This window comes from Pseudonaja textilis, chromosome 1 (assembly GCF_049901715.1).
Source record: "Pseudonaja textilis isolate UNSWEBS1 chromosome 1, rPseTex1.2, whole genome shotgun sequence".
NCBI classification, from domain to species: domain Eukaryota; kingdom Metazoa; phylum Chordata; class Lepidosauria; order Squamata; family Elapidae; genus Pseudonaja; species Pseudonaja textilis.
Genome location: NC_141990.1, coordinates 317943280 through 318206602, shown reverse-complemented (window position 1 = coordinate 318206602; position 263323 = coordinate 317943280). Strand labels below are relative to the sequence as shown.

The window sequence follows — 263323 nt, the reverse complement described above, 5'->3', positions numbered from 1 at the left end:
TTGGGTCATCCGGTATCTTTGGAGCACATAACGCAACTGCCAGATTGATTCCTGAATTCCTCAAAGGCAGGTGTTAGGGCAGGGGTCGGATTCAGCTAGTTTAGACCGGTTCGTGTGAAGGTTATCACACCAGTTGAATCCCACCACTGTGTTGCAGAATTGTAAATTGTCATAGCAACCCCTCCATTTACAAACATTTATTTAGCCACCATTTGAAGTTACAAAGGCACTGGAAAAAGGGATGTGAGGTGTTTTTTTTCTTAACCTTTACGACCGCTGCTGGCTCGTCTTTACGATGGTGGCAATGTCCCGGGAGGTCCCATGATTCTGACCCAACCCTGTTACCAGCAAGAAAATCTCAAACCAAACGCAGCATCTCAAACCTTCACCGCTTTGATCTACAAATAAACTTCTTTGTAGATAAAAGGTGGCTTGCAGCCAATTAGTCCAACCAGAAAAGCCTCGACAGAATTCTTCAGATAAGCCAGAGTCTCCACATACAATGCTGGGTCCTTAGAGCGTTTTTGCCCTCTGCAAAGGCAAAAACCTGTTGAAACCAGGCTTATATTCCCTGGAGGGAGGGAACCTTACGTTGCATCCTTATTCCCGAGTTGCCTGTGCTGCTCCAGCTGTTCTCTTGTTCAAATCATCTGTGCTCATGTGCACTTGGCACAGGCTCCTCGGGAACCTCCTCATCGCTGCTGCCAGCCCCCTCAATCCCTGAAGGGCAGCAGTCCACTCCCTGACGGTCCCGGCCCCTCATCCGAGTCCTCGCTCTCCTCCACCGTCCGCACCTGCTGCCGGCTAACCACAACAGATTCCCTCTTTCGCATACTTCCGATAAGCCAGATTCACTTAACAACTATGTCACTAACTTAAAACAATGGCAGGGATTCGCTTAACAAAAACGGGTCGCAAGGAAGGCCATCCAATGGGACCCAGATCACTGAATATTTCACCTAGTTCTGTACATTTTGGGGCTCCATTGTGGTTGCCATTCAAGAACCGCTTCCGATAAACCAGATTCACTTAACAACTATGTCACTAACTTAAAACAATGGCAGGGATTCGCTTAACAAAAACGGGTGGCAAGGAAGGCCATCAAACGGGACCCAGATCACTGAATATTTCACCTAGTTCTGTACATTTTGGGGCTCCATTGTGGTTGCCATTCGAGAACCGCCATCAGGGTTCGGTTCGCATTTTTTGCGAGACTTATTTCTGCATTTCCAGGCAACCGACAGGGATCCCTGCAAATAGGGATCTTCTTTCCTCTATCCGTCCTCGCTGCGGTCAAACTTTTCAATTCCCTGGCGGGGTAGGTCTTCTTCCCAGAACTTGGTGGATCCAGAACCAAAACGTGAGGTGATGTTTGTTTTGAAATCTCTCCACAGAACTGGATTATTATTAGTCATGATTTATTCATAAAACAGACTTTATCCTAGCCATCCATTTGCCGGAAGGAATGCTGAGTGCCTTTTCAAAATACAATTTAAAAGCCAACAACCCCATCGCCTTCCTCTGCCAAGCATGCCATCAGACTCATAGAATAACAAGAGTTGGAAGGGGCTTTGGAGGTCATCTAGTTCAGGCCTCGCCAAACTTTTAGACCTCAACAGACTCATAATTTTAAAACCCGCGGACCAGAGACTCTGGGAAAATCTCCCCCAAAAAAAAAGTCTGCAGGAAAATCCCCTCCCCGTTTTCCTACTGATCGATCGTTCTTTATTTGGGATTGCAAGGATACCGTCTCCAGCTCCGTTCTCAGGGGAAGAATGAGAGAGAGGGAGAGACTTTTGGCTTCGTGCAAGGAAAGCAGCAGAAGCTGCAGAAGTCTTTCTTTCACTCCCCCAAACTCCGCCAGAAATGAAACTTGTTGCACCAGCGCAGCCTCTTGGAGCAGGAGGCCTTGCAGGGTCCCAAAGACTCATTTCTGGCGGAGTTTGGGGGAGAGAAAGGAAGACTTCGGCTGCTTTCCTTGCGTGCAGACAAAAGCAGAAGGAAGAAGCGGAAAGAAGCAGCCTGGTGGCCAGGCCAGGCGTGTGGGGCAAGTTCCTCCCGCTTCCCCTTACTCCCTCGTGTTGTTCGCAATGACGCAAACCTTGTGCTCCCACAGGCCATGTGTGCGGGGCAGCCTTGTGTTCCTGCACAGCCTGGATTAATTGCTTTTGCGGAGGGAAACATGTCTCTGTGGAGCACCAGAATTTTCTCACAGACTGGGGATAAGGCGGGGGGGGGGGGCATCCACATCTCCTCTGCCTTCCTGAAAACATTTTTTTTGTAGTTTTCCACCCCATTTTATTGCCATTCCATCCCATAAGCCTCGCACACAAAAGGGTGGTCTCTCTTAATGTCCTTGTCACCGGGCGTTTCTCTGTCTCTCTCTCGCTGACCGGCGTTGAGGTCAGTCAGAAGCCAGAAATCAAATAACAGAATGAGCAGAGTCACAGCCTTGGAAGGGACCTTGGAGGTCATCTAGTCCCAACTTAAGCAAGAGACCCTACTCCATCCCGGATCAATAGCCTTCCAGTCTTTTCTTAAAAGTGATGGAGCAGAGCAGGATAGGGTTGGAAGGGCCCTCGGAGGTCTTCTAGTCCAACCCTCCCCCCCCTGTTTCAGAGGAGACCCTATTCTGTTCTGGCCAGTCTCTCCTTGAGAATCTCCAGTGTTGGAGTAGCCACACAAGCTCTGGTGGCAAGCTGTTCCGCTGGTCGATTGTTCAAAGGCAAATAAAGGCATTAACAGGCATTCTTACCAACGGCCGCTAATCAAAACCAGAGAACGTACAGATTTGATCAAAGCGCTAAGGTTGACATTGAGCAGAATTGAGTCCGGTCTCAGTTTCCCCAGGTGGCCCATTGGGGGAATTAATAGTCCACCTTTCATCTTGATTGATGCGGTCTGTCTCCCCTCCCCTGGGCAGGAGGTGGCATATGAGCCCCCCACGATAGAACCGAGTTCAGATGCGTCCTCCAGGCTCCGGTCAGCTGTGTGCATCCACAGCCACTTTTCCTGCTCCAGGTCGACCTTCCCAGGGACGCCCCAAACATCACCCCCCTTCTTCCCTTGCCTCCTGCCTTCCTTCCCTCCTCACCCCCCCCCCCAAAAAACCAGGGGCTTTTGGCCTCCTCTTATGATACAAGCTGCCAACTCGCCACGGGACAAGAGTTACACTAAGATCGAAAAACTGGCGGAATAACATCTTTAAAGAACAAATGCCAAAGGAGGGACAGGATGACAGGTGGTCTTCAAGCCAGTTCTGACCAGTTCTGGAGAACTAGTAGTAGCAGAAACTTTGAGTAGTTTGGAGACCCGGCCAATGCCACCTCTGACCGACCCCGCCAACCCCATCTCTTCTCTGCCTCCCATCGAGTAACCCGGCTGATCGGCTGGGTCTTCTTTGGTTGCCCTGCACAGGAGAACGGAGCTGGAAAGCAGGTTGGTGGGGTGGGGAGGGAAGGGGGATTTTGCAGTATATCCTTCCCCTGCCACGCCCACCGAGCCACGCCCACACCCATCAAGCCACGCCCACAGAACAGGTAGTAAAAAAGAAATTGGAATCCCACCCCTGGACAGAATGAAATGGGAAGAACAAAAATTAAAATAATGCTTTTAACTGTTTTCAAGAATGAAATTGAACAGCTTAGATTATCCTGCAGAGAGTTGGCCACATTGAATTGGCCACGGTGGATTGAGCATGGTGAATCATCCCGTTCGAAAGCTGATGCCCCAAGCGGATCTTCTCGCCATAGTTCTCCCCTTGCTCAAGGCGTGGCTCTCAGGAGATCACCGTCTCCTACTCGGGGCTCGGCTACCCATACCCCTCCTCGCTCCCCCCCTCCTCCCCCCACTCTGAGAGAACCCTTCCAGGATCGCTCCCGGTCTTCCGCAGACGCTTGTCGGCTACTCGCTGCCCCTGAGCTTCGGGAGGGTCCTTGGACGATCAGGCAATGAGCGCCCGAACTGGGCACACAACTTTGGGGCGGGAGTCGGGTTGCGGGGGGTTGGTGTGCTTGAGCGATACCCGCTTCCAAGTCTAGGAGGTCAGAGGGGAGGGCTGGGGAGGGGCAGAGCAGCAACGAGGAGCAGGCTGGGGCTATTTGGCTTGGGTGGGAATGCCAGAGGAGGAATTCCCGTTTGTGTGTACGAACGCTCTCTGGGTGACTCCAGGTGGTTGGCGGTTGGGCTGGGGACCCTTGGTGCCGTTTTTCTGCTCCATCTCGCGGCGGCCCACCTCATCCTCGCTGCCCTCTGATTGGCTCCGCAGGTCCTTTTCCATCTGCAAAAGAGAAACCGAGGGGCTAGAGACCACCGGAAGGCAGAAATCTTTGGTGGGCTGGGGGACATGGAGGTGGCCTCTTCCATCAAGGATACACAACTGTTGTTCAACCTGAGGGCCACACACCAGGCTTCTGGTGGCCTTCAGACAAGCCCAGGGCTCTCTAGGGCGAGAGGCTACCCATGTTTTAAGGGGTCACGGGAGCTTTAACCTCCTGCAAGTCTAAGAAGACTTCTGTCATGCCCCTGTCCGAATCTGATTCGGTGGAGGAAGCCGAACAGTTGACAGGGAGTGGGAGTGTGGCTCTGTTGGCTGTGGAGGAAACTGGAGAAGGGCAAAGTCTGGCTGAGCAGAGCAGGGGAGAGGTAGAACAAGGTGAGAGGACCACCTCTTCATTCTAGAGCATGCAGGGAGGAACGGAAAAGAGAGCAATGTGGGTTGCATGGCTTACAGGGGAGGAAAGGGCCCTGATTCCCTTCATTAGCCACACCTGGGAATGAGAGTAAAAGAGATGCATGCTGAGTGCCGCAGCTGCTGGGAGCAAATATGAGTTTCTCTTGTGTTGACTTTGGTTTATCTGTCTTCCTGGCATCTTCCCAACTGTGTTGAGTTATTGCCATGGAATTCTGGAATTCTTGGTCCTTCCCTGCCGGACTAATTACCTCAGTTTGGCTTGATTGGACTTACAGTTACAGTTTTTGTTGACCATGTTTTGGACTTGATTCTCTGCAGCCAAAGGCTGTTCCTGGGAGAGTTTTTCTCCAGCCCAAAAAGGAACCTGGACATTGGGAACAAAGTTGGAGCTAATAAAGGGACTCCTACTGATTATCTGACTGTGTTGCCTTTGTGCCACGCCCCTTTGGGTCATCACAACTTCCATGTTACCCCTGACATCTCCCCGAACCTTCAAAACACCTAACCATGGTCATGCCTTTCTCCTGAAGCTTTGGCTCCGAGACCCACAGTACTGGACCACGGCCGATCTCTGGATTGTACATTTTGGAATCCATTTTATGGATAGTCCTCGATTTACAATGGTCTGCTTAGCGAAGTAAAAAATGCTACCATTTGGCTGAACCTGTAGTAAAAAATCAGCTACCAGTTCAGCCAAACTGTGTTTTTTTTTCCTCCCAACTATCAGCTATTCCGATGATCAGCTGTGCCGGGATCCCCCTGGCTGGCTGCAAATGATGTGGAGCTGCCTTGGAACTGTTGAAAGGACTATGTTATAATCTGAAGATAGAGGATGTCGTATTCCCTCCCACTCAGTTGAGAGAGGCCTGTTCAATTTTGACACTGATGGCCTCTTTGACCCCTCTTTCAAGCCAGCGGTCTTCTCTGTCCAAAATGTGGACTTTTCTGTCTTCAAAAGTGAGGCCTCTGTCTTTGAAATGCAGATGGACTGCTGAATCCTGTCCTGATGGGTTTGTTCCCCTAGATTGTGCCATGCGCTTGTGAAGTGGCTGTTTTGTTTCCCCAACGTCCAGATCTGCACAGGGCTCACTGCATTGTGCTGCATGTACCCCGTTGCTCTGTTTGTGCCTGGGTGTCTATGCAGATTCTCAGCCATCCAGGGTCACAGTAGTCCCAAAGGTTTTTCAGGAGGCAACTGGAGTTTGTTTTTTTTTTTGAAGACCTTTTGCTTCTCCTCCAAGAAGCTTCTTCAGCTCTGACTGGATGGTGTGGAATGGAAGGATTTATACTCCTTGCAAACCGCTGGACATTTGCAACCTTTGTCTGGCTCCCGGCCCTAGAAAAAGTGCTGGGAATGATTCTGTTCCCATGACGTGCCGAGCCTTCCCACGCCCACGATTAAGGCCTCAGGTGGCCAGCTTCATTTCTCAATGCCTTTTTGATAGCAAAATTTATGAGCCCACATTTTGCGAAGGCTGGAAACAACGATTCAATTCAGGAACAGGTTCAGTTATGTAGGGTTTTTCTTTCTACAAGCCAGGTAAATATTGGGCAAGAAGTGGTTTCCTTCCTGATGCAACTGGCGTTTGCGGTGGAGTGTGAGCAGTTTGCGGTCCTCTCCCTTCTCCCCAACATGCACCCCCTCCCCCAAATGGCCCATTTCTGCCCTCACCATGCCACAGATCAGGAATCGATAAACCATGCGAATGATCAGATAGGACCAGAAGATGTGGAGGAGTTGAAGTACCATCAAGAGGGCGTTGAAGAAGTAGTAGCCGAAAAAAGGCTGGTAGATTTCCATGGAATAATAATATGTGTTGTGGAGAATTCTTCCATGGAGGAAAGAAAGAGAGAAAAAAAAGTTACTCATACTTTTTAAGACTGGTATAATCCATGCAGTAAGGAATTCGGGTTGTCTACTAGGGCTTGAAAAAACAAGGTGATCTGAATGACAACACTGACGTTGAAGTATCTTACTACAGAAGAACAGACACCCTACCTGGGCTAAAGGCCTCTAAGATGCTTCGAACATTTCTTAAATTGGGGATCCCAGATCTGCACATCACAAGCAGACCTGCCTCCCGGAATACCAACGATCAGCTGTTCCAGGCTGCAGAGATCGCTGCTGCCCATAGGCGCTACTGCTGCTCATCACCACTGCCAACTATCGCCGCCTCCGTGCGCCCCATTTTCGGTCTCCGTGCATCCTGTTTTTGGCTTCTACGCACCCCATTTTCAGCCTCCATGTGTCCCATTTTTGGCCCGTTCCAGGCAGTAATCCCCGCCACCTGGAACGGGTCAAAAAACGGGACGTGTGGAAGCCGAAAATGGGATATGCAAAAGCGGCGATAGATGGCAGCGGCGACAATCTCTGCAGCCTGGAACAGCTGATCGTTGGTATTCCAGAAGACCAATCCAACTGCCAATCAGTTGTGTATGATAAATCAGGCTGTCCTGAAACTGACTAGTCTATTTGCTGTTTGCTGCAAGGAGGCAAATTGCAGAGGCCAAAGGGTGGGAGTCAGCAGGTAGGTGGGACCTCGACAACATTCGCTTTATAAGGCGCACAGACATTTCCATCCGCTTTTTGTGGGGTGGGGGGAGTTTGTCTTATAGTCCGAAAAATGCGATAAGTGGTTTATGTTTGCTACGCTTTAAATTCTAATAAATCCCTGAGTCCTAAAGTGAGACTTTTTGTGCCGTGTTATCGGTTCAATTGTTATTAACTGCAGCTATGCTCCTAATTGGGACGCAGTGACTCAGTGGTTAAGACGCTGAGCTTGTCGATCAGAAAGGTCGGCAGTTGGGCGGTTCGAATCCCTAGCGCCGCGTCATGGAGCGAGCTCCCGTGACTCGTCCCAGGTTCTACCAATTTAGCCATTAGAAAGCATGTTTAAAATGCAAGTAGAAAAACAGGGACTACTTTGGTGGGAAGAGAACAGCGTTCCGTGCGCTTTTGAAGGTGTTGAATCGTGCCAGCTACATGACCCCACAGAAATGTCTTCGGACAGAGCTAGCTCTTTAGCTTTGTAACGGAGATGAGCACAGCCCCTTAGAGTCAGAAATGACTAGCATGTATGTGCAAGGGGAACCTTTTACCTTATGCTCCTAATTAGGGTTTTCCCCAAAGCGGTGAAACATGCGCGCATGCAACTCCATGTACACGCAACTCGCACCCGCCGCTGACACAAATGGAGCTGCGCGCGCAAACACATGCTCACCCACTATTTCTGCAGCCGGGTTCCAAATGGGCCACGAGCCAATGATCGTGGACCGTTGGGCTTACATGCTGGTTCAAATAGGCATTTGAATATAGCAAGGCTAAACTGGTGAGTCCTGAGATGGGAGAGATGTCAAAAAAAAAAAACTCACAACGGCGGCCCAATTTTTGCCATCAAAGCCTTTTTTGCGTGGATCCCCGAAACGTACTTGCAAGGAAAAATCCCCAGGCGAGTGACCAGAAATGCCACCGAGAAAGTGACAAAAAGGGCATCGCAGGTTTTCTGCCACTTCAGGTAAGTAAACATCTTGGCGACCTGCGGAGAAAACGAGAAGACAAAAAACAGGAGCGGAAATTGTTTTGAAGGGCCGCGGTTCCTTTTTGTGACAAATGCTTCCGGGTGTTCAGGAGACGGTGGCCATTTTCTCAGGGTCTCAACTGCAGCGCCTAGTTTCTTCCCTCCCAGAAAAGGTGTTTTTTTTTTTTTTAATTGTAGTTTGAGGAAAACGTCAGGGAGAAACATGAAGATGGATTAGCTTGCAAGAAAAACCTAGGAACATCTGGAATATTGCAACCAATTTTGGTCACAGTAGTACAAAAAAAAAACCCCAAACCCTCAATATCTTTTTTGTAATGTAGCGACCAAAACTAGATGCAGGATTCCAGCTGGGGTTTTACTAAGGCTTTATAAAGCCGTACTAAAACTTCATGTGATTTTATGTCTGTTTGTACAACCCAGGATTGCATTAGCTTTTTTGGGCTGCTGCCGCCACACACGGCTGGCTCGTGTCGAAGGGATCGTCCACTCGGACTCCCAAGGTCCTTTTCTCAGTTCCTCTTTTTGAACCTGGTTTCACCTGAACTGTATTTGTCCCTTTGGCTTTTTCCTGCCCAGGTGTAAAACTTTGCTTTTCTCCCCATTAAATTTCATTTTGTTGGACAGGACCCATTGTTGAATGGGTCAACAATGGATCCTGAGCTTGTCTTCTGAGGTGATTCCTGCCAGATTAGTGTCATCTGCAAATTTGAGGAGTTCCCCTCCAATGAACAGGTTTTTCACCGATGAACAGAGTTGTCAGGGGTGGGATGCAAATATTTTTACTACCAGTTCTGTGGGTGTGGCTAGGTGTAAGTGGCTAGGTGGGCGTGGCCATGTGGCTGGGTAGGTGTGGCTTGTTTTGGGCACCACCACACATCCCATGGTCCTTTTTTTTTTTTTTTTTGCCTCCTGGGCCTCAGGGAAGGTACCTGGGAGAACCATTTTTTGCTCCCAAGTGGTTTCCCTGAGGCCCAGGAAAGCAAAAAGTGGGTCACAGGTGGAGCGGGGATCCCAGCACAGCTGATCGTAGGAAAATGGCTGATGGTTGGGAGAAAAAAAAAGAAAAGAAATACCAGTTTCGGTGAACCAATAGCTTTATTTACTACTGATTTGGCCGAATGGTCGCGTCTTTTTTACTACCGGTTCATCTGAACCAGGCCAAACCAGTAGAATCACACCACTGGATCTTGTAGTCCAATGCCCCCCTCTGCCCAAGCAGGAGACCCTACACCATTTCTGACCGATGACAGTCCAGTCTCTTCTTGGAAGCTTCTAGTGATGGAAGCTCCCACAACTTCCGAAGGCAACTCCTGTTCCATCCTGGTTGATTGCTCACTTATGAAGATAAATCTTTATAAATTAATTATGATTATAATTATTACTATACTTATTATATAAATGTATAGTATTATTTAATTTATTATTAAAGTATGGTCATTTATGAAGATATTTGAAGAGTCCTGGGCCTAAGATGGAACTGTCTAGAACCTAATTGCTTTCCTTCCCTCCATATAGATGTAAGAGTAATATTAGGGACTACATGTAGTACCAAGTAATAGTATCATGTACCGTGTTTCCCCCCAAATAAGTCCCTGTCATATTTATTTTTTGCCACCAAAAAAGATACTAGGTCTTTTTTTCAGGGGATGTAATCCACTGACGCACCTCACTTGTGTGCATCGTCCCTGGCTTCCTTTTCACTGTCTAAGGCCTTCAGGAAATTCTTATTCTATGGCCAGCAAGACTTACCTGAAGGCCTCTTCAGCCAATAAGAGAGCTCTGGATTGATCCAGAGCTTTGTTATCAGCTACAGAGGCCTTCAGGAAAGCCTTGCCAGCCTTGCCGGCTGCAGAAGAAATGGGCCGGCAAGGCAGGTATCAGGCTGTGCGAGTCTAGACCACAACTGTCCAAAGGTAAGTAGTAGAGAGCTCCACCCCGTCCCCACCAGCTTAATTTTTATCCATCCACTCTGGAGTGGGTAGGATCTTAATTAGGGCTTATTTGGGGGTAGGGCTTATATTGGGTGCAAGTGTAAAAATCAAGCTAGGACTTACTTTCAGGGGAGGTCCCATTTTGGGGGAAAGAGGGTAGTGTAATACCATTAAGGACTACTCGATGAGTACAGCTTGTCAGCCAGTTACAAATTATCAGAGGAATGAATATCCTCTGATTCCGGTAAGGATCACGTTACCTCCAAGAGACAATCGGAAATGTCGTGCAGGAACATGACGAGTGAACCGATACGGATGAAATTTAAGCAGAAAGAGAAGCCGATGAGGAAGATAGTGACCAGGTGGTGGATGATCTGCTCATGAAGGTCCTGCAGGGAGAGGAGAGGACTGAACTGGGGGCATTTTGACGCTGCTTCGTGGAGGCCGAAAACCCCGTCATCCTGGGGAAGGGGTTTAGAGAGGAACTAGATGGCCCGTGACCCAATGAATCACCGTTCAAGGAATTTCCTTACCTAAACAGAGAACAAGAATGACCCAGGGTGGTACAAAAAGGGGAACAGTTTCCTGCCAGCTTCACCCCTGAGTCTCTTGTTGAAATCTGACAAGGAGCACTGGAAATCTTTCCCATCCCCTTCCCTTCATCTTTTCCCGTCTATTCCTCTCATCCCTCCCCTCCCTTCCCCCCTTCCCTTCATCTCTTCCCATCCTTTCTCCTCATCCCTCTCCTCCCCTCCCTTTCCCTTCCCCTCATCCCTTCATCTCTTCCCATCCCTTCCCCTTATTTCTTCCCTCCCCTCCCCCTTATCTCTTCCCTCCCCTCCCCTTCATCTCTTCCCTTCCTTCCCCTCATCCCTCTCCTCCCCTCCCTTTCCCTTCCCCTCATCCCCCCTTCCCTTTGATCTCTTCCATTCCCTTTCCCTCATCCCTTCCCTTCATCTCTTCCCATCCCTTCCCCTTATCCCTCCCTTCCCTTCCCAGCAGGCAGAGAAGAGGCTTCTGCTGAGTCGGGGAGGTAGCAAGGGATTGCAAGACTGCCTGGGAAACTGTCACAGAACATTACGAATGAAGTTCATGTGACTGGCGGCAGCAGCCAGTAGCAGTGAAGCGATCCCCACTTTCCCTAATTTCATCCCCTCGTCAGTCCCGGGTCCTGGATTTGGGGCACATTCTGTAAGTTAGTTCATTTTGAGGTACCCTGGTTCAAAAATGGCAGCCCTGCAGCGCATTATTTTGCCTCCTTAAAGATCGTAGCAAGCTTTTAGTACTATATAGATGCATTGCACCTGTACAGATGCCAAATTAGCATCCATGTTTTTTTAAAAACTTTTTGATCGATTGATTGTGTAGTTTTAAAATCAGCTGGCCCGAGTCGTATTGATGAGACGAGCATCAGTGTTCTGACCCGGCTTACAAACATGACAAGCTCTCTACCCGTCCCCTTTGTTAGGAGAGCCAGCAACCCTGGCAAAAGGTCTCTCTCACACACACACAGCAGGCTAACAAAACCTCTAAGTGCCTGTGGAAAGCACTTAGAAATTGGCTCCAACACCCCATCAGTCTCTCTTTCTCTCTCTCTCTCTCTCTCCACACTCGTAACACTCCTAGAAGATGTGCCCACTCTTTTCTCAGCAGTGGGGAGACACACACATCCACACGCTCCAAAGGCGCACCCAACACTCAGCACCACAGATTCCCAGAAAGAATTCCGATAGAGTTCCAGACACGATTCAGAAGTTCGGACTATCAGTGGCTGGCCGGCAGGGAGACAAATAGTTGTTTGCCACACCTATTCGACTCTGCCCCGTGCCTTTTATCCCTAGAGCTCAGGCAGGGCTTAGCTAGCAGCGCTGGCTCTTCTGTCCCAAAGACCAGCCCATAGATTTCCCCTGCTCTCCTCTCCTTTTATCCCCCAGAGTCAGGGTGGGGCTTCGCTAGCAGCCATGGCTCTTCCATCCCAAGGACTGGCCCATAGATTTCCACTGCTCCCCTCTCCTTTTATCCCCCAGAGTCAGGGTGGGGCTTCGCTAGCAGCCATGGCTCTTCTGTCCCAAAGACCAGCCCATAGATTTCCCCTGCTCTCCTCTCCTTTTATCCCCCAGAGTCAGGGTGGGGCTTCGCTAGCAGCCATGGCTCTTCCATCCCAAGGACTGGCCCATAGATTTCCACTGCTCTCCTCTCCTTTTATCCCCCAGAGTCAGGGTGGGGCTTCTCTAGCAGCCATGGCTCTTCCATCCCAAGGACCGGCCCATAGATTTCCACTGCTCTCCTCTCCTTTTATTCCCCAGAGTCAGGGTGGGGCTTCTCTAGCAGCCATGGCTCTTCCATCCCAAGGACTGGCCCATAGATTTCCACTGCTCTCCTCTCCTTTTATCCCCAGAGTCAGGGTGGGGCTTCTCTAGCAGCCATGGCTCTTCCATCCCAAGGACTGGCCCATAGATTTCCACTGCTCTCCTCTCCTTTTATTCCCCAGAGTCAGGGTGGGGCTTCGCTAGCAGCAGTTCCTCTTCCATCCCAAGGACCGGCCCATAGATTTCCACTGCTCTCCTCTCCTTTTATCCCCCAGAGTCAGGGTGGGGCTTCTCTAGCAGCCATGGCTCTTCCATCCCAAGAACCGGCCCATAGATTTCCACTGCTCTCCTCTCCTTTTATCCCCCAGAGTCAGGGTGGGGCTTCGCTAGCAGCAGTGCCTCTTCCATCCCAAGGACCGGCCCATAGATTTCCACTGCTCTCCTCTCCTTTTATCCCCCAGAGTCAGGGTGGGGCTTCGCTAGCAGCAGTGGCTTTTCCATCCCAAGAACCAGCCCATAGATTTCCACTGCTCTCCTCTCCCCTGCCTTCTGCGCATCTGTGCGTCAGGCACTGGACCCAGCTGTTCCTCCTCTTCCTCATCAGCCACCTCCAGACCTGGGGGCTGTGGACTCTCCATCGGAGGGCTGATGGCCCAGGTTCCACCTTCCTCTCTCTCTCTGTCAGCTCCTTTCCCTCTTCCCCCTGGGATACTGAGCCTGATTCCCCACGCGTCCTCCTCCTCCTCCTCTGATTCGACTCCTGGAGGGGCCGGTCACGACAACCAGTGTTGAACAAAATACATAAATACGCAAGGGGGGCGGGAATCAACCTGAAAGGAGGAACAGTGTTCCTCCTTGGATCTGAATAGGGGTGGGTGGGTTTCCTGACCAACCGCGTTTCTGGCGCCAGAGACCACCTACCATCCGTTTGACATCAAAAGGCAGCGAGATGAGCAAGGAGCAGTAGAAGGATAACTGCACGAGGTAGTAGCCCAAAAGGCTCGTCTGGAGAGGCTGCAACACACAAAGGGGGAAGAGGAGGAAGGGAGAGGAATTGCTCCGTGCAATCCCAACTCCCAAGAGCAACAATGAAGTTGTGTTTGTCACACGACAAAACACTAAAGTAGGGTAGCATTTTTCAAACTCGGCTCTCATCATATAGGTGTCATGACTCCGACAAACCACCCCCCATTCAAATCATAAGTCTCTAGCCGCATCTCTCAGAGTAAAATAATTGATTTATTAGGAGCAAACATGCCGGCGCTACCTGGGTGCAGCCGACTCTAAGACACATCATTCATTTCACCTTTGACCCTGGTCTTCCCTCCACCCCTTGGATGTATATTCTCCAATGGGACACATCCATAGCCAAGAGTCATCAATCATGCTCTCCAGTAATAATCTTGAGTGCCAACAGCTTCGGCTGCCTAGCGATTATCTGAAGCATTTAAGGAATGCACTGCTTTCCCCCACTTCCTTTCTGCTGGCAACTAAAAAGACCAAAGAAGTATTTTTTTAGTTGACAATAGGTTGTTCTCGAACTTAGGACCCCAATAGAACCCCAATTTTCTTTTTCTTTTTCCTTTAAGGGTAATTTTAATCTTTTTTTAAAAAAGCATTTCATTCTACTACAGGCAGTCCTCAACTTACAGCGACAGGTAGTCCTCCACTTACGACCCCAATGGAGCCCCAAATCTCTGTTGCTGAGCGAGACAGTTCTTCGTGAATTTGCCCCCTTTTTACGATGTTCAGGGTTGTTTAAGCAAATCGACGCAGTCGTTAAGTTAGTCACCCGGTTGTAAAACGAATATCCCTTACTTCGTGTACTTTGCTGGTCAGACAGTCGCAAACGGGAATTGCGTGACACTCCCCTCCACAACCACCCGGGGCACCGCGACCATCGTAAATACAAGTCGGGGCAGAGCATCTGAATTTTGATCCCGTGACCATGAGCAATGCCACAACGGTCACAAGTGCGAACTCATAAGTCATTTTTTCTGATGCCGTTGTAACTTCAAACGGTCGCTAAGTGAAGCATTGTAATTCGACGACTATCTGTATTGCAGGTCTCCTGCAAAAGGGGTTGCTAAATGTTCGTTCCAATCTGAGGTGGGATTCAGCCGGTTCTGACCGGTTCTGGAGAACCGGTAGCGTAAATTTTGAGTCGTTCAGAGAACCGGCAAATCCCGCCTCTGACTGGCCCCACCAACCCACTGCCTCCCGAGTCCCAGTTGATTGGCTGGGTCCTTCTTTCGTTGCCCTGCACAGGAGAACGGGGCTGTAAAGCAGGTTAGTGCAGTGAGGTGGGAATGGGAATTTTGCAATATTCTTCCCCCGCCACGCCCACCAAGTCATACCCGCCAAGCCATGTCATGCCCACCAAGTCACACCCACCAAGCCACGCCCACAGAACTGGTAGTTAAAAAAAATTTTTTTTGAATACCACCCCTGGTTCCAATGTCTCCTGACTCCTTACCTGCTGGGGGTACCCAACCCAACATTCGCGGAGATCCCACAACCAGGGCTTCTGCAAGGAGACAACGTTTTGTTAGGAATCCCGTCACACCCAGCCCACCCTCCTTTCTCTGGAGCTGCCTCTGAAGGGGAGGAAGGAAGGGAAAGGAGGCCACAAGGCCACTGCCGTCGCTAAGGTTATTTGAAACAGGTTGAAAAAAACCAACAGAGCTGCAATTCCCCCGTTCTGCAATTCCCCATGTTTTTCTCATCCAAAAGAGGAATAATCGATATCGGGGAATGAGAAGGTCCCCGGCTGTATTACACAGTGATGGAGGGTTGGGTTGTGGTTGTTGTTTTGGCCAACAAACCAGTAAAGTTGGAACTCACGTCGTAAAGGATGGCCAGCGCCGTGCAGAAGGAAGCGGCGTAGTAGGTGGCTCTCCAGCTGGAAAACAATAAAATAAAACTTAAATTTAAAAACCCATCAGGGCACATTGGACAGCCAGATGGAAGATTCAAGGAGTCTGGAGTTGTAAGGGAATATAAAGATTCCTTACTAACCCTGATGATGTCACCTAGCTGGGTAATGAAAGGTCCACAAGAAAATAGTCACGCTCAGGGAGCCCCAAGGATCCAGACCTCCTCCTCCCTGCAACCCCCTTACTTCTTCTAGCACAGATGAGGTTACCTAGTTTGGTAATGAAATGTCTGCAAAAAAAAACCCTACCAAGCTCAGAGAACCCCAAGGACCCTACGGTCTTCCTCTTCCTCCTCCTCCTCTTCCCTGTAACCCCCACTCACCTGGTTTCACAGAACTTCTTGGTCAAGCTGGGCCGGTCCTGATTCAGCCTGTATCGGAACCACCTCTCTACCTGTCTTGGTTGCAGGTTGCACTGCTTGGCTAAGGTGCTGAGGTCTTCCTGGAAGACAGGAAGCAGAAATAGGTAAGAAAAGCATCCCAGCCAAAGTCCAAGACCACTGGAAGCCCAAAGTCCAACACAATTCGAGACCACAATAGGCTCCAATTTTTTTAATGGTTTTAATGGGGGAGAGAGAATGAGGGAGAGAGAGAGAGAATGAGAGAGAATGAGAGAATGAGAGAGATTGAGAGAGAATGAGAGAGATTGAGAGAAAATGACATTGAGAGAATGAGGATTGAGAGAAAGAGAAATTGAGAGAGAATGAGAGAGATTAAAGAGCTTGAGAGAAAATGAGATTGAGAGAATGAAAGAGAGAGAGAGAGAATGAAAGCCAGAATGAGAGAGAGAGAGAAAGAGGATTGAGAGAATGAGAGAGACTGAGAGAGAATGAGAGAGATTGAGAGAAAATGAGATTGAGAGAATGAGGATTGAGAGAATGAGAGACGGAGAGAGAATCAGACTGAGAAAGAGAGATTGAGAGAGAATGAGAAATTGAGAGAGAATGAGAGAGATTAAAGAGCTTGAGAGAACACAAGATTGAGAGAATGAAAGAGAGAGAGAGAGAATGAAAGCCAGAATGAGAGAGAGAATGAGAGAGAGAGAGAGAGAGAAAGAGGATTGAGAGAATGAGAGATGGAGAGAGATTGAGAGAGAATGAGAGAGATTGAGAGAAAATGAGATTGAGAGAATGAAAGAGAGAGAGAGAATGAAAGCCAGAATGAGAGAGAGAATGAGAGAGAGAGAGAGAGAGAGAGAGAATGAAAGCCAGAATGAGAGAGAGAATGAGAGAGAGAGAGAGAGAGAAAGAGGATTGAGAGAATGAGAGAATGAGAGAGATTGAGAGAAAATGACATTGAGAGAATGAGGATTGAGAGAAAGAGAAATTGAGAGAGAATGAGAGAGATTAAAGAGCTTGAGAGAAAATGAGATTGAGAGAATGAAAGAGAGAGAGAGAGAATGAAAGCCAGAATGAGAGAGAGAGAGAAAGAGGATTGAGAGAATGAGAGAGACTGAGAGAGAATGAGAGAGATTGAGAGAAAATGAGATTGAGAGAATGAGGATTGAGAGAATGAGAGACGGAGAGAGAATCAGACTGAGAAAGAGAGATTGAGAGAGAATGAGAAATTGAGAGAGAATGAGAGAGATTAAAGAGCTTGAGAGAACACAAGATTGAGAGAATGAAAGAGAGAGAGAGAGAATGAAAGCCAGAATGAGAGAGAGAGAATGAGAGAGAGAGAGAGAGAGAAAGAGGATTGAGAGAATGAGAGACGGAGAGAGATTGAGAGAGAATGAGAGAAAATGAGATTGAGAGAATGAAGAGAGAGAGAGAGAGAGAGAGAAAGTGGATTGAGAGAATGAGAGACGGAGAGAGAATGAGACAGAAAGAGAGATTGAGACAGAAAGAGAAATTGAGAGAGAATGAGAGAGAATGAGAGAGATTGAGAGAAAATGACATTGAGAGAATGAGGATTGAGAGAATGAGGATTGAGAGAAAGAGAAATTGAGAGAGAATGAGAGAGATTAAAGAGCTTGAGAGAAAATGAGATTGAGAGAATGAAAGAGAGAGAGAGAGAATGAAAGCCAGAATGAGAGAGAGAGAGAAAGAGGATTGAGAGAATGAGAGAGATTGAGAGAGAATGAGAGAGATTGAGAGAGAATGAGAGAGATTGAGAGAAAATGAGATTGAGAGAATGAGGATTGAGAGAAGGAGAGACGGAGAGAGAATCAGACTGAGAAAGAGAGATTGAGAGAGAATGAGAAATTGAGAGAGAATGAGAGAGATTAAAGAGCTTGAGAGAACACAAGATTGAGAGAATGAAAGAGAGAGAGAGAGAATGAAAGCCAGAATGAGAGAGATAATGAGAGAGAAAGAGAGAGAGAGAGAAAGAGGATTGAGAGAATGAGAGACGGAGAGAGAATGAGACAGAAAGAGAGATTGAGACAGAATGAGAAATTGAGAGAGAATGAGAGAGAATGAGAGAGATTGAGAGAAAATGACATTGAGAGAATGAGGATTGAGAGAATGAGGATTGAGAGAAAGAGAAATTGAGAGAGAATGAGAGAGATTAAAGAGCTTGAGAGAAAATGAGATTGAGAGAATGAAAGAGAGAGAGAGAATGAAAGCCAGAATGAGAGAGAGAGAGAAAGAGGATTGAGAGAATGAGAGAGATTGAGAGAGAATGAGAGAGATTGAGAGAAAATGAGATTGAGAGAATGAGGATTGAGAGAATGAGAGACGGAGAGAGAATCAGACTGAGAAAGAGAGATTGAGAGAGAATGAGAAATTGAGAGAGAATGAGAGAGATTAAAGAGCTTGAGAGAAAACGAGATTGAGAGAATGAAAGAGAGAGAGAGAGAGAATGAAAGCCAGAATGAGAGAGAGAATGAGAGAGAGAGAGAGAAAGAGGATTGAGAGAATGAGAGACGGAGAGAGATTGAGAGAGAATGAGAGAGATTGAGAGAAAATGAGATTGAGAGAATGAAAGAGAGAGAGAGAATGAAAGCCAGAATGAGAGAGAGAATGAGAGAGAGAGAGAGAGAGAGAATGAAAGCCAGAATGAGAGAGAGAATGAGGGAGAGAGAGAGAGAGAGAGAGAAACAGGATTGAGAGAATGAGAGAATGAGAGAGATTGAGAGAAAATGAGATTGAGAGAATGAGGATTGAGAGAAAGAAATTGAGAGAGAATGAGAGAGATTAAAGAGCTTGAGAGAAAATGAGATTGAGAGAATGAAAGAGAGAGAGAGAGGAAAGCCAGAATGAGAGAGAGAATGAGAGAGAGAGAGAAAGAGGATTGAGAGAATGAGAGAGATTGAGAGAAAATGAGATTGAGAGAATGAGGATTGAGAGAATGAGAGACGGAGAGAGAATCAGACTGAGAAAGAGAGATTGAGAGAGAATGAGAAATTGAGAGAGAATGAGAGAGATTAAAGAGCTTGAGAGAACACAAGATTGAGAGAATGAAAGAGAGAGAGAGAGAATGAAAGCCAGAATGAGAGAGAGAATGAGAGAGAAAGAGAGAGAGAGAGAAAGAGGATTGAGAGAATGAGAGACGGAGAGAGATTGTGAGAGAATGAGAGAGTGAGAGAAAATGAGATTGAGAGAATGAAAGAGAGAAAGAGAGAGAAAGAGGATTGAGAGAATGAGAGAGATTGAGAGAAAATGAGATTGAGAGAATGAGGATTGAGAGAAAGAGAAATTGAGAGAGAATGAGAGAGATTAAAGAGCTTGAGAGAAAATGAGATTGAGAGAATGAAAGAGAGAATGAAAGCCAGAATGAGAGAAAGAAGAGAAAGAGAGAAAGAATGAGAGAGATTGAAAGAGATTGAGAAAAAATGAGATTGAGAGAATGATGGAGAGAATGAAAGAGAATGAGAGAAAATGAGAGAGAGAGAGAGAGAGAAAATGAATGGGAGGGAAAAAGCTCCTTGAAAAAGCTCCTTTGGGACAACCACGACTTGGATGGCTGAGAATCTCCATAGACTCACTAGTCTTTAGCCTTTCGATCCACTCATGGTCTCCTATCGTGGACTAAGTATGGTCAGATTTTTAAGTGCTACTTTACAAAGCCCCTGAAAAACAGGAGCATTTTATCCAAGGCCAGATCTGTCATGCCCTTGTTGGAGTCTGACTCCGAAGGGAGCTGACAGGGAGTGGGAGTGTGGCTCCGGAGGAAACGGGGGAAGGGCACAGTCTGGCTGGGCATTCAGAGGAAGACCCAGGGCCACCCCCTCTTCATCCTAGGGCATGCAGGGAGGAATGGAGAAGGGAGCAACATGGCTTATGGGAGAGGAACAGGCCCTGATCCCTTTCATTAGTTGCAGCTGAGGGAACAGGATACAAGAAGGGTGTTTGCACACAGCACCTTGCTGGAAGCAAAGCATGGTTATCTTTGTCGAGGCTTATCTGGGTTTTGGCGTCCTCCCAACTGTGATGTGCTTCGTTATCTTTTGGAAGTCTGCAATTTATTATCCTGGCCTGTCGTGTTAATTACTTCAGCGTGGTTTGTGTTGGTTTTTTTAAAATTTCTAATTTATCTGTACTTTGAGTTCGGACCGCATTTCCTCCCTTTGTAGACTGTTTTTGGAAGAGTCTGATCTCCAGCCGAGGATAACTGGACATTGGGAGCCGAGTTGTAGGTGTTAAAGGGACTTTACCTATTTTTGTGACTTCGTTGCTTTTCTGCCATGCCCCTTTGGGTCATCACAAGATGTCTGCGGAGATTCTCAAGCCATCCAGGTCGTGGTTTTCCAATCCATCTACGGTTGGGACATCCAAGGCTGGAGTTTGAGCCACCCCTTCCAACACCACGAGAACAAAACTCACCTTGGTGGGAGTTTTCCTCTGTTTCCTGTAAAAAGCTTCCAGGGTGGGGTTCAGAGAAGGTGTCCGCCTCACCTTTTCTCGCAAACCTAGTCGTTTGCTCAAGGAGACACCAATTTTCCTGAGAAAAGGAACAGGTTGGGTTAGACAACTGGTGTCAGGATTCCGGCAGTTGCCCCCATTTAAATCATGAGTCTCGAGCCAAACTTCCAAAACTCAAAAAGGACTTATTGGGAATTAACATGCCGGCACTGCCTGGGTGTAGCCGACTCTGAGACACATCATTCACTGTCACCCTTGACCCTGGTTTTCCCCTCCATCCCCTGGGTGTATCGTAATTCATATTCTCCAATGGGACACCTCCATAGCCCAGAGTCATTAATTATGCTCTCCAGTTAGAATTTGGCACGGCAGAAACTTCAGTCACCTAGTTACTATCTTTGAAAACATTTATGGAATGCACTTTCGGTTTGCAAGCTGCCGCACTGCTCCCCCCTCCTCCCTTTCTGTTGGCAACTCTCTAAAAAGACCAGAGAAATATTTTAGGAGTTGACAACTGGATTGAGTTAGTCAAACCCTAAATTTAACCGGTCCTTGGCTTTCTCGTTTCACGCACCACTTAAGAACAGGCCTAGAAAGCCAAACGAAGAAAACAAAACCGATGAATATAACCTTTCCCGCTCTCCCCCGCCCCCGCTTTTAAGTGAAACATAGCACACAAATCATAGCAATGCCTACATACAGGTAATTCTAAACTTAGAATTCCAATGGGGCTGAGAATGGATCTGGGATTGGGGTTCTTGAGCCCAGGGAGAATGACCACCTTTGGTCTTGGATGTGGTGGCACTGCCCCAAACAGACCCTGCGTGTAATCGGGGGTGGTTTCTCCAGGGCCCGAACAGAGCAGGTGGCAGTCGTGACCAGGAGAGCCTTTGCACAACTGCAGGTTGTTGCACCAGTTACACCCTTTCCTGGACTGGCAATCCCTTGTCACGGTCACTTGTGCCCTCATCACCTCCCGTCTTGACTATTGTGATGTGCTCTACCTGGGGCTGCCCTTGAAGAGCATCCGGAAGCTCCTGTTCTGACCCAGGCTTCGTCAAACATAATTAAACAAAAACTTGTTTTTAAAAGTAAAACCTATTTTAATGCAACGCTGGGAATTATTTTCATTCACAGCCAGAACTAATTGTAAACCGTTCCCCAAGATAAGCACCCGCCTTTCAGTTCTGTGGAAGGCTGCCAAAAACAGAAGTTTCCGATAAATTATAACAGTATCAGGAAAAAAAAAAACCAAACAGAATACACAAGAGCTTCAAGGAAGACGCAGAATCTATTGAACTACTTTGCTCCCTGCAAAGTTTTCATCATCGAGGTCTGACTTTTATCCCTTATGGGAGGGGCCATCACCTCCAAGCCTTACTCCCGAGTTGCCTCATTTGTCTCAGCTGCTCTCACCTTCCAGCAGCTCTGCACATACGTGCACTGGGAACAGGCTCCCCTCGTTCCTCTGACTCGCTGCTGCCAGACTCCGAAGGCTCCAGGGGCAGCACCCCATTGCCAGATGGTCCTGGCCCCATCCCTCCATCGGACGCAGTACTTTCGTCCAAGTCCTCTCCAGACTCCCTGACCGGTCCCCTTTCTTCCTCACTGTCCAATACCGCTGCCATCTGCACCGGCTGCCGGCGAACCACAACAGTTCCATTTCGTGCAAAATGCAGCTGCCCTGCATGGTTTTGTGCAGTCCCTGGTGTACACATGCATCACCTCTCCTGCGGGACCTGCATGGGTTACAGGTTTGCTCCCGGGTGCAATTCAAAGCATGCTGGTTGTCACTTTTAAAGCCCTTCATGGCTTGGGATCAGGCTATCTGAGGGAATCGTCTCTTGCCGGTCACATCTACGTGACCCATCAGAGCGAGGAGGCAGGGAATGTTGCGGGTCCCATCCCTGAGGGAGATACACCTGGTAGGATCCAGAAGGAGGGCCTTCTCCATGGTGGCTCCCTCTTTCTGGAATATCATTCCCCCAGAGATTAGAATGGCTCCCACTCTAATACTCTTCCGGAAGGTACTGAAGACCTGGTTCTGCCAGACAGCCTGGGAAACTCCGAGCGGGATGGAGTCCATTCAATGGTTAGTAAGCATGTGTATTGCCACCCTGGTGGGTGGTGGAGGGTTTATCTTAGGTGCACACTTTAAAAATCAGGGTAGGGCTCATTTTCAGGGTAGGTCTCATTTTCAGGGCAGGGCTCAGCTAATTTTCAGGGTAGGGTTCATTTTCAGGAAAACACGTTAGGTCAGAAAGCATCAAAATGCCAGGTTCAATTTCCCTCGCTTCTTATTTTGGTAAGTCGATAACATTCTGTTTTCAAAAACGATGGCTCAAGGCAAAGGGATTAAAAAAAAAAAAAACAGGATGTTCTGCTGTTTCAAGCTTTTGACCGGAAAGGGGGAGGAAAGTTTTCTCCTAACAGTTGGAGAAATGGTCTCTCCTCCTCCTCCTCCTGCTCTGAGTTGGTTTCGGCTGGCCAAGAACTTGTGTCATGTCCAGACAGTAAACAGGTAATTGGGAATTGAGATAGTTAAGTTAGAATTGGGAGCTGTCCCCTTAAGGGAATGCCTCACGGTAAATGTAGTTGAGGCATCCTGGGAAATGTAGCTCATGTCATGTGGTCACATCTGTCATCCTGATTGGCCACTGAATTGACCCTTGGTTGGGTCGATTTACTCCCGCTTGGACCCCCAGCAGCACGCTGGTGCCTCACTCTTTGCTCCATCCTTATGGGATGAAAGATCACTATGTTTTTACACTATGAAGCCAGCCGCGCAAAGAGCTGGACGTTAGATGACTCTCAACGTAACGGTGAGTTACACCTTGTGATCCAACAAAGAAACTTTGTATGGAAGCCTCTGTAGAGTTTGTCTGTCTCTCTTTATATTCAGCCAGCAATTAAAAGACAGAAGAGCTTGCCTTTCGAAGAAGAACCGGAGGGCGACCAGCAGGAGAGCGATGGGGAGGCAGAGCAGGAGGTGATGGGGTTGTGGATAGCGGATGTCCTCCGTCTCCCGCATGTCCTCCCAGGTGATCCCCGGAGGTAGCCAGTATTCCTGTCTCCAAAACCACGGCGTGAGCTGCGCCATCTCCCTGGGAAGAGAGAAGAAAGGCAGGAGGTGAGATGGGCAACTGCAAGGGTCTTTCTGGAAGGAGGGTTTTAGAATAACAGAGTTGGAAGAAGACCTTGGAGGTCTTCAAGTCCAACCCTCTGTTTAGGCAGGAAACCCTTACACCCCTTCAGACAAACGGTTTTCCAAGCTCTGCTTAAAAACTCCCAGCGTTGACTGGAAACAACATCAAATTCCATCAGAAGAAATGATTATTGAAAAAAATCTCAAAATGCGCAGAAATGGATAAATGGACTTTGGCGCTAAAACACAAAGACACTTCACTATACTACGATAGCTGGAATTGTTGGTATAATTGGATTGACCAAAGATAAATTATATATCATAAGGCATAAAAGAAAAGTATCAACCCACAATAACGAGGTAGCGATATAAGTTAAAAACAGGTGTGGTTATATGACACAAGTTAAGGTTATGAAAACAAAAGATCTTGCAAACTGTTAAAATAAGAATACTTTTTTACCTTGTAACCTCTTTCTTTCTTTCTTCCCCCTTTTTCTTTCTCTTCTCAAAATTCTTTCCCTCTCTTCCTCTCCTCTCTTCTTTCTTTTTTTTTTCTTTTGCTTACTTGTGTATGTATTGTGACTGGTTTTAATTGTAAAAATTAATAAACTATATTTAAAAAAAAAAACTTCCAGTGTTGGAGCATTCACAACTTCTGAAGGTTGTTCCACTGATTCATTGTTCTGTCAAGAAATTTCTCCTTAGTACTAGATTGCTTCTCTCCTTGGTTAGTTTTCCTCCATTGCTTCTTGTCTTGCACTCAGGTGCTTTGGAGAATAGCTTGACCCCCTCTTCTTTGGGGCAGCCCCTGAGATACTAACATCAGAAGTCATCAAAAAAGCACAACAAAGAATGTTCTTTCTGCACCAAAGCAGAGAGCTCAAACTGCCCAAGGAGCTGCTGATCCAGTTCTACAGAGGAACGATGGAGTCTGTCATCTGCACCTCTATGACTGTCTGGTTCGGCTCTGCAACCCAACAGGACAGACACAGACTTCAACGGATAATTATGACTGCAGAAAAAACAATTTCTACCAACCTGCCTTCCATCGAGGATCTGTATACTGCACGAGTCAAAAAGAGGGCTGAGAAAATATCTACAGACTCCTCACATCCTGGATATATAAACTGTTTCAACTCCCACCCTCAAAATGATGCTATAGAGCACTGCACACCACAACAACTAGACACAAGGAGAGTTTTTCCCCGAATGCCATCACTCTGCTAAACCAATAATTCCCTCAACACTGTCCAGCTATTTACAAAGTCTGCACTACTATTACTGTTAAAGTCATCACTCCTTATCGCCCATCCCCTCCCACTTGTGACTGTATGACTGTAACTTTGTCACTTGTATCCTTACAATTTATATTGACTGTTTCCTAGTATGATTTGATTGCTCATTGTACCCGATGACTATCATTATTAAGTGTCGCATCTTATGATTCTCGACTCTTGATGAATGTACCTTTTCTTTTATGGACACTGAGAGCATTTGCACCAAGACAAATTCCTTGTGTGTCCAATCACACTTGGACAATAAAGAGTTATTCTATTCTATTCTATTCTATTCTATTCTATTCTATTCTATTCTATTCTATTCTTATCATACCCTATGACTATCATTAAGTGTCGCACCTTATGATTCTCGACTCTTGATGAATGTACCTTTCCTTTTATGGACACTGAGATCATTTGCACCAAGACAAATTCCTTGTGTGTCCAATCACACCTGGCCAAGAATTCATTCATTCATTTATTACTTTACCTTCAGAGCTGGTGAGTAAAACAGATGTGGTGTGACAATCCACTCTGCCCTGCCTATCAGCTGATCTACAACCAATGGAAATGTAGGACACGAAAGGGGAGGGCTGTGCGGGCAGGGCCAATTGCTGACCAGCACAACCGGATCGCTAGAACCGGTGTGAATCGGCAGCATCCCACGTCTGGCCATGACACTGAAACTTCCTGACCCCGCCCTCGAAACAGCACTGTCCCATCATCCACGCCATTTCTGACAAGGCTCTCTCCTTGATGGGTTTCCACCCATCGCTTCTTGTCCTGCCTTCAGGTGCTTGGGGGAATAGGTAGACCCCCCCTCTTCTTTGGGGCAGCACCCAAAGTACTGAAAAACTGTTGTATCACCCCTAGTTCTTATCTTCATTCGGCAATCGTTGCCTCCATAAGTGTGAAAAGATGGTTATCTTCATCCCATAGCGATATACCAAAGGAAGACTGCAGCACAATACTGCAGTCCAGGTGATAATGCCCAAAAACCCCCTCTGCCAAACCAGAGGTCAATCCAGTGACCAATCAGGATTACAGATGTGACCACGTGACATGAACTACATCTCCCAAGAGGCATTAACTATATTTCCCATGAAGCATTCTCTTAAGGGCACAGCTTTCACTCCCAAACTAACTATATACTGTCTAACCAGCACAATAACCTAGGTCCCTTAGCTGTCTATCCTATGGTTCAGCCTCCAGTCCCCTAACCATCTTTGTTGCTATTCTCTGCCCCTTTTCTAGGGTCTCAACATCTTTTTTGGTATTGCAGTGACCAGAACTGGGCGTAAGATTTAATTTAATTTATTTGTTTGTCAAACATGTACAAGATAACAAGGATAAGTACGAACATAAACAAGAACCAAGTGAGTCAATACAGATAAATGGGGACAGTAGGACGGGGACGGTAGGCACGCTGGTGCGCTTATGCACACCCCCTTTAAGGACCTCTTGGGAATGGGGTGAGGTCCATGGTAGACAGTTTGAGGTTAAAGTTTTGGAGGTTTGAGGATGTGACAACAGAGTCAGGTCGTCAGTTCCAGGTGTTGTGGCTGAAGTCGCATTTTCTGCAATTGAGTTTGGAGCAGTTTACTTTGAGTTTGTATCTATTGTTTGCCCGGGGGTTACTGCGGTTGAAGCTGACAGGTAAGACGTTGTGTCAGGTTTCCAAGTAATGAAATCCATGTTAAAAGAAAAATAACCAAGCCCATCTTCAAAAAGATTTCTTTTATTTAGGAAAACACCCACATTGGCAAAGTCCATGGTAATTCCCAATCTGACCCAACTCGGAATTTCTCCACGATGTTAGAAGTTAAAAACAACCCCCATAAGTCACATTCTCCAACAGAAGTATTACAGCATGGCTTGATGTCATAACTCTCCACCTCCAGGTCCCCAAGCCCAGACAGCCACATTTCCCATGAGAAAGAAGATCGTGTAGACAAAACACTTGCTTCATCGCCACTCCTCCCACCTTAGGAATCTGTAAAGCCCGCAACTCCCCGCCCCCATGGGAAAATAAGAAAAAGAATATATACTAAGACAAACGAAAATGGCTACACCTATGACAATTTTGTGTACTAAGCTTGGGTCAGACCATAGGCAGTGTCGTTCTAAGTTGTCTAGGTCCAAAATTTCAAGCTTAGTTGCATAAGGTATTCTATTGCAAGCAGAGGAGTTGAGGACTCTTCTTGTAAAAAAACCTCTGGACTTGGTCACTTGCATTAATGTCCGTTATACAATGTGGATTCCAGGCAGATCAAGAATTGGTCTGGAGCCAGGCTAACAAAAATGCACAGTTCTCAATCGCCCACCTGCTGGAAATGTCTGAAAGAACGGGGTACCTATTACCAGATGTGTTGGGATTACAAGAAAATTTGGCATAAAATCTGGACACGGCTAGAAGAAATGTTGGGTTTAAAAATTAACTTTTACACCAGAGATGTTCCTATTAGGACTAATAGATGAGCATTTTAGGAAAGCAGATATTTACCTCATTATTCCTGTTATTACAGCAGCAAAATTATTGCTTGCCCAAACTTGGAAGTCAAACTCCACATTATGGAGGCTGAAGCCAAACACCCAGGTTCCCTTTTCATCATTTTAGGAGATTTCAGTCAAGCAAATTTAAGGAAAGAGCTCTCAAAATATTCCCAGCATGTCAAGTGTCCCACCAGAGGCAAAGATACTTTTTTAGACCACCGCTACACAACAGTAAAAGATGCTTAAAGATGCTGACCACTGCACGATACACCTTGTACCTGCTACAAAGACTTAAACCCATGAAATCAACAATTAAATCAGTGAGGAGTTGGTGGGATGAGGCAAGACTGAAAATCCAGGCCTGCCTAGATTGCACTGATTGGGATGTCTTTGAAGATGCCTCTGCAGACCTAGATGAGCTCACAGATACTGTAACATCATGTCAGCTTCTGCGAAGACTTATGTGTACCAACAAGGTACACATAAAAACAAAACTAGCTAGCTATGTAGCAAACTTTAAAAACCAATACAACACCCTATGCCAACAAATAAAGGCAGAATGCACAAATTACCACTGCAAGCAAGAGGAAAACCTCCTACATACAAAATCCACCCGCGCCTTCTACAACTTTGTTAACACCAAACTTAAAGACTCAAGAACCATCCCACCCCTAAAAGGACCGAATGGGAAAGGCTGCAACGATGAAGCCGTTACGGCCAATCTCTTCAACACGTTCTTCAGTTCAGTCTTTGTAAACAGCAATGGTTCATGTCCCACATGTCCTAGTCGTACCACGACTATATTGTCTAGAAGTATTTCACAAGGAGAGTACTACACTCCTCAGCTCACAACAGAATGCCCTACGACACCAGGCTTGAGATTTTGGGCTTGGACAACCTTGAACTACACCGCCTATGGTTAGACTTAAGCATAGCACACAAAATTATCTGCTACAATGTCCTACCAGTCAATGATTACTTCAGCTTCAACCACAACAACACAAGAGCACACAACAGATACAAACTCAATGTAAACTGCTTCAAACTTGTTTACAGAAAGTAGGACTTCAGCAACAGAATGGTGAATGCCTGGAATACACTACCTGATTCTGTTGTTACATCCTCTAACCCCAACTCCTTTAACCTCAAACTAACCGCTATTGACTTCACCTCATTCCTAAGAGGTCTGTAAGAGGCGTGCATAAGCGCACCATCGTGCCTCCCGTCCCTGTCCTATTGTCCCCATTTATTTGTACCTATTTCCTGTATTCTTACTCATGTTTATACTTATACATATTACCTTGTAAGTGATTGACAAATAAATAAATAAACAAACGAACAAACCTGCAAATCAGAGGTGGTGTTCAGCAGGGTCTGATCAGTTCTGGAGAACCAGTAGTGGAAATTTTGAGTAATTCAGACAACCAGCAAATCCCACCTCTGACTGGAGATTTTACAATATCCTTCCCCTGCCACACCTACTGAGCCACGCCCAAAGAACCAGTAATGAAAAAAATTGATTCCCACCACTGCTGCAAATATATAGTAACGATAAACCTTGGTTCACAGCTAAACTCAAGCAGCTACGTCGTTCCAAAATGGAAGTCTACAGAAAAGGTGACAGAATGTCTCTTCCGGTTTGCAAGGTTTCAGCGGCGGCAGGAATCCGTGATCGTGCGCGGTTCCCGCTGCGCTCACCGCCGAAGTGCCTCCGATCCAGTTGGATTTGGAGGATATGGTTGCCCCATAGAGGCAACCAAAGATAGGGGAGATCCGGGTAGGGGCTTGGGGATATCGCAAACCCCCTCCCCAGCCGGTTAAACTCCCTTTTCCCAAGGCGGTGGAGCAGCGGTCAGCAATGGCCGCCACAAAGAAGCCTGCAGCCGGACAAGATTGTGCAGGAGGAAGTTGGAGAAAGTGAAAGTTTCTGGCTGAACCGGGACAGCGAGGAACCTTTAAATATCCTGGATATTTAATTTCTTGAATGATACATTGTTTCCCAAGAAGACTGCAAAGCGGCGGAAGAAAGTCTGAAAGGGAAAGTTTTTTTTCTCACACCCTCCTTCCCTATGGAAATAGCAGATGGAAATCTGAAAAACCTGCTTGGGCACAGCAGGTAATTAAACTTGAAAATTAAAGCCAAGGGGATAAAAGATTTCTGAACACTGGAATTAAAAATTAAAATCTTTTTGCTGTAAGTGGGAAGGAAGAGGTAAAGAACTTATTTTAAGATTGTACTGGAGGAGACTGCTTGGAGTTTATAAGACCAGAAATAAATGGCAATAAGACTTCTAAAAATTATTTTGGAACTGTGTCATTGAATTCTACCCCAGGAAGAGAAAATATAAAAAGAAGAAAGTGCTAATGAAATAGTTTGTCTTGATTTGGACTGCTTTGTGACTTTTGGGAACTATTTCTTGAAAGAATAAAAACATTTGGGTTGTTTTTTTTTTAAAAAATGGCATTATCTGTTGAAGAATTGCAAATGGAATTTCAAAAGCAAGAGGAACAAGGCAGCAATGGCTCTTCTGGATCTATTTTTCACTTTTTAGAAATGGCGATTTCCACCTACCAGGAAATACAGCAACAAGAAAGCTGGGATGGAGAAGAAGAAGCCATCTTTAATAGACAAATAATCTTAGTTGAGGAAGAAAAGAGAAAGGGGGGAAAGAAAATGGAGAATTTAGAACTTAAAAAAGCAACCAAGAAAGGGAAAAATAAGGCGAAAAATCGATACAACGTCAGAAAGCAACAGAAAAGAGAAATACAACAGAGAGGGGAGACTAAGAGAGTGGAGATTGAGAGATGGGGGGGTAAAAAGGCTAGAATTGATAAGAAAGGAAGGGAAAAAGGGAAAAGGAGTCATAAAGGTTTAAAACAAGATGTTAAAAAACAGGTTTTTTTCAGAGACCAAGGGTAAAATATAATCTTAAAAAAAAAGAGATTCTGCAAAAGTACATAAGACTGTATTCTAGATATTAGTATTCGAAATCGAGTTAGAAAACTGAAATATTATATGAGTTAATAATATATTAAAGGGAATGTATAAAATGTTTAAGATTTAACAATAGAGTTTAATTTCCTATGGAACATTGTTTTTACTATATTATTAGCCTATTTTTCTTTTTTTTTGTCTCAATATTCTAAAATGCAGTATTTAGAATGTACTAAGCAGAATCAGTATGGAAAGTATGTATTTTTAAGTGTTAAATTTGGGGGAAAGATAAAAAGTTGTCATACTTCAACCAGTGATTACAGGAGAAATATTGTATTAGAAAGAAAAGATAAATAGATAATTGAAAGAGAACAGACAAAAGATGCAAGTATAACTATCTAAATTGAGATGAAATGAATAAAGTAGAATTAAGAGAGTGAATAGAAGAGAGAAAATATATAGAAAACATAGAATGTTAAATAAGATATGAAATAGTATATTAGGTGAGCATGAATTTGATTTATGTCTGTATAAAAAGATGTGACCCGGGGTTAAGCCGCTTTCCAAAAAGAAGTTTTATGTATTTATGTTTTGTGTTTTGTTTGTCTATGTTTGAATTAATAAAACTGTAGAAGAATGTTGGAAGAGAATAATGAAATTGCAAATAAGACAGATGGTTACAATGAATATATACAAATCAAGGTAAAAGAAATATAATTGAATAGAAGGAAAGGGAGAAATAGAGAGAAGTTGGGAAAAGATATGAAGTTGAATATATAAGATAAATATGCATATTAAACTGTGCTTGTATGGAAATGTGATAGTTTGGAATTATGCTGTCTTTAAACAAGATGTTTTATTTGTTTTTCAGAAAAGATGTCTTATGTTTTTATATCTTACGTTTTGTTTGTCTGTGTATTGTTTTTAAAAATTAATAAAATTTGTTTAAAAAAAAAAAAGAAAAGGCGACAGAATGTGATACAACCAGGCCAGAAACATATTAACAGGAGAGATCAGAGCAGCAAAAAAAAGCTACTCTGAAAAGTTAAAGAATCAATTCTCAACAAATGAACCAGCAAACATGTGGAAAACTCTTAAAAACATTACTGGCTTCAGCAAAGCCCTTTCCAGGCAGAAGGAAATCAACAACTAGCAGATGACCTGCATGTGTTTTACTGCAGGTTTGAAAAGAAACTACAGCCACCTATCTCCACAACCCACATCTCAAACACACCAACAACAGCCAAGCCTCCTACAACTGGCCCCAACTCATTGGGCTCACAACCTCTGGAGATCCCAGAAAAAGAAGTGCAAGATCTATTTCACAGACAGAAGCCAGGAAAAGCACCAGGGCCAGGCAAGATAACTCCTTCTTGCTTAAAAGTCTTGGCCCCCATCTTTACCTGAATCTTTAATAGATCACTAGAGATGCGCTATGTTCCTTCTGACTTCAAACGCTCTACCATCATCCCAGTGCTGAAGAAATCTTCCATCAAGGAACTGAATGACTACAGACCAGTTGCTCTAACATCTGTAGTTATGAAAATCTTCGAAAGGCTTGTGCTGTCCCACCTGAAAACCATCACGGATCCGCTGTTAGACCCCATGCAGTTTGCATACCGAGCAAACAGATTGACAGATGATGCTGTTAACATGGCTCTGCATTACATCCTACAACACCTTGACTCTCCAAATACCTACGTGAGGATCCGCTTTGTAGACTTCAGTTCAGCATTCAATACCATCATTCCAGACGCTCTTCTAACTAAACTAACGGTACCTGAACACACTTGTAAGCGGATCATAAGCTTCCTAACAGACAGGAAGCAGCAGGTGAAGCTAGGCAGAATCACACCTGATACCTGTACAATTAGCACAGGGGCCCCCAGGGGTGGGATACGAAAGGGTTAACTACCGGTTCAGGATTTAAGAGGTTCCCTGCCCGCTGTGAGCCTGTAAATCATCATAAATCATCATTACCACGCTGTGCCTCGTTTGGCAGCTAAAGTTGAAAAATCAGGAAATAAAGATCAGGTAAGAGCCCAGGTGGGCAGGTGGGCAAAAAAACCGGTTCTATGTCTGCTGCTCTTCAGAACTACCGGTTCTACAGAGGTGGACAGAACCGGTAGAAAAAAAACCCTGCCCCCCACTCCCCCAAGGCTGTGTGCTTTCTCCACTTGTCTTCTCCTTACATACCAATGACTGCATCTCAAACAATCCATCTGTTAAAATACTGAAGTTTGCAGATGACACAACGATTGGTCTCATTCGAGACAACGACAGATCCGCAAACAGACAGGAGTTTGTACAACTTGCCTCGTGGTGTAACCAGAGCAATCTGGAACTGAACACACTCAAAACCGTAGAAATGGTGGTAGACTTTAGAAGAAACCCTCCCGCACTACCACCTCCGACAATACTAGACAACACAGCATCAACAGTAGAGACCTTCCAATTTCTAGGTTCTACTATATCACATGACCTAAAATGGACACCTAACATCAAAAACCTCATCAAAAAAGCCCAACAAAGAATGTTCTTTCTGCGCCAACTGCCCAAGGAGCTGCTGATCTAGTTCTACAGAGGAAGGATGGAGTCTGTCATCTGCACCTCTATAACTGTCTGGTTTGGTTCTGCAACCCAACAGGAGAGACACAGACTCCAGAGAGGATAATTTGGACTGCAGAGAAAAACAATTACTACCCACCTGCCTTCCATGGAGGACCTTATACTGCACGAGTCAAAAAGAGGGCTGTGAAAATATCTACAGACCCCTCACATCCTGGATATATAGACTGTTTCAACTCCTTCCCTCAAAACGAGGCTATAGAGCCCTGCACACCACAACAAGTAGACACAAGGACAGTTTTTTCCCCAAAGGCCATCACTCTGCTAAACACATAATTCCCACAACGGCGTCCAACTATTACAAAATCTACACTACTATTACTATTAATCTTCTCATCACTCCTTATCACCCATCTCCTCCCACTTGTGATTGCATAACTGGGACTTTGTCGCTTATATCCTTATGATTTTTATGGACTGTTTCCTAGTATGATTTGGTTGCTCTTTTATGACTATCATTAAGTGTTGTACCTGATGATTCTTGACTCTTGATGAATGTATCTTTTTATGTACATTGAGAGCATTTGCACCAAGACAAATTCCTTGTGTGTCCAATCACATTTGGCCAATAAAGAATTCTATTTCTATTTCTATTTCTATTTCTATTTCTATTTCTATTCTATTCTATTCTATTCTATTATTTTGTTACACAGGGCGCAGAGTTCAAGTCTGTCAAGAAGAAATTAAAAGCTGGAGAGTTTGCAAGGCTCTGTCCCAATTTCCTGCCTCATGGCCATAAGCTGTTTGGGATCTACTGGGATTCAGCAGAAAACAGACAGAGAAGTTTACCTTCGCACGTGTCTGTCTCAGTCTGGAAGACAAACCCTTTGGGGCAGCTGCAGCTGTAGCTCCCAGGCGTGTTGCGACACAAACCGTTGTCACACAACAGGCGATTGATGGCACATTCATCAACATCTGGAGAGAGAAATAAAGGCACAGAACCTGACCAACGGGACTGGCAGGCGGATGGGAGAGCAACCTACTTCCTCCTTCCTCTTTTGAACCAAAAGGACTAGCCACTTAAAAAAATATTAAGGGAGCCTAACAGGATAGGTAGACTAAACACACACAATGTGGTTTAATCCTGACTTTCCTCTCTTCCTGGCCTTCCTAACCTTCCTGTTGAGAATTAGATAGAGAATCACAGTTTCCTAGGACACAGGTGTCCATTCTGTCCACTATCAGAAGTTATTCACCTTCAAGATCAAGTTTTAGAAAAAGTTGAATAACTCTTGTGCAGCCCTTGATGTTCTCTGAACTCGGTTGTTCATTTGCAGACATTTCATTACCCAACTAGGTTACAGCATCCATGCTAGGGAGTGTGGAGTTTGTTCCCTGTTTATATACAACAGCTTGCATTGGCAGTGTTGGTGGAGTGTTGCTTTCTCCTTGATAGTTTCCTGATTAGAATATTGTTTTCTCCTTAGTTGCTTGATTATTTCCCTCCTTGGTAGTTTCTTGATTAGAATCAAGTTTTCTGCTCGACTGTCTGGTATTAATCCCTGCTTATCTGGGTGTTCTGGCTTATCTGAATGATTCTCAGGTGTTAACAAGATGGACATCTCTGGCCTGAGAAACTATGGTTCTTGTGATGACCCAAGGTGGAGATACCAAACAAACACAGTCACAGAAAACCGGTGAAGCCCCTTTTATTCCTTCACTTTGCTTCCAAGCTCTGAATATCCTTGGGGGAAGACAAAAAACTCCCACACAAACAGTTACAAGAAGAAGGAAAAAAGCAACACAAACCAGGCGAGATAAGGGCTGGAGGATGTCCACAGATAACAGAACACACACTGGGAAGGACACCAAACTCAGAGAGGAACCATAAACTAGAGATATTTCCATGCTTTGTTTCCAGCGTTCGCCCGTACGCATATCCGTCCTCTTATTCAGTTGTCACAGCTGCAGCCCATGAAGAGGATTAAGGACCTTGGTGCATTTGCACCAAGACAAATTCCTTGTGTGTCCAATCAAACCTGGCCAATCAAAGAATTCCATTCCATTCCATTCCATTCCATATTCTATTCTATTCTATTCTATTCTATTCTATTCTATTCTATTCTATTCTATTCCATTCCATTCCATTCCATATTCTATTCTATTCTATTCCATTCCATTCCATTCCATTCCATTCCATTCCATTCCATATTCTATTCTATTCCATTCCATTCCATTCCATTCCATTCCATTCCATTCTATTCTATTCTATTCCATTCCATTCCATTCCATTCCATTCCATATTCTATTCTATTCTATTCTATTCTATTCTATTCTATTCCATTCCATTCCATTCCATTCCATTCCATTCTAAAAAGAAACCCCAGAGGACGAAGCAATAATAGACAAGATTTTTCAATGTGCTGAACCAGACAGTATGACATTAGAATTGAAAGAACCAAACGGGTCAGAATACTATAAAGTATGGAATAATTTCTCTGTATGGAGGGATATGAAAGGAAGTCTATCAAATGTAAATCAGAATTTAAGAAGTGACTGAAATGCAGCACAATGAATAAGATACAAAATGACACAAAGATTAATACATGTATGCGTGCGTGTGTGTGTGTGCGTGCGTGCGTGCGTGCGTGTGTGTGTGTGTGTGTGTGTGTGTGTGTGTGTGTGTGTGTAAATGCTTATATTTGTCCTATAGTTGTCATGCCCCTTGCCCAAGAATGGGAGGGAGGGAAAGAGCCCCTCTGTGTCTCTTCCCCAACCCCCTCCCTACACACACACACAAACACACACACACATCTCCACCTTTCTGTCCACACGGACACTGCCCCCACACAGCCGACCACCTCAGAGTCCCTTCCGACCCAAGAACACGAGCCACCCTCACCTCCCCCGCCAGTGCGGTCTTGATGATCTCCGGAGACCCTCCCCCGGGAAACAAATGGTGGTGGGGGGGGGTCTCAGCCAGGAAACAGCGGCGCCCCCTCCAGCTCGTGGCCGCTCCTGCCCGGCGAAGGGGGCGAACGCAGGACGGGGAAGGGGGGTCCTTTCCCCGTCCCCTCCCCTCAAAAAAACCCCCACCGGCGTTGATTTCCCCCTTCCCCATCATCCCCAGCCAGCCCTCCAAGAGAGAGAGAGAGAGCGATGGGAGTGGAAGTCCCATTAGGAGAGAATCCTTCGCTTTGCCCCCCCACCCGACCCTCCCCCTTTGGAAGATGCGCAAGGAGGGGGTCCCTGTTTCCAAACCACCCCTGCCCCCTCTCTCACCCCCACCCCACCCCCAAAGAGCACCCCAATTTCCCACGGGGCGGTGGGGGGAGATGAGAGCCCGGCTACTCCAGCCCTGGCGCGAAGAGCGGAAGACGGATGGGGGGCGAATTGATGCCCTCTGGGTACCCCGCGTCCCCCTTCCCAGGTCTCCCCATTAAAAAAAAAACACGCGCCAGACCTGCCGCTGCTCCCTCGGTGGCTCTTTGGGCCGGTTCCGGCCGCTGCTGCGAGACACGGGCTGGTTTTGAGGGCGGGGTGGAGCTCAGCGAGGGCGGGCGAGGGGCGCGGCTGGCCTCTGAGCGTGGGCAGAGCGCCCAGAGTGGGGGGAGGTGTGTCTCCCGAGGCAGACGTGGAGGAAGGGAGGGGGGCAAGGCTGGTGGGGCCGCCCAGCCGCCTCCTGAGACCGTGCAGAAGGCTTTGAAACGGGAAGAGCAACCGGGGGACGGACGGGGTTTTTTGGGGGACGGGGGAGGCTAAAACATACCGACGGACCGGGGCAGGATTTGGACCGGGGCTAAGTCGAAAGAAGGCAGGGGAGCAGCCTTCCGCTGTTGCTGGGGCTCCCTCAAAGATTTTGGGGGTGGGGGGTGTCAAACCGATTTCCAAAGCCCCAAACCGTAGGACGAGAGGCAACTCTTTATCCATTGCTTTGTTTGATTTTATTTGCCAATAAGAGGTATAAGCATGGTTACGAATGCGTGAAGTGGATTCGAATTAATAAAAACAATGGGACAGGGACGGTAGGCACGTGGAGGCACTTATGCAGGCCTTGTTGTTGTTATTATTATTATTATTATTATTCACAAAAAACAACAGTATACAGAACAAACGAGATAACTATCATGGGTTTCGCATCACAAATCACTAGTCAAACACTTCCCAAACGTTTAGGACTGCATGATGTATTGTTATTGTTGTTGTTATTGTTATTGTTATTATTATTATTATTATTATTATTATTATTATTCACAAAAAACAACAGTATACAGAACAAACGAGATAACTATCATGGGTTTCGTATCACAAATCACTAGTCAAACACTTCCCAAACGTTTAGGACTGCATGATGTATTGTTATTGTTGTTGTTATTGTTATTGTTATTGTTGTTATTATTATTATTATTATTATTATTCACAAAAAACAACAGTATACAGAACAAACGAGATAACTATCATGGGTTTCGTATCACAAATCACTAGTCAAACACTTCCCAAACGTTTAGGACTGCATGATGTATTGTTATTGTTATTGTTATTGTTGTTGTTATTATTATTATTATTATTATTATTATTATTATTATTATTATTATTATTCACAAAAAACAACAGTATACAGAACAAACGAGATAACTATCATGGGTTTCGCATCACAAATCACTAGTCAAACACTTCCCAAACGTTTAGGACTGCATGATGTATTGTTATTGTTGTTGTTATTATTATTATTATTATTATTCACAAAAAACAACAGTATACAGAACAAACGAGATAACTATCATGGGTTTCGTATCACAAATCACTAGTCAAACACTTCCCAAACGTTTAGGACTGCATGATGTATTGTTATTGTTATTCTTCTTATTATTATTATTATTATTATTATTATTATTATTATTATTATTATTCACAAAAAACAACAGTATACAGAACAAACGAGATAACTATCATGGGTTTCGCATCACAAATCACTAGTCAAACACTTCCCAAACGTTTAGGACTGCATGATGTATTGTTATTGTTATTGTTATTGTTATTGTTATTATTATTATTATTATTCACAAAAAACAACAGTATACAAAACAAACGAGATAACTATCATGGGTTTCGTATCACAAATCACTAGTCAAACACTTCCCAAACGTTTAGGACTGCATGATGTATTGTTATTGTTATTCTTCTTCTTTCTTATTATTATTATTATTATTATTATAATAATAATAATAATAATAATAATAATAATAATAAAAACAACAGTATATAGAACAAACGAGAAAAAGAGAAAAAGAAAAAGGAGGAGATGGAGGAGAAGATGGAGAAGGAGAGGGAGAAGGAGAAAGAGAAAAGGGAGAAAAAAGGAGGAGATGGAGGAGAAAACAAAGAAGGAGAGGGAGAAGAAGGAGAAAGAGAAAATGGAGAAAAGGAGGAGATGGAGGAGAAAACAAAGAAGGAGAGGGAGAAGAAGGAGAAAGAGAAGATGGAGAAGAAGGAAAGAGCAAATGGAGAAATGGCAGAGATGGAGATGGAGGAGAAAACGAAGGAGAGGGACGAGGAGAAAGTGGAAAAGAAGGAAAAAGAAAATGGAGAAATGGAGAAGATGGAGGAGAAGATGAAGAGAGGGAGAAGAAGGAGAAAGAGAAACTGGAAGAGGAGGAGAAGATGGAAGAGAAGAAGAAGAGGGAGAAGGAGAAATAGCAAATGGAGGAGGAGGAGAAGGAGACAGAGGAGGTGGAGATGGAGGAGAAGAGGGAGAAGGAGGAGAAAGGAGAAGAAGGAGATAGAAAAAGAGAAGATGGAAGAGGAGAAAGAGATGTAAACTTTGCAATATGAATTTAAAAATCCAAGTGATTTATTTTGTCTTTTTCTGAGAACTGGCCCATCCTTGGCTCTCCGTCGACTTTGGTATGAACTCGAGGGCGGGAAAGCGGGCAGGAGAACCGGAGAAAGTTCTAAATTTTGACTGACCACCAAACGGCATCCAATTCTTTCCAACCCTCTTTGAAGGAAGGCCTGGTTCAGCCAGCCTTTAAATATCCCGCAGCGCCCCGGAGGATCCCAAACCAGAGAATTGGACAAAAGTAGACCACAACCTACTTCTTGGGAAGCTAGAAAAAAGTGGGATAGATAAGCACCACCACTAGATGGACTTACAACTGGCTGGCAAACGGTACTCAACGAGTAGTCCTTAATGGGTCTAAGTCTACCTGGAGGGAAGGAAGCAGTGGGTGCCACAAGGTTCCCTCTTAGGCCCAGGACTCCTCAATATCTTCATTAACGACTTAGACGAGGGAATAGAAGGGAAACTTACCAAATTTGCAAGTGATATTAAGCTGGCAGGAATAGCTAACACCCCAGAAGATAGGCTCAGGGTCCAGATGGATCTTGGCAGACTCGAACCCTGGGCCAGTGGTGGGATTCCAATTTTTTTTACTACCGGTTCTGTGGACGTGGCTTGGTAGGCGTGGCAGGGGAAGGAGACTGTAAAATCTCCAGTCAGAGGTGGGATTTGCTGGTTCTCCGAACTACTCAAAATTTCCGCTGCTGGTTCCCCAGAACTGGTCAGAACCTGCTGAATGGCACTTCTGCCCTGGGCCGTATCTAATAAAATGAAATTCAATGTAGAGAAAAGGAAAGTCCTACACTTAGGCAAGAAAAACCCAAAGGGCACATACAGACTGGGTGAAACCGGGCTCAATAGCAGGAACTGGGAGGGGGATCTTGGAGTCTTAGTGGACAACCAGCTAAATAGGAGCCAGCCGGGTGCAGCAGCAGCCAAAAAAGCCAATGCAGTCCTAAGTTGTGTTAATAGTGGGATACAATCGAGATCAAGTCAGGTAGCAATACTATAATAGTAAGGCCATACCTGGAGTCCTGCATCCAGTTTTGGTCACCACGTTATGAAAAAGATGTTGAGACTCTAGAAAAAGTGCAGAGAAGAGCAACCAGGAGGATGAGGGGACTGGAGGCTAAAACATATGATGAACGTTTACAGGAACTGGGCCTGGCTAGTCTCGGAAAGAGAAGGACCAGGGGAGACAGGATAGAAGTCTTCCAATATTTGAGGGGCTGCCACAGGGAGGAAGAAGAGGGTCAAGTTATTCTCCAAAGCCCCCAAAGGCCAGACAAGGAATAATGGATGGAAACTGATCAAGGAGAGATTCAACTTGGAAATAAGGAGAAATTTTCTGACAGTGAGAACAATCAGCCCACGGAACAGAAGTTTCCCTCAGAAGTTGTGGGAGCTTCATCCCTGGAAGCTTTCAAGAAGAGACTGGACTGCCATTTGTCAGAAATGGTGTAGGGTCTTCTGCTTGGGCAGGGGGTTGGACTAGATGACCTATAAGGTCCCCTTCGACATTGTTATTCTGTTATCCTTTGCTCTTCTCAACCAGCCTATTTCTGCACATTGTGTACAGAACATTGTGTGACTTTGTTACGAGTAAACTGATTTTGCAAGCAGAGAATGAGGTATTCTGAGATTTACTGTTATCTCTTTCACTTTCTCTCTCTTGTCTCTCTAATTCTCTCTCACACACTTATTCTTTCTCCTTCTCTCTCTGTCTCTCTCTCTCTCTCTGTGTGTGTGTGTGTGCGTGTGTGTGTCTCTGTCAACATCACCTCTCAAAGAGTTCAATGTCCAATGTCCAGGAGTTTTTGTATCCCCGAGTTAGTCAATCTGTCCTTTTAGATAATCCAAAAATAAAATCAGTCTCTGTTGAAACTCTCAGGGGTCTTTTTAATGGTGAAGTTTTCGTTATTCACTGGGCCAGAAGCCGCCACAAACTGGAGGGATTGTCCCTGAGTTCGTGGCTGAGTTCCTTTTTTCCGCTCTGAATCGGGGGTCCAACGGTGGTGGGGTTGTCCCCTATTGGGTTCTCTTTCAGGTTCCGGGTACCATGTAAACCCCGGGAAGGATTCATTCAGCACTCAGGTTTTATCTTTGGCAGAAATTCCGTTTCAGAGCCTTCTTCAACGGCTAGACCGTGTCCTGAATTCTCACCCCCCGCAAAAAAGTCCATTTGGTTCAGTGGAGAGGCATAATTAAGTTTTAAACATGGGGGTGTGGTCTTCATCGATATAGAGGAGGAGGAGGAGGAGGTGGGGGCGGGGACAAACAAGCCTTCCCCTGTTGCAGCCCAGTTTGTCTCTGTTTGCAAAATCAGTTTACCCACACGTGTCCTGAAGTTGCATGACCAAGCTTCCATCCTTCCTTCCTTCCTTCCTTCCTTCCTTCCTTCCTTCCTTCCTTCCTTCCTTCCTTCCTTCCTTCCTCCTTTCCTTCCATCCTTCCATCCTTCCTTCCTTCCATCCTTTCTTCCTGTCTTCCTTCCATCCTTCCCTCCTTCTTTCCTTCCATCCTTCCTTCCTTCCAGCCTTCCTTCCATCCTTCCTTCTTCCATCCTTCCTTCCTTCCATCCTTCTTTCCTTTCATCCTTCCATCCTTCCTTCCTTCCTTCCTTCCTTCCTTCCTTCCTTCCTTCCTTCCTTCCTTCCTTCCTTCCTTCCTTCCTTCCTTCCATCCTTCTTTCCTTCCATCCTTCCTTCCTTCCATCCTTTGCCCCTTCTTTCCTTCCTCCCTCCCTTCCTTCCATCCTTCCTTCCATCCTTTCTTCCTTCCATCCTTCCTTCCTTCCATCCTTCCTTCCATCCTTTTCTCACGATCCTGAACAAAACTTTGGGCAAACTTACGGGATTGCTATCAATGCCAGAGATGCGCACAACTAGCCCTCGACCTGCAACAGTTCATTTAGGGACTGTTTGCAGTTACTGCAAAAAAAATGGACTTCAGAGAGTTCTTCCCACTTAATGACCATTGTGACCAAAAAATGCCTTAGTAAGGCCACACCTAGAGTCCTGCGTCCAGTTTTGGTCACCCCGCTATAAAAAAGAGGTTGAGACTCTAGAAAGAGGGCAGAGAAGAGCAACCAGGATGATGAGGGGACTGGAGACTAAAACATACGAAAAACGGTTGCAGGAACTGGGCCTGGCTCGTTTAGTGGAGAGAAGGACCAGGGGAGACAGGAGAGCAGCCTTCCAATATTTGAGGAGGGGCTGCCCCAGAGGGGAGGAGGAAGGGGGTCAAGCCTTTATCCAAAGCCCCCAAAGCCCAGACAAGGAATAATGGATGGAAACTGACCAAGGAGAGATTCAACCTGGAAATAAGGAGAAATTTTCTGACAGGGAGAACAATCCACCCATGGAATAAAAGTTGCCTTCAGAAGTTGTGGGAGCTTCACCATTGGAGGCTTTCAAGGAAGAGATTGGACTACCCTCTGTCAGAAATGGTGTAGGGTCTCCTGCTTGGGTGGGGTGGGGGGGGATTGGGGTTGGACTAGATGACCTCCAGGCTCCCTTCCAACTCTGTTAATCTCTAAAATCTGAATTATGGGCAATTTAAACGGAGGAGAAGAAGATAGACAGACGCAGCTGCTGGTTAACGGAAAGAGCTGCCGGTGGGTTTTAAGGCGCTCCCTGATCCGGCCACTAGAGGGCAGGCCAAGCCCTCCAATGAACCAGCCGGCTCTGCCTTCCAAAGTCCTTCCACCCGCAACAGTCAGAAAATACCCTGCAGACCCCACGGTGGGTAAGAGCAGCCGTGGAAGTCGTGGGAAAAGAGGTTGAGAGCCCAGGTCTGATGGGTCTCGTCTAAAAAGGTCAGAACTCTGCGAGCCGAAGTCTTCCCTGTGACCCTCGATGGAAGAGAAAGTTGGAAGGAAGGAAGGAAGGAAGGAAGGAAGGAAGGAAGGAAGGAAGGAAGGAAGGAAGGAAGGAAGGAAATGGAAAAGGAGGGAAGGAAGGAAGGATTAAAGGGAAGGGGAAGGAAGGAAGGAAGGAAATGGAAAAGGAGGGAGGGAAGGAAGGATTAAAGGGAAGGGGAAGGAAGGAAGGAAGGAAGGAAGGAAGGAAGGAAGGAAGGAAGGAAGGAAGGAAGGAAGGAAGGAAATGGAAAAGGAGGGAAGGAAGGAAGGATTAAAGGGAAAGGGAAGGAAGGAAGGAAGGAAATGGAAAAGGAGGGAAGGAAGGAAGGATTAAAGGGAAGGGGAAGGAAGAAAAAGGAAAAGGAGGGAAGGAAGGAAGGATTAAAGGGAAAGGGAAGGAAGGAAGGAAGGAAATGGAAAAGGAGGGAAGGAAGGAAGGAAGGAAGGAAGGAAGGAAATGGAAAAGGAGGGAAGGAAGGAAGGAAATGGAAAAGGAGGGAGGGAAGGGAAGGAAGGATTAAAGGGAAGGAAGGAAGGAAATGGAAAAGGAGGGAGGGGAGGGAGGGGGAAGGAAGGATTAAAGGGAAGGGGAAGGAAGAAAAAGGAAAAGGAGGGAAGGAAGGAAGGATTAAAGGGAAAGGGAAGGAAGGAAGGAAGGAAATGGAAAAGGAGGGAAGGAAGGAAGGAAGGAAATGGAAAAGGAGGGAAGGAAGGAAGGAAATGGAAAAGGAGGGAGGGAAGGGAAGGAAGGATTAAAGGGAAGGAAGGAAGGAAATGGAAAAGGAGGGAGGGGAGGGAGGGGGAAGGAAGGATTAAAGGGAAGGGGAAAGAGGGAGGGAAGGAAGAAAAAGGAAAAGGAGGGAAGGAAGGAAGGAAATGGAAAAGGAGGGAGGGAAGGGAGGATTAAAGGGAAGGGGAAGGAAGGAAAAGGAAAAGGAAGGAAGGAAGGATTAAAGGGAAGGGGAAAGAGGGAGAGAGAGAGGAAGGAAGGAAGGAAGGAAGGAAGGAAGGAAATGGAAAAGGAGGGAGGGAAGGAAGGATTAAAGGGAAGGGGAAGGAAGGAAGGAAGGAAATGGAAAAGGAGGGAGGGAAGGAAGGATTAAAGGGAAGGAAGGAAGGAAGGAAGGAAGGAAGGAAGGAAGGAAATGGAAAAGGAGGGAAGGAAGGAAGGAAATGGAAAAGGAGGGAAGGAAGGAAGGAAATGGAAAAGGAGGGAAGGAAGGAAATGGAAAAGGAGGGAGGGAAGGGAAGGAAGGATTAAAGGGAAGGAAGGAAGGAAATGGAAAAGGAGGGAGGGGAGGGAGGGGGGAAGGAAGGATTAAAGGGAAGGGGAAAGAGGGAGGGAAGGAAGAAAAAGCAAAAGGAGGGAAGGAAGGAAGGAAGGAAATGGAAAAGGAGGGAAGGAAGGAAGGAAATGGAAAAGGAGGGAAGGAAGGAAGGAAGGAAATGGAAAAGGAGGGAAGGAAGGAAATGGAAAAGGAGAGAGGGAAGGGAAGGAAGGATTAAAGGGAAGGAAGGAAGGAAATGGAAAAGGAGGGAGGGGAGGGAGGGGGGAAGGAAGGATTAAAGGGAAGGGGAAAGAGGGAGGGAAGGAAGAAAAAGCAAAAGGAGGGAAGGAAGGAAGGATTAAGGGGAAGGGGAAGGAAGGAAGGAAATGGAAAAGGAGGGAGGGAAGGGAGGATTAAAGGGAAGGGGAAGGAAGGAAAAGGAAAAGGAGGGAAGAAAGGATTAAAGGGAAGGGGAAAGAGGGAGAGAGAGAGGGAAGGAAGGAAGGAAGGAAGGAAATGGAAAAGGAGGGAGGGAAGGAAGGATGAAAGGGAAGGGGAAGGAAGGAAGGAAGGAAATGGAAAAGGAGGGAGGGAAGGGAGGATTAAAGGGAAGGGGAAGGAAGGAAAAGGAAAAGGAGGGAAGGAAGGATTAAAGGGAAGGGGAAAGAGGGAGGGAAGGAAGGAAGGAAGGAAGGAAGGAAGGAAGGAAGGAAGGAAGGAAGGAAGGAAGGAAGGACAGACAGAAGGGTCCTGGTGGTGCAGTGGTCAGAATAAAGCGCTGCATTCTAACTCTCACTCCTCACATCCAGCAGTTCGAATCCCACCGGGCTCCAGGTGGACACAGCCTTCCATCCTTCCGAGGTGGGTAAAGTGAGGAGCCAGATTGTTCTGGGGAGCAAGAGGCTGACTCTGTAAACGCTTAGAGGGGGCTGCGAAGCACTGCAGAGTGGTCGATAAGTCTAAAGTGCTATGGCTTCTTCGTGTGCATACCTGTGGCTTTGTGTGTGTGTGTGTGTGTGTGTGTGTGTGCATTCTATCCTCAAGCGCCCCGAGCGCTTTGACAATTGGCCGCTGGGAGTTTTTAAATCAATCAGTAAAATAAACCAATTAAATGATGACCCAGACCTTTTTCTTTTAACAGTTTCTGATCATCCCACCAACTTTTCTCCATTAAAAAAAAGAAAGAAGAAAAAGGCACATTTTAATCCCTGCAGGTTCAAATTCGGGCGCTTAGCCGGTGTCCTTTCTTTAGACTGCCGGCTGAACATAAAGACAGACGGACAGACACACTCTACAAGGGCTCCCATACAAAGTTTCTTTAGTGGGTCACAAGGCATCCTCCAATATAACTCACGGTTATGTCGAGATCCATCTAATGTCCAATTCTTTGCACAGCTGACTTCCCAGGGTAAAAGAATAGTGATCTGTCATCCCATAACGAAGGAGGGACACCAGCACGCAGCTGGGGTCCAAGCAGGAGTAAAGGAAACTCCCCCGACCCAACCAAGGGTCAACTCAGTGACCAATCAGGATTACAGATGCGACCCTATGACGTGAACTACGTTTCCCAGGATGCCTTGTAACTACATTTACCATGAGGCGTTCCCTTAAGGGGACAGCTCCCAATTCCTAACTATCCCACTTCCCAATTAACTATATACTGTCTGGACAGTACAGCAGGTGACTCGGATTTATGACGGTTGCCGTAGCCCAGGATTGCACGATCCCTTTTTGTGACCTTCTGGCCAGCCAAATCAACGGATCCGTTTAGCACCATTGCCAGTAACTCAACAACTGTTCCCCGAACAACCCTGGCAGGACAGGGGGGGATCCAACGAGGCAAAACTCACTGAACGACGGTCTCGCTTAGTGGCGGAAAATTGGGGCCCCCGTTGGGGTCGTAAGTCGAGGATTCCCCCATGTGCATTTTTTTTTTTGCTTTGTTGTGTGCTTTTAAAACTCGAACATGCCCTGCCATCCGTGTCATTTCCCAAAATGGAGGCTAACCCAGGATGCAACAGGTCATAAGCGAGCCAGGGAGATCCCCAGCCCGGCTGGGAATTATGGGAGGCGCAGTCCAACCTCTCTCCAGGCCTCTCCCTCGGGAAGGCTAAATCCAAACGGTGTGATCCAAAGCTTCTCCGATGGAGCCCAATTTGTGCGTGTGTGTGTGTGTGTGTGTGTGTGTTTAATCCCTCCACTTCTGCAGGTTTATCTAATCCCTTCGTCATCGTGTATTGCTGGAGTTCGATGAAATGCAGCTGATTGGAACCCAGAGTTTGGGGGGGGAAATTGTGCAAGGCAAAAGGGGTGTGTATGATAATGATAATGATAATAATTCCATATATATATATACAAAACAGAAACGGCTGTGAAAGTCTGACTCACAGACAAACACAGTACAGAAGCCTGATGATGGCAGATGAGATTCTGCCGACATGTTGCTACAACTTCCTTCCTTCCATCCATCCTTCCTTCCTCCCTTCCTTCCTCCCTTCCTTCCTCCCTTCCTTCCTCCCTTCCTTCCATCCTTCCTTCCTTCTTTCCTTCCTCCCTTCCATCCATCCTTCTTTCCTTCCTTCCTTCCATCCTTCTTTCCTTCCATCCTTTCTTCCTTTCTTCCTTCCATCCTTCCTCCTTCTTTCCTTCCTCCCTCCCTTCCTCCCTTCCTTCCTTTCTTCCTTCCTTCCTTCTTTCCTTCCTTCCTTCCTTCTTTCCTTCCTTCCTTCCATCCTCCCTCCCTCCCTCCCTCCTAGCTTTCAGATGCTTGGCTACTGACTGGTATTTACGATGGTTGCCATGTCTGTCGGGGGTGGGGGGCATGTGATCCTCTTTCCTGACAGGGAGAACAATGAGTGGAACGGCTTCCCTCCAGAAGTTGTGGAAGCTCCAAGACTGGAAGCCTTTACAAAGGGATTGGACAGGCCCTTGTCTAGAATGGGGTGGGGTCTCCTCCTGCTAGAGCAAGGGGTTGGACTAGAAGACCTCCAAGGTCCCTTCCAGCTCTGTTATTCTCTTCTATCCTTTTATTTATTTTATTCTGTATCCTTTTTTGTATTGTTTTCTCTTCTCTTTCTTCTCCTCTCTTCCCTTCCCTCCTCTCCCCATTTTCTCTTCTCTTCTCTTTCTTCTTCTCTCTTCTCTTCCCTCTTCTCTTCTCTTCTCTTCTCCTCTCTTCTCTTCCCTCCTCTCCCCATTTTTCTCTTCTCTTTCTTCTTCTCCCTTCCCTTTCCTCCTCTTCTCTTCTCCTCTCCTCTCTTTTCTTCTCTTCCTTTTGAGACTGTCTGACAAGCAAACTCCAGGGGAAAGCCCAACTCACTTAGCAAACACATTGCCAACTTAACCACTTAAGCAGTGATTCACTTAACACCCGCTGCAAGAACAGACATAAAACAGGACCAAACTCACTGAACCAACATTTCGCTCAGCGATGGAAATTTGGGTCTCTACATTGAGGACTCCCCACATTTCATCGGAACTCTTCTAAAATTCCTGCTTGGTTTTTGTTTAAAAATTTTTTTCCCCCTCCATGGCAATTCAGCATCTGCCTCCGCCTCTTCCCCCCTTGGCCTGGAAGAAGGGAGTCGCGCACGCATGTGCAAAGATGCCCGATGCCCGAGGGGGAGCCGTGCGCACATGCGCAGATGTGTGGCATGCAAGGGAGTCATGCACACATGCGCAAAGATGCACGGCATGCGAGGGGGAATTGCACACGCATGCACAGATGTGCGGCACACGGGGGGGGCATGCATGCATGCGCAGGGATCGTGGGGGAGGCCAGCATGCATTGCCTTTTTGGGTGCTGGCACACGAATGTGCACCAGTGAGCCTGTGCGCAATTATCGGCATGGGAGCTGAAAAAAGTTAGCCACCACTGTTATATAGGATAAAATCCTACCGGTTCGTACCAGTTCGGGCAACCCGGTTGTTAATTTTATGGCCAGTTTGGGAAACCAGCAAATCCCACCTCTGGTTGGCCCCGCCCATCCCACCTTCCCCCTCCCAGGAGTCCCCACATGGCCCATTTTCGATTCCAGGTAAGTGCAGAGGCTCAGGCAGGGCGCAAAATGGCCCTCCTGGAAGTTCTAGAAGGCTGGAAACGGGTTTGTTTCTGGCTTCCTGAGCCTCCGGAGTCCGGGAAGTCCATTTTTGCCCTCCCGGAGGGATACATGGTTTATTTGGATAGATACAGTGGTGGGATTTTACCAGTTTGCACCTATTCGCTAGAACCGGTTGTTAACATCCTAAGCAGTTCAGAGAACCGGTTGTTAAAAGAAATTACAGGGCTAATCCTGTAAGGAAGGCAGGAAGGAAACATTCTGGTGTTGCTTACAGAAACTGCCTCTCCGTTAACCCTTATTACATTCTTGGCAGGACTAGACTTCCTGTCTCAGGAACTTCTCTGGAGTTTTTTTTCCCGTCCTTTGCCCGTCCTTTGCTTGTGTGGAGTGACCATTCAAAGTTACAACGGCACTGACAAAAGTGACTTATGACCATTTTTCCCACTTACGACTCTTGCAGCATCCCCACAGTCATGAGAGGCCAGGCGAGGAGATGCGTGCCTCGATGTGAGTGATGTTGAGTTGGCCACGCCCACCCAGTCACATGACCACCAAGCCATGTACACCCAGTCACATGACCACCAAGCCATGCCCACCAACTAAGCCACACCCACAGAACCGGTTGTTAAAAATTTTTATATCCCACTCCTAGATAGATAATAGATATACAAATAGAAAATATAAATAATGTATATAATAAATAAGAGGGTATGAAAGTATTATGTACTGTAAGTTTTGATAGGACACATAAATGTACGTATATATAATGTCACAGCGCTGTTTAATAACTGTTGGTATTAGGTATAAATGGAAGAAAATTCAATAAAGCATTATTAAAGAAAGAAAAAAAGAAAATCAAGGCAAGGCCTTAGTTTTAAAGTTTAGTGTTTTGACATAAAGTTTGAAATTTTGGAAAAAGTCTATTTAGGACCCTTGTAAAATGCCGTGCTACAAAAAAAAAAGGTTTCATTTTTTTAAAAAAATGTACATCTCTTATTATATTGATTGCTATTTTTTAATAAAAGCAAAATCAGAGACTACGTTTTTGCGTATATCTCCTATTGAAGGCTTTTTTGTCGGTGTGTGTACATGAGATATAATTATGAGAAAAGCAGCTTGAAGTTTATTTATATGAGAAAATTATTGGCGTTCAGCATTCTTAAAGCCTGTTTGGAATGAAAATAAGAGAAAAAAAAATTCGCCCTTCAAAACTATCTGCTATCTATCCTGTCCCTACTCCACCTTTTCTCTAGACTGGCCAAACCCAAATCCTGCATATTTTTTATAGTTTAGTTCCCAGGTCTTTGTTGCTCTTCTCGGCACCTTTTCCAAAGTCTCAACATCTTTCCTGTAATGGGGTGACCAAAACTGGATGGAGGATTCCAGGTGTGGCCTTACTAAGGCTTTGCAAAGAGGTGAGACTATTTCCCTTAATTCGTGGAATTGTGTGGTGGGGAGGAGCCTCCCAGGTCATCTAGTCCAGCCCCTTTCCCCAGGCGAGAAAACTATCCCAGATTTTCCTGGGCCCATAAGAGGGAGGGAGTGGGGTGGGTGACTCCTCTCAACCTGCAGCCACGGGGAGGGGCAGCCTGAAGATGCCCACCTCCGACTGACCTCCGGGTGACCCTTTCCGCCTGTCAAAAAGAGGGGCTTTGCTCAACCCCCCCGCCTCAGTGCTGCCACCTTGGCTTCCTGACCTCCTCTGGGGGGACTGGGGGAGAGGGCTGGGGGAGGGGGTTTTCAGGAATCTCCTCTAACCCCTGGGCCTTCCTGCACATATCCAAATACTCAATCCAACCCAGGCGGTTTTCTTGCCATCCTGGCTTGCAGGGAGAAACGTGGCTTGATCCCTGGCTTGCAGCTCACCAAAACTGCAGGGCGGGGGGAGGGGAGGGGGGAGATCTGATGGTGGGAGAGTGAGAGGGGGAGGGTCTCTGGTGGGCCTGAAACCCCTCCACCTGTGGCCAAATCTCCGATGGGGTTGCAGCAACAGTTTCCTATTCCCTTCCCTTCTTTCTAATTCTGTTCTGTTCCATTCTGTTTTGTTCTGTTCCTTTTTGCTCTGTTCTGTTTTGTTCCGTTCCGTTCCGTTCCAGTATGTTTTGTTCTGTTCCATTTCGTTCACTTCTGTTCCATTCCATTTTGTTCTGTTCCATTTTGTTAAATTCTATTCTGTTCTGTTCTGTCCTGTTCCATTCTGTTCTGTTCTGCTTTGTTCTGTTTTTTCCATTCCATTCCATTTTGTTCTATTCTGTTCCATTCCATTTTGTTCTGTTCCATTTTGTTAAATTCCATTCTGTTCTGTTCTGTCCTGTTCCATTCTGTTCTGTTCTGCTTTGTTCTGTTTTTTCCATTCCATTCCATTTTGTTCTATTCTGTTCCATTCCATTTTGTTCTGTTCCATTTTGTTAAATTCCATTCTGTTCTGTTCTGTCCTGTTCCATTCTGTTCTGTTCTGCTTTGTTCTGTTTTTTCCATTCCATTCCATTTTGTTCTATTCTGTTCCATTCCATTTTGTTCTGTTCCATTTTGTTAAATTCCATTCTGTTCTGTTCTGTCCTGTTCCATTCTGTTCTGTTCTGCTTTGTTCTGTTTTTTCCATTCCATTCCATTTTGTTCTATTCTGTTCCATTACATTTTGTTCCATTTTGTTCTGTTCCATTCCGTTGTGATCCATTCTGTTTTGTTCTGTTCTGTTTTGTTCTGTTCTGCTTTGTTTTGTTTCTTCCATTCCATTCCATTTTGTTCTATTCTGTTCCATTACATTTTGTTCCATTTTGTTCTGTTCCATTCCATTGTGATCCATTCTGTTTTGTTCCGTTCTGTTCCATTCTATTCTGTTTTGTTCTGTTCCATCAAAGAAAGAAAGAGAGCAAGAGAGCAAGAGAGAGTGACTGGAGGCTAAAACATATGATGAACGGTTGCAGGAACTGGGCCTGGCTAGTCTAGGGAAGAGAAGGACCAGGGGAGACAGGATAGCGGTCTTCCAATATTTGAGAGGCTGCCCCAGAGAGGAGGAAGGGGTCAAGCTATTTTCTAAAGCACCTGTAGGCCAGACAAAGAACAATGGGTGGAAAGTGATCCAGGAGAGATTCAACCAGGAAACAAGGAGAAATTTTCTGACAGTGAAAACAATCAACCCATGGAACAGAAGTTGCTCATGGAAGTTGTGGGAGTTTCATCACTTGAGACCCTCAAGAAGAGACTGGACTGCCATCGGTCAGAAATGGTGTAGGGTCTCCTGCTTGGGCGGGAGGTTAGACTAGATGACCTAGAAGGTCCCTTCCCACTCTGTTAATCTGCATCTATCTAAGATGATCAAAGGCCTTACAGCCTAAAACATACGATGAACGGTTGCAGGAACTTGGCCTGGCCAGTCCCGGGAAGAGAAGGACCAGGGGAGACAGGAGAGCATCTTCCAATATTTGAGGGAGGGGCTGCCCCAGAGAGGAGGAAGGGGGTCAAGCTATTCTCCAAGGCACCCCAAGGCCAGACAAGGAATCATGGATGGAAAGTGAACAAGGAGAGATTCAACCTGGAAATAAGGAGAAACTTTCTGACAGGGAAAACCATCCACCCATGGAACAGAAGTTGCCTTCGGAAGTTGTGGGAGCTTCATCCCTGGAGGCTTTCCAGATGAGATTGGACTACTATCTGTCAGAAACGGTGTAGGATCTCCTACTTGGGGCCGGGGGTTGGAATAGATGACCTCTAAGATCCCTTCCAGACCTGTTAATCTTCTCCTGCGCCCTTTGATCTCTCTTCCTGCCAGTCCTGCCCCAGCCACCCACCCCCCACCCAAAAATAAAGCTCTCCCTCCCCTCCCCAAGCAAGGCACCTGGTGTGTGTGTGTGTGTGTGTGTGTGTGTGTGTGTGTGTTTGCATTTTGAAGTCCGCAGGCCCTGTTCTTAATTCCCCACCCCCACCCCTTTGTGCCCGTGGTGGGCTGGCGGGGGGCAATGGCAGGCTGGGGGTGGGGGAGAAGGGCCGGAGATGGCTTGGATGGAGAGACCCTCGAAAAAGCAAGAAGGAAGGAGCTCAAAACAACAAAAACGGTCCTCTCTACCCCCCTCTTTCTCTCTCCTTGAAAACTTTGGGCTGAAGAATGCAGCTGCTCCTTTTCCTCCCCCACCCACCCACCCGACCCAGCACCCCTTCCCCACCTCCAGGATCCTCCCCTGCCCCAGTGGACGAGGGAGTACCTTCTCCCCCTCCCCCTCTCTCTCTCTTCGCTATTTGGTCTCCCGCCCGCCCGGCTCGGCCGCTTCTGAACAAAAGAAAAGAGACCCCCGGAACTCAGCCCGGGATTCCGGCCGACCCAGGTAGCTTCCCGACCTGGGAGACCCTTCCCCAGCCTCGGTGGGGGCGGGGGACAGGGGAGGGGAGGCTTTGGTCCAGGAGGGGGTTGAGCAGGCAGGGCAGGCTGGGGGGGTCTTGGTTGGTCTGGTCTTGGAGGAGGAGGGGGCTTGCAACTTTCTCTCTCTCTCTCTCTCTCTCTCTCTCGGCCCCTTTTTCTCTTCCGCCCCCCCGCCCCCCTACCAACTTTCTTTGTTCCAAGTTCGGACACGCGTGGAGTGGGGGCGGGGGGAGACGGGGATTGCCCCTCCCCTCCTTTGCCCAGCTCTGTCCGCAGCCTTGGAGTGGGGGGAGGGGGAGGGAGAAGGAAGGGGGTCCCGGGACCCCTACTGAGCACCCCCTCCTCCCTTTCCCCTGCCCCCCCATCCTAGACTTCCAGGAGGTGGGGGGTCTCTCTCTCTCTCTCTCTCTCGCTTCGCCCCTCTTTCGAGCTGGAAGGGGGCTCTTGCCCCCCCCCGCCCCCTTGGAAGCGGCGCCCCCCTTCCCCGATTATTTGGCTCCCCAACCCAACCCAACCCAACCAGGGGCCTCTTCTGGAGACCCTTCCCGCGGGCGGCGGAGATGCAGACGGGGCGCTCCGGCACCGGCCATCCATTCATTGGCCGGAGGTCCCGAAGGGCTGGGAGGGAGGCGTCGGACGGGGGTGGGGGTGGGTGAGGGGGGCTTCCCGGCCCTTGTGGCCATCGCTTGCCTAGACGGACGCGCCCCCCACCCCAGACCCCAGACCCCCACCTCGCTTTGCCCGGCCCGGGGGAAGCCTTGGCGGGCAGCTCGTCTCTTTGTTCCCCGTCGGGTGGTCGTTTTCGTTGCCCCCTCCCCACCGCTCGGCCTCTGGGAGCCGCCCCGGTCCGAGGGACCACCGGCCGGTTGGGACTTTTTGGGGGAGGGGGCACCAGGTGCGGCTTTGGCGGGGGGAAGATGAGGGAGGGTCGGAGGGAGGGACCCCTTCTCCACAGTTTCTTCGGGACGCCAGGAAGCGGAGTGGCTGGCGGGGGGAGATTGGGAGGGTCCCGGTGGGCTTCCCCCTCCGCTCCCTCCGGCGAGGGGGCCCCCCGTTTTCTCCAATGGGCCGCCCTCCCGATTCACGTCGGGGATGCTCTGGGCGGGGGAGGGGGGGAGGAGAGGGGGGAGAAGAGACCGGGAGGAGGGGGTGGAGAGTCGCCTGCCCGTCGGGGACGGAGTGGGGGGCGGGAAAGGTCGAGAAAAGCTTGGGGGCGGACGCGGACGCAAAGCGACGGGCAGGTGAGAACTGGGGGTGCCCTACGACGGCCCCGGTCGGTGGGCCAGGATTAGCAGCTGCGGGTCGCTAGGAAGGGTGGGGTAGGGGTGATGGGTGTGTGAAAGAAACGAATGAAAGAGCGGAGGAGGGAGGGAGAGATAGAGAAAGAAAGAGAGAGAAAAGGAAGGAAGGAAGGACTAGAAAGATGAAAGGAAAGGGAGGGAGGGATGGGAGGGAGGGAGAAAAGGAAGGAAGAGGGGAAACGAAGGAAGGAGAGGGAAATAGAAAGAAAAAAGGAAGGAAGGAAGGAAGGAAGAGGGAGGAATAGAAGGGAGAAAAAGAAGGAAGAAAGGAAGAAAGCGAGGGAGGGATAGGAGGGAGAAAAGGAAGGAAGGGAGGGGGAACGAAGGAAGGAGAGGGAAATAGAAAGAAGGAAGGAAGGAAGGAAGAGGGAGGGATAGAAGGGAGAAAAAGAAGGAAGAAAGCGAGAGAGGGATAGGAGGGAGAAAAAGAAGGAAGGGAGGGGAAACGAAGGAAGGAGAGGGAAATAGAAAGAAGAAAGGAAGGAAGGAAGAGGGAGGGATAGGAGGGAGAAAAAGAAGGAAAGAAGGAAGATAGCGAGGGAGGGATAGGAGGGAGAAAAAGAAGGAAGGGAGGGGAAACGAAGGAAGGAGAGGGAAAGAGAAAGAAGGAAGGAAGAAAGGAAGGAAGAGGGATAGGAAGGAGAAAAAAGGAAAGGAGGGGAAACGAAGGAAGGAGAGGGAAATAGAAAAAGGGAAGGAAGGGAGGGAGGGAGAGAGAAGGAAGATGAAAGGAGGAGATGGAAGTAGGAGGGAGGAGAAAGAAGAGGAAGGAAGGAAGGAAGGAAGGAAGGAAGGAAGGAAGGAAGGAAGGAAGGAAGGAAGGAACTCCCTGAATGACCAGAACTTTTCCCATTAGCTCTCGTTCCAACCCCATCCTTTCTGCCAGGGCACCAGGGGGAGCGGATGGCCGATGCCATGGGAATGTGACGGGACTGGCCAGGCTGGGAACATCCGTCTCTCCATACCAGACCTAAACCCAGAGGCTTCTGGATCCTTCTTTTCACACACACACCCCCACCACCCAGAGAGCTTAGAAGTTCCTTAAAACTGCAGCTAGGATAAAAAATTTTTTTTTAAAAAAAGGAGATTTCAGCCCTTCGCCTCTCACTGTCCTCAGTTTAACTTTTTGCCAGGGTGAGAGTTATTCCCCTCCTTCCGCTGCTGCTATCAGTTCATGCGCTTCCTTGGGGTTTTGTTTTTTTTTTCTTTCTTTTTCCGGAAAACCGGAGGGCTGAGAGCCCCCTCCCCAGCCCTGGAACCAAGCAGTGCACTCTGCTTATGCTCAGAGGCTTGTGAGTTCTCCAAAGAGGCAGCCCGGACGAAGGGCGGATTCCTCTCTTCCCAAAGTACAAACAAACCTTTTTTGACAAACCTTTTTTTAAAACTGCTTTTGTTGATAGTTTATTTGTACTTTTCCATTTCACATACAGAAGTGCTCGGTGAACAAGTATAATGTCTGGGCCAGTTGCTTACATAGGAATGTTTTTCCGGCTCCTAATTTCTACTTCTATTATCCAACCGTTTATAAAACAAATCCCACATTTGGAACGATTCTGGGTCTTCCTTCTCTTTTATCTTTCAGGTCCATCTATCCATTGCTGCGCAATTTCATGTTTTTTTTTTTTTTATTACATCTTTAATTACCTCTTTTTTAAAAATTACATCTTCTGTCCTCATTCTTTCCCCAATACTGTGCAAATAACAATTCTGGCTGCAGTCAAAACATGCAATATTACATTAGAATAGAATAGAATGGAATGGAATAGAATGGAATGGAATGGAGTGGAGTGGAGTGGAGTGGAGTGGAGTGGAGTGGAATGGAATGGAGTGGAGTGGAGTGGAGTGGAGTAGAAGAGTTGGGAGGGACCTTAGAGGTCTTCTAGTCCAACCCCCTGCCTAGGCAGGAAACCCTACACCCCTTCAGACAAATGGTTGTCCAACATCTTTTTTAAAACTTCCAGTGTTGGAGCATTCACAACTTCTGGAGGCAAGTTGGTTATAATTGATCTAACTCTCCGGAAATTTCTCCTTCTCTCCTTGAATAGTTTTCACCCGTTGCTTCTTGTCCTGCTTCTAGTAGCGAATTAACCAATGGAAATTAAAATAATCCAACTGGCCACTACAGTACTAAGCGGGAAAGGAGTTTGTCCTTTCTCCAAATGAAAGAATAAAATATAGAATATAGAATAGAAAGCAGAGCTGGAAGGGACCTTGGAGGTCTTCTAGTCCAACCCGCTGCCTAGGCAGGAAACCCTACACCACTTCAGACACCAATGGTTATCCAACCTCTTTTTTAAAACTTCCAGTGTTGGAGCAGCCACAATTTCTGGAGACAATTCGTTCCACTAGTTAATTGTTCTCACTGTTAGTAAATTTCTCCTTAGTTCTAAGTTGCTTCTCTCCATGATTAATTTCTACTCATTGTTTCTTCTCCTGCCCTCAGATGCTTTGGAGAGTAGCTTGACTGCCTCTTCTTTGGGGCAGCCCCTGAGATATTGGAAGACTGCTATCCTGTCTCCCTTAATCCTTCTTTTCATTAAGCTAGACATACCCAGTTCTTGCAACTGCTCTTTTTATATGTTTGAGCCTCCAGCCCCCTTAATCCTCTTGGTTGCTCTTCTCTGCACTCTTTCCGGAGTCTCAACCTCTTTTGTTACAGTACAAATTCAAATTCAAAAGTTTTTTTAAAAAAACTTTTAAAATAACTTGCTGGCTGAATTCTCTCAAAGAGAAACTCAGATCAAGCCAAGGGCTTGGCCGGGCCCTGACTTTAAATTCCTCCAAGGAGGGGTCTGGATTCAAAAGAGGACAGACACAGAGCAACTGCTATTCCCGAGGCCCAGGTGCAAATGCCAACATCAGGCAAAAGTTTAAACCAGGGACCTCCAAAGTTGGCAACTTGAAGACTTGTGGACTTCAACTCCCGTCCACAAATCTTAAAAGTTGCCAAGTTTGGAGATCCCTGGTTTAAAAATAAGGACTGGTTTGTCATGAGCAGAAATCACCTGGTAAGGCTGGGGGGCTCGATCCTAGAAGGATTGACTACCCGAGTGCGGTGATCTGTACCTTTAAATAGAAATGAAGATTCCAGTCCTCATGAGGGTGGAAGAAAGCTTAGAAAGGACTACCTGCTCCACCTGTTGCATTCAGCCATGTTTTGCCATTTTTAGCACCTGAGAAGATCTTGCCTGGTTTTGACAAACCTAAGCAGAGAAATCAATCGGAATGGAGCTGGAAGGGACCTCAGAGGTCATCCAGTCCAACCCCCTAATCAAGCTCTACACCATTTCAGGCAAAGGGTTATCCAATCTCTTCTTTAACAATTCCAATGTTGGAACATTCACCATTTCTGGTGGCAAGCTGTTCCACTGGTTAATTGTTCTCATTGGCACTAAATTTCTCCTTAATTCCAGGTTGCTTCTCTCCTGGATTAGTTTCCACCCGTTGCTTTTGGAAAATAGCTTGACGCCCCTCTTCTTTGGGGCAGCCCTTCAAGTATTGGAAGATGCTGTCATGTCCCCCTCTAAGTCCTTCTATTCTCTAGCCTGGCCAAACTCAAATCCTGCAACCGTTCTTTCTGTGTTTTTAGTCGGCAGGACTTTGATCATCTTAAGTTGCTCTTCTTTGCACTTTTGCCAAAGTCTCAACATCCTTTTTTGTAGCGTGGCGACCAAAACTGGAGGCGGTTATTCCAGGTGTTGCCTTAAACCTGTAAAAATCTAAAGGTTGCAAGCTAGACTGGGACCTTGGGAGGCCATTTTTAAAGTGGCTGGTGTTGAGGAAAACCAACGCAATAGCATCCTGCTTGGCTTTTGATCCCAATTTTTTGGGAAGTCTGGGAAGTAGCAATTAAAAATAAAATAAAAAAATAGACTAGATTCCACATTCTGAATTCCACATTCTGTATTCTATACTTTGCATTCTATATTCTGCATCCTGCATTCTGATTGGGGAACAGGGCCTTGCAGGCACTTTCCACATTGTATATTCTGCATTCTATATTCTGTATTCTGTATTTTGCATTCTATAGTCTGCATTTTGCATTCCTCATTCCGCATTTTGATTGGAAACAGGGCCTTGTGAGCACTTTCCACATTGTATATTCTGCATTCTGCATTCTGTATTTTGCATTCTATAGTCTGCATTCTATATTCTGCATCCTGCATTCTGATTGGAAACAGGGCGTTGTGAGCACTTTCCGCATTCTATATTCTGCATTCTACATTCTATATTCTATATTTTGCATTCTATAGTCTGCATTCTGATTGGAAACAGGGCCTTGCAAGCACCTTCCACATTGTATATTCTGCATTCTATATTCTGTATTTTGCATTCTATAGTCTGCATTCTACATTCTGCATCCTGCATTCTGATTGGAAACAGGGCCTTGTGAGCACTTTCCGCATTGTATATTCTGCATTCTACATTCTGTATTTTGCATTCTATAGTCTGCATTCTGCATTCTGCATTCTGCATTCTGTATTCTGTATTTTGCATTCTATAGTCTGCATTCTGCATTCTGTATTCTGCATTTTGCATTCTATAGTCTGCATTCTACATTCTGCATCCTGCATTCTGATTGGAAACAGGGCGTTGTGAGCACTTTCCGCATTGTATATTCTGCATTCTATATTCTGTATTCTGCATTTTGCATTCTATAGTCTGCATTCTGTGTTCTACATTCTATATTCTGCATTTTGCATTCTATAGTCTGCATTCTACATTCCGCATTCTGATTGGAAACAGGGCCTTGCAAGCACTTTCCACATTGTATATTCTGTGTTCTATATTCTGTATTTTGCATTCTATAGTCTGCATTCTGATTGGAAACAGGGTGCTGTGAGCACTTTCCGCATTCTATATTCGGCATTCTGCATTCTGTATTTTGCATTCTATAGTCTGCATTCTACATTCTGCATTCTGCATTCTGATTGGAAACAGGGCCTTGTGAGCACAGCCGAGGCACAGCAAGGAAGGGGCTGGCCTTTCCCCCTTCCTGGTTGACTGGAAGAAACCCAGCTTTGAAAAGGGGTCCTTCAGAGGTCCTGGGTGCCGGAGAGGCGAAGCATAGGAGTTCCTCCTCCTTCTTCTTCTTCTTCTTCTTCTTCTTCTTCTTCTTCTTCTTCTTCTTCTTCTTCTTCTTCTTCTTCTTCTTCTTCTTCTTCTTCTTCTTCTTCTTCTTCTTCTTCTTCTTCTTCTTCTTCTTCTTCTTCTTCTTCTTCTTCTTCTTCTTCTTCTTCTTCTTCTTCTTCTCCCCCTCCTCTGCAGCCTCTCTTCCCTCAATCCCAGAGGGAGACATTTTGAGCAGCCGCGTTCCTGCGGCTGCCGGGAGCTTTTGGAAAGCTGAGAAATGGGCTCAGAGATTTCTGAGAGAAATTTGCAACAAATTCACAAGCAAGCTGTGAGTGAGGCAGAAAAACAGCAACCCCATTGGACAAAGTCGGAAAAGGAGGCACACCTTCCCTACCAAACTCTTCCCCTGGCTCCATTTCGGAGTTCACCCGAGTGGGGTGGCTCAGAACATCTTTCTGTATGGTGTTCTGTGGTTGTACAAGTGGTTGCAGGAATTGTGTATGCCTAGTTTAATGAAAAGAAGGGCCAAGGGTGACAGGATAGCAGTCTTCCAATATCAGAATCAAAATAGAGCTGGAAGGGACCTTGGAGGTCTTCTAGTCCAGCCCTCCACCCAAGCAGGAGATCCTATCCCATTTCAGACAAGTGACTGTCCCAGTCTCTTCTTAAAAACCTCGAGTGATGGAGCACTCTGAACTTCTGGTGGCAAGCAGTTCCGCTGGTTAATTGTCCTTGCTATCAGGAAGTTTCTCCTCTGAGGGGCTGTCCTAAAGAAGAGGAGATCCACCTATTCCCCAAAGCACCAGAAGGCAAAACAAGGAAAAATTGGATGGAAAACTCGTCAAGGAGAGAAGTAGCTGGGAATTAAGGATAAACTTCCTGACCCAACCCAAATCAACCCAACCCAATCCAACCCACCCAACCCAAATCAACTCAACCCAAATCAACCCAAATCAACCCAACCCAATCCAACCCACCCAACCCAAATCAACTCAACCCAAATCAACTCAACCAAATCAACCCAACCCAATCCAAATCAACCCAACCTAACCCAAATCAACCCAACCCAACCCAAATCAACCCAACCCAATTCAACACAACCCAAATCAACATAACCCAATCCAACCCAAGTCAACCCAACCCAAATCAACTCAACCCAAATCAACCCAACCCAATCCAACCCAACCCAAATCAACCCAACACAACCCAAATCAACACAACCCAAATCAACACAACACAACCCAAATCAACCCAAACCAATCCAACCCAAATCAACCCAACCCAATTCAACCCAACCCAAATCAACCCAACCCAAATCAACCCAACCCAAATCAACACAACCCAATCCAACCCAAGTCAACACAACCCAATCCAACCCAAATCAACCCAACCAAATCAACCCAACCTAACCCATCCCATCCCAAGTCAATCCAATCCAATCCAACCCAAGTCACCCCAACCCAATCCAACCCAAATCAACCCAATCTAACCTGTCAACCCAATCCAATCCAACCCAACCCAATCATACAGAAGAACTCCAGAAGTTGTGAGTGCTTCATCACTGGGGTTTTTTAAAGAAGAAACTGGAGAGTCACTTGTCCGAAATGGTATGGGGCCTCCTGCTTGGGTGGAGGGTTGGACTAGAGGACCTCCGGTGTCCCTTCCAACTCTTGTTATTCTGCGTGTCATTTTGGCACGTCCTGGTTTGCATTCCTCTTCGTCGGCAGAGCTTTTAAGTTTCTGGCATCCCGTTAAAGAAAGAGCGAGGAGAACCGACCCAGGAGAGCTGGATGCTGAGGGCAGGGATGTCCGTACCACAGAGCTAAATCGGGAAAGGAAGAGCAGCCAAGCATTCCTTCACCAGATAACGGGGGGAAAGGCCTGGGAAAGTGATAAGGGAGAGATTGCTGGATGAGAGAGAAGGGTGGGAGGGGGAGAGGAAGGAAGGAAGGAAGGAAGGAAGGAAAGTGGGGAGGGGTCTCCTTGGGAGAGCTTAAAGTGACCCAGCGTGAGAAAAAACTGCACTAGACTGCAGACTCTACCCCTGCCCTCCCGTGGATTCTGTTTAGGCACTCCCCCCCCCCCAATAAAGACCAGGGGAGACAGGAGAGCATCTTCCAATATTTGAGGAGGGGCTGCCCCAGAGAGGAGGAAGGGGGTCAAGCTATTTTCCAAAGGCCAGACGAGGAATAATGGATGGAAACTGAACAAGGAGAGATTCAACCTGGAAATAAACTTTCTGACTGTGAGAACCACCAACAATTTTACCTTCACCTTTAAATAAAAACAAGGTCCACACAGCTTATGAGAAAAGAAGATATATTTATTAGACAAGTTAGCTTTTAGGGGGGCAGGCTGCAAAGAAATGGGGTATGGCAGCAGATTTATTTATTTATTTTAATAGAGGGAGCTTGAAGTGTCTGCTTGCTCATTCTAGGAAGGCTCTTGAGGGGTGTATGTGTTTGCGTGTTTGTGTGTTTTTGTGAACCCTGCAGTTCCTGTGGGAGAACTAATGGATTCAACTCCCCCTGTTTGCAAACCTTATCCTTTGATATGTGGATCGGGTGCGAGTAACTTATTGGAGGGTCTCGAGGAAGTTCGAGGGATGGATTTTTAAAAATATATTGCATTGTTTTTGCCATCTTGACATGATTAATTTATTCAGCGTAACCTCGATGATCTAACAGAGACCCTAACTTGTGGATTCTGTTCCTGTTTTAAGGAAAGGTAGAAGCGTCGAGCATAAATATATATATTTTGATATCAAACTTCTCACAGGGGTCTTGGATTCTCTCCCCTTCCTTCCCTCTCCTGGTGCCATCCGTAGACCCGCCCGTTGGACACCCAAATCATGAGGGCAGCGGTCTGGCTCATTCAACTCGTCCTGGGCTGCTTCTGGACATCATTGGACATCGCCATCGGCGAGCAGAATGAAGAGGTCCAGGCCAACCGGTTCTCCGACACGGAAAGAAAGCCCACTCCCAGCCGGGTACGACGGAGGGGCCACGAGACCTTGCGTGGGTAAGTCTCAGGTTCTGCTTCCTCCAATCCAGATGGGGCAACAGGTGTTGTGGTTCGCCGGCAGCAGAATCGGACAGTGAGGTAGAAAGGGGACCAGTCAGACTTGGACGAGGGTCCTGCATCTGATGCAGAGACGGGACCAGGACCATCTAGGAGTGGGGTGCTGCCTTCGGAGCCTTTGGAGTCTGGCAGCAGCAAGGCAGAGGAACCAGGGGAGCCTGTTCCAAGTGTGCGTATGTGCAGAGCTGCCCGAAGGTGAGAGCAGCTGAAACAGAAGGGGCGACGCGGGAGTAAGGCTGGGAGGTGATTGCCCTTCCCATAAAGGATAAAAGTCAGACCTCAATGACGAAACCTTTGCAGGAAGCAAAATAGTTCAATCGGTTCTGAGTCCTCCTTGAAAGCTCTGTGTGCTTTGGTTGGTTTTTTTCTTGTACTTCGGTTGGTTTCTGTTATAATTAATCGGATGCTTCTGTTTTTGACAACATTCCACAGCACTGAAAGGTGGGTGCTTATCTTGGGGAATTGTTTATCATTAGTTCTGGCTGGGAATGAAAGTAATTCCCAGTGTTGGGGGCAATAAAATAGGTTTTGCTTTTAAAACAAGTTTGTGATTAATTTTGTTTGACGAAGCCTGGGTCAGAACAGCGAGAGGTCCAGTGGTGGGTTTCCAATTTTTTCCAGCCGATTCTGTGAGCGTGCACAGGGCTCAAACGGTGGTGAGCAAGCGGAGCTGTTTTTTTAGCCCCGCTGAGGCGCAGCAATCTGCTCTGAGCTAAAAAAAAAACTAAGAGAATATAGGAGAGCTAACAGTGTGGGCGGGTGGGCAGGGCCTAGCCAGAGGTGGGGTTTTTTGCCAGTTCTCTGAATTAGTCAAAATTTCTGCTACTGGTATGGCAGCTAAATACCACCTCCCGGGAGATTCATCGCTGTAAGTTTCACAGGGAAGATTCAGTTGGTTTTCCTGCCATTGCAGAGGGCTGGACTAGATGATCCTCAGGCCCCTTCCCCGATTGTCTCCCACATCTATTCACCTCTGACCCCTGCCTTTTATCCCCAGAGCTTGAGTGGGGCCTCGCTAGCAGCCATGGCTCTTCCGTCCCAAGGACCGGCCCATAGATTTTCACTGCTCTCCTCTCCTTTTATCCCCCAGAGTCAGGATGGGGCTTCTCTAGCAGCCATGGCTCTTCCATCCCAAGGACCGGCCCATAGATTCCCACTGCTCTCCTCTCCTTTTATCCCCCAGAGTCAGGGTGGGGCTTCTCTAGCAGCCATGGCTCTTCCGTCCCAAGGACCGGCCCATAGATTTCCACTGATCTCCTCTCCTCTGCCTTCTGCGCATCTGTGCGTCAGGCACTGGACCCAGCTGTTCCTCCTCTTCCTCATCAGTCACCTCCAGACCTGGGGGCTGTGGACTCTCCATCTGAGCAGGCTGACTGACAGTCCACGCTCCATCTCTGTCTCTTTCTCTACCAGTTCCATTCCCTCTTCCCCTTGGAGCTCCTTGGTTGCCTGGATGCTGACCCTGACTCCCATGCCACCCCCTCCTCCTCCTCCTCCTCCTCCTCTGATTTGGTTGCTAGAGGGGCCGGTGGCCTGAAAGGCCCCAACAGTCCAGCCATACATTCTCAACAGCTCCCCAGATGGGCTGAAAACTTTCCTAGCCCCCTCCCATCAGAATTAGCCAATTGAGTTAGGTCTGGTGGCACCGGGGATCTCTTTGGGTGCTCCAAGGAAAATGCCAGGGAGGGACCAACTATGTTTGGGTTGGATGAGTTCCCTCAAGCCCGGTGGGCAAAGACATTGCCCTCCCACTCCCCCAAATGGTCTTCACATGAGGACAGCTCTGACTGGGTGCCCTTACGGAAGCTAAAGTCCACTGGCAAAGAGGGAATGGGGCTTTCTCCAAGGGACGATCAAAGAAGTCAAGATGGCAGCCAATGGGACGATGAGACAGCCTCTTGTCTCCTTCTGCACCAGTTGCACTGTTGGGTTTTGTTGGGTTGACTTGAGTTGGGTTGATTTGGGTTGGGTGGGTTGGGTTGACTTGGGTTTGGTTGATATGATCTGGGTTGGGTTGATTTGGGTTGAGTGGGTTGGGTTGACTTGGGTTTGGTTGATATGATTTAGGTTGGGTTGATTTGGGTTGGGTGGGTTGGGTTGACTTGGGTTTGGTTGATATGATTTGGGTTGGGTTGATTTGGGTTGGGTGGGTTGGGTTGACTTGGATTAGATTGCATTGGCTTGAGTTGGTTTCAATTGAGTTGATTTGGTTTCGGTTGGAAGGTGTCAACCATCCCACTTGGTCATTCAGGAAAGAAGGACCCCTGGCCCGTTGTTTTAGCAAGAGTATAGTTTGCTAAAGCCAAAGTGGTTAGATGGATCTGGTGTTTTCATGCGCAAATGTCTCCTTAGTTCTTAGGTTGCTTCTCTCCTTAGTTAGTTTCCATCTGTTGCTACTTCAGAGGTTGTGGGAGCATCACTGGACACTGTCAGAAGTGGTGTAGGGTCTCCTGCTTGAGTGAGGAGTGGGTTGGACCAGATGACCTACAAGGTCCCTTCCAAGTCTTCCGTAATCTCGCCTTGCCTTGTAGTGTTTTAGAAAATAGTTTGACCCCCTCAAATACTGGAAGAGTGCTGTCATGTCAACCCTGGACATTCTTCCTATGTCGTAGCCTTCACCCCAACCTTCAATCATTTTTGTTGGCTGAGGAATTCTGGGAGTTGAAGACCTCCTCCCTCTGAAAGTAGCCAGTTTGGAAAACCCTGCACAAAGTAATTTCAGAGATATAGTTCCCTTAACAGCGGCAAAAATGTTTTTTGCCACAGACTTTTTCAAGAATGGGTTTTTTTTTTCATCTTCCAAATCGAGTGTGTAGCCTGGGGACATCCTCAGTTCTAGACTAAATAAACTAAATAAACTCAGCCCTGCAAAATTTCCAACCCACAGACAGGATTAGCCAATGTTTTGTGAAATCCTCCCTGTAATCCCCTGAAGTTCCTTTCAAAATTTACATTTTAAGTTCATCATTAAACTTGCAAAAGTTATAACTCTCTATTACAATGAAGTATATAGAATGGAATGGAAGGGTAGAATTTAGAATAGAATAGAATTAGAGAATAGACATATGGAGTGAAGTGGAGTAGAGCAGAAAAAGGAAGAGAAGAGAATAAGGAAGAGAAGAGAAGAGAAATTGGAACAGAAATTAAAATAGAATAGAAATTGGAATAGAAATTAGAATAGAATAGAAATTGGAAGAATAGAATAGAATAGAATAGAATAGAATAGAATAGAATAGAATATAGAATGGAGTGGAGTGGAGTGGAGTAGAATAAGGAATAGAATAAAATAAGGAATAGAAGAGAAGAGAAGAGAAATTGGAATAGAAATTAGAATAGAACAGAAATTGGAAGAATAAAATACAATAGAACAGAACAGAATAAAGGAATGGAATGGAATGGAATGGAATGGAATGGAATGGAATAGAATAGAATAGAACAACAGATTTGGAAGGGACCGTATAGGTCATCTAGTCCAACCCACCTACCCAAGCAGGAGACCCTTCCCCATTTAACAGATTAACAGAGTCAGAAGAGACATTGTAGGTCATCTAGTTCAACCGCGCGCCCAAGCAGGAGATCCTACACCCATGTTCGCAAACCTCTGGCATGCATGCCAGAGATGGCACGCAGAGCCCTCTCTGCGGACACGTAAGCCCTTGGCCCAGCTCAGCTCTGCCATGCATGCATGGGAGGACGCATGTGTGGGATGTGCACGGATGGAGGACGCATGCAGGGCGCATGCACGGGAGACGTGTGTGCATTGTATTTTGGGGGATATGCTCATGCACACGTACACGCACACATTCGTGCATGTGTGTGCACGCTTTGGGCACTCAGTGCTGACAAAGTTAGCCATCACTGCCCTACACCGTTTCTGACCGATGGCAGTCCAGTCTTTTCTTGAAAGCTCCCACAACTTCCGAAGGCAACTTCTGTTCCATGGGTTGATGGTTCTCCCTGTCAGAAAATATATATATCTAAATGGAATTAATTATTAATGCCAGATGAATTATTCAACCCATTGCTTTATTGCAATTTAATTATACTGTTATTTAATGAATTATTAAGTCATAGCTGGGGATTAGGCATTAGGGATTTAATCCTGGTCTTTCAAGTCCCTTTGCAATTCGCAGAATGAATCCCAAACACAGATGAACCGGGTGTTTTGGTCGTCACGACATAAAACACCATGTGGAGACTAGAACAGGAGTGTCAAATTCAAGGCCCACGGGTGCTTAAATCCAGCCCACGGGGCCAGCCTGGAACTATCAAAGGACCAGCCTGCAGTGCCTCTGGTGGCTAAATCGGGCCGAGTGCGGGAGCCCTGTGCCTCATTTTCGCTCTTGATGACCTGAAGCACTCTGCTGGCCAAAACTGGGTCAAAAATGGACCGAAAAATGTGTCCAAAACAGGCTGAAAATGGCCAGAAAACAGGCCCAGAACAGGCCCAAACCAGGCCTGAAAATCGGGCACAAAATCAGGCTGAAAACAGGCCCAAAACCAGCTGAAAATCAGGCCCCAAAACGGGCCCAAAACAGCTGAAAATGGCCAGAAAACAGGCCCAGAACAGGCCCAAACCAGACTGAAAACTGGGCTGAAAATCGGGCATAAAACAGTCCAAAAATCAGGCTGACAACAGGCCCCAAACCAGCTGAAAATCAGGCCCCAAAACGGGCCCAAAACAGCTGAAAATGGCCGGAAAACAGGCCCAGAACAGGCCCAAACCAGGCTGAAAACGGCTGAAAATCGGGCATAAAACAGCCCAAAAATCGGGCTGAAAACAGGCCCCAAAACAGCTAAAAATCAGGCCCCAAAACAGGCCAAAACAGGCCCAAAACAGGCTGAAAATGGCCGAAAAACAGGCCCAGAACAGGCCCAAACCAGGCTAAAAACTGGGCTGAAAATTGGGCACAAAGCAGCCCAAAAATCAGGCTGAAAATGAGCCCAAAACAGGCAGAAAAATGGGCCCAAGAATGGCCAAAAAATGCCCCCAAAATGGGGCACTGTGGGAGACCATGGAGGGTGAAAATGAGGTGCGGGGGGGGGGTGCGTGCGCAGACCCCCCCTTGTCCATTTTGGCTGGAAGGATGCTGCAGAAGGAATCCATCCTGCTCACCGTGCCGCAAAGTTTCCAACCTTGGCAACTTTAACACTTGTTGAAGTCCACAAGTCTTAAAATTGCTACGTTTTGGGGACCCCTTGCCCAAGAGTGAGAGGAAGTGAGGGAAGGAGCCCCTCTGTGTCTCTTCCCCCCCTACACACACACACACACGCACACACTCACACACACACATCTCTCCAGCCTCCCCACCCTTCGGGCACTTTCTCCTCATACTGACACCCCTCCAACCAACCACCTCAGAGACCCTTCCGACCCAAGAACAAGACGCTTCCACCAGTGTGGCCTTGATGATCTCTGGGGGACCACTTCCGGTTTCCTTGTCAGCTCCGAAACTCCTACAAGCAATTAGAAACGGGCTGGTGAATGGATGCTTCTCTGAGATTTGCTGACTGAGGAATTCTGGGAGTTAAAGGCCACAAGTCTTAAAGTTGGCAAGGTTGGAGACTCCTGCTCCGGGGGTGGGATTCTACCAATTCACACCTATTCGGTAGAACTGGTTGTTAACATCCTAAGCAGTTTAGAGAACCGGTTGTTAGAAGAAATTACAGGGCTAATCCTGTAAGGAAGGCAGGAAGGAAACATTCTGGTGTTGCTTATAGAAACTGCCTCTCTGTTAACCCTTATTACATTCTTGGCAGGACTAGACTTCCTGTCTCAGGAACTTCTCTGGAGTTTTTCTCCCCTCCTTTGCTGGTCCTTTGCTTGTGTGGAGTGACCATTCAAAGTTACAATGGCACTGAAAAAAGGGACTTATGACCGTTTTTCCCACTTACGATGGTTGCAGCATCCCCGCAGTCCTGAGAGGCCAGGCGAGCAGATGCGTGCCTCGATGTGAGTTGGCCACGCCCAGCCAACATGACCACCAAGCCACGTCCACCCAGTCACACGACCACCAACCCACGCCCAGCAACTAAGCCACGCCCACAGAACCGGTTGTTAAAAAAATTTGAAATCCCAAAGCACCTGAGGGCAGGACAAGAAGTAACAGACAGATGGAAGCTAAACAAGGAGAGTAGCAACCTGTCAGATCTGAATATCTGCCATTCTTCATGGAAGAAGAAGCGGGGTGGGTGGAAGTTGGTATAAGAAATCCTTTTTGATGTAAACTGGATATATTAAATCTTATATTGAATTTGGATAACCCATGCTATACTATGGAGGGACAGAGACCAGATGCCTGGAACCCAATCACCTTTGAAAAGAGACAGCCACAAGATGAAGAGACCATTAAAAATTTCCTGCTGGGAGATGTCTCTTGGGAACCTCAAAAAAGATTGTTCTCAGAAGGCGGCGGTGAGGGGGCGGAATAAACATGTTGGCTCTTTGTTTTACTAAATACACATCAAGAGAAGAGGAGGGGTCTTCAACTATCCCTGTCTGCTTTTAATCCCTCCCTGAATTGTCTCATCTCAGTAAAGGATTCCTTTCGATATATTTGGTTTGCAGAAGTTCATTCTTGTTGATGGAATGGGAAAAGTTCTGTAGCCTGACACAACCTGGAATTGAGGAGAAACCTCCGGACCGTTAGAACAATTAACCAGTGGAACCACTTGCCTCCTGAAGTTGTGAATACTCCAATACTGGAAGTTTTTAAGAAGAGATTTGTCTGAAGTGGTGTTTCCTGCCTAGGCAGGGGGTTGGACTAGAAGACCTTCGAGGTCCCTTCTGACTGTTATTCTAAGATGCTCAGAACTGGTCAGAGCCAACCTTGAGTATAATTTCCAGCTCTGAATAGTGTTTAATTTTCTTTTTGGGGGGAGGGGGGGGGCGGCGGCGGCGAACCAGAGACATTCCTTTTTGCGGCAAAAACTCTGCGGCGTTTCTAAAGGTGGACTGCCGCCCCGATTTAGCAGATCCGAGCAGCTGCAAGAAATTTGTCCGCCCACTCCTTTCTGGACCGAAGGCCGATTCCAAACTTTTCGGCCAAGCGGGTGACCTCTCTTGTGCAGGATTTCCCGGGAAGGTGGGAGAAGCAAAAAATAAAATAAAAAAATCTTTAATTCCTCGAAGGCTGTCTTGCAGCCAGCCACATCTGGGAAGGCCTCGGGGGGGTGTGTGTGGAGGGGGGTGCGTGTGTGTGTGGTTTTATAGAAGTCCTTTACGGAAAGCGGCTGGATTGGCAGCAGCAGATTCCAAAGGATTTGGCAACCATCAAAGCACATTGCCGGCGCCGGTCTGGACTCGCTTGAGGCCAGCCAGCTGGGAGTCTCTGTTTGAAACGAAGTAGCTTCCCTCCTTTTTTTGTGTTTTTTTTCCTTCTTCTCGGGCTGATGCCTCCTCCAGCCTTCCAACATCTAGCCGGCTTTGTCCGCCGGTTCTTCCAGCAGGGCTCTTGAACGCTTGGCTTCCATGAGCGCGAGAAGCGGGAAGAGCGTTCTTCCAGTCTCCATCTTGCTTTCTCTCTCCAGATTTTTTTTCTCTCTGTCTTTTTTGCAAAACTTTGCCCGCAGGCACCCACTCTCCCCAAAGTGTCCCCCTCTCCCCAAAAGAAGCAACTGAATTTTCTTGGTTTCTTTCTTTCTTTCTTTCTTTCTTTCTTTCTTTCTTTCTTTCTTTCTTTCTTTCTTTCTTTCTTTCTTTTCTTCCTTTCTTTGAACCGAGTTTCTTGTTCAGAACTGAAGAAGCTTCTTGAGGGAGAAACGAAATGTTTTCAAAGAAAAGTGGGGGATAAAAACAAGATAGTCTAGTTCGGAACAGCACACGCTCAGCTGGAGAGACATCCCCTGAAGATGGGCCCTAGCACGAGTCCGAAAGCTCAGGACAGAAAACCTCTCGTCCTGATGACCGACCCAGATTGGATACAGCAACATTATCCTGGGACATCTATATGTTTGCCCTCATTCATGACTGTTGCTTTTGTTTTTACACGGAAACCACTTCTGGACTTTGTGCTTGAGGTGGGAAAAAAAAAAAATGAAACCTTGAGTTTGGGTTTTCTACCAATTAGCTGAGGGGTTTCAAACTCGATTTCATTGAGGGATGCATCAGCGTTGTGTTTGACCTCAGGGAGGGGTGCGTGCGGCCAGCGTGAGCGTGTGGCCGTCTTGACATAATTCCTGTCAGGGGCGCCTGTGGCCCAAGCGCTCTGCCAGAGAAAACGGGCTCCCGAGCTCTGTTTTTGGCTGTGACAGCCTCCTGCAACCCTTTGGGGGGAGGGGAATCACACGCAGCCCTTGTGAACTCCGTTTTCATCCTGGACAGCCTCCAGCCCTCTGCCAATGAAAACGGAGTTTGGGTAGTATGTTTTAAATTACAGGGGGCTGCAGGAGGCTCTTGTGGCTGAAAACAGAGCTCATGAGGATGGCACATAGCTCCCCGAGCTCCGTTTTCGCTGGCAGAGGGTTGCAGGAAGCTGTCGCAGCTGAAAACCGAGCTTGCGTGGCCCTCCCGAGCACCGTTTTCGTTGGCAGAGGGTTGCAGGCGGCTGTCACAGCTGAAAACAGAGCTCGGGAGGGCCATGTGCAGCCCTCCCGAGCTCCGTTTTTCGCTGGCAGAGGCACCGTGGGCCAGGTTTTTTCTCTGTTTCCAGGGCAGCCCCGTGGGCCAGATCTCAGCACCTCATGGGCCAGATCCAGCCCGTGGCAGCAATGGAATCCTACCTGTTCCACTACTGGTTCGGTGGTCACACACGCGCACACTTAACACGCACGCAGCTAACGTGTGTGCGAAGCTTTCCACACACCAACTGAGGCCTGCAGTGCCAATCATCTGAGAGGATAAAGAAGAGAAATATGCAAGGGTGGGTGGGAGGGCTGATCCTGCACTTTTTTCTTCTCTCTGGTCGATTTTTTTCTCCTCCTTTCAGCTGATCGTCGGAGGCTTTACTTTTTTTTTCAGTTCGGCTGAACCAGTCTAAACCAGTAGCATACCACCACTTGCCCACGAGCCTTGAGTTTGACACCCCTGGTCTAATTGGCTTTTTGGGAAAAGCACCTTTTGGAACAACCCTGACCTGGAGGATTGGGAACCTCTGTAGAGACAGGCCTGCTGTTTTCTAGACCAGGTGTCGTGCCCCTGTCAGAGTCTGAATCGGAGGAGGAAGATGAGCAGCTGACAGGAAGTGGGAGTGTGGCTCCATCAGCTGTGGAGGAAACTGGAGAAGGGCAAAGTCTGGCTGGGCAAAAGCAGTGGGGAGGTAGAACAAAGGAGTTCAGAGGAAGACCCAGACTGATTCCCTCTTCATCCTAGGGCATGCAGGGAGGAACGTAGAAGAGAGCAACGTGGGTTGCGTGGCTTATGGGGGGAGGAAAGGGCCCTGATTCCCTTCATTAGCCGCAGCTGGGAACACAGTTTATAAAAAAAAAAAGGCAAGCTGCATGTGACAAGCTGTTGGGAGTCAATGTGACTTTATCTTGTGTTGTCGTGGCTTATCTATTGCTATCTTCCCAACTGTGTGCGTTTTGCTGTGTTTTCAAGTCTGAAATTCTCGCTCCTGCCCTGCCAAACTAATTACTTCAGTTTGGCTTGTTTGGACTTTAAGTTCCAGTTTGTGTTGACCCTGTTTTGGACTGAATTTTCTGCAGCCAAAGGCTGTTCCTGGGAGAGTTTTTCTCCAGCCAGAAGGTAACCAGGACATTGGGGGCAAAGTTGGAGATAATAAAGGGACTCTTATTGATTATCTGACTGTGTTGCCTTTGGGCCACGCCCCTTTGGGTCATCACACCAGGGCTCTCCGACCTTTAAGACTTGTGGACTTCAATTCCCAGAGTTCTTCAACTAGCAAACCTGGCTGAGGAACTCTGGGAGTTGGAAGTCCACAAGTCTTACAAAAGTTGCCAAGGTTGGAGACCCCTGGTCTAGACACAGTTTTTAATGTATTTTAATGTACAGGGAGCCTTCAACTTATAGCAATTCATTTAGTGTCCACTCAAAGTTACAGCAGCACTGAAAAAAAAGAGACTCATGATCGTTTTCCACACTTACAACCTGTTGCTAACTCCCCATGGTCCCATGGTCCAAATCCAGATGCTGCTTGGCCACTGACTCATACTTATGACAGTTGCAGCATCTCGGGGAGGGGGAGTGCGTGATCCCCTTTTGCGCCCTTCTGACCAGCCAAGTCCACCAGGAAGTCAGATTCACTGAACGGCCGTGTTACTAATTGAACCAATGCGGCGATTCACTCAACAATGGTGGCCAGGAAAGTCGTAAAAGGGGGCACCACCCCACTTCACCAACGTCTCACTTAGCAACATCGATTTTGGGCTCCATGGTGGTTCGTAACTCAAGGACTACCTGTGTTTCTTATTCCAGCTTGAACCTCCCTCCCGTTGGAGGGATTTTTTAGTGCCGTGGTGGCTAACCGTTTTTGGGGTCCCATGGTGAAAATCTATTGAATTTTTATTTATTTCATTTGGTTTGTCAATTGCTTACAAGATAATAGGTATAAGTATAAACATAGTTATGAATACATGAAATGGGTACATATAAGAAAAATAAAAGAAGCAATAGGACAGAGACGGTTAGGCACATTGGTGCGCTTATGCACGCCCCCTACAGGCCTCTCAGGAAAGGGGTGAGGTCAATAGTAGACAGTCTAAGGTTAAAGTTTTTGGGGTTCGGGGAAGAAACCACAGGGTCAGGTAGAATATTCCAGACATTGACCACTCTGTTGCTGAGGTCGTATTTCCTGCAATCAAGTTTGGTGTGATTAACCTTGAGTTTGTATCTACTGTGTGCTCTTGTGTTGTTATGGTTGAAGCTGAAGTATTCATTGACAGGTAGGACATTGCAATGCATGATTTTATATACTATACTTAGATCGGACCGAAGGCGGGGTAGTTCCAGGTTTTCTAGGTCTAGAATTTCAAGTTTGGTATTCTGCAATGAGTAGAGGAGTGGAGAACTGTGCTAGCACCCAGAAGGCTATGTGTGCGGGGACACCCCCCCCCCATGTCCCCTGCACATGTGCGCCTGACCCCCCTCACAAGCTGCGCATCTCTGTGTATGCGTATGCTTCTCCCAAGCATCCCCACACCCACACGCATGTGTGCCAGATACCTTTTCAGGAACAAAGTCATTCACTCTGTTCAGATTAAACCTTGAAGCTCTGTGTGGACTTTGTACTTGGTTTGTTTTTTACAGTTAATTTGACACTTTAGTTGTTGGCAGCAATTCAAAGGAGAGAAAGGTGAGTGCTTATCTCGAGCAACTATTTGGGACTCATTACCAGATAGCTGTCAGGCAGGCGGCGCGTGCGCATGCACAGTGGAACTCTTCCGGGCGACCCAGGGGTGGGATGCTACTGGTTCTGTCCAGCTCTATAGAACCGGTAGCTTTTAAGAGCAGCAAACACCAAACCGGTTCTGTGTTTGCTGCTGATTGGCCCAGCCGAATGAATGAATGAATGAATGAATGAATGAATGAATGAATGAATGAATTCTTGGCCAAGTGTGATTAGACTCACAAGGAATTTGTCTTTGGTGCATGCGTTCTCAGTATATGTAAGAAAAAATAAAATAAAATATATTCATCAAGAATCATAAGATACAACATAGTATCTAATAGTCCTAGTAAGCAATCAAATCATACTAGGGAACAAACAAAACAAGATAAATTGTAAAGTTACAAATAACACGGTTATAGTCATAAGTGGGACGAGATAGGTACTAGCAAGTGTTATTATAATCTAGTAGTAGAGGAATAATAGTAATGCAGACTTTGAAGAAAGTTGGACAGCATTGTGGGAATTATTTGTTTAGCAGAGTGATGGCGTTTGGGAAAAAATTGTTCTTGTGTCTTGTTGTTCTGGGGTGCGGTGCTCTATAGCGTCGTTTTGAGGGAAGGAGTTGAAACAGTTTATGTCCGGGATGTGAGGGGTGTGTAAATATTTTCACAGCCCTCTTTTTGATTCGTGCAGTATACAGGTTCTCAATGGAAGGCAGGTTGGAAGCCTCTGTGGTTCAGTGGTTAGAGTGCATTACTGCAAGCTACTTCTGCTGCAGCCGGCTGCCTACAATTTGGCAGTTCAGATCCCACCAGGTTCCAGGTGGACTCAGCCTTCCGTCCTTCCAAGGTGGCTAAAACGAGGACCCATATTGTTGGGGGGCAAGAGGCTGACTCTGTAAACTGCTTAGAGAGGGCTGTAAAAGCACTGTGAAGTTGTATATAGTGCTATTGTTACGTGTTATTGCCATAGTCTGTCTTTCTTTCTTTCTTTCTTTCTTTCCTTTCCTTTCCTTTCCTTCCTTCCTTCCTTCCTTCCTTCCTTCCTTCCTTCCTTCCTTCCTTCCTTCCTTCCTTCCTTCCTTTCCTTCCTTCCTTCCTTCCTTCCTTCCCTTCCTTCCTTCCTTCCTTCCTTCTCTTCCTTAATGCACAATGGTTAGAATGCAATATTGCAGGCTGACTCTGCTTATAGCCAGGAATTCAATTCTGACTGGCTCCAGACTGACTCAGCCTTTCTCCTTTGGAAGTGGGTAAAATGAGGACCCAGATTGTTGGGGCAATATGTTGACTCTGTAAACCGCTTAGAGAGGGCTGTAAAGCACTATAAAACGGTATATAAGTCTAAGAGCTATTGCTGATTGTTATTTTCTGCCGTTCTGATTATCCTGTTAACGGCAGCGTTTTGGTGTTTTCTGAATGTCTGGGGCCAAATTTTTTGCTTAATCTGCCGATTGCATTTTAGGCCTAACGTCTGTGGATCCAGATATCACTCCTACTGCTGCCCAGGCTGGAAAACTCTCCCGGGGGGGAACCAGTGCATCGTCCGTGAGTATAAATGGGGAAGGTTTTTTTTTTCTTGACTGCGTCTTCCTTGGCATCAGAAACGCGGTGTAATTTTCCAAAGTTTTTTTTTTTTTTAAATCCTGTAGAAATATCTACCAGATCACAAAGTGAGGTGGGTAAGGACCGTGTTTTACTCACTTGAAAACACAGGAGATGGTCCAGAGATCCCTTGTCAATCATTTTGCTAGTTTGATCTAGTGGTTAAGGCCCCGGGTTAGCAAATGGGAGACTGTGAGTTCAAATCCTGCCTTAACAGCCATTTTTCATGGAGGGAGGGAGGAAGACGAAATGAAATGGAGGAAAGGAAAGGAGGGAAGGGGAAGGAAAGGAGGAAGGGGATGGGGAGAAGAGAGGAGAGGAAAGGAATAGAAAGGAGGGAGGGGAGAGGAGAGGAGAGGAGAGGAGAGGAGAGGAGAGGAGAGGAGAGGAAGGAAGGAAGGAAAGAAGGAAGGAAGAAAGGAAGGAAAGGAAAAGAGGTAGGAAGGAAGGAAGGAGAGAGGGAAGGAAGGAGGGGAAGGAAAGGAAAGGAAAGAGAAAGGAAGGAAAGAGAAAAAAAGGAAAGGAAAGGATTCCAGCATTTGAACCCCGAGCTGCTTTTCTGCTCCCCCTGGAACAACTGTGAAGATGATCCAATAGTCATTCCAGGGAGTTCTGGGGGAATTGACGCCTTCTTCAAAAACCGCGCCTTGAACTGAAAATGTTTTCTTCCTCCGTTTTCAACCATCCCAGACCAATTTGTGTGCCGGACCACTCCCCACCTCCTGGGCTAAGGGGAAGAGCCCTCTACCCTCCAGTTACTCAGGCCCTTCTCCTTTCCCCACAGCCATTTGCCGGAACTCCTGCGGGGACGGCTTCTGTTCACGACCGAATATGTGCACCTGCTCCAGCGGACAGCTCTCCCCCAACTGCGGCTCTCTCGGAGGTGAGGAAAAAGTGTGGTTGTATTTGCGCGCGTCCGTGCGTGCATGCATTTATGGCTGCAGTTGTGGATTGCGTACTCAGGGTTGGCCATCATTATTGTTCCGACCGAGGCTTCCTGAGACCATAAGGTTAGTTAAAACAACTCTTGTTTTATTTCAGTGCTGGGAATTATTTTCATTTCCCGCCGGTAATGAGTCCCAAACTGTCCCTCAAGATAAGCACTCACCTTTATCTCCTTTGAATTGCTGCCAACAACTAAAGTGCCAAATGAACTGTAAAAAAATCAACTAAAGTACACACAGAGCTTGAAGGTTTAATCTGAACAGAGCGAATGATGTTGCTTCCTGCAAAAGTTTCTCTACCTTTGCCTGCCCTTTATCCCTTATGGGAGGGGCCATCACCTCCCAGCCTTACTCCCGAGTCGCCCCTTTTGTCTTAACTGTTCTTGCCTTCTGGCAGCTCTGTGCACATGTGCACTGGGAACAGGCTCCCTTTGTTCCTCTGCCTCGCTGCAGCCAGACTCTAGAGGCTCCGGAGTCATCACCCCACTCCCAGATGGTCCTGGACCCATCTCTGCATCAGATGCAGGACCCTTATCCGAGTCCTCCCCAGACTCCTAGACTGATCCCTGTTCTTTCCCGCTGTCCAATTCCGCTGCCATCTGCACAGGCTGCTGGCGGACCACAACAATTATGATTTTCCTGACTCCTGTCCTGTGGGAGCCTGCCACTCCCTGCCCTCAATAATCTCACCATCTCTCTCTGGCCTGTCTCAGTCTCCAGAAGTGAAAAATACAAATTATTGTTATGTTGTGATGCACAGCTCTGAGATTATTTATTATTACGATTGATCATCGCGCCGTCAGCCAGATGCTCGGACTGGGTTTGGCATTTTTGTCGACCTATCGAGTCCTCGCCAAGGACCTGGGATAGGCCGATGTGGGTGTTTGATGGTTGTACAGATGTGGTCGCAGGTGTTGTGGTCCACCGGCAGCCTGTGGAGACAGCAGCAAAATCAGACAGTGGCGAGGAACATGGGCAGGTCCGGGAGTCTAGGGAGGACTTGGACGAAGGTCCTGCATCTGATACAGAGATGGGGCCACCTGGGAGTTATGTGCTGACTTCGGAGCCTCCAGAATCTGACAGCAACGAGGCAGAGGAACGACGGGAGCCTGTATCCAATACACATGTGCACAGAGCTGCTAGAAGGCAAGAGCAGCTGAGACAAAAGGGGCGACTCGGGAGTAAGGCTGGGAGTTGATTGCCCCTCCCATAAGGGATAAAGGGCAGGCAAAGGTAGAGAAACCTTTGCAGGAAGCAAAGTCATTCGCTCTGTTCCGATTAAACCTTGAAGCTCTCTGTGGACTTTGAACTTGGTTTGTTTTTTACAGTTAATTTGACACTTTAGTTGTTGGCAGCAATTCAAAGGAGAGAAAGGTGGGTGCTTATCTCGAGCAACTATTTGGGACTATTTGAACATAATTCCCAACGTTGAAATAAAAAGAGAGTTGTTTGGATTAAGCGTGGGCTTAATTTTGTTCTCAGGAAGCCTTGGTCAGAACAGTAAGATGGAAGTTGTTCCCAGTAAAACCGCCTTTTGCAGTTGACTGGTGGCGAAGTTGTCAATGCCGAAGGTGTTCAAGAGATGCTCCAGTTGTTTTGCGATTGTTCCCAAGGCTGTCGATTCTCCTCTTGCTTGCTTTTCCCACAGTCGTTCTATTTCTATTTGCAGGTCCTTCTAGCTTGTGATCTTCTCCAGTTATTTCTCTTCACTTCTGCTGTCTCCAGGAAGGCACTGCCACCGTCCACTATCCAAACTTTTTTTTGTCTTTCTTATCGGCAACTGTTAAGCCCGGCGTGTTACATGTAGCAGGAGCCTGTCTGTCCGAATTCTAAAGTCCCAGAGCAATTTAACTTCTTCATTTTCTATGATTTTTCTCTATTTTATGGTCCCACCAGTTCTGGCTTTCAGTCAAAGGATGTTTCTTGCAGATCTTCCAATGCACCATTGTTGCTACTTTGTCATGTAGTCGGTCTGGGCGATCTTGTTGTAGTCAGTCTGTGCATCCTCCTCATCCTCATCATTATTATTATTTTATTATTATTATTATGTCCTCGGAAGTTGTGGAAGCACCATCACTGGAGACTTTCAAGAAGAGACGACTGCCATTTGTCAGAAATGGTGTAGGGTCTCCCACTTGGGCAGGGGGTTGGACTAGATGACCTACAAGGTCCCTTCCAACTCTGATTATCTGTTGTTGTTGTTGTTATTATTATTATTATTAATCATCGCACAAACAGGCAGATGTTCAGACCAGGTTTGGCATGTTTGTTGACCTATCGAGTCCTCGCCGAGGACCTGGGATAGGCAGAGGTGGGCGTTTGATGGTTGTACAGATGTGGTCGCAGGATGGAAGCTGATCCCAGTAAAACACGCTTTTTGCAACTGACGGGTAATGAATTTGTCAATGCCACTGATGTTCAAGGGATTGCACCCAAGGCAAACAGTCCCACATCAGTCATTCAGGTCATGGCTTTTTTAGCTACACAATTTGGGATGAACACCCTTGGGATGGTGTGGGAGTAGGAATGGATTTCCAGAGGAGAAAAAATTGCACACTACAGGAACCCTTGGCACCACTCAGGTGACCCTGAGCACACAGGTAAACCTCCTCTTAGCTGATTGCAGGCCTCAGCTAGCATTTGGAAAGCTGCGTGCGCAGTCACCAAACCCGTAGTGGAACAAGTAAGATCCCGCCGCTGCTCAATGACTCGCTCAAAGGATGCAAATGACCAGCTTTGTCTGCAAGGAGTATCAACCCTTCCATTCCCCACCATCCAGTCAGAGCTGAAGAAGCTTCTTGGAGCAGAAGCAAAACGTCTTCAAAAGAAAAAACAAAGAAGTCCAGTTGCCTCTTGGGGAAAATAAAACCAGCTGTGGACTTTCTGTTTTTTTAAGAGGTTTCGCTTCTCCTCCGAGAAGCTCCTTTACTACTGAGGTAAAGTTGAATCGCACAAGTGAACTGAAGAAGCTTCTCGAAGGAGAAGCGAAACTTCTTCAAAAGGAAAAAGAATAAGAAAGCCCAGTTTGCCTCTTGGAAGGGGGGGAAAAAAAGCAGCTTTGGACTTTCTGGTTTGTCTTTCGAAGAGGTTTCGCTTCTCCTCCAAGAAGCTTCTTCACTTCTGAGGTAAAGTTGAATCGCACAAGTGAACTGAAGAAGCTTCTCGAAGGAGAAGCGAAACTTCTTCAAAAGGAAAAAGAATAAGAAAGCCCAGTTTGCCTCTTGGAAGGGAAAAAAAAAAGCAGCTTTGGACTTTATGTTTTTTTTCTTTCGAAGAGGTTTCGTTTCTCCTCCAAGAAGCTTCTTCACTTCTGAGGTAAAGTTGAATCGCACAAGTGAACTGAAGAAGCTTCTCGACGGAGAAGCGAAACTTCTTCAAAAGGAAAAAGAATAAGAAAGCCCAGTTTGCCTCTTGGAAGGGGGGAAAAAAAAGCAGCTTTGGACTTTCTGGTTTGTCTTTCGAAGAGGTTTCTCTTCTCCTCCGAGAAGCTTCTTCACTTCTGAGGTAAAGTTGAATCGCACAAGTGAACTGAAGAAGCTTCTCGAAGGAGAAGCGAAACTTCTTCAAAAGGAAAAAGAATAAGAAAGCCCAGTTTGCCTCTTGGGAAAAAAAAACACCTTTGGGACAACCAAGACCGGGAGGATAGAGAATTTCTACCGACTTAAAGGCAGCTTTACTCCGTGACGGTTTATTTATATCCTGGCGACCATCAATTTTGTTGTGAATTTCGTTGTGTGCATAGCGTATATATACGTACAATGACAATAAAGCATTCAATTCATAAAATTCAATTAAATCAAACCCCTGGCAGGGCCAGCTTCTTCAGATAGGTAAATAACGATGCCAAATCCAGTCTCAACATCTAGCTGACTGCAAAACCAAACCTTAACCCTAGAAATCTCCTAATATGGCCTGCTCAGTGCCTGTTTTTTTTGTGTGTTTTTTTGCAGAATCTGCTTCTCTGCACAGATTTTGTGTGTGTGTGTGTGTGTTTTAAAGCAATTGCTAAATGACCCAGGGAGTGAGCTGCTGCTGTTCCGCTGGATTTGCACGAAACATTTCAAGCATTGCTCCGACTTGCAACTCATTAAAGTATCTTAGGAGTATTGTACTCCCCTTGAACAAGTCCTCCCTTGAATTCAATCCGTTGAGATGTGCTGGCAGCGAGGAGGAGGAGGAGGAGGAGGAAAGGGTGGGGGGTTTCCTCGCTAATCCTGGCTGCAGGGGAGGGGGCTGGGGAGCAGCGTCGGCCTCCCGGCCCCCTCCCCAAACCCAGGGAGGGCTGGTCTCATCCATCCATGGGGCTCAGTTTCAGATGCCAGATGTTTGCAATCCCCTAGCAATGCCAGGAATTCGAGCCGGCGGGGGGGGAAGGGGGAAAGGGGAAGGGGAAGGAGTTGTGTGGGCTGCATTCCAGAAATCCTTTGCGGGGTGGGTGGGAGTAGGGGGAGACAGAAGCAGGAAGACCCCAACTCTTTTTGGGGGGGCTGGTCCGGTCCAGGCATCCCTCCTAGAAGTTGCAGGAGGAGCAGCAAAAAAAAAGCGGGAAGCAGCCCCTCCTCCATGGTCTGAAGGAAAGACCCTCCTCAAAATGGAGTTTTCATTCCTGTCTACCCATTTAATCCCCCCCACCCCACAATCAATCCACCCCCCACTTTCCAAGGAGCAATTATGGGCAGGTGGATTTAATAACATTCTTTAGGAGCCGCTTCTTGGTTGTGGAAAGATACACAAGCACACTGCACACACACACACACAGACAACACACACACAGGGGCACTAGCAGATCTGGGATTCAAAACAGAGCTTCTCTTAAAGCAGAGGTCTCCCAACTCGGTCACTTTAAGGCGTGTGGACACCTGTCTTAAAGGGGCCAAGTTTGGGGACCCTGGGCCTTAAAGCAGATAACAGATAACCGATAATCGGAGTTGGAAGGGACCTTGTGGGTCACCTAGTCCAACCCCCCTCTGCCCAAGCGGGAGACCCTACACCATTTCCGACCGAGGGCAGTCCAGTCTCTTCCTGAAAGCCTCCAGGGATGAAGCTCGCACAACTTCCGAGGGCAACTCCTGTTCCATGGGTGGATGGTTCTCCCTGTCAGAAAATTCCTCCTTATTTCCAGGTTGAATCTCTCCTTGGTCAGTTTCTATCCATTATTCCTTGTCTGCCTGCTCTTCTCTGCACTTTTTCTAGAGTCTCAACCTTTTTTTTTTTTTTTTTTGTAATGTGGTGACCAAAACTAGATGCAGAATTCCAGGTGTGGCCCTACTAAGGATTTACAAAGCAGTACTAAGAGTCCACGTGATTTTTTAGAATAGAATTTAGAATAGAATAGAATAAAATAGAATTTAGAATAGAATAGAATAAAATTTAGAATAGAATAGAATTTAGAATAGAATAGAGTAGAATAGAATAGAATTTAGAATAGAATAGAATTTAGAATAGAATTTAGAATAGAATTTAGAATAGAATAGAATTTAGAATAGAATAGAATTTAGAATAGAGTAGAATTTAGAATAGAACAGAATTTAGAAGGGAATAGAATAGAATTTAGAATAGAGTAGAGTAGAATTTAGAATAGAATAGAGTAGAATAGAATAGAATACAATAGAATAGAATTTAGAATAGAATTTAGAATAGAACAGAATTTAGAGTAGAATTTAGAATAGAATAGAATAGAATTTCTTTCCTCCCTCTCTCCTCCCTCTCTCCCTCCCTCTCTCCTTCCTCCTTCCCTCCCTCTTTCCTTCTATTCTTCCTCCCTCCCTCCCTCCCTCCTTCCTTCTCCTCCTACTGACTCTCGTCCTTCCTCCCACAGTCCCGTCCTGCGGCATGAAGTGCCTGAATGGAGGCAGCTGCACCGAGGAGGCCTGCCTGTGCCAGAAGGGATACACCGGGAGCCACTGCGGCCAACGTGAGTGCCAAACCGGGGCCAGCCAGGGTCAGCATCCCACCCACCCCCCATGGGCACCTGTGGCCAGAGGTGCCAAACTCGGGGGGGGGGAATCAATGCCCTCACCCCAAATAAGAACCAGCCACATTTCAAGTTTATTTACTGAGTTATTGAATTTCCTCTCTCACCCAGGGGTGGGCTTCAAAAAATTTAGCAACCGGTTCTCTGGGTGGGTGTGGCCATGGTGGGTGTGGCCTAGTCGGCCTCCTCCACCACGGTGGGAGTGGGTGTTTTTGCCCTCACTGGGCTCCAGAGGGTTTTCTCGAGAGTCTGGGAAGGTGAAAATGGCCTCCCCGGTCTCCAGAGGCTCGGTGGAGGGCCGGAAACGGGCCTGTTTTCGCCCTTCCCAAGCCTCTACTCAGGTCTTGCACTTACCTGCAATCCAAAATTGGGCCACCTGGGGCATCCGGGGGGGGGAGGGGAGGGGAGGGGTGGGCGGGCGTCAGGTTTCCAAGTGATGAAATTCATTTTAAAAGAAAAAGAACAAAGTCCATCTTTAAAAAGGTTTCTTGGATTTAGGGAAGCATCCAATTGGCAAAGTCCACGGTAACTCCAGATCTGACCCAACCCGGAATTGCCCCACGATATTAGAAGTTAGAAACACCCCCCTCCCCCAAAATGTCACGTTCTCCAATAGAAGTAATTCAACACTGCTTGATGTCATAAATCTCCACCTCAAGGGGCCTGAAGAGGGTCAGCTCATTTTCCCACGGGAAGAAGAATCACCTAGCTTAAACAATTTTCCCTATCTCCACTCCTCCCACCCTAGGAATGTGTCAAACCTGAAACCCTTCCCGCCCCCCATGACTGCCACAGAGAAAATAAGAAAAATAATATATACTAAGACAAACTAAAATGGCTACACTTATGTCAATTTTGGGCTTGACAGTGGGGCCAGCCCGCTGTTGCAACTACCAAATGTAAAATTAACAACCAGTTCGCCCGAACCAGTGTGAACCGGTAGCAGCCCTTTCCCTGATTTCACTCGGTTGTGTACGGAACAATACAACCGAGGGCCCGGCCACTTTTGACGAAAGCTTTGGGTGCGAATTCTGTGATCCCCTGGTGCCCATCTAGGGGAAGCCACAGTGGCATCCCACATAGGAGGGGTGTCGCAGGCCCTAATGTGGCCTAACACACCTAACAGTATTGGCATCAACAGGTGCGATGTTCCTCCTTCTGGATTTGCAGCTAACTCTTCCAATCAATCCATCACAGATCGTCCCCGACGTTGCTTAGTGACCATTCGAAGTTACGACACTGAAAAAAGGGACTCCAGACCCTTTTTCACATTTAATGACCATTCAGCATGCCCGTGATCATACGATCAAACTTCAGGTGCCGGGATGCTGACTCACACTTACGACAGTCGCAGTGTCCCCGTGGGGGTCATGGGATCCCACCTTTTGTGACCTTCGGACTAGCTTAGTCAACAGGGAAGCCGGGTGGTGGCAAGAAAGGGGGCAAAATGGAGGGAAACGGCACCACACGGCTGTCTCGCTTAGTAATGGAAAATTTGGTCGTAAGTCAAGCCAAACCACCTGGAATATTCACACAAACAGAAAGGCCCGAGTATCAGGTGAATAATCAACTGATAATAATTAACTAATAACTAAAATGCCCCCTCGCGATAGATGGATACCGTTTTTCTCTTCTTCACGTCTATCTCCTTCCAAGATCGAAAGGTTTTTTTCAATCATACGTACAGGTAGTCCTCGACTTATGGCCAGAATAGAGCCCAACATTTCTGTTCCTCAGTGAGACTGTCATCAAGAGAATTTTGCCTCATTTTGGGACCTCTCTTGCCACGGTGAAGCACCGCCGTCATTAAATTAGTAGCCATCCTTCAATGAATCCTGCATCCCCCCCCTGGTCTTGGCTCATCAGAGTTGGAAGGGACCTTGGAGGTCTTCTAGTCCAGCCCTCTGCATGAGCAGGAGACAATATACCATTCCAGTCAGGTGGCTGTCCACTTCTCAAAAATGCCTCTGGGGCGGCATTTTTGCTCCCCTAAGGCTCCTCTGAAGCTCAGGAAAGCAAAAAAATGGAGAGGGTACAGCTGAGCCGTTTTTTTGGCTTCCTGGGCCTCAGCTAGGGGAATCCCGGCACAGCTGATCTATGTACAACTGATTTTGGGGAGGGGGAAAAAGAAAGAAAAGAAAGAAATGCCTTAGTCAAGTGGTGGCTAACCTTTTTGGGCTCCTGTGCCAAAAATTGTGTGCGCGCTCGCATGCTCGGACTCATGTGACAGCGCCCAGAAGGCAATGTACGCCCTCCCCATGCCCCCTACGCGTGCATGCACAATCCTCACCCCCCCCCCCACGCCCCCTTATCTGCACTGTCCCTTACAGCTGATTTTAGGCCAGTTTAAGGCCTTTTTCGGCTTCCCAGATGCTTGAGGAAGGCTTCTGCAGGCTTCTGCAGGCCGAAAACTAGGCCCGTTTCATCACTTCTGGTATTTTAAAAAAAAACAGGAAGTGACGAAACGGGGCTAGTTTTTGGCCTGCAAAGCCTGCAGAAGCCTTCCCGAAGCCTTTGGGAGGCTGAAAAATATCTCAAACCCACCGAAAATCAGGTGTGCGGCGTGCGCACACGCAGTGAGGTAAGTTTGCCTACAGCTTGCGTGCCGGCACAAATGGCTCTGTGTGCCACCTGTGGCACGTGTGCCATAGGTTTACCATCATGGCCTTAGGCAGGAGGGCAGGGTGAAGTGAGCATCAGGCGGGAGGGCAACCAGGTTGGGGGCGTGGCCAGCCAGAAGTTACTACCAGTTCGGCAACCCACGCCAAATTCTTGCTACTGGTTCGTCTGATCCGGTGTGAACCGGCTGAATGCCACCACTGTGACTGCCTCTTAGGTTGATCCTTGCCATGACTGTAACAAGTGAGACTTCTGAAATCCCACCCCCTACACGCATTCCAAAGAGGCACTCCAAAGCCCATCTTCCTGGCAATCCTAGCATTGGTCCAAACTCATCTCCTGATTTCTGTCTCTCTTTTTCCCACCCAGCCATCTGCGAAGGAGGGTGCCAAAACGGGGGCCGATGCATCGGGCCCAACCGCTGTGCCTGCGTATATGGATTCACCGGACCCCAGTGTGAGAGAGGTAGGCTGGCCGATCCCATTCGAGCGCAATGGAGCCACGGTGGCGCAGTGGTTAGAATGCAGTATTGCAGGCTGCTTCTGTTAACTGCTGGCTGCCAGCAGTTCGGCAGTTCGATTCTCACTGGCTCCAGGCTGACTCAGCCTTCCATCCTTCTGAGGTCGGTAAAATGAAGACCCAGCTTGTTGGGGACAAGAGGCTGACTCTGTAAACTGCTTTGAGAGGGCTGTAAAGCACTAGGAAGCAGTATGTAAGTCGAAGGAAGGAAGGGAGAAGGAAGGAAGGGAGAAGGAAGGAAGGAAGGAGACAGAATGGGAGGGAGGGAGGGAGAGAGGAAGGAAGGGAGGGAGGGAGGGAGGAAGGAAGGAAGGAAGGAAGGGGGAGGAAGTTGGCCACATTTGAGAAAGTAAATTAAACACTGGTTCTGTTTTAAGCTGGGGAATTCTGGGACTTAAAGTCCATATGCCTTCAAGTTGGCCAAGTTTGAGAAAGTGAGTTAAACACTGGTTCTGATTTAAGCTGGGGAATTCTGGGAGTTAAAGTCCACAAGTTGGCCAACTTGGAGAAATTGAATTTTCTCAGCAAGAGAATGCAAGAATTTTATTTTGTAGTTTCTATTATTATTATTATTTGCTTATTAGTAGTAGTATAATCCTTTATTGGCCAAGTGTGATTGGACACACAAGGAATTTGTCTTGGTGCAAATGCTCTCAGTGTACATAAAAGAAAAGATGCATTCGCCAAGAATCAAGAATCATAAAGTGCAACACTTAATGATAGTCATAGGGTACAACAAGCAATTAAATCATACTAGGAAACAGTCAATATGAATCGTAAGGATGCAAGCAGCAAAGTTACAGTCATACAGTCCCAAGTGGGAGGGGATGGGTGATAAGGAGTGATGAGAAGATTAATAGTGATAGTAATGCAGAATTAGTAAATAGTTGGACAGTGTTGAGGGAATTATTTGTTGAGCAGAGTGATGGCTTTCGGGAGAAAACTCCCCTTGTGTCTAGTTGTTCTGGTGTGCAGGGCTCTATAGCATCGTTTTGAGGGTAGCAGTTGGAACAGTTTATATCCAGGATGTGAGGGGTCTGTAGATATTTTCACAGCCCTCTTTTTGACTCATGCAGGATACAGGTCCTCGACTGGAGGCAGGTGGGTAGTAATTGTTTTTTCTGCAGTCATAATTATCCGTTGAAGTCTGTGTCTGTCCTGTTGGGTTGCAGAACCAAACCAGACAGTCATAGAGGTGCAGATGACAGACTCCATCCTTCCTCTGTAGAACCGGATCAGCAGCTCCTTTTGGGCAGTTTGAGCTTTCTGAGTTGGCGCAGAAACAACATTCTTTGTTGGGCTTTTTTGATGACGTTTTTGATGTTAGGTGTCCATTTTAGGTCATGTGATATAGTAGAACCTAGAAATTTGAAGGTCTCCACTGCTGGTGCTGTGTTGTCTAGTATTGTCAGAGGTGGTAGTGCGGGAGGGTTTCTTCTAAAGTCTACCACCATTTCTACGGTTTTGAGTTTGTTCAGCTCCAGATTGTTCCGGTTACACCACGAGGCAAGTTGTACAACCTCCTGTCTGTTTGCGGATCCATTGTTGTCTCGAATGAAACCAATCATTGTTGTGTCATCTGCAAACTTCAGTATTTTAACAGATGGATCGTTTGAGATGCAGTCATTGGTATATAGGGAGAAGTGGAGAAAGTACACAGCCTTGGGGGGGCCCTGTGCAAATTGTATAGGTGTCAGATGCCCCTGTTGGAGTCTGACTCCGAGGGAGAGATGGAACAACTGACAAAGAGTGGGAGTGTGGCTCCGATGGTTGTGGAGGAAACTGGGGAAAGACACAGGCTGGATGGGCAGTCAGAGGAAGACCCAGGCCCATCCCCTCTTCATCCTAGGGCACGCAGGGAGGAGTGAATAAGGGAGAAATGCGAGTGGCACGGTCTATGGGGGAGGAAGGGGCCCTGATCTCCTTTATGGGCTGCAGCTGGGCGGACTGGTTAAAAGGACAAACTGCTCATGGCAAAGTTGCTGGAAGCAATGCGTGCATTCTTATCGGAGCTTATCTGTGTTTTGGCTTCCTCCCAACTGTGGTTGCTGCAATATCTGGTAGAAGTCTGCAATTAATCATCCTTGCCTGCCGTAGTAATTCCTTCGGTGTGGTGTGTTGGTTTTTTTTATTTTGAATTAACTTTGGGTGCGGACTGCATTTCCTCCCTCCGTAAACTGTTTTCTTTAAGAGTTTGATATCCTGCTGAGGATAATTGGACATTGGGGCCAAGTTGGAGACATTAAAGGGACTTTCTTCTATTTCTGTGACTTGGTTATTGTTGTGTCAAGCCCCGGGTCATCACACCTGGGCTGTAGATCCATAGATATTTTTGTCAAGAAACACTGAGATTTCTGATTCCAGGTTACAAACCTGGGCAAAGGGTTTAAGGTTTTGAATGCAGAACGTTCAGCGTAGCCGGGGAGTGGCAGAAGAAATCCAGCTAGATGCTGTGAGCCGTCTGCAGTCTGGGTTGAACTAAGATAACCAAAATCAGCTCTTGTATACCTACCCTGTTTTCCCGAAAATACGACCTACCCTGAAAATAAGTCCTAGCCTGGTTTTTTTGCACGTGCACCCAATATAAGCCCTAATTAAGATCCCACCCACTCCAGAGTGGATGGGTAGAAATTAAGCTACAGTGAGGATGGGGGTGGGTGGCGGGTGGAGCTGCCCTATTACTTTCCTTTGGACAATGGTAGCTAGGTCTCGCATACCCCAACACCTGCCTTTCCAGCCCATTTCTTCTGCCACCAGTAAGGCTTTCCTGAAGGCCTTTGGAGCTGAGAACAAAGCTCTGGATCAATCCAGAACTCTGTTATGGGATACAGAAACCTTCAGGAAAGTCTTGCTGGCCACAGAAGAAGAGGTTCCTTCAGCGAAAAGGAGGCTGGGGGAACGACGCATGCAAGTGACGTTAGTCAGTGGGTGGCATCCCCCGAAAATAAGACCCGGTGTCTTTTTTGGTGGCGAAAAAAAAAGTATAAGACAGGGTCTTATTTTCAGGAAAACACGGGTATAGATATTCACACCATTTACCTGCAGGATAGAAGCAAGGAGCTTTATAGAAATAGCCCCCCTTCCAGACAGTCCTCATTTTCAGACATCGAGAGAGGAAAAAAAGAAAACCTTAGATGAAATGCCAACGAAACAAAAATAGAAGCCTGAATCCAATCCATGTGTACTTTGAATGAACCGTGTGTAGAATTGCTCGGCGGGGCGTCCGCTCTCCTTGCTTGCTTTCCAGCAAGCCTTAAGCCCCTCATTAAAAGAAAGAGAGAATCAAGATGATGTGAGGTTCTACTACCGCTTTGCAAATCCTTAGGAAGGGCACAGCTAGAATAGCGCATCCAGTTCCTGTCACCGCGATGCACAAAAAGACGCGGAGATTCCGGAAAGAGTGCAGAGAAGAGTAACACAGGAGATTAGGGGACTGAGGCCAAAAGATATGAAGAACGGTTGCAGGATCTGTGTATGTTTAGTCTAGAAAAACAGAAGGACTAGCGGGGCCATGATAGCAGTCTTCCAATATTTGAGGAGCTGCCGCAAACAATTAACAGATTAACAGAGTTGGAAGGGAACTTGTAGGTCATCTAGTCCAACCCCCCCAACCAAGCAGGAGACCCTACACCATTTCTGACAAAGGGCAGTCCAGTCTCTTCTTGAAAGCTTCCAGGGATGAAGGTCTCACAACTTCCGAAGGCATCGGTTGATTGTTCTCACTGTCAGAAAGTATTTCCAGGTTGAATCTCTCATCCTTGTTCTGTTTCCACCCGTTATTCCTTGTCTGGCCTTCAAAGGTGCCTTGGAAAATAGCTTGACCCCTTTCCTCCTCTCTGTGGCAGCCCCTCCTCAAATATCGGAAGGCTGCTCTCCTGTCTCCCCCCACCCCCGGTCCTTCTCTTCCCTGGACTAGCCATGCTCAAGAAGGGGGACCTCCACCTTAAAGCAAGAGAGATAAAATCCATTCAAGCTACCGTGATTTGACTGTGGTCTTTGGAACTCCCCGAGACATGCCTCGAACGCTGCCGAAAATCAGGCCTACGAATGATCGATTGAAACGGTGCACAAAATGGCGGTTTTTTTGGGGGGGGTGGTATTTGGAAGGAGGGGATCTGGTGCTTGTAAAGGCCTCGGTTTTTGTGTTTTTTTTTGGTGGGAAGGTGGGAAAGTATTTCCGGTGTCTGAGATTAAGCGTGCGTCCCAGCTGGGCTGCCTGTGCCAAAGGGCCCTGGCGGTGCAGAGAAAGAGGGATCGAGTTTCAAAGCCTCTTGAGCTTTTCCCAGGCAGCTTCAACGCACCCCCCCCCCACACACACATACCCCACCCCTTTAACAGTCGGGGTCTCCTTGCAGCCTTCCAGATGTTTTGGATTAGAGTTCTCATCAAACCCAGCTGGTACGGCCTGGAATTGGGAGGCGGCGGGCTTTGGTAGGCTCAAACATCTGCAGGGCATCAGGTTGAGGAAGGCAGCTGGGTTGGGCGAGGGAAGAAGCCAAGCGAGGCGTCTCCTATTTCTTCCCCCCACCCCCCTCGTGCAGAATTCACAGAGTTGGGAGGGACCGTAGAGGTCTTCTAGTCCAACCCCCTGCGGAAGCACATAGGTAATGGCCAAGGATACGGCGCACCGATCTTGGCTGAAGACTCCGACCTTCCACTGTTCTATTCAAAGTAAAAACGTTTCCCCCCCCCCCTCAGATTCTGAGCTGTGCTATTTTAGAGTAGAGATTTTTTCCTAACACACAGTCAACTATGCACTTTGATATCACCCACCTGCACGCTTAGAAACCTACCTGTATTAGCCAATTGCCGCATTGTTACTAGGCTGTTATCCCTGGAGTAAACCAATCGTTGGGCTTGTATGTATAAATAAGCACATGGCTACGTTTAGAGTATAATATTAAAAACAAAAACCAAAAGTTGACTGAGGAAAGAGGAACTTCTTCTTGACTTGGAAGACACTTGACTCGGAGATCATGCATACGCATCTTTGATTGCTACGTAAACAAGAGACCAGTAGGAGCCAGCAGTATGCAGCAGTAGCAGCCCCCAAAAGCCAATGCATTATCCTAAATTGCATGAAAGATCATCGTGGACTCCGGAGCCCATCGTGGCTTCGTTTCCTGGTTGGTCTTGGCTCAGTTTTGGGTTGTATCAACCGATCGCGTCAAGCGTTAGTATCGCTTTATAAGGCCTTGGCAAGCCCACACTTGGAATAGCGCCTCCAAGTTTCAACAGAATAACAGAACGACTTGAGTTGGAAGGGATCCTGGAGGTCTTCTAGTCCAACCTCCCTGCTCAGTCAGGAGACCCTGGCCTGACCCCCATTTCAGACAAATGGCCGTCCGGTCCCTTCTTAAAAACTTCCAGTAGTATTGGAGAATCTACCATTTCTGGAGGCGGGTCGTTTCACTGGTTAATTGTTCTCCTTCTTAGGAAGTTTCTCCTAGGTTTTGGTCACGATGATATACAGTAAAGATTAAAAGAGTTGGAAGGGACCTTGTAGGTCATCTAGTCCAACCCCCTACCTAAGCAGGAGACCCTACACCATTTCTGACAAATGGCAGACCAATCTTGTCTTGAAAGCTTCCAGGGATGAAATTCCCACGTCTTCCGAAGGCAACTTCTGTTCCATGGGTTGATTCTTCTCACAGTCAGAAAGTTTCTCCTTATTTCCAGGTTGAATCTCTCCTTGGTCAGTTTCCATCCATCATTCCTTGTCTGGCCTTTGGGTGCTTTAGAAAATAGCTTGACCCCCTTCCTCCTCTCTGGGGCAGCCCCTCCCTCAAATATTGGAAGATGCTCTCCTGTCTCCCCTGGTCCTTCTCTTCCCTAGACTAGCCAGGCCCAGTTCATTGTATGTTTTAGCCTCCAGTCACTCTCTTGCTCTCTTTCCCTCTCTTTCCTTCCTTCCTTCCTTCCTTCCTTCCTTCCTTCCTTCTTTCTTTCTCTCTCTCTCTCTCTCTCTCTTTCTTTCTTTCTTTCTTTCTTTCTTTCTTTCTCTCCTTCCTTCCTTCCTTCCTTCCTTTTTCTCTCACTCTTTCTCTCACTCTTTTTTTCTTTCTCTCCTTCCTTCCTCTTCCTCTTGTTCTTTCCTTTTCTTTCTCTCCCTTTCCCTTCAAATATTGGAGCACTGCTCTCCTGTCTCCCCTGGTCCTTCTCTTCCCTGGACTAGCCAGGCCCAGTTCCTGCAACCGTTCATCGTAGGTTTTAGCCTCCGGTTCTCTACTCCTCTTGATTGCTCTTCTCTGCAGTTTGGAAGTCCGCTTTCATGGCTCCCCTGGTCCTCCTCTCTTCCCTAGACTAACCAGGCCCATAAAAAAAATAAGATGCTGAGATTCTGCAAAGAGTGCAGAGAAGAGCCACGAAGATGATTAGGGGACCGGAGACTGAAACATACGAAGAACGATTGCTGGAACTGGGTTTGTCCCCACATTTTATCCTTTCTGTGGACGTTCCAGCTTTTCCCTGAGAGCAAAGGGCCAGCGCTCCCATGAATCCATAGCATGAAAAGTCCTTTTTTTTAAAAAAAAAAGAGATTTGAGATTACAGCTGCACAGCCCCTGCCCCTCATTCCTGAAAGAACTGGGAAGGGGAAATCAGCGGTGGGTGGACTTTGGATTTCAGATAATCAGAGTTGGAAGGGGCTTTGGAGGTCATCTAGTCCAGGGGGTCGCCAACCTTTTGGACCTCGTCATTTTAAATCCTGCAGACCAGAGACTCCGGGAAAATCCCCCCCAAAAAAGTCTGCAGGAAAATCCCCCACCCCATTTTCCTACCAATCGATCGTTCTTCATTTGGGATCACCGGATACCATTTCCAGCTCCGTTCTTAGGGGAAAGAGAGCGCACGCGCGCGAGAGAGGAGAGACTTTTGGCTTCCTGCAAGGAAAGCAGCAGAAGCTGCAGAAGCCTTTCTTTCTCTCACCCCAAACTCCGCCAGAAAGGAGTCTTGTTGTGCCGGCGCAGCCTCTTGGAGAAAGAGGCCTTGCGGGGTTGCCAAGACTCACTTCTGGCGGAGTTTGGGGGGAGAGAAAGAAAGACTTCTGCTGCTTTCCTTGCGTGCAGCCAAAAGCAGAAGAAGAAAGAAGCGGAAAGGAAGAAGCAGCCAGGTGGCCAGGCCAGGCCAGGCGCGTGGGGCAAGTTCCCCCCCCCTCCGTCCTTTCCCCCCTCGTGTTGTTCACAATGCAAGCGACGCAAGCCTTGTGTTCCCATGGGCCACGTGGGTGGTGCAGCCTGGATTAATTGCTTTGGGGTGGGGGGAACATTTCTCGGCGGACCGCCAGAAATTTTCTTGCAGACCACCAGTGGTCCCCGGCCCACTCGTTGGCTCACCGGTTGGCGACCACTGATCTCGTCCAGCCCCCCCACCCCCCCACCCTCCCAAGCAGGAGACCCTACACCGTTTCTGACCGATGGCAATCCAGTCCCTTCTTGAAAGTCTGAAGTGAGTAGGGAATCCACAGCGTGCGGAAGGAAAGGAGGGAGACTGAGCAGGGAGCGATTTGCTAGTTTGTGCAAAGGTGCAGAGTCTGGAGCTCTCCTCCTCCCCTCCTCCGGGGAGATTGTTGAGTGTGGGGAGGGGGTTTAGTCAAGATGGCGGCTGCATCTGGAAAGCACCAAAGGGACGAGACCCACCTGTGCGGGTTTGCAACGGTTGGCTGAGCTGAGCAGCTGTTTATTGACAGGCAGGGGAGCGGGGGGCGGGGGCTTTTTCTGCGGGGATTAATCTTGGATGGGTTTTAATCCCTGGCCTTCCTGGAGTGGGGAGGGGGCTGCCTGTCTAAGACCCTAAATCATAATTATTGTAAACCTCCGAGGGTTTTTTTTTTTTTTTTTGGAGTCCGAAGGAAATCCCCTTCCGTCGCCGGAGGCCAATTCCCAGGAAAGCGTGCAAAAGCGTGCAATCCAACTGTGCAGATGTCTTTCTTGGGGTGGGGAGGAGGGAGAGGAGATACCACAGGGTGTGTGTGTGGGGGGGGGGGAGGAACAGGAAGGTCATTCGGGCATCGGGGAGGGGGAGAAACGGTCTGGACACCCCTTCCGCCAAAACTCAGGGTTGCTCAAATGGGAGCTGCTTCATTAGATTAGACGAACGGAAGGGACCTTGTAGGCCATCTAGTCCAACCCCCCCATCCCGTCCAAGCAGGAGACCCTACGCCCTTATGAAAAGAAGGATTGGGGGTGATAGGACAGCAGTCTTCCAATATCTCAAGGACTGCCCCAAAGAAGAGGCAGTCAAGCTATTCTCCAAAGCATCTGAGGGCAGGACAAGACGCAACGGATGAAAACTCATCAAGGAGAGAAGCAACCTGGAATTAAGGAGGAATTTCCTAACAGTGAGGACAATTAACCAGTGGATACAATCAACATCAAGGGAGGTACTGATACCACCCTATGAAGCCTTAGTAAGGCCATACCTAGTCCTACATCCAGTTTTGGTCACATAAAACAAAGATGTAGAGACTCTAGAAAAAGTACAGAGAAGAGCAATCAGGGCGATGAGGGGATTGGAGGCTCAAACCTACGACGAACCCCTCTTTGGAAGAGTTTTATAGCTCCCGCTGCCTTAAGAAAGTTCAAAACATTCTCAAAGATCCATCTCATCCTGGGCACCCCGTTTTTTGGGGGGGGGAACTATTCCCATCTGGCAGGCAGTACCGGACAATAAAAAAGAGGACAAATCGGTTGAAAAACAGCTTCTATCCCAGGGCAGTAACTCTACTGAATTCTACTGTGTAGCGCAATATTCATGCAATATGAGGGGTTTTCAATTCAACGTGTAGAATGTGAAGGGTGTGTGTTTGTGTTTATTTTTATAGTCATAATATACACCGAAGATGGTATTTAATTTCGTTGTACGAGGTGCAACGACAGTCAAGTCAAGTCAACTAAACTAAACTTTATATGAGGCCTTGGTAAGGGCACGCTTGAAATACTTGCATCCCGATTTGGTCACCTCGATGTAAAAAAAAAGGATGCTGAGACTCTAGAAATTTCTAGAGTGCAGAGAAGAGCAACGAAGAGGATTAGGGGACTGGAGGCTAAAACATACGAAGAACTGTTTCTGGAAGTCGGGCATGTCTAGTTTAGCAACAGAAATTTGGAGTTCAATTGAAGTTGTAAGACAAGGGCTATTTATGCTACTAACCCTAAGAAGCTTTGCCAAAAAGGGCTCCCCTCGCCGACATCTTTATCTGCTGTCTGGAAAAACTATTTTTGCACGAGTGCTGTGTCGATTTAAGAGTGTGCTTATCGCATCTCTGTCCACTTTAGAAACATACGTGCCTTCTTAGATTAGGGTACTTTGTTGGTGTTCCATCCAGGGGTGGGATTCAAATTTTTTTAATAACCGTTTCTGTGGGCGTGGCTTAATTGGTGGGCGTGGCTTGGTGGTCATGTGACTGGGTGGGTGTGGCTTGGTGGGCGTGTTATTGGTTGGGTGCGGCCAACACAATATCACTCACATCGAGACACGCATCTCTTCGCCTGGCCTCTCATGACTGTGGGGATGCTGCAACAGTCGTAAGTGTGAAAAAGGGTCATAAGTCACTTTTTTCAGTGCCATTGTAACTTTGAATGGTCCCTCCACACAAGCAAAGTACCAGCAAAGGAGGGGAAAAAAAACTCCAGAGAAGTTCCTGAGACAGGAAGTCTAGTCCTGCCAAGAATGTAATAAGGGTTAACAGAGAGGCAGTTTCTGTAAGCAACACCAGAATGTTTCCTTCCTGCCTTCCTTACAGGATTAGCCCAGAAATTTCTTCTAACAACTGGTTCTCCGAACTGCTTAGAATGTTAACAACCGGTTCTAGCGAATAGGTGCGAACCTGTAGAATCCCACCCCTGACTCCGTGTAACTTCCGGGTGCTCCGTGTAACATCCAGGGCTGGGCTGCTGAGGGTTCGGGAGAGTCCCCTAGCTAAGATTCTGTGCAGTTCGGAGAACCCCAAATCCCACTCCTGGCTGACCCCGCCCACCCCTTCCCTCCCCGGAGTCCCCATGCTATCCATTTTGGATGCAGGTAAGTGCAGGCTGCGCACAGAGGCTCAAGGAAGGCGAAAAATGGCCCTCCCGGAAGTTCCGGAAGGCTGGAAACGGGCCCGCTTCCAGCTTCTGGGGAGCCTCCGGAATCTGGGAAGGCTGTTTTCACCCTCCCAGAGGCTCGAGGAAAGCCTCAGGAGCTCGGAGAGGACAAAAACACCCTCCCCCTGCTGTGGTGCAGGAGGCTGACTAGGCCACGCCCACCATGGCCACACCCACCCAGCAACTGGGCAGAGCACCTGTTGCTAAATTTTTGAAGCCCCACCCCTGGTTTTCAGAGTTCCAAGTAATACGCCTACAGCAAGCAGCTTCCTCAAATATTAGTTTTATCGGACATATCACGTTGGCACAGGCTGGTGAAAACCAACTCTGAAGGTTCCCACGGTTTTCACTGACTTAAAGGCAAAAGTTTCCCCCCCCCTTCCCAAACAATCCGTCACACGGTCCAATCAAGGTGCTGTCTGGTTGCCTGGTAACTTGACCCCGCCTCTTTCCTCCCACCAGTGGGAATGTCCTTGGTTCCCAGGAGAAAGTATTCTGTTTTGGCTACAAAACCCCAGCTATCTCTATTCCCCTCCTCCCTCACCCTCAGCTCCAGTGTGGCCACACGGAAGCCTCAAAATGGCTCCGGTCAGGTCAGCTTCGGGATTGACAGAAGTCTTGGGTTGCTTGGGTCCTTGACTTATAACTGACCCCAAGGGCTGCGGGGAGGCTGCCACGGTTGGAAGTGCAAGGACCAGTTTCCTGCCTCTCTTTTTCCCCCCGCCCTCCATGCCGTTGTAAGTTGGGACACTCACCAAACAACAGGTTGCAAGATGAGAGAACTGCCCCTTCAGCAGTTGGAGCTAGAGGGCATTCCCCCCACCCCCCAAAAAAACCACAGCTAAGGTTCTAGTCCTCATGGAAGCCGGCCAACGGCGGGCTTCCTTTGGGAGGTAAAAAATCTCAAATGGGTTTACCAGGTGCCTTTAAAATGGTCTTTTGGGACAGGAGCGAGCCAACATGGCGGGGGTGGCTTACAGCCTTTCTCGTGTACGGAAGGGGTGCGTATGTGTCCCCCAACCCCACATCTGAGCCTTAATAAAATTTGATGGCAGCCTCATTAAATCTTTGATCACCTGACCTCTTCCGATCAGCTCCAGATGTGCTCCTGGCTCTCTGCCAGCTCTTCCCCTCCCCCCGCTTCAGCCTGTCCACTGCAGGCAGCTTTGGCTGTTCTCTGTCTCTTGCTGGGAACTTCAATCAGGAAATCTATTTTTGTCCCATTTCTCTGCCTCCCCCCGCCTCCCCCCGTCCCATCGTCCCCTAAGTCTATTTTGGGAGCAGGGTTTAAAAAGAGAAATGGGGGGGTTTGCGTCTGGCTCCTTCCCGAAGGTTGTCCTTGTGGCTCCTGCACAGTCCTCCAGGCTGGGGGTTCTCAGCCAGGATAATATTAAGATGGGTGAACTTCAACTCCCAGGATCCCCAGCCAGGATGGGGAATTAAACCCACTTTAAAGGGGGGACGACTTCAACTCCCAGAATCCCCCAGCCAGGATGGGGAATTAAACCCACTTTAAAGGGGGACGACTTCAACTCCCAGAATCCCCAGCCAGGATGGGGAATTAAACCCACATTAAAGGGGGACACGACTTCAACTCCCAGAATCCCCCAGCCAGGATGGGGAATTAAACCCACTTTAAAGGGGGACGACTTCAACTCCCAGAATCCCCAGCCAGGATGGGGAATTAAACCCACATTAAAGGGGGACACGACTTCAACTCCCAGGATCCCCCAGCCAGGATGGGGAATTAAACCCACTTTAAAGGGGGACGACTTCAACTCCCAGAATCCCCAGCCAGGATGGGGAATTAAACCCACTTTAAAGGGGGACGACTTCAACTCCCAGAATCCCCCAGCCAGGATGGGGAATTAAACCCACATTAAAGGGGGACACGACTTCAACTCCCAGAATCCCCAGCCAGGATGGGGAATTAAACCCACTTTAAAGGGGGGACATGACTTCAACTCTCAGAATTCCCCAGCCAGGATGGGGAATTAAACCCACATTAAAGGGGGGACGACTTCAACTCCCAGAATTCCCCAGCCAGGATGGGGAATTAAACCCACATTAAAGGGGGACGACTTCAACTCCCAGAATTCCCCAGCCAGGATGGGGAATTAAACCCACTTTAAGAGAAGTGGACTTCAACTCTCAGAATTCCCCAGCCAGGATGGGGAATTAAACCCACTTTAAAGGGGGCATGACTTCAACTCCCAGAATTCCCCAGCCAGGATGGGGAATTAAACCCACATTAAAGGGGGACGACTTCAACTCTCAGAATTCCCCAGCCAGGATGGGGAATTAAACCCACTTTAAAGGGGGGACATGACTTCAACTCTCAGAATTCCCAGCCAGGATGGGGAATTAAACCCACATTAAAGGGGGGACACGACTTCAACTCCCAGAATCCCCAGCCAGGATGGGGAATTAAACCCACTTTAAAGGGGGGACGACTTCAACTCCCAGAATCCCCAGCCAGGATGGGGAATTAAACCCACTTTAAAGGGGGGACGACTTTCAACTCCCAGAATCCCCAGCCAGGATGGGGAATTAAACCCACATTAAAGGGGGGACACGACTTCAACTCCCAGAATCCCCAGCCAGGATGGGGAATTAAACCCACTTTAAAGGGGGATATGACTTCAACTCTCAGAATTCCCCAGCCAGGATGGGGAATTAAACCCACATTAAAGGGGGGACGACTTCAACTCCCAGAATTCCCCAGCCAGGATGGGGAATTAAACCCACTTTAAGAGAAGTGGACTTCAACTCCCAGAATCCCCCAGCCAGGATGGGGAATTAAACCAACGTTAAGATGGGTGAACTTCAACTCCCAGGATCCCCCAGCCAGGATGGGGAATTAAACCCACTTTAAAGGGGGGCATGACTTCAACTCCCAGAATTCCCCAGCCAGGATGAGGTATTAAACCAACGTTAAGATGGGTGAACTTCAACTCCCAGAATTCCCCAGCCTGGATGGAAATTAAACCGGTGGTGGGATTCTACTGGTTTGGACTGGTTTGAGTGAAATGGGTGTTAAATTTGCATCTGGTTTGCCGAATCAATATTTGAACCGACCGGCTGGTCCTTCCCCACCCTGGCCCTCCCCTCCCAGAAGTCTCCACATAGCCCATTTTCAATGCAGGTAAGGGCAGGGCCTTCACAAAGGCTCTGGGAGGGGAAAAAATGGGCCTTCTGGAAGTTCGGAAACGGGCCTGTTTCAAGCTTCCAGAGGGCCTCTGGAGCCTGGGGGGGGGGGAGTCCATTTTCTCCTCCCAGAGTCCTGAGGGAAGCCTCCGGACTCTGGGAAAGGTGAAAAATGGAAGTTCCGGTAGTCCACGCCCACCCGGCCACTGGTTCCTAGGATTCTTGAATCCCCTGTCTGAATTAAACCAACTTTAAGATGGGCAGAATTTCCTGACAGTGAGAACAATTAACCAGTGGAACAGTTGGCCACCAGAAGTTGTGGGTGCTCCATCACTGGTGGTTTTTAAAGAAGAGCCTGGACAGTCGCTTGTCTGAAATGCTATAGGGTCTCCTGTTTGAGCAGGGGGGGTTGGACTAGAAGACCTCCAAGGCCCCTTCCGACTCTGTTAAGCGTCTCTGTTGTGGTTCGCCGGTAGCAGGTGTGGACGGCTGAGGTCCGAGAGAGCGAGGACTCATAAGAGGGGCCTGCGTGTGAGGCAGGGATGGGGCCGGGATCATCAGGGAGTGGAAGGCGGCCTTCGGAGATGGTGGAGGTTTGGAGCAGCAATGAAGAGGCCCCCGAGGAGCCTGTGCCCAGCTCGCCCTCCCTGAGAAGATAAAAGCCAGCTGAGAAGCTGCAGTTCTTTGCAGGAAGCAAACAAGTTTTTACACTCAAGCCTTGTGGACGTTAGACTGAGTTGGTGTTTGGAGACTCTTTGATTTATTGTTTAGGAACTTTATCTGTTGTCCTTGGCAGCCTTGCCAAAACTTAGCAAGGCTGTTCCTTATCGGGGCTAGTTAGTTGGAAGCGGCCTTTGATCTGTGAAGGACCGAGATTCGTAAACGAAACATTAAAAGGTTGTGCTGTTACCTTTGTCTCGTGTTTTGCTCTTTTGGAACCGGGTTTGGGTCAGAACAAGTCTCTAAAAGTGACATGGGATAACAAAAAGGGATATTGGGAGATTTCCATGCCTGGAATTCTGGCTGAGAGTTATGGGATGTGGCTAGGTGGCTATGTCTAGTGTTCTTGAAGAGTTGAATGTTGAGTGAGGCTGCCCTAAGAGCACGTAGGTCTTTTCCATACGATGTTACAGGCAGTCCTCAAATTATGACCGTAATGGAGCCTGTCCCTTAGGGCAAAGGGTCGCCAACCTTTTGGACCTCAGGGACCATCAAACCCATCATTTTAAATCCCACAGACCAGAGACCCTGGGAAAATCCCCCCAAAAGTCTGCAGGAAAATCCACCCACCCCATTTTCCTACCGATCGATCGTTCTTTATTTGGGATCGCAGGATCCCGTCTCCAGCTCCGTTCTCAGGGGGAGAGGGAGAGACTTTTGGCTTCATGCAAGGAAAACAGCAGAAGCAGCAGAAGTCTTTTTCTCTCTCCCCCAAACTCCGCCAGACGTGAGTCTTTGCTGATGCAGCCTCTTGGCGCAGGAGGCCTTGCAGGGCCCCAAAGACTCATTTCTGGCGGAGTTTGGGGGAGAGAAAGGAAGACTTCGGCTGCTTTCCTTGCCTGCAGTCAAAAGCAGAAGAAGAAAGAAGCAGCCCGGTGGCCAGGCCAGGTGTGTGGGGTGAGTGGGGCAAGTTCCCACCCCCTCCGCCCTTTCCCCCCTCCCCTCACTACCTCATGTTGTTCGCAATGCAAGCGACGCAAGCCTTGTGTTCCCACGGGCCACGTGGGCGGCGCAGCCTTGTGTTCCCGTGTAGCCTGAATTAATTGTTTTGGGGGGGGGACATTTCTCTGCAGACCACCCAAATTTTCTCACAGACCACCAGTGGTCCCCAGCCCACTGGTTGGCAACCAATGGTCTAGAACAGACCTCAGCATATACCATGTTGCTTAGTTTGTGTCCGTAAGTTGAGGGTTGCCTGCATTTAAGAAAATGTCCCCAAACTTTCATGCAGGACCCCTGTAATGGATAATATACACATTTCTCGGCCTACATGGTCCCACCTGTGGCCAACCAGTGATATTCAACCTGGACCCTTTGCTAAAAAAGAGGAGGACACCCACCAGCCTCTTTTAACGACCCCATAACTTCTTGTGGAGTGGAATCTGGGCAGCTGAATGGAGCTGAATGTTTTTCTGGCCGGATGCCTTTCCTGTTGCCGATGCAGAGTTTTGTTCGGCAGTTATATTCTCATTGTGCCCAGAGAGAGAAATATCTACCTCTATCGAGGATCAAACTCACGGCCTCCTGACTGGGAGGTGAGAGCTCCACCTCTAGGCCATCACACCACTCAGGAGGACACCCACCACCGCCCCCCAAATTCCTGCAAGCTGCCCCCCCACCGCCACCCCCAGCTTTGGACCGGAGGCTAAAATCGACGATGACAGCCAGAACGTGGGAAAGGCAGACCGCAACGGAGGCCAGGAAATTAAGAAAAGATGTTTTCCCCGCCCTGACAATGCCTCCCTTGTCCTTCAAGACCCCCGTCGCAGATGGTCGGACCGGGTGGGTGGGATGTCTCCTTGGATCTGTCAAGTTTCAAAGGCAGGAAATCTCGGTTGGGTCACCACCACGTTGACCGGATCCCGTGGAGAGGGTGGAGGTGAAGAGTTGGAAACCCCCTCCAAGAGGCTCCCTGAAGGGGTTTCAGGGAGATTGTCCAGCGGCAAAAGGGGGAAGACTGAGGGGTATCCCCCAAATATTCTTTCGGGATCTCCTTTAATGTAGTGGGGTGGAGGAAATGTCATTTTTTTCAGATGGTGTAAAGTCTACATCTATACGTTTACCGTTCTGAAAATTGGTTTTTCACCCATCCACTTTTCCTTTCTCTTCCTCCTACTTTTCTTGCTCTTCTTCTCTCTCTCTCTCTCTTTCCATCTTTTCCTCTTCTGTTTGTCCTCCTTTTCTTCTGCCTCTTTCTCCCTCTCCTTTTCCCTTTTTCCTCCCTCTCCTTTTTCCTCTCCTCCCTCTCCGCTTTTTCTCCTCCTCTTTCTCTCTTCCCCTTCTCTTTCTCTCTCTCTTTTTCTCCTACACCTCCCTCTTCTCCCTTCCCCTCTTCTTCCTCTCCATCTTTCCCTCCAATTCTCTTCCTCTTCTTTCCTTCTTTTCCTTTTTCTCTTTTCTTCCTCCTTTCTCTTCCTCTTCTACCTCCAACTGTTCCCCTCTTTCCTCCTCTCCTTCTCTTCCCTCCTTCCTTCTCCCCTCTTCCACTCCTCCTTCTCTTCCTTCTGTCTCTTCCTCCTCCTCCTCTTTCTGCTTGATGCTTTCCTTCCCCATTTTAAGTTATTCCTTTGCTGCCCCGAACTGTGCATTGAGTAGGTGCCTGTGCAAATCAAATTAGAAAGAAAAATAAAGCTAATTTCCAGTATTTTAAGATCCCCCAAAAGCCGTCAATGACAGAAATCAAGCAAGAAACCCTATTACCCCAATTAAATCGTGTCTTGAGCCAAACTTCCAATACTAAACAATTAACATATCTGACACTTCCTGGGTGTAGCCGACTCTGAGACGCCTAATTCATCGTCACCCTTGACCCTGGTTTTCCCCTCCATCCCCTGGGTGTATCATAATTCATATTCTCCAATGGGACACATCCATAGCCAAGAGTCATCAATCATGTTCTCCAGTTGGATTTTTGCGGGGCAGAAATTTCAGTCACTCTAGTTACTATCGCTGAAAAACTGCAGTGCTCTTTCAAACCCCCCCTTTTTCCCCTCCCTTTCTATTGGTAACTCTAAAATGACCACATAAAATGTTTTATGAGTTGACACCTCTCTCTTAGGGCCTCAACCCCCCCCCCCAAAAAAAAACTTAGCCCCACTGACCGACAGGACAGAGCTCTCTCCAGCCTTGGTAAAATAGTTTCTCCAAGTAGCAACGTTGCTCACCAATATTGAGCAATATTGCTCACAGTCTGGCAGCCCACAGACTGTGGCGGGACCACGTATGTGAATCTTGAAGAATGGAAGCCCCCTTGGCACCCTCCCTCAGGGTTTTTTTCTGCTCATCTGAGGGACCCCCATTTCTGGCTTGGCGCTGACCACCGTTCTTCTCTCCTCCCTAGATTACCGCACGGGACCCTGCTTCAGCCAGGTGAACAAGCAGATGTGTCAAGGCCAACTGAGCGGCATCGTCTGCACCAAAACCATGTGCTGCGCCACCATCGGCCGTGCCTGGGGCCACCCCTGCGAGATGTGCCCGGCCCAGCCACACCCTTGCCGCCGCGGATTCATTCCTAACATCCGTACCGGAGCCTGCCAAGGTCTGTGATGTGTTTGTGTTTGAGCCAGCTGGGTTTTTGTCCACAGCGCATGGTTCCCTCTGCAAAAAATCAAGATGGCGGCCACAACAGTGCCTAGGGAGTCCTCGACTTACCACCGATGGCTTAGGGATCATTTTTATGACGGTTGCCGTGTGCCACCATCCCCTTTGTGACCACCTGACCAGCAATGTCCACGGGGAAGCCTTAAGAACCTTAACAATCCTGTTCCTAACTTAAGAACTCTGTCAGGATTCCAGCAATCGCCCTAATGAAATCCTGATTCTCGAGCCAAACTTCAAAACACTTGAAAGGATTCGTTAGAGGCAACATACTGGCCCTGCCCTGTATGAAGCCAACTCTGGCCTACGTCATTTACAGTCCCCCGTGACCCTGTTTCCCCCCCCTCCCCCCTGGGTGTGTCATAAATCAGATTCTCCAACCGAGCAACTTCACAAGCTGGGTGTCATCAATCATGTTCTCCAATTAAATATATTCGTGGGGCAAAAGCTCTGGTAGTTTAGTTACAACCTTTTAAAGAGAAGAGTTGGAATGTACTTCCGCTTCCAAACGGCTGTCCTGCTCTTCCAGATTTCCTTCCTCCCCCCATCCCCCCCCCGGTGGTGGTATTCATTTGGGTTGCACCGGATTGTGCGAACCGGTAGCAAGGATTTGGCATGGGTCGCAGAACCGGTAGTAAGTTCTGGCTGGCTACGCCCCCGACCCGGTCACCCTCCCTCCTGATGCTCACTCACCCCACCCACCTGATGTTCACCTAAGGAATTTATTTCTTTTTTTTTCCCCTCCCGACAATCAGCTGTTTGTACGATCAGCTGTGCTGGGATCCCCCTTGCTGAAGCCCAGAGACACCCCAAAAAAAGGACTCAGCCTTTTTTGCCTTCCTGAGCTTCAGAGGAGCCTTAAGGGAGCAAAAAATGACCACCTCCTAGAGGTCCAGAAGGCCCCCAAAAACCAGTGGGGGCTGGAAAAAAGCAAAAATAAAAGCCACACCCACCCAGTCACATGGCCATGCCCACCAAGCCACGCCCACAGAACCGGTAGTAAAAAAAAAAATTAATGGCAAACTATTAAAACAGTGCATCGGGATGTTTTATGAGTTGACAAACTGTAATAATCTGTTTGACAATAGCGGTGAGAAAGATTACAATCAGAAGAACTTTGTTGTCGTCGTACAAGTGCAACGAAACTGGGGATGCACCCCAGCAATGGTTCGCAGTACGACAAAACCGAAGCGCTTAAAAAGGAAGATAAGAAAAATGAGAGTACCCGCGTCTCCGTTTGCAATTGGAGAGTACAACGTCTACGCAGATACACAAAATATGCACCCCACACTGACCGTAACGCTGACTGTGACGTTACGGTAGTAAGACAGGGCAGAGTCCGCTTCACAGCTGTCTCGCTTAGCAGCAGAAATTTGGAATTCAACTGTGGCCGTAAATCCAGGACGACCTGTAGCTCTGGGTGGAAGGGCTGGGAGAGTTTTTGGAGGGCGTGACTGCCCTCCGAGGCCCTTTTCTCTCTCCTCCTGGTGGGCTCACGCAGTGCTGGTGGCGGGGGGGTTGTCCTTGCTCTCTCCCCACAGACGTGGACGAGTGCCAAGCCATCCCCGGATTGTGCCAAGGGGGCAATTGTTTCAACACCGTGGGCTCCTACGAATGCAAGTGCCCGGCGGGTCACAAGCAGAGCGAGACCAACCACAAGTGCGAAGGTGAGGAAACTCAGGTGGGCTCGGGGTGGAGAAGCGGGGAGGGGCTCTCTTGTCCAGCTGTCCAGAGGGACTTTTGAGGGGCCCTGTGGGTTGCAGAGGCCGTAGCGCTGAAGATGGTTGGAGGAGGGTAGAAACAAGGGGTGGAAATGAATCCAGGAGGGAAGCAACCTGGAACTGAGGAGAAGCTTTTGGACAGGGAGGACAATTAACCAGGGGAACGGCTTGCCACTGGAAGTTGTGGGCGCTTCGTCACTGGAGGTTTATTAAGAGGAGACTAGATAGTCACTTATCTGAAATGGTATAGCTGCTCCTGCTTGAGCAGAGGGGTGGACTAGAAGACCTCCAAAGTCTCTTTTAGCTCTATCCTGTTCTGTTCTAGCCTAGCCTAGCCTAGCCTAGCCAACTCTACTCTACTCTAATCTAATCTAATCTAATCTAATCTAATCTAATCTAATCTAATCTATTCATTCTGTATTCTGTTCTATTCTATATTCTTTTCTATTCTGTTAATTTATAAATTTACATATATAGAGGTAGAGAGAGATCTATACATATACATATACATGTACATATACATACACATACACATATCTGTCTATCTATCTATCTATCTATCTATCTATCTATCTAATAGATAAATGATAGATATGAGAGACATACATATACTGTAATTTATAGATATATAGAGATAACCCAGAGATGTAATAGATAGATAGATAGAAATAGGAATAGGAATAGGAATAGGAATAATAATAATAATAATAATAATAATAATAATAATAATAATAATAATAATAATAATAATAATAATAATAATAGGAATAGAATAGAATAGAATAGAATAGAATAGAATAGAATAGAATAGAATTCTTAATTGGCCAAGTGTGATTGGACACACAAGGAATTTGTCTTGGTGCAAATTGTCTCAGTGTCCATAAAAGAAAAGATACATTCGTCAAGAGTCAAGAATCATCAGGTACAACACTTAATAATAGTCATCAGGTACAACACTTAATACTAGTCCTAGGGTACAATAAGCCATCAAATCATACTAGGAAACAGTCCATAAACATTGTTAGGAGACAAGCGACAAAATTACAGTCATACAATCACAACTGGGAGAAATAGAAATAATAGAAAGAAATAGAAATATTTAGATATATAGATATTTTGCTGATGCGTCATTTCAACTCAAGCGGCATATCAGTGACGGCATGACCTCCGCAGGTGCTGCAACCTAAATAAAATACATTCCTTCTTTCCTCACTGCGGGTCCATAAACTCTGCTCCCCTCCTGGGCGAACCGGTAGCTTTGAAGATTAGCTGGGAGAGAACCATTCACTCCGACGATCAGCTGTTGGGTCTGCCTGCCTCCCTGCCACCGGCTCTAGCTCACTGCACCCAGTTGTTACACCTGTGGAATCCCACCCCTGGGAGCAGGTCTTTCCTGGAAGGGAGGGAGGGGAGGGAAGGGAATCGTCTTACTTTTTAATCAGTCCAAAGTGTTGCCAGGCGCCCCCGATTAACGGCCTTTTCTCCCCCTCCCCAGATACGGATGAGTGCAGCAGCAGCCCCGGCGTGTGCAACGGAGGCGAGTGTACGAACACGGTGGGCAGCTACGTCTGCGCTTGTCCACGAGGCTTCATGACCAGCCCAGATGGGTCCCGTTGTGTGGGTAAGCGAGACTCTTCACACGGCCTGGGTGGGGGCCCCACTGTTCCAAGTGGCAAGGGATCCCAAGGGCACAGAGGGCAAGGAGTCCCTTGACTTACAACTGTTCTGCCAACCGTTCTGTACATCCATAGCCCAGAGTCATCAATCACGCTCTCCAGTAATAATCTTGTGTGCCAACAGCTTCGGCTGCCTAGCAATTATCTGAAGCATTTGAGGAATGTACTGCTTTCCACCAGTCCCTTTCTGCTGGCAACTAAAATGACCAAAGAACTGTTTTTTTAGTTGACACATTCAAAGCTGCGACGGACCTGTGGGGGAGAGAAAAAGCTAACTTAGGGCCGTTTTTCACCCGGATGAGTGTCGCGCCATGTCCTGCGGTGGAAATTCAGACATGACTCGTGTTTGTGACGGTTGCAGTGTCCAGAGGTCACGGGATTTTCCCCCTTTTGCGATCACCTGACGAGCCCAGTAGACGGGGAAGCTGGATCCGCTTAACGACCGGGTGACTTAAGTTAACATCGGTTGGGATTCGCTTAACATCTGTGGCCAGGAAGGTGGGCAAATGGGGGCAAAACTCACTGAATGGCGGTCTCCCTTAGCAACGGAGGTTGGGGTTGTAAGTCAAGGATGACCTGTATGCTCTTTGCAGGAAGTTCTGTCTATGAATATGATGGTTGGTAACCAGAGGCGGTTTGGGTAGAGGCCGGTAGGCTGTCGCCTGGTTTCCTGGACTAGGGGGGCGGGGGGGGCATTGCTCATGGTTGGTCCCGCCTTGGTCACTTCCTAAGTGGATTACTGCGATCCACTATAGGTAGGGCTGCCCTAGAAAGCTAACTGGTTGCTTTAGCAGGCCCAGAATGGCCCTGGTAGGAGCAGTTGGGAACACAAATCACTTCACCTATGTAACGCCTTTGTAATACCATATAGGTAGTCTCATTTAATGACTGCCCTGTTGAGTCACCATTCAGGCTTCCTTCCTTCCCTCCCTCTCTCCCTCCTTCCATCTATCCCTCTTTCCTCACATCTTTTCCTTCCTTCCTTCCTTCCTTTCTCCCTCCATCCTCCCTCTTTCCTCTCTCACTTTTTCCTTCCTTCCTCCCTCTCACTTCTTCCTTCCTTCTTTCCTTCCACTCCTCCTTCTTTCCTCTCTCACTTTTTCCTTCCTCCCTCCCTCTCTCCCTCCGCTCTCTTTTTCACTTTTTCCTTCCCTCCTCCCTCCCTCTCACTTCTTTCCTTCCATCACTTCCTCTTTTTTCTTGCACTTTTTCCTTCCTTCCCTCCCTCCTCACTCTCTCTTTCACTTTTTTATTCCTTCCTTTCCCTCTCTTTCCTCTCTCACTTCTTCCTTCCTTCCTTCTCCCCTCCCTCCTTCCCTCTCTTCCTCCGCTCTCTTTTTCACTTTTTCCTTCCCTCCTTCCTCCCTCTCACTTCTTCTTTCCTTCCATCGTTTCCTCTTCTTTCTCACACTTTTTCCTTCCTTCCCTCCCTCCTCACTCTTTCTTTCACTTTTTTATTCCTTCCTTCCTCTCTCTTTCCTCTCTCACTTCTTTCTTCCTTCCTTCTTCCCTCCCTCCTTCCCTTTCTTCCCCCCCTCTCTTTTTCACTTTTTCCTTCCTTCCTCCCTCTCACTTCTTCCTGATTGGGAAGAAACATCCTAAGCAGTTCAGAGAACCAGTTGTTAGAAGAAATTACTGGGCTAATCCTGTAAGGAAGGCAGGAAGGAAACATTCTGGTGTTGCTTACAGAAACTGTCTCTCCGTTAACCCTTATTACATTCTTGGCAGGACTAGACTTCCTGTCTCTGGAACTTCTCTGGAGTTTTTTCCCCCTCCTTTGCTGGTACTTTGCTTGTGTGGAGGGGACCATTCAAAGTTACAATGGCACTGAAAAAAGTGACTTATGACCGTTTTTCACACTGACGACTGTTGGAACATTCTCACCTTCACGAGAGAGACCAGGCGAGGAGATGCGTGCCTCGATGTGGGTGATGTTGAGTTGGCTACACCCTGCCAATCACACGACCACCAAGCCACGCCCGCCCAGTCACATGACCACCAAGCCACGCCCACCACCCAAGCCACGCCCACAGAACCGGTTGTTTAAAAAAAAATGGAATCCCACCCCTGCTGCACACATATGCGGGGCGACGCTCCTCGAATTTTGGGTATGAGGGCGCGCAATGCGCTTCGGGCCCTCGGTACCCAAACGGTTCGCCCACGCTGGCATGGGTTCCTCTGCTTGAGAAGAGGGTTAGACTGGAAGACCTTTAAAGTCCCCCTCCAGCACGATTATTTTGCTTGCTTCTAACAATGCAGAAGGAGCCACGTGTTTTTTTGGGGCGGGGGAGAGCGAAGGGGAGGGGCGCCTCCGTTAATCCTTTGCAAGCGAAGCTTCTGTCGCCTCTTTGCTTGTGGAGGGGGAATCTGGAATGCAGGCTTGGCTAAATGCCTGCTTTCTGTCTCCCACTCCGTTGTCCTAACCAGAAAATTCCTTTTCTAATGACTTCCTCGCTCGCTTTTTAATTTCTCTGGCTGGGCTGCCAGGAATCGCTTCCCATCCTTCCCGCTGCTCCCAGGGACCATAAGCCACTCATAAATGGTGCCTTCTTGGGCTGGATCCCAATGTGGAGACCCTCCCTGTCCCCCGCTTCCCCCTCCCCCTCCAAAATCAGCCAGAGGTGAACAAAGCACCCAGCTGAGAGCGAGCAAAATATCCTTTTATTTTTATTTTTTTTTGAGAGAGAGAGGGGGACAGAAGCCAACATCTGCCAAAGTTGAAGTCTTTGAAGGAGGCTCCTTAAAACCATAAATGGATTTATTTAGTGTAGGGGTAACAGGCATGGACTTTAGGTGCAGATTGACAGAGTTGGAAGGGACCTGGTAGGTCATCTAGTCCAACCCCCTGCCCAAGCAGGAGATCCTACACGGGGGTGGGGTGAGGTGTCTTCAAACTTGACAGCTTGAAGACTTGTGGACTTCCAACTCCCAGAATTCCTCCTCCAGTCATGTCAGCTCAGGAATTCTGGGAGTTGGAAGTCCACAAGTCTTAAACTCGCCATGTTTGGAGACCCTTGGCCTACACCATTTCTGACTGATGGCAGTCCAGTCTCTTCTTGAAAGCCTCCAGGGATGAAGCTCCCACAACTTCCAAAGACTGGTTCATTGTTCTCACCGTCAGAAAGTTTCTCCTTATCTCCATGCTAAATCTCTCCTGAATCAGTTTCCATCCATTATTCCTTGTCTGGCCTTTGGGGGCCTTGGAGAAAGGCTTGACCCCTTCCTCCTCTCTGGGGCAGCCCCTCAAATATTAGAAGACCGCTATCCTGCCTCCCCTGGTCCTTCCCTTCCCTAGACTAGCCAGGCCCAGTTCCTATAACCGTTCTTCATATGTATAAGCCTCTAGGCCTTTGATCATCTTAGACAGATGCAGATTAATAGTTGGAAGGGACCTTGTAGGTCATCTAGTCCACCACCCCCCCCCCGCCCACAACTTCCAAAGGCAACTTCTGTTCCATGGGTTGATTGTTCTCACTGTCAGAAAGTTTCTCCTTGTTTCCAGGTTGAATCTCTCCTTGTTCAGCTTCCATCCATTGTTCCTTGTCTGTCCTTTGGGGGCTTTGGAGAATAACTTGACCCCCTTCTTCCTCTCTAGGGCAACCCCTCAAATATTGGAAGGCTGCTCTCCTGTCTCCCCGGGTCCTTCTCTTCCCTACTTACAACAGGCATTACAGCTTTGCCTAGATTAAAAACACAGTAAAATATGAATTACAGAGGTGAAAAGGATCTTTGTTCAGACGCCAATGTGTAAGCCATCTAACCACTGAAACGCAGCATTGTTTATCTGGAAAAAAAAACAAGTTCCTGGACTGGTACAGGCCCTCAGCCAGTTGTGATGGAGTCTACAATTTGACACAAGATCCTACAGTCACACTGAGGGGTGGATGCTGTACCTCACATAGGCTGTGAAGTCCAGCAGATGCCGTGGTTGTTGCAAATTAAAGGCCTTGTCAGAAGTAAAAGGGAGGAATGTAAAGTTGATTGGCTTGATCCTGATTAAAATAAGGTGTGTTTTTATAAACGGTTCTGATAACTCTTTAGAGGGAAAGGGAGAAAAGAGAAAGGGAGAGAAAGAAAGAGACAGAGGGACGGAAGGAGAGAAAGAAGAGACAGAAAGAGAGAGACAGACAGAAGGAGAGAAAGAGAGAGCCAAAAAGAGAGACAGCCAAAAAGAGAAAGACACAGAGAAAGACAAGAAGGAAAAAGACAGAGAGAGAAAGAGAGAGACAGAAAAAAGGAAGACAGAGACAGACACAAAAAGAGAAACGAGAGAGAGAGAGAAGGAGAGAAAGAGAAAGAGAGAGGCCGAAGGAGAGAGAGAGAGAGAGAGGCAAAGAAGGAGAAAGAGAAGAGAGACAGAGAGGCAAAGAGAGAAAGAAGAGACAAAAGGGGAGAGAGGGAGAGAGGCAAAGAGAGAGAAAGAGAAAGAGAGACAAAAGGAGAGAAAGAGAAGAGAGACAAAAGGAGAGGAAGAGAGAGACGAGAGACAGAAAGAAAGACAAAAAGAAAAAGACAGAGGAAGACAGACAGAAAGAAAGAAGGAAAATGACAGAGATAGAAAGAGAGACAGAAAAGAGAGAGAAAGCGACAAAGAGAAAGAGGGGGAGAGAGAGACAGGCAGACAGACAGACAGAGAGAGAGAGAGAGAGAAGAAGAGACAGGAGAGAAAGAAGGAGAAAGAGAGACAGATAGACAAAGACAGAGAGAGAGAGAGAGAAGAGACAGGAGAGAAAGAAGGAGAAAGAGAGACAGATAGACAAAGACAGAGAGAAAGAAAGAGAATTAGAAAAAGAGGGAGAAAGAAAGAGAGTGAAAGAGAGAAAATGAAAGAGAAAGAGAGATACATTTCTACTTTGAATGGGAATGAAAAATTAGCACAGCTAATAGAAAAACCCAGCACACACCTCTTGCTGTTCGGCCCTTTTGGGGAAAAAAAAAAAAACATTTACCAGCCTTGCTTGCAAAGCAAAGCTGCACGGGTTCAAATCTCAGTGGCGGCGGGGAGGAGGCTGGGAAGGGCCAGAGGTCAAGCCTGGGAAAAGACGCTAGCCAGCAGGGAGTACAGCTGCTATCAGTCCAACTTCTCCGCAAAGGCGGCTCTTCCTCTGGCCTGAGAAGGGAGGTGGGATGTTGTTGGCGCTTGGATAGGACACCACTAGGAAATCCCCAGAGTTGCAGAACCAGGAGAAGATAAGAGCAAACCGGGTTTGTGGGCGGGACTGTATCTCAATTCAGGTTGACCGTTGGGAGAATGAAGAGAGGAGAGGTTGATGAGAAGACTAAGCCAAATCTGGCCTGATTTATATCCGTGGAAAGGAGACCACCCGGAAGGGTACAGAGTAAGCCAGGAAGTAAAATGGAGGTGATTGGTGGACTAATACAGGAAACATTTCTTAATCAAACCGGTTCACTGCCCATCTCACCAAAGGCGACTCTAGGCAGCCTACAGATGTGGAATAAAATAGGGAACGAAGCACTGAAACGATAAACAAGGATCTTGAATTTAAAATTCAATTAAAATAAAATTGCTTTTCTTTTCTTTTCTCTTTCTCTCTCCTTCCTCCCTTTCCCTCTTTTTCTCTTTCTCTCATTATCCCTCTCTCTGTTTCTTTTTCTCTCTCTCATTCTCTCTCTCTGTGTTTCTTTTCCCCTCTTTCTCTCCCTCTCTCTCCCTCTCTGTTTCTCTTTCCCTCTTTCTTTCTCTCGTTCTCTCTCTCTCTCCATTTCTCTTTCCCTCTTTCTTTCTTTATCCCTCTTTCCCTCTTTGTGTTTCCCTTTCTCTCTTTCTCTCTCTCTCTATCTCTTTCGGTTTCTCTTTCCCTCTTTCTCTCTCTCTCTCTATCCCTCTTTTTCCCTCTCTCGGTTTCTCTTTCCCTTTTTTCTCTTTCTCTGTCCCTCTATCTGTTTCCCTTTCTCTCTCTTTCCCTCTCTGTTTCTTTCCCCCCTCTCTCATTCTCTTTATTTCTCTTTCCCCCTTTCTTTCTCTCTCTCCTTCTGTCTCCTTCTATCTCTTTCTCTCCCCCTCTTTCTCTCTTTCTCCCTCTCTCCCTCTCTCTTTCCCTCTTTCTTTCTTTTTTCTTTCTTTCTTTCTCCCTCTCTTTCTCTCTCTCTCTCTTTCTCTTTCCCTCTTTCTTTCTCTCCCCCTTTTCCTCTCCCTCTCTCTCTTTCTCTCCCTCTCTCTCTTTCTCCCTCTCTTTCCTTCTCTCTTTCTTTTTCACTCTTTCCCTCTCTCCCCCTCTTTCTTTCTCTCCCCCTCTCCGTTTCTCTCTCCCTCTTTCTCTCTCTATTTCTCTGTCTCTCTTTGTCTGTGCGAAGGAGCAGGCGAGGAAGAATTACGATCTCGGAGCAAGGATAGGGCGTGGGGCAGATCGCATAAGCATCTGGACCCCTGAAAAGCGTTTCCCCGGCTGCCAAAGCGTTTAGCAAACGTCGGGCAGATCTAATTAAGCAAGCCAGGTTTTAAAAATAACCAAAGGCCTCCCCAAGGAGGCCTTGGCGTGGCCGACTGGACTATTATGTCATGCCCCGGGCCGTTTCCCTGGAGCGAACATGTGCTGCAAATGTGCTGTCGCTCGCTGGGATGGACAATATTTTTCCTAGCCAAACTTGAAAAACTTTTTTTCGAGTTGACGTTTTCTCCTCCTGAAAGGCTCTTTTGTTCCCTCGGAGAGCGGAGCACCTGGGGGAAACCTCTGAGCATCCTTTCCCTTTGCCGGGCTAAAGATATTTTTTTGTGGTCCTGATTAGGAGCCAGAGGCCCCCATTTCAAACAGTTTGAAATAGTCTGTTTTTCCACGAAGAGCCTTTCCTGATGGACCCCAGGGTGACGTTCGCCTGTTGCATGCAGGAAATCGTATATGAAGGGACTATTTAAAAGTGGAGGAACAGCTGCTGGGGGCTGATAGCCCGCTCTGCCTGTTTCTTAGGTAGAATAGTATATTGGAGTTGGAAGGGACCTTGTAGGTCATCTAGTCCAACCCACCACCCAAACAGGAGACCCTACAGCATTTCTGACAGAGTGCAGTCCAGTCTCTTCTTGAAAGCTTCCAGGGATGAAGCTCCCACAACATGTATCTTTCTCTTTCTTTTCTTTCTTTCTTTCTTTCTTTCCTTCCTTCCTTCCTTCCTTCCTTCTTTCTTTCTTTCTTTCCTTCTTTCTTTCTTTCTTTCTTTCTTTCCTTCCTTCCTCTTTCTTTCTTTCCTTTCTTTCCTTCCTTCCTTCCTTCCTTCCTTCCTTCTTTCTTTCTTTTCTTTCTTTCTTTCTTTCCTTCCTTCTTTCTTTCCTTTCTTTCCTTCTTTCTTTCTTTCTTTCCTTTTTCTTTCTTTCCTTCCTTCCTTCTTTCTTTCTTTCCTTCTTTCTTTCTTTTCTTCTTTCTTTCTTTCTTTCTTTCTTTCCTTCCTTCCTTCCTTCCTTCCTTCTTTCTTTCCTTCTTTCCTTCTTTCTTTCTTTTTCTTTTTCTTTCTTTCCTTCTTTCTTTCTTTCTTTCTTTCTTTCTTTCTTTCTTTCTTTCTTTCTTTCCTTCCTTCCTTCCTTCTTTCTTTCTTTCCTTCTTTCTTTCTTTTTCTTTTTCTTTTTCTTTCTTTCTTTCTTTCTTTCTTTCTTTCCTTCTTTCTTTCCTTCTTTCTTTCTTTCTTTCTTTCCTTCTTTCTTTCTTTCTTTTTCTTCTTTCTTTCTTTCCTTCCTTCCTTCCTTCCTTCCTTCCTTCCTTCCTTCCTTCCTTCCTTCCTTCCTTCCTTCTTTCTTTCTTTCTTTCTTTCTTTCTTTCTTTCTTTCCCTACCTACCTACCAACCAACCAACAGATTAACAGAGACGGAAGGGATCTTGTAGGTCATCTAGTCCAACCCCCTGCCCAAGCAGGAGACCCTACACCATTTCTGACAGAGGGCAGCCCAGTCTCTTCTTAGAAGCCTCCAAGAATGAAGCTCCCACAATTTCTGAAGGCAACTCCTGTTCCAAATTCCCTAACTGCAGGCTGTCTGGGTTATGTTGGACTCCAATTCCCATCTTCCCCAGCCAGCAGGGCAAATACAAGGGGTTTATTTGATCAATTGATTGATTGATTAGCGAGCAAGTTACACCACTGTGAAAAAAAGGGACATGGCCGGGTTTTTTTTCACACTTACGACCCTTGCAGCATCCCCCGCGGTCACATGATTCAATGCAAAATCTTGGTAGCCTCACATTTACGACGGTTGCAGTGTCCCGGGGGGGTCACGTGGTTTCTCCTTTGGCAACCTTCCGGCAAGCAAAGTCCACGGGGAAAGGTGGATTCGCTTAACAACAGTGGCAAGCGAAGTCGTAGAATGGGTCAAAGCTCAATGGACAAGCGACTCGCTTAGCAACATAAATTCTGGGCTCCTTTGAAGTAATAAGTTGAGGACTACCTGTTGAGGTAATTCCCCATTAGGAGAATGAGCGCATACAGGGACACGTATTTGAGAGGAGTGTTTGAATAATACACACACACAGCACACAGATACACTGTACAGTAAATGTAGGTTTTTACTTCCAGAAAGGTTAAGCAAAGTCCAAAATAAGCAGTCCAAAAGTCATTCACAAGTTAAATCAGTCAGTTTTCAATCCAGGGATAATCCAAATATCAAAATCCGGTGTCAAAAAACAGTTCAGTAACAGACTTACATTAAATCTAGTAATATCAGTCAATTAGAAGAAATGGAGGAACGGCAACATTTTCCAACAGAAGGAAACAGAGACGGAGACATACTCTCTTCTGAGACTAAGACTAAAACAATCCAGGTTTCTGGCTCCATCTTATGGCCGTTTGAGAAACCACACCTAATTACAGTTTTGCATTTTCTTAAAGAGACAGTTTTAAAATGCCTATCCTGGTTTATATATTTCTAACCCAAATATCTGTTAGGTGACTTATATTCCTAACACTACCTCTACATCCCTTCCCGCAAAGCCATTTCCTGACTTACCTCTGTCTCTCTTCTGCTCGCAGACCAGAGGATTGGCACCTGCTTCTCGGCACTGATCGGTGGACGGTGCGCAGGCGAGCTTCCTGGCCAGTACACCAAGATGCAGTGCTGTTGTGACTCCGGGCGCTGTTGGGCCATTACACAAACTCCTGAGATGTGCCCCGTACGGGGATCAGGTGAGTAATTTGCCTAAGACCCCCCACAGCTCCCTGGAGCAGTGTTCGCCAACCAATGGGCCAGGGATCACTGGTGGTCCGTGAGAAAATTTTGGTGGTCTGCAAAGAAATGCCCCCCCCCAAAGCAATGAATCCAGGCTGCGTGGGAACACAAGGCTGCACCGCCCACATGGCCCATGGGAACACAAGGCTTGTCTCGCTTGCATTGTGCACAACATGAAGTAGTGGGGGGAAGGGCAAAGGGGGGGAACTTGCCCCACTTGCCCCATGCGCCTGGCCTGGCCACCGGGCTGCTTCTTTCCGCTGCTTTCTTCTTCTGCTTTTGACTGCACGCAAGGAAAGCAGCCAAAGTCTTTCTTTCTCTCTCCCAAACTCCACCAGAAATGAGTCTTTGGGACCCTGCAAGGCCTCCTGCTCCAAAAGGCTGTGCACAAAGACTCATTTCTGGTGGAGTTTGGGAGAGAGAAAGAAAGACTTCTGCAGCTTCTACTGCTTTCCTTGCATGAAGCCAAAAGTCTCTCTCTCTCTCTGAGAACGGAGCTGGAGACGGTATTCTGCGATCCCAAATAAAGAACGATCGATCAGTAGGAAAACGGGGTGGGGGATTTTCCTCCAGTCTTTTTGGAGGGATTTTCCCAGGGTCTTTGGTCTGCGGGATTTAAAATGATGAGTTTGATTGTCCCTGAGGTCCAAGAAGTTGTCGACACCTGCCCTGGAGGGACTCGGGGCAACATCACTCTCCAGAGGAGGCCTAAAGAAGAACAATAGATGAGTTGCACAACAGTAAGGCTGCAAATCTGTTGTATTTCCTTCATTGGGATTAGATGCTTGGAGCTTCTCTTTAATTGTTCTCATCAATGTTGCCATGTCCTTGGGAACTTCTCTTTAGTTTTTCTCCCAAAAGAAGCTCCAAAAGACATGGCCATATTGATATGTGGCTGTGTCTTTTGGAGCTTCTCTTTCATTATTCTCATCAATGTGGCTGTGTCTTTTGGAGCTTCTCTTTCATTATTCTCATTAATGTTGTGTCTTTTGGAGCTTTTATTTTATTCTCATCAATGTGGCTGTGTCTTTTGGAGCTTCTCTTTCATTATTCTCATTAATGTTGTTGTGTCTTTTGGAGCTTTTATTTTATTCTCATCAATGTGGCTGTGTCTTTTGGAGCTTCTCTTTCATTCTTCTCATCAATGTGGCTGTGTCTTTTGGAGCTTCTCTTTCATTATTCTCATTAATGTTGTTGTGTCTTTTGGAGCTTTTATTTTATTCTCATCAACGTGGCTGTGTCTTTTGGAGCTTCTCTTTCATTATTCTCATTAATGTTGTTGTGTCTTTAGAAGCTTTTATTTTATTCTCATCAATGTGGCTGTGTCTTTTGGAGCTTCTCTTTCATTATTCTCATTAATGTTGTTGTGTCTTTTGGAGCTTTTATTTTATTCTCATCAACGTGGCTGTGTCTTTTGGAGCTTCTCTTTCATTATTCTCATTAATGTTGTTGTGTCTTTAGAAGCTTTTATTTTATTCTCATCAATGTGGCTGTGTCTTTTGGAGCTTCTCTTTCATTCTTCTCATCAATGTGGCTGTGTCTTTTGGAGCTTTTATTTTATTCTCATCAATGTGGCTGTGTCTTTTGGAGCTTCTCTTTCATTATTCTCATTAATGTTGTTGTGTCTTTAGAAGCTTTTATTTATTCTCATCAATGTGGCTGTGTCTTTTGGAGCTTCTCTTTCATTATTCTCATTAATGTTGTTGTGTCTTTTGGAGCTTTTATTTTATTCTCATCAGTGTGGCTGTGTCTTTTGGAGCTTCTCTTTCATTCTTCTCATCAATGTGGCTGTGTCTTTTGGAGCTTCTCTTTCATTATTCTCATTAATGTTGTTGTGTCTTTAGAAGCTTTTATTTATTCTCATCAATGTGGCTGTGTCTTTTGGAGCTTCTCTTTCATTATTCTCATTAATGTTGTTGTGTCTTTTGGAGCTTTTATTTTATTCTCATCAGTGTGGCTGTGTCTTTTGGAGCTTCTCTTTCATTCTTCTCATCAATGTGGCTGTGTCTTTTGGAGCTTCTCTTTCATTATTCTCATTAATGTTGTTGTGTCTTTTGGAGCTTTTATTTTATTCTCATCAATGTGGCTGTGTCTTTTGGAGCTTCTCTTTCATTCTTCTCATCAAGGTTGCTATGTCTTTTGGAGCTTCTCTTTAATCTCATGATTGCTGCCACGTCTTTTGCAAGACTGGTGCAGCTGTTTCGAAAGTAGGCCTTGGCTTTCTTGGCATGAGTTTGGTGGCTTGGGTCCTTTGCTATACAGACAATCCCAGTGGGACCTGTCTGCGGCTGACATGTAAGGCAGATGACTATGGACACCTTTAGAAGCAGCCAAGTCCAACCTGTGAAGAATGCAGCTGCTTCAGGGTTTCAAAGATACAGCACTTGATTCACATGAACGGCTTTGGAGATTCTTTCAAGAGCTTTCCACTTCTCCTCCCTCTCCTCTTTCTTTTCCTTCTTTCCTCCTTCTCCTTTCTTCTCTTCTGTTCCTTTTCCTTCTTTCTTTTCTTTCTTTTCCTTCTTCCCCCTTCCTCCTCCTCCCCTTTCTTCTTTTTTCCTCCTCCCTCCCTCTTTCCTTCTCCTTCTCTTTCTTTTACTTCTTTTCTCTTCTTCCTCCTCCTTTCCTTCTCTTATCCTCCTTTTCCTTCTTTCTTTCCCTTCTTCCTCCTCCTCTCTTTTCTCCTCCTCTGTCCTCTTTCCTTCTCTTTTCCTTCTCCTTCTCTCTCTTTTCCTTTCCTCCCTTCTTCCCCATTTCCTTTCCTTCCTTTAATTTCTTTCCCTCTGCTTCCCCTTCCTTTCCTTTCCCTCTCCTTCCCTCCTTCCTCCTTTCCTCCCCTCCCCTTCCTTCCTTCCTCCTTTCCTTTCACAACCGTCATAAATAAGAGTCAGTTGCCAAGCATCTGAATTTTGATCAGCTGACTGTGGGAATGCTGCAACGGTTTTAAGTGTGAAAAAAAGCAGCCCTAAGTCACGTTGTTCAGTGCCATCGAAATGTCGGTCACTTACCAAACCATTATAAGTCGAGGACTGTATGTACCGGTTGTGGGGGTATTTTTTCTTTAAACCCCTTCGATCAATTGGCACCCATTTTGGCAACATCCCCTGTAACTTTTTCAATCAATAATCAGGACTATCCTCCGTCTTTATTTCTCGCAGATGAATACCGGTGGTTGTGCATCGAGGGTCACCCCGTCGTTCCGGGATTCCCTGGCACCTTTCCAGGCCTTCCCAGCTTCGGTCCCAATGGAGTTGGGCCGGGGATAAGTGGCCCTGGAAGTTTTGGACCCAATGGAGCCAACGGACAAGGAGGCATCCCTGGATTGCCGGGGACCGGCCCCGGGAGTTCCAGCATCGGTGAGAGAGGGCGCCTTGTTGAAGAAACAGAGGGCGGGGGGGGGGGCCTTCAAAAAAATTTAGCAACTGGTTCTCTACCCCAGGGGTCCCCAACCCACCAGGCCCTGGACCGGTACCGGGCCATAAATCATTTTGTACCGGGCCGCAAACTTTGCTTGGGCGCTGCCATTTTGTTTTGACGGCACTTGAGAAAGTGCTTCCGGGTGAGCTTGTCGGTCGTCGGTTGGAAAGCGTTGTTTGGGTGCTGAAGGAATCCTCGCGCCTTAGTTTCGTCAAAGAGGGAGGGGGGCGGCTTCGAACGAAGAGCCGTCCCGATGGTGGAGTCTCGCATTACTCAGGAGGAAATTAAGAAAGAGCCCGAAAAGCCCATCGACCGCGAGAAGGGTACAAAGGAGGAGTTGAAGGTGGCGGGGAGACGTGGGGGATGGCTGGCTACCGGCTGGCTACCGGGCCGCAAAGAATGAATAATCGTGAAACTGGTCCCTGGTACAAAAAAGATTGGGGACCACTGCTCTACCCGGTTGCTGGGTGGGCGTGGTGTAGTTGGCCTCCTGCACCACGGTGGGGGGGGGGCTGTTTTCGCTCTCCCCAGGATCCGGAGGCTTTCCTCGAGTCTCTGTGAGGGTGAAAACGGCCTCTCCAGGCTCCGGAGGCCCTCTGGAGGCTGGAAACAGGACCATTTCCGGCCTTCCGGAGCCTCTGTGCAGGCCTTTCCCTTACCTGAGACCCAAAACAGGCTGTGTGGAGACTCTGGGGAGGGGAGGGGAGGGGATGGCAGGGTCAGCCAGGGGTGGGATTTGCCGGTTCAAACCGGCCATAAAATTAGCTTCCAGTTAGCTACGGATTTGCCCGAACCGGGGTGAACCGGTAGTAGCCCACCCTGAAAGAGAGTGGGTTAAAATCTGGGTTTCTGTGCCCGATGGGTACCAGCTGAGGCCTTTGGCTGCCAGGCAAACCCTCAACACAAAGTTGCACCCAAATTGTCATCTTGGACTCAGGCTGCAAGAACGGGAGGTTCTTTCTCAGGGTTCAAAGCACCCAAATGCCATCTGGCTAAATCCTCTTGCCTGCCATCCAGATGCGGGACTCAAACCAAGTTCCATCGACGAACAGGGTCCGAAGGAGGAGGAAAATTGGGGAGAGCCTTCAGGGAGGGTGCAAAATTTGACTGGGATTTGGGGGAACTCCCTTCCTGGGATGTTCGTCTAGCAGGCAATCCTTCCCATCCTTTCACAACCTGGACCGGTTTCCGAGCTGTGGACTTCAATTCCCACAATTCCTTCACGGGGGAATTCTGGTGTCAATTCGTAAAACGTGTCTATGCCTGATTTAGGGTTGCCATGAACGGATGGGGGGAGAAAGATTTGAAGGAGCAGTGCAGCCGTTCAAAACCAAAAGTGCATTTCATTCCTATCTTGCAAAGATTGTGACTAAGCTATTGGAATTTCTGCCCGAAAATCCCTAATTGGAGAATGTGATTGAGGACTCTCAGCTATGAACGTGTTTCATCGGAGAATATGAATTAGGATATACCCAGAAGACTGTGGGGGTGGAAACCAGGATCATAGGTGATAGTGAATTACATGTCTCAGAATCAGCTTCAAACAGGTCGTGCCGACATGTTCGCTCCTAATAAATCCTTTGAAGTTTTTGAAACTTGGCTCGAAGCTCATGATTTAATTAGGGCAATTGCCGGAATCCTGACAGTTGAAATTCACCCCTCAGAAACCGCTCCAGGTTGAGACCTAGAAAGTCATGGAGACCTTCGTAGATTAGTGTCTTCCTAAAAACTCTGCCATGTTCAGGTTGCTCCCCAAACCCCATAGATTTCTGGACACCCCCCCCCAAAAAAAAACAGTGGGCCCCAATTTGTCAAGAGGTTGCATCCTAAATTGCCCTCTGCTTGTCTGTCTTCTGAACCCCAATTACATCCTGGCGGACCGGATGGGGAAGGCATCTTGTTCAGTTTTCGGGGTGCCAGAAAGGGACATCTCTTCTACCCACTGGCATATCTGCCAGGGCTTGAGGTCCTGCCTTGGGGTGCACCCCATGGAGGACTTTGGAGACAAGTCATGAGGATATCGTGGGATGGACAGGGACATTTGTTGGATAAATGATTCTCCCAGTTTGGTTTAACTTTGGTTCATATCGAGCTGAGATTTTGAGTTGCCCTGTGGACGTCACCTGAGTCTGCTGGAAAGGGGGGAAGGCTGAGCTAAAGATAGAATAGATATAGATAGATAGATAGATAGATAGATAGATAGATAGATAGATAGATAGATAGATAGATAGATAGATAGATAGATAGATAGATAGATAGATAGATAGATAGATAGATAAATAGATAGATCGATAGATCGATCGATAGATAGATAGATAGATAGATAGATAGATAGATAGATAGATAGATAGATAGATAGACAAAGAGAGAGAGAGACATAGGTAGGTAGGTAGGTAGATAGATAGATAGATAGATAGATAGATAGATAGATAGATAGATAGATAGACAGACAGACAGACAAAGAGAGAGAGAGACATAGATAGACAGATGATAGAGAGATAGATAGATAGATAGACAGACAGACAAAAGAGAGAGACAGACAGACAGACAAAGAGAGAGAGAGACATAGATAGATAGACAGATGATAGATAGATAGATAGATAGATAGATAGATAGACAGACAGACAAAGAGAGAGAGAGAGACAGACAGACAGACAAAGAGAGAGAGAGACATAGATAGATAGATAGATAGATAGATAGATAGACAAAGAGAGAGAGAAAGAGACATAGATAGATAGATAGATAGATAGATAGACAGACAAACAAGATAGAGAGAGAGAGAGGGAGAGAAAGAGAGAGAGAGAGAGAGAGACATAGATAGACGATAGATAGATAGATAGATAGATAGATAGATAGATAGATAGATAGATAGATAGACAGAGACAGACAGACAGACAGATAATTGATAGAGGATGGATATAGATAGATGGATGGATGGATGGATGGATGGATGGATGGATGGATGACAGAGATAGATAGATAGATAGATAGATGATACAGTAAATAGATGGGTATGTAGGCAAGTAAATAGATGACATAGATAGATAGGTAGATAGTCAGTCAGTCTTGGAAGCAAACCCACCAACATCTGAGGCCCATCAGTGAATTTGGGTTGGGGGATATTTCCCAGAGTCTGGATCTTGCTCTAAAAGTCCTTTCTGTAAAAACTAAGATTCTAGTCCTCGTGGTTCAGCAACCCCGAAAATTGCTGTGTTGCCTCCAGGAAGGTCTTGAATTTTGATCAGGGGGGCTTGGTGTGCCGAGGAGGGTGTTTCTGCCCCTGGCAAGACCCCTCCCTGTGGAATTGCGGGGGGGGGGTGAGGGCTTTCCCTCCGCATGAACCACTCCCGCCGTCATGATTCCTCTAGGCACAGCGACGCTGAACCAGACGATCGACATCTGCAAGCATTTCACCAACCTGTGCTTGAACGGGCGTTGCATCCCCACCCCGTCCAGCTACCGCTGCGAGTGCAACATGGGCTACAAGCAAGACGTGCGGGGCGAGTGTATCGGTGAGCAAACCGCGGTCGGGGCAAAAGCCAGGCCGATGCTGGTTCCCCTCGGGCTGAGCTTCGGTTCACAGCCGAGGCGGGGGCTGCAGATCCCCCCAAAAAAGGGAAGAGGGCGACTTGGACGGTGAGATCAAACTCCTGCCCTGTCTTCATCTTCTTTTAAACAACCCCCATAATCCCTTGCAGGGAGGAGTCTGGGCAAACGGGAGCGAAGGGTTTCCTGGCCGGATGCCTTTCTTGTTGCCAAGGCAGAGTTCAGCAGATATATTCTCAGTGTACTCAGAGAGGTAAATATCTGCCTGTACCTGGAATTGAACTCCCAGCCTTCTGATTGTGATTCTAAGCCACTGTACCATTCCAACAAAGTCCATGCTGGCTCAAGAATTCTGGGAGTTGAAGTCCACACATCATAAGAATAGTTTCCCACCCTGGGTCAGATAAACACAGGTTATGACTCCCCTTCAAAATTCAAACGAACAAAACAGAAAGCAGCCGTTTCACAATTAAATCCAACGGAAAGAAGTCTTACAAGATAACGGCTGGCAGGAATCTCAATCCACAGCATAAATCTTTACTCTGTCCGGCAAACCAGTCCTGGCAATAAATCTCTAGTCTCAGAGCTTCTTGCTGTAACATCCTCACTCAAATAAGTCACTTTGTTCCTGGCAAATTATACCAGCCCAGCAGTGTCCTTTTATACTCATTGAGGCAACGTGCTAATTTACTGACTCGCTCTCCTCATTCACTCCAGCTGAGTTTGCCTTCTCAACCGTCTTCTATTTTTTACATTTAACCACAAATTTTCCAAGTTCTCATCTCCGGTAGAAGAGTCTCTCAAAACTTCCCTGTCAGCTATTCCCGGCTGTTGATCAGATAAGGAACCAGAGGAGGTCAAAGGTCCTGACAATTCTAATACATCAGGTCTGTTGTCCTTTGTCACGTCCATCTCCTCATCCTGGTTATCAGTCCAATCACTAAGCCATGCCGGCTCATATTTTTCTGCCATGACCTCCTCACTTGAACTCATATCAGTCACAGGAGCTGAATCCAAGCCCGGAGCCACAACAAACACAGGTGTTGCCTGCTGTGATCTCTTTGATTTAGGGTTAGCCTGTTGTGCAAAGCCAGGGAGGTGAATGTTAAGGGCCCTCGTAACAAAAAGGTGCAGGAGAAATCCACAAAACGATTTCCACAGATGAACAGAGTTGGGAGGGGCCTTGTAGGTCATCTAGTCCAACCCACTACCCAAACAGGAGACCCTACACTGACAGGTGGCAGTCCGGTCTCTTCTTGAAAGCCTCCAGGGATGAAGCTCCCACAACTTCTGAAGGCAACTTCTGTTCCACGGGTGGATTGTTCTCACTGTCTTGCTGCAAAGCAAGAAATCCCGGAAAGAATACAAGAAATCTAGGAAAGTTCAAATGTCAACATTTGTTCCCGACAAATGCCCCTCCCTCCAGCTCCTCCTTAAGCCTCAGTCCCCAGTTGTGCTTGTAGAGAGGGGTGGGCCGCTCTCCTTCCCGAGTAGCCGGGTCAGCCTGCACTGTTCCTGCCCTTCTCTCCACTCTCCGTGCTCGAGGATCAGGAGTGGGTGATCCTTGCTCATCGGCTGAGCTCTGTCCCTCGTATTCACTGCTTAGACTCTCTTGGTCATCTGGCCTGCCTTCCTCCCTGCCTACCAGCCATCCCAATCCTGAAAGGCCCCGGCCTGACTGGGCCTGCTTTAAGCCACCCGCTTGAATCCCCTTCAGCTCCAGTTCCCATTCCTCTTCCTCTGCAGAGTCTTGTGTTCTGACAGGGACCTTCATCCAATGTAATGAATCACAAACTTGTTTTTAAAAGGAAAAGCGATTGTATTGCGACGCTGGGAATTGTTTTCATTCCCAGCCAGAACTAATTGCAAACCGTTCCCCAAGATAAGCACCCACCTTTCAGGGCTGTGGAATGCTGCCAAAAACAGAAGTATCCGATGAATTATAACAGAAACCAACCAAAGTACAAGAAAAAAACCAACCAAAGCACACAGAGCTTTCAAGGAGGACTCAGAACCGATCGAACTATTTTGCTTCCTGCAAAGGTTTCGTCATTGAGGCCTGACTTTTATCCCTTATGGGAAGGGCAATCACCTCCCAGCCTTACTCCTGAGTCGCCCCTTCTGTTTCAGCTCCTCTCACCTTCGGGCAGCTCTGTGCATATGCACACTGGGAACAGGCTCCCCTCGTTCCTCTGCCTCGCTGCTGCCAGACTCCAAAGGCTCCGGAGGCAGCACCCCACTCCCAGATGGCCCTGGTCCCGTCTCTGCATCGGATGCAGGACCCTCGTCCGAGTCCTCCCCAGTCTCCCTGAACTGGTCCCCTTTCTTCCTCACTGTCTGATTCTGCTGCCGGCTGCCAGCGAACCACGTCAGGCTCCGACGGGGGCATGACACTCCGCAGGCAACGATGAGATTTGTAAAACCATTTGCAGAGAGATGCAATTTGCAAAGCGGTCCGAAGGGAATGGCAGATTTAACCGACCCAATTAATTTCCCGGAAAGACCGAATGTTAAAAAAAAAAAAAAATGGTCTGAGACAATTAGGGAACCCGTATCATTCATTCTGTTATTTGTCTTTATGGCCGTTGCTGTGTGTAATATTAACTGCCTGGCTCCTTGCTAGGATGTGACTCAGAGCAGATTAAAATAAAATCTTTCAGGTCATCTGACGTAAAAACATTTGGGGAGGCCAGCCTGGCAACGGTGGAGGCTTTTAAGTTATGGATGGGATGTCTCCGCCCGACAATTTTATGCTTCTCCCAATCTCCCCGAATCTATTTATCCAACGACCGGCGTGGGAATAAGGCTTGGGCCATTCATTATAATAATGGACCGTTTGGATGAAGATAAGTGATTGGGGCAGTATTTATTTCAGTTTTGTGAGGAAAGATGGCATCACAGATGCCAGGAGGCCTACGAGGCTGAAAAAATGGATTTTCGGTCCTTCCCCCCGCCCAAAAAAACCAACAACAATTGCATCTTCCTTCTGTTTTAACAGGGAAGGGATTGCTTTTAGGCGTCTTCTGAAAATGGACCGAAACCTTTTTCTTCCTTTCTTTCTCCAAAGGGGGCAGGCTTTGTTCTTGTTTTGCAGCGTTAATTCAGCGCCAGAAAAAATAAACACAGATGGCCGATGCTTCCCTTAACATCTTTATAAACGTAATAAGTAGATTTTACAAAACGGTTGTAGATTTCTCCAACATGGAGCAAACTCAGGCAGAAACAGGTTGCAAGTAACTTCCGTAGCAACTCAGGAGCTCGGAAACAGACCTCAGTTTCACTTTAGTTCAGCAGGCAAGCAAGCAAGTTGGTTTCATCTTCAGTAGACAGACTCAGAACTCAACATAGCTGCAGAGCTTTATATAGAGCCACACCTACGCTACTTCTAGTTTCAGTTTCCAAACAGTCATCATTGGCTGACTTAGTTGCTATGCCTATTCATCGGCTGGCCTTGCTACCATGCTCTATACCAGTTCATGAATATACTCCGACAGGTCTCTGATCTGTTAAAATAACCAAGAGCTTGAGGGTCTTACTAAAAGTCCAAATTCCCCCAATGAGTGAAGACCTCCCCCCTGAAAAAAAAAAAACACATGAAACATGCAAAAATCAGAAGGCACCTGGTAGCCCCTTTTCCAATCCATAATTTTTAGGAAAAGCAACTTTGTCTCAAAACTTAAGTGGGTTTTGCAGAGCACAGTGCTCAAATTAAACCAATATAAGTCAACTGGAGATAGACTATATAAAACCCGGCAGCCCAGGTTTGAGACCCCTGTCCTCCTGTCCTCACTCAGCCCCTGCCCACCTAGCAGTTCAAAAGTATCCGTGATGGGATTCATTTTATTTTTTTTACTACAGGTTCTGTGGGCGTGGCTGGGTGGGCGTGGCAGGGGAAGGAGACTATAAAACCTCCAGTCAGAGGTGGCATCGGCCGGTTCTCCGAACTACTCAAAATTTCCACTACCGGTTCCACAAGAACTGGTCAAAACCTCCGGAAAGCATGCAAATGCGAGTAGATAAATAGGTACCACTTCGTTGGTGGGGGGGTTGAGGAAACAGCACTCTGTGATGTCTTGCTGGTCACATGGCCATGGTAATGTCTTCAGACAGCGCCGGTCAAAGGGCTTGAAACAGAGATGAGCGCTGCTCTCTAGTGTTGATCACAAGTAACAGAATAAATATATGTACTGTATTTAAGTGTATATGTAGATACACACGCAAACACACACACACACACACACACACACAGAGATATCTCCAACTGTCTCATATTTACTCCCTCCCTCCCTCTCTCTCCCTTTCTCTTTACAAGACATGGATGAGTGTTCGAGCAGCCCCTGCCTCCACGGCGATTGTGTGAACACCCCTGGCTCCTACCACTGCAAGTGCCACGAAGGTTTCCAGAGCACGCCCACCAAACAGGCCTGCATTGGTAAGTTCAAAGGGGTGTGTGACGGCGACACTCTCCCTGGGATCCGTGCCTGGGAGGAATGGGAATCAAACCAGATGGCAAGGAGGAAGACCCACGTGGGGTCCAAAAAGTCATGACCCTTCCATTGCATCACGGTCACAATTTCCTTCACCTTATTTGGGACCCTTCGCTCCATACTTGGACCAAAGATAGGAGCCTCTGAGAATATTCCAGGCATGGGGTGTGGGATTGAACTGGTGTGTGTGTGTGTGTGTGTGTGTGTGTGTGTGTGTGTGCAAGACCCCTCCCATTTCAGGATTTTGAGTGGCAGAAGAAGTGGAGGGCCTCCGTAGGCGTACCTTGCAGTTCTTCGAGGCCGCAGTTTCTCAACCGATGTAGCTTCAACTCCCAGAATTCCCCAGTCAGCCATGCTGGCTGGGGAATTAGATATAGATTAATAGAGTTGGAAGGGACCCTGTAGGTCATCTAATCCAACCCCACGCCCAAGCAGGAGACCCTACACCTTTTCAGTCCAGTCTCTTCTTGAAAGCTTCCAGGGATGGAAGCTCCCACAACTTCTGAGGGCAACTTCTGTTCCATGGGTTGATTGTTCTCCCTGTCAGAAAACTTCTCCTTATTTCCAGGTTGAATCTCTCCTGGATCAATTCCCAACCCTTGTTCCTTGTCTGACCTTCAGGTGCTTTGGAAAATAGCTTGACCCCCTTCCTTCTCTCTATGGCAGCCCCTCAAATATTGGAAGGCTGCTCTTCTGTCTCCCCTGGTCCTTCTCTTCCCTAGAGTAGCCAGGCCCAGTTTCTGCGACCGTTCTTCGTATGTTTTAGCCTCCAGTCCCCTCATCATCCTGGTTGCTCTTCTCTGCACTTTTTCTAGAGTCTCAACGTCTTTTTTATAGTGTGGGGACCAAAACTGGATGCAGGACTCTAGGTGTGGTCTTACTAAGGCTTTATAGAGTGGGTGTCAGCCTTGGAAGTCATATTTTATTTGGAAGCTTCAAGGCTGCCACATTTAGTGCTGGGGAATTTGGGAGGGGGGCGGGTTTCACAGAGATGTGGAAGATGAGACTCAACAACATTCTTTCACAGAAAGTCAAGGACATGTCGCCCTGCACCTGAAGGGGAGTATTTGAAGGAAGGTCTCCAGTTGGGAGAAAGATTTGGTCGGGCCAAGTGATGGACTGGTGGGTGCGGGGAATGGATCTTGGAATTCTCTTTTGGGAAAGGAAAACCTGGAGCTTTCAGATTTGTTTTTTTTTTTTCCAGATGTGCCAATATGACAACTCTAATAAAATGGAGCACTGAGGAAATGCTTTTCTCGTAGTTTATTGGGTTGGAGTTGGTTAGCTGGAATGCTGACCGTGGGATTACTACTTTATGGGATCTTGAATTCTGGGAGTTGAAGTCCAAAGGGCTTAAAGTAGCCAAGGTTAGGATTAGGGTATTAAAGACACATGATTCAGATTACAGATTACAAATAATCAGAGTTGGAAGGGACCTTATAGGTCATCTAGTCCAACCCCCTGCCCAAGTGGGAGACCCTACACCATTTCTGACAAATGGCAGTCCAATCTCTTCTTGAAAGTCTCAAGCGATGGCGCTCCCACAACTTCCGAGGGCAACTTCTCTTCCATGGGTTGATTGTTCTCACTTGTCAGAAAGTTTCTCCTTATTTCCAGGTTGAATGTCTCCTTGTTCAGTTTCCATCCATTGTACCTTGTCTGGCCTACAGGCGCTTTAGAAAATAGCTTGACCCCTTCCTCCTCCTCTCTGTGGCAGCCCCTCAAATATTGCAAGACCTCTATCATGTCTCCCCTGGTCCTTCTTTTTACTAGACCAGCCAAGCGCAATTCCTGCAACCAGTTCATCGTATGTTTCAGCCTCCAGTCCCCTAATCATCTCTGCACTTTTTCTAGAGTCTCAACTTCTTTTTTATAATGTGGTGACCGAAACTGGATGCAGGACTCTAGGTGTGGCCTTACTAAGGCTTTATAGAGAGGTATTAGTACCTCCCTTGATCTCGATTGTATCCCTCTGTTAATGCAATTTAGGATTGCATTAACTTTTGGATTGCATTAACTTTTAGGATTGCATTAACTTTTGGGGCTGCTGCTGCACACAGCTGGCTCCTATTTAGCTGGTTGTCCAGCTAAATAGGAGCCAGGCAGTTGGATTCACCCTGTGGATCCTCTTCCAGATATCGATGAATGCATCATGAACGGCGTGATGTGTCGGAATGGGCGTTGTGTGAACACCGACGGCAGCTTCCAATGTATCTGCAATGCTGGCTTTGAAATCACGCCGGATGGGAAGAACTGCGCAGGTAAGATAAGGGACTGGAGATTTAGGGCGAGGGGAGGCAGTCGGAGAATCTAGTCAGCCTTCCCTCATTTCTTTCACACCACCTGTGCCATTTCTGGGCAAAATGTGTACAACAAGTGCCATTTTATACACATTTTGCATGCACGTTAAAAAAAAAAAAGCACGTCGTTGCAACTAGTATCTTGAAATCCTCCCTCGTGTGCAGATGCTGCAGAAAAGAAACCCCAAATTTATTTTGGCTTTATGCACCAAACTGCCACTCCCTCCACCTCAATGAAGTTCTGGCTCTTTCCTGCACTTGAGTGATGTAATCGTGGCGTGGCCACGCCTACTTCTATGTCATGGCCACACCCATCGTGGCATTGGGCTGCTCCCCCGGTCCAGGGTAACTCGGACCGATGGTTCCCTCTTAATTCAGTGTTTTCTGAACTTCGTCCATTTGAAAAGGTTTGGACTTCAACTCCCAGAATTCCCCAGCCAGCAGTGTTGCCTGGAGAATTCTGGGAGTTGAAGTCCACACGTCTTAAAGGGGCCGTGGTTGAGAAACATGGCTCTAAAATGGGCCATAAGCTGTATTAAACTGCAGGGTATGATCAGAAAAGTCAAGATGGCGTCTACAACTGTGCATTGTGAAGAGCCGTGGTTAGCCTTGTTTGCTTAATTATTTCTCTCCTTGGCAGTTCCTTGATTAGGATATTTTTTTCTGCTTGATCATTTGTCTGGTATTAATCCCTGCTTATCTGAGTGTTCTGGGTTATCTGCGGTGGTGGCGCAGTGGTTAGAGTGCAGTACTGCAGGCTACTTCTGCTGCCTGCTGGCTGCCTGCAATTTGGCAGTTCCAATCCCACCAGGCTCAAGGTTGACTCAGCATTCCAGTCTTCCAAGGTCATTAAAAGGAGGATCTAGAGTGTTGGGGGCAACAGGCTGACCCTGTAAACCTCTTAGAGAGAGCTGTAAAAGCACTGTGAAGCGGTTTATAAGGGTTATTGTGAAGGAGGGAGGGAGGAATGGAAGGAAGGAACAGAGGAAGGAAGGGAGGAGGGAGGAGGAAAGGAAGGAGGGAGGGAAGGAAAGAAGGAAGGAAGGAAGGAAGGAAGGAAGGAAGGAAGGAAGGAAGGAAGGAAGGAAGGAAGGAAGGAAGGAAGGAAGGAAGGAAGGGGCAAGAGCAGGGGTGGGATTCTACCAGTTCGCACCTATTCGCTAGAACCGGTTGTTAACATTCTAAGCAGTTCGGAGAACCGGTTGTTAGAAGGAATTACTGGGCTAATCCTGTAAGGAAGGCAGGAAGGAAACATTCTGGTGTTGCTTACAGAAACTGCCTCTCCGTTAATCCTTATTACATTCTTGGCAGGACTAGACTTCCTGTCTCAAGAACTTCTCTGGAGTTTTTTCCCCCCTCCTTTGCTGGTCCTTTGCTTGTGTGGAGTGACCATTCAAAGTTAGAATGGCACTGAAAAAAGGGACTTATGACCCTTTTTCACACTTACGACTGTTGCAGCATCCCCACAGTCACGAGAAGCCAGGCAAGGAGATGAGTGCCTCGATGTGAGGGATATTGAGTTGGCCACGCCCAGCCAGTCACATGACCACCAAGCCACGCCCACCCAGTCACATGACCACCAAGGCACACCTACCAACAAAGCCACACCCACAGAACCAGTTGTTAAAAAATTTGAATAGCAACCCTGCCTGTGTCCTATCTCCACATAGGACCCTTCCTCTGTTCCCCAGGGCCTCCTCTGCACATACCTCCCATCGTCTGATCCTTCAGTGTTATTTAGGTGTAATAAAGGCTTGTATTCAGGGGGGTGGGATGCTACCGATTCGCCCCGGTTTGGGTGAACCGGTAGCTAATTTTATCATTTTTAATTGCCGGTTGAGCAAACCAGCAAATCCCACCCCTGCTTGGAACCCCCCCCATGACCCTGCTAGATCTTCATCTGGCCTGTTTTCAATCCCAGATAAGTGCAAGGCCGGGAAGGCCCGGGAAGGCCCGAAACAGGCCCGTTTCCAGCCTCCGGAAGGCCTCCAGAGCCCGGGGAGGCTGTTTTCTCCCTCCCGGAGGCTTGAGGAAAGCCTCCAGAGCCCAGGGAGGGTGAAAAACAGGCCTCACAGAAGTTCTGGAAGGCCAGAAATGAGCCAGAAGGCCTCTGGAGCCCGGGGAGGCAGTTTTCACCCTCCCGGAGTCTGGAGGACAGGCTCCAGAGCCCAGGGAAGGTGAAAATGCCCCCCTTCCCATCGTGGTGCAGGAGACCGACCAGGCCACACCCACCGTGGACATGCCCACTCAGAAACCGGGCAAAGAACCGGTTGCTAAAATTTTTGAAGCCCGCCCCTGCTTGTACAGGGTGGCTCTTTGGTCAGGGACAAGTCTGCAGACTAATGAAACTTTCTAATGAAATGTCTCTTTCGAGGACTGTAGAACAATGGACCCTTGGTGGATCTCCTGCCCCATCCCCCTGGCTGACCCAGTCTCTGGACCTGATCCTTCTCCCCAGCCTGGTCCTTGCCCTGTGATGGAGTCCTGCAGGGCTCCTGTGCCAGCTCTTCTCCGTTCTTCTATGCCTGTCAGGAGCTGCTGCTGGTTACATGGCTCTGTGCAGAGGGAGCCAGGAAGGAAGGAAGGAAGGAAGAAAATGGAAAAGAAGGAAAGAAAGAGAGGGGAGGAATTGAAAAAGAGAGAAGGAGGGAGGAAGGAAATGGAGAAAGAGAGGAGGGAAGGGGGGAAAAAAGAGGAGGGAGGAAAGGAAGGGAGGGAGAGAAAGGAGAAAGAGAGCCAGGCAATGGAGAATGAGATGAAAGGAGGGAGGGAGGAAATGGAGAGAAGAAGGAAGGAAATGGAGAAAGAGAAGGGGAGGGGAGGAAAGGAAAGCAGGAATTGGAGAATGAGGTGAAAGGAGGGAGGGAGAAAGGGAGGAAGTGGTGAAAGGAAGGAAGGGAAGTGAGGGAGAGACAGGAGAAGAGAGAGAAAGAGACCAAGGAAATGGAGAAAGGTGAAAGGAGGGAGAAGGGGAGGAAATGGAGAAAGAAAAGGAAGAGAAAAGATGGAGGGAAAGGAGAAAGAGAGGAAGGAAAAGGAGAAAGATGAAAGGAAAGAGGAAGGAAAAGGAGAGAGAAAGGAAGGAAATGGAGAAAGAGGAAAGGAAGGGAAGATAAGGAAGGAAAGGAAGGCAGGAAATGGAGAATGAAAGGAAGGAGAGAGAAAATGGAGAGAGAAAGGAAAGAAATGGAGAAAGAGAAAGGAAGAGAAGGAAGGAAAGGAAGAGAGGAAATAGAGAATAAGGAGAAAGGCGGGAGAAGGGGAGGAAATGGAGAAAGGAAGGAAGAGAAAAGAGAGAGGGACAGGAGGAAGAGAGGAAGGAAATGGAGAAAGATGAAAGGAAAGAGGAAGGAAAAGGAGAGAGAAAGGAAGAAAATGGAAAAAGAGGAAGGAAGGGAAGATTAGGTGGGAAAGGAAGAGGAAACAGAGAAAGAGGGAAGGGGGGAAGGAAAGAAGGAAGAATCCCTGTTTATCGATTTGAGATTATTCCATTGTTTTGGACACACAAACTCTTTGCCAAGCAGCAACCAAGAACAAATAATATAAAATAAAATAAAATAATCTAAGTTGATTTGGACTGGCATCAAAACCAGCCAGGGTCCAAGGTTGCCAGTAGGAAACAGGCTGAGGTGCCAAGCCCTGGGAGCGTCAAAGGTCATCGAGACCTCTTCCCCGTTTGCCCAGGTCTCCGCTTGCCAGCCGCCTGCATCTCTCGGCTTCCACCGGGGGTTGGTGGTCCATAGGGCAGCCCCCTGCCCCCCTCCCTCCCTCTGACGGCTTTCTTTGCCCTCTGCTCCACAGATCACGACGAGTGCGCCACGACCAACATGTGCCTGAACGGAATGTGCATCAATGAGGACGGGAGCTTCAAGTGCATTTGCAAGCTGGGCTTTGTGCTGGCCCCCAACGGGCGCTACTGCGTTGGTGGGTGCTGGGGGGGGGGGGCTCCAGGGTAGGAGGGGAGAATGGCCGGGTTCTGGGATGTTCGGTTCTGATTCCTTCCTTCCTTCCTTTCTCTTCCTCTCCTTCTTTCCCACCTTCACTTTCTCTCTCTTTCTTTCTTCCTTGCTTCCTTCCTTCCTTTCTTTCTTTCTGTTTCTCTTTCTCTTTCCTCGTTTCTTTCCTTTCCTTTCTTTTCCTTTCCCTTGTATTCTGCCTCCCTCTCTTCCTCCTTCCTTTCTTCCTCTCTTTCCTTCCTTCTATTGCCCCCTCCCCTTCCTTCCTTCTTTCTTTCCTTTCTTCCCTTTCTCTTTCTTTCCTTCTTTCCCACCTTCACTTTCTCTCCCTTTCTTTCTTCCTTGCTTCCTCTCTTCCTTCCTTTCCTGCTTTTCTTCTTTCCTTCCTTCCCTCTTCCTCCTTCCTTTCTTCCTCTCTTTCCTTCCTTCCTTCCTTCCTTTCTTTCTTTCTTTCTGTTTCTCTTCCTTTCTCTTTCCTCACTTCTTTCCTTTCCTTTCTTTTCCTTTCCCTTGTATTCTTCTTCCCTCTTCCTTCTTCCTTTCTTCCTCTCTTTCCTTCCTTCTACTGCCCCCTCCCTTCCTTCTTTCTTTCCTTTCTTCCCTTTTCTTTCTTTCTTTCTTCGTTCCTTCCTTCCTTTCTTTCTTTTTCTTCCCTTCCTTCTTTTCTTCTTCCTTCCTTCCCTCTCTCCCTTTCTTTCTTTCTTTCTTTCTTTCTTTCTTTCTTTCTTTCTTTCTGTTTCTCTTCCTTTCTTTCTCTTTCCTCCCTTCTTCTTTCCTTTCTTTTCCTTTCTCTTTTATTCTTCCTCCTTCCCTCCCTCCCTTCCTTTCTTCCTCTCTTTCTTTCTTTCCTTCTCTCTTTCTCTTCTCTCTCTTTCTGTTTCTTCCTTTTTTCTCTCTTTCTCTTCTTCCCCTTTTCTTTCTTAGTCTTTCTTTTCCTTTTTCTCTTTCTTCCTTTCTCCTTCTTTTTCACAAACGGCTAAAACGGGCCTTAAATTACAAGAGTGCATGATAATTGGAAAGGAAGCAATTCCCTTGCAATTACGGCAAATGAAACTGCCATGCAAGAGGTTGCAAGTCCTGCAGACTCCGGGAGCCAACAGAGAGAAGACCTTTGCAAATCTTTATTATTTGATCTGATTTGTAGACATTTGGCCTACACCCACGTTTCCCAACCGTAGCAACTCTTAAGCATTGCTGGCTGGGGAATTCTGGGATTTTGTTTCCCTTGTCTTGAAGTTGCCAAGGTTGAAAACCACTGGCTTATACTTCAGAGCCTCCTGGTTATTCAGAGAGAGAGAGAGAGAGAGAGAGAGAGAGAGAGAGAGAAAGACAGGGGGAGAAAATAATCGAAGTACAACCGTTGCCAAAAGCTAATTAAATGCTGAGCAGAAAAGTTCTTCAACCCGCACTTGGAGGCCAAGAGTTGAAGACATCCTGTGTCCCAGGGGACAAAGAGCTCGGCCTTGCTTAAGACAGGCTGAAGATTCTCAAAATTCTCCCCCGCTTGGAGATTGCTTGGCTTGGACTGAATGGCCCTCTACCCCATGCAGTGGCGGGATTCATAAATGTTTACCCCCAGTTCTGTGGGCGGGCTTGGTGGGCGTGGCAGGGGAAGGATATACTGCAGAATCCCTCTTCCCTCCCCACCCCGCTAACCTGCTTTCCAGCTCCGTTCTCCTGTGCAGGGCAACCAAAGGAGACCCAGCCGATCAGCCGGGTTACTCGATGGGAGGCAGAGAAGAGATGGGGTTGGTGGGGCCAGTCAGAGGCGGTATTGGCCGGTTCTCCGAACGACTCAAAATTTCCGCTTTTGGTTCTCCAGAACTGGTCAGAACTGGCTGAATACCACTTCTGCCAGGGAGGGGCTACAGGGCTAAATTTGCTCCTCGTGGTTGGTGAATGAGTTGATGCATTTACTACCAGTTGAAGCTCTGGAGTCTTCTTCCAAGGAAATTCACGTCAAGTGTCTCAAAGGTGCTTTTTCAATAGAATAGAAAAGGAGGAGGAGGAGGAGGAGGAGGAGGAGGAGGAGGAGGAATAGAATAGGATAGAGTAGAGTAGAGTAGAGTAGAATAGAATAGAATAGAATAGAATAGAATAGAATAGAATAGAATAGAATAGAATAGAATAGAATAGAATCGGAAAGGGACCTTGGAGGTCTTCTAGTCCAACCCCTTGCTTAGGCCTGAAACCCTCTACCATTTCAGACAAATAGTTGTCTGATATCTTAAAAACTTCCAGCGTTGGAGTGTCAGCTGCTTTAAAGGGGAATGTGATCCCATCCAGTCCATGACAACTTCTGGTGGCAAGCTGTTCCACTGGTTAATTGTCCTCCCTGCTAGGAAGTTTCTGCTTAATTCCAGGTTGCTGGATTAGTTTCCACCCGTTGCTTCTTCTCCTGCCCTCAACTGCTTTGGAGAATAGCTTGACTGCCTCTTCTTTGGGGCAGCCCCTGAGATATGGGAATCACCCCAGTCCTTCTTTTCATTAAAGTAGACATACTCAGTTCCTGCAATCGTTCTTCATATGTTTTAGCCTCCCAGTCCCCTAAAAATAATCCCCTAATGATGTCAGAACTACCAGTCAGAGTGGGCGATAGCCCCTCTTGGTTACAACATCCACAAACTGGATCAGCTGCTCTAAAGGGGAATGTGATCCCATCCAGTCCATGAGAGCTGCTCCGAGATATAAGTGCTTACAGGAGGTCGCCCTGGCCAAAAACAGGGTCCTGGGGGACCGCACACAGCTCCCCCCAGTTCCATTTTTGCTGACAGAGAGCCATATCCACCCCAGACTGGCCATGCACCCCCAGTCTCCCACCCCCGAGGTCAAACATAACCATGATATGGCCCTGTTGTTGTGATGACTTGGGGTGTGACACAAAAATAACCAAGCCACAAAAATAGAAGAAAGTCCCTTTAATGCCTCCAACTTGGCCCCAATGTCCAATTAGCCTCGGCAGTGTTGTGTAGTCGAAGGCACACATGAGGCAGACACGGAGCTGAAGGCTAACAACGATTTATTTAAGCATAGCAGGTTGCCGCGGCTGCCCTGGCTGGGCAGGCAGTCCGAGCAGGGAGAGCTTCTCTGGCTGGGCAGGCAGTCAGGAAGGCGATAGCTGCCTCGGCTGGGCAGGCAGTCCGGGAGGCGATAGCTGCCTTGGCTGGGCAGGCAGTCCGTGAGCCGATAGCTGCCTCGGCTGGGCAGGCAGCCCGGATGGTGAGAACTGCCCCGGCCGGGCAGGCAGCCCGGAGGGTGAGAACTGCCCCGGCCGGGCAGGCAGCCCGGAGGGCAGGAGCTCTTGCGAGCGCTGCTCCGTTGGTCCGCTCTCCGCTCGCTCGCTTCGCTTGGCTGGCTCTGCTCGACAGCCGGCTTTTATAGCCGACTGTCAAACGGAGCCAACCAATGGGAACGGCTGGTGTTCCCGCTCAAACAGCGGACCTGGTTGGGAAACCCCAACCAGTTCCAAAGACATAACGGAAACTGTCAGGGACACAACACCCCTTCCCCCTTAGCTAGGGACATGGCAGCCCAGGCTGGGGGCTGTGGTTAGGCAGGGACACAACAGGCAGGATATCAAAGTCTTAAAGAAAACAGTTTACTGAGGGAGAAAAAGCAGTCTGCACCCAAAGTAAAGTTAATTCGAAATTTTTAAAAAACCAACAGAACACACTGAAGGAATTACTACAGCAGGCAAGGATGATTAATTGCAGACTTCTACCAGATAACGCAGCAACCACAGTTGGGAGGAAGCCAAAACACAGATAAGCTCTGAGACAAGAATGCATGCTTTGCTTCCCGCAACTTTGCCATGTGCAGTTTGTCCTTTAAACCAGTCCGCCCAGCTGCAGCCCATGAAGGGGATCAGGGCCGCTTCCTCCGCCGTGGACCACGCCACTCACATTTCTCCCTTATCTGCTCTTTCCTGCGTGCCCTAGGTTGAAGAGGGGATGGGCCTGGGTCTTCCTCTGAATGCCCATCCGGCCTCTGCCCTTCCCCGGTTTCCTCCACAATCACCGGAGCCACACTCCCCATTCCCTGACAGCTGTTCCATCTCTCCTTCAGAGTCAGACTCCCAACAGGGGCGTGATAGTTGTAAGTCAAGGACAACCTGTATTTGCCACAAAGGAATGACACGGTTGCTTCATGCCTTTAAAAAAACCCGTCGGTGTGTCATGCTCTGTCCTCCTTTGCCTGCCGACCAAGGATGGGGAAACAAAAAAAAAGAATTTGCTCACTGCCACCATCTTTCCTACTTTCAGACATTGATGAGTGCGAGACCCCGGGAATTTGCATGAATGGCTGGTGCATCAACACCGAGGGCTCCTTCCGTTGCGAGTGCCTGGGAGGGCTGGCCATCGGCGTGGACGGGCGGGTCTGCGTGGATACCCACGTTCGCAGCACCTGCTACGGTGGCATCAAGAAGGGCACCTGCGCCCGCCCCTTCCCGGGAGCCGTCACCAAATCCGAGTGTTGCTGTGCCAATCCGGACCATGGTTTTGGGGAGCCGTGCCAGCCTTGCCCTGCCAAGAACTCCGGTGAGTCCCACTTCAGAGATGGGTCTCATTAGGGGATCCCAGATTTTTTTAAAATATAATTTTATACATATTTATCAATACATTTATTTATATATTTTTCTCTGGCGTATGTCAGCGCTTAATAAACACTGTATCGTCTGAGTCAATTTACATATACATAATAATAGTAATAAAAATATTTACTTATATATAATGGTATTCTTACAACTTCTAATCTCTGCTTTTATTATTTAGCCATTGGTAAAATAAAAAAAATCCCAGGTTAAAACATATCCTGTATCTTTTTCATCCTTTATCTTTTACTAGCTCTAAACCCGTGTGCTTCGCTAAGAAACTATGTAGTCGGGCTTAGTTTTGGGGGAGGAAAATAAGGGGGGAAAAATTTGTGCCTCTGCCTACCAGCATCCATTGGTATTCATCTGGCGAGCATCCTGTCAGGGTGCGAGAGAGTTGAGGGCTGTTTGGAAACTGAAACAGTATTTGCTGTGTGAGCAAGAAGGAGACAGCAAGGAGCCTGGGCGTGGCTTAGCTCAACTGTTCTGTCCTAAAGCTGCTTGGTGCTCTGAAACTGAAACTCCTCTCCTCTGCTTGTGTTTTGCATTGGGAAGAGATTTCTTTTCAGGTGGGCAGGGGGAGTAGAACTCCTTAGCGTCAGAGCATGTTAATAACAATAATAATATAGGAAATACGAATGCTCTGATGGTCATTTTGAAAAATCCTTTCTTAGTGAGCCCCTAGAAGCCAAGAGGAACATACGGGCCAAATTTCAAGTTTGTAAGCTTTATGGTTCTGGAGATTGTGTGATGATGCATGAGTGGTATACACACACACACACACACACACACACACACACACACAGCTCAAAAAAATAAAGGGAACACTTAAACAATACAATGGAACTCCAAGTCAATCACACTTCTGTGAAATCAAACTGTCCACTTAGGTAGCAACACTGATTGACAATCCATTTCACATGCTGTTGTGCAAATGGAATAGACAACAGGTAGAAAGCATAGGCCATTAGCAAGACATCCTCAATAAAGGAGTGGTTCTGCAGGTGTCACAACATGTAATATTCAATATAGATTCCCTTTGTCATATTTTTTTTCTTAATTCTTTGGAGAGAGGAAGAGATGTTACCTGGAAAAATGAATTTCCTGGTATTTTCTGTGTTGCTCACAACCATTATGGATTGGCTGGTCATTCCTACATGTTAATCAGAGGTGGTATTCAGCCATTTGGGACTGGTTCTGGTATACCAGTAGCGGAAATTTTGACCAATTCAGAGAATTGGCAAATATCACCTCTGGTTGGCCCCACCCATCCACTCCTGCTCTTTTCCATTCTTTATTCCATTGATTTTTTAGCTCAGCTGATTTGTGCGGATTGCCGTGCCTCAGCTGAGTTAAAAAAAAAAAACAGCTTTTGAGTCCTGTGAAAGGGTGATCTTTGAGAGCTGCACATGTATGCGAACCAGTCGCACACAATTTGGAATCCTACCACTGATGTAAACGTGTCTTGTTCTCCTAGTGTCCATTTTGGGGTCCGGGGAGAGGCACGTGCAAGGGAAACTTTATCCCCCCTGAATGTAAGAAACCAGATCATACTTGGCTGAGGGAAAGGAAAATGACTGATTACACTGAGTTTTTTTTAAAAAAAATCAGCTTTCTTTGGATGTCCCAGGCAAGGTGTTTTTTTTTCCCTCTCTGAAGTCTTCCTTAAAATGGCCTTGTGATCTTCCTGCATGTTTGAAGTCCTTCCAGGAAAAGCTGCGTAGGCGAGGAAGCCTCAGGGTGAGCTTGTCCACCTGGAGCCATGGGGAAAAGGACAGATTAACAGAGTTGGAAGGGACCTTGTAGGTCAGCTAGTCCGACACCCCTCCCGCCCAAGCAAAAGTCCCTACAGCAGGGATCAGTGGTGGGACTCCAACTTTTTTCCTAACGTTTCTACGAGAGTATGCTTCACGCACGCTCGCAGTGCTCAAAAACCGCCCTCTGGGTCAGCACTGGTGAGCTGAGCTGTTTTTTAGCTCAGCTGAGGCAAGGCAATCTGCTCTGCCATGCAAATCAGCTGAGGTAAAAAACAAGGGAATATAGGAGCTGAGGTAAAAAACAAGGGAATATAGGAGCTGAGGTAAAAAACAAGGGAATATAGGAGCTGAGGTAAAAAAAACAAGGGAATATAGGAGCTGAGGTAAAAAACGGGATTATAGGAGCTGAGGTAAAAAAACAAGGAAATATAGGAGCTGAGATAAAAAACAAGGGAATATAGGAGCTGAGGTAAAAAATAAGGGAATATAGGGCGGCGGCGAGTTGGCAGGGCCAGCCAGAGTTGGTATTGGCCAGTTCTCTGAACTACTCAAAACTTCTGCTACCAGTACGCCAGAACTGGTTCAAACTGGCTGAATACCACTTCTGTCAGGGGTGTCAAACTCAATTTCATTGAGGGCCCACATCAGGGCTGTGATTGACCTCGGGGGTGGGGGGGAACTGGATGGGCGTGGCTGACTGGGTGGGTGTGGCCAACTGTATAGGTGTGGACGGCTTGACGCCACTTCCCAAACTGCTGGCGCGTTTCCTCTTCACATTGGGTACCCCAGGACAGCTCCATGGGCTGGATCCAGGGGTGGGATGCTACCGGTTTGCACCGGTTCAGGCAAACTGGTTGTTAATTTTATGGCCACTTCGGTGAACTGGCAAATCCCACCCTTGACTGGCCCTGTCCACCCCACCCCTCCCGGGAGTCCCCATGTGGCCCATTTTGGATCGCAGGTCCTGTGTGGAGGCTCGAAGAGGGTGAAAAATGGGCCTCCTGGAAGTTCCAGAAGGCTGTTTCTGGCCTCCAGAGAGTCTCCAGAACATCAGGAGGGTGAAAATGGTTTTCTGGAGGTTCAGGGAAAGCCTCCGGAGCCCGGGGAGAGGCAAAAAATAGGCTTCCTGGACATTCCAGAAGCTCTTGTTTCTGGCCTCCCGAGAGGCTCTGGAACCTGGAGAAGGCAAAAACAGCCCCCCTGTGGCCCGTTTTTGCCCCCAGGGTGGTGCAGGAGGCCGACTAGGCCATGCCCACCATGCCCACACCCAGCCAGTAATCGGGCAGAGAACTGGTTGTTAATTAATTAAATTATTTCAAGCCCACCCCTGGCTGGATCCAACCACATCACAGGCCGGATTCGAACTGCGGGCCTTGAGTTTGATACCCCTGGCCGATACCATTTCTGACAAACGGCGGCCCAGTATCTTCTTGAAAGGGTCAAATGAGGACAAACCAAGAGATCCCGCCACTGCAGAAGGGACCTTAGATAGCCCTCCTCGGACCGTAAACAGACTGGCAAATGTCAGTCTGCATATTTTAGCTTCTTACATTGCATTGCCAGGAGTCAGGCAGTGGCCAAGGGCCAGAGAATTGGCTCTTTGAGGATTCCGGATAATGAGCTCTCCCGTAAGTCAGGAGATTTGCAGCTTCATTAGTAATTTTAGCAGGCAGATTCAAACAGAAACACAAGCTGAATAAAAGAGAACATCTTGCAAATGCTTTGTTACCCAACTAGGAAATATCTCTAGTGCTAGAAGAGAGTGGGGTTGATGGAGGTGAAGAAGGAGAAAGGGGGAAGGAGTGGAGGAGGAGGTGAAGGAGGAGAATCATTGATGATATCTGAGCTTGGTTGTTTTCTTGCAAACATTTCATGACCCAACTAGGTAACATTCTCAGTGTGAGGGAGGGTGGGATTTGCTCTCTGCTTATATACCAGTGATTTGCCTTGTGCAATCACCCTTCTTGATTAGGCTGTTCTTGTTTGTCTGAGTTGGTCGTTCCTTGACTGGAATATAAATAGACAGCAATCCCTGGTAGAATGACCAGTACTATTGATGATGTTACCTGGTTGGGTAATGAAATATCTGCAAGAAAACCACCAAGCTCAGAGAGTACCCAAGACCCACCCACAGTTCAACCCCGAATTACAAATATTCTATTAAAAACTGTAAACTTCTGGAATTGCCTTAATATCAAAATAAGTCCTGGAAATTCAGCGGCTTTCTGCAGTGCCACCACATAACTTTCCCCACTGTGGGAAAAAAATATATATACGGCATCAACTTTATCGCCGCAGACATTGTAATTTGTGCCTACTTCTTTCTCGTTCTTTAGGAAACCGTTTGAGAAAGCTCCTCTGCAGGGAATGTGTTGTGTGTTATGTTTTGCAAAGCAATGAGGATCTAGGATATTCACATATTCAGATGTCCAGAACATCTTTTGATGTTACTTTCCGAAATGAAAATTGTTTTGATTTATGTGTGTGTGTGTTTGTTTTTTTCCTTCCAGCTGAATTCCAAGCATTGTGCAGTAGTGGAATAGGAATCACAGCTGACGGACGAGGCAAGTTCTTGATACTTATTATGGGTTGTCAGGCAGATTCTGGCTGAATATTAGAAGGAAAATAGTAGTACCTTGTTTCTCCAAAAATACGACCTACCCTGAAAGTAAGTCCGGGCTTGATTTTTATACGTGTGTCCAATATAAGCCCGACCCTCCCAAAAATAAGCCCTAATTAAGATCCTACCCACTTGAGTGCAGGGGTAATCACACCCCTGGTCATAAGTGACTTTTTTCAGTGTAAATAAAATAATAACAATAATAAATATAATAATAATAAATAATAAAATATGCGGACTTCATCATTAAATTAATATAATTATGATTTCATTGTTATTTAAAAGAACAATATTATTTAAAAGAACCCGCTGTTCTCCATTTGTGTCTTTGCGCTAATTTTCTCCACTATCCCATTTGGGAAGAGACACAGAGACCCACCCTTTACTCCCTGTCGTAACTGTGAACAAGGTTCATAAGTCACTTTTTTCAGTGTGGTTGTACCTTTGAACGTTCACTGAATGAGCTGTTGTAAGTTGAGGACTACCTGTATTTAGTTATTTGACTTCTCTCCCTCAGTCTTTGGCCTTAACGTTTCTGTCCTGGCTGGGGAATTCTGGGAGTTGAAGTCCGGATGTCTTAAGTTTGCCACGGTTGAGAAATATTGAACAAAGGGGGTGGGGGGGAATATTGGGGAGAGGGACTGCCAGATGACCGAGATGGCAATTCTTCTGTGTAGATATCAACGAGTGCGCCTTGAACCCTGACATTTGCCCCAATGGGATGTGTGAAAACCTTCGAGGAAGCTACCGCTGTATTTGCAATCTGGGCTATGAATCGGACCCCACTGGGAAGAACTGCGTGGGTGAGTAAGAGGGGACAAGCCAAAACCATGCTGAGGGCCAACACACCAAGGCTGCCCATCCTTGTGATACAGTGAAACTATAATGCTCGGCGGTGGGTTGAAAACCATAGACTCTGGAAAGAGGGCAGAGAAGAGCAACCAAGATGATCAGAGGGCAGAAGCTAAAACATGCGAAGAACGGTTGCTGGGATTTGGGCATGTCTAGTTTAATGAAATGTAGATGTCAACTCGTACAGCATTCCCGGCTTGCTTTCGAGTTGCCATAAGAAGGAGCAGTTCAGTTGCTATGACCAGAAGCACATTCCATGCATAGCTTTCTCCAGATTGTTTCCCAGGTTACCAGAGCCAGATGGAGAGAGGTGTTTTCTACAGTCCAGGGAGCTGTTGGAGAATGTGATTTATGACACACCCTGGGAGGAGGGGGAGGAAGCAAGGTCATAGGTGGGCAGTAAATTACGTAGGGCAGAGCCGACTGCCCTTGGGAAAAGTAGTGTCGACATGTTGCTCTTAATAAATAATTGGATTTCTTTTGAAACTTGGCTCAAGGCTCATTACAGGGCATCCATCAGAACCCTGACAGTAGAGATGACAGGATAGCAGTCAGGGGCTGCCCCAAAGAAGAGGGAGTCAAGCCCTCTCCAAAGCAGCTGAAGGCAGGATAAGAAGCAAAGGATGGGAACTAACCAAGGAGAGAAGCAACCTGGAATGGAGGAGAAATCTTCTGGTAGTGAAAACAATCAGTGGAACTCCTAGCTTCCAGAAGTTGTGGTGCTCCAACACTGGAGGTTTTTAAGAAGAGGCTGGACAATCATTTGTCTGAAATGGTATAGAGTTTTCTACTTGAGCACAGAGTTGGACTAGAAGGTCCCTTCCAACTCTCTTATTCTGTTCTGTTATTCTGTGATGGGTGAGCCAAGGAAAAAGGGGGTGATTGATGTTTTCTAGCTGTGGAAGGATCATCCATGGTTGATTAACTATTACTTCTCACCAAAGAGGGATGAAATTTAGCTCCGTTCTTGTGGGGGAGTGACATTGAGAACTGTCATGCCCCTGGAGGAGACTGACTCTGAGGGAGGGGAGGAACAGCCGACAGGGAGTGGAAGTGTGGCTCCGGATGTTGTGGAGGAGGCTGGGGAAGGGCAGAGGCCAGCTGAGCCGTCAGAGGAGGACCCAGGCCCATCCCCTCTCCATCCTAGGGCACGCAGGGAGGAGAGGATAAGGGAGAGACATGGTCTACTCAGGAGGACAGGTCCTTGATCCTCTTCATGGCCTGCAGCTGTGACAACTCAATAAGAGGACGATATGCGTATGGGTGAATGCTGGAAACAAAGCATGGAAATATCTCTAGTTTATGGTTCCTCTCTGAATTTGGTGTCCTTCCCAGTGTGTGTTCTGTTATCTGTGGACATCCTCCAGCCCTTATCTCGCCTGGTTTGTGTTGCTTTTTTCCTTCTTCTTGTAACTGTTTGTGTGGGAGTTTTTTTGTCTTCCCCCAAGGATATTCAGAGCTTGGAAGCAAAGTGAAGGAATAAAAGGGGCTTCACCGGTTTTCTGTGACTGTGTGTGTTTGGTATCTCCACCCTGGGTCATCACAAGAACCATAGTTTCTCAGGCCAGAGATGTCCATTTTGTTAACACCTGAGAATCATTCAGATAAGCCAGAACACCCAGATAAGCAGGGATTAATACCAGACAGTCGAGCAGAAAACTTGATTCTAATCAAGAAACTACCAAGGAGGGAAATAATCAAGCAACTAAGGAGAAAACAATATTCTAATCAGGAAACTACCAAGGAGAAAGCAACACTCCACCAACACTGCCAATGCAAGCTGTTGTATATAAACAGGGAACAAACTCCACACTCCCTAGCATGGATGCTGTAACCTAGTTGGGTAATGAAATGTCTGCAAATGAACAACCGAGTTCAGAGAACATCAAGGGCTGCACAAGAGTTATTCAACTTTTTCTAAAACTTGATCTTGAAGGTGAATAACTTCTGATAGTGGACAGAATGGACACCTCTGTCCTAGGAAACTGTGATTCTCTATCTAATTCTCAACAGGAAGGTTAGGAAGGCCAAGAAGAGAGGAAAGTCAGGATTAAATCACATTGTGTGTGTTTAGTCTACCTATCCTGTTAGGCTCCCTTAATATTTTTTTAAGTGGCTAGTCCTTTTGGTTCAAAAGAGGAAGGAGGAAATAGGTTGCTCTCCCATCCGCCTGCCAATCCCGTTGGTCAGGTTCTGTGCCTTTATTTCTCTCTCCAGATGTTGATGAATGTGCCATCAATCGCCTGTTGTGTGACAACGGTTTGTGTCGCAACACGCCTGGGAGCTACAGCTGCAGCTGCCCCAAAGGATTTGTCTTCCAGACTGAGACAGACACGTGCGAAGGTAAACTTCTCTGCCTGTTTTCTGCTGAATCCCGGTAGATCCCAAACAGCTTATGGCCATGAGGCAGGAAATTGGGACAGAGCCTTGCAAACTCTCCAGCTTTTAATTTCTTCTTGACAGACTTGAACACTGTGCCCTGTGTAACAAACTAATAGAATAGGAATAGGAATAGGAATAGGAATAGGAATGGAATGGAATGGAATAGAATAGAATAGAATAGAATAGAATAGAATAGAATAGAATAGAATAGAATAGAATAGAATAGAATAGAATAGAAATAGAATTCTTTATTGGCCAAATGTGATTGGACACACGAGGAATTTGTCTTGGTGCAAATGCTCTTAGGGTACATCAAAGAAAAGATACATTTGTCAAGAATCATCAGGTACAACTCTTAATGATAGTCATAAAAGAGCAACCAAATCATACTAGGAAACAGTCCGTAAAAATCATAAGGATATAAGCGACAAAGTCCCAGTTATGCAATCACAAGTGGGAGGAGATGGGTGAAAGGAAGGATGGGAGGATTGAAATGAAATTCAGTGATGAAAAAAGTAAGGTTCTAACATTTAGGCAAGAAAAACCAAATCCACGGATATAATATAGGTAGTACTTGGCTCAATAGTAGTAACTGTGAGAGGGATCTCAGAGTCCTAGTGGACAACCATTTAAATAGGAGCCAGCCATGTGCAGCAGCTGCAAAAAAAAGCTGACATAGTTCTAGGCTGCATAAACAGAGGGATAGAGTGCATATTTGGTGCACGCGCAAAGTGTATGCGCACGCACAAAGCATGCCTGCCAAGCCACACCCACTGAATCAGTGGTAAACTATTTTGAAACCCACCACTGACACAAATGTATGCCAGACCTTGCTACATGGAGCACAATCACCCCGTCCCCTTCTCTGCCTGTAGGTTGCACCGTTTTCTTTCTCTCTCCTAGATATCAACGAATGCACATCTAACCCCTGTGTCAATGGACTCTGCCGGAACAACGCTGGGTCCTTTGCGTGTGAGTGTGCACCCGGAAGCAAATTGGATCCCAGTGGCACCATCTGTGTTGGTAAGGAGCTGCCCTGACCAGTGACGGTCATAGGGCTGGACCTTAGAGCCAGGGTGTGGGGTCCTGGATTTGGGGGGATGCAAAGGGGGGGGGTGCCAGAAAACGGTCACCCCGTTTTATGCAATATGTGAATGACCTTGAGGAAAAAGGGGAAGAGAAGCTGGGTAGGCAACCATCAGAGAAGAGAGGCAGGAGCCCTCAGTGACTCGACGGTCAGGCGAAGAAAATTAGGAAGGACCCACTCTAATGGATCAGGCTGTTTAAAATGGCGGTGGGAAGTTTGTACCTTCAGACTTGTAAGATTCTGTTATTGTAACTGTCATTTAATTTAATAGCTGGAACAGTAGTGTACAATGGACCAGAACACACAGTTGTAGTTGATTGGCCGAAGAGTGAGGGCTTCTGCATGAGGCAATCTACGCTGTCATAGATTGCTGTGGGTGTAAAGAGAGAGAGAGAGTGTCCCTGTTTTCCCGCCTTTTTTCTTCTGTGTGCTCTGTAAGCTTTTTTGTTTACCTCACGAGGTTCCTGTGTTCCTGACCATCTAGTTCGCTCCTGTATGAGGCAATTTATGCTCTGGTTGGTTGCTGTGAGTGTAAAGGGGGAGTTTCCCTTTTCCCCCGTCTTTTTTCTTCTGTGTGCTCTGTATATCATTTAGATTTACCTCACGATGTTCCCGTGTTCCTGACTATCTTGTCTGCTCATGTATGAGGCAATCTGCGTTGTGATTGATTGCTGTGGTGAAAAGGGGGAGTTTCCCTTTTTTCCCACCTTTTCCTTTTGTGTGTTCTGTATACAGTTTAGATTTACCTCATGATGTTCCTGACTATCTTGTCTGCTCATGTATGAGGCAATCTGCTCTATGATTGGTTGCTGTGGGTGTAAAGGGGGAGTTTCTCCCTTTTCCCATCTTTTTCTTCATTGTGCTCTGTATCCTTTTCAATTTACCTCACGATTTACCTCATGACAATCTAGCGATGTGCCTGACTGTCTTATTTACTGTAAATATAGATGTTAAATATAATTCTTTTTTTATAAAATGACAAGTCCATGTCAGCATCTCTGGCTTCATTTGGGATACCTGCTGCGCAATTCCCTGACAGCTGCCTTCCAGTAAAATAGAAGTGGCTCATCTAGTTGTGGAAGACAATGGGTTGGCTGGACTGTTTCTCACCAGCAAGTGAGAACTGATATGTCCTTTTCTAACTCTTGAGCATGTATGATGATGCCTCTTTGCCTCCTCCAACCTGTCATCATTATCATCATTTAACGACCCCATAATCCCTTGTGGGATGGAGCTAGCAGAGTGTTTTAATGTCCAGATGCCCTTCCTGTCACCAATGTGGAGTTTTGTTCATCAGATATATTCTCAGTATGCCCAGAGAGAGAAATATCTGCCTCTACCTAGGATCAAACTCACAGCCTCCTAATTATGAGGCAAGAGCTCCACCTCTAGGCTACTGCACCACTCCTGCTTCCTCCAACCTGTCTCTCTCTGCTTTTTCCTGTGCTCCCAGACAGCATGAAGGGTACCTGTTGGCTCAACATCCAAGAAGGACGCTGTGAAGTCAACATCAATGGGGCTACCTTGAAGTCCGAATGTTGTGCCACGCTAGGGGCTGCCTGGGGCAGCCCCTGTGAACGCTGTGAGATCGGTAAAGTGGGAATCTGATCCACAGAGGTCCTTTCCTTTGGGTCTCCCAACAAGCCCCCATGCCAAAAAGTTCACCCCCTTTTCTCTCTTTGGCTCCAGATGCCGCCTGTCCACGAGGTTACGCCAGGAAGAAGGGTCTCTCTTGTGAAGGTAGCTTCCATCTCTGGTTGGTGAGCCCTGCCTTGTTTCTTGAGGGGCTGGCTGTGGAGCACCTCAATCTCCGAGAAAGAGGAATTGGTTGTCTCTGAGAGATTCGGGAGGAAGGCTGTGGAGATGCTCGGAGACAACCTGCCGTGGAACCGGGCAGAAAGTTCCTTCCCCACCGGGGAACGGTCAAAGAACGTCACCACCAGGTTCTTCTCAAGTTGGACCACTCAAGCGTTGACAGGACCTCAACTCAGCTCTGCTCAGAGGGGAGATTTCCCAGCAGTTTGGGAAATGGTGTTCTTTGAGAAGAACAATAGGGAGGTCTTCTAGGGTTGTCCCAGCCACGAGCCCTAGCAGGACCTTCGGCTCTACAACCGGTCTTTCTCTCTGCCCCACCAGATGTGAACGAGTGTGATGTCTTCCCGGGCGTCTGCCCCAATGGCCACTGTGTGAACACGGCAGGGTCCTTCCGATGTGAATGTCCAGAAGGCTTGACCTTGGATGGTTCTGGCCGGACCTGCGTGGGTGAGGACTGGGCGAGATATCTTATCTGGCCACCTTCTTCTTTTGGGGAACGCTGAAATCTTGATCTGTGGGAACTCCAGTCTTAAGCTGGAGAGGAGCGCTGCAAATATTGTCAAACCCTGGAACACCCGTGTCATGCCTTCGGTATCTCACCTTGCCTTGGGGCAGGCTGAGAGATCAGGGAAGTCTCCCTGTTCATTTAATCCCTGCGACGACCCTGTGAGGGAAGTCAGATGAGACGTGTCTGCTTAGCCAACCCCAGCCCCTCAGTTCTGTGCCACGGCAACCATTGGGGGTGCTGCAACAGGTATACAGAAAGGAAAGAGGGTAGGGGAGGGAGGGGAAGGAGAGGAGGAAGGGGAAGGAGTGGGGAGGGGAGAGGAGGAAGAGGAAGGAGAGGAGAAAGGGGAAAGGGGAGAGGAGGAAGGGGGAGGGGAAGCAGAGGAGGAAGGTGAAGGAGAGGAGAAGGGAAGGAGTGGGGAGAGGAGAAGAGGAAGGGGAAGGAGAGGAAGAAGGGGAAGGAGAGGGGGAAGGGGAAGGAGAAGGAGAGGAGAAGGAAAGGAGAGGAGAGAGGAGAGGAGGAAGGAGAGGGGGAAAGAGAAGGGAGAGGAGAGGAGGAAGGGGAAGGAGAGGAGAGGAGGAAGGGGAATACCTGGAAGGAAAAGGTAGAGGAAGGGATGGGGGGAGGAGAGGAGGAAGGGGAAGGAGAGGAAAAAGGGGAAAGAGGGGAGAGGAGGAAGGGGGAGAGGAAGCAGAGGAGGAAGGAGAAGGAGAGGAGAGGAGAAGGGAAGGAGAGGGGAAAGGAGAGGAGGAAGGGGAAGGAGAGGAGAGGAGGAAGGGGAATGGGTGGAAGGAAAAGGAAGAGAAAGGGAAGGGGGAGGAGAGGAGGAAGGGGAAGGAGAGGAGAAAGGGGAAAGGGAGAGGAGGAAGGGGAGGGGAAGCAGAGGAGGAAGGTGAAGGAGAGGAGAAGGGAAGGAGTGGGGAGAGGAGAAGAGGAAGGGGAAGGAGAGGAAGAAGGGGAAGGAGAGGGGGAAGGGGAAGGAGAAGGAGAGGAGAAGGAAAGGAGAGGAGAGAGGAGAGGAGGAAGGAGAGGGGGAAAGAGAAGGGAGAGGAGAGGAGGAAGGGGAAGGAGATGAGAGGAGGAAGGGGAATACCTGGAAGGAAAAGGTAGAGGAAGGGATGGGGGAGGAGAGGAGGAAGGGGAAGGAGAGGAAAAAGGGGAAAGAGGGGAGAGGAGGAAGGGGGAGAGGAAGCAGAGGAGGAAGGAGAAGGAGAGGAGAGGAGAAGGGAAGGAGAGGGGAAAGGAGAGGAGGAAGGGGAAGGAGAGGAGAGGAGGAAGGGGAATGGGTGGAAGGAAAAGGAAGAGAAAGGGAAGGGGGAGGAGAGGAGGAAGGGGAAGGAGAGGAAAAGGGGAAAGAGGGGAGAGGAGGAAGGGGGAGAGGAAGCAGAGGAGGAAGGAGAAGGAGAGGAGAAGGGAAGGAGAGGGGAAAGGAGAGGAGGAAGGGGAAGGAGAGGAGAGGAGGAAGGGGAATGGGTGGAAGGAAAAGGAAGAGAAAGGGAAGGGAAGGGGAGAGAGGAGGAAAGGAGGGAGAGAAAGAGAAAGAAAGAAAACCCCCACTCTTCTTTTTCACTAAGGGCAATCCTCACCCCAGCTTTCCAACTTCTCCATTCATTCTCGTCTCTTCCCCATCCAGACGTGCGGCTGGAGCAGTGTTACATGAAGTGGGCCGAGGATGAGTGCACCGTGGCGCTGCCAGGGAAATACCGTATTGACCTTTGCTGTTGCTCCGTCGGGGCGGCCTGGGGCAAGGACTGCGAGGAATGCCCGAAGCCCGGCTCGGCTGAATTCAAAGCCATTTGTCCACGGGGACCCGGCTTTGCTAACAGGGGAGACGTCTTATCCGGCAGGCCTTTTTACAAAGGTGCGAGGAGCGGGTGCGGAATTTCTGCGATTGCAAAAAATCCATCCATGGGGGAAAAGATGGAAGTTAAGGAGAGCTGAGAATCAATGGGCAGCCTGAAGTGGGGAGTGAGGATCCCCCTTAAACCCACTGCTGGGGGGGAATTAGAAATGTGTGGGTTGGAGAAGCAAGTTTGTATGCCGACAGTGCTGGGCTATTGGCCGAGAAACGGAATAATTTGCAGCAAGTGTTTGATTGAATGCATCGTGCGGTGGTGGGTTTCCAATGTTTTTCTACCGGTTCTGAGAGCGCACTTCACGCTTGCATGCACAGGGCTCAAAGACCGCCTTCTGTATCAACGCTAGTGTCATGCCCCTGTTGGAATCCTGACTCAGAGGGGGAAGCCGAATCGTTGACAGGGAGTGGGAGTGTGGCTCCGTTGGCTGTGGAAGAAACTGGGGAAGGGCAAAGTGTGGCTGGGCAGAGCAGGGAAGAGGTAGAACAAGGGTGAGGGAGTTCAGAGGAAGACCCAGGCCCACCCCCTCTTCATCCAAGGGCATGCAGGGAGGAACGGAGAAGGAACCAATGGGAACTGCATGGCTTATAGGGGAGGAAAGGGCCCCGATTCCCTTCGTGAGCTGCAACTGGGAACACAGTGTTTAAAAAGGGAAGTTGCGCACAGCAAGTTGTTGGGAGCAAATCGTGAATTTATCCTGTGTCGTCGTGGCTTATCTGTGTTCCTGGTTTCCCAATTGTGTGAGTTTTGCTATGCTTTCAAGTCTGAAATTCCTTCTCCTGCCCTATCAAGTTAATTAGTTCAGTTTGGCTTGTTTGGACTTTAAGTTACAGTTTGTGTTGACCATGTTTTGGACTGAATTTTCTTGCAGTCAAAGGCTGTTCCTGGGAGAGTTTTTCTCCAGCCAAAGGTAACCTGGACATTGGGGGCAAAGTTGGAGATAATAAAGGGACTCTTCTTGCTTATTTGACTGGGTTGCCTTTGTGCCACGACCCTTTGGGTCATCACAACTGGTGAGCTGTGCTGTTTTTTAGCTCAGCTGAGGTGCGGGAATCAGCTGAGCTAAAAAAAGCAAGGGAATATAGGAGAGGCGGAGGCAGGTGGGTGGAGCCAGCCAGAGATGGTATTTGCCAGTTCTCTGAACTACTCAAAATTTCCACAACCGGTATGTCCAAACCGGTCCAAACCGGCTGATACTACATCCAACAAGGTTCAATTGTAATGAACTTCTAGGAAAGAGGATTGCAGTTGTCTGGAATTGAGTTTCTTCTCTGCTACACCTAAGCAGCTTCATCATGGACAGAACTCGCTTTCTGTGGTCTGGTACAGTAAGGATATCCTTCCATAAGCACCTTTACCTGCTCTTCCCAAAAGGATAGGAGCCTGCACTTCCAACAGGTGGTAGTCTGAGCATCTCTGGAGATTCTCAGTCAAGAGGCAGCTGGATTTTTTTTGTTTCTTCAAAGATGTTTCGCTTCTCATCCAAGAAGCTTCTTCCATTCTGACTGAATGGCGGAGAACAGAAGGATTTATATTCCTTGCAATCCTCTGGTCATTTGTGCTCTCTCTGAGGATTGTTGAGGCCCTCATAAAGAGCGATACTGATACTGAACCATCGTCTTTCTGCCTTTCCCCAGATGTGAATGAGTGCAAGATGTTCTCTGGTCTTTGCACCCACGGCACTTGTCGCAACACCATCGGGAGCTTCCGGTGTCTCTGTGGCAGCGGCTTCGCTCTGGATGCTGAGGAGAGGAACTGCACAGGTGAGCCCAGGTGTAAAAACCTCACCCCATTCTCCTAATCTCAGTTGATTCACACCCAGAATTCCTGCTTCCGGTTTTGTCCATGAAATATCTTCCTCCCTTTCTCCCTTCATCTCATTTTTCTTCTTTTCTTCCTCCCTCCCTTCCTTCTTCCATTTTTCTTCCTCTCTTTCCTATTTCTTTATTCCCTCCTCCCTCCCTCCCTTCTTTCCTTCCTTCCTTCCTCCATCTCTTTTTTCTTCTTTTCCTCCCTCCCTCCTTCCTTTTTATTCCTTTCCTTGCTATCTCCTTCCTATTTCTTTCCTCCCTTCTTTCCTTCCTTCCTATATCCTTCCTTCCATCTGTCCTTCCTCTCCCTCCCTCCTTTCATTTCTTTCTACTTACTTCCTTTCTCCCTCCCTCCATTCCTCCCTCCCTTCTTCCTTCCCTCCTCTTTTTATTCTTTCCTTCTTTCCTCCTCACTCCCTTCATTCCCTCTTTATCACCTTCCTCTCTTTCTTTCTTTTCTTTCTTTCTTTCTTTCTTTCTTTCTTTCTTTCTTTCTTTCTTTCTTTCTTTCTTTCTTTCTCTCCCCTCCCCTCTCTCCTCCTGCCCTTGCATTCCTCAACCATCCTTTTTCCTCTCCTTCCTTCCTTCTTTTCTCTCCCCTTCCTACCTTCTTGTTTCTCCATTCCCTCCCTCCTTTTCCATTTCCTTCTTTCCTTCCTTCCTTCGTTCCTTCCTTCCTGTGTATCAGGACCTACATAATGTGGGTCAGGTCCGTGCTGTTGTGGTGGCCACGAAAAGGAGATGCTCCAGACTTTGGGAGGTTAAGGTCTCCCAATGTGCCTCTAGCTCGAGCAGCCTCTGGAGGTGCACCCCAACATCCCAAACAGTTGGAGACCCTACCTTGACCCTCCTCCTCTCCCCCAACCTCTCCCCCAGATATCGACGAGTGCCGGATCTCGCCAGACCTGTGCGGCCATGGTGCCTGTGTCAACACACCCGGCGGTTTTGAGTGCGAATGCTTTGAAGGCTATGAGAGCGGCTTTATGATGATGAAGAACTGCATGGGTAAGGAGCAGACCCAAGGGGGTGGCCAGGGCATAGATCCCTTTACTGACCGTTTGAAGTTTACAACGGCAGCAAAAAACAGCATTCATGACCATTTTTCACACCTGCGACTGTTACCCCATCCCCACGGCCACGTGATCAAAATTCAAACACTTGGCAACCGGCTCACATCAATGATGGGGTGACGTGATTCCCTACTGCGGCCTTCTGACCATGGGGAAAGCCAAGATTCACTTAATGACCGCATGTGACTAACTTAACAGTGGTGGTGATTCACTGAACAACTGTGGCAAGAACGGGTGTACAATGGAGCAAAATTCACTTAACAAGTGTCTCACTTGGCAATGGAAAATTTGGACTCAACTGTGGTTATAAGTTGAGGACTACCTGCACTGCCCTTTTTGTTCTTTTTTTCCTCTCTCTCTCTCTCTCTCTTTTTGGGGGCTTTCTCCATTTTCCAGGGTGCTTTAGCACTAATGTCTCTTGCTTCTTGACCTTTTCCGGATTTGATTTGAATCTCCTGGTCTCTCCTTTCCTTCTCCACATGGAGCTCTGATCGATATTTGGCCATGCTAATCATTATGTGGCCAGCATGGGAAATTAAAGATATTGTGCAAACTCTGTTGCGTCTCCCATCTTAGGTGCTGGAAAGTGGATTGGCCCACCTGCGGCATTCTTGTGCAGATGCCAGGTGTGCAATCCAGGCAAGACTCAGCACTGACGTTCGATGGCTGCCTGCAGCTTTGAGCTCCTTTTGTTTAATCTAATTGATTGATCATTAGAAATTCTGTTTATGTATAGTGCCACACAGCAAATGAAGAGTACAGTCACCATGTGCTTTACCGCTCAACTATTTTAACAGTAGCAGGAAACAGGAAACTCTGCTCAGAACAGATATAGCATATATAGAATATATACCATAGATCCAAACTTGTAAACACTACCATCTACTGGCAGAATACTACTGTGGTTGTTGCATAAAAATACATTCCAACATTGATTATGTGCCATCCAGTCATTTTCCACTTCAAAAGACTACACAGATGGATTATTTGTATAAATAACTCAAGGTGGAGAACATACGTAATTTTCCTTCCTCCTCCTATTTTCCCCACAACAACAATCCTGTGAGGTGGGTTGGGCTGAGAGAGAGCAACTGGCCCAAAGTCACCAAGCTGGTTTCCATGCCTAAGGCAAGATTAGAACTCATGGTCTCCTGGTTATTGGCCCAAAGTTACCCAGTTGATTTCTATGCCTAAGGCAGGACTAGAACTCACGATTTCCTCTTGATTGGTCCAAAGTTACCCAACTAGCTTCTATGCCTAAGGCAGGACTAGAACTTACCATCTCCTGGTGAGTGGCCCAAAGTCACCCAGCAGGCCTTCATGCTTAAAGCAGGACTAGAACTCACAATCTCCTGCTTCCGAGGCCGGCATCTTAACCCCTGCATCAAACTGGTCCTCTAGTTTAGTCCTTGACTTATGACTGTAATTGAGCTTGGAATTATGGTGGTAACTTATGGCAGTTGTTAAGCAGGTCATCACAAGACCATCTCCGATTTTATGACCTTAAGCCTAGGCTGCAGTCATTAAGAAACAACAACACAACTGTTTGTTAAGCAAATGCAATAGTCATTAAACGAACCCATTTTCTTCATGGTGGGGCTTTGGAAGTAATTGCCAGAAACTGGCAAAAAAGGCAGACAGTCACGATGGCAAGGCCAAGGGATGCTGCCAACAGCCATAAATGTGAGTGGGTCACCAAGGACTGAAAATATAAATAAGTGACCCTTGAGGCGGGGACAGGACGATCCGAACTGCAGGTCATAAGTAGCTCTGTGGAAGTCCGTTGTAACTCTGAACAGTTGCTAAGCAGTGGGTCATGTAGGAGATATAGCAATAGCACAGACTTATACACTGCTTTATAGTGCTTTTACGGCCCACTCTAAGCAGTTTACAGAGTCAGCCTCTTGCCCCCCAACAATTTGGGTCCTCATTTTACCCACCTCGGAAGGATGGAAGGCTGAGTCAACCTTGAGCCTGGTGGGATTCGATCTGCCAAATTGCAGTAGGAACAGCTTGCAGTACTGCACTCTAACCACTGCGCCACCGAGGCTCCTACATAACTTTTCCAGTGATGGCATTCAGCCGGTTCGCACCGGTTCAGGTGAACTGGTAGCAAGGATTTGGCATGGGCCATCGAACCGGTAGTAACTTTGGGCTGGCCACGCCGCTGATCCAGTCGCCTGGTCACCGCTCGCTCACTCACCCCGGCCGGCCCACCTAACGCTGACCCGCCCAGTCACTCCTGAAGGTATTTGATATGTTTCCCTCCCAATGATCAGCTGTTCCTAAGATCAGCTGTGTCGGGATGCCCCTCACTTACTTACTGCTTCACCCATGAGGCTTCCCTGAGGCCCAGGAAGGCAAACAATGGAGGGACCCCCAAAATGAAGTGTGTGGGGGGATGCTGCGTGCCCCTCCTATCCTCCATTTTCTGCCTGACTGAGCCCCAGAAGGCCCCCCAAAATGGGAGGGAGCGCAGCAAAAAGAAAGAAACCACGCCCACCCAGTCAAGTGACCACACACCCTAGCCATGCCCACAGAACCAATAGATTTTTGTTTTTAATGTGAAAAACTGAATAAAGTTTGTTAAAAAAAAAAAAAGAACCAATAGTAAAAAAAATTTGAATCCGACCACTGAACTCTTCATCTTGTTTCTTAACTCGGCTAGGCTTTTAAATCTTCCAGATATTTTTTTAACAAAGTTTTTTTTTTCCATACATATCAATGTGTGGACAATATAACACCTGGATGTTTTTCATTTTAATGCAATTAATATAATACTTAATATATTTATTGTTTCCAAAATTCTCGTTGTTTCATTTTCAGTATTTCAGTATCTTATTTGCATACCAATCCTTACATTCAAATGGCTTCCTTTAACATCCAATAGCATGTTAATAACCATGTGAGCATTTTTTTTACAATCTTATTTCATTCTAACTTTAATACACACCTTTATATTCCATTATAGTATTCTATTCATTTATGTAGTCAGTATTTCATTGTATTAGTTCTTTTATGCTAATCCTCATGTTATTCTAATATACTTAATATCATCCTCATTCAAATTCTAGCTTCCTTTCTTTTTTATGCATCATCTTATTTTTAAGGAAGTGATTCCATTATTTCCCCTCTCTGCAATTCCACCCCAATTCTAACTTTCAGTTATGCCACTACAATCCCCAAAAATATTCCCTAATAGTTTTTTCTAATATAACATTTCATTTATCAAATATATCCTTCCTTTTACCACAAATAAAACATCAGTAATCATATTGAATACATTTAATAAGTCCTTGTAGCTCTACTAGTTCCCTGTTTCTCCAACAATACGGCCTCCTCCAATAGGAAGTCCCAGCATGTTTTATAGGCATGAAATGAAATTAAGCCCCTCCCCCCAAATTAAATTATATTAAAACATGCGAAATGTGGGGGAATGGGGGGGGCTTGCTGTTAGGAAGTACTTTTGTTGCACACCTGGATATGGTGCTGCCTGCGTTGACCCCGATACGAAGTGCCCCACCAACGCCGAGGTCAACATCCAAGCCGTCGCTGCCCACCCGCCCAAAGATGCAAGAATTAAGTCACCCCCGAAAAGACGACCTAGCAATTTTTTCAGGGCTCAAAAAAAAATAAGACCCGGCCTTATTATATGAGAAACACGGTAATAATCCTATTCATATTAAATTCCAAACTTCCATTATTTAATTAATCAATATTTCAATACCTTATTTTTATACTAATCACCGTTTTTATCAATCAAATTCCATTTCATATATTCCATTGTTCCACCCCCCCCCCCCCTCTAATTTCCAACCCTATTCTGGATTTCATTATATCTTTATTGGAGAGAGAAGAAAAAGGAAAGGTAAATTGAGAAAGAATAAAGTTTTTAAATCTTCCAGATATCGATGAATGCGAGCGAGACCCCCTCCTGTGCCGAGGAGGGGTCTGCGTCAACACCGAGGGCAGCTTTGAGTGCCTTTGCCCGCCGGGGCATGAACTGACCACCGAGGGCAACGTCTGCGTAGGTGAGTTGTCCATTTGAGACGTTTTATTTTACAAATGGGGCAAATGGGGAAAAATTCAACCGAAATGGGGACCACGCCACTCTTTGGCAACCTTCAGGGGCGTCCCTGGAATCGTCTTTGCCGGGGTGGGGGGAGAGCCCAACAGCAGCGAAGGGATCTGGCCCTCCCCACTTGGGCTGGGAGCCACCCATATGTCACTGGCCAGGCAGGCTGGGACACCGAAGGCTGGACTGGAAGGACGCAGAGGCTGATCTGGATAGATGAACCTGTTCCAGTTCTTAGAAAGATTCATTGACATCAGTGCCCTGTTGTTTACCTAGTTTAATGTCCGGTCTAATCAGCAAAGTTCCTCTCTAGCAAAGTCCCGGCCAACAGTCTTTCAAGACAGTTCCCAATTACAAACCTTTCTCAAGCTTGGAGAGTTGCCAGGCCGATATCTTTCAGACGCCACAATACTTAGCAAGAATTCAGGAATGAACTCATTGTCTCCTGCAAAGCCCCACTTCCCCTTTCGCTCCTCTTTTATTCCCTGTGTCCTGACCCAAACCCTTTTTCAATAAGACAAACAATAACCAAAGGGAACAGAGACCTTTTAATGATTCTTACGAATCTCCGCTTAAAAGGCTGCTGCAAACTAATTAACTTGGATAAGCACGAGGCTTGCCAAAACTGTGCAAGGCTGCCAAGAATAACAGATAAGAAATATTTTACAATACAAGAGTCTTCAAATACCAACTTAAGATACTGCAATGTCCACGAGGCTGGAGTTGTCTTTGCTTCCTGCAAAGAACGTCCGATTCACAGCTGGCTTTTATGTTCTTGAAGGAGGGGCCATTACCTTGGAGCCTTACTCCCGAGTCGCCCATGCTGCTGCAGCTGCTCTTTCCTGCAAGCAACCCTGCGCACACGCACACTTGGCACAGGCTCCTCGGGAACCTCCTCATCACTGTTGCCAGCCCACACAATCTCTGAAGGCAGCAGTCTACTCCCCAATGGTCTTGAACCCTCACCTGAGTCCTCGCTCTCCTCCGTTGTCTGTACCTGCTGCCAGCTAACCACAACACCCTATGGGAGACGCCGTTCATCGTGCACCTGCGGCTTTATCCCTAAATCGGCTCTTGTTCCTGAGCTGTTCCCTTCTTCTGGCAGCTCTGTGCATGTGCACATCGGGAACAGGCTCCAGCTGTTCTTCTGCCTCACTGATGTCCAACTCCGAAGGCAGCTGGAAACTGCCAGACGGCCCAGGCCCCATCTCTGCCTCCGATGCAAAGCCCTCATCAGAGCCCTCCCCAGACCCCAGGGCTGGCCCATATTCCTCACCAACCTCCTCACTGACCGAGTCACAGCACAACCCTGACACCCTTGTTTTCGCAGATATCAACGAGTGCTCCCTGAGTGACAGCCTGTGCCTAAAAGGGCGCTGTGTGAACGTCATTGGCACCTACCAGTGTGCGTGTGACTCCGGATACCAAGCCACCCTAGACCGGCAGGGCTGTGTCGGTGAGTTTTCCTACTTCCTTCTTCCTTTTTTGCAAGATCCAAGGACACACAATGTGTGAGCTGGGAGGGGAAATCTTCCCTTGCTTTCCAAAATCCAGAGCGGAGGACGCGTTGATGGGCTCCAAACAGCATTACACAATAGGATGGAAGAACCCCAGTCTTTCAAGAGGGGCAGGAAAGGATGGCGCAGGGAAATCACTTGGAGAATAGCCAACCAGGACAGGGCAGATTCGGGATCCTAAAATTTTACCCGGGTTTTGGGGAGGAAGAGGAAAAACTCGGGGGTATTTCCTGAAGGTCGGCATGGCCGGCTGGATCTGATCAGAGACGCTTCAGGATTTCTCCTGTGGTTCCCTAGAGCAGGGGTCTCCAACCTTTTGGATTTCAGGGAGCACCAAACTCATAATTTTAAATCCCAAAGACCAGAAACCCTGGGAAAATCCCCCCAAAAAAGTCTGCAGGAAAATTCCCCACCCCGCTTTCCTACTGATCAATCGTTCTTTATTTGAGATCACAGAATACTGTCTCCAGCTCTGTTCTCAGGGGGGGAGAGAGAGAGGAGAGACTTTTGGCTTCGTGCAAGGAAAGCAGCAGCAGCAGCAGAAGTCTTTCTTTCTCTCCCCCAAACTCCGCCAGAAAGGAGTCTTCGTGAAACTTGTTGCACCAGCGCAGCCTCTTGGAGCAGGAGGCCTTGCAGGGTCCCAAAGTCTCATTTCTGGCGGAGTTTGGGGGAGAGAAAGAAAGACTTTTTCTGCTTTCCTTGCATACAGCCAAAAGCAGAAGAAGGAAGAAGCGGAAAGAAGCAGTCCAGTGGCCAGGCCAGACGAGTGGGGCAAGTTCTCCCCCTCCGCCCTTCCCCCCCCTCCCCTCACTACCTCGTGTTGTTAGCAATGCAAGCGACGCAAGCCTTGTGTTCCTGCGCAGCCTGGATTAATTGCTTTGTGGGGGGGTTGACATTTCTCTGTGGAGCACCAACATTTTCTCACAGGCCACCAGTAGTCCCTGGCCCACTGGTTGGCGACCACTGCCCTAGAGGTAGACGTTGCTTTAGAACCATTTATTCAGCAACCCAAGGTCTTCCCTACACCATGAGCCACCTCACGCTCCACATAATGACTGTAGCGGGGAGAGACAGTGTTGCATGGGGGCCTTGTTTAATGACAGCAACCATTTAATGACTGTAGTTCTGGGCTCATTTGTGCTTGTAAGTCGAGAAGTACCTGTATTTTGTTGGCGGTAGGAAGGCTACTGCTTCTATGAGGCCACGCCTCCCTCTGTGAGGCCACTCCTCCCTCCGTGACACCACGCCTCCCTCCGTGAGGCCACTCCTCCCTCCATGAGGCCACTCCTCCTCCCAGATTGCCTGGAGGCCTCCCCATATTCTATTGTTTCTTTTCTTTTATTTTGTTATTTTATTTATTCGCCACACAGCCAAACGGATCTTCAGACTGGATTTGGCATTTTTGTCTGCCTATCTCTTGAGTCCTTTACAAGGACCTTGAATAGACAGATGGGGGTGTTTGGATGGGGCTGTTATAAATGTAAGAGTGTAAGCTGTTCCAAAATATTTTGTTTTGTTTTGTTTTACTTTATTTTATTACTATATCATATCATATCATCACATCATATTTTATTTTATTTTTATTATTATATTTTATTTTTTATTATATATCATATATCATATCATATTTTTATTTCATTTCATTTTATTATTTATTTTATTATATCATATCATTTCTTTTATTTATTATATTATATCTTATTATTTTATTTTTATTGTCATATATTTTTATTTTATTATTTATTTTTATGATATTTTATTTTATTATCATATATCTTCATATCATATTTTTATTTTATTTTATTATTTGTTTCTTTATTATTATATCATTTTATTTCATGTATTTTATTTATTATCCCTTTTATAAATAACCTGAATTATCATGGCACCCGATTGTTTCACCCCGCAGATATCGACGAGTGCACCATCCTGAATGGCGGCTGCGACACGCACTGTGCCAATGCTGAGGGAAGCTATGAGTGCAGTTGTGGGGAAGGCTATGCACTGATGCCAGATAAGCGGTCGTGTGTGGGTGAGCAGCTGGCCAGGGATACTGCAAAATCCCATTCCCACCCCATCCCATCCCACTAACCTGCTTTCCAGCTCCGTTCTCCTGTCCAAGGCAACCAAAGAAGACCCAGCCAATCAGCTGGGACTCGATGGGAGGCAGAGAAGAGATGGGGTTGGTGGGGCCAGTCAGAGGTGGCATTTGCCGGTTCTCCAAACTACTCAAAATTTCTTCTGCCGGTGGACATAACTCCAAGTGCAGAATAGGTATAGACAAGATAAGAAATAATGCAGAATTGATACAAAACTACATAAATTAGATAGAATTTTATTAAGCCTAGACAAAAAAAACATAGCAAAATTTTATAATTGTCTATTGGAGATAGAATTAGAGGAAGAAATAGCCAAGGGTAATATGATAGCTTGGAGTCGAAACATAGACCGTAATATTACTTTAATAGAATGGGAGAATCTCTGGAATAGAAATAATAAAGTTACAATATCGGCAGCATACAAGGAAAATGCCTATAAAATGTTCTACATTTTCTGCCTTCTGCACAGAGGTGGATTTGAAGCTGTACAGATGCAGATAGATAACTCAACAAGACGTCCATAACAAATTACATTTATTGGTTCATCAGGTATCCTCATAACTCACGTTTGTGATGAAGTTCTTCTATAATGACCAATCCTTTGTATATATCTGCCTTGTAGTAAAAGATGGTTATCTCCTAACCCATCTCGTAGCGATAGAAAGAAGCTGCCATGAGTTAGAGAGTTCAGGCAAAAGTGAGGAAAACTGCCCCAACCCATCAAGGGTCAATTCAGTGACCAATCAGGATTACAGATGTGGGCACGTGACATGGACTACATTTCCCAGGATACCTTTAACTACATTTACCATGATACATTCCCTTAAGGAGACAGCTCATAATTCCTAAGTAACTATCCAATTCCCATAGACCAGCTGGGACAGCACACTACAGATAGCACTTCCCCACTTCAAGATTGGCGAGGATGTATCCCAACATGAAAGTGGAAAAACTGGAAGTGCAAAAAAAAAAGGAAGGAACATACAACCACATGTGGTGGTCCTGCAAAGAATCCCAAAAATATTGGCTGAGAATTAAAAAATGGTTGGAAGAAATTAGAAAGGAACAAATTGAATTAAAACCAGAATTATTCTTATTAGGGATATTTAGGAAGAAACGTGGAAAAAAAAGTTAAATACATAATATTACATATATTGACAGCGGCCAGACTGGCTTTTGCTCAATGTTGGAAACAAGCCTTCACTCCACCAGAACAATTGATAATTAAAAGATAATGAGTTGTGCAGAAATGGATAAATTAACCCTAGCCCTAAAAGACAAAGATTCATCAGAATATTACAAGATTTGGGACTGTTGGTATAAATGGATTGAGCGAGGACAGACTATATAATAAATGGAACAGGTAGATTAGTAGTAGCTGTAGTAAATATATGTTCGCATTAGATATCAATTATAAATATTGCACAAAACAATGTTACAAACAGGAAATCACAAACTGTCGATGTTGAAAAGTTTTTCATTTTTTCTTTGTGCTGTTCGTGTTGTTTTAATTGTAAAATTAATGAAGTTTATTCTTTTCTGCTACCGGTTCTCCAGAACTGGTCAGAACCTGCTGAATACCACCTCTGCTTCCCTCCTCCCTCCCAGATATCGATGAATGTGAGGACACGCCAGATATCTGCGATGGGGGCCAGTGTACCAACATCCCTGGGGAGTACCGCTGCCTCTGCTTCGATGGCTTCATGGCGTCCCTGGACATGAAAACCTGCATTGGTGAGATCATCTTGGAGGCCTCTGTTAGGAATAACAAGATTACCTAACGTAGTTTGGGTAAAATAATATATATAAACTATGATAGTAAGTTTAAGTGTGTGTCACTTTAAACTGCAAAGCATGTAATTTTGGGTGCGGTTGTGAAACCGAAAGTGCAGATAACCATGTTATCTGCACTTCTTGGAGTGAGACAGGGGATGCCTGCAACCAGCTCCCTTCTCTTCCCCCAGATGTGAATGAATGCGACCTGAACCCCAACATCTGTCTGCACGGGGAATGCGAGAACACCAAGGGATCCTTCATCTGCCATTGCCAGCTGGGCTACTTCGTCAAGAAGGGGACGACGGGCTGCACAGGTTGGTAGGCCACTCACCATAGGAGACGATCAGGCACCACCAGCAGGATGGCGGCGTCTAGCAAGTCATCAGCCTAGAATCGTTACGTTGCCATAAATGTCAACTCAAAAATATTCCTCTGGTCTTTTAGCGTTCTCAGCAGAATGGGAGTGTGGAAAGTAATGCATACCTTATATGCTTTCATAGATAATACTAGGCGGCCGAAGCTTCTGGTGCACAAGATTATTACTAGGGAGCTGTCAGCTGCTGCTCCATTCAAAATCCAAGAAAGAAATACTTAAGACTCCATTAATTAGAGAAAAAAAATATCTTTTACTGGAAGTCAAGTGGTAGCAACAAAAGAATCCTGAATCCGAGAAAATGGGCGCGTAAATCACATATACAAAGTGATGGCAACGTTCCCACCCCCAATAGTTCAATTGGCTCATGCAGTTAAAAGTTGTGTATAGCGTCATGTGGGCATCTCCAGGTGGTGATGAGGCCTCTGTCCCTTGACCTTGACCTATTTTGATAAACAGTTGCGGCTGCGCATAGCAAAGGATAGACGCCTAAGCTAGAAACTTCCCCACCCCACCCCAAACTTACACAGTTCTGTTTTGTAACACCTCCAGCTCGCTTCCCATAACCATGTCCCCCCCCCTCCTCCCCCCGTTACTTATGACAGCTGAAGGATGCAAAGCAAAGGGAGAAAATCTTGAAGGCTGACAGGAGCCTGATGGTTGACTCTTGACTATGGATGTGTCCCATTGGAGAATATACATCCTGGGGGTGTCAAGGTTGAGATGAATGAGGTGTCTTAGAGTTGGCTGCACCCAGGTAACGCCAACATGGTCACTCCTAATAAATGATTTTTTTTTTTTAATTCTGAGAGATGCGGCTAGAGACTCGTGATTTGAATGGGAGGGGGGGATTGTCAGAGCCTGGACAATAAACAGTCCAACTCCAAAGCCTCTTGAATTGGTGCCAATTTAGTATCGAAGCTTCATTGACTCAATCAACTATCTCCAAACTTGTCAACTTTGAATGTTGTGGACTTCCAGACTCTCAACTTTAAGATTTATGTCCCAAAGTTGTTTTTTTCAAGAGGCAACTGGACTTTCTGGTTTTTTTTTTTTTTCTTTTGAAGACATTTCACTTCTCCTCCAAGAAGCTTCTTCAGTTCTGACTGGATGATGAGGAATGGAAGGATTTGGATTCCTTGCAGACAGCTGGTCATTTGCAATCTTTCAGGGAATCATTGTGACCACCTGGAGGTTTGTCTGTGTCCTCAGGATTACCTGAGTGGCGCAAACAGGTGTGGAGCCTTCTTGGAACTGTTGAAAGGACTGTGTTGTAGACTGGAGATAGATGATGTCCTCATCTATCACCACTCAGGTGACCCTGAGGACACAGATAAACCTCCAAGTGTCCTCAAAGACTCAAAAGAATGCAAATGTCTAGCTGTCTGGAAGGGGTATAAATCTTTCCATCCCCCACCATCCAGTCAGAGCTGAAGAAGTCTTAAAGAGTTTGCAGCGACCCAACCAGCACACAAGTAAATAATTCAGCAGGATTCATTTATAGAAGAAACTTGCTTATATACAATAATATAAATCATGATGCATGTATACAATACCCATGCAGCTCTTGCAACATGGTAGCAAGTACAAGGTCCAGAAGCCAGAACCACCAGAACTCAGAATTCACAGAAGCTTTCCAGCTCCGTTCTCCTGTGCAGGGCAACCAAAGAAGACCCAGCCAATCAGCTGGGACTCGATGGGAGGCAGAGAAGAGATGGGGTTGGCGGGGCCAGTCAGAGGTGGGATTTGCTGGTTCTCCGAACTATTCAAAATTTCCGCTACCAGTTCTCCAGAAATTGTCTGAACCTCTGCTAATTGTGCCAGCTCTCTCTCTCTCTCTCTCTCTCTCTTTATCTGTGATGCTCTATAATGGGAGGAATAAAAGCCAGAGAAATTAAGGGAAAAATGAAGGAATTTGCTGGTGTGAGAAATTAAAAGATGAAAACTGTGAAGCAGAGCTGGCTCTCAATTCGCCAACAGGGCCTCCAGCCAAAAGCCCACCGGGGCAATGTTAAAAACTGAAATGCAAAGTTTTCCTGCCCAATATCATGTCCCTGTTAGAATCTGATTTCGAGGGAGAGGTGAAACAGCTGAAAGGGCGTGGGAGTGTGGCTCTGGTGGCTGTAGAGGAAACTGGGGAAGGGCACAGTCCAGCTGGGCATTCAGAGGAAGACCCAGGCCCATCCCCTCTTCATCCTAGGGCACATAGGGAGGAATGGATAAGGGAACAACATGGCTTACCGGGGAGAAAATGGCCCTGATTCCCTTCATTAGCTGCAGCTGGGAAAACAGGATAAAGAGGGTGTTTGCGCACAGCTCCTTGCTGGAAGCAAAGTGTGCATTATCTTTGTTTGTCACGTCTTATCTGGGTTCTGGCGTCTTCCCAACTGTGTGTGTTTCATTGTCTTTTGAAGTCTGCAATTCCTTTTCCCGCCCTGTCTCATTAATTGCTGCAGCGTGGTTTGCGTTGGTTTTTATTTACAATTTATATGTTCTTTGGGTTCGGACGGAATTTCTTCCCTTTAAAAACTGTTCTTAGGAGGGTTTTTTTTTTTTCTCCAGCGGATGATCATTGGACATTGGGGGCCAAGTTGGAGGTATTCAAGGGACTTTACCTATTATTGTGACTTTGTTGCTTTTGTGCCATGCCCCTTTGGGTCATCACACCCATCAAGAACGCGAGCTCACTTTTTCCTTCCACCCCGCAGACATCGACGAGTGTGAAATTGGGGCTCACAATTGCGACATGTACGCTTCATGCATCAATATCCCGGGAAGCTTCCGGTGTAAATGCCGGCTGGGCTGGCTCGGCGACGGGCTGAAATGCAACGGTGAGTGACCAAGGCCAGGGAAAGGCAGCTGGACATTTTTCTTGGCTCGAGAGGGGGGAGGATTTGCAATCAGTCTTGTGGCCACATCCGGGGTGGGGATGGGGGGAGAATTTTGGAAGCCCCAGGTCGGTTTCCCAGTGCAGGATAGGGGCATCTCTGAGCACGCAGAGTTGGTCCTTGACTTCTGTTAAAAAGATGTGGTGACTCTAGAAAGAGTGCAGAGAAGAGCAACAAAGAGGATTAAGGGACTGGAGTCTAAAAACGGTGGCTGTAATCGGGGGTGTCTAGTCTAGTGAAAAGAAGGACCAGAGGAGACAGGATAGCGGCGTTCCCGATATCGCAGGGGCTGCCCCAAAGAAGGGGGGGGAGGGTCAAGCTCTTCTCCAAAGCCCCTGAAGGCAGGACAAGAAGCAACGGGTGGAAATCGATCGAGGAAAAAAGCAACCTGGAATGAAGGAGGGATTTCCTGAAAGGGAAAACCATGAATCAGTGGAATGATTTGCCTCCAGAAGTTGTAGGTGCTCCAAGACTGGCAATTTTTAAGAAAAGTTTAGACAACCGTTTGTCTGAAACGGTATAAGGTCTCCTTACCTGAGCAAGTGGGTTGGACTAGAAGACCTCCAAGGTCCCTTCCAACTCTTGTTATTTTGTTATTCCGCCCGTCTCCAGTTCTATTCTGTTCTGTTCTATTCTTCATTCTTCTGTTCTATACTATTCTATACTATTTCTATTCTAATTCTATTCCATTCAATTCCCTTCCCTTTCCCTCCTCCTCTCTTCCCTTCCTTCCGCATTTTCTATTCTATTCTATTTTCTATTCTGCTCTATTCTATTCTATTCTATTTTCTATTCTATTCTGTTTTCTATTCTGCTCTATTCTATTCTATTCTATTCTATTTTCTATTCTATTGTATTTTCTATTCTGCTCTATTCTATTCTATTCCTATTCTATTCTATTGTGTTGTATTTTCTATTCTATTCTATTTTCTATTCTATTCTATTTTCTATTCTGCTCTATTCTATTCTATACTATTCCTATTCTATTTTCCATTCTATTCTATTCTATTCTATTTTCTATTCTGTTCTGTTCTATTTTCTATTCTGTTCTATTCTATTCTATACAATTCCTATTCTATTCTATATTCTATTCTATTCTATTCTATACAATTCCTATTCTATTCTATTCTATTCTATTCCACTCTATATTCTATTCTATTCTATTCTATTCTATTCTATTCTATTCTATTCTATTCTATTCTATTCTATTCTATTCCACTCTATATTCTATTCTATTCCACTCTATTCTATTCTATTCTATTCTATTCTATTCTAAAGCCAGCCGGGAAGGACACAAATTGTAGTCACATAATGTCTCATTTAACGACCACAGTGATTCACTTAATGACCCTGGGGGGAAGGGTTCTAAAACCATGGGTGAAGTCATGTGATGCCCCACAGAAAGAAGACACCACTTAAGAATGAATGCGTCGATCTTTACCAGGGGTCATAAGTTGAGGACTCCCTGTATCCTGCGGGAGGGTCCAAGGCCCAGAAGGCGTGTCTGGGGCTGTGCAGCTGAGAATTTCCCCTTCAGCTCCTTCCTGTTTTCCTCCTTTCCAGATCTAGACGAATGTGCCACCGAGGCTCACAGCTGCAACCTGAACGCCAACTGCCTTAACACGCCGGGCTCGTTTCGCTGCGCGTGTCAGGAGGGCTTCAGCGGCGACGGCTACTCCTGTTCTGGTGAGGGAGAAATGTTTAGGTCTGAGGGGTTGTGGGAGCTTTCCTGGCTCTGAGCCAGCCTGCTGCACCCACCTTTTCGTCTCCAGAAGGCGTTCTGACCCACGCCCTTTTCCAACAAATCAAACACAAATCAAAAAGGAACAGAAACCTTTTGCAAAATAATTAGCTGTGATAAACACAAGCCTTGTCAAACTGTGAGAGACTTGCCAAAAGATAACAGACAAGAAATAATTTGCAAAAAAAGAATCTTCAAATACAAACTCAGGATACTGGAATGTCCACGAGGCTGGAGTTTTCAAAATGTCTTTGCTTCCTGCAAAGTACGTTTGTTTCACAGCTGGCTCTTATCTTCTTGAAGGAGGGGCCAGTACTTTGCAGCCTTACTCCTGAGTCTCCCGTGCTGTTGTAACTGCTCTTTTCTCCGAGCAACCCTGCGCGCATACACGCTTCTGGCACAGGCTCCTCGGGAACCTCCTCATAGCTGCTGCCAGCCCCCACAATCTCCAAAGCTAGGAGTCCACTCCCTAATGGTCCTGGCTCCTCATCTGAGTCCTCGCTCTCCTCAGCCATCCGCACCTGCTGCCGGCTCACCACAACGGAAGGCCTATTTCTCCCTCTCCCCAAATCCTCCTCAGCCGATGTCACCAACTGGTAGTCCGTGAGAAAAATGTTTGGCGGTCCCTCAGGAAAATTATTTGCATTTGTTTATGTTGCACTCAATCGGGGGGGCAGGCCCTGGGCCAGATACGTGCTGTGAACATTTGTGTGGCTGCAGAGAGTCTCCCCCATCAGGGTCTTTTTGTGTGGGTTGGAGGGGGGCAGAAATTCCTACTTGGGGTCTACTTCATCCTCTTCGCTTTGGGTGAAGGCTGGACGGAGGCGAAGAGCCAGGGGACCTCGTTCCAGTGAGACTGCAGCATGGGCCGGAAATGGCTGAGCATCTCAGCCCACTGAGCATCCAGGCGCTGCTGGGACCTGGCCTTGCTCTCCCGCAGGTCTTCCCTCGGCTTGGAAAGCCCATGTTCCTAGTCCTCGGTGTGGTGCTTCTGCTGAGCCTCCTTCTCGGCCCAATGTGAACTGAGCCAACTCTTTCTCCTGGTGGCTGCTTAGCTCCAACCACTGCTTCCTGTTGGGGCCCTAAGGAGCCCGGGTGGGCAGGCGAGGAGTGGCTGGGAGGGGAGGGATGAGTAGAAGGCCGGCGAGGTGTCCCTCGATGTGAGTGACATCTAGTTGGTATGCCCACCCAGACATATGACACCCCCCCAGCCACGCCCACCTAGCCAGTCATTAGGCAGATCATATTCGTGGTCCGCGGGATTTAAAATTATGAATTTAGTGGTCCCTGAAGCCCCGAAAGGTTGGTGGCCCCTGCTCCTAAGCACTAAAAATGGTGGCTAATACAATTCGGTTATTCAACTTACACTAAAAAGTTTTTTTGGGGGGGGTGAGCCGTAAGGGTCTTGGAACACTAAAGGGGGAAGCGGGTTGCATTTTCATCCATCCGTAAGCTTAGTGAGCTTGGAAATGGCCGTGCCTCCATGGCAGCCATTTTGTGAGGGTGCCCCACGACGTGCCCTCAGCGTCCCAAAGGAATCTGCCTGACTGAGAAGATTGCAACCTTCTTATTGAATCACCCCAGCTAACAGGCATTTTCGTAGTGATCCACCAAGGATCTTGGCAGGGTATTATGGGTGTGGTTCAGTGGTGGTGTCAACTCATAAAATATTTCTATGGTCTTTTTAGAGTTGCCAACCCGAAAGGGAGGGGAGGAGCAGTGCAGCCGCTTGCAAACCAAAACTGCATTCCATAAATGTTTTCAAAGATAGTAACTAGATGACTGAAGTTTCTGCCGCACAAAATTCTAACTGGAGAGCCTGATTGATGACTCTGGGCTATGGATGTGTCCCATTGGAGGATATGAATTATGATACACCCAGAGGGGTGGGGGGAAAACCAGGGTCAAGGGTGGGCAGTGAATTATGTATCTCAGAGTCGGCTACACCCAGGCAGTGCCGGCACATTAACTCCCAATAAATCCTTTTTGAGTTTTTGAAGTTTGGCTCGAGACTCATGATTTAAATGGGGGTCACTGCCAGAGCCCTGTGGGATGCTGCCGGTTCACACTGGTTCTAGTGATTCGGTAGTGCCGACCAGCAGTTGGCCTTGCGCACCTGGCCCCGCCCTTTCCCGTCCTATATTTCCTTTGATTGTAGCTCAGCTGATAGGCGCGGCAGAGCGGATTGCCGTGCCTCAGCTGTTTTACTCACCAGCGCTGATGGTAAAGTTAGTGTCGGGCTCTGAGTTCGATACAGAGCCCGTCAGCTCCGAACACACCTTGCAGCAAGTTGGCAGGCAGTGGAGAATATCACCTTAGCTCTGCTGACGCCAGATCTGTATGGTTGCTTGTGTGCTAGCCGAAGGTTGAAGGTTGGCTTTTTTCATGTATTGAGGTGGTGCATATCGTTAGAGGGGGTTGGGGCACATATACGTGGTAATTAAGCATTGCATTAAGACATGGTGAAGGTGGCACCAGGTGGGGATCAGTTAGTGAGGGTTGGAATAGGTTAGGGATGTAGACGTGTTATAGGGCCATGATGGCGAACCTATGGCACATGTGCCACAGGTGGCACGCAGAGCCATTTGTGCCAACACGTGATCCGTAGGCAAACTTACCTCACTGCGCATACAGCTGATTTTCGGCCTCCCGGAGGCTTGAGGAAAGCCTTTGCAGGCCGAAAAATAGGCCCGTTTTATCACTTCCGGGAAATACCCGAAGTGATGAAACAGGCCACATTTTTCGGCCTGCAAAGCCTGCAGAAGCTTTCGTGCAGGGGGCATGGGGGGGTGGCCCCCACACACAGTGTCTTCTGGGTGCTGGCATGCGAGTGCTCGCGCACAAGCGCACACACAATTTTTGGCACAGGAGCCCCCAAAGATTAGCCAACACTGTTATAGGGTTAGTAGCATTTAGGGATAATGGGTTAGGTGTGGCCAGAATTAGAACTGCGTATAGGCCTGGGTGCGGTGGGGTGTGTCTCACGATAATGGCAGTAAAAGGACAAAGAGCAAGAAGTTTTAGGTATTTATGTTTTGTGTTTTGTACGTTTACGTTTGAATTAATAAAATTTTAAAAGAATGTCAGAAGAATGTTGGAAGAGAACAATGAAATTGTAAATAAGACAGATGGATATAAAAAATGTATACAATCTAAAGTAAAAGAGACATAATTTGAATAAATAGAAGGAAAGGGAGCAATAAAGAGAAGTTGGGATAAGATATGAAGTTGAACAGATAAGGTAAATATATATATTAAATTGTGTTCGTATGGAAATGTGATAATTTGGAATTATTCTGTCTTTAAATAAGATGTCTTATTGGTTTTTTTCAGAAAAAGATCTCTTATGTTATTATATCCTATGCTTTGTTTGTCTGCATATTGTTTTGTAAAATTAATAAAATTTGTTGTTGTTTTTTTAAAAAAAAGGACAGGGAGCAAACTCAAACCCAAGGCTAACCTTGCCCGGCATTTAGCCATTCTTGCCTGATTAGAGTATTTCTTGTTTGCTGATATATTGAATAAACCATCATTATCCTAAACTGGAGTTCGGATTCGGTTAAAGACAACTCTTCAATACTCAAGGACTGGCTGAGAATAAGTTTTCATGCTTAAAATTGCCCGTTTTAGAATGCTCCATGCGTTCCCCCCTCAGAACCGGTTGTGAAATATTTTGAATTCTACCACTGGTGTGGTTGTTGGCCGAGAGGAAGGCCTGACCATGTCATGTTTTCCCCTCCAGATGTGGACGAATGTGCCGACAACGTCAACCTCTGTGAGAACGGGCAGTGCCTGAATGCCCCCGGGGGCTACCGGTGTGAGTGCGAAATGGGATTCAACCCCACGGAAGACAGTAAGGCTTGCCAAGGTGAGCTCATTTGGGAACTGGAGGGTTGAAGGAATCGGGTATTCATGAAAAGAAAGGTGATGTCAGACCTGGACCCAACTTGGTCCTTTCGGAAAGAAACCCTCTCAACTCCGTTTGTAGCGAAAACATTATTTTCACTAAAAGCTACCCGGTTACACTAAAGCAAAGCCAGAACTAAGGATGTGCACGCGAAGCTCCCTAGTTAAATTTCTATGGAGATTCTCCGTCATTCACGTCGTGGTTGTCCCAAATTTGCTTTTTTTCCCCCTCAGGAGACAACTGGACATTTTGTTTTTTTTCCTTGAAGAGGTTTCGCTTCTCACCCAAGAAGTTTCTCCGGTTCTAGAGGACAGTCAGAGCTGAAGAAGCTTCTTAGATGAGAAGCAAAAAGTCTTCAAAGAAAAACAAGAAAGTCCATTGCCTCTTGGAAAAAGCATCTTTGGGATTCCCTAGTTAATGTTCCTTTTTCCATTCCACTCCTCCTGTTATCTCCCCGGGGTCCAGACATATTCAGAGAAGATGTTTGGGTAACTGTCCCTGCAAAGGTTGGATAGATGGAGAGGTGTTACAATCCATTCCCAGGTCAGTGGACGTGGGATGTCCCAGGATGGTATGAAGATCGCTTTTGGTTTCCCCTCAAGGATGACAGGCTAGGGGTGACATGAGAGCAGCCTTCCAATATCTCAGGGGCTGCCCCAAAAAAGAGGGAGTCAAGCTACTCTCCAAAGCACCTGAAGGCAGGACAAGAAGCAAACTAATCACGGAGAGAAACAACTTAGAACTAAGGAGAAATTTCCTGACAGTTAGAACAATTAATCAGTGGAACAACTTGCCTCCAGAAGTTGTGGGTGCCCCAACACTGAAAGTTTTAAAGAAGATATTGGATAACCATTTGTTTGAAGAGGTGTAGGGTTTCCTACCTAAGCAGGGGGTTGGACTAGAAGACCTCCAAGGTCCCTTCCAACTCCAGCTGCCTGCAATTTGGCAGTTCAGATCTCACCAGGTTCCAAGTTGACATCAGCCTTCCATCCTTCTGAGGTGGGTAAAACGAGGACCCAGGTTGTCGGGGGGGACCAAGAGGCTGACTCTGTAGACCACATAGAGAGGGCTGTGAAGCACTGTGAAGCAGTATATAAGTCTTAAGTGCTGTTGCTAACTCTGCCCGCTGCCGGGAGTTCGATCCTGACCAGCTCGAGGTTGACTTAGTCTTCCATCCTTTGGAGGTCAGTCAAATGAGGACCCAGATTGTTGGAAGCAACATGCTGACTCTGTAAACCGCTTAGAGAGGGGCTGTAAAGCACTGTAAAGTGGCATATAAGTGCTAAGTGGGAAGGAAGAATAGAATAGAATAGAATAGAATAGGATAGGATAGAATAGAATAGAATAGAATAGAATAGAATAGAATAGAATATGGAGTGGAGTGGAGTGGAGTGGAGTGGAGTGGAGTGGAGTGGAGTGGAGTGGAATGGAATAGAATAGAATAGAATAGAATAGAATTCTTTCTTGGCCGAGTGTGATTGGATACACAAGGAATTTGTCTTGGTGCAAATGCTGTCAGTGTACAAAAAAGAAAAAAATACATTCATCAAGAATCATAAAGTACAACACTTAATAATAGTCATAGGGTACAATAAGCAATCAAGGAAAGGAAGGAAGGAGAGATGGGAAGGCAGGCAGGCAGGCAGGAGGGAGGGAGGGAGGGTGGGAGGGAAGGAAGGAAGGAAAGACGGGAGGGAGGGAGGGAGGGAGGGAGGAAGGAAGGAAGGAAGGAAGGAAGGAAGGAAGGAAGGAAGTGGTGCGGTGGTCAGAATGCAGAATTGCAGACTAATTCTGCTCACTACCAACAGTTCAATCCTGACCAGCTCAAGGTTGACTCAGCCTCCCATCCTTTTGAGGTCAGTCAAATGAGGACGCAGATTGTTGGAGGCAACATGCTGACTCTGTAAACTGCTTAAAGAGGGCTAGGAAGCACTGGGAAGCGGTCTATAAGTCTAATAAATAGCCATATTTTCTTAGAAGCTTCGAGGCTACCAGCGCTAGTGCTATTCTGTTAAACTTCTCAAAAGTTTGAGCCAGAGCGTGGATGGGACTGGGAATCGGACCCGGGTCCAATAAAGCACCATTTGAACCCACAATGAATCAGGAACGGACAAGACGCTTGAATGCAACAAATGCTCATCTTGTTATGGGGATCCTTTGGCAGCTTTTTGAAGCAAGAATTCTGAGGTGAAAGCCACCAAAATCCGCTGTCTTTCCTTTCAGACATTGACGAATGCACCTTCCAGAATATCTGCGTCTTCGGCACCTGCCAGAATCTTCCTGGGATGTTCCGTTGTGCCTGTGACGATGGGTATGAGCTAGACAGGAGCGGTGGGAACTGCACAGGTGAGCAGGAAGGACCCATCCTCTCTACAGGTAGTCCTACCGCCATTTCTTTTGCCAACTTTCTGAAGTTGGAACGCCACCGAAAAACGTGAATCGGCGACCAGTCTTTGCATTCCTCTGCCCGTTCCTCGCTTGCAAACACAAACTAAGGAGATTGCCACCGCAACAGCGCCAGTGGTTCGGCAGCTCTTTCCGCCAAGGATGTGGCCCCATCAGCCATTCCAGACAGCGCTTAACTCCTTTCCCCGTCTCTCTCTCTCTCTCTCCGACAGATGTCAATGAGTGTGCCGATCCCGTGAATTGCATCAACGGCCTTTGCGTTAATACGCCAGGCAGCTACCTCTGCAACTGTCCTCAGGACTTCGAGCTGAACCCCACCGGAGTGGGGTGTGTCGGTAAGGAGGACCCCCCCACAGGGTGTGCACAGGCAGATCCACCATGCAGTGCTGTCCATGACATTATTGTATTCCATAAACTTATATGCCACCCATTGTTCTGACCTAGGTTTCCCAAAATCATGAAGCTGGCTCCTCATCCCGATAAAACGCTTTTTATTTAGGCTAAAGGGAATTCCTCTCCAGCAAAGTCCCGGCAAACGGTCTTTCATGAGATTTCACAACGACAGACCTTTATCAGGCTTGGAGAGTTGCCAGGCCAATATCTTCCAAATGCCACGCTGTAGCAGCAATTACTTGGCAAGAAGTCAGGAACAGATCTTCACACTAATTAAACGAACCAATTGTCTCCTGCAAACACCATTCCCCTTTCACTCCTCTTTATTCTTTATTCTTTATTCACTCCTCTTTATTTATGGGAGGGTCCATTCACTGCCCACCTGAGCCTTTACTCCCGAGTCATCCCTTGTTCCTTAACTGTTCCTTTTGTCTGGCAGCTCTGTGCATGCGCACACTGGGAACAGGCTCCAGCTGTTCTTCGGCCCCACTGATCTCCGATTCCGAAGGCAGCTGATAACTGTCAGACAGCCCTGGCCCCATCTCTGCCTCCAACGCAGAGCCCTCATCAGAGCCTTCCCCAGACTCCAGGACTGGCCCTTGTTCCACCCCAATCTCCTCACTGTCCAAGTCTGCCACAACACCCATCTCCCTGTGCAAAGCAACTTGCAGTGGCTTCCAATTCTTCCTCTTCTTGTGCCCTATCCGTCATCGGACATTGGTGATCGTGTCGGCGATCCTATTTTAATCAACAGCTGCACAAGAAAGAGCTGCTGAGTTTTGTCCAAACCAGACAAAAATTAGCTTTTGAAGCCATGATATTCTTCTTCTGCTTGGAGTTCGTTTGCCTTCAATCTTTCCCTGGAGGATGAAGTGAAGGGTGCTGTATTTTTCCAGGTGTCACATCCCGTTTCCGAAATATTCTAACTTTTCTCTTTTTAATGGTTTTGATGATTTCTCCTGGCTTTCCCAAGTGGTTTATCACCTCCTCGTTTCTGAACTGATCTCTCTACACGTCATCCTTAGTGAAGCGTGCAAACCAGCCTCTGCATTTCCTTCGTTGGATGAGGAGAGCACCTCTTTCTCCTCCTGTCCTGGCCACTTTTTACCGAGGCACGATTGAGTGCATTTTAACAAACTGCATCCCTCTTTGGTTTGGTGGCCGCAGCGCCTCAGATAGAAAGTTCCTACAGAGAGTGGTGAGGGCAGCGGAGAAGATCATACGAAGCTCGCTTCCTGTTATTCAGGATGCTCCTTATAAGCACTCTGGGCTTGGAGCTCAAAACATTGTTAGAGACCCCACCTCACGGTCTGTTTCTGTTGCTACTCTCTGGAAGGGCATTTTGAAGAATTTCTAGCAGGACTTACCAAATTCTTTAATGGCTTTGTTCCCTATGCCATCCCTCTGGTACATGGATACATCGGAACTAGACTGTCATGTTTCTCTGTGTCATATAATATATGTGGGTATTTTTGTATTGAGTGGCGTGATGGCCTAGAGATGGAGCTCTCCCCACACAATCAGGAGGCTGTTAGTTCAATCCCAGATAGAAGCAGATATTTCTCTCCCTGGGCACACTGAGAATATATCTGCCGGCCAAAACTCTGCATCGGCAACAGGAAAGGCATCCGGCCATTAAAACACCCTGCTAGCTCCATTCATTTGCTCAGACTCCACCCTGCAAGGGGTCATTAAATGAAGTTGATGATATACATAATTTTGTATTTATTTATTCCGTCATGTTTACGTGGGGTGACTCTTTGAGAGCTGCATTGCAACAAAACTTCATTTTAATGTATGTCAATTAGCATACATTCCAAGTGACAATAAAGTTATTCTACGAGTAAGTCATCATCTTCCTCCTCTTGCAGTTTTCCTTCACTTTCCTTCTGTCTCCCTCCCTCCCTCCTTCCCCAGACACCCGAGTGGGGAACTGTTTCCTGGACACGCAAGACCGCGGCGACGGCGGGATCTCATGCAGTGCTGAAATCGGCGTGGGCGTTACGCGGGCGTCCTGCTGCTGCTCCCTGGGCCGGGCTTGGGGAAACCCCTGCGAGCTGTGCCCGGCTGCCAACACCAGTGAGTAGAGCAGCCGCCGTGCCAGGGCTGAATCCCTGGAACGATTGGTTTGCGTGGCTGATTTCCTGCGGGATGTTTGCCCCTCAAATACTGGAAAGATTGCAAGGTGTGATCTTCTTCCTGAAGAAATTTCAAAGCAAAGTGCGATCGCATCCTTGACACCCTAGATTTGCTGACACCCCCCCTGAACTCTTCTCCACGGCCAGGGAACTTGTGGGCAAATCCGAAAAGGAGAATGGTTTAGTCCAGGGGTCCTCAGGGACCACCAAACTCATAATTTTAAATCCCGCGGACCACTAACATGAATTTTGACTAACGGCAGCTCGCTGACATTGGTGGGAAAGTCGGTCCCATGTTCCAGAGCTGTAATAATCACAGGACTGGCCCTTTGGTCATCCCAGAGCAGCTGCTCCTCCACCCGGGTGCACCGGCCTGCCGTGGACTGGAACAGCTGCTCCAGGATGGTCAAAGGGCCAGTCCTGTGACTCCTACAGCTCTAGAATATGGGACCGACTTTCCCACCAACGTCAGCAAGCCACCCCGGGGCGGATTTCCTTCCCGGCCATCGGTCTTATCTTCCAGTTCCAGCTTGCATGGCTTTACTCAGGGTAAGATTTGTGCTCTTGGCCACAGGGTGGGGGCCAGTGGGTGGGCGGGCCATGTGGGTGGCATAGCCTTGTGTTTCCGTGCAGCCTGGATTAATTGCTTTGGGGGGAGTGCTTTGGGGGGGGGGACATTTCTCTGCAGACCACCAAAATTTTCTCACGGCCCACCAGGGGTCCCCGGCCCACTGGTTGGCGACCACTGGTTTAGTTTATATCCCGCTTCACCAGCTGGTCTGATCTGCTTCATTGCTTAGCCTGGAGAGGAAGTTTGGAGGGCGGGGAAAATGACCTCAGACTCCAAAAGAATCAAAATTATCTTAATTTTAATGTGTTTTCCAGATCTCTTTTACTGGAAAGATGTTTCAAAAAAAAACCAACCCACAATATTTTTCAACTTTGGCCACTTTAAGAATGGTGGACTTCAACTCCCAGAATTCTGGGAGTTGTAGCCCACCCATCTTAAAGTGACCATCAAGATTGAAATAAAGATATCCCCAAAGTCTAAACTCCATCTGGAATTCACTTCTCACCAGTGGTGACAGGCTACCGGTTTGCACCAGTTCTACCTATCTGGTGGCGCCACCTGGCAGTTGGCCCCGCCCACCCGCTGCCGTTCTTTCCCATCCTATATTTCCTTTGTAGCTCAGCTGATAGGCGCGGCTGATCAGATTCCCGCCCCTCAGCTGTTTTACTCACCAGCGCTGACGGTAAAGTAAGTTTTCATGCTTAAAATTGCCCATTTTAGAACGCTGCACACGCACCCCCAGAACCCGTAGTAAAATATTTTGAATTCCACCACTGTTTCTCACCCTACAGCCGAATACAAGACCCTCTGTCCCGGTGGTGAAGGCTTCCGGCCCAACCCCATCACGGTCATTTTGGAAGGTAGGTCAGTGGGTCACTTGGACGGGGGGAGGGGGGATGCTGAAAGGATCTCTTGAGACCACCTGAACTTAGAGACCCTTTGAAATTCAGCACCAGAGAGCGTATTTTGATGCCAAAACCTTTGCGTATTAAAAAAAAAACCCATCCCGTGACTTAATGGCAGCCTTGGGAAAAATTCCCCAGCCTTAAAAGAACATCCCAAGAGCATTGTTTGTATCAGGATGATGGATTGTGGGAAGAGAGAAAGGGGGGGGGAGAGAAAGAGGAGAGAGACAGAAGGAGAGAAAGAGAGAGACAAAAAGACAGAGAGACAAAAAAGAAAGACAGAGAAAGACACAGAAGGAGAGAAAGAAGGAAAAAGACAGAGAGATACAGAGACAGAGAAAAAAAGACAAAGAGAAAAAGAGAAAAAAAGAGAGACAGAAGGAGAGAAAGAGAAAGAAAGAGAGAGAGAGAGAAAGAGAGAAAAAGAGAAGAGAGACAAAAAGAAAAAGACAGAGAAAGACAGACAGAAGGAGAGAAAGAAGGAAAAAGACAGAGAAAGCGAGACGGAGAAAAAAAAAGAGAGAAAGAGACAGAGAGACAAAAAGAGAAAAAGATTTGGCTGCAGAATAAAGCAAAATATTGAATTGGATTGATCGGCCGGGTCAATCCTTTAATCAGGAGTTGGCACGTTTTTGCATCTCCGCTGCCATTCAAACTAATTAGTCGGCGATTTACAATGTTACGGCCGTTGTGTGTGCAGGCTTGGAACACATTTGGAATTCTGGTGCCATTCTTCAAGCTACTCTCCAGAAAAAAAAAAGCTGAACGTTTTGCCAAGAAGGTTTCAGATAATGAGACTCCATGGCAGCCCCCAGGAACCCGTGGATATCATCTGGTCCACCAAAGGCGAACATTTTGGGCTCCTCTGCCCCCAGGAACCCATGGAGATCATCTATTCCACCAAAGGCGAACATTTTGGGCTCCTCTGCATGCCAGAAAGTCAGAACATGCCTCACTTGATTTTGCACGGCATGTCATTCCTCCACCTCACCCCTGTTCTGACCCAAGACTTGTTCAAATGAAACAAGCCCAAAGTACGTATAAAAGCAAGCCTTTTTAATGCAGCGCTGTGAATTCTGTGCATTCACAGCCAAGAGTCATTCAAAATTAATTGTCCCGGATGAGAGCGAGCCCTTTCAAGGTTGCGAAAGGTTGCCAAGAATCAAAGGCTAATTGCAGATAAATATCCCAAGCCAGAAGTTTCAAAAAAACAAACCGGAGTAAGCCGGGCTTCAACGAGGACTCTGAGTAGAAAGAACTTCTTTGCTTCCTGCAAAGAAGCCAAGCCCAAAGGCTGGCTTTTATCCCTTATGGGAGAGGCCATCATCTTGCAGCCTTACTCCCGAGTCACTTTCCTTCGAGCAGTCCTGGACGCACGTGCACTAGGCACAGGCTCCTCGGGGGCCTCTTCCTCACTGCTGCCACACTCCACAACCTCCGAAGGCAGCACCCCACCCCCTGATGGTCCTGGCCCCATCCCTGCATCACATGCAGGCCCCTCATCTGAGTCCTCACTCTCCGAGACCTCCGCCATCCGCACCTGCTGTTGATGAACGACAACAACCCCTGAACAAAAGAGAAATTTTATTCTTTATCTGTTTGTTTCATTTTTAAAATAACACAGTCCAATTATATGTATTGTTATGTCGGTCGAGGTCTGCCTGTCTTACATTAAGAAATCACATAATACAGAGAAATAATGTGATATAAAGAATTATGATGATACAATAATTACAAAAATGAAACATGCGTCCAAGGAAGTTCTCGACGCACGACCACCGCCAACCCCCAAATTTCCATGGCTAAGCAGGACGGTTGTTAAGTGAGTTTTGCCCCATTTTACGATCTTTCCTGCCACAGTTGTAAAGTGAATCGCTGCACTCCTTAAGTTAGTCACCCGGTCGTTAAGCGAATCTGGCTTCTCCCACGGACTTTGCTCGCCAGAAGATCGCAAAAGAGAATCATGGGACTCCGGGACGCTGCCACTGTCATAAATATGAGTCAGTTGTCAAGCTTCCAAATTTTGATCACGTGACTGCGCAGATGATGCAATGGTCCTTAAGTGTGAAAAACTATTATAAGTTGCTTTTTTCAGGGCCGTTGTAACTTTGAACAGTCACTTAATGAACTGTTGTATGTCTAGAACTACTTATAACAATAATGGCTAAAATTCAAATAAATAAAGTAACAATTACAACAACAACAACAACAATAATAATTATACCTAGGATGCTGGCAGCAACCTCTATCACCCATCAGAGCCAGTCAATGATATTTGTGATACATTTTTAAATGTTCAGTTGACTTGAGTTTCATGTTTAATGAATAAACATTTATTACAATAATATTAATATTAATATTGATGATGATGATGATACGTGGACTTTATACACTAAATTAATTAATAATTAGAATGTCTTTATTATTTAAAAGGATGATAAGCACACATTATAATTAATTTAATGAATGAAGTCCACGTATTATTACCGCTCCTTTTTTTGTGCATTTCATGTTTAATGAATAAAACTGATACATGGACTTCATTCATTAAATTAATAATTAGGATTTATTTATTATTTAAAAGAATGATAAACACGCATAATAATTAATTTAATGAATGGCCAACATATTATTATCTCTCTTTTTTGTGAGTTTCATGTTTAATGAATAAAAGAGATAATAATATGTGGATTTCATTCATTAAATTAATTAATTAGGATTTATTTATTATTTAAAAGAATAAACACACATAATAATTAATTTAATAAATGAAGTCCGCATATTATTATCTCTCTCTTTTTTCCCTTTTTTTTCCTTTTTGAGTTTCTTGTTTATGAAATAAAACAGATAATAATATATGAACTTCGGTCATTAAATTAATTAATAATTATGATTTCTTTCTCATTTAAAAAGAATGATAAAGACACACATACTCTTCTCCATTTGTGTCTCTCCACTAATTTTCTCTGGGATCCCGTTTTGGGGAGAGGGGGGACAGAAACCCATCCTCCGCTTCCCCCCCTCCAAAAAAAAAAGTCAGATCCTTTGATCTTCCTTTCCTCTCTCTGACAGATATCGACGAGTGCCAGGAGCTGCCAGGCCTGTGCCAGGGAGGCAATTGCGTCAATACCTTTGGCAGCTTCCAGTGTGAGTGCCCTCCGGGCTATTACCTGAACGAGGACACCCGTATTTGCGAAGGTGGGTCTGTGGGGGCGCGGGGGGGGGTTGAGCTCTTGGAGAAGGGGGTGTATGTACCCAATGCAGTCCGTGGATTCTCCCAGCCCATTCACTTAGAGTAGGACCTCCCAACCTTGATCCCTTTAAGACGGGGGGACTTCAATTCCCAGAATTCCCAGGAGTTGAAGTCCACTCGTCTTCATGGCTTAGTGACTTTGGGAGAGATTGACAGGGTCTGTTAGCCCTATCTTTATTGTAAGGTTATATTAAGAGAATCTTTCTCTCCCTCCCCCACTCCCCTTTTACTCTCTGGAAAACTAGGGAGGGTCTTTCTTGAGTTGCTTCCTACACCTTCCTTTTCCTCTGCCCCTTGTTGTAGCTTTGATGTCTGGGGCAGGAGTGGGCTGTTCCCGGTTCGCACCGGTTTGGGTGACCCGGTTGTTAATTTTACATCTGGTTCACCAAACCAGTAGTTGCAATGACTGGCTTGGGGAGGCTATTTTTCACCCTCCGGGAGGCTCGAGAAAAACCTCCAGAGCCCAAGGAGGGCAAAAACAGCTCCCCCACCCTGGTGCAGGAGGCTGAATAGTCCATGCCTACCCAGCAGCCAGGCAGAGAATTGGTTACTAAATTTTTTGAAGCCCACCTCTGGTCTGGGGGGGGGGGTGTCTCCATCCTGTCTCCTGAGGTCATCCCCCCAACAGGGACCCCCTTCTTCAGATTTCCAACCTTCGTCCTGGGACAGCTGACCGACTGACCTGCCTTTGGTCCCTGTTCCCACAAACTTTGATGTGTCCTTTCCAGACATCGACGAGTGCTCTGCTCACATCGGCATCTGTGGGCCGGGGACCTGTTACAACACACTCGGCAACTACACCTGTGTGTGCCCTCCGGAGTACATGCAAGTCAACGGAGGGAACAACTGTATGGGTACGGAGGGTCCTGCAGGGTGGGCTTAAAGGGAGGAGAGGGGCAAATGGGGTGAGGGAGCGATCCGCCTCTGTCTCCTAGGATGGGTTGATGCCCTCCAGGTAACTCAGCTGAAAAGCTAGGATGAGGATTTCATAGACTAACCTAGCTATCAAGGTGTGATCTCCTGGATGGGTGGGTGGATGGATAGATAGATAGATAGATAGATAGATAGATAGATGTTAGAGTGGTAGAGTAGTAGAGTGGTAGAGTGGTAGATAGTGATAAATAAAAGAGAGTGAAAGATGGAAGGATGGATAGATGGATAGATGGATAGATAGATAGATAGATAGATAGATAGATAGATAGATAGATAGATAGTTATAGTAGGTAGGTAAGTAGGTAGAGTGATAGAATGATAGATTAGAGGGTAAGAGATGGAGGATGGAGATAGATGATTGATAGACGGTAGATAAATAGGTAGATAGGAAGATGAGACAGACAGACAAATAGATATAAATGATAGACAGGCAGATACACAGACAGCCATATAAGTAGAAAATATGTAGATAGCTAGATGATAGGTAGATAGGAAGATGAGAGAGAATGATAGATAGATAGATAGATAGATAGATAGATAGATAGATAGATAGATAGATAGATAGATAGATAGATAGATAGATAGATAGATAGATAGATAGATAGATAGATGATAGCTAGATAGCTAGATAGATAGCTAGATAGATAGATAGATAGATAGATAGATAGATAGATAGATAGATAGACAGACACACAGACAGATAGGTAGAAAATAGGTAGGTAGGTTGATAGATAGATGATAGATAGATGATAGATAGACAGACAGAGACAGACAGACAGACAGACATAAATCTAGACACAAAGAGCATAGCAATAGAAATAGAGAGGCAGACAGAGATAAGCAGGTCTTAGTGGAGGCACTTCTTAAAATGTCTCGGCCCCCTCCCAAACAGATCAGACTCTACCAAACCGGTGGGGCGGGCCAAACCAGACAGGTGGGGCGGTGGCCATCTCTTTATCACCTCCACCCTTTGAGGCTGAGCGCTGGGAGCTTCTCCGCCTGCTGACGTTCCCCGACTGCCTTCCTTTCAGACATGCGCAAGAGCCTTTGCTACCGGAACTATAACGACACCTGTGAGAACGAGCTCTCCTTCAACATGACCAAGAAGATGTGCTGCTGTTCCTACAACATTGGCAAGGCCTGGAACAAGCCCTGCGAGCCCTGCCCCACGCCGGCCAGCTGTGAGTGGCCCCTCTGTCCCATCGCCTCTGTGGTCGTTAAGCCAGGCATCATGGCTGGCCATTAAGTGAATCTGCAGTCCTTAAACAAATGCTGTGTTTGTTAAGTGAACCCACTGTTCACGAGTAGTTTTTGCCCCAAAAAACCCCCAGAAGGAAATGCCATTTTTTGTAGGCAAAAACATCCTTAAACCATGTTCAGGTGATGGTGGGACTCTGCAAATGGCCGCAATTGCAGGCCAGTTGCTGAAGGCCCGAAAAGTGGTCACATGACCAGAGCATGGCTGTCCGAGCTTTGGAACTGTTGTAAATTCCTTTTGGTCATCGTAATTTCAATCGTCACTGGCCATAACTTGAGGATTACCTGTAATTTTTCAAGCAGAGTTGCTTGGATATTGTTGTGGCCCTCCAGCGGCCAGCAGAGCTGGCGGCAGACTCGGACAGTGAGGAGGTTGGGGAGGAACAAGGGCCAGTCTTGGAGTTTGCGGAAGGCTCTGATGAGGGCTCTGTGTTGGAATCAGAGACGGGGCCAGGGCCGTCCAATATCAGCTGCCTTTAGAGTCAGAGATCAGTGGGGAAGAAGAACAGCTGGAGCCTGTTCCCGATGAGCATATGTACAGAGCTGCCAGGAGAAGGGAACAGTTCAGGAACAAGGGTCAGCTCTGGAGTAAAGGCAGAGGTGGGTGGTGAATGGCCTTTCCCATAGGGAATAAAGAGGACTGAAGGGGGAGTGGAGTTTACAGGAGACAATTAGTTCAATTCGTTAGGGCGAAGAAGATCTGTTCCTGACTTCTTAAAAGGGGTTTTGTCGGGACAAGGAGTCCGCTTCATGATTTTGTGAAGCCTAGGTCAGAACAGATATGGCCTGTGCTAAACCAGAGTTGTGGGGTCCTCGGTGCTCTCTGAGCTTGGTAGCTTTGTTGCAGACATTTCATTACCAAACTAGGTAATAGCATCAGTCTTACTAGGGAGTGTGATTGGCAGAGCGCAGGAGGAGGAGGAGGAGAAAGGGAGGAGGACAATGGCTTGACGGCCTTAGTACTCTCCGAGCTTGGTAGGGTTTTTTTTGCAAAAGTTTCATTATCAAACTAGTTAACATCAGTCCTACTAGGAGTGTGATTTGCAGAAAGGAGGAGAAGGAGGACTTTAGGCCCTTAGTAGTCTCTGAGCTTGGTGATTTTCTTGTAGACGTTTCATGACCAAACTAGGCCACATCATCAGTCATACTAGAGAGTGTGATTTGCCAAGAGGAGGGTTGGGGAATAGGACGACTTTGAGCCTTTACTGATCTCTGAGCTTGGTGGTTTTCTTACAGGCATTTCATTACCCAACTAGGTACCATTATCAGTACTAGAAGGGGGTAGGGTTTGCTCTCTGTTTCTATTCTAGTAGCTTCCTCTGTCATTGTCGATGAGAATAATCTTGGTGCTTCCTCGATTAGGATGTTTACTCTTAGCTTGTTTAGCAGTTCCTAGACTGGGGTATTGTTTGCTGCTGGGTTGTCCATCTAATGTGAATCCTGTGTTATTCTCTATCTATCTGTGTGTTGATAGCTGGCAAAGAGGTGTTTTGGCCTTTCTGTTTCCTTCTGGGCTGTCTCCTTTGAATGGTATGTAGATGTTGTTTATCACTACGTGCCTGTCGATGGCCAATTTGATGATGGCTGAATGCCTGTCAGCGAGAAAACAACCCAACTCAAGGAGCACCAGTGACCCCACAATTCAATTCCGAGCCATGAATGTTCTCTTCTGTCTACACCTGAGTTGCTCAATGTCTGTGGAGATGGTCAGTCATCCAGGTCATGGTGGTCCCAAGGTTGCTTTTTTTCAAGACGCAACAACTCCTTGTTTTTCTTTGAAGTCGTTTTGCTTCTCATCCAAGAAGCTTCATCAGTTTTGACTGGATGGTGGGGGGAATGGAAGGATTTTGTTAGGGATACACCCTAGCAGAATCTGCACGGCAGTCAGGCAGGCAGGCAAAATATGTGAGATTAACCTTTTTTGTAGCTTACACTCAGTAAAACAGATACACCGTGCTAGTTAAATAGTTTATTCCAGTAAGAGTTATAGCATAGTCAAACAGTCCATATATCATTCACTAATTCAGTCCGTCCGGGGATTATTCAGTTGCAAAGTCCAGTGTCGAAAAAGAGAGGTCAGTAAACTTACAAATATCAGTCCAGTAATATATCTCCTCGCAGTAGAGATATGAAGAAGTCAAAAACTCCTCTCTTCCTTCAGCAACTCAGCAGTAGGGGAAAACACGCAGTTAACAAACCATCAATCCATGCAATCCAGTAATTGTCAGGGAATTGTCAGGTTCTCTTGCTCCCTCTTATGGTGGTTTCACACCGCTCCCAAAATTACATGCTTTGCAGTTTTAAAGTGACACACACTTAAACTTACAATCATAGTTTATATATATTATTTTACCCAAACTACGTTAGGTAACCTATGTTATTCCTAACAGATTTATACTCCTTGCAGACACCTGGTCATTTGCATTCATTTAGCAGGTCGTTAAGGTCACCTGGAGGTTTATCTGTGTTCTCAGGGTCACCCGAGGGGTGCAAATGGATGTGAAGCCTTCTTGGAACTGTTGAAAGGATTGTATTATAGACTGGAGATAGATGATGTTGTATCCCTCCTCCCTCACTCGAGAGAGGGCTGTTCAATTTGGACATAGATGGCCTCTTTGACCCCCTCTTTCAAACCAGCGGCCCTCTCTGTCCAAAATGTGGACTTTGCTGACTTCAAAAGAGCAGCCTTGAGACTTTCAAGAAGAAATTGGACTGCCATTGGTCAGAAATGGTGTAGGGTCTCCCACTTGGGCGTGGGAGTTGGACTAGATGACCTATAAGGTCCCTTCCAACTCTGATTATCTGTTATCTGTTTTAAATGCAGACGGACTGCTGAATCTAGTCCCGATGTGTTTGTTTTCCTAATGTTGTGCCGTGCGTTTGTGAAATGGCTGTTTTGTTTCCCCAACGTCCAGATCTGCACAGGGCTCGCTGCACTGTACGGCATGTACCCCGTTGCTCAGTTTGTGTCTGGATGTTTTATCCTTAAGGACAAACTTCTGCCTTCATGTATTCTTGGGTTTAAAGTGCGCCCATACGTTTTGTTGGCTGAAGATCCTCCTGAACTTTTCATACTTGCCTCAGATCTTGCAAGGAGATGGCTCTGGAGAAACATGACCAAGTCTTTCTTTTCTAGCGGAATACCAGATCCTGTGTGGTAATCAGGCGCCTGGCTTCATCATCGACATCCACACAGGGAAACCAATTGGTGAGTGTTCCCTGAACTTTGTGTGAGCCACAGCTAACACTTTTGTATGGAGGATGATGTTTGTGTCAGTCTTTTCAATCCAACCTAAATACTAACATTAAAACAATGATAAAGAAGAGTTTATAAGAAAAATGAAACCTAGTTTCTTTTAAGTTTTTTCCAGATTTTCTTTTTAAGATGAATGATTCTTGTGTTTAAAAAAAAAAAGGACTGTTTAAAAGAAAAAGTGAAAAACAATCCTGAAAGCAATAGAAATAAGAACACAAGTCATAAAGCGATCAGAAATGTAAAGATACTTAAATTCAGTTGCTGCAGCAGTGAAGGGTTGTGCAATGAGCCAGAACACACAGTTGTGGTTATTGGTTGAAGATGGCTGACTCCTGTGTGAGGCAATCTGCGCTATGATTGGTTGCGGTGGGTGCGGAGGGAGAGTTTTCCTGTTTTCCCGCCTTTTTTTCTTGTGTGTTCTGTATGCTTAGATTTACCTCATGTTAATCTGATGTTCCTGACTATTCCCGTCTATCTTGTCTGCTCAGGCATGAGGCAATCTATGTTGTGATTGGTTGCTGTGGGTATAAAGGGGGGAGTTTCCCCCTTTCCCGCCTTTTTCTTCTATGTGTTATGTACACTTTTTGATTTACCTCATGATGTTCCTATGTTCCTGGCTATCTTGTCTGCTCTTGCATGAGGTAATCTACACTATGATTGGCTGCTATGGGTGTAAAGAGGGAGTTTTCCTGTTTTCCTGCCTTCTTCTTCTGTGTGTCCTGTGCAGGGTTGCCATCTGACCGTTTTTCCGGCCAAATTCGAGAACTCTGGCCATATTTCTATCTGCTTGGCCATGAAAAAAATGATGTCTCCGGCCAAATTTATTTGGCTGGAAATTTGGCCGTACGAAAGTTGCTTGGCCGTGAAATCGGCCAGATGGCAACCCAGCTGCTCTCCTTCCCTCGCGCTTGCACATCACCATGAGCAAAAGGAGGACAAGCGCGTCCTCTCAGTTCTCCAACACGCCCGCTTCCTCTCAACTCCCGTCACACACCCCCTCGGGACCTTGGCGCCCGGCCACGCCGCCTTCCCGCCTGTGACCCGAGCAGGGGGCGGCTCCTCCTCCATCAACACCACACCCATTCCTATTCTGGCTCGTTCCAACGCCACGCCCCTCGGCTTCCCCACCCATCCCGAGCTCTCCTTCCCTCGCGCATGCGCATCACCATGAGCAAAAAATAATTTGGTCGGATTTGGCCGTATTTTGACTTGAGTTTGGCTGCAGAGCCAAACTGCGATCTGGCAACCCTGGTCCTGTGTGCTCTGGGATTTACCTCATGATGTTCCTGTTTGCCCTGACTATCTTAGTTTGCTCTATATTGATGCAAAACATATTTATTTATATAAAACTATAAGCTCGTGTTGGTGTCTCTGACTTCATCTGAACATTGGCTGCTCCGTTAATTCCCCGACAAGAAAGCAACAAAGCAACAAATAAATCACCAGGAACATTTGAATCCCACACAATTTTTTACAAAGTTCTGTTGATCCAATGGTTCCCACAGATAAACGGGGCATGTGTGGGGGGAGGGTGTCTTTTGCTCCTGCTCAGCCTTGTGTCCCATACATCCCATCCCCTTGAAAAGGAGGTGGGGCTTCTGTCCAACTAGCCCTATTCTCTTCTGCCCCTCCCCCTTTCTGTGCAGATATTGACGAATGCAGTGAGATTCCAGCCATTTGCACCAATGGCGTCTGCATCAACCAGATCGGCAGTTTCCGCTGCGAGTGCCCCATCGGCTTCAGTTACAACAACATCTTGCTGATCTGTGAAGGTCAGAGTCAGGGGATGGCATTTAAGGGGTGGGGTAGGGTGGGGTCTTTGCACCTCCAAAGGGAAATGTGACAAGCAGGATAAAAGTGGTGAATGGATTGGACGAGAGGCGATACAGGAAAATGGAACAATTGCGGGGGATACAACCACAACTGCCACGAATACCATTTAATTTCTTTGTAAATATAGGTAGTTCTCGCTTAACGCCAGCAGTTGGGGTCAACATCTCTGTTATTAAGTGGTATGATTGAAAAGAACAGCGTCTTGTGATTGCTCCAACTTGACGACAGCCGTTGTATCGGTTCTGGTTGCAGTCATTCAGTGACTTCCATGCAGTCTTTATGCACAACATCATGGCGATGGCCACTTGTGACTTCCTGCTGGCTTCCCCATTGACTTGGTTTGGGGGAAGCTGGCAGGGAAGCTCACCGCTGGTGATCATGTGACTAAGGGACATTGTGATGGGTGCAAGTATTAGTTGAACCCAGAATTTCTGTTGCTAAGTGAGACAGTTGTTAAGTGAGCTGTGCCTGATTTTACAAGCTTTCTTGCTACAGTCGTTGAATTGCAGTTGTTAAGTTAGTAACCCCGGTCATTAAGTGAATCTGGCTTCCCCATTGACTTTGCTCGTCAGAAGGTCACAAAAGGAGACACACACACCCCGGGACACAGCAAATGTTGTAACTATGAGTCAGTTGCCCAAGTATCTGAATTTTCATCATGTGATCATCGGGATGTTGCAGCTGTTATAAGTGTGAAAAGGCCATATGTCGCTTTTTTCTGTGCTGTTGTAACTTTGAACAGTCACTATATCAGAGCGACCGAGAGAAGGGAGGAGGGAACAGGTGTTCAGACCAAAACTAGGGAGCCGTTTGTCTTTCTCTCTCTTGCTGACATTTTTCCTTCTCTTTTTCTGTCTCCTGGCAGACATAGATGAATGCAGCGGAGGGGAAAATCTCTGCCAACGAAATGCCGATTGCTTAAATATCCCCGGCAGTTACCGGTGTGAATGCTCTTCAGGATACAAATTGTCACCGAGCGGAGCATGCATTGGTAAGACCGGTTTGAACCCTGAGCAGGAGAAGCAATCAGTCCAATAGCGGTAATCCTCGACTTACAACCACAATTAGGACCAGAATTTTCATTGTAATTGTTAAGCGAGTCGCACCCAATTTTTTACGAACTTTATTGCCAGGGTGGTTAAGGGAATCAGTGCTGCCATGAATTGAATCACATGGTCATTAAACAAATCCAGCTTCCCACAATGACTCTGCTTGTTGGGAGCCGGTTGCCAAACACGAGGACCAGACAGAAGTAGCTTGGGGGGGGGGTAGGGGGGCGCTGTTATAACTTCAGACAGTTACTAAGCGAATGATTGTAAGTTGACAACCGTAGTTCTTCTGTGTTCTGTGTTTTTCAATCTTGGCCACTTGGAGATGTATGGACTTCAACTCCCAGAATTCCATAGCCAAATATGCTGGCTGGGGAATTCTGGGAATCAAAGTCCTCAATACATCCTCAATAGAATTAGAATTAGAATTAGAATTCTTTATTGGCTAAGTGTGATGGGACGCACAAGGAGTTTGTCTTGGTGCAAATGCTCTCAGTGTACATAAAAGAAAAGATACATTCGTCAAGAGTCAAGGATCATACAGTACAACACTTAATGATAGTCAGAGGGTACAATTAGCAATCAAATCATACTAGGAAACAGTCCATATAAATCGTAAGGATACAAGCGACAAAGTTACAGTCCTACAATCACAAGTGGGAGGGGATGGGTGATAAGGAGTGATGAGAAGATTAATAGTAATAGTAGTGCAGACTTTGTAAATAGTTGAACAGTGTGGAGGGAATTATTTCTTTAGCAGAGTGATGGCGTTGGGGAAAAAACTGTCTTTGTGTCTAGTCGTTCTGGTGTGTAGTGCCCTATAGGATCGTTTTGAGGGAAGGAGTTGAAACAGTTTGTGTCTGGGATGTTAGGGGTCTGTAGATATTTTCATAGCCCTCTTTTTGATTTGTGCAGGTCCTCAATTAAAGGCAGGTTGGTAGTAATTGTTTTTGTCTGCAGTTGTAATTATCCTCTGAAGTCCGTGTCTGTCCTGTTTGGTTGCAGAGCCGAACCAGACAGTTCTAGAGGTGCAGATGACAGACTCCATCGTTCCTCTGTAAAATGGATCAGCAGCTCCTTGGGCAGTTTGAGCTGTCTGAGTTGGCGCAGAAAGAACATTCTTTGTTGTGCTTTTTTGATGACGTTTTTGATGTTAGGTGTCCATTTTAGGTCTTGGGATATGATAGAACCCAGAAATTTGAAGGTCTCTACTGTTGATACAAGTCACCAAGGTTAAGAAAAACTGGTTCATTTGTACAGCGGGAAGAAGAAAATGTGGACCACACTTTCTAAGGGCCGGAGCATCGCACTGTGCTTTGATCTAAGCCTACCTAGCCTCAAATTTGGGCTCGTCCTTCTTCCCGGCTTTTCTCTCTCCAAGCTAATTTCCTATGTTTCATTGTGTTGCAGGCCGCAATGAGTGCCAAGAGATCCCCAACGTCTGCAGCCACGGGGATTGTGTCGACACGGAAGGGAGTTACCTTTGCATCTGCTACAACGGGTTCAAAGCCACGGGGGACCTGACCATGTGCATGGGTCGGTATCGTAGGGGTTCGATGTCCTTACGGCACACCAGCCCTGCGGAGATGCCTCCTTCCTTCCTAAAATTATAGTCCTGGTTATAGAGCAGGTTTGCTAGTTCCACCAGTTGTTAACAATGCACACACAGAATAATAAGAGTTGGAATGGACCTTGGAGGTCATCTAGTCCAACCCTCTGCTCAGGCAGAAATAGAATAGAATAGAGTAGAACAGAACAGAATAGAATAGCAGAGTTGGAAGGGACCTTGGAGGTCATCTAGTCCAACCCTCTGCTCAGGCAGAAATAGAATAGAATAGAGTAGAACAGAACAGAATAGAATAGCAGAGTTGGAAGGGACCTTGGAGGTCATCTAGTCCATCCCCCTGCTCAGGCAGAAATAGAGTAGAGTAGAGTAGAATAGAATATAGAATAGAATATAGAATAGACTAGAATATAGAATACAATATAGAATAGAATAGAATAGAATAGAATAGAATAGAATAGAATAGAATAGAATAGTTGGAAGGGACCTTGGAGGTCATCTAGCCCAACCCCCTGCTCAAGCAGGAAACCTTACACCACTTCAGGCAAATGGTTATCCAATCTCTTCTTTAAAACGTCCAGGGTTGGAGTAGTTACAGTGACGTTTTTTTCCCCTGATTAATTCTTCTCACTGTCGGGAAATTTCTCCTTCGTTCTAGGCTTGTAGACTTCAACTCCCAGAACTCCCGAGCCCAGAATTCTGGGAGTTGAAGTCCACAAGTCATAAGGGGCCATGGTTCCCCATCTCTAGGCTCGTGAGATAGGGTGGCCTGTGCATCTAATAAACGATAGTATTTCCCTCTCTTCCTCGCGTGGCCGTTTCCTCGTGCGCCCGGCAGACATCGACGAATGTGACCGCCAGCCCTGTGGGAACGGCACCTGCAAGAACACAGTGGGTTCCTACAACTGCCTCTGCTTCCCGGGCTTCGAACTGACCCACAACAACGATTGCATGGGTAAGAGGGCACGGTTGGGGGAAGAGGAGGTCCCGGACGAGCCTCCGGGAATGGTGATGCTGACCCCCACTCCTCCCCGCCACATCTCACCCTGCTCTCCCTACAGATATTGACGAGTGCTCCTCCCTGGCTGGGCAGGTTTGCCGCAACGGGCAGTGTATCAACAACGTGGGGTCCTTCCGGTGCCTGTGCCAGGAGGGCTACGACCACACACCGGACGGCAAGAATTGCATTGGTGGGTATCACCCGGAGTCATTGGGAAGCGTTGAGAGAACCAACTGTCTTGTCTGCCTCCTCTTCTTTTGCTTAATGGACATAGCCCTCTGCCCATATTTGCTCGTATTTCTTCTTCCTAGAAGGGTAGAGTTGGGAGGGACTCCCCCCAAAGGTCATTTAGTCCAACCCCTTGCAATCTGCAGGCAAGCCAATTCAACCTGTTGAAAAACTTCCAAAGAGGTTTTCCCATTCCACCTCCTGTCTCCGTTGCCCTTCTCAGTCGGGTCCCGTTTGCCTACTACATCTTTTTTCAAGACGCCGCGCCCAGATCTAATCCAGTGGCAGGTAGTCCTCGACTTACCACTATTCATTGAGCGACGACAACGCTGGGAAAAAAAGGGACTTACAACCGGTTGTACTTGGAAAAGGTCGCAGGGTCACATGATTGCAAATGACAATCTTCCCAGCCAACTTCTGACTAGCAATGGCGAAGCCATCAGGGCAGCCAGCACACCGCAATCATGTGACGTCTCGCTTAAGGACCACGCCAATTCACGCTGAATTTCCTGGTTCTGATTGTGGTTGTAAGTCGAGGAGTATTTGGACTTTACTCAGACGAGGCGAATAAAGTATAAATATGTCTTCCCATCATTCGGAAAAATAACCATCTAGCATTGCACTAATTGCATTGGCTTTTTTTTGCAGCAGCTTCACAACTGCAGGCTTGCTTGGTTAACACACACACTCACACAAACACACACACAGAGTTCCAAATTTTCCTCTCCGCTGGATTTCTGGGGTGGAAAGAATTCCTGTTCGTTGGGATCGCTCTAGGTTACAACCTTCATTCGTGACCGTTTGAAGTGAACAACGCATGAAGTGACTTACAACGGTTTTCACACTTACGACCCTTTTAGCATCCCGCCCCCCCTCCCCCCCCTCTGCAGTCCCGTGATCAAAATAAGGATGCTTGGCAGGCAACTGGCTTGTATTTATGACGGTGGCAGCATCCCGGATCTCGTGTGATTCCCTTTCTTGATGAAACAAATCCATGGGGAAGCCGGGTTCCCTTAACAACCATGTTACTAATGTAACAACGGCAGCGATTTGCTTAACAGCCATAGCAAGGAAGGATGTAAAATGAGGCAAAACTCACCAAACCGCTGCTTAGCAACGGCAGTTAAGTCAAGGACTGCCTGCATAAGGCTGGACGGCTCGATTTCCAAAGGTTTAGCCAGTGTCTCCTATATCCACACGGTGTCAGAGACCCTCCCGGATCTCTAGGGCAGGGACAGCAGCTCCCAGCTACGGGGAAGGTAATTTGGAGGGTTTTTTTTTTTTTTCTTCCACGCAGACATCAACGAGTGTGTCAGCCTGCTGGGGAGCTGTTCCCCGGGAACGTGCCACAATTTGGAAGGCTCCTTCCGTTGCATCTGCCCTCCCGGCTACGAAGTGCAGAACGACAACTGTATCGGTAAAAAAAGCACAAGAGCAATAGCACTTATGTACCGATTCAACGGTGCTTGGCAGACCTCTCTTAAGCGCTTTACAGGGTCAGCCTCTTGTCCCCCCCACCCAACAATCTGGGTCCTCGTTTTACTGACCTCGGAAGGATGGAAGGCTGAGTCAAGCCTTGAACTGGTCAGGATCGAACTCCTGGCTGTGGACAGAGTTAGCTTGCAATGCTGCATTCTGACCACTGTGCCACCACGGCCTTCCCTCCCTCCCTCCCTCCCTCCCTCCCTCCCTTCCTTCCTTCCTTCCCTCCCTCCCTCCCTCCTTCCTTCCTTCCTTCCCTCCCTCCCTCCCTCCCTCCTTCCTTCCTTCCTTCCTTCCTTCCTTCCTTCCTTCCTTCCTTCCTAGTACTTAGATTTATATACCACTTCGCAATGCTTTTATAGCCCACTCTAAGCAGTTTACAGAGGCAGCAAATTGCCCCCAACAGTCTGAGTCCTCATTTTACCAGCCTCAAAAGGATGGAAGGCTGAGTCAACCTTGAGCCTGGTGGGATTCAATCTGCCAAATTGCAAGTAGGAACAGCTTGCAGTACTGCACTCTAACCACTGTGCCACCACAGCCCTTCCTTCCTTTTCTTCCTTCCTTCCTTCCTCCCTTTCCTTCCTATCCCTCCTATCCTTCCTTCTCCCTCCCTCTCCTTCCTATCCTTCCTTCCTTCCTCCCTTTCCTTCCTATCCCGCCTATCCTTCCTTCTCCCCCCCTCTCCTTCCTATCCTTCCTTCCTTCCTTCTCCCCCCCTCTCCTTCCTATCCTTCCTTCCTTCCTTCTCCCTCCCTCTCCTTCCTCTCCTTCCTTCCTTCCTCCCTTTCTTTCCTATCCCGCCTATCCTTCCTTCTCCCCCCTCTCCTTCCTATCCTTCCTTCCTTCCTTCTCCCTCCCTCTCCTTCCTCTCCTTCCTTCCTTCCTTCCTCCTTTCCTTCCTATCCCTCCTATCCTTCCTTCTCCCTCCCTCTCCTTCCTATCCTTCCTTCCTTCCTTCCTCCCTTTCCTTCCTATCCCTCCTATCCTTCCTTCTCCCTCCCTCTCCTTCCTCTCCTTCCTTCCTTCCTTCCTTCCTTCCTTCCTCCCTTTCCTTCCTATCCCTCCTATCCTTCCTTCTTCCCCCTCTCCTTCCTATCCCCCTCCTATCCTTCCTTCTCCCTCCCTCTCCTTCCTCTCCTTCCTTCCTTCCTTCCTTCCTTCCTTCTTTCTCCCTCCCTCTCCTTCCTCCCCTTCCTTCCTTTCCTTCCTATCCCTCCTATCCTTCCTTCTCCCCCTCTCCTTCCTCTCCTTCCTTCCTTCCTTCCTTCCTTCCTCCCTTTCCTTCCTATCCCTCCTATCCTTCCTTCTCCCCCTCTCCTTCCTCTCCTTCCTTCCTTCCTTCCTTCCTTCCTTCCTCCCTCCCTCCCTTTCCTTCCTATCCCTCCTATCCTTCCTTCTTCCTCCCTCTCCTTCCTATCCTTCCTTCCTTCCTTCCTTCCTCCCTTTCCTTCCTATCCCGCCTATCCTTCCTTCCTTCCTCCCTTCCTTCCTTTCCTTCCTATCCCTCCTATCCTTCCTTCTCCCTCCCTCTCCTTCCTATCCTTCCTTCCTTCCTTCCTTCCTTCCTTCCTTCCTTCCTTCCTTCCTTCCTTCCTTCCCACATAGCACCTAGACTTACATACCGCTTCATGGTGCTTGGCAGACCTCTCTTAAGCGCTTTACAGAGTCAGCCTCTTGTTCCCCCCACAACAATCTGTGTCCTCATTTTACTGACCTCGGAAGGGAGGACAGAAGGCTGAGTCCCCCTTGAGCCATTCAGCATTGAACTGCAGGCAGTCAGCAGAAGCAGCCTGCAGTCCTATGTTCTAACCACCACACCACCATGGCGCCACAATGCAAAACAGATGAGTGTGCACAGGCCAACTTCTGATGGCTGGGTCCTGCTTTGCGGGAGGCGGGTGATTTCTGTGGCCCCCTCTGGCTTTGATCCCTCAATGGCGCTTCAGGGAATAGGGGCCCTCATTGGGGAGGGTCAAAAAGTCAAGCCCAGCCTATCGAAAGCCTTTTCCTTACATTTATGTGTATTGATACTTGGTGGGGGGGGGGAGGATTATCCTGTCCCTCCCAGCAGTTAAAACTGCCTATGGACTGAATTTGGGGTGCCGGAGTCAGGGAGGGCATCCTGTGATCTATCTCGGTGGGTTGTAGATATCAACGAGTGTGAGGAAGACCCCAACATCTGTCTCTTCGGTACCTGCACCAACACCCCTGGCACTTTCCAGTGTATCTGCCCACCTGGATTTGTCCTGTCTGACAACGGTCGGCGCTGCTTTGGTGAGTTTGCAGTTATAATTTCCAGGAGGGAGGGGGAACGGCATCTGTTTCCACTCTCTGGATGTATTGGACTACATTTCCCATCCCCTCAGTCCAAAGCTTCCCCCTTTAGGGAGCCACGATCTCGGACAATCAGCCGTCCTGCCCGCTGCTAAATTATCTCACGGGTGTTGGGTTTTTTTTACGGAGCGCAAGGCAGCGTTCCTTCCACACACCAGCAACAACAGTGGGGGCGAGCGAAGGGATGGTTTTGTTCTAACTCAGTCTTCCCAAGATCGTGAAGTCGACTCCTCATCCCGATGAAACCCCTTTTATTTAGGCTAAAGGGAATTCCTCTCCGGCAAAGTCCCGGCAAACAGTCTTTCAAGAGATTTCACAACGACAGACCTTTGTAGGGTTTGGAGAGTTGCGAGGCCAATATCTTCCAAACGCCACGCTGTAGCAGCAATTCCTTGGCCAAGAAGTCAGGAGCTTCACCCTAATGAATTGAACGAATTGTCTCCTGCCAAACCCCACTATTCCCTATGGAAGGGGCCATTCACCGTTCACCTGAGCCTTTACTCCTGAGTCGACCCTTCTTCCTTAACTGTCCCCTTCTCCAGGCAGCTCTGTGCGTGCGCACACTGGGAACAGGCTCCAGCTGTTCTTCTGCCCCACTGATCTCTGACTTATTCGTTAGTTGGAGGAAATCTACTTTTCCTCCTGCATAACATCTCCAATGGCGGCTGGCCACTACGTGATCCGGTGTCCGGCGAAGAGCACCGCCTCCCTTTCAGGGGAGGAAAATGGAACAGTAGAGTTGTAAGGGACCTTGGAGGTCTTCTAGTCCAACCCCCCGCTCGAGCAGGAAACCCTAGCCCATTTCAGACAAGGGGCCGAATGTTCTATCCCAGGGATCCCCAACCTGTGGGCCACGGCCCACTACCGGCCCACAGCCAATTCCCAAGGGGGGGCTCTTGAGGCCCTAGTTGTGCAAGAGTCTTGGGCATTCAGAGCCTCACTCGCATAAGCAACGTTCGCACAAACACGCAGGTACACCTCACGCAAAATCATTCCCTCTTTCCCCGCCTTTCGGGCCGCCAACCCAGAAAGTTTGGAGAATTCTGTTCTACCCCATTTCAACAGGAGTCTTGGAACATGCCAGATGAAGCGTTGGAGGTAGACTGCTCCTTGCGGTGGAGTCTCCACTGGGAGGGGGGCCAAGGTCGAAGGATATAGGGACCCTCCCTCCCCTCCTATCCCAGGCACAAATCTTCCCTGTTTCCTGACCTCCTGTATCCCCCCCCCCCAATCCCTACTCTTTGCAGACACCCGCCAGAGTTTCTGCTTTACCCGCTTCGACAATGGGAAGTGCTCGGTGCCCAAAGCGTTCAATACCACCAAGGCCCGATGCTGTTGCAGCAAGATGCCAGGAGAGGGATGGGGAGACCCCTGCGAACTGTGCCCCCAGGAAGGCAACGGTAGGAGAGGGGCAGCGGGGAGGGAGGCAGGGAGGCCCAGAAGGTCATCAGTATCATCCCTCTCGCTTTGATCTCTTGGACGGTTTCACCCTGATGATCGGAGCTGAAATGGTTGCACTGTTCTTTTTGTCATTCTTTTTATATCAGTTTCCATTGCATTTAAGCCAGGGTCTCCAACCTTGGCAACTTTAAGCCGGAGGGCTTCAACTCCCAGAATTCCCCAGCCAGCTTTGCTGGCTGGGGAATTCTGGGAGTTGAAGCCCTCCAAAGCTTAAAGTTACCAAGGTTGGAGACCCCTGTTCTAAGCAACCCAAAGTCCTCAGAACGAGATGGGCATTATTATTATTATTTTTAAGCATTTATTTATGTATTTTTCCTTAACATACACAAGTGCTGTATGAACAGCGTATCGTCTGGGTTAATTTGCTTACATAATAGTATATATTATAATAATATATTAAACATAAGACATACACCATAGTATTTTTCCAATTTTGTAATTTCTGCTTCTATTATCCAACCATTGATAAAATTAGTCCCGTGTTTGAAAGTATTCTGCACCTTCTTAATCATTTCACTGTAAGGTCAACCTATTCATTTCTGCACAATCTTTTTTTTTTTTTAATTACATCGTCTTCTGTGGGCGGTTCCTCATTTTTCCAATGTTGTGCATATACAATTTTTGTTGCCATCAAGACATGGAATATTAAATAGACATTCCCTTTATCGTATTTTTCTGTGGTACTATGCCTAACAGAAATATTTCTGGCTTACGGTCTATGTGTTGCTTTAACGTTTTTTCTAACCATGTATGCAAGGGTGGGATTCAGCCAGTTTGGGCTGGTTCGGGCGAACGGGGTGTTAAATTTACATCTAGTTCACCAAACCGGTAGTTGAACAGAACGGCTTGCCCTCCCCACCCTGCCCCTCCCTTCCCAGGAGTCCCCATGTAGCCAATTTTGGATGCAGGTAAGGGCAGGGTCCATGTGGAGACTCTGGGAGGGCAAAAAACGCCCCTCCAAAGTTCTGGAAGTCCAGAAACGGGCCTGTTTCCGGTTTATGGAAGGCCTTCGGAGCCCAGGGGAGGCCGTTTTCGCCTTCCCAGAGGCCTGAGGGAAGCCTCTGGACTATGGGGAAGGAGAAAAATGGCCCTCTTGGAAGTTCCAGAAGTCCAGAAATGGGCCTGTTTCCGGCTTCCGGAAGGCCTTTGGAGCCCGGGCGAGCCTGTTTTTGCCTTCCCAGAGGCCTGAGGGAAGCCTCCGGACTACGGAGAAGGAGAAAAATGGCCCTCTTGAAAGTTCCAGAAGTCCAGAAACGGGCCTGTTTCTGGTTTATGGAAGGTCTTCGGAGCCAGGGGAGGCCATTTTCGCCCTCCCAGAAGCCAGAGGGAAGCCTCCGGACTACAGAGAAGGCAAAAATGGCCCTCTTGGAAGTGCCAGAAATCCAGAAACGGGCCTGTTTCTGGCTTCCTGAAGGCCTTTGGAGCCTGGGGAAGGCTGTTTTCACCTTCCCAGAAGCCTGAGGGAAGCCTCCGGACTATGGGGAAGGAGAAAAATGGCCCTCTTGGAAGTTCCAGAAGTCCAGAAACGGGCCTGTTTCCGGCTTCCGGAAGGCCTTTGGAGCCCGGGCGAGCCTGTTTTTGCCTTCCCAGAGGCCTGAGGGAAGCCTCCGGACTCTGGGGAAGGCAAAAAATGGCCCTCCTGGAAGTTCTAGCAGGCCACCCCCACCATGGCCACACCCACCCAGCAACCGGGGAGCGAACCAGTTGCTGGGATTTTGGAATCCCATCCCTACATGTATGTATTTTCCTCCAAAATTTTCTTGTCTTTCCGCATGTCCACCACATATGATAATATGAGACAAGGCCGGCGTTATAAGTGTTCCTCGACTTAACAACCACAGTTGAGCCTGAAATTTCCATCGCTAAGCGAGACGGTTGTGAAGTGGATTTTGCCCCGTTCTTGCTACACTCGATAAGGGAATTACGGCAACGGTTAAGTTACTCAGACGGTCGTTAAGGGAATCTGACTTCTCCATTGCTTATAAGAAGGTCGCAAAAGGGGATCACATGACCCCAAGACACTGCGACCATCGTAAATAGGAGTCCATTGCCAAGTGTCGGAATTTTGACTGGAGATGCTTGCAACGGTCATAAGTCAGGGTTTTTTTCAGTGCTGCTGTAACTTTGAACAACTACTAAACAAACGGTACCTGCATTGTTCTTTTTGTGTGTGTATTTTTTATATTTGTTTTAATTGTTTTTTTTAAGCCACCCAGAGCCCTGAGTTGCTTTGAAAAATAAATACAGATCATCCTTTTTTTTTTTTTTTAAAGTAGATTTTATTCATAAACATTTTTTGAATACAGCGTTTTGTCTGGGTATAATATTTACAAAAACAAAAAGCATAGCTAATACTGTACAAAATATTATCCCATTTACTAATATTAATAATATTATACCACATGGACTGTGATGACCCGGGGTATGACACAAAAATAACAAAGTCACAAAAGTAGAATAAATTCCCTTTAATGCCTCCAACTTGGCCCCAATGTCCAATTATCCTCGGCTGGATAACAAACTCTTCAAAAAAATCAATCTACGAAGGGCAGAAATGCAATCCGAACCCAAAGTAAAGATAATTAGAAATAAAAAAAAAACCAACACAAACCACACTGAAGCAATTAACACGGCAAGCCAGGATGATAAATTGCAGACTTCCATAAGATTACACAGCACCCACAGGTGGGAAGTCGCCAAAACCCAGATAAGCCTCGACAAAGATAATGCACGCTTTGCTTCCAGCAAGGAGCCATGTGCAAATGCCCCACTTATATCCTCTTCTCCCAGCTGCAACTAATGAAAGGGATCAGGCCCCTTTCCCCTCCCGTAAGCCATGTTGCTCCCTTCTCCCTTCCTCCCTGCGTGCCCTAGGATGAAGAGGGGATGGCCCTGGGTCTTCCTCTGAATGCCCAGCCGGACTGTGCCCTTCCCCCGTTTCTTCCACAGCCGCCGGAGCCACACTCCCACTCCCTGTCAGTTGCTCAATCTCCCCCTCAGGGTCAGACTCCAACAAGGGCATGACATGGATTAACAGCTCTAATAATGCTATAATACAGTACAGTTCCTATTTTTTTGTATTTAACTCATTCATATTTTTAGTGCTTTTAACAATTATAGTTATATACCATCCCCTGTTCATCGTTTTTCTTCATCTAACTTCTACCTTTCGTTTTCAACCATGGTTAAAAATACAGCTCATCCTTGACTTAAAACCGTCCGTTTACCCACAGTTTGTACTTAACGACGGCACTGAAAAAAGTGACTTACGACCGGTCTTTGCGCTCGACGACCATCGATACCAGGCTCAGGTGATAAAAAAATTCTATCACTTGGCAACTGGCACGTAACTTATAACGGTTGCAGCATCCTGGGGTCATGTGATCGTCATTTGTGATACCACAGCCAGCTTAACCACGGTCGCCAAAAAAATTCACTTAACAATGGTAGCAAAAAAAAAAAAAAAGACTATGAAATTGGTCACAACTCTCTTAGCGTTCGCCTCCCTTAGCAACACATCCTGGTCGAATTGTGGCCGTAAGTTGAGAACCCGCTGCAGTTGGGAGCTGCAGAAGAAACGCTTGTTAGAAGAGTGACCGCCTCTCTCGTCCACAGTTGCCTTCCAGGAGTTGTGTCCATATGGCCACGGGGCTATTCCGGGGCTTGGAGATTCCCGTGAAGGTAAGTACCCAAATCCCAAAGTATGTTTAGTCCTGACCTCTGTACCCCCTTGGGAGCTTTCGCCGGGATTAAACAACCTGGCCTTCACCCAGGTGTGAAGGTAGACTGCTCAGAACAATGGAGGCTCTCCCTCCATTTGTGGGAGGAGGGATAGAGGGGTGTAAGAAAGAACTAGAGGAGGAGGCAGCCATTCCTGGGCAGACTCGCTGTAGGACAATTCCACCATTCAATCGAGTTATTTAAAACAATTTAAAACAATTTATTTTATTTAAAAATGAAATGAAATGGTTTCATTTTCCATTCTGTCCCTCCTTTCTCATCCTTTCTTTAACTATTAATTTCTTTCGATATTAGCGTAACTCTTGTCCCACGGTGAGTTGGCCGCAGTGAGTTGTCGTAGATCCTTCCTGGCCACAGAGATGTCCAGTGACCAAAAGCATCTCGTAATGCTACTTCTCAGCTCATAAAATATTTCTAGGGTCTTTTTAGAGTTGCCCACAGAAAGGGAGGGAGGGAAAGGATTTGAAAGAGTAGTGCGGCAGCTTGGAAATTGAAAGTGCATTCCATAAGTGTTTTCAAAGATAGTAACTGTTAGGGATACACCCTAGCAGAATCTGCACGGCAGTCAGGCAGTCAGGCAAAATATGTGAGATAAACGTTTTTGTAGCTTACGCTCAGTAAAACAGATACACCGTGCTAGTTAAATAGTTTATTCCAGTAAGAGTTATAGCATAGTCAAAAAACAGTCCATATATCATTCACTAGTTCAGTCCGTCCGGGGATTATTCAGTTGCAAAGTCCAGTGTCGATAAAGAGAGGTCAGTAAACTTACAAATATCAGTCCAGTAATGTATCTCCTCGCAGTAGAGATATGAAGAAGTCAAACCTCCTTTCTTCCTTCAACGTTCAGTAACTCAGCAGTAGGGAACACGCAGTTAACAAACCATCAATCCATCAAACCAGCAATCGTCAGCAAATCCAGCAGGTTCTCTTGCTCCCTCTTATGGCGGTTCACAACCGCACCCAAAAATTACATGCTTTGCAGTTTAAAGTGACACACACTTAAACTTACTATCATAGTTTATATATATTATTTTACCCAAACTACGTTAGGTAACCTATGTTATTCCTAACAGTAACTAGGTGACCGAAGTTTTTGCCACGCAATTATCTAACTGGAGAACATGATTGATGGCTCTTGGCTATGGAGATGTCCCATTGGAGAATATGAATTACAATACACCCAGGGGTTGGGGGAAAATCAAGGTCAAGGGTGACAGTGAATGATGCGTCGGCTGCACCCAGGCAGCACTGGATGTGTTAACTCCCAATAAATCCTTTTGAAGTTTTGGAAGTTTGGCTCGAAATTCGTGATTTAATTGGGATAACTGCTGGAATCCTGACAGCTACCCCCTTTACTCCATAGCAAACAATGGGTTCGTTTAATGACGGAGGTGTTTATTTAATTACGATGACGTTCCTTTAACAACCCACTACATTGGCTTAATGACTGTCACAAAAGAGAACGCGAATGCACAACTGTCATGACACACAACCGTAAAACCGTAATGGACAATCTCCATAATGGGCAGGCTCTGTTATGGTTTGTATATCAAGGACTACCTGTACACACACACGCGCACACACATACACACAAACAGGCACACACATGCTCACACAAACACAAAACAAACCAGAAAGAATGCTTTTCCCAGCTCAGATGATTTCGCCAAACGTCAGAAAACATGCAAGTCGCCAAGGTGAGCCCAGCTCCCTCTATTATGCAGGGGAAGCAGGCATAAAACATTTATCTCGATCAAATAGACAACCCCAAAAGTTTTGGAAGGCCACTGTCTGAGAGGGCAGAAAATTGCTTTCACAAATCCTGGTGACTGATAAGAAAAATGAGTGGAAAAGACAGCTGCAGTCAGCATCACTTCTGCAAGATCAGCTCGCGTTAATCCTCGGCTCTCTCCCATTCACACCCTGAAGTTCTCCACGCAGGGCGCGCTGAGCAGTTTTATTGTTCAGCCAATTTGTCCCAAGGCCTGACACCCAAACACAGCCTATCCGTCAAGGTTCCAAGTAATAATCCCATAGCAAGCAAAACTCCGAAGCAGGTAGATTCCTCAAGGAGTAGCTTTATTGGAAATATCATATTGGCACAGATCTGGTGAAAACCGACTCTAAAGACTCCCGTGGTTGTCACCTAATTAAAAGTAAATCTTTTTTTTTTTCTCTTTCTGAACACAATGAGTCCCATGGTCCAATCATGGGGTGTGGTCTGGCAACCGGGTAGCATCACTCCGCCTCCTTTTGACCAGGTGCAAGAATGTCCTTGGTTCTCAAGAGAAAATATTTTGTTTTGGCTACAAAATCCCCTCTACCTCAAATTGCCCCCTCTCCAGAGGTGGGCTGCTGCCGGTTCAGCCCGGTTCACCCATACCGGTAGTTCCAACCACTGTCTAGATCCGGCCTCCCACACCGGTGCTATCCCATCCTATACATCTCACTCTCTGGCTCACTTGCCCCGCCCACACAGCCCAGCTGATTTCTGCACCTCACTCGCCGCGGCTTCCCGAGAAGGTGCGCTGGAATGCTGGGTGCATAAAATTCCCATGTCTCTGAAGCCGCGTGCAAGCAACGCTCACATTTTCAGTTCTGCACTTGTTAAATTATGTGAAGCCCAACTCCGCCCCTCAGCTCCAGTGTGGCAACACCGCAGCAGTAAAAATGGCTTTGGTCAGGCCAGCTTCAGGGTGGACACTGCAATAAAGTTCAATGCATAAAAAGGAGGGAAAAAAAAATAACCAACAACAAAGGAAGAAAAGCATTGACTTCCAATTCCTTCCGGCGCAGTAGAACAGCAATCTCAAACTTTTCCAGCTTTGTGTGGACCGGTGGGGCGGGGGGTGATGGCGGGAGAGGGGATGGTTTCACATGAGCGGCAAGCGAGCACCCCCTGTTTGCACACATGGAGCTGCGTGTACACGCTCGGTCTCTCGCCCTCTGTGTGTCCAAGTGCCACGGCATGTGCACGCGCACTCACCTGCCACTTCCGTGGCCCGGTTCTCAACGGATTGGGGGTTGTGGACCCCTGCAGTAAAATAAGGTAATAACCTACAAACTCCACTTTTTATTTTTATGTAATGATACATATTAACCTGTTATGACTCCCCTTCAAAATTCCAATGAACAAAACAGAAAGCAGCCGTTTCACAATTAAATCAAACAGAAAGAAGTCTTACAAGATAACGGCTGGCAGAAATCTCAATCCACAGCATAAATCTTTACTCTGTCTGGCAAACCAGTCCTGGCAATAAATCTCCAGTCTCAGAGCTCCTTGCTGTAACGTCCTCACTCAAATAGTCACTTTGTTCCTGGCAAATTCTACCAGCCCAGCTGTGTCCTTTTATACTCATTGAGGCAACGTGCTAATTTACTGACTCGCCCTCCTCCTTCGTTCCAGCTGAGTTTGCCTTCTCAACTGTCTTCTGTTTTTTACATTTTACCACAAATTTTCCAAGTCCTCATCTCCACTAGAAGACTCTCTCAAAACTTCCCTGTCAGCCATTCCCGGCTGTTGATCAGATAAGGAACCAGAGGAGGTCAAAGGTCCTGACAATTCTAATACATCAGGTCTGTCTTCCTTTGTCACATCCATCTCCTCATCCTGATTACCAGTCCAATCACTGAGCCATGCCGGCTCATATTTTTCTGCCATGTCCTCCTCACTTGAACTCATATCAGTCACAGGAGCTGAATCCAAGCCCGGAGCCACAACATTAAGCACTTCTATAACAACAAACCTGTCTAAGCCACAAACCCCTAATCAAAGTTTCTTCCCCCCCCCCCACATCTCGGGCACTTTATTGTAGTGCACGAAAAGGCGTCAGAAACCAATGCTTTTCCCCTTTCCCCTAAACCTGTGATGGCGAACCTATGGCATGCGTGCCGCAGATGGCATGCAGAGCCATTTGTGCTGGCACACGAGCCTCAGGCAAACTGACCTCACTGTACATGCGCGTGCCTCCCAGCTGATTTTCGGCCTGTTTGAGGCCTTTTTCAGCCTCCCAGAGGCTTGAGGAAATCCTTTGCAGGTCAAAAAATAGGCCCGTTTCATCACTTCCTGATTTCCGGAAATACCAGAAGTGACGAAATGGGCCCATTTTTCTGCCTGCAAAGCCTGCAGAAGCTTTCTGGGAGGCCGAAAATCAGCTGGGAGGTGCAGTGCAGATAAGCGGGTGGGGTGGGGATTGAGCGTGCATGCACAAGGGGTGTGGAGGGGCGCACGCATTGCCTTCTGGGTGCTGGCATGCGAGCAATTTTTGGCACAAGAACTCAAAAAGATTAGCCACTACTGCCCTACACTTTCTCCTCCTCCCATCTTCCTCCCCTATTTTCCCATTACACATATTTTCATTTTTCTTCGTATTTTTCTGTTTTGATGAACTAATAAAAATACCCAAATAAAAAAACCCAAATGCACAATTTTAGGGTCGGAGTCCCAGCTAGGATTCTCAAACAGAGACATTTTTTTTTAAAAAAAGTAAAGTTTCTGAGCACCCTGCCACATTTGGGGTGGGGGCGGGAGCTCATGCCTTTCGAGAAAGTGAAAGCTGCCCACAAGGATTAGTACAAAGGTGCAGAACTCGTGGCGTTGCTCATTTCACACGGTCTCTTCGGCAGACGTGAACGAGTGCGCGGAGAATCTGGGTATCTGTATCAACGGCGCCTGCATCAACACGGACGGGTCCTTCCGCTGCGAATGCCCCTTCGGCTACAACCTGGACTACACCGGGGTCAACTGTGTGGGTGAGTGGGGGCCACCGTGCCAGATCTCAGGATCTGTTCAAGCCTTACTTGAAGTTTTTTCCTTCAAGTAGACGAATGCGCTCCTTTCTCGTATCCTCGGCAGACACGGATGAATGCTCCATCGGGAATCCATGTGGGAACGGCACCTGCACCAACGTGATCGGGGGCTTCGAATGCGCCTGCGACGAAGGGTTTGAGCCGGGGCCAATGATGACCTGCGAAGGTAGTGTCCACTTTTTTTTTTTCCTTTCGATTGATTTGATTTCTGTAGCCGTCCTTCTCACGCAGCTCCGTTCAAAATCCAAGAAAGAAAACCGTAGACTCCAGCGTTATAGAGGAAAGGACTTTTACTGAAAATCGAAGCGGTAGCATCAGGAGAAATACAAGATGTGAGGCGCTAGACGTGAAAATCACATATAGAAAGTTATCCCATGTTCCCACCCCCAAGGGTTCAAACTGGCCATCCAATCTGCGGCGGGTATGCTGTCATGTGGGCGCATCTTCAGGTGACGTTTCGCACATTTGGCATGCCAATACAGTTGGCCTTGGCCTACAGAGATAAGAGGCTACACCTACGCCATAAGCAAGTAAGCATAGTCAAGGAAACAACTCAACTTTTACATTTCACCAACTTAAACCTCCAGCACTCTTCCCCCCACATGCAGCCCAACTATTCTTCCCTCCCCCCCAGTTTCTACAGCAGCCGGAAAGACAAGCAGAAGAAGGATCCTTGAAAGCTGACACAACATGTCAGATGCCTCCTTATGCTTGCTCGTGCTTCGCTACCGTGCAGTGACAATCGGCCATGAGCTCTGGAGAGGATGGATGGGAGAGGGGATGCTTGGGGGAAAGTGAAAGTAACTTCTGTATCTCCCTGAGGCACTGCCTCAAGGTCACCCGGCTGAGCTCTGGATAGGATGGATGGGAGAGGGATGCTCGGGGAAAGCGAAAGTAACTTCTGTATCTCCCTGAGGCACTGCCTCAAGGTCACCCGGTTGAGCTCTGGAGAGGACGGATGGGAGAGGGGATGCTCGGGAGAAAGCGAAAGTAACTTCTGTATCTCCCCGAGGCACTGCCTCAAGGTCACCCGGTTGAGCTCTGGGAGAGGATGGATGGGAGAGGGATGCTCGGGAGAAGCGAAAGTAACTTCTGTATCTCCCTGAGGCACTGCCTCAAGGTCACCCGGTTGAGCTCTGGAGAGGATGGATGGGAGAGGGGATGCTCGGGAGAAAGCGAAAGTAACTTCTGTATCTCCCTGAGGCACTGCCTCAAGGACACCCATCTGAGCTCTGGAGAGGATGGATGGGAGGGGGATCGTTGGGGAAGCGAAGTAACTTCTGTATCTCCCTGAGGCACTGCCTCAAGGTCACCCGGCTGAGCTCTGGAGAGGATGGATGGGAGAGGGGATGCTTGGGGGAAGCGAAAGTAACTTCTGTATCTCCCGAGGCACTGCCTCAAGGTCACCCGGTTGAGCTCTGGAGAGGACGGATGGGAGAGGGATGCTCGGGAGAAAGCGAAAGTAACTTCTGTATCTCCCTGAGGCACTGCCTCAAGGACACCCATCTGAGCTCTGGAGAGGATGGATGGGAGGGGATCGTTGGGGAAGCGAAAGTAACTTCTGTATCTCCCTGAGGCACTGCCTCAAGGTCACCCGGCTGAGCTCTGGAGAGGATGGATGGGAGAGGGGATGCTTGGGGAAGCGAAAGTAACTTCTGTATCTCCCGAGGCACTGCCTCAAGGACACCCGGCTGAGCTCTGCAGAGGACGGATGGGAGAGGGGATGCTCGGGAGAAAGCGAAAGTAACTTCTGTATCTCCCTGAGGCACTGCCTCAAGGACACCCATCTGAGCTCTGGAGAGGATGGATGGGAGGGGGGATCGTTGGGGGAAAGCGAAAGTAACTTCTGTATCTCCCTGAGGCACTGCCTCAAGGTCACCCGGCTGAGCTCTGGAGAGGATGGATGGGAGAGGGGATGCTTGGGGGAAAGCGAAAGTAACTTCTGTATCTCCCCGAGGCACTGCCTCAAGGACACCCGGCTGAGCTCTGCAGAGGACGGATGGGAGAGGGGATGCTTGGGGAAAGCGAAAGTCCGGAGGCTCTCTGGAAGCCAGAAATGAGCCCATTTCTGGCCTTTCTGAACTTCCACGAGGCCCATTCTTCGGTCACCCTGAGCCTCCGCGGGGGCCACCTGGGGACTCCTGGAAGGGGAGGGGCGGGTGGGCGGAGTTGGGGGTTCTCTGCACAGAATCTTATTCTCCTGAACCCCTGCGAACACCCAGCAGCCCACCACTGCGGCTGTTTCCCAGGCTTCATTCACTTCCCCAGCTGTTTTTGTCCCTGCTCGGCCAACAGTAGTTACAGAACTGAATGCGCGTCCTTGTTCCATCGCAATGCCCTCAACCACCAATCGCTGGAAGCTATTAACCCTCTCCCCTTCCCCCACCTGTTCAATCTCCAGATATCAACGAGTGCGCCTTGAACCCGCTGCTCTGTGCCTTCCGATGCCTCAACACCCTCGGTTCCTACGACTGCACCTGCCCAGCCGGGTACACCTTGAGGGATGACCGCAGAATGTGCAAAGGTGGGGATCCTCCATTGAGCCGAGTTGACCCTCGAGGGTGTGCCGGTCAAGGAAATGGGTTCAGTTTCCGAAAAGGTTCTGCCCATGGGGAAAATGGCCGAACATCAACTCAAAAAACATTTCTACACCTGTTTTAGTAGTTGCTATTAAATAATGGTGGTGGGGGAATCTGGAAGCGCAGTGCAGCAGTTTGGAAGTGAAACTACATTCCAACTCTTCCCTTTAAAAGATTGTAACTAAACTACCAGAGCTTTTGCCCGTGAATATACTAAATTGGAGAATCTGATTGATGACACACCCAGTGGTGGTGGGAAACAGGGTCACAGGGGAGTGTAAATGACAAGTTGTGGGAGCTTCATCCCTGGAGGCTTTCAAGAAGAGACTGGACTGTCCTCTGTCAGAAATGGTGTGGGGTCTCCTGCTTGGACTAGATGACCTACAAGGTCCCTCCCAACTGTGTTAATCTGATAATAGATAGGTAGGTAGGTAGGTAGGTAGGTAGAAAGAAAGAGGAAGGAAGGAAGGAAGGAAGGAAGGAAGGAAGGAAAAGAAAGAAAGAAAGAAAGAAAGAAAGAAAGAAAGAAAGAAAGAAAGAAAGAAAGAAAGAAAGAAAGAAAGAAAGAAAGAAGGAAGGAAGTTGTCGGAGCTTCATCCCTGGAGGCTTTCAAGAAGAGACTGGACTGTCCTCTGTCAGAAATGGTGCAGGGTCTCCTGCTTGGGCAGAGGGGGGTTGGACTAGATGACCTACAAGGTCCCTCCCAACTGTGTTAATCTGATAATAGATAGGTTGGTAGGTAGGTAGAAAGAAAGAGAAAGAAAGAGGAAGGAAGGAAGGAAGGAAGGAAGGAAGGAAGAAAGAAAGAAAGAAAGAAAGAAAGAAAGAAAGAAAGAAAGAAAGAAAGAAAGAAAGAAAGAAAGAAAGAAAGAAAGAAAGTTGTCAGAGCTTCATCCCTGGAGGCTTTCAAGAAGAGACTGGACTACTAGATGACCTACAAGGTCCCTCCCAACTGTGTTAATCTGATAATAGATAGTTCGGTAGGTAGGTAGGTAGAAAGAAAGAGAAAGAAAGAGAGAGAGAAAGAGGAAGGAAGGAAGGAAGGAAGGAAGGAAGGAAGGAAGGAAGGAAGGAAGGAAGGAAGGAAGGAAGGAAGGAAGGAAGGAAAGAAAGAAAAAAAGTTGTCGGAGCTTCATCCCTGGAGGCTTTCAAGAAGAGACTGGACTGCCCTCTGTCAGAAATGGTGTAGGATGTCCTTCTTGGGTGGGGGGTTGCACTAGATGACCTCCAAGTTCCCTTCCGACCCTGCTAATCTGTTAAATGGTGTAGGATCTCCGGCTTTAGCGGGGGTTGGACTAGATGACCTACAAGGTCCCCTCCGACTCTGTTAACCTGTGAAAAAAAAGATAAAAGAAAAGGGGGGACGTACAGAAATCCTGCAGAGATCCGTGGCCTGTCCAGCTTCACATTCCTTTTTCTTCCCTCTTTATTTCCACAGATTTGGACGAGTGTGCCCATGGCATGCACGACTGTGAGTCCCATGGGATGATGTGCAAGAACCTGATAGGCACCTTTGCTTGCATCTGCCCACCTGGGATGCAACGCCGGACAGACGGCGAAGGCTGCACAGGTGAGACGCCTTTTAAACCCTCGAGTTCCTAGTCCACAGGGCCGGCTCCAAAACAGGCAAGTGAGGTCCGTTGAATCAAATCCAGGACGGGTGAATATTTTTTTCCCTTTGGCTCTTGCTCTGGTCAGCCCCCATTTTGGGGGGGGTGGAGGAATCTGGGTGCCCCAGCCGCTTCCCGAGGCTGGAGGGTCATTTCGTCTGAAACGCTGCATGGAGGAGGAGGAGCGGGTTGGACTAGGTGATCTCTGAGGTCCCCCTCAGAGGGGACCTCTGTAGAAAAGAGTTTTATTCTCTCACTAAAGTCCATCCAGCAGGGAGACACCGCTATTCATCTCTGCCCTCTGCCTTTCATCCCCAGAGCTTGGGTGAGGCCTCGCTAGGAGCAGTGGCTCTTCTGTCCCAAGGACCGGCCCATAGATTTCCACTGCTCTCCTCTCCTCTGCCTTTTTTTAAAGAACTTTATTAAATACACATTAAAAACAATTGAACACAGTGGCCAATTGTTTTGGCCATACAAGCTATAGTATAGAGATACACATAACGGTTAATTTCCTTTTCCCCTTATGTTGTTAGTATAGTGCTAGCTGCTTATTATTTCTATCTACATTTATCTACAATTATATACATATTTACAACTGTCTCTTATATGCATACGTTCGTTTCGTCTTGTATTTGCCCATTATATTCCGTTCTCTTTGGTTTACAAAACTTTAGCTTTCATTCCTATAAAGCGTCAACTCTTTCTTTCTTTTCCATTTTACTCCCGACTTCCTAATACTCTGTCTCACCCTTATCCTTGATTTTTTAGTCTGTCCATCTCTGCACAGACTAATATTTTCCTTATTATTTCGCTTTCTGTAGGGGTCTCTTCATTCTTCCAGTTTTGGGCAAACACCAGTCCTTTATTAGGAGCAGCAGCAGCAGCCCAACAAAAAGTTTCTATCTCACTAACAAGTTTGTCCAGCAAGGAGATTATTTGTTGTCTGTCACATCTATTCATCTCCGCCCCCTGCCTTTTATCCCCAGAGCTTGGGTAGGGCCTTGCTAGCAGCGGTGGCTCTTCCATCCCAAGGACCGGCCCATAGATTTCCACTACTCTCCTCTCCTTTTATCCCCCAGGGTCAGGGTGGGGCTTCGCTAGCAGCCATGGCTCTTCCGTCCCAAGGACCGGCCCGTAGATTTCCACTGCTCTCCTCTCCTTTTATCCCCCAGAGTTAGGATGGGGCTTTGCTAGCAGCCATGGCTCTCCCATCCCAAGGACCGGCCCATAGATTTCCACTGCTCTCCTCTCCTTTTATCCCCCAGAGTCAGGGTGGGGCTTCGCTAGCAGCCATGGCTCTTCCGTCCCAAGGACCGGCCCATAGATTTCCACTGCTCTCCTCTCCTTTTATCCCCCAGAGTCAGGGTGGGGCTTTGCTAGCAGCCATGGCTGTTCCATCCCAAGGACCAGCCCATAGATTTCCACCGCTCTCCTCTCCTTTTATCCCCCAGAGTCAGGGTAGGGCCTTGCTAGCAGCGGTGGCTTTTCCATCCCAAGGACCAGCCCATAGATTTCCACTGCTCTCCTCTCCTCTGCCTTCTGCGCCTCTGTGCGTCAGGCACTGGACCCAGCTGTTCCTCCTCTTCGTCATCAGCCACCTTCAGACCTGGGGGCTGTTGACTCTCCATCTGAGGGTTGATGGACAGCCTGGACTCCCACGCCTTCTCCTCATTTGATTCAGCTGCTGGAGGGGCCGGTGGGGGGGGCAACAGGCCACAACATTAGAACTAAGGAGAAATTTCCCGACAGTGAGAACGATTAACCATTGGAACTGCCTGCCACCAGAAGTTCTGGGCGCTCCATCGCTGGTGGTTTTCAAGAAGAGACTGGGCAGCCATTGGAGAGTCTCCTGCTTGGGCAGAAGATTGGGGGTTGGACTAGAAGACCCCTCCGAGGTTGGAAGGGGCCCCTTGTGGTTGTGCATTCGGTCACTAACAAGTCCCTTTTCTCTTCCTCACTGTCTCCAGATGAGAACGAATGCCGGACCAAGCCAGGCGTCTGCCCCAATGGGCGTTGCGTGAACACCGTGGGCAGCTACCACTGCGACTGCAACGAAGGCTTCCGGAGCAGCTCCTCGGGCACTGAGTGCCTCGGTAATCCATCCCACCCCTGTGCTGATTTCTCAGGAATGTTCAGACGAGAGGGATCGACTGCTATAGGAGATCCTGGCGGGCTTTCCACTTTCCAGGAAGGCTGGGGGGGGGGAGTGTTCTGACCAAGGCTTCCTTCCAGAGACCATAATGAAGCCCATGCTTAGTCCAAACAACTCTCTTTTTATTTCAATGCTGGGAATTACGTTCATTCCCAGCCGGTAATGAGTCCCAAACAGTCCCTCTAGATAAGCACCCACCTTTCTCTCCTTTGAATGGCTGCCAACAACTAAAGGGCCAAATGAACTGTAAAAGACCAACCGAAGTTCAAAGTCCACACAGAGCTTCAGGTTTCAAACCGACCAGTATGAACAAAGTTGCTTCCTGCAAAGATTCCTCTCTCTTTGCTCCTCCTTGATGTCTTATGGGAGGGACAATCGCCTCCAAGCCTTACTCCAGAGTCACCCCTTTTGTCTTAACTGTTCTTGCCTTCTGGCAGCTCTACGTAAGCGTGCATTGGAAACAGGCTCCCCTCGTTCCTCTGCCTCGCTGCTGCCAGACTCCGGAGGCTCCAAAGACAGCACCCCACTCCCAGATGGTCCTGGCCCCATCTCTGCATCTGATGCAGGACTCTCATCCAAGTCCTCCCCAGGCTGTTCCTCGTTCTTCCCCGCTGTCCAATTCAGCTGCCATCTGCACAGGCTGCCGGCAAGCCACAACAGGGAGGTTGTTGTGATGCATTATGAGCAGTTGAGCCTCCTCCTGTTCCTAATTTAGCGGAACAACTCGCCCCCAGACATTGGGGATGCTCCAACACGGGAGTTTTTGCTTTTTTTAAGAAGAAACTGGACAGCCGTTAGTCTGGAATGGAGTAGGGTCCCCTGCTCAGGACTGGACTAGAAGATCTCAGTTATTCTGTGATTCGCCAGCCATCCCCTTTAATCCCCAAAATTAGGAAGGAATTTCATCCTGAGGCATATTTTAATAAGCCTTCAAGGGCACACCTGCCCTCTGTGACTGCAAACAGCAGGGAGGACGTTTTCCCCCGAGGAGTTATTACAAATAGACATTCCACACTTGAGAAAGGAACCTTTTTTTAGAGTCATGCTTTTCTGAGCAAAATCCAGATTATTATTATTATTATTTTTAATTATTCTATCGGATAATGTTTGGGCGGGGATTCGTGCTCAAAGCTTGGATGTTTTCCTATCCACCCTTGTGGTTCGAAAAGAAATTGGAGAAAAGGGGTAGAATCAGGATGGTTTTTTTTTCCATTTCCTTAAGTTGATGAGATGTTTAAAATGGTGTAGGGTCTCCTGCTTGGGTGCGGGAGGTCGCTTGGACTAGATGACCTACAAGGTCCCTTCTGACTCCGTTAATTTGTGAAATGGTGTAGGGTCCGAGGGTTGGACTAGATGACCTACAAGGTCCCTTCTGACTCCGTTAATTTGTGAAATGGTGTAGGGTCCGAGGGTTGGACTAGATGACCTACAAGGTCCCTTCTGACTCTGTTAATTTGTGAAATGGTGTAGGGTCCGAGGGTTGGACTAGATGACCTACAAGGTCCCTTCTGACTCTGTTAATTTGTGAAATGGTGTAGGGTCCGAGGGTTGGACTAGATGACCTACAAGGTCCCTTCTGACTCTGTTAATTTGTGAAATGGTGTAGGGTCCGAGGGTTGGACTAGATGACCTACAAGGTCCCTTCTGACTCCGTTAATTTGTGAAATGGTGTAGGGTCCGAGGGTTGGACTAGATGACCACAAGGTCCCTTCTGACTCTGTTAATTTGTGAAATGGTGTAGGGTCCGAGGTTGGACTAGATGACCTACAAGGTCCCTTCTGACTCTGTTAATTTGTGAAATGGTGTAGAGTCCGAGGGTTGGACTAGATGACCTACAAGGTCCCTTCTGACTCCGTTAATTTGTGAAATGGTGTAGGGTCCGAGGGTTGGACTAGATGACCTACATGGTCCCTTCTGACTCCGTTAATTTGTGAAATGGTGTAGGGTCCGAGGGTTGGACTAGATGACCTACAAGGTCCCTTCTGACTCTGTTAATTTGTGAAATGGTGTAGGGTCCGAGGTTGGACTAGATGACCTACAAGGTCCCTTCCGACTCTGTTAATTTGTGAAATGGTGTAGGGTCCGAGGGTTGGACTAGATGACCTACAAGGTCCCTTCTGACTCTGTTAATTTGTGAAATGGTGTAGAGTCCGAGGTTGGACTAGATGACCTACAAGGTCCCTTCTGACTCTGTTAATTTGTGAAATGGTGTAGGGTCCGAGGGTTGGACTAGATGACATACATGGTCCCTTCTGACTCGTTAATTTGTGAAATGGTGTAGGGTCCGAGGGTTGGACTAGATGACCTACAAGGTCCCTTCTGACTCTGTTAATTTGTGAAATGGTGTAGGGTCCGAGGGTTGGACTAGATGACCTACAAGGTCCCTTCTGACTCTGTTAATTTGTGAAATGGTGTAGGGTCCGAGGGTTGGACTAGATGACCTACAAGGTCCCTTCCGACTCTGTTAATTTGTGAAATGGTGTAGGGTCCGAGGGTTGGACTAGATGACCTACAAGGTCCCTTCCAACTCTGTTAATCTATAAATCTATAAAATTGGCATCCAATCATTCTCTAGGAAGTCCTCGCCTTACGTCGGTTGCCAAAAGAAGGCTGTTTTTAAGTGTGTCTGATTTTGCAACCTTTCTCACCAGAGCGGTTTAGCAAATCACTGCAATTCTTTCATGAATCACTTAACTGAATTCTTCAACTTGTTAATAATTCACCGAACAACTCTTCTTAAAAACCTCCAGCCCACAACTTCTGGTGGCAAGCAGTTCCACTGGTTAATTGTTCTGTTAGAAAGTTTCCCCTTATTTCCAAGTTGAATCTCTCCTTGATTAGTTTCCTTCCATTGCTTGTTCTCCTGCCTTCAGGTGTTTTGGAGAATAATTTAACCCCCTCTTCTTTGGGGCAGCCCCTCAAATACTGGAATACTGCGATTATGTCACCCCTAGTCCTCCTTTTCTCTAGACTAGCCAAACCCAAATCCTACAACCGTTCCTCATATGGTTTTAGTCTCCAGGCTTTTGATCATCTTAGTTGCTCTTCTCAGCACTTTTCCCAAAATCTCAACCTTTTTTTTTTTTTGGCAACGTGGGCGACCGAAATCGATTGCGGTGTTCCAGGTGTGGCCTTACTTGGGTTTTATAAAACCAATACTTCACCTGATCTTGATTCTGTGTTTCTAATTCTCGGTTGTTTGCCTCTGATGTCCTTCTCTTTCCTTTTTCCAGCTTCCCTGACAATACGAAGTAAAAAACGATCCAGCCATTAAAAAGATTGTAAAGAGATTATAAAGAGATTATAAAATGCTTCATCCCGCTAACGCGTTGCCTGGCCGTTGGCCAGCGCCTCAAGCCAAGTCCAAAAGTGGACGTGACTTAATCGATGGCCAAAGAAAATTGCATTTGTTCAAATCAGGAGAAAGAATTCTCTAGCCACTTCCAACTTCTCCTTGTTCCCCTTTCCAAAGTCTACATTCTGCCTCTTGTAAACATAATTGAAATTATTGTATTTTAGTGGAGGTTCAGGGCTCCTGGATGATTTGGGCAAAAGAAGCATCAAGAATGCAGACAATAGGAAGGTTCAGGAAAGGTTTCGCCTCCAGATTTTGTCTCTTGAATATTTCTTGAATATTTAATTCAAAAGTTAAACTCTCTGTGTGTGTGTGTATGTGTGTGTATGGTGGGGAAACTCATTGTGGGTCCTTGGTGCTGAGTTTGGTGATTTCTTGAAGACGTTTCATGACCCAACTAGGGAACCTTATCACGGCTAGAAGGGAGTACAATTTGCAGAGAGCAGGAGGAAGATGAAGGGGAGGGGAGGAAAGGAAGAGGAAGAAGTGGAGGAGGAAGAAGAGGAGGAAAATAAGAGAAGGGAGGAGGAGGAGGAGGAGGAGGAGGAGGAGGAGGAGGAGGAGGAGGAGGAGGAGGAGGAGGAGGAGGAGGAGATGAAGGAAGAGGAGAAAGAGAAGAAAGGAGGAGGAAGAGAAAGAGAGAGAGGAGGAGGAGAGGAGGAAGAGAAAGAGGAGGGAAGGATGAGGAAAATAAGAGAAGAAAGGGAGGAAGAGGAGAAGTGGAGGAAGAGAAGGAGGGGGAAGAGGAAGAAGTGAAGGAGGAGGAGAAGAGAAGAAAGGAGGGGAAGAGGAAGAGTGAGGGGAGGAGAGGAGGAAGAGAACATGGAGGGAGGAAGAGAAAAAAGGAGGAGGAAGAGGAAAATGAGAGAAGAAAGAAGAGAAAGAGAAAGACAAGAAGGGGGAAGAGGAGGAGAAGGAGGGGAAGGAGGAGAGATGGAAGAGAAAGTGAAGGGGAGGAGGAAGAGGAGGAGAAGAGAAGAAAGAAGGGGGAGGAGGAAGAGAGCGGGAGGAGGAAGAGAATGTGGAGGGGAGGAGGAGGAGGAAGAAGAAGAGGAAAATAAGAGAAAAAGATGAAGGGGAAAAAGGAGGAGGAGAGGAGGAAGAAAGTGAAGGGGGAGGAAGAAGGGTGGGAGGAAGAGGAAAATAGAAGAAGTGGAGGAAGAGGAGGAGAAGGAGGGGAAGGAGGAAAGGAGGAAGTGAAGGGGAGGAGAAAGGAGGAGGAGGGAGAGGGAGTGGGAAAGGGGGAGAAGGAGGAAGAGAATGTGGAGGGGGGGAGGAGGAGGAAGAAGAGGAAAATAAGAGAAAAATGAGAAGGGGAGGAAGAGGAGGAGCAGGAGGAAGGAAGAGGAGGGATCTATCTATCTGTCTGTCTGTCTATCTGTCTATCTATCTATCTATCTATCTATCTATCTATCTATCTATCTATCTATCTATCTATCTATCTATCTATCTGTATATCTGTCTGTCTATCTATCTGTATATCTATAACCTCTATCTATCTATCTGTCTGTCCGTCCGTCCGGTCCGTCCGTCCGTCCATCCATCCATCCATCCATCCATCCATCCATCCATCCATCTATCTATCTATCTATCTATCTATCTATCTATCTATCTATCTATCTATCTATCTATGGTCTTGTTAGCCAGTGGAACTGGCTGCCACATGAAATGGGGGATTCTCCTTTCTCTGAGTCGTCAGGGTCTCGATGGTGTGAGAGCAGGGGGTCTCCTCCAACTTTGGCAACGTTAAGTCTTGTGGACTTCAACTCCCAGCATTTCTCAGCCAGACATTGGTGGAGGATGAGCCCTGAGTGGGGTTGGGGGGGGTTGGACTAGATGGCCTCTCAGGTCCCTTCCCACCCTGACTGTTGCAGGAAGATGACCAGCATCTCTCTTGCCAATCAAAATTGGGAGTTGGGGGTTCGGGGGGGGTGCAGCTCTATTCCAAGCTCATCGGGGGAGGGGGGCCTTCCCCAGCCCCCCTCTCCTTGTCCTGTCCAGAGACTCACCGGGGGGATCCCTCCCCCATCTCTTCCCCCTCCCCCCCCAGACACCCGCCAAGGCTTCTGCTTCACCGAGGTGCTCCAGACGCTGTGCCAGATGTCCTCCTCCAACCGCCAGCAAGTCACCAAGTCCGAGTGCTGCTGCAATGGAGGGCGAGGCTGGGGGCCCCAGTGCGAACCCTGCCCCTTCCCGGGCACGGCCCAGTACAAGAAGATGTGCCCCCACGGGCCGGGCTACATGACCGACGGGAGAGGTGAGCAGCTACCCGGAAACTCCGGAAACACCTTCCCCCATCACCCCGTTATTTGGCTGCTAAGATTCGGGGGACCAATTGAAAAGAGGGGGGGAGGGAGCGGGAGAGGGAGGGAAGAAAAGAAAGAAGGAAGGAAGGAAGAAAGGAAGGACGGAAGGAAGACAAGAAAAAGAAGGAAGGAAGGAAGGAAGGAAGGAAGGAAGGAAGGAAGAGAAAGAAAGAAAGAGAGAAGGGGGAGGGAGGAAAGAGAAAGAAAGGAAGGAAGAAGGAAAGAAGGAGAGAAGAGAAAAGGAAAGAAGGCAGAAGAAAGAGAAAGAAAGGGAAGGAAGCAACGAAGGAAGGAGAGAGAAGAGAAAGAAAGAAGGAAGGAAGGAGAGAAGAGAAAGAAAGAGAGAGAGAAGGGGGAGGGAGGAAAGAGAAAGGAAGGAAGAAGGAAAGAAGGAGAGAAGAGAAAAGGAAAGAAGGCAGAAGAAAGAGAAAGAAAGGGAAGGAAGCAACGAAGGAAGGAGAGAGAAGAGAAAGAAAGAAGGAAGGAAGGAGAGAAGAGAAAGAAAGAGAGAAAAGGGGGAGGGAGGAAAGAGAAAGAAAGGAAGGAAGAAGGAGAGAAGGAGAGAAGAGAAAAGGAAAAGACAGAAGAAAGAGAAAGAAAGGGAAGGAAGCAACGAAGGAAGGAGAGAGAAGAGAAAGAAAGAAGGAAGGAAGGAGAGAAGAGAAAGAAAGAGAGAAAAGGGGGAGGGAGGAAAGAGAAAGAAAGGAAGGAAGAAGGAGAGAAGGAGAGAAGAGAAAAGGAAAGAAGGCAGAAGAAAGAGAAAGAAAGGGAAGGAAGCAACGAAGGAAGGAGAGAGAAGAGAAAGAAAGAAGGAAGGAAGGAGTGAAAGAGAAAGGAAGAAGAAAAAGACACAGACAAGGGAGGGAGGAAAGAAGAGAGAAAAGGAAGGAAGGAAGAAAAAGAGAAAGAAAAGGAAGGAAGAAAAGAACAAGGAAGGAAGGAAAGAAAAAAAGAAAGGGAAGGAAGGAAGGAGGGAGAAGACAAAGAGAGAAAGAAAGAAAAGGAAGGCAGGCGAGAAGAGAAAGCAAGAAGGAAGACAAGAAGAAGAAAGAAAGGAGAGAGAAGAGAGAGAAGGAAGAAAGGAAGGAGAGGAAGAAGAAAGGAGAGAGAGAAGGAAGGAAGGAGAGAAAAAGAGAGATTTTTCCTTCTTTTGGGCTTTTCCTGAACTGAATGGAAGCCGCAGCTCCCTCGGCTGCTGCCCCCAAGAAGCCCTTGGTGCACCAAGAGGCAGCGTTCATTTCTCTTGAAACGACACCTTTTATGTTGATATAAAACTTTTGTTCAGAGTTTTGCAACATAAATTCAGCGCCAGAAAAGTAAAAACACAGACGGCTGTGGTTTCGTTTAACTTCTTTATAAACATATGAAGTAAAGTTTACAGTACCAGTTGTAGACTCCTCCAACATGGAACAAACTCAAACAGAAGCAGACCTGTTACAGGTTCAGAGCAGAGCAGCAACTCGACTTCAGCAGACAAGCAAGTTAGTTTCTCTTTCACTTTTGAGCTGAGCACAGGACAGAGATTAACCAGGCCCAAGTTCTCTCTGTCGACCCGACTGAGCAGTGATGGGATTCAGATGTTTTTACCACCGGTTCGGTGGTTGTGGCTTGGTGGGCGGGATCTGCGCGCGTGCACACACTTTGCATGTGCGCGCGCGCACCAAACGCGCACTTTGTGCAGGCGCAGAGATGTTCTAACTCGCCTCCTGCAAGCCTGCATGATCCCAGTCGCTTCAGCAGCTGCCGCGTGGCGCTCTTCCGCGCCGCGCGAAGCAGCTGCGCTTCAAATTTAGCAGATAAAGGTGAGTTTGGGAGCCCAGGCGGGCGGGTGGGCCCAACAGCAGAGCGGTGGAGAGAACCGGTTTGGTCTCCGCTGCTCATCGCTGCTACCGGCTCCTCGGCAGAACTGGGCCGAACCGGTAGAATACCCCCACTGCGACTGAGGTAAGGCCATGTAACTCATTCCGAGGAAGCTGCTTGCTGTTAGAAGGAGTTTCATAGCATTTATCACCTGTGGGTGGCAGCACCTTTAATGCAGGAGTTTCTTGATTTCTCTGGGGTGGGGTGGGGGTTGCAGCTGGTGGGGACGGCTTGCCCTCGCGCCCTACCTCATTTCATTTCAGTGGTGGGATTTAGTTTTATTTTATTTTTTTTAACAACCGGTTCCCACAAACCGTTCCGAACCGGCTTAAATCCCACCATCGCCCCATTTCCACTCCAAAGGTTTTCGTGGACAAGGACAGGGAGGAGTATGGGAGATCGGGGTTTGGAGGGGGTCCGGCTGCCCGGCCTCTGCACCCCATCCCTCGGTGGGGGTGGGGGGACAGGGAAGGCTGTTGGTCTTGCTGGGTTTTCATGGAGGATTTTCCCCACCTACACAAACTTCTCAACCTCTTCTCTCCCCCTGGCACCGGCAGATATCGACGAATGCAAAGTGCTGCCCAAACTTTGCCACCACGGCCAGTGCATCAACACCGTGGGCTCCTTCCGCTGCCACTGCGACCTCGGCTACACCCTGGACATCACCGGGACCCTCTGCCAGGGTAAGGGGCCTGATCCCCACACCCACCGGGCTCCCTTCTGCTGTGGCTGGGCCCCCGCTTTGCTCCACGGGGATGGGGTACATTCTTTCCTTCTTCCTCCCTCCCTCCCTCCCTCCCTTTCCTTCCTTCCGTCTTCCCTCTCCTCTCTCTCTCGTCCTCCCTCCCCTTTTTCTTCTTTCTTTCCTTCCTTCCTTCCTCCCTTTTTCCTGTCTTCCACCCCCCTCCCTCTCCTCCCTCCCTCCTTCCCTTTTTCCTTCCTTCCTGCCTTTGTTCCCCATCAAATATCTTCCTTCCTCCCTCCCTTCCCCCTTCTTCCTTTCTTTCTCTCTGTCTCTGTGTTTCTCCTTCCTTCATTCCCCATCAAATATCCTCTTCCCTCCCTCCTTTTTCCTTTCTTTCTCTGTCTCTCTCTGACTCCTTCCTTCCTCTCATTCACATTCCCATTTCCTCCCTCCCTCTTCCTTCCTTCCTTCCTTCCTTCCTTCCTTCCTTCCTTCCTTCCTTCCTTCCTTCCTTCCTTCCTTCCTTCCTTCCTTCCTGTTATTCCTATTCCCATTTTCTCCCCTTTCCTCCTTCATTCCTTCCTTCTTTTCTTTTCTTTTCTTTTCTTTACTTCTTTTCTTTCTTTCAAAATGTACTGGCCATCCATCTTACCAGAAGGTTAAATCTGGGCAGCTTTCAATATTAAAAGGTAAAAACCACACAAAACCTAAATGACACCAATATCCAAAATACTGAGACCTCACTTTAAAGGGAGGGAGGGAGGGAGGGAGGGAGGAGGATGAAAAGGGGTGGAGGAGGTGTGGGGATTCCCTTGGGGCAGAAGGGTCTTGGGGAAAGACCGCCCCCAAATGAAGATTGCCCCCCCAGGGCAGGGGTGGGATTCAAATGTTTTAACAACTAGTTTTGTGGATGTAGCTTGGTGTGCATGACCATGTGACTGGGTGGGAGTGGCTTCTTTTTGGCAGCACCCCTCCCAATTTTTTTTGCCCCCTGGGCCTCAGGAGAGACTCCCGGGGGAACGTTTTTGCTCTCTTCCTGGGGCCCAGGAAGGCAGCAACCCCCCCACATTCCCCACGCACCCCTTTTTGCCTCCTGGGTGAAGCAGTAAGACAGTGAGGGGGATCCCGGCAGAGCTGATCGTAGGAACAGCTGATCGTTGGCAAACAATACCTTAAAGAGTGACTGGACGGGGGAGAACGCAGTCCACCATGTCGGGCCTGTGTGCAATGTCGGGCCTGTGAGCAATGTCGGGCCTGTGCGCAATGTCGCGCAAGCATGTTAAGGACTGACCGGGTGGGGAGGGGTGTGCAGAGAGGGGCGGGGCCAGCCGGGGGCACGATTTGCTGGTTCTCCGAAAAATCGTAACAACCGGTTCTATAGAACCGGTGTGAACCGGTAGAATCTCACCCCTGCCCAAGGGCTGAGAAGGAAAGGGGGTGGAGGTTCCGGTTGCCCCCCCTTGCAGCCACCATCTTGAATTTAATGACCTGACTTCCACCGACCAACTCTGAGGGCATCAAGAAATCCTCGCTGTACATCAGAGCATCCAAAGCGAGAGACGAAGCCCCTCAGCGGGCTTCAGCCCACCTGCCCACCCAAAGTCACTAAGTCTAAGACCATTTCTTTAGGGACCGCTCAAATTTACAACAGTACAGGGAGGAAAAAGTGACTTTCCTTCCGTTTTTCACTCTTATGACCATTCCAGTATAGTGACAGGACCAAAATTTGAAACACTTGACAACCTGGTTCCTCTTTACGATGGTTGTAGAGATCCCCTTTTTAAGGCCTTCCAGCCAGCCAAGACCACCGAGGGGAAGCGGAGGGAGCCAGATTCACACTTCAACACCGTGTCGGCCACTGCACGGATTCACTTAACAACGGTGGCGCGCAGGCTCACCTTGTCAACTCATAAAACATTTCTATGCCCGTTTTATAGTTGCCAACAGAAAGAGAGGGGGGAAGGAGTTTGAAAGAGCAGTGCGGCAACTTGGAAATCGAAAGTGCATTCCATTCATATCTTGCAAAGATTATAACTAAGCAACTGGAGTTTATATGCCATGCAGATCTCTAATTGGAGAGTATGATTGATGACTCTTGGCTATGGATGCGTTTCGTTGGAAAATATGAATTATAATACACCCAGGATGTGGGGAAAAACCAGGGTCAAGGGTGACAGTGAATTACGGGTCTCAGAGTCGGCCACACCCAGGTCATGCCGACATGTTAACTCCCAATAAATCTTTTGAAGTTTTAGAAGTTGGGCTCAAGACTCAGGAGTTATTTAATTGGGGTAACTGCTGGAATCCTGACAGCTACACCCTTTACTCCATAGCAAACAATGGGTTCACTTAATGACTGAGGTGTTTGTTTAATGACAACGGCGTTCCTTTAGCAACCACCACATTCACTTAATGGCTGTCACATATGAGAATGTGAATGTACAACCATCACAACGAACAACCATAAAACCGTAATGGACAGTCTCCATAATGGGCAGGCTCTGTTATGGTTGTATATCAAGGACTACCTGTACACACACACACACACACACACACACACACACACACACGCAAACAAGCACACACATGCTCACACAAACACAAAACAAAACAGAAAGAACCCGGGAACGCTTTTTCCGACTCGCCAATTTCCTGACACACCATGGTCTCGCTTAGCCACGGAACCTTCGGTCGTAAAGCCGAGGGCTTTGGAGGAATGAGAAGGACCCCTTAAGCCACTTGGACCCTTCCTCCCTTTCTCCATCTCCCTTCCACCCTGCTCCCCCCTTTAGACCTGGATGAGTGCAGCCAGTCCCCCAAGCCCTGCAATTTCATATGCAAGAATTCGAAGGGCAGCTTCCAGTGTTCCTGCCCCAGAGGGTACATCCTGCAGGAAGATGGCAAGACATGCAAAGGTGAGATCGTGGGCAGATGGTGGGATTCAAATTGTTTTACCACCGATAATCAGAGTTGGAAGGGACCTTATAGGGTCATCTAGTCCATCTCTCTTCTTCTGGTAATCTCGCCTTTTTTTTTTTATTTCCAGATTTGGACGAGTGTTCCACAAAGCAGCACAATTGTCAGTTCCTTTGTGTGAATGTCATTGGGGGCTTCAACTGCAAATGCCCCCCGGGATTCACCCAGCACCATTCTTCCTGCATCGGTGAGTGATCTGTTTCTGACTTTTAAAGTGTCGTTACCCCCAAAAAAAACAGAATTGGGGGTTGCATGGAGTCAGGGGGGGGGGCTTGCCGGGACTCGGGAGAGCTCCTAGCTAAAACTCTGCGGGGCTTGGAGAGCCCCTAATAACCTCCGAAAGACAAGCAGCCAGGGAAAGCTCTTAGTAGGCTTAATTGAACTTCTGGGCATTCAGCCAAGAGCATTTCACACCTCGTAAGAGTGTGGCAAGCTAGATAAACAATCCACTCAGCGCCTGGGAGGGAGAGCCATTGAGAAAATCGGCTAACATAGCCACAAGCCTCTGAGGGGATTAATTCCCAAATAATAGGAATCACGTAACTCACCAGAAATTCCACGATGACTCCCAAGATTTCCCTCACAGTCACTGCTAGTAAGCCTGGTTTCACCCAGTCTTTTATTAAAGTATTAAATTAAATGCACAAAATAATAAAATGACACTTGTGAGGATGCTAGAAAATATTGGACTAAAATTCGCATATGGTTGGAAAAAATGATAAAGACACATATAGGCTTGAAACCAGAGATTTTTTTATTGGGAATCTTACCTGATACATATAATAAAAATTTGAAGTATTTGATTGTAAATGTATTAACAGCGGCTAGGATTGTATTTGCTAAAAACTGGAAGAGTGAGAAAATTCCATCAGAGGAAGAAATTATTAAGAAAATATTGGATTGTGCTGAAATGAGTAAATTGACATTTGAAATTAGAGAACAAGAAAATAAACAATTTTATGAAGTTTGGGATCTTTTTTATCAATGGTTAGATAATAAAACATAATAATAGAACATTTAGACTTAGGATATAATTTTTTTTGATATTATTTTTATAAAACTTTATTAAGATAGATTTGGTATGATCTTACGATTCATTGCAAAATAAATTAAGTAAATTATAGTTATCTCGTTAAAGTATGAATTAATAAAATTATAGATAAATGATTTCTTAGTGATGATATTAGGTTATACAATTATTGATTGATAATATGAGTTATTATGTAATATAATTATATTAGCATTTAGGAAATGGATGCACACAAAAAAAGTGGTAAACCAACCGATACACTGTTTGTAAATTTATGAAGAAAGATGATGTTTTTATGCTTTATGTTGTATGTCTTATGTTGTTTTGTTTGTTGTTAAAATAAAAAACTTAAAAAAATAATAATAAAATGACTTTTTGGGATAGATAGATAGATAGATAGATAGATAGATAGATAGATAGATATAGAGATAGAAATAGAAATAGAGATAGAGATAATTAGGGCAAAGTAGTGAGAAGTGACACTGAGTTGGCCACGCCCACGCAGCCACATGGCCACACAGCCACGCCCACCCAAGCCAGTCATTAGGGCAGAGAGCCCTTGCTAAAAAATGTGAAGCCCACCCCTGTATGGGGTGTGTTCGGATCTTAAGCCAGGATTAAAAAGAAAATTAAATTGTGGTTTATGGCTTACATTTGGTGAAAAAAAAAAACAACCCCGAACGCTCTTGAGTGGAAGGTTTGACTGCCAGTCTGTTTCGTTTTGCTAACGTTTATTTTCAAGTTGCGCGTATTTTTTCTCTCCTTCCTAAGTAGGGGTGGGTGGGAAAAGTCTGCTGCCAATTTGAGGCAATGATGGGTGACTTACAACTGCTCGTTTAGTGACACTCAAAGTTACAACAGCACTAAGGAAGTGAGATACGATCTCTCCTCACACTTACGGCCATTTCAGACCGTCTGTCATGTCCTTGTCAGAATCTGATTCCAAGGGGAGGCCGAGCAGCTTGACAGGAAGTGGGAGCGTGGCTCTGTTGGCTGTGGAGGAAACTGGGGAAGGGCAAAGTCCGGCTGGGCAGAGCAGGGGAGAGGTAGAGCGAGGAAGAGGGAATTCGGAGGAAGACCCAGGCCCGCCTCCTCTTCATCCTAGGGCACACAGGGAGGAATGGAGAAGGGAGCAACAGGAGTTGCATGGCTTACAGGGAAGGAAAGGGCCCTGATTCCCTTCATTAGCTGCAGCTGGGAACACAATGTTTAAAAAGGGAAATTGCGCACAGCAAGTTGTTGGGAGCAAATCGTGGATTTATCTTGTATTGTCGTGGCTTATCTGTGTTCCTGTCATGGCTTATCTGGCTGAAGCTGCCCTCCGCGCTCAGGTGCCAGGTGTGAATTCACCTGCAACCTTTATTTATTCATGAAGTGTTTACACTGTCCATCTCACCTAAGTGATTCTGGGCTGTTTACAACAGTTTTACAACATGGTCCCCCACATTCTCAATACAGACAGCCTAGAGAAAGTGCTTGCTTGGAAAATAGGTCTCTCTAGCAAACGAGCCAAGCTGCAGACAGCTCAGAGATGCCTTCCACCATGCAGTTGGTTCTGTGCCTGGTACCGTGTCTGCCTTTTCCCTAGAATCACTCACTCCCTTTCATTTTTGATCCCCTCTAGACAACAACGAGTGCAACGCTCAGCCAACATTGTGCGGGTCCAAAGGACACTGTCTGAACACCCCCGGCAGCTACAACTGCGAATGCCAGAAGGGATTTACCCTGGATAACTCAGGAAGCAGTTGCGAAGGTGTGTGTCCCATCCACACATCCCCGTGTGGGTGTGGGAGGGGGGAGTGGAACACGGGCGTCAGAAACATAGTTTACCACATATATAGCTATATATAGTATAGATGATTAGAGAGAGAGAGAGAGAGAGAGAGAGAGAGATAATAGATACAAAGATAGATAGATGATAGATAGATAGATAGATAGATAGATAGATAGATAGATAGATAGATAGATAGACAGACAGATAGAAAGAATAGAAAGAGATAGAGGAGAGATAGATATGGATCATAGATAGATAGGAGAGATAGATAGATGATAGATAGATAGATAGATAGATAGATAGATAGATAGATAGATAGATAGATAGATAGATAGATAGATAGACAGACAGATAGAATAGAAAGAGAGATAGAGGAGAGATACATAAAGATAGATAGATAGATAGATAGATAGATAGATAGATAGATAGATAGATAGATAGATAGATAGATAGATAGATAGATAGATAGATAGATAAAGAGAGAGAGAGAGAGAGAGAGAAGATAGATAGATAGATAGATAGATAGATAGATAGATAGATAGATAGATAGATAGATAGATAGATAGATAGATAGATAGATAGATAGATAGATAGATAGATAGATGATAGATAGATAGAGATAGATAATAGATAAAGAGGAAGGAGAGATAGAAAGATAAATATAGATATTAGATAGATAGAGATAGATTATAGATACAAAGATAGATAGTGAGATAGAGATAAAAAGATAGATGGAGATAATAGAGAGAGAGATGGATAGATACAAAGATAGAGAGACAGATAGATAAAAGATAGATAGATAGAGATAGAAAGAAAGAGAAAGAGACAGATAAAAGATAGGTAGATAGAGATAATAGAGAGATAGAGATAGATAGAGATAGATAAATAGAAAGATAGATAGATGATGGATAGATAGAGATAGAGAGATAGATAAATAGAAAGATAGATAGATAAGATAGATAGATAGATAGATAGATAGATAGATAGATAGATAGATAGATAGATATAGATAGATAGATAGATAGATAGATAGATAGATAGATAGATAGATAGGTACCAACTTGTACAGTTTATATAAAAAGAGACGTAGAATCAAAATTGTGTGAAGTCTTAAGGCCTGGGAGTCCTAGTGGACGATCGATCCTTTAAACATGAGGCAGCAGCCCCAAAAAGCAAATACAATCCTGGGTTGTATAAACAACGGGATAGAATCAAAATCACACGAAGTCTTAGCACCATTTTGTAAAGCCTTAGTAAGGCCACACCTGGAATAACTGCATCTGGTTTTGGTCCACCCCACTATAAAGAAGATGTTGAGACTTTGGGAAGAGCGCAGAGAAGAGCCACTAAGAGGATCAGGGAAACTGGAGGCTAAAAGCCATACGAAGAACGGTTGCGGGATTTGGGTTTGGCTAGTCTGAAAAAAGAAGAAGAATTAGGGATGACAGGATAGCAGGATTGAAGGGGCTGCCCCGAAGAAGAGGGGGGGTCTAATTATTTTCCAAAGTAACAGAAGGGCAGGACAAGAAGCAACAGATGGATGCTAGCTAATCCAGGAGAGGAGTAACCTGGAATTAAGCAGAAGCGTCCTAACAGGGAGGACAAATAAACCAGTGGAACTGCTTGCCACAAGAAGTGGCGGGTGTGCTTCATCCCTGGAGGCTTGTAAGAAGAGACTGGACAGCCACTTGTCTGAAATGGTCTAGGGTCTCCTGTTTAAACCAGGGGGCTGGTCTAGAAGACCTCCCGGGTCCCTTCCAGCTCTCTTATCGATCAGAAAACCCATTGCAAATGACGGAGGGGTATTTGTAGCAACGGCACGTGAGAGCAAAGGGCTGCCCTGACTGGAGAGTTTTATCCCCGTGTCTTTCGGCACAGACGTGGACGAGTGTGACGGGAATCACCGGTGTCAGCACGGGTGTCAGAACGTGCTCGGTGGATACCGCTGCGGCTGCCCCCAAGGCTACATCCAGCACTACCAGTGGAACCAGTGCGTGGGTGAGTAGATCCGGGGGCGCCTCGGAGTACTGTGGCTATACTCCTTGTTCTTCCTTGTCTCGGAGGCTTCATGGGGCTCTGGCAGGATGGACCTCGTAAGGCTTGAAACATGGGTTTTGTAGTATTCATGCACTCAACGGCCTTCCTTGTCTCGGTGGCTTCATGGGGCTCCAGCAGGATAGACCTCATAAGGCTTGAAACATGGGTTTTGTAGTATTCATGCACTCAACGGCCTTCCTTGTCTCGGAGGCTTCATGGGGCTCCAGCAGGATGGACCTCGTAAGGCTTGAAGCATGGGTTTTGTAGTATTCATATGTTCAATGGCCTTCCTTGTCTCGGAGGCTTCATGGGGCTCCAGCAGGATGGACCTCGTAAGGCTTGAAACATGGGTTTTGTAGTATTCATGCACTCAACGGCCTTCCTTGTCTCGGAGGCTTCATGGGGCTCCGGCAGGATGGACCTAGTAAGGCTAGCAACATGGGTTTTGTAGTATTCATGCACTCAACGGCCTTCCTTTTCTCGAGACTTCATTGGGCTCCAGCAGGATGGACCTCGTAAGGTTAGCAACATGGGTTTTGTCGTATCGTGGCACTGGATAATTTCAACGATCTCTCTTGTCTTGTTTGCTTCATTGGGGCTCCAGCAGACTGAGGCAAGAACCTAGAAGCCACATTTGACCATCAGGATTTCATTCCCATCATCCCCAGCCACGGTTACAGCATGGCCTACATTCCTGCCTACATACAGGATCAGAGCCATAGGGTGCCAGGCTAAGAAACTCAACATTTCTCTTCCCAAAAACCCTCTGGGTCTTCTGTTTTGGGGTGGAGGCATTGCCGGTCCCACCCTCATCAACCTCCAAACAAAAATAATTAAAAAAATTTTTTTTAAAAAAAAATACACACATACACAGCCCTATGATGTTACCTAGTTGGGTAATAAAATGTCTACAGGAAAACCGCCAAGCTCAGAGAGTAGCAAGGACCGCTCCCAAATAAACCAGGATTGAACCACCAAGCTCAGAGAGTAGCAAGGACCGCTCCCAAATAAACCAGGATTGATCCATAGCGCTTTAGGGCAGGGGTGGGATTCGACCGCTGTAACACCTGTAGCACGCTAAAGGACAGGCTAGGGCAGCGGTCGCCAACCGGTGGGCCACAGCCCACTGGTGGTCTGAGAGAAAATGTTGGTGGTCCGCAGAGAAATGTCATCCCCCAAACACCCTTCAAAACAGTTAATCCAGCCTGCGCAGGAACACAAGGCTTGCATCGCTTGCATTGAGAACAATACGAGGGAGTGAGGGGAGGGGAGAAAGGAGGAGGGGAGAACTGGCTCCACTTGCCCCCAGCGCTCCTGGCCTGGCCGCCGGGCTACTTCTTCCTGCTTCTTCCTTCTTCTGCTTTTGGCTGCACGCAAGGAAAGCAGCAGAAGTCTTTCTTTCTCTCCCCCCAAACTGAGTCTTGGGGACCCTGCAAGGCTTCCTGCTCCAAGAAGCTGCGCCGGCAAAGACTCATTTCTGGCGGAGTTTGGGGAGAGAAAAAAAAAAAGACTTCTGCAGCTCCTGCTGTTTTCCTTGCATGAAGCCAAAAGTCTCTCTCTCTCTCTCCCCTGAGAACAGAGCTGGAGACGGTATCCTGTGATCCCAAATAAAGAACAATCGATCGGTAGGAAAACGGGGTGGGGAATTTCTCTCTCTCTCTCTCTCTCTCCCCCTCTCTCTTTCTCTCTCTCTCCCTCTCTCCTCCCTTCTCTCTCTCTCTCTCTCTCCCTCTCTCTCTCTCTCCCCTCTCTCTCTCTCTTTCTCTCCCTCTCTCTCCCCCTCTCTCTCCCCCCCTCTCTCTCTTTCTCTCTCTCCTGCTCTCTCCCCTTCTCTCCCTCTCTCTCCCACTCCCTCTCTCCCTCCCTCTCTCTCTTCTCTCTCTCCCTCTCTCCCCCTCGCTCTCCCTCTCTCTCCCTCCCTCTCCCTCTCTCTCTTTCTCTCCTCTCTCTCTCCTCTCTCTCTCTCCCTCTCTCTCTCCCTCTCTCCCCCTCGCTCTCCCTCTCTCTCTCTCCCTCTCTCTCTCTCTGTCACTCTCTCTCTCTGTCCCTCTTTCTCTCTGTCTCTCTCTCTCTCTCTGTCCCTCTTTCTTCTCTCTCTCCCCCCTCTCTCTCTCTCTCTCTTTCTCTCTCTCTCTCTCTCCCTCTCCCCCATCTCTCTCCCTCTCTTTCTTTCTCTCTCTCTCCCCCCTCTCTCTCTCCTCTCTCTTTCTCTCTCTCCTCTCTCTCTCTCTCTCCTCTCTCTCCTCTCCCCCATCTCTCTCCCCTCTCTCTCTTTCTTTCTCTCTCTCTCCCACCAACGTCAGCAAGTCACCCTCAGTCAAAATTCACATTAGTGGTCCCCAGGATTTAAAAACTATGAGTTTAGTGGTCCCTGAGGTCCAAAAGGTTGGCGACCCCTGGACTACGGCAGGGGCGGGTGAGCGGGGGGGCGGCGAATGATCACTGGAACTACCTGTTCGCTCAAACTGGTCCAAACCGGTAGAATCCCACCCCAGCTTCAGGGACAGTCGGGGAACTCGCCCGCTGGTAAGTAGCCCTCCCCCTCCTCCTCTTCTCTCCCCAGATGAGAACGAGTGCTCCAGCTCAGCGGTCTGCGGTTCGGCCTCTTGTTACAACACCCTGGGAAGCTTCAAGTGCGTCTGTCCGTCCGGCTTCGACTTCGACCAAGCCCTGGGGGGCTGCCAGGATGTGAATGAGTGCGCAGCCGGAGGGAGCCCCTGCAGCTACGGATGTTCCAACACTGAAGGGGGCTACCTCTGCGGCTGCCCCACTGGCTATTTCCGGGCAGGGCAAGGGTAAGCGTCTCCCTTTCTCCCCCCCCCCGTCGCGTTTCCGTAGGGCAGTTGTGAGAGAGCAGGGCACGTGGCGTGGTGGCCTGAGAGGCAGAGCTCTCGCCTCACAATCAGGAGGCTGTGAATTCGATCCTAGGTAGCGGCAGATATTTCTCTTTCTGGGCATGAACGTATCTGCCGAATAAAACTCCGCGCCGGCAACAGGAAAGGCATCCGGCCAGTCAACAGTCCGCTCCATTCAGTTACCCAGACTCCACCCCGATGCAAGGAATTAACGGGGGTCATAAAAAGACACACACACGCGCACACAAATATTGTGAGACAGCAGACCAGTTGTGACTATGTAGGGATTCTAGGCTGATCGCTTGTTTAACTCCACCTCCAGTTTCTGCCGATCCTTCTCCAACAAGACAACCCCCCCAAAAAATCCTTTCAAGATCCCCACCCCCAATTCATGTTCTTATACCCCTCCCCCCCTTCCCCAGGCACTGTGTCTCAGGACTGGGGTTCGCCAAGGAGAGCTATTTCCCGGCCCCCCCAGAAGAGGACGAAGAGAACCTGTTGTCTCCGGAGGCCTGTTACGAATGCAAAATCAACGGATACCCCAAGAGGGGTCGCCAGCGGCGCAGCGTGAATGGCACCCAAGGCCACCAGGTATGTCCTCAGACCAGAGGGGGACCCCCTCTCCCAAAACACGAGGGCTGCTTTCAAATGATTTCTCCCCCCCCTCCTCATTCTTAGGATTTACATTCTTCTCGTTTTATTTTCTCCCGCTTTTTCTACATCGTTGCTCATCTAATCAAGGCGCCTCCGTGGAGGGGCAAAAAAATACAACCTCAGGGTGGCTGTGAACGAAACCCCCTACCCATTTTTTAACCCACGTACTCCCCTCACCCATAAAAAGAGGGAAGGGCTTGGATCAGGGAGTGGGGGGGGATCCTTTTGGACCTCGCTGGGGAGTGCTCGTCGCGTTCTTCCGTTCGGTTCACTGAATTCTCGTTCCTCTTTCTCAAGAGATGTGACAATTCATCTTAAGAGTCCTCACGGGACGTGTCCGTCACCTAATCCATTTCTTTCCCCCTCCTTAATTGCCATTTTGTTCAGATCCAGCTAGTTCCTCGCTTACTGACCGCAACCGAGGCCGGCAACTCAGGCGTCGAATGGTGCAATCGTGAAAGGAAATGTGACAGGCCGGCCAGACTTAAGGACATCCATCCTGGATGAGATAGGATAGGATAGGATGGTGATAAACAGATAATCAGGGTTGGAAGGGACCTTGTAGGTCATCTAGTCCAACCCCCTGCCCAAGCGGGAGACCCTACACCATTTCTGACAGATGGCAGTCCAGTCTCTTCTTGAAAACCTCCAGGGATGAAGCTCCCACAACTTCCAAAGGCAACTTCTGTTCCATGGGTTGATTGTTCTCACTGTCAGAAAGTTTCTTCTTATTTCCAGGTTGAATCTCTGCTTGGTCAGTTTCCATCCATTATTCCTTATCTGGCCTTTGGGTGCTTTAGAAAATAGCTTGACCCCCTCCTCCTCCTCCTCCTCCTCCTCTCTGGGTCAGCCCCTCCCTCAAATATTGGAAGACCTCTATCATGTCTCCCGTGGTTCTTTTCTTCCCTAGACTAGCCAAGCCCAGTTCCTGCAACCGTTATTCGTATGTTTCAGCCTCCAGTCCCCTCATCATCCTGGTTGCTCTTCTCTGTACTTTTTCTAGAGTCTCAACATCTTTTTTATTATGTGGTGACCAAAAGTGGATGCAGGACTCTAGGTGTGGCCTTACTAAGGCTTTATAGGGTGTGATTAGTACTTCCCTTGATCTCGATTGTATCCCTCTGTTAAATCAATTTAGGATTGCGTTGGTTTTTTTGGCTGCTGCTGCACACGGCTGGCTCATATTTAACTGGTTGTCCCCTAAGACTCCGAGATCCCCCTCCCAGTTCCTGCTATTGAGCCTGGTTTCACCCAGTCTGTATGTGTCCTTTGGGTTTTTCTTGCCTAAGTGTAGGACTTTACTTTTGTCTACGTTGAATTTCATTTTTGTTGAGGTAATTCCCCGTTAGGAGAATGAGCGCATACAGGGAGACGTATTTGAGAGGAGTGTTTGAATAATACACATGCAGTACACAGATACACTGTACAGTAAATGTAGGTTTTTACTTTCAGAAAGTTTAAGCAAAATTCAAAATAGGCAGTCCAAAGTCATTCACAGGTAAATCAGTCAGTTTTTCAATCCAGGGATAATTCAGTAACAAAGTCTAGTGTCAAAAATAATTCGGTATCAGACTTACATTAAATCCAGAAATAGCAGTCAATTAGGAAAAATGGAGGAACAGCAATACTTTCCAACAGAAGGAAACAGAGACTGAGACACTATTAAGACTAAGATTAAGACTAAGACAATCCAGGTTTCTGGCTCCATTTTATGGCCGTTTGAAAAACCACACCCAGTTGCAGTTTTTGCAATCCCTTAAAGACATAGTACTAAAATGTTTATCCTGGTCTATATATTTCTAACCCAAATACCTGTTAGGTGACTCATATTCCTAATAATTTTGTTAGATACGGACCAGTGTTCAAGTCTGTCAAGATCCCTCTGGATCTTGAGCCTATCTTCTTGGGTGTTAGCTATAAGATGAGGTGAGATGAGGTGAGAAAAGATAAGAAGAGATGATGAGATGAGAAGAGGATAAGATAAGATAATATAAGATGATAAGATGAGATGAGATGAGATATAAGATAAGATAAGATAAGAGATAAGAGATAAGAGATAAGAGCTAAGATAAGATAAGATAAAAGATAAGATATAAGATAAGATAAGATAAGATAAAATAAGATATGAGATGAGAAGAGATAAGATAAGATAAGATAAGATAAGATAAGATAAGATAAAATAAGATAAAATAAGATAAAATAAGATAAAATAAGATAAAATAAGATAAAATAAGATAATGGTTGCTGAATAAAGTTGGTAAATGAGGACTATCTGTAGAAGGAAGTTTCAGTCAATCAGAACAGAACTGGAAGGGACCTTGGAGGTCTTCTAGTCCAACCCCTTGCTCAAGCAGGAGACCCTATAGCATTTCAGACAAACGGTTGTCCAGCCTGTTCCTTACTAAAGCTTTATAAAGCGTCCTGGAGGCTTTCAAGAAGAGACTGGGCTGCCATCTGTCAGAAATGATGTAGGGTCTCCTGCTTGGCCGGGGGGTTGGACTAGATGACCTACAGGATCCCTTCCAACTCTGTTAATCTGTTAAACAGTGTAGGGACTCCTGCTTGGGCGGGGGGTTGGACTAGATGACCTACAGGATCCCTTCCAACTCTGTTAATCTGTTAAACAGTGTAGGGACTCCTGCTTGGGCGGGGGGTTGGACTAGATGACCTTCGGGCTCCCTTTCAACGTTGGCTAATCTGTCCCAAAGACGATTCTGAAGACCTAGAACTGTCCTGGGCCCAAGAGGGGGCCTTGTGGTTTCCCACCCCTCACTCCCCAGTGCTCCCAAGCCTTTGTCCTGGCTAAAAAGCCCCCCCCACCAAAAAAAAAACCCTTGACCATCTGACCCTCTCCCCGTTTCTTCCCTGTGGCAGGATCCCGGGCTGAGCTTGGGCAGCATCGATGTGGAAGCGCCCCTGGTGTTCGCCTTGAATCTTTCGGACCTGGGCCGGAAGGCTCACATCCTGGAGCTCCTTCCCGCCGTGGCATCCCTGGAGAACCACATCCGCTACGTCATTGCGCAGGGCAACAGCGACGGGCACTTCCGCATCCGGGAGAAAGAGGGCCTGAGCTATCTCCACGTGGGCCGCAAGCCGGCCGCCCCCGGGACCTACTTCTTGGAGATCGTCAGCGTGGCCCTGTCCCGCCTGCGAGAACTGCCGAAACCGGAGGCCGCCAAGGACTTCGACTCTGTGGCCGGAGAGACAGGCCGAGCCCTGAAGATGAAGCTGCGACTTCACCTCTTTTAGGCCCCTTCTCAGAGACCCCAGACCCGGGCCCAGGCGGAAACACGCTCCCTTGCGACCCTCCTCCTCCTCCGCCGCCTCCAGCTCTTTCAGCGTCCGACCTCCGCCTCCCGGGGGGGGGGCCTCGAAGGACCCCCATCCCCCCACTGTTGATCCCAGCCCAGCCTTTGGGTACCTCTGGCCCCCTCCTCAACAAGGGCCCCCTCTCCGTCCAGCTGCCTCCTAGCCCCCGAGGACAGTGATGGCCAACCTTTTCGGCATCGAGCGCCCAAACTGGGACCCGGGTGCGAGGGAACACCTGTGCACAGGACGGAGCACCGGAAACCGAAGACCAGCTGGCGGCCAGTGCGCCTGCCCACAAAGAGAGCTCTGTGCGCCACCTCTGGCCCGCGGGCCACCGGTTCGCCATCACGGACCTAGGAGAAGTCCCGAGGGCCGCTCCGATGACCCTCCGGCCGTGTCTCTCCGCCTTCAATCCCTTCGGTGGCGTCCCTCGCTTGACCTGGGTGCTCCACCCCCCCACTCCACCCCCCCTTCGAAATCCGCTCGCTTCCATGGCTAACACATGCTAGGAGTGAATTGGGACCGGCACGAAATGGCTGGCGTGGAAGACGGGCATCCCGAGGCCGAACCAAAGAAAAAAAAACAAAAACCCCCATGACCTCCCATGTGTTTCCTCTTCGCCCAGGTCGCACTCCGCGTGCCTTGAACCCAGGACAGCCGGGCCTGCTTCGTTGTCCTCTGAGGCAGAGGAACCTGCCATCCTGTGTCCCCGCCCTCAGCTAAGATGGCCTCGGTTGAGCGTGCCAATGGAAGCGTGCCTCTTTCCGTCCGCCGTGTGTTGTTGACCAAAGAAGCTTTCCTCGTGCAGTCGCCATCTTGACTTTTTGACCCCCCACCCCCACTTCCCTGCAGACTTCGCCGTTTCAAACCCCCCACAAAATCCCTGGGTTTGATACGGGATCTCTGCCGAACGAGCGTCGATGCCTGCTCCGTTTTACGCCGACGCCCAAGCCTGGAGTCCGCTAACCGAGCTGTGGGACAATCGTCTCTTCGCATCCCAAAGGAACAAACGCTCTTATTGCAAAAAGAAGAGGGGGGGGGGAATCCCTTGGCTTGGGGTTTGTGGGCGGGGGAGGAAGCAAGCGGCCCTGAGGAGGGGGTGGGGGGGGGGCGCAGGAATTGGTCTCCTCTGCTGGCCAAAATACTTGAAAACGTAAGCTTGGTTTAACCCTGTTAGCCCTGCCACATTTTAGCCAGCATTCCCTAGCTTGCGTTTCTTCGGTTTGTTCTTTTTGGGGGGGTCGTGGGGGGGCAGGGAGACACACCTGAGTGCCAATCCAGCCCCCAAAACCTTTGAGTCGAGGGCCCTCTCCGTCTGCCCTTGGAGGGCGGGTGAGCAATTAGGCTGTCTGTGGAGGAAAGCGGAAGTTAACAAGAGTCGGAAGGGACTTGGGAGGTCATCAAGTCCAACCCATCCTGTCCCCCGTTCAGGCAGGAGGCCCTATCCCGTTTCAAACCAAGGGCTGTCCAGTCTCTTCTGTGTAAAACTTCCTGTGATGGAGGTTCCACTTTCTGGCGGAAGCGGTTCCACCGGTGGATCGTCCTCATTGTCCCAAAATTTCTCCTTAATTCCAGCTCGCTTCTCTCCTGGGTTCCTTTTTCCAACTGTTCCTCGTCCGTCCTTCAGGGGCTTTGGGGAATAGACTGGACCCAGGGTTGGGGCTCAAATTTTTTAACAACTGGTTCTGTGGGCGTGGCTTTGTTGGTGGGCGCAGCTTGGTGATCGTGTGACTGGGTGGGTGTGGCCAACTCAATATCACTCACATCGAGGCACGCATCTGCTCGCCTGGCCTCTCATGAAGGTGAGAATGCTCCAACAGTCATTAGTGTGAAAAACGGTCATAAGTCACTTTTTTCAGTGCCATTGCAACTTTGAATGGTCCCTCCATACAAGCAAAGTACCAGCAAAGGAGGGAAAAAAAAACTCCAGAGAAGTTCCTGAGACAGGAAGTCTAGTCCTGCCAAGAATGTAATAAGGGTTAACGGAGAGGCAGTTTCCGTAAGCAACACCAGAATGTTTCCTTCCTGCCTTCCTTACAGGATTAGCCCAGGAATTTCTTTTAACAACTGGTTCTCTGAACTGCTTAGGATGTTAACAACCGGTTCTACCGAATAGGTGTGAACTGGTAGAATCCCACCCCTGGTTGGACCCCCCTCCTCTTCTTTGGGGCAGCCCTCAAATACTCCAAGACTGCTCTCTATCATGTCACCTCTTCAACCTTCTCTTCGTTAGACTAGACCAGTGGTGGCTAACTTTTTTCGGCTCCCATGCCGATAGTTGCGCACTTGCTCGCTTGCACACGCTCACTTACATGCCAGCACCCAGAAGGTAATGCATGCTGGGGCCCTCCCACGCCCCCTGCAAATGCACACGCGATCCCCCCGCACGCACAGCGTGTTTGCGCCTGTGTGCGCGATTCCCCCCTCGTGCATAGCGCGCACACAATTCCTCCCTTGCACGCAGCACATGTGCACATGCAAGTGTGATCCCCTTGGGCTCAACGCATCTCTGCGCATGTGTGTGCATCCCCCCCCTCCATCCCCTGCGCATGCGTGCCAGATACCCAACAATCAGCTGTCTGGTGCTGCACGCACACATGCACAGTGAGGCCCTTCCAAGTGACCTCTCGCATGCTGGGGGAAATGGCTCTGCATGCCACCTCTGGCACACGTGGCATAGTCAACATGGCTTCTAACAACCGGTCTTCTAACATACCCGGCTCCTGCAGCCATTCCTCAGACGTGTCACTTGGAAACTGGGGTTCACAAGACATAAGAAAACCAGAATCAGAATCGGAATAGAGTTGGAAGGGACCTCAGAGGTCTTCTAGTCCAACCCCTTGCCAAGACGGGAAACCCTAAACTATTTCAGACAGGCGTCTATCTAATCTCTTCTTAAAAACCCCTGCAGTGATGGAGCCACCCACAGCTTCTGGTGGCAAGCAGTTCCACTGGTGAATTGTCCTCACTGTTAAGTAGTTTTACCTTCTTTTCTGGCTTCTCTCCTTTATTCATTTCCATCCGTTGTTTCTTCCTTCTGGTGCTTGGAGAAAGGATGGTGGTTTGTGGGGGGGGGGGTTGTTTGTTTGTTTGTTTGTTTGTTTGACTACCTGTTTGTGCGAACTCAGCCATCCCGCCACCTCAGCGCTGGCACAATCCTGTGTGAAACCAGTGCGGGGATTCAACATCTTTTACTACCGGTTCTATGAGAGTTGTGGGCTTCATGCGTGCGGCGTTCAAAAGACCTCACTTTCAAGCACCGCAGCTTAGCGTCTAGGCCGGCCCCGGTAAGTAGACACAGGTGAGGCGCAGGAATCCACTGTGCCGCGTGAAACAACTGAGCTGAAAAACACAGAAATATAGGACAGGATAGCGCAGAGCCAGCGGATCGTTGGTGCGACCGGTTCGAGAGAACCGGTGTGAACCGGGAAAATCCCACCACTCTGAATCCTTGTTGACAGACAAGGCGGGAAGCAAACCGATTGAGTCACGGATCACGCAAACACCCAGATGGAAATTTCGCCCGCACACGCCAAGCCTTGCCCACAGCTGCCCACTCCTCCTCCTCCTCGCGTGGGAACCTTTCCCCCCGTCCTCTCTCAACCAGCAAGCCCCGGTGCAAAATGGGCTCCGTAGTACGGCTGACTCGCCAGATGCAACCCAAAACAGGAAACCACAGGTCGTCCTCGTCTCACAAGTGACCGTTTCAAAGTTACAACGTCCCTGGAAAAAAAAGGGACTTACAGCCATTTTTCCCACTGACTACCGTCGTAGCCTCCCTGTGGTCATGTTATCAAAATTGCTGATGTATTTATGACAGTCGCAGTTTGGGGGTTCATGGGAACCCCTTTTGCGACCGTCAGATGAGCAGAGTCTCAACGGGGGGGGGGAGAAACAGATTCACTCGATTACCCTAACGATGGTGGTGACACGAAAGGCTGTAAAAACGGGGCAAGACTCGCTTAACTGTCTCGCTTAGCAACAGAAATTTTGGGGCTCCCTTGTGGTGGTAAGTCAAGGAGCCGCATCTTCATTTTGCATCGCTTTTGCAAAAAAGAAGAGGAAATTTTGGATTTTTTTCAGAGAAATACGGCAGAGAACCGCTATTATTTTGTTAGGGGGTAAAATATTATTTTATCAGGGGTTAAAATAATCCTGAACAATCACAAACAAACCAGGATTAAACCCCATTCCCAACGGAGCCACTTCGTGTTTTCTAACCTTTGTTCCAACTCATTTAGGGACGGTTCAAAGCGACTTATGGCTGTTTTCCACACGTAACAAACCCTGCAGCTTCCCCCAGGGGCCAGCCTCCTGGCAAGCCCACTCAACCGGGAGGCCAGGTTCACTTAACAGCCATCTTACTACGTTAATGACTGCGGGGATTCACTTAACAACAATGGGAAAAGGAAGGGCTTAAAAGGAGGCAGGCCCCACCGTCTTATTTAGCAGTGGAAATTGGAAGCTCACTTCCGACCCGAAGCCGAACTCAGAAGGTGGAAAATAACAACCACGGGGATGCGGCGACGGCTGAAAAAGTGTAAAAAATCGCCACGAGTCCCTTTTTTGTTCCAGGGCCGTCGTAACTTTGAAACGGTCGGTCGATGAAAGGCCATTGATCCTAGGATCCCCTTGCGCTCCCCAGGGCTCAACTCGGAGGGTATCCTAAAGGCCAGAGGATGAGAGGATACGGGCAAGCTAAGCGAGGGGGGGGGGATTCCAGCTTGCTTGGCTCCATCCAAGTCAAGCGGGCCAAAAAAAAAAAAAACCAACAACCCTGCAAGGGAGGCCAACCGCTTTCTTAGACGGAGAGACCGCAAAGCTCCACCAGTTTAAAAAAAGAAGAAGAAGAAGGAAGCAGGAATTCGATCGCACCTAAGACTGCCATCTTGCCGTTTTTGTTTCTTTTCTTTTCTTTCTTTTTCGACCACAAATGCAGTGAGGAGCAGGCTGGGCTGGATGACCTCAAGTGGGCCCCTTCCCTTTCTCTCGAAGGCTTTTTTTTTTTTTTAAACGTTTGGGTGCAGCGTTCCCGTTTTTCATGCCAAATATGACTTTGGTCTCCCTTTTTGGGGGAGTTGCGCTCTTTGCCTGCCACACCCCCACACCCCGCTCAATCCCCCCCCAAAAGTCCTCAGGCCATTTTTATCGTGTGTGTGTGTGTGTGTGTGTGTGTGTGTGTGTGTTTGTGTGTCTTTCTGAAGATCCCTGGAAATCCATGCTAGCCAGCCTTCTTTCCTCCTCCCTCCCACCCAAAATATCCAAGGGGAGGGGAGGGGAGGATGGTCTCGGGAGTCTGAAAAACTTGAAGTCCCCCCTGTCGTGGGTGTGTCCTCCCCCTCCCCGGCCGATCCACACAGGGCGGGGGAGAGCAGAGCGGGGGGGGCCCCTCCCCAGGTCATTGCTGCCTTCGATGTCCTTCTCGTGCCGCGTTGCTTTTCCTTGCTCTTGTACTCATAATGGCGACCGCGACGATGATAATTTAACCCAGTAGCCAAGGTCATGTCTGTGCATGTGGGATTTTCCCCCTCTCTCCCACCCAGAGCCCCCTCCCCAATTTCCCCCGGGGTCTGGAGCTGCAAGGGGGCACCCATTTTGTGGGGGGGAGGCGGGTCGGCCGCAGTCAGGACCGAGAACCGGCCACCCGGGGGGGGGCTTTTGCCCCCGCCTTTTTTTTTTTCTGTCACGAGCAATAAAGTTATTTTGGGTTAAATTCGGTTTGTCTGGTTTGTCGGGAAGCTGGCTTCAACACACACACACACACACCAATGTCCCTTTAAGCACACAATTGTGCAACAGGTAAGCTTGGACTGAACAACAGGGTCGGTGAGGGACAGTTCAAAAGTGACGACGTCCCTTTCAAATCGTCCCTCTCCCAATTAAGATGCACAGAGTTGGAAGGGACCTTTGAAGGTCCTCTAGTCCAACCCCCTCACCCCCAACCCCTCTCACGCCCAAGTCCCTGAAAAAAAAAAGAGCAACGGACGGCCGTCACTGCGACATTCCCCCCCCCCCGCAGCTACGCGGTCGAAATTCAGGCGCTTGGCGAGGGCTTCGCACTTACAACATTTGTGGTATGTGCCCTGGGGGTGTGTGTGCGTGTGTGGGTGTGTCACACGATCCGCCTTGTGTGACCTTGCGACAAGGAAAGTCACTGGGGAAGCCGGATTCACTCTCGCAAGCTGGTGACTGGACGTGTCGAGGGCAGCGCTCCACTTAACGGCGGCGGCAAGAAAAGGTTGTGACATGAGGCAAAACGGGTGTGTGAAAACAGGTCATTTCCCTCCCCCCCACCACCATCCAAAGGACCCCAACTGACCAAAAGGACTTGACCGGCCTCCGTGACGGTGCCATTTCTGGACAGCAAAAGACGGGGCAGAGACAGAGCTTAGCAACCAAAAACAGCTTTTATTTGTGGACACACACACACACAGAGACACACAACCTGGAGGGTGGAAGGCTCTTACAGACAGGATGACACAAACGGGACACCCCTCCCACCCATCCTCAGCCCGGCCTCTTTCTCCCACCTCACCCCCCCCCCGCAAGGCCCGGCTATTGTTCCAGCTCATTTCCCAAGGGAAGGTGTCTGCGGAACTCCCCGCCACAAGCTGCCAGCCGTTCAGGGCGGGAATGCCCTATTTCTCCTCCTCCCTGCACCCCACCTCCCACAAACCGACCAGGATGGGCTCCTCCTCCTGCCCGCCGCCCCCCCCGATCTCCCAAGATGGTGCCCGGCCTCCTCAGGCCCTGCGCCGGGAAGCCAATTCTAGCCTCAAGGCACCAGTCCTCACGGTGGCGATTTGCAAACCGAGACCTTCGGAAGATATTGGCGGGGGGGGCGGGGCGGGGTTGGACTAGAGGACCTACAAGGTCCCTTCCAACTCTGATGATCCGTTATATTGGTATAGTAGCGCCGCCTCCAATTTGGCTGGTCTTCGCTGCAGCTTTGTGGCAGCGCTCTCTGGGGGAGCTGGACTACAACTCCCATCCTCCGCGGGCACCTGGATGGCAGCTCCCTGAGGGTTCAAGGCCTGGTTGTGGTGTTTGGTTTTGTATTTTTTTTTTGCAGAGTTTTAAATGTTGGGGAGGGGCAGGAAATTGTGTGGGCGGGGCCGCCCCACGCTCATTTTGGGAAAAAGGCCACTGGCGGGGTTGACCCCGCCCTCCTCCTGAGCCCCATTATTTGGGGGGAGGGGAGAGGAGAGGAAGGGGCTTCTTCCCCCCCTCCCTCCTCTCTGGGGGAGAACCTCCATGTTCAGAGGCACTCTATCTCTCTTTTTTTTCCTTCCCGGCACCCACCAAAGCCGCACAGCAACAAAATCCGAGCATTGGCCTCGTGACTATTTGAGGTGGGGGGGGGCGAGGGTCCCCCACCTTCCCTCGGAGTGGGGGGACGACACGCACATCAGGACCATTGCAGCAAGAAAGGGTTAAAAAACAGGCAACTACAACGATGACGATGACAATAATAATAATAATAATAATAATAATAATAATAATAATAATAATAATAATATAACTGTATGCTTTTTTTAAAAAAAAACCTAATTATTATGAATGTCCTGTTCCTGTCCAGCCTCCCCCAACCCTCTCCCCAAATTTATTTACAATCTGGGGCTGCTCAATTAAACCTGGATTTTCCAAAGAGGTCCAGGCCGGTTTCCTTCTCTGCCTCCTCCTCCCCGCGCCCCCCCAATAAGACCAGTTCAGGACACCCCCTGCCACTCCCAGGACAAGCCCAACAGAGGGGAAGGGGGAAATCTCCCCAGGTCCCGTTGCAGCCAGGGGGTGGACTTCAAACATTTTAACAACCGGTTCTCGGCCTGGTGGCTGGCTGGGAGTGGCCACGGTGGGCCTGGCCTACTCGGCCTCCTGCACCACGGCTGGAGGGAGGTGGGTTTTTTTTCACCCTCCGTGGGCTCCGGAGGCTTTCCTTGAGCCTCCAGGAGGGCGAGAACCTCCTTCCCGGACTCCGGAGGCTCTCCGGAAAGCGGGCCCATTTCCAGCCTTCCCAAGCTTCCGAGGGGCCCGTTTTCTGCCGTCCTCGAGCCACTGTGCAGGCACTGGACTGATCTGGGATCCAACATGGGTGCGTGGGGACTCCCGGGGTGGGCGCAGCGAGGGGTGGGATTCGCCGGTTCACCGAACCAGCCGTAAAATTAACAACCGGTTGGGAACCGGGTCGCTCGAACCAGTGCAAACCGGGAGCAGCCCACCCTTGCTTGCCTCCCCTGCCCAATCTGCCCCAAATTGGGGGGGAGGGGGGGCAGAGTGCCCAGCCAGGGCTCTATCTATGGGCCCCTCCCAGCTCAGTCGATTCACCCTGGAAGCCCAAGCCAAGAGGGGGGAGGGTTCTCCTAAATTATTTTCTCCCCACCACCACCACCGCGCCAGCATTAATCTTTGCTCATCCGGCCCCCCCCCATGCCCAAAAAATGGATTCTCCCATTCGGTTAAAACTATTCCTTGAATCTTAGCGCCATTTTAAGATGGCTGGACTTCAACTCCCAGAATTCCCCAGCCAGTTGAAGTCCAGCCATCTTAAAATGGCCGAGGTGGAGAATTACTGGCTTAACACCACGAAAGCTGCTTTTTTATTCCCACTTTGGCTCCCTCCTCCCCCGAAAGCATCAATCCCTCGATTAATCTTCTTTCTGGTCCTTATTAGTACTAATCCGGGTCATTAATGAATTTGGGTGCCGCAGAGCGTCTGCCGGGATAATCCCAGCTCCGTTTGTTATCGGAAACGACACAAGAGACCCTCCAGAGATCACACTTGGTCATCACGCACATATACAAATGCACACACACGCACAAACACAAACACGCACACTGAACACCGACCCACAGAGAACCCTTCAAGGCAAAAAAAAAAAAAGAGAGAGATTTTTGCTTGCAAAAATAAAAAACAAAGAAGGGAGTGTTTTGGTTTGGATGGTAAACAAACACACACACCATCATCCTGGGCCCTCCACGGCCCTCTTTAATTCCCAGGCTGGGAATCATAGGACATGTTATAAAGGCCGACCCCCCCCTTTCTGCTCCAGGCCGCGAAAGCTATTTCAAAAATGAGGCGTCGCGTCACCTACTGGCATTTTGTGGTCGGGAATGTTCCCAACAAAAGGGTCTTTTAAGAGGCCGGGTGGCGATTTAAGGCCTCCGTGTGAATTTGCAGGTGAGGTGTGTGGGGTTTTTCTTTTTGGCCACTGGGTGAAAAAAATAAATAATATATTGTCATCTTTTTTAAAGAGCCAGCTTAAGGCAGGGGATGCTCCCAAGCGTGCAAAATTTGCACGCCACTTTGGCGGGTGGGACCGGCGGAAGGCGAATCCCTGGATTTTTGCACCCGGTCAGTGAGGTCCCCCGTTTGCCAAGCGGGGCCTGCAAACCCCACTTTCCCCTTTCCACTCCCCACAACACCCACCTCCATCTCTACGACACAAAGAAACACCGAAAAAGCCACAGCAAAGATGGGGAGGGGGAATCTCGCGCAAGCCCCCCACAAAACAGACACCTCACAGAGAAACACAGCTTGGCACAGAGCGGACCCCCCCTCGGCCAACCTTCCCTGGGCAGACGCAGCAACTCCAGGGGGAGGGCCCCCACCTGGAGCCAGGGGACCCCCCTCCAGCTAGACCAGAGCGTAGTCAAACTGGCCACGCTCCAGCCCTTCCTTGTGGTCAGTCCAGGACGAGGCCGGCATGCGGCTGTAAGGGTCCAGCAAGATACGGAAGCATCGCACCATGAGCATCACGAGGAAGATGAGGAGGAAGATGACGAAGGCAAAGACGGTTTTCTGCTCGGCGTCCATGCCCGGGGTCCCGGGGCTGGACTCCCCCTGCCCGGGAGACAGCAGTTCATAATCCAGGGTCGAGACGTCGTCCATCACAGCAGCGACGGAAACCCACCGCGAGGCTGAAGGTGCCGGGAGAGAAAAAGCGGAGGCGATGGTGGAACCTGGCCAGTCAGGCAGCCCCCATTCTTCCTGCGGGAGCTAGGCCGTGGTGGGCAGCGGGGGAGGGCCGGCGGGGCCACAGCCGTGGGCTTCAGGCACCTAGAAAAGAAGTAGAGGGAGAGAAGGTCCCCCCAACCATTTTGCCTCCGACGAGCAGCATGGATGCCCGGGGGAAACTCTGAGGGGTGAGGATCTGCAGCTGCTCAGCCGGCTGCACAATTGTTGGGTCTTTATCTACCATATCCATCCATCCATCCATCCATCATCTCTATCTTTATCTACTGTAATCTATATCTGTCTCTCTCTCTCTCATCTCTCTCTTATCTATCTATCTATCTATCTATCTATCTATCTATCTATCTATCTATCTATCTATCTATCTATCTATCTATCTATCTATCTATCTATCTATCTATCTATCTATCTATCTATCTATCTATCTATCTATCTATCTATCTATCTATCTATCTATCTATGATCTATCTATAATCTATCTATCTATCTATCTATCTATCTATCTATCTATCTATCTATAATCTATCTATCTATCTATCTATCTATCTATCTATCTATCTATTTCCTGCAATCAAGTTTGGTGCGATTAACCTTGAGTTTGTATCTATTATTTCCTCTTGTATTGTTATGGTTGAAGCTGAAGTATTCATTGACAGGTAGGATATTGCAATATATGGTTTTATATACTATACTTAGATCAGACCGAAGGCGGCGTAGTTCAAGGTTTTCTAGGTCTCGAATTTCAAGTCTGGTGGCAGAAGGTATTCTACAACGAGTAGAGGAGTGGAGAACTCTTCTTGTGAAATATTTCTGGACTTTCTCAACTGTGTTAATATCAAATATATAATGTGGGTTCCAGACTGATGAGCAGCTATATTCGAGTATTGGTATAGCAAATGTTTTGTATGCTCTAGTTAATAGTGTAATATTACCAGAGAAAAAGCTACGTAGGATTAGGTTAACAACTCTTAATGCCTTTTTGGCTAGGTAGCTACAATGGGCTCTAGCACTTAGATCATTAGAGATGAGTATTCCAAGATCCTTGACAAGAGTTTGGATCATCAACAAGGTCTTGACTATTCAGCCTGTATTTTATTTTCTGATTTTTTTTGCCAATATGTAGGACAGAGCATTTATTTGTTGAGATTTGAAGTTGCCATTTCTTTGACCATTCTGATACATAGTCGAGGTCTTTTTGAAACGTAGCTGTATTGTCTGTGGTGTTGAATAGCTTTACATTGTCAGCAAAGAGAACTCAGTTGCTCTTAGTATGATCACAGAGGTCATTTATGTAGCGTATGAAGAGAGTTGGTCCTAGAACACTGCCTTGGGGGACACCACTATTGACAGGTATAGAATTTGACAGGACACTCCCAATTTTGACCATTTGTTGTCTGTTTGACAGGAATGCTTCTATCCAGCTATGTAGGTGTCCAGAGATACCATAAGATTTTAGTTTTAGGAGTAGTTTGTCATGTACCACTGAATCAAAGTCTGTGTAGATTGCGTCTATTGCTTTGCCCTGATCGAGTTGTGTAGTCCATATGTTTTTGCTGTGTAAGAGTTGCAGATTGCAGGATAGTTTTTTTCTGAAACCAAATTGTTTATTAGAGAGTAGGTTATTTGTCTCTAAGTGGAGGATCTACCATCTTCTATTTGTCATCTATGTATATCTATCATATATTTATCTACCTATAATCTATCTATCTATCTTATTTATCATTGATCTCTCTGTCTTTCTCTGTCTACCTATCTACCATCTTCTATCTATATCTACCAATCTACCTACCTATTTATCTATCTTTATCTACCTTATCTATCATCTATCTATCTGTCTCTGTCTGTCTATCTATCTACCATCTATTTATCTATCTACCATTTATCTATCTTCTATCTTTTACCTACCTACCTATCATTTACTTACCTACCTACCTCTATCTATCTCTGTATCTGTACCTCTAACTGTCTGTCTGTCTGTCTGTCTGTCTGTCTATCTATCTATCTATCTATCTATCTATCTATCTATCTATCTACCTCTCTCTCTATCACTTTTGCTCTATCATCTACCTACCTCTATCTATCATGTCTCTCTATCATCTACCTACCTACCTACCTCTATCTATCCATCTCTGTATTGCTCTCTCTTTCTCTCTGTCTTTGACTTCTGACACTGGGGAAGACAGTGGGAAACGTCACAAGTCATGGTTCACACGATCTCCTGTTACACAACTCCAGCGATTCGCAAGGACCACAGCGAGTGCAAGGATTGCTCGCAAGTCACTTTTTTTCAATGCTGCAGTCATTCAATGAACCCATTGTTCTTTTTTGGTTGGGGGTGGGGGTGGGGGCAAGAAACCAGAAGTAAACCAGCAAAACCAAAACCATTTCCAGCAAAAACATCGTCAATCGCTCAGCGAGCCGATCGCTGAGAAGTTTGCATCTGGGTTATAAGCGTCCTTTAGGGCAGTGGGGTCTCCAACCTTGGCCACTTGAAGCCTGGAGGACTTCAACTCCCAGAATTCCCGAATTCTGGCTGGGGAATTCTGGGAGTTGAAGTCCTCCAGGCTTCAAGTGGCCAAGGTTGGAGACCCCCTGCCCTAAACGACGCTTATAACCCAGATGCAAACTTCTGTTTTAGGGGTTCCACTGCAACTCTGAGGGGTTGCCAAGGAAGTCAGGATGGCCTGGATTAAAGAAGGGCTGCAACTACAGTTCCGGCCCCTCCCCTACAACGTGACTCCGCCTTCTGAAGTGCAGCTGGGCTCCCCTCCCCCAGAGCCAGATAAGGGAGGGGGTCGGGTCCCCCCAGACATCGCCAGGTGGGGGCGGACATCTTAGCAGGCGACGCTTGGAGGGCGACCCTCCCCTGCCTTCCATCCAGCTGCCAGATCCTGGAGGGGGAAGGGCTCAGGAACGACACACCTGGGCTTCCTACCTGTTGCCGGCTCTCCAAGGCCGCCTGCATCTCCGGAGCCGGAGGTAAAGAGACGCTGGTCCCGCTCTTCTTGCATCAGGCTACGGCTGCGAGAGAAAGAGAAAGGGGGGTCAGCCTAAGTGACATGCACGCATGGCCAGAGACCCCTCCCCACTATGCCGAAAGGGTCAACATCCCGCCTTCCAACATTTGTCAACCCCACCAGAAGACTCTGTGAGAAGTAGCTGTTTTGCAGGGGGCTCCCGAGCGAAGGCAGAGAGAAGCCTGACCCTGTTAAAGGGCCTTTTGGGGGGGAGGGGTGTCTCCTGCCCCCCCCCATATACTGGGAGGGGGAAAACTTGAACCTGGAAGCTCAAGAACCCAGAGTGGACCTGCCGTCCCGTCCCGTTCAAAGCTTGTCCGAAATGGCCTAGGTCCCCAGCTTGAGCAGAGGGATGGACTAGAGGACCTCCCAGGCCCCTTCCAACTGCGTTGTCATCCTGCCACCCCTGTGGGTGGGGGAGCAGCTCTCCTTGATTTATTTCAGGATAAGCGGTTGAGAGGAACGCCCGATTCGCAGGTCGCGTCGGGATAAAGAGCCCTAAAAAGAAAACCATCGGAAAATCCCAGGGGGGGAAGAAGGAAGGAAAAGGGAGGGAGGGAAGGAAGATGGAAAGAAGGAAGGAAGGAAAAGGGAGGGAGGGAGGGAAAGGAGAGGGGGGAGGGAAGGAAGACGGGAAGAAGGAAGGAAGGAAAAGGGAGGGAGGGAGGGAAATGGGTGGGGGAAGGAAGGAAGGAAGGAAGGAAGGAAGGAAGGAAGGAAGGAAGGAAGGAAGGAAGGAAAGGGGAAGAGGGAGGGAAATGAGAGGCAGGAAAGGAGGAAGGAAGAGGGAAGGAAGAAGGAAAGAAAAGGGTGGGAGGGAAATGAGACGAAGGGAGGAAGGAAGGAAAAGGGAGGGAGGAAAGGAAGACGGGAAGAAGGAAGGAAGGAAAAGGGAGGGAGGGAAATGAGAGGGAGGAAGGGAGGAAGGAAGGAAAAGGGAGGGAGGGAGGGGAAGAGGAAAATAGGAGAGGAAGGGAGGAAGGAAGGAAAGAAGGAAGAGGAGGATAGCAGAGTTGGACTCCCTGCCAACAGCTGCCAATCACTTCTGTCCGAAATGCTATAGGGTTTCCTAGGCAGGGGGTTGGACTAGAAGACCTCCAAGGTCCCTTCCAGCTCTGTTATTACCTATCTTATCTAAGCCGCAGCCGTGGATCTTGCCAGGATCCGGCCTCGGTCCAGCCAGGGCTGTGTCAGAGCCCGGCAGCCACTGCACGAAGTAGGTGAGCGTGGGTGGGTCGTTGGGCGGGGGCGAGGGGCAGCTCAGGACATCCATCCAGCTCAGCCTCCTGTTCCCACCAGCCGTGCCAGCGGACGGACGGACGGACGGAGGAAGAAACTGGCCGGACGAAAGCAGCTTCCAAAAAGGGTCAAAGGAAGGAGACCCCCCGCCCTCTTCTCGGCTCAACCAATGAGCGGAATTGGCCCCGGCACCTCCCTCGCTCCAGCAGGGGGCTTGTGGGGAAGGAAGGAAGGAAGGAAGGAAGGAAGGAAGGAAGGAAGGAAGGAAGGAAGGAAGGAAGGAAGGAAGGAAGGAAGGAAGGAAGGAAGGAAGGAAGGAAGAAAGATGATAGAGAGAGACAGACAGACAATAGATGAGAGAGATTATAGGTAGATGATTGATAGATGCGGATGGATGGATGGATGGATGGATAGGTGGTAGGTAGGTAGGTAAATAGACAGACACAGACAGACAGATAGATAGATTAGATAGAATGGATAGATAGATAGACTGACCTGATGATTCTTGACTCTTGACGAATGTCTCTTTTCTTTTATGGACACTGAGAGCATTTGTACCAAGATAAATTCTTTGTGTCTCCAACCACACTTGGCCAATAAAGAATTCTACTCCTATTCTATGCTATGTTAATCTAATTCCTATTCTAGATAGATAGATAGATAGATAGATAGATAGATAGATAGATAGATAGATAGATAGATAGATAGACAGACAGACAGACAGACAGACAGACAAGATAGAAAGATAGATAGATAGATAGATAGATAGATAGATAGATAGATAGATAGATAGATAGATAGATAGATAGATAGATAGATAGATGATAGATAGAGATAGAGATAGACAGACAGACAGACAATAGATGAGAGATAGGTAGATGATACATGCAGATGGATGCATGGATGATAGGTATGTAGGTAGATAGATGGTAGATAGATGATGGATAGATGATAGAGAGATGGACAGAGAGAGAGAGAGAGACAGATAGACAGGATAGATAGATAAATGAGAGAAAGATAATAGATATAGATAGATACTGAAAAATATGGATGGAGAGATGGACAGATAGAGAGAGAGAGAGAGAGAGCCCGGTGAGAGTAAACAGACAGACAACAGACAGATAAATGATAGACAGGCAGACAATAGATGAGAGATAGGTAGATGATAGATGTGGATGGACGGATGATAGGTAGGTAGGTACGGTACGGTAGATAAATAATGGATAGATGAGAGAGCTGGAGAGAGACAGATAGATAAATGAGAGAGAGAGATAATAAATGTAGATAGATACTGATATGGATGGATGGATGGATGGATGGATGGAGAGATGGAGAGATGGACAGATAGGCAGATGAGAGGCCCATTGCCAAGGGATCGTAGGGGTGCTGGGACCCTCATGAAGAACCAGGCTCAGTCGTGAGTCCTACTGTTTGCAGCACCGTCATCGCTTGGAGGCTGACATCCTGTGGCCCTCAATGGACCTCAGCAGGATCGGGCCTTCCTTGGGCAGCCCAGCATCTGCCTGGACCTCACTGGAAATCCTTGCCCCTCCATTTCCCCCAATCCCCTCCCTGGACCATCTCAACCAGGGGGCCGAGAAAGTCTTGCCTCCCCTTCCCAAGAGATGGGGGACGGCTTCGGCAGCCAAGAATCGCTTCCTCCGGCGAGCCCAACTTCAAACCCTTCCCAATTCAGCTTTCACCAATTTTGGGTCTCACCAGCCTGCTTGACTAACAACAACAACAACAATAATCACAAAGTATCGGGACTTACAAATGGAAGTCGAGCCACTTTGGAAAAAGAAATCGTGTGTTATCCCAATTGTGATTGGAGCCCTTGGAGCAACACCTAACGGGCTGCCTCGCGATTTGGAAATCCCGAATTTATCAGACTTGAATAGCCTGATTTTACAAAAAATCACCCTGCTTGGAATATCCCCCGACGCTGCCTGGACAGTTCCTAGGTGCTTGGTTGGGACTTGAGCTGTTGAGCTACCAACCAGCCCCAAAGGCTGTGAATCTCACGAGAGATTAACCACCACGATGATGATAATAACAATAACAGCAACAATAATAAAAGGGGGGGAGGAGAAAAAGAGGAGGAGGGGGAGAAAAAGAAGAAGGAGAAGGAGAAGGAGAAGGAGAAGGAGAAGAAGAAGAAGAAGAAGAAGAAGAAGAAGAAGAAGAAGAGGAGGAGGAGGAGGAGGAGGAGGAGGAGGAGGAGGAGGAGGAGGAGGAGGAGGAGGAGGAGGAGGAGGAGGAGGAGGAGGGAGGAGGAGGAGGAGGAGAAGAAGAAGAAGAAGAAGAAGAAGAAGAGGAGGAGGAGGAGGAGGAGGAGGAGGAGGAGGAGGAGGTGGTGAAGGAGAAGGAGGAGGAGGAGGAGGAGGAGGAGGAGGAGGAGGAGGAGGAGAAGAAGAAGAAGAAGAAAAAGAAGAAGAAGAAGAAGAAGAAGAAGAAGAAGAAGAAGAAGAAGAAGAAGAAGAAGAAGAGGAGGAGGAGGAGGAGGAGGAGGAGGAGGAGGAGGAGGAGGAGGAGGAGGAGAGAGGAGGAGGAGGAGGAGGAGGAGGAGAAGAAGAAGAAGAAGAAGAAGAAGAAGAAGAAGAAGAAGAAGAAGAAGAAGAAGAAGAAGAAGAATTCAAAAATTAAAAAAAAGGAATGGAACAGAATGGAACGGGGCGGAACAGAAGAGAACAGAATAGAATTGAAAAATCAAAAATTGAAAATCGAAAAAGGAATGAAATAGGACGGGATGGAATGGAACAGAACAGAATAGCAGAGTTGGAAGGGACCTTGGAGGTCTTCTAGTCCAACCCCTTGCTCAGAGAAGGAAACCCTGCACCATTTCCAATCAGGAGACAAGAAGGGGGAGAAAAAAAGGAAAAAGGACTTTTAGGCTACGTGGATTCCCATCCACTCCCGAAGACGAGGGAATTCACCCCAGTCCTCCTCCTGCTGCTCAGCAAGGCCCTCCGCAACGCCCCCTGCGTCTGGCCAGAAGACCTGAGTTCCCACAACCAGCATCTCTTTGCCGCTGCTGCTCCTCCGTTGGGCAGCAAAAGACGCGCCACCGTGGGTGCCAAAACACACGGGGACACTTAACGCTCCCAAAGGATCCTGGCTCAGGATCCGAATCGCGCAGAGACCAAAGAGCATTTTAACGAAGAAGAAACAAGGCTCAGAAAGCGCCTTGTTGGGTCTCCCTGAGCCCCCCCTCCCCGAGATGTTGGAGTCCACCCTGAATAAGGATAGAGTAGTAGAATAGTAGAATAATCATTAGAGTTTGGCAGTATCCCCTCTGTCCTAGTCAGACCATGCCCTGGTGGCCTTGAAGAACGGAACAGCAAAGCGGGAAGGGGCCTTAGAGATCTTCTAGTCCAACCCTCTGCTCAAGCAAAGAAACAGACAAATGGTTGTCCCATCTCTTCTGAAACACCCCCCCAGTGATGAAATTCCCACAACTTCTGGAGAAAATCTGTTCCATGGGTTGATTGTTCTCACAGTCAGAAAGTTTCTTCTTATTTCCAGGTTGAATCTCTCCTGGGTCAGTTTCCATCCATTATTCCTTGTCTGGACTTGGGGGGCTTTGGAAAATAGCTTGACCCCCCTCCTCCTCTCTGGGGCAGCCCCTCAAATATTGGAAGACTGCTCTCCTGTCTCCCCTGGTCCTTCTCTTCCCTAGACTCGCCAAGCCCAGTTCCTGCAACCGTTCGTCGTATGTTTTAGCCGCCAGTCCCCTCATCATCCTGGTTGCTCTTCTCTGCACTTTTTCTAGAGTCTCAACATCTTTTTTTTATAGTGTGGTGAACAAAACTGGATGCAGTACTCTAAGTGTGGCCTTACTAAGGCTTTATAGGGTGGTACTAAGACTTCACGCAATTTTGATTCTGTGCCCCTGTTTATACAACCCAGGATTCTCTCCCCTAGACTAGCCAGGCCTAGTTCCTGCAACCGTTCATTGTAGGTTTCGCCTCTAGGGCCTTCGGTCATTTGAGATAGATGCAGATTAACAATGTTGAAAGGGACCTTCTAGGTCATTTAGTCCAACCCCCCGCCCAAGCAGGAGACCCTGCACCATTTCTGACCGATGGGAGTCCAGTCTCTTCTTGAAAGTCTCGAGTGATGGTGCTCCCACAAATTCCGAAGGCGACTTCTGTTCCATCGGTTGATTGTTCTCGATGCCAGAAAGTTTCTCCTTATTTCCAGGTTGAATCTCTCTCCTTGTTCAGTTTCCATCCATTATTCCTTGTCTGGCCTTCAGGAGCCTTGGAGAATAGCTTGACCCCTTCCTCCTCCTCTCTGTGGCAGCCCCTCAAATATTGGAAGGCTGCTCTCCTGTCTCCCCTGGTCCTTCTCTTCCCTAGACTAGACAAGCCCAGTTCCTGCAACCATTCGTCGTATGTTTTAGCCTCCAGCCCCCTCATCCTCCTGGTTGTTCTTCTCTGCACTTTTTCTAGAGTCTCAACCTCTTTTTTTTTACATCGTGGCGATGAAGAACAGGTGCAACATGAGAATGATTGGCCTTCTCTCCCCACAACGGTCACAGGTCTCCAGCAAGGAGAGACAGGATGGAGTCTTCCAATATTTGAGGGGTTGATAGCAGGAAAGGAGAGGGGGGGGTGTCAACCTATCCTCCAAAGCCCCTGAAGGCGGCAGGACAAGAAGCAACGGATGGAAACTCAACAAGGAAGGAAGCGGCCTGGAACGAAAGAGAAACTTCCTGACAGGGAGAATAATTAGTCAGTGGAACGGCTTGCCACCAGAAGTGGCGGATGCTCCATTACTGGTGGTTTTTAAGAAGAGACTGAACAGTCACCTGTCTGGAATGGGATAGGGTCTCCTGCCTGAGCAAGGAGGCTGGACTAGAAGACCTCCAAAGGTCCCTTCCAACTATTCTGTACTATTCTATTCTATTCTGCATATTTTCTGCATTCTGTTCTCCTCTGTTCCGCTCCATTCCACTCCATTCTCCTCTACTTTGTACTCTATTCTACTCTATTCCTATATTCTGTTCTGTTCTAAATTCTATTCTATTCTAAATTCTACTCTGTTTTCCTTCCTTCTTCTATTCTATATTCTATTCCATTCTCCATTCCATTCCACTTTGGGAGATAAAGTGTGCAACTACATCACTGCGCCTCCTTTTAACAGTCCGTCTGCTTGGAAACCTCTCGTACAATCCCACTTTGAACCGGCTTGTAGGGGTTTTAAAGAACAACAAAAAAAACCCTCCATTTTGATTGTGATAGATAGACCCACAATGACTGCAACATTCGTCATTTCACAAAATATAATTGTGATGTTGTTGTTCGTTTTTTTTTTGTTTTTTTTTTTTTGCAAGTGTAATTCCAACAGCTCCTGGCCTCTACGGTTAAAAAAAAAATTAAAAATAAAGTTTTTTCCCCACCCCCACCCTTTCAAACAGCTGGAGAATTTAGTAACTTTTTCTTTGCAGGAGAAATCAAAATACTTGCGTATTGGACTCAAAAGCAGAATTGCATGGAATTTGGAGTCGGGTTACTGCACCGGATGGATTGCTGCCTGAAGTGCCTGGAAAACCGCAACCCTCAGACTCACAAATCCCTGTTCAACCTCCGCCCCCACCCCCCACCCCAAAGGGCTCAGCTTGTGAGCGAGGTCTGGGCTGCAACTGCTGCAGAGCAGAGGGGGATGGGAGTTGTAGTCCCAAGCCGGTTGGAAAACCCAGTCTGAGAAAGCTGGGCTCCTCGCCTGCCAACGAGGCGTCGTCCGAATCCGTAGCAATTTACGGCAAAGGTGCGAATGACCACTCCGGGGCTCCGACGCCTTACTTACCCAGCACATGGACCCTTGCCTTGGGCAGCTCACACCCCACCCAGAGACCCTGGCTGTGGAAAGGAAAGTGGGGGGGAAACAGCCAGGCAAAAAAAGCTGGCATGGCAAGGCAGGCAAACGGCTGGCTAGCCAGCAACATGTCTGGGCATCCCCGCACACAGTTCCCTACGAGAAGAGCAAATGCGCAGGGTTGAGGAAAAAGGGGGTGTGCATTGGATGAACCCTCCTCTTTCCCCCCCAAAAAAACACCACCACCTCTGCCAGGCGACTCACAAATGCACCAAGAAAAAGGCAGCATTCAAACTTGCCCACCTACCCACCTACCTACCTGGCATCCAAACTCTCTCTCTCTCTCCTCCCTTCCCCAACATGCAAACTCACCTTTTCTGGGGATTTGGGGTGGGTGGGTGGATGGGTTGGGGGCGGCAGACCCTCTCAATCCTTGCTGAGCCCGGGTCCAAGCTGTGCCCCCATCCCGCCCTTCGGCCACGCCAGCCCTTCGCCACCTTGGTTTGCCTGCATCTGGAGCTTCCTTGCAGCAAGCAGCCAACACCCCCAGACGGTTCCCATGGAGACGGCATCGAGGTGGATGCCGGAAAAAAAAAAAAGAGGAGATGTCATCTTGGAAAGGGAGGGGGGCTACGGGCGGGGCGGGGGTGTCTGGCTAGAGTGGCTCACGCGTTGGGCAGCCTCCCAATGGCAGGACGGACCGCACGATCTCCAGCAGGTGCTTCAAGAGGCACTGAAGTGGTGCCCAGGTTTGGGAAGGGCAGGTGGGTGGGGGGCAGGAGAGGAAGGTCTGCCCTCTGAAGCCCCCTCCCCACATACACACACACACACACACACACCCAACAAAAGAAGGGGGGGGGGCGAATGGACTGGTTTGTAGAAGCATCAACAGACAGATCCTTCTTGCATGGAATTGGCGAGTTTTAAGCTTTAAAGCACTTTTTGGCTTCTGGGAGTTGAAGCTCACCTCTTCTTCAAGCGGGGGGCGGGTTGTGCAACGACACAAAAGACACACACACACACACACACAATCGACCTACCCCCAGCTGCACCCCGACAGCGTTGCCGCAGGTTATCCAAACGCGGGCAGGGAAAAGGAAGGAAGGCGATGCACAGAGAGAAAGGGTGGGCTTGATGGCCTCCGTCGCCCCCTTCCAGCTTTACAACAGCTTGGACGGAGGTGTGTGTGTGTGTGGGTGGGTGGAAGGCTACTCTTTTCCTGCACCCAGTTTGGGGTCACTGCATTGCACATCGATGTGCCAGCTAGGACCTCAGGCAGTCCAGTATCTTGTTTCCAAGGCTGGCCGGCCCTTATGCGTCCGGGCAAGCGGGTTGCCGTCTACATAATCAAACTCACACGGAGTGTTATTAGTACCGCTTTGTAAAGCCTTAGTAAGGCCACACCTGGAATATTCTGCAAGCAGTACTTTGGTCACCACCATTCCAGATATGGAGACTTTGGAAAAAGTGCAGAGAAGAGCAATTAGGAGGATTAAAAGGCCTGGAGGCTAAAACGTATGAAGGACGACTGCAGGATTTGGGTTTGGCTGGTTTAGAAGAAAAACAGAACCGGGGGTGAGGGGGACAGGATAGCAGCCTTCCAGTATTTGAGGGGCTGCCCCAAAGAAGAGGAGGGGGGCGGGTGTCGAGCTATTCTCCAAAGCACCAAGAAGGCAAGACAAGAAGCAATGGATGGAAATTAATCAAGGGAGGAAGAGAGGGAGGGAAGGAGAGAGGAAGGGAAGAAGGGAGGGAGGGAGGGAGGAAGAGGAGGAAGGAGGGAGGGAGGGAAGAAGGAAAGAAGGAGAGAGGGAGGGAGGGAGGGAGGGAGGAAGGGGAGGAAGGAGGGAGGGAGGGAAGAAGGAAAGGAGGGAGGGAGGGAGGGAGGGAGGGAGGGAAGGAGGAAGGGGAGGAAGACTGGGGAAGAGGGAGGGGAGGGAAGGGACAGAGGGAGGGAAGAAGGAAAGGAGGAAGGAAGGGAAGAAGAGAAGGAGGGAGGGAGGAAGGGAAGGGAGGGAAGGTGGGAAGAAGGAAAGGAGGGAGAGAGGGAAGGAGGGAGGGAAGGAGGAAGGAAGAGAAGGAGGAAGGAAGGAGGGAGGGAGGAAGAGGAGTGAAGGAGGAAGGGGAGGAAGACTGGGGAAGAGGGAGGGAAGAAGGGAGGGAGGGAGGAAGGGAAGAAGAGGAGGAGGGAGGGAGGGAGGAAGGGAAGGTGGGAAGAAGGAAAGGAGGAGAGAGGGAAGGAGGGAGGGAAGGAGGAAGGAAGAGAAGGAGGAAGGGAAGGAGGGAGGGAGGAAGAGGAGGAAGGAGGAAGGGGAGGAAGACTGGGGAAGAGGGAGGGAAGAAGGGAGGGAGGGAGGAAGGGAAGAAGAGGAGGAGGGAGGGAGGGAGGAAGGGAAGGTGGGAAGAAGGAAAGGAGGGAGAGAGGGAGGGGGAAGGAGGAAGGAAGAGAAGGAGGAAGGGAAGGAGGAGGGAGGAAGAGGAGTGAAGGAGGAAGGGGAGGAAGACTGGGGAAGAGGGAGGGAAGAAGGGAGGGAGGGAGGAAGGGAAGAAGAGGAGGAGGGAGGGAGGAGGAAGGAAGGTGGGAAGAAGGAAAGGAGGGGAGAGAGGGAGGGAGGGAGGGGGGAAGGAGGAAGGAAGAGAAGGAGGAAGGGAAGGAGGGAGGGAGGAAGAGGAGTGAAGGAGGAAGGGGAGGAAGACTGGGGAAGAGGGAGGGAAGAAGGGAGGGAGGGAGGAAGGGAAGAAGAGGAGGAGGGAGGGAGGGAGGAAGGGAAGGTGGGAAGAAGGAAAGGAGGGAGAGAGGGAAGGAGGGAGGGAAGGAGGAAGGAAGAGAAGGAGGAAGGGAAGGAGGGAGGGAGGGGAGGAGTGAAGGAGGAAGGGGAGGAAGACTGGGGAAGAGGGAGGGAAGAAGGGAGGGAGGGAGGAAGGGAAGAAGAGGAGGAGGGAGGGAGGGAGGAAGGGAAGGTGGGAAGGAGGAAAGGAGGGGAGAGAGGGAGGGAGAGAGGGAACGAGGGAGGGAAGGAGGAAGGAAGAGAAGGAGGAAGGGAAGGAGGGAGGGAGGGAGGGAGGGAGGGAGGGAGGAAGGGGAGGAAGGAGGGAGGGAGGGAAGAAGGAAAGGAGGGAGGGAGGGAGGGAGGGAAGGAGGAAGGGGAGGAAGACTGGGGAAGAGGGAGGGAAGAAGGGAGGGAGGGAGGAAGGGAAGAAGAGGAGGAGGGAGGGAGGGAGGAAGGGAAGGTGGGAAGGAGGAAAGGAGGGAGAGAGGGAGGGAGAGAGGGAACGAGGGAGGGAAGGAGGAAGGAAGAGAAGGAGGAAGGGAAGGAGGGAGGGAGGAAGAGGAGTGAAGGAGGAAGGGGAGGAAGACTGGGGAAGAGGGAGGGAAGAAGGGAGGGAGGGAGGAAGGGAAGAAGAGGAGGAGGGAGGGAGGGAGGAAGGGAAGGTGGGAAGGAGGAAAGGAGGGAGAGAGGGAGGGAGAGAGGGAACGAGGGAGGGAAGGAGGAAGGAAGAGAAGGAGGAAGGGAAGGAGGGAGGGAGGAAGAGGAGTGAAGGAGGAAGGGGAGGAAGACTGGGGAAGAGGGAGGGAAGAAGGGAGGGAGGGAGGAAGGGGGAAGAAGAGGAGGAGGGAGGGAGGGAGGAAGGGAAGGTGGGAAGGAGGAAAGGAGGGAGAGAGGGAGGGAGAGAGGAACGAGGGAGGGAAGGAGGAAGGAAGAGAAGGAGGAAGGGAAGGAGGGAGGGAGGAAGAGGAGTGAAGGAGGAAGGGGAGGAAGACTGGGGAAGAGGGAGGGAAGAAGGAGGGAGGGAGGAAGGGAAGAAGAGGAGGAGGGAGGGAGGGAGGAAGGGAAGGTGGGAAGGAGGAAAGGAGGGAGAGAGGGAGGGAGAGAGGGAAGGAGGGAGGGAAGGAGGAAGGAAGAGAAGGAGGAAGGGAAGGAGGAGGGAGGAAGAGGAGGAAGGAGGAAGGGGAGGAAGACTGGGGAAGAGGGAGGGAAGAAGGGAGGGAGGGAGGGAAGAAGAGAAGGAGGGAGGGAGGGAGGAAGGGAAGGGAGGGAAGGTGGGAAGAAGGAAAGGAGGGAGAGAGGGAGGGAGGGAGGGAAGGAGGAAGGAAGAGAAGGAGGAAGGGAAGGAGGGAGGGAGGAAGAGGAGTGAAGGAGGAAGGGAGGAAGACTGGGGAAGAGGGAGGGAAGAAGGGAGGGAGGAAGGGAAGAAGAGGAGGAGGGAGGGGAGGGAGGAAGGAAGGGAGGGAAGGTGGGAAGAAGGAAAGGAGGGAGAGAGGGAGGAAGAGGAGTGAAGGAGGAAGGGGAGGAAGACTGGGGAAGAGGGAGGGAAGAAGGGAGGGAGGGAGGAAGGGAAGAAGAGAAGGAGGGAGGGTGCCAGGAACCGACCCAAACTGCCCTCGGCTGAAACTTTCAGGCCTTGGATCCTTTGCCTTCTTCCCTGGAGAATCTGCAGAAGTCGGGGGGTCCCCACGACTGGAGGCATTTAAGGGGAGACGGGGAGGGGCAGCCCTGCCTCGGAAACGGCCTCGACGGGAGACGTGGCTCCCAAACGTTTTCAGTCCACCACCCACCCCCCACCTGGTGCTACAAACTCATCCTCGGTGCCCCCCCCACAGCCAGGGGCAGGATTCAAATTTCTGTGGGCGCGGCCTCATTTGAGGGCGTGGCTCGCTGGTCACATGACCGGGTGGGCGTGGCTTGCTGGGGACTGGCAAACCAAATACAAGTGGTCCTCACTTAATGGCCGGTGGCTTAGCAAGTGTCCTCCTATTTATGACTGGCCTCCCCAGAGATACTTGACCTGTTTTGGGAGTTTTGACAGCCGTGCACACACACACACACACACACACACACACACACACACACACACACACACACACACCTTCCAACCCTGCTGGAGCAGGTCATTGACTAGAATCGGCAAAGCATCTCTGATTAGATTCTAGTAGGGAATAAAATCGAATCAGAGATGCTTTGCCGATTCTTGTTGATTTGTTTTATTTGCAGTTCTTTATTTTATGTTGCTGAATTGCACTGACACGTGTGTCCCTTCTTGCGCACAACCCAGAAGCTTTTGTGAGTCTTTGCCGCATAAATTACCCACCTCTGGCTTTGCTCGACTTTTCAAACATGCCGGCACTGCCGCGTTCAAGGTGCCGGATCCGCAGGTCCACCCCATTGAGCCCGCGGCACCGGAGGGACCTGCCCAAAGCAAGTCCAAGCGGAGCGGTGCACCAAATCAACGGGGTGAGCCTGAGAGAGGGAAATAGGGAGAGAGAAAAGAAAGAGAGAGAGAAAGAGAGAAGGAAGGAAAGAAAGAGAAAGGGGAAAGAAAGAAAAAGGGACAGAGGAAGGGGAGATGGAGGGATGGAGGGTGGAGGGGGAGAGAGAGAGAGAGACCTGATGCATCAGGTTGAAATGAGGCCTAGTTTGGAGGCCCCTTTCCACATCGAAACATCTTTGGCTTCTATTAATTAAAGGTTTTGTGGACGAAACATGGTTCAAGGCTTATCAGGAAGCTCTCACGTTTTGTGGAGGCTTTAAACAGGATCCATTGGACCAGACCTCCACCCTAAAAAATTACTTTTCCCCAATGTATGACAGTGCCGATTCTGAAGAAGGCAAAACCAAAATATACTGGTAAATTACAAGCAGAAAACACACACACACACACACACACACACACTCCTTCTAACCCTGCTGGAGCAGGTCATTGGACTAGAACAGGTATCTCATTATCTTTCTCCTCTCTCCCTCCCTCCTTCTTTATTTCTTTTCTTTCTGTCCCTTCCTTCCATCCCCCCTCTTTCTTTATCCCTTTTTCTTTATTTCTTTTTCTTTCCGTCCCTTCCTTCCATCCCCCCTCTTTCTTTATCCCTTTTTCTTTATTTCTTTTTCTTTCCGTCCCTTCCTTCCATCCCCTCTTTCTTTATCCCTTTTTCTTTCTTTTCTTTTTCTTTCCGTCCCTTCCTTCCATCCTCCTCTTTCTTTATCCCTTTTTCTTTCTTTCTTTTTCTTTCCGTCCCTTCCTTCCATCCTCCTCTTTCTTTATCCCTTTTTCTTTATTTCTTTTTCTTTCTGTCCCTTCCTTCCATCCTCCCCTCTTTCTTTATCCCTTTTTCTTTCTTTCTTTTTCTTTCTGTCCCTTCCTTCCATCCCCCCTCTTTCTTTATCCCTTTTTCTTTCTTTCTTTTTCTTTCTGTCCCTTCCTTCCATCCTCCCTCTTTCTTTATCCCTTTTCTTTCTTTCTTTTTCTTTCCGTCCCTTCCTTCCATCCCCCCTCTTTCTTTATCCCTTTTTCTTTCTTTCTTTTTCTTTCTGTCCCTTCCTTCCATCCCCTCCTCTTTCTTTATCCCTTTTTCTTTATTTCTTTTTCTTTCTGTCCCTTCCTTCCATCCCCTCCTCTTTCTTTATCCCTTTTTCTTTATTTCTTTTTCTTTCTGTCCCTTCCTTCCATCCCCCCTCTTTCTTTATCCCTTTTTCTTTATTTCTTTTTCTTTCTGTCCCTTCCTTCCATCCCCCTCTTTCTTTATCCCTTTTTCTTTATTTCTTTTTCTTTCTGTCCCTTCCTTCCATCCCCCCTCTTTCTTTATCCCTTTTCTTTCTTTCTTTTTCTTTCCGTCCCTTCCTTCCATCCTCCCCTCTTTCTTTATCCCTTTTTCTTTATTTCTTTTTCTTTCCGTCCCTTCCTTCCATCCCCCTCTTTCTTTATCCCTCCTTCTTTATTTCTTTTTCTTTCTGTCCCTTCCTTCCATCCCCCCCTCTTTCTTTATCCCTTTTTCTTTCTTTCTTTTTCTTTCCGTCCCTTCCTTCCATCCTCCTCTTTCTTTATCCCTTTTTCTTTATTTCTTTTTCTTTCTGTCCCTTCCTTCCATCCCCTCCTCTTTCTTTATCCCTTTTTCTTTCTTTCTTTTTCTTTCTGTCCCTTCCTTCCATCCTCCTCTTTCTTTATCCCTTTTTCTTTATTTCTTTTTCTTTCCGTCCCTTCCTTCCATCCCCCCTCTTTCTTTATCCCTTTTTCTTTATTTCTTTTTCTTTCCGTCCCTTCCTTCCATCCCCCTCTTTCTTTATCCCTCCTTCTTTATTTCTTTTTCTTTCTGTCCCTTCCTTCCATCCCCTCCTCTTTTCTTTATCCCTTTTTCTTTATTTCTTTTTTCTTTCTGTCCCTTCCTTCCATCCCCTTTCTTTATCCCTTTTTCTTTATTTCTTTTTCTTTCTGTCCCTTCCTTCCATCCTCCCCTCTTTCTTTATCCCTTTTTCTTTCTTTCTTTTTCTTTCCGTCCCTTCCTTCCATCCCCCCTCTTTCTTTATCCCTTTTTCTTTCTTTCTTTTCTTTCCGTCCCTTCCTTCCATCCTCCCCTCTTTCTTTATCCCTCCTTCTTTCTTTCTTTTTCTTTCTGTCCCTTCCTTCCATCCCCTCCTCTTTCTTTATCCCTTTTTCTTTATTTCTTTTTCTTTCTGTCCCTTCCTTCCATCCCCCTCTTTCTTTATCCCTTTTTCTTTATTTTTTCTTTCTGTCCCTTCCTTCCATCCCCTCCTCTTTCTTTATCCCTCCTTCTTTATTTCTTTTTCTTTCTGTCCCTTCCTTCCATCCCCCCTCTTTCTTTATCCCTTTTTCTTTATTTCTTTTTCTTTCCGTCCCTTCCTTCCATCCCCCCTCTTTCTTTATCCCTTTTTCTTTCTTTCTTTTTCTTTCCGTCCCTTCCTTCCATCCTCCCCTCTTTCTTTATCCCTTTTTCTTTATTTCTTTTTCTTTCCGTCCCTTCCTTCCATCCCCTCCTCTTTCTTTATCCCTTTTTCTTTCTTTCTTTTTCTTTCTGTCCCTTCCTTCCATCCTCCTCTTTCTTTATCCCTTTTTCTTTATTTCTTTTTCTTTCCGTCCCTTCCTTCCATCCCCCCTCTTTCTTTATCCCTTTTTCTTTATTTCTTTTTCTTTCCGTCCCTTCCTTCCATCCCCCTCTTTCTTTATCCCTCCTTCTTTATTTCTTTTTCTTTCTGTCCCTTCCTTCCATCCCCTCCTCTTTCTTTATCCCTTTTTCTTTATTTCTTTTTCTTTCTGTCCCTTCCTTCCATCCCCTTTCTTTATCCCTTTTTCTTTATTTCTTTTTCTTTCTGTCCCTTCCTTCCATCCTCCCCTCTTTCTTTATCCCTTTTTCTTTCTTTCTTTTTCTTTCCGTCCCTTCCTTCCATCCCCCCTCTTTCTTTATCCCTTTTTCTTTCTTTCTTTTTCTTTCCGTCCCTTCCTTCCATCCTCCCCTCTTTCTTTATCCCTCCTTCTTTCTTTCTTTTTCTTTCTGTCCCTTCCTTCCATCCCCTCCTCTTTCTTTATCCCTTTTTCTTTATTTCTTTTCTTTCTGTCCCTTCCTTCCATCCTCCTCTTTCTTTATCCCTTTTTCTTTATTTCTTTTCTTTCTGTCCCTTCCTTCCATCCCCCTCTTTCTTTATCCCTTTTCTTTATTTCTTTTTCTTTCCGTCCCTTCCTTCCATCCCCCCTCTTTCTTTATCCCTCCTTCTTTATTTCTTTTTCTTTCTGTC

The 263323-nt window shown here is 47.7% G+C and overlaps 3 protein-coding genes across 7 annotated transcripts; 1 reads left to right on the top strand and 2 right to left on the bottom strand.

Moving 5' to 3' along the window:
- Window positions 1–3598: 3598 nt before the first annotated feature.
- On the bottom strand, window positions 3599–36177 carry CERS4 (ceramide synthase 4). Of its 4 annotated transcripts, XM_087922576.1 has the most exons (12): window positions 36094–36111; window positions 33480–33605; window positions 23143–23316; window positions 20174–20291; window positions 15731–15849; window positions 15317–15374; window positions 14949–14999; window positions 13394–13486; window positions 10424–10552; window positions 8123–8229; window positions 6366–6522; window positions 3599–4279 (listed from the first exon to the last, which is right to left on the bottom strand). In XM_087922576.1, the coding sequence occupies exons 3-12, from the start codon at window positions 23310–23312 to the stop codon at window positions 4097–4099; spliced, it is 1185 nt and encodes a 394-aa protein (XP_087778702.1). In that variant the 5' UTR covers window positions 23313–23316; window positions 33480–33605; window positions 36094–36111; the 3' UTR covers window positions 3599–4096. The 4 variants fall into 4 exon arrangements, with proteins under 4 accessions (XP_087778702.1, XP_026578278.2, XP_087778701.1 ...); XM_026722493.2 differs by lacking the exon at window positions 33480–33605 and having other exon boundaries at window positions 36094–36177; XM_087922575.1 differs by lacking the exon at window positions 33480–33605 and having other exon boundaries at window positions 36085–36153.
- A 38044-nt stretch (window positions 36178–74221) lies between these two features.
- On the top strand, window positions 74222–234703 carry FBN3 (fibrillin 3). 2 transcript variants are annotated; one of them, XM_087922591.1, is made up of 63 exons: window positions 74222–74304; window positions 75146–75244; window positions 81124–81219; window positions 84268–84363; window positions 101707–101904; window positions 103505–103630; window positions 105180–105305; window positions 114328–114480; window positions 117682–117879; window positions 121309–121452; window positions 125799–125918; window positions 128109–128234; window positions 132075–132197; window positions 136492–136767; window positions 141088–141141; window positions 141875–142000; window positions 144267–144392; window positions 145335–145454; window positions 146972–147109; window positions 147208–147258; window positions 147655–147780; window positions 149475–149702; window positions 151335–151460; window positions 152385–152513; window positions 156484–156609; window positions 157984–158109; window positions 160080–160202; window positions 161878–162003; window positions 162234–162359; window positions 165127–165249; window positions 166870–166992; window positions 170790–170915; window positions 173178–173300; window positions 173573–173695; window positions 175671–175832; window positions 177254–177322; window positions 180440–180565; window positions 181349–181474; window positions 182585–182734; window positions 185947–186018; window positions 187713–187838; window positions 188765–188890; window positions 190359–190484; window positions 191351–191467; window positions 191574–191702; window positions 193038–193157; window positions 195371–195496; window positions 196804–196956; window positions 200633–200698; window positions 205388–205513; window positions 205617–205736; window positions 207972–208094; window positions 209588–209719; window positions 211727–211852; window positions 217317–217523; window positions 219990–220115; window positions 222910–223032; window positions 223164–223280; window positions 225748–225876; window positions 227776–227895; window positions 230498–230729; window positions 231212–231376; window positions 234311–234703. In XM_087922591.1, exons 2-63 carry the CDS (start codon window positions 75193–75195, stop codon window positions 234690–234692), a joined length of 8325 nt encoding a protein of 2774 aa, XP_087778717.1. In that variant the 5' UTR covers window positions 74222–74304; window positions 75146–75192; the 3' UTR covers window positions 234693–234703. The 2 variants fall into 2 exon arrangements, with proteins under 2 accessions (XP_087778717.1, XP_087778718.1); XM_087922592.1 differs by having other exon boundaries at window positions 74227–74304; window positions 231212–231380; window positions 234318–234703.
- A 9555-nt stretch (window positions 234704–244258) lies between these two features.
- On the bottom strand, window positions 244259–244796 carry CTXN1 (cortexin 1). Its single transcript, XM_026722497.2, has one exon. It carries the CDS (start codon window positions 244639–244641, stop codon window positions 244387–244389), a length of 255 nt encoding a protein of 84 aa, XP_026578282.1. The 5' UTR covers window positions 244642–244796; the 3' UTR covers window positions 244259–244386.
- Between the last annotated feature and the right edge of the window lie 18527 nt (window positions 244797–263323).

Bases quoted from the DNA above. Each gene is read 5' to 3' on its own strand.
- CERS4 (XM_026722493.2), bottom strand. From the start codon at position 23,312: ATGGCGCAGCTCACGCCGTGGTTTTGGAGACAGGAATACTGGCTACCT. The intron at 8,230-10,423 runs GTAACGTGATCC...TTTTCTCCGCAG, and splicing joins TTTCCGATTGTCTCTTGGAG to GTCGCCAAGATGTTTACTTA. The intron at 6,523-8,122 runs GTACGTTTCGGG...CCTCCATGGAAG, and splicing joins CTGGGGATTTTTCCTTGCAA to AATTCTCCACAACACATATT.
- FBN3 (XM_087922591.1), top strand. From the start codon at position 75,193: ATGTGCACCTGCTCCAGCGGACAGCTCTCCCCCAACTGCGGCTCTCTC. The intron at 125,919-128,108 runs GTAAGTTCAAAG...ATCCTCTTCCAG, and splicing joins CACCAAACAGGCCTGCATTG to ATATCGATGAATGCATCATG. The intron at 209,720-211,726 runs GTGAGACGCCTT...CACTGTCTCCAG, and splicing joins AGACGGCGAAGGCTGCACAG to ATGAGAACGAATGCCGGACC.
- CTXN1 (XM_026722497.2), bottom strand. From the start codon at position 244,641: ATGGACGACGTCTCGACCCTGGATTATGAACTGCTGTCTCCCGGGCAG.